This window comes from Colius striatus, chromosome 16 (genome assembly GCF_028858725.1).
Source record: "Colius striatus isolate bColStr4 chromosome 16, bColStr4.1.hap1, whole genome shotgun sequence".
Classification (NCBI taxonomy): domain Eukaryota; kingdom Metazoa; phylum Chordata; class Aves; order Coliiformes; family Coliidae; genus Colius; species Colius striatus.
The window spans coordinates 7,800,917-8,052,636 of record NC_084774.1 but is presented as its reverse complement, the minus strand read 5'-3'; the positions used below and the strand labels follow the sequence as shown (position 1 = coordinate 8,052,636).

Sequence of the window (251,720 nt, the reverse complement as noted above, 5' to 3'; positions counted from 1 at the left end):
CGCCTTCACCACAGCCCAGAGCCCAGGTTCCTTTCGGAGCAGAACTGTAGCGGTTCCTTCAGCCTCAGGCATCCAGGAAGGGAAAAAATAGCCCCAAAGCCCTCCCAGCTACTGGAGCACTCAGGGTTGCCTCATGCCTTGCTTTGAAATTCACCTCTTTAAAGGCTGGTGCAGGGGCACCTGAAGCTCAGCAGCCTGGCTCTGGGGCTGTGGTGGTCCCTGCTGCTTTCCAGCCCGTCCCACAGCTGCTCTCGCCCTTGATGCTCCCAGGGGCAGCTGGTCCTGCATGCCCATGGCCCTGCAGGCTGGGGGGCTGGGCACCGAGCTCTCCCATGGTCCATGAGCCAACACTCAAGTCTGCAGCTGCCTGGGAGAGTGGATTGGGTTGTTCATCTCGCTGACGGGCAGAATAAACACCCTCCACACTGATACCCAGCTCATTTCTGATACTTGTTTAGAGACTTGACAATCCCTGTATAAAAGGATTTCCTTCCCCAGCTGAAGTTTGACATTCTTGCATTATTAGATTATTTGCAAAGGTCTGTGTGTGCTGCAGGAAAACAACACCACAGACATCCAACATTACAACCTGCTCCACAAATCATCCCGGGCGCAGCAGGCTCCAGGGACGGGGCCCACTGCAACCTCCCCGATGTGAAGCAGCAGCGGGAGGCAGCGGGTGGGTGCTCAGGTGGGTGAGCATGACCCAGCCATGCTGCAGCAACCAACACCAGCAATCAAATCAAGCGGGGAGGCAGCCCTGGGAGAGGGCTTTGGGTAGAGGGAACCCTGCCCCAGACACAGCCACTGCTGGGTTCAGACTCCAGCACCAGCACAGGCTCCTGGCACAGCCCTTCCCCACGGCACGACCCAGCTGGGGGAGCTCTGGGCCCCAGGGATGGGGAGAGCAGCCCCAGGGCACAGACACACAGCAGCTCCAGTGCTCAGCCCAGCGCAGCCTGGGGGGAGCCCTTCAGCGTGCAGGGCCTTTGGGACCAGCCCCAGTCTGGAGAAGACCCCTCCTGGGCAAACCCCACTGCTGTGTGTGCCCACACAGAGCTGATGGCCCTGCAAACCGGGGACAGCGTCTCTGCCGTTCCTTGCTGCTCTCCTGCATTGCAAATCCTGTGCTGGTGCTCAGCAGCCTCATACACCTGGCACCCCTCCTGGATCAGGGCCTTTATGCCAAGCTGATGGGCTCACATCCTCTCCTGCAGCAGCCCCAGATGGGGGAGCAGAGTCCTGGACACCATGTCCCAGAGGGAAGGGGAAGTGTGGGGCACTGTGGGGTGAAGGGCAATGCTCCTGCTGCAAACACTCCCCACTTCTTTTTCTTGGAGTGCAAGTCTCCTAGCTCCCCATCACCAGCATGCCTCATCAATCATGTTCCCTCTAATTAACTTCTAATTTACCTCTTTAGTCAAATCTGTTTACAATCAGAGACAAGAAAACACGACCCAAGGAGAGGAGTGATGACGACTGGTCTCTCCCGGCACGCTCCGCTGCCTCCGTGCCGCAGCCCAGCCGCACCTGGAGCGAGGCAGCAGCTCTGTCCAGCCCCCTGCAGCGCCCGTGTCCTGCCTTAAACCCACACCAGCCCTTCCCTGCAGCACCTGGCCTCTGCTCCTGCTCCCCAGCACAGTGCAGCTCCAGCCAAGGCTGCCTGGCCCCGGCACATCCCGCAGCCTGACGCCTGCTGCTGGGCTCTGCGCCGCTCCCCCACACCACACTGAGCCCACAGCTGCCCCCTGAGCTTCATCCCAGGGTCAAAACAACCAGGCAGGGTTAAAGCAGGGAACAAACCCCCTGCCCACAGCCTACAGACGCCTGGTCAGACAGTCTGGTCGTAGCTCAACCCTTTAATCCTCCCGCAATTACAGTAATGACATTCTCCACAGCTGCGAAGACTCATGGTGCCCGTCCTCCTGCCTCCGAGGCTTTTCTGTGCCACTCAGCGTTACAGCAAAAATGAGCTGGCCTGCAGCAGCACATTAAGCTGAATAATTATCTTAATTAATACCAGTAGGCCCAGGTGGGCATCCAGGCCGTGCCCAGCACCACAGCAGAGGCTCCAGCGTCTCCCGGCGGGCGGCAGAGCCGAGTGCTGATGGCTCCTCTGGCTGCAGGGAGCGACCAAGTGACCTCCTGACCAGCCCCATCCTCACACCACCTCCTCAGCTTTTCCAACCCAAGTGCTCGACACAGCGTCTACGACCACAAACCCACCACCAGGCCTGTAAAGTGAACAACTCCCCGACTCAAGTGAACAGCTAAACACATCAGAAATGAAGGGATAAACACCTTCAAGGGGGCCAGCTGAAAACAGAAGAAATGAGGAACTCAAGTTCTGCACCAGAAAAGTGTTTTTGCAGCTTTTTGTGGCTGCTGAAACCACGACTTCCACGCTGATCCCCTGAAGAGCAGCGTTTGATAGCGCCCAGGCCAGCAGTGAGACGCAGCCGTGATTGAAGGAAGCCTTTAAGCTTCCCTGACAATGCATTTTTCTTGGAGATAAAAAATGAATGCTGCCAGCATGCAAATCTCTCTAAATTAGGCAAGGCCCAGCTTGCTGGAGCCCGATGTTTTGTGATGACAGTCATTAACTTTAGCAGAAGAAAAGAGATGTGGGAGAATGTTCTTGGGTAGTTGTTGTGGTGGTTGGGAGCTGCTGCAGGGGGCCCAGAGCCCTGGAGCAGGGTGGGTGGGCAGAGGCAAACCCCTGTCCCTGCAGCTCCCAGCGCCCACTCAGGAAAGGCTGCAGGTTGTTTCCCTCTTCTGTTGAACTGCTGCTGCTGTGAACGGCCTGAGGCCCACAGCAGTGACCTTAAGCTGGTCAGGGCTCTGGGCACTGGCTCCTTTCCCTCCTGCTTTGCTGTGATGCCATCTGGGCAGACTCCCCCCAGCACCTCCCTAGGGATGGGTAACGGCTGGCTGGCCCCTGCCAAAGCTTGCCCTCGATTCTGATTCACCTTTGGGAAGATTTCCCTGGACGTGGCTGAGTCCTGCTCACCCTCTGCCACCGCGGGAGAGCTGAGCTGGACGTGGAGATCAACCCCTTGAGCCCCCTCTTCACCCCTAACACACACATGGCCACGCTGTTTCACACTGACCAGTCTGAGTGCCCAGCGTGGGGTGTGTGGCTGCAAGCCCCCCCAGCACAGCACTTTGTAACAAACCAGGGGTTAAAAAGGAAAGCAAACCATCTTTAATATCTCCAAGGCTGTGTTTAGAAGCAGTTTCACAGAAACGCCACTTTCGCCGTGCAGTCGAGGCTGGGGAGGGCCGAGGGAGGGAGCAGCTGCCACGGCCTCGTGGGCACACACACAACCAGCCCTGGCCCTCAGAAGTTCTCCAGCAGGTCCAGGATCCGCTTCTGCTCGCTCTCCCGGAACTCCTGGTTCTTCCCGTCCCCGATGTTCTCCGCGTACTCTGCAGGGAGAAAGACAAGAGGCTCAGAGGGGAGAAAGCAGACAGGCAAGAGGCTCTGAGCAAGGCACCACAAACAGCAGCAGCTCCTGGGGCAGGATGTAAATCCCTGTCCCCTGCACACAGCTGATGGGGACTTTATGCAAGGAGTGTGGATGTCTTTTCTCCCCATCCCTCAGGTTAAAGCTCTGCATAACAAACATCTACTGACCCCTCCTTAGAAGCTTTTGTAGCAAACAGGGAGGGTACCAGGAGCATCCTGCTCTCCTCACGAAACAGCAGGAGCACCAGAGGTGATGCCCCTTCCCAGGCTCTGACCACTGGAAAGATGACCCTGTGATGGTCACACCACGGGCTCCTCCTGGCCAAGGAACACAGAGAGCCCTGGACACCACAGGCTCTCCAGGCCCCTGCCAACACTGAGCATCACCCGGGGAGGTCAGGCTGAGGCTGTCAGGCAGTTCAGCACTCCTAACACAGGGCTGAGCCTGTCTGATGCCCCAGCACCTTGACTGAGGGTTTCTGCCAAGAGGAGACCAGTTCCCCAATCTAGGGGTGCTTTTAACCCATATGAATGAACTACAAAACAAACTCCTTGTCTGCAGGGAGAGGACACCAGGCCCTGAGCAAGGTCTTGCCCATCCATGCACGCAGCCAGACACTGAGGAGCCAAAAACTTCCCCTGCAGTTTCCCTTCCTGACACTCATTTAGAGCTGGCAGCGATCCTTCTCACACCAGCTCTCTCCTTCCTGCTACCACAACCTGCACATCCAGAGATGCTTTAGAAAGGAAAAAAATGAAGAGCAGGTTTTGAGCTGCAAAAGCAAGGAGCTGAACAAATCTGAGTGAATCAAGAGCAGGCTGCCTGGTTAGAGCGCGCTTTCCAGCCCCCGCCTCCTCGCATTCTTTCCCTTCTTCCCAAACAAACAGAACAGATGTATTCAGCATCTGAATGGTAAGTTGCTGTAAAAAGTTTGCTTTAATATTTATATGTTCAGCACTGCTACATGCTTCTGAGCTCCATCAAAGCCTTTATTATAAGACCAGTGAAAAGAGTGAGGACAGGGAGAAGTTAGCTGACGTGGGAGTCTTCCCTCCTGCGTGCACTCACTCACTCTCTCCACACACAAGAAGCAGAGCTCTTTGCTGGGCCTCTGGGAGAAATCCTTTTAATATTTATAAACTGCTACAGTACCTGTAACAAGAGCAGGTGGGGAACACTGAGGTTTGCTGCAAGTGAACTCAACCTCCTCACTGCCCTGGAGAAGTGGGACTGGCACAGGGCCCTTCTCAGATGGAGCAGGAACTCTCCATCGTGCTTCCCAGCAGCAGCAAAGCCAATAGACCCGCTGCAGCCACCTCTGGGCTGGCTGCCTGCAGAGGGACACAGCCCCAGCAGCTCAGTGCCTGCTCTGCTCCCGGCTGCAGCTTCAGCAGAGGCACCAGGAGCTGCCCTGGGCTCCTGGCAGGACACACTGCAGCACAGGGATGGGGCAGCTCCCCAGTGGAACGCACCAGCCGGGGCAAGGGCCGAGCTCCAGCCCTCCCGTCCCCTCTGGGCAGAGCAGAGCTGTCTGCAGCAGCGGGGAGCAGGCAGAGGAGCAGCCTCTGTCCCCAGCGAGCCCTTGCCAGGCCGTGTCAGTAAGTGTCTCCCAAACAGACGTGGCCACTGCGAGTGCCTGTGCTGATCACAGCACCAGGGCAACGTGTCCCTGCCTGCTGCTGCCTCCACGGCTCAGTGGACCTGTGCCAGGCAGGGACGGGGTCCCTGAGGGGGCTTGAGCTGGGCGGGCAGCTCTAAGCACTGCCACAGCACTTGAACACACAACTCAAGCAGGGAAACTGCTGAGTGCCACTAATGACACTGCCCTTGTGTTGTCCCAGGGAACAGCAAGCCACAGCTTCCTCTGATCTTGTCCAAAAGCTCAGTGTTTTACCTTCTATATACATTTATATGTATTTAGGCTTCCTAAGACCAAAAGCCCAGTGACTCCTGAGGCAGCGTCTGCTGGGCCGCTAACGCTGATTCTGAGACACCAGATAAAACCTCCAGAACCAGGCTTACAGACAGTAATCTCCCACTGAGGCTTTATGTGTTTACCTTTTTATTTAAAATTCTTCAGTGAGACAGCAAAAAAAAACCAAAGTAAGCTGCCCCTGCCAGCAGTTAAACAGAGCTCACACGCTGCTGCCGCTCCGCAGAGGGAAAGGACCCGAGATTGGTTTCTGCTTCATTAGACAAAACACAATGGTTACAGAACAGTAAAAATCAATAGGGAAATACTGAAGCTTGTAATGGATAGTGGAAGCCATAAAGCCTGCACAGACTGAGGGACCACAGGCCAAATTCAGCACAGGCCTCCTGACATACCTGCGTTCCCTTCTGATCACCCATGCTGACAGGTCTGGTCTGTAACACAGCAGCACTGCACCTTCCCTGCTGCACCCACCACTGCACCTTCCCTGCTGCCTGCTGCACCCACTACCTGCCCCAAGCCCAGATGTTTAACCAGGCATTGCACCTCGGGGCCTCTGGGGAGGGTTCTGCACTGCACAGGGCCGTGGTGGGTGCCAGGAGAGGCCTGGCCCTCGCTCCTTCTCCAGGAGAGATAGAGGCCAAGCATTGCCCCCAGATACCCATCCACTGGCCAGTCTCCATCCCCAAAACATCCCCCCAGCCAAGGCACATTCTGCTCAGTCCTTCCAAGGCATAAACTGACTGTCCCATTGCACGTACTGTTGGATCTTGGAGAAGAGGGAACTGTGTGAGGCCAGGTCAGCCTGCAAAAACACAGTCAAGGACCCTCCAGTCCCTCCCTGCCCACTGCTCCCCCTGAAAGCCCCACCATAAGAAAAGAGTCTCGCTCCCTTGCTTGCATCATAAGTAATTCTAAGCAACCCCAAGAGATCCATCAGCTGTCAGGTTGCCAGAGAAACATGGAGAATATGTAGGCCATAAAAATCAAGCTAAAACCAGGCACCTAATTAGTATGCAAAAACAGAAAATAGAAACTGAGCAAAACAAGGAACAAGAAGTAAAAATAAACCAGCCCTCATCTGTCCTGAGAGCAAGCTGGGAAACAGCCTGGACACACTTCAGCCAAGGCCTGAGGCTCCCAGTCCCTCAGCCATTTGGGACAGTGTCCTACAGCTCTGACACCGGCTCAGGGTGGGAAATGTCTCCCTGGCCCCGTCCCCGGGACAGGCAGGTGCTCACCGTGCTGTCACCTCTGTTCAAAGCTGCTGAATCTACACTGGCAACACCTTGGGACACGTGTGCAACTACTGAACACTCCAGTTTCAGCAGCACAGAGTGTGGGTGAGCCCAGGGCTGCTCCTGCCTGGCAGCGAGCTCCCGGGCCCCGCTGCGCCGCTCCGCAAGGGTCCACCAACAAACGGACTTCTCAGAGCACTGACAACTGTGATGGCCTCTAAAGCAGGCACATGTAAGAGCTGGGGAGAGCTGAAGACAGAGCCCCAAACACCATATCCACCTCCTGTATTATTAACAAGCCGTGTGTGGGCCCTGCAGGCAGAGAGCACGTTACCGCTCAGAGCACCCAGCCTGCTGTGCCATCCACAGCTTGCCAGACACGACTAAACCACAGGAGAAGTTTCACAATGCAAGCCACTGCCTGTGAAAGAAAGGGTCAGATGAAATTTTAATGCAGCTGCCCTCCAATTGAGCTCAGTATGTAAATGAAGCAATGGAGGACATGGGCGTGAGGTGCGTGAGCACGGCGAGGAGCAGACAAATCCCGTGGGCACCGTGGCCCAGGTCAAGCGCGGGAATCGGAAAGCAGACGCGTGCTCTAAGTTGGAAATGGACAGCTTGGAGGCAGCAATTGTCAAGTACCATAATTAAAAGCAGAAAAGACATCCTATCCAATCCCCCCTGTTCATCAGCAGGCATTAGCTTGCACTCGCTGGCAAAGGACAAGGGCCAAAGAGATTGCCTATAGCTGCAGGTAATCTCACACTGTCAGAAAATCACTCTTAATTTTGTCACACCAGCCATCCTCTGATCCCTTTCCCTTCGAAGGGAGAAAACCAACAGGTTCTGCAAGAAAAAAAGCTGCCTGTTTCCAGCAGCATTGAGGTGTGGGGAAGAAAAGGCCAGGAGAACATCACTGTCATGCCCAAAGAAAGCACGGACACGGAAACAACACAAAGCCCAGTACCTCCAGAGATGCTGCCAGCCTCCCTCCCTCTCCAGACAGGAAGGAGGGAGAGACTCCCCATCCCTCACCAAAAACCAGACAGCCTCTGAGGAGTAGACTGGTCCCCAGAACCCTCTGCTAAACGAGGGGGCAGCTCCTATGGGGAGCAGCCCACCAGCTCTCTGCCCCCCCAGCTCCATCAGCTGCTCCTGCTGAAGGACAGCAAGCCACAGAGGAGAGCCACAGCTCAAGTAAGCATTGCTCTAATTCAACACAGGCATTAAAAATAACAAGCAGTACTTTAAAAGCAGGATTGCAAATCACAACAGCTACATTTTAAAGCTACAGAGCATGCTTTAATGCCATAATCCATACTAATCTGACACTAAGAACAAGACAAATACACCACGGGTACTCAGATGGTGCAGATGGTGAAGTGCAAGGCCACGTTAACGAAAGATGAGACTCCACTACTCTTCCTTTCAGTATGCACACTCACTTCCCTTCAATATTTACTCTAATGTTTATGTCAGCAGTGAGCTCCAGCCAGTCTGTGCCTGATGGCAGCATCAAGTGCTGTGCTGCTCCACGACAGCAGACAACAGTGTCCCAACACCAAGGTCAAGCACGTCTCTTACCAGAGTGACTCCAGCCCTGCCCAGACCTCAGGACACTGTTCAGCTGCTGCCTCAAGATGCTCATGGAGTCAAGGAGAGCGACACGTGGAGGCTCATCCCACAAAATGATGACAAGGCTGCCCCTGGTCGAGGTGAGACGTGTGTGTGGGGATCTCAACTCACCCTTGAGGATGTGCCGAACAATTTTAATGGAGCTGCCTCTCATGTTCAGAATCTGATGGACTCTCTGACGAATCTGATGGGGGACAGGAAAGGGAAGAAAGCAACCTTCAGTACCCCACAAAACCACACCCAACAACACTTTTTCTCACTTTGAGGGAAGAGCAGAAACCCTGAGCACCACAAAACTCAACTCGGCCTTGCAGTCCACTGTCCCTGAGCCCCAGACACACTCTGGAAGGTCTGTGACACAGGTAACCACAGAACACACTCACAAACCCTGATGTAGTCACACCAGCAGAGGTGCAGCACTTTGTGTGGATCTGGTGTAGTCTGTGCCTTTGTGAGATCTTCTGAGAGGATGTCCCTTTCCCTCTCAGCAGTGGCATTCACCAGGCCTTTCCCCTTCACACCCTGACCTCACTCATGCAGACAGTACACAATCAGTGGCAATGATCAGCTTCAGTCCCTGCTAACGCCCCCCTGAGCACTGTTACTTGATGAAGCTGTAAGAACAATTGCAATAAGCAGGAGGTTTCCTCCCACCAAAGGAATTAAAGAGCAGATTATTCACCGAGGCAGTACTTGCAGGGACGCAGAGTCTTGTTTGTATCACGGATGGAAACACAGACCACGTGCCAGCCTTGCACACAGCTTTACCTGGGGAACGTTGGCGTTGCAGATCTCTGCCATGATGTAACAAATGAGCTGTAGGACAAAGAGACCAGCATCCAGGCGACGCAGATAGAACTCGTCTTCCATGTCGTCATCTATTATCTCTCCCCGCCGCACCATGTCCTGCAACACCACACACAGAAACGCCTGGTGACTGTCTCAAAGTGCTTCCCACCAGCAGTGGCAGAGTGCTGGTGATGGTTGTGGTTTCTTCAGGATGGCTTTGTTCCCTGAAACGTTCCCACCCGTGTGTTCCCCCCACAGCGCTGTCAACGGCTCCTCTGAGCCGGGAGCGTCCGGGCGGGCGCTGGGCAGGTTCTGCCTCTGCTGCTGCTGAATCGTGTCCATCTGCAAACTGAAACTGCAGCTTATACAAATGATGTCTCTAAACGGAGCGATTAGAGGCTGTGAATGTGGAACAGGCCAGTGGATCTGGGATTCACCAGCTCTTGGTCAAAACAGAGCACAAAAGCTGCTCTTTTACTGGCCATCTGAGGGTGCTGTTAAGCAGTGCAGAACATGGCTCCTGCAGACTCAAGACCCATCAGGCTTCCATCTGAGTTACCTACTAATGAATGAGGAAATGGGTCTGAAAATCCTGCCCAAGTGAGTTTCCTCATGCCCAGCCTCATCCCTCAGGGGTTCTGGCCCGGCCACAGCCCAGTTGGGCTGTCCCAGTTCCACAGGAAGGTCTCCTGCCCAGTGCTCCTCTGTGCAGCTGGCATCTCACCAGCCAGGCCTGCCCGAGCCAGGGGCTGCTCCCTTTGTCTTGCTCAGACAGAGCACTGCTGAAAGCCCCCAGCAACGAAGCTGAGAGCAGCTTCCCCAGAGGCAGCCACGCTCCCCGCGGTGACAGCCCCTTTCCTGGAGGCAGACAGGCCCAAGTACCTGATGCCACCTGTGACCTTTTGCATTTTGGGGGTTGTTTTTTGGTTTTGTCCTTAACTAAAGGAAGCAGCTTGTCAGAGCCTGCTAGCTGGCTGCAGCCTGGGTGATTTATTATGCAGCTGGCTGGCAGGTGGGCACACACCAGCACAGCAATATTTTCTCATTAGAGCCATCACTGTACCTGGAACACTCAACAGGGAGGGAGGGGCTCCCCCTCCTCGGGGGGCACACGCTCCAGGCAAACACACACAAGGTCACCAGCAGCAAAGCTGATTTAGGTTACCAAACTCTCCTCTTTTGTTGAGCCAAGTCCTTGCATCTAATTGTAGGCAGAGTCTTTCAGGCACAAGAAGGAAAATTAACCCTGTGCACTTCTCCCTGGGGAGAGCACAATGGATGGTCACCACACAGAAATCTGGCTACGTGACTCCAGCACAGCTCTTTCCTGCTGCCTCCCAAAAGGCAGGTAGGAAAACACAGGGAATTAAAGGCTTCTCCTCTCCTCCTGGAGATCTGGCTTGCCAGCTCTTTATCATAGAATGGTAGAGTTGGAAGGGACCTCCACCAGAGATCATCTAGTCCAACCCCCCTGCAGAGGCAGGTCCCACCTAGATCAGGTTGCACAGGAACACGTCCAGGTGGGTGTTGAAGAGCTTGTTCTTTCACTAAAGAACAAGTTAAGTTTAAAAAACATCAATTAGTTACCAATGCCATAAAGGCAGCTGTTTTGGCTACACTCAGGGGTGATTCAGCATCAGGTCCTGTAAACTCCAGCCTTTGCACAACTGTAACTCACCGTGGGTTCTCAGACCCCTGGGCACAGGTGTGACTGGGCACAAGCTCTTGCCAGCAGCAAGAAAAACCCAATTTTGGGCAAGGAGTGACTTTCCTCACCCTGCATCCAGGCTAAATTGCCTGAATCTGATCAAATCTGGTCTCTAAAGCTAAACAATGTTGAGCCTGGCTAGCAAGAGATGGGAAGCCACTGAAATATCAAAACCCCCCATTACACAAAGTCACCAGCTCCTGAGCCAGTGCTTACCCTCCCCACTGCACCCAGGCTCACTGGCTGCTACTCCCTACAGTGTGAAATTCCTGAACAGAAACACATCAACAGACCAGGATTCTGACTCTCCAGAGCAGGAAACAAAGGCCAGGTCTGTTCTGTATTCTGATCCAAACACAGCGATCAGAGGCGCCGAAGCCTGGCAACTGCTGGCTTGATTACACAGAGAAGGAAGCAGCTCTAACAGCTCCTCTCAACAGAGAAGCAACATTATTTTGTGCCAGTAAATTAAGCAGATATGAATTAGAAGACAAGTACAGTTTTAAGGTGCCTTTTCAAAGCCTTTTTTTCTTACCCCCCCCAGCCACCCGTTAAATGCTAACGGCCTCCCGGTACAGTACCAAAAGCCACCTTCCACTTTGTCTCTCTTTCAAAGCTGTCAAGTCACTAACCTCCAAATGAGCACTCAGATGCCATTTCTAATCTGCCAACAATATGTACTGAGATGCCCCTTGCTGATGGGAGAAGACAGCAATAAGATGGGCTTCTGTGAAGCTAAAATGAGCTTCTCTCACACTAATGAGGCAGGACTGACAGGCCTCGAGGTGTCAAGGAGAGACTCGAAACCTGAAGACACGGTGGATCTGCCAATGCTACACCAAAGATCACATCTGCTCCACAGTCACTGCAGAAGGGCCCAAAAGACTCTCTGCATCCTCCTCCTCCCTCAGCTACAATTCCCGTCTCAGCACATCCGGCTGGGCGCAGCAGAAGGGGGGTGCTGACAGAACAAGGTGCCCTGGGATCCTGGTTTACTCCCTCACCCGGTGGGATTGTGAGGCCAGTGCAGCTCAGAGAGCAGAAGGCCCCCAACAGCCGTGCACAAGAACATGTACCAGCACTGGACTCCTACATCAGGTACAGTTTCCCTCCCTTTACTACTTTCTGTTTCTGAGAAGGGGCAAGTGATGCAAGCCACGCTCAGGAGCTGCTCTCAGAGCACAGGCAGACAGCTGAACTCAAGGTCGTGGCTAAGCCCTTGGCCAAAAGAGACCCCTGGCACCAGGGCTGCCCAGCACCATCTGCTTCCAGCTCACGGCTGTGCCGATGATTTCCCCTGATCCTCCGGCACCAGCTGCGTGTGACACAGTCTCCTCAGCACACCGGGCACTGCTTTCCTTGAGAGACAGAAGGGCTGGGAGGGAGCCCTGGCCAGGCCAGGGACTCTGCTGCAGCCAGGACAGCAGGCAGCAGCCAGGTCACACCAAGGTGACCAAGAAGCTCTCAGAAACACACCAGAAAGCACCAGAGCCCTCTGCTGTGGGAAGGGTTTTCCTCATTTCTGCTGCACAAGCAGAAGTTCTGTAAATTGAGCCACCAATCTGCAAGAGCTGAAAAGCCCATTGTGAGTGCTTCGAAGCTTCTGAGTCAGGAGAAACAAAGCAGCAGCTCCTGCAACAGCTTCAGCAGCAAGAAACAGGCACTATGCTAGGGCAGTCACCTAAAAAGACCCATCAATCCCAGCAAGAAAGCTCCAGGCTGCCCTCAGCTCGCTGCCCCTCGGCTGGAAGAGCTCGCAGTGCAGACAGTATGAACCCAGCCCAGCTCAGCTGTGCTCCCTCCCCAGCACTGGCAGCCCCTGCCAGCACCACCCTCCTGCCCTCAGCACCGCTCCAGGCAATTCCATCTTTCCAAGCCCAACCATATAATAAGACAAGTTCCTCTTTCAGCAGCCCCAGTCTGTGGACACTGGCCCATGCTTGGGGTTCCACCTCTCCCTTCCAAGGATGGACTGGCTCAGCTGTAGCACAATTAGCATGTCATTTGTAAGTCATTACAGCACAAAGTGTCTGGTAAGAATAACTTATCAAATAAACCTGCCAAGTACAATTTTCTGTGTAACTATAAAAATGTTAAACCCTATCTCATCTTTTCCTGCCATCTTGAGAGATCACCAAGGCCATCACTGCTGTTTGCAATTACACCTCATTTTAGAAGCAGAGAAGTGGGTAACACTGAGAAGAGACTCAGCAGACCTCACCCTGTTTCACTGCCCAGACTAAGGGTGCAGTTTCATTACAGCCACTCCTCCTCCGAAACTGATGGCTTCCGAAGTTCCTCCCCTCCCTTCTACCCTCAACTATTCTCACAGCTTTTGTGCCACAGGCTGAAGAGTTGGGCTATAAACCAGATCACTACAATAATCCAGCCTAAAAGAAAGGAAAAGGAAGGGAACTGCAAGAGCAGGAGCCTCTTAAGCCAGCTGCACCACGACAAAGCAGGTATGACATGCTCTGGCATCCCTTCTATAACCACAGGTTTTCACTTCTTGCAATGCAAGACTTACGCCAGGATACTCTGTCCATTAGACTGGGATCTCAGCTCATCAATACAGGCTCCTCAGATATCATTTTTCAACGGGTCAGGAGAAATGTGTGGATGTGCCTACCAGATTTTTGGGATACGTTGTACGCTGCTGCCAGAGGAAGACCAAAGGCCCCCCAGGACCAAGTGTTCACATGATCCACTTCAGAGATTCATGTGCCACAACCAGAGACGTTAAAGTGCTCTATAAATCCTGTCAAAGCCAGACACTGCTGTGATTTGATGTCTTTTGCCTGCTTCTGTGGGGAAAACACTTGAGCCATGTCTGATCTCAGCAGCCCACGCCCCACTGACCATTTGAGGACACAACAAAACAAAGCAAATGATAATTCCAAGGGTGTTCCAAGCCGGGAATGAATCTCAACATTGCTTTTCATACATGTTGTACCCAATATATTGCACATATGAGATGCTTCTGCCAAATCCTACAATTAGCTCTACCAGGAGTGAAGAACTGGGATCCACTCACTGTAACCACTCCAGCCTACAGAGCGCTGCAGCGGGGCAAAAGCAGCGGCCTTCTGCATACAGGCAGAAAACCTAAGGTGCTGTGGCTGTGGCTTCTCTTCTGCCTCTGTAGACATGAATGGGTTCATATCATTAATTGAAGAGCTTCAACATGAGCTTATTCACAACTGAATTCCCTTCAGCTCTGCTTTGTGCTGGTTGCTGGCTGCAGGGATCCTGCCTTGGGATCACTTTGGGTAAAGGGCTCTGCATGTCACATTGAAGGGCTCTGCAGAGCCCTGCCCAGACGCTGCAGGACTTCAGAGAAATCTGTTCTGCTTTTGGAGTGCTGAAGCCCACACACCAACATGAAGAATAACTGATTCTGTCCCAGGGAGGAGCAGCAGAGCCTGGAGGGACAGTGGGCAAGGGGAAAGGCCAGCGTTCCTCAGGCCACCGCTCCTTTATGAAGCTGCAGCTGTCCATATGGAGCCTGAATGCTGGCAGAAGAGTAGCCCCATCCATCACTCAGCCCCGTGCCTCCCTGAGCAGCAGCAGCACGGCCCTGGCAGTGTTTGGCAGTGCCAGAGGCGCGGCCTCGGCCGCGGGCACACGGCGGCGTGTCGGCCCCTGGCGCGGTGCAGCCCGGGCTGTGTGGGACGGCAGCTGCAGCTCTCTGTCACTGCTGATCAACCTCACACCCTCCTCAGTGCTGATACAGATAATCTTGTGGGAAGCTGGCCAAGCTCACTAACAGCTCTGCAAGCTGCTTCCTGACTCCAGCAGCTCGTTCTCGTTCAAAAAGTTTGCTCCAGCTTCAGTTCCAAGGCCATACTGTGTGGTATCAAGGCTCATGTTGTTCCAAATGCCCCACTGCTGGAGAGCAGAGAGCACACAGCAGCCTCTGGCTGCAGCCCCATCCAGCTCATCACAACAAACGCTTTCTCACAGCTGATCAGAACTCTAAAAGCCAGGGTAGGAGGCCTCACACATTATCATGTAACTGTCTCTCTGCGTTTCACTTACTCTCCATCTGCCAAACCAAGTAAGATTGCAGCCAAAGAAAAGTGAAGGCAAACTGAAGCACAGACTTGGGCCCTCCTAGGAAAACTCACTGTAAGAAAAGGCCAGAAGCACTTGCTGTGGAGAAGCTCCCAACCCATTCCATCTGAGGTTAACTGGAAGCTGGAGAGTTAGGCAACAAGAACTCAGGGGTAACAGCACAGGCATGAGGGCACAGCTCTGAAGAGCAACCTAACTGAGCCAGCAGCTCTGTGCAGACAACACGTCTGTGCAGAGCACTTGTAGACACGAGCTGGCAAAAGTTGAGCAATACATACATGTTTCTCTCCATCGATCTTCTTATCAGCTGCCTGCATTGCATCCAGGTACTTAAAATACAGCTCCATCAGCCTATCAACCTGCAAGGGCAGAAGAGAGACCTGAGCAAGAAAAGAAGAACAATGCAATCATCTTTAATTCTTCATGCTATGTTATTTTCCTCCCTGCTGCAGTCTTCAGAAAGGAACAGGCAATCCTGTCACTCACAGCAAGGAATGCATTACAGAGGACAGAGGAGCTGGCTGGATGAGCACGCCGAGGCTGCAGGCGCTGCAATGGAATCCCCTCTCACAACACGGTCTCCTCAGCTCCAGCTGGAAGGCAGCAAGTGTGTGTGGCCCTCACTCGCTGTCCCGTGCTGCTGCCTCCACAGAGCCCTCTGCCCCTGCTGTATGCAGTCAAGCTCACATCACACACCTCAGGCATGTCACAGCTCCCCTGCTCTCCTCTGAACTGTGGAAGGCAATTGGAAGCCTATCCAGTAATGGGAAATGTTCTGCCATTGGTAGAACAGGTTACAAACAACACCTCTAAGACACACTAATGAGGACTACTAAGGACCCAGCACCTCCCCAGTGGTGGGATTTACAAACCCTGCGGGAATTTCTGGCTTGCAAAAGCTGCTGTTTCTGTTCTGCAGCTGTTTGATCCATCCCCCACTGGGTAAATATTTTGCAAAGGATTTCCCAGAGTAAACACCACTGAAGTGACACATTCTAGGAGAGGAACTGGGAATACTAACTGTGTACTGAGCTGTTCCTAAACTCTCTGCAAGAGAGTCTCACTAGAAATACTGGCACCTTTCCACGCTGCCCTGGTCTCACAGAGCCAGCACAATGTCACACCACACATCGTGTTATGTGATCAGGCTTCAGAGACACTAACCCAGGACTGAGAACTGCCATGTGCAAGAGCAACAGAAAACAAGAGCACAGAGGATGTGTGAGGCCAAGCACCAAAGGCATTTCCAGTTCTCCAGTTTTCATCTAACACGGATGGGAAGCTGATGGGCTGTGAGAGGGCAGGTCCCTGCAGGTAGGTACAGGAGCTGAGTGAGTGCACACAGACACCCTGCCGTTGCCAAGCACCCTCCCCTGCTGGTGGCCCAGGGACTGCAGACAGATATTCAGCACTCACCTTCTCACTGTCATTCTCTGTGAATTTATTGAGTAACCGTGTCCTCTGCTGCCCTCTCAGGTTTCGCAGAAGGGAGGCCAGGATGGAACAGACATGTTCTAGAGATACAAAATGAAAATCGCACGCTGAGATCAGGAACAGATTATCTTCTGTGTAATATGCCATCAAATTTGCTACCAGCACTCCTGCATGTAGCTGTTGATAAGTGGAGTGCTGGTTCCCTCCCCTTGCTGGTGAGAGAAGCCAGAGCAGCAGCAGAGCAGCAGCAGAGCAGCAGCAGAGCAGCAGCAGAGCAGCAGCAGAGCAGCAGCAGGCGTGTTTGCAGGGAGCAAAGAGCTCCCTGGCCCATCACAGACCAGCTTTGCACCAGTATGTGGCTGTACCAGACTTCAGCAAAGTACAACAGCAAGTGCTGCTCAGTGTCCTTGTTTCTTCAGGATTCATCAGCCTCATGCAATTTATATACTATTTATAAAACCACATTGAGTTTGAAACATTTTGGGTCAATCAAGTTACAACTGTCATGCTCTGGCTCTTTCTCGTTTTGCCCATGAACAGTTTCTGTGGGGGGGAGGAATCAGCTGGCCCTGGAGGCAGCGTGAGAGAGTCCAGGGGCCGTGGCCACCTGCCTGTTCCTGGGAAGGGGAAGTGGAGCAGCCACACGCTGCACACTCCTCGCCCCCTGGCAGCACAGGAGATGCAGAGATCCAAATCATTCCCAACATGTATGCCAACAGCAGCAATGATGTTGGCAGTATCAAGGAGTATATGGTTTTAATACAGGGAAATAAAACTGAACACAAAGGCACAAAACAAATGAGAGCGGCACGGGCTCCTCTCCCTTGCCAAATCATCTGCTATTGCTTCCTGCCTACAGGTCTGCATTAAGCACAGACCTTATGTTTCAGATATCTAATATATTCAAAACGGTAACTTCTCCAAGATGTCCTCACTGTAATCTTGCTGATTAAGGCTGATGAAAAATAATGGCCATAAACATTTCCTCATCTGCTGCGGCGGGGAGAGGAGAAGGAGTGTCAACATTTGTTACGTTCAGAGAGGAAAACGCAAGGTGCAGACGAAAGGGATCGTCCTCTTATTGCCATCAAACCATTTTAACATGCATTTCCACAGTGCTGCCTAGCCTGGAGCCACGAGAAGCCCTGACAGGGACACGGCCGTGTGTGGGAGCTGCTGCACCAGCTGCCAGCCCCCACTGCCACGGGAAGGCAAAGCCACGCCGGCTGTGGGCCAGCGCTGTGCCGGCCCCCTCTGCAGCACAGGCTGTTTGCACACTACAGAAGGGCAGCAAAGAGAAGAGGCAGCACACACCCCCCCACCACATTGCATTAGCCACTTATAAATGTAGCTTCCTCAGAAACAGATTTCTGCCTGAGGTGGTGTCAATTTTTCATGTGCCAAAGAGACTGGGCGAGCTGCTGGCAGCAGGAGCAGGGGAGATAACAGGTTTATCGGGTGGCCAGCACCGTGTGGCTGCTCTGTCTTTTTGACAGGGTAACAGGGGGGTGAAGGATGGTTCTGGGTGCACCAGAGCACGCTCTGGCTGCACAGCAGCAGCTATTCCACACAAAGCCACAACAAATCCAGTGTCTACACTAAACAACACCCTAAAAGCCCCAAAGTCCTCCCAAGATCCTAGTTTCCCCAGGTGAAACAAAACACCACTGAATGAAGACTCCTATTACACAGACCCATCCCAGCAGCCCCCCTGCTGTTGCAGAAGGACACCAGCACTCTGCACTTCACAGTATTTTTTCCCAAACCTCCTTTTTTTAGGAACTGCTCAGAAGTGCTGACACAGTGTTTTGCTCGTCATATTCTCACCAGTGATGTATCTTCATTGCTTTTTTTCAATATGCCTGTAGTAGGAAATGTATTTCAGACATCATTTCTGCTTTGGTGTTCATATGCAGATATTTACCCATTTTATCTATAAAATCTTTACACCTACTGAGGAGTCTAAAGGAGCTGACACAGGGTTTTGAAGAATGAAGTCATTCTTTCAACATATCACTCCAGAACATACTCAGTTGCCTGGTCAAAATGCTCAAAAAAGTATTTTATAGAAATATTTCTGAACTATCTAAGCATTAGCTTTTTTAAATCGGTTTCCTGAACCCCCCCAACACCATTGTGCTTGTGTTTTACCCTAAAACCACAGCTGTGCCACAATGCAACTCCCGGCCCAATGGACACTAACATCCACTTGCAAGGCCAGCAGATAAATCAGGGCAAACCTGGGGAGAGAGAAGAGCAATGGCAGGAGTGGCTGAACCTGTTATTTGGTGGATTAAAGCATTTCCACATGGAATCAGAGCCAGAGATGTTTGCCTGGGGGTCTGGGGCTGTGGGGGTCTCACCCTTCTCTCACACACTGCAGCAATCTCTCTCTCACACATGGTAAATAATCACAGTACTTGCTCTGGGTTGGATCTTCTCTGGAAAAGGATGAGTAGCTGGTGCTACTCTGAGGCCTCAGAGGCAGAGTGTGCAGCTACCCAGCGTGGATGTCAGCTGACAGAGCGAGCCCCACGCTGCACATCGCCCCGGGTGACACCATGGGCAGCCTGCACGCCTCAGAATATTTGGGGAGCTTCTCAACAATCTTGCCAATGCTCAAAGTCCACATCACCTGCAGAAAAAGCACCATTTTGAGGGAGGGCAAGCAGTGAGGCTCCAGGCAGAAGTTGCTGCCCAGCCCCCATTTCTGACTAAAGACGTTTCCTCTGAGAAGCAAACGCCAAAGGAGCCACTCTCAGCACCACCAGAGATCCCTTTAAAGGAGTGACAGCTCTCAGCTGGATGCTGAGAATAAACATCCTGGAATCTCACCAACTCATGGATATGGGAAGACAGAGGCTTCCTCCTGCTTTGCAGGCACGGCTGCTGTGTGGCACACGGTGCCCGCCCCAGTCCTGGCTCTGGGCAGGTCCCGCTGCCCCTGCCCACCCTGCTGCACTGGAGCCCTGCTTAGGGCTCACCTCGAGCTCTCGGGAGCTTTTCCCTCTCCAGACAGGCACCAAGGCTTCAGAATGCAAGCAGTGTTTAAAACACCCTAATTAGATCGATCTTGACTTCAGCTGCGGCGTGTTGGAATACAGATTAATCTATTCCATGGCTGACACTGGCAGCTGCAGCAGCAGGAGGTCCTGTCAAATCACACCGTAGCATTACACTCCTCTGCCTTCATTATTCCCCCCACTTTGTGGGGGTTTTTACACCTCATTATAATGGACATGTGCCTGGCAGGGGAGGCAGCTCCACACGGGGCAGGGGGGAAGGCCTCTGGGCACAGGGAGGCAGCAGCCAGCCGATGGACCGGCAGCGTGTTCTGCTGAACCCAGTGCAGTACGTTTAGGAGCCTCCTGTCTTGTAAAGAACTCTTGGGATAAATTGTGGTTTCTAATTAGGAGCAGGAAAGTACCAGAATAAAAAAACCCAGAGGCACATCTTTCAGAAACTTCTCTTTCAATGCACAGAGCTCTGAGGCTTCAGGGCTGTTTGCTGGGGAACCTGGACGAAGCCCCTGGCACACGCTGACGATCAGCAGCTTCCCAGCTCCAGCAGGGAGGATGCTCACGGCGAGGCCACGCTGCCAAAGCACCCTGGGACCAGGCACACGCTCTGCTAGCACAGCACTGTGCCAAGAAAAGCCTTTAAACACTGACAAGAATAGGAAATACTGATTCTACTGATGGGTAAAGTGGGGCCTGGAAAGGCTGAGAAAGCTCCACACACAGTCCCCTGCGAGCTGGAATCCCACCACCACGCTGAACACAAACCAGAATCATTTCCTTTGACTGAGGAAGTTTGTTTCTTGTAGCAGAGAATGCTAACTTTAATTGAGATAAATTTAACTCTGTGCTCAGCATCATGGCTCATTCAAATAACAGATTCCTGTCACATTCGGGAGGGCTGATGGTAAAATAACAAATCGGCATAATCAAGTTCTGTTTCAGGAGACTGATGCCTTCCCTGGGTATGCACTTCAGAAGCCCACCAAATGAAAAACACTTCCTGCTGGCTGGCAGAGGGTGTTCAGTTAATAATGATAACTCTTTTATCAGGACATTTTTCTGTTGCTGCCTTTTCACTCCCCCACACCCAGGGAACTATGGTTGGAGTTGGAACCAGGTGCTCACTCCAAGGGCCATGCTGCCTTTTGGGTATAAGCAAAGAAGTAAGAGCATATTGACTGACACAGGGGTTTGTGGCTGTTGTTTTTTTAAAGGAGTGTATAGCTGAGCATCTCCAAAAGAGGTTCCTTATTGTCAGAGAGCAAAGAGGCAAAAACCCAGAGTGATAGGAATTCTCCTTTGGAAATTGGCTGAACTAATTCTCAGGTTATCAAATTAAGCATTCCTAAGTACAACTGACATCTAAGTGAAGAAAAGGCATGTAAATGAAGATGAATTGGACAAACATCCTTCTATAGTTCATTAGACTCTCCAAGTGAGCAAAACTAGCTTGCAAATAACTGTCCTAAGAGAGCAGGAGGACAGATACCCTACCAAGCACGTTACCATCGCTTCACCACAGACTCCAACTTGGGAGGAATTGGTGGTTTCTCCATTTTCAGCTCACTGAGACTGCCCAAGAATTTTAAGTTAGCACCCAATGCTCTGATTTGACTGTTGCTGTGGGAAGTCCAGTACCAAGAGCCATTCCACCCTGATGGGCAGTGAAGACACGTCGGCTGTCAGCAGTCAATCACAGAAACTAACCCCGAGCATCCAGTGGCACCACCTGCATTTCTGTGGAAATACTTGTCTCTGGTTCTCCACCTCCTGCAAGCTGTGCCTTGGCTGCCTCTCCAGCTGCCTCATATGGTGCCAAGCAGCATCTCAGGGGGACCCCACTGAGGCCACTCTGCAGCAACCACCCCAACACATCCACAGCCAAGACACACCACATGCTGCAAGCAGGGGCCACTGCTCTGTAAGGCTGCCCAGCCCTCCTGGATACCCACACGTAGTTTGAGCCTACAGACATATGAAAAAACCCTAAGCCATTTCTGTCTTCAACTGCAAAATGTTCCTGTTTTGTTTCACTGCCTCAGAAAAAGGGAAATTGCTTCAAGTGAGGTTTTTCTCCCAAAGCTAACACCATCAGTAGTACACCATGATCTATACAAAGGCAGAAGACACTCCTGTGCAGACCCTGTGCAGTGGGTTGGTTGGATGCCACCAGCCCAATCCTCTGGCTCAGATCATGCATAAAGGTGGTTAAGAAATTTTCCCTTTTGTTTTTCCTAATTACACAGTGTATCTGAAGCATAAACCTGCACAGTTTGGATTTAGATTGTTCACAGGCTCCCTGGAGAACAACAATTTTGAACACTGGTAGTGTTTAAAGCGTAGCTCACCGGCACTGGGCAGTGTGGTGCTGGCTCTGCAAACACAGAAATGCATCACAGAAAAGTCATTTGTATCAAATTGAATCTTGATTATGAATTTCTGCACTGAATAAAAGCTTGCCAAGGCACGGTGAGATTTGTTCCCACCAGGGTATTTATTGCTTTGCCACATTCAGAACACTCCTGCAAGGCAATCAAATGCACTCCACGTTATAGACCATCTCTTTTGTAAAATGCAACACTGCTACAAAGTAAAGGCGAGGGGAGGATCTTCCCACCACCACCAGACACATCTGAGAGAGCCTGTGCTCTGAAGATGGAGCACTGGATGCCCAGTGGGAAGAGTGTGTGAGCAGCTGAGGGCAGGTACAGCCCCCTCGAGCCACTGAAGCAGTTTAACAGGGCTGGTGTTGTCACTAGGCTTCAGGGTCAATAGCCACAGGGCTGGCCTTGTCTTGAGGCTCCAGGGCCAATAGCCACAGGGCTGGCCTTGTCTTGAGGCTCCAGGGCCAATAGCCACAGGGCTGGCCTTGTCTTGAGGCTCCAGGGCCAATAGCCCATTAACAATTTCACATTTACAGGGTAACCATCAGTGTCTGTCCTGCCACAGCTTCCATGGCAGCCCCTGACTGCGTTGGCTCAGCCTCAGAACTGCTTCTTAGTAACTGCTGATGCCTCTGCTACAAAGCCAGTCCAGTTAATCCTTCACAGAAAAACGCTCTGACACACACACAAACGCTCTCCCAGCAGAAAAGGATCATCCTCATTCATTTTTCATACATTTCTTTTTAAACAGTTCGAACACAGGGTGAAGCTTTCACGCGGGAAGATGACAAGGCTAAACATCAGCAAGTCTTTCTGATACTTAAACAATGGGATAGGCAGAAGGAATTGTGTTCCTGGAGCAAAGTAGCACAGAGTGGCAGTCGTGCCAGGCCCAGCACCACGGAGCCTTTGCAGCACTCCTGCTCAGCCCAGAGCCCACCACGGGCCAGCAGTGCCCCCGAGCACAGAGCCATCACTGTACTGCTGCTGCAGCATCGGGCAAAGTGAAAACATAGACTGTGCTGCTTATACATGTGTCAGGACAACGGCTGTGACAGGCACCAGGGGAACTCTGTTAAACAGCTCAATTAACTCCCAGCGTCAGAAATTCAGTAACTCACCTGCCCAGTGATGCAAACCAAAGAAAATTGGGCTTGTTACCACAGCCTTTTAGGGAGAGTTTATTATAATAAAGCTGACTTCCAGACTCATCTTAACATCCTCCCCCTCTCCTGAATATTAACGAGATGGAGGCATGATCCCAAGCCTGTTTGCTCACTTCACTCCATTCTCCTGAGGGCAGATTTGCTTTTTTTCCTATCACAGAACTAGTTAGGAACTGACCCTGTTAGGGCTTCCCAGACTGCTACCTAATCCTCACAGATGCCAAGACTGCACACAGAGGTCATCTGCAGTCTCAAGTCGAAGCAGATGAGACAGAGATTAAGTCACTCTTCCGAAACTGAAAAATTAAGGCAATGACATGAGCCACAGACCCAGATCTCTACTCAGATGCTCACACTCCAGCTCGAGCTTCCTCTCAGGATGAAGAACTAAACAACCTTAGTTCCATGCTGCAAATGGAGATTTTAAAACAGCCCCTAAATCCATCATCTAAGCTCAACTGCACCCTTCACAATTTTATGACACCAACCCAGAACACACAGCAGCATGTCTTCCCCACCACCACCTATCCACCTGAGATAAGTGACACAGTGCAGGGCAGAAGGTGCAGCAGAGCTGGCAGCCTGCGAGTGAGCTGCTGCCCGAGCCCTTCTGCCACCCGCGTCAGGAGCAGCAGGAGCCCCCCCCAGCAGCCCCTGAGAGCCCTGCAGCTCCTGCTGGTGAGGCTGCAGGAGGCAGCACCTTCCTGCCTTTGTGTTGGAAAACAGCAGGACATCTGGTTCCACCTGAGTTGCAAGGACAGCACTAGAGCAGGGTACTTGGGTTTGCCATTTTGGTGCTGTTTCCTTTGGCTTGCTGCAAGAGTTAAGGATCGGCACTACACAAGCCTGAGACCACTCACACCTCTTCAGCTTTTGACAATATCCACCCTTTATAGATCAGAGATGAGCAATGAACTGGCACAAAACATCAAGCATCAGCAGCAGTAAAGTTTCTTCCAAGACATAGTCAATTGTCAACCAAATGGAAAAGGTGGTGTCACCAGAAGCAGGAGGAGCTCACCCTAGATTCAGCTCAGCATAAGGTCCTGCAGTAATACTGCATAGCAGAATTCTGTGAAAGCAGAGCTTTCCATGGGAGAGGGGAAAAAAACAAGGGTAAAGGGGAAAAAAAAGAGAAAAAGCAACTTGAAAAGCATGCAGTTTATTCTGCAGTGTCTGATGTTCATCGAGCCACACTTCACCGCTCAGAGCCACGAAAACACTGCTTTTGAGGTGACATTTGTAGTTGCCTCATTACTCTTCTCAAAAGAGTTTTGCATCAAAGAGTCAGAGCTTCAAACAACAGGCCCTACAGGAGTAAAATAACTTATTAACAGCACATGAAACGGAATCGGCAGGAGCTGCCAATACCCAAACATGCAGAGCAAGCGTGTCATGGGCAGCTGGCCCGGGGGCAGGGACCTGCAGGGCAGCCCTGGAAAACCTCACGTGCCATCCCCTCCTCCTTGCAGGGACTCTTCAGACACTTCTCTTCCACTCTCCCCCCTCTGTGACAGTGAGGAGGACCTGGAAGCACACCTACCTTCATGTTCTTTTTCAGTTGTTCCAACCTTCTTTATCTTTTTGGGTGACTTCATGAAGAGAGGGAAGATGGTTCTCAGCCCAAGAATGTCAACAAACTTGTGACAGTTGTCTGTGCCCTCCGGCCCAATCATGGCGTGGTCCAGCACCTTCAGGGCACTGCTGCGAGAAATCTTCTTCTCTCTGTGAAAAGAAAGGCAAGTTAAACTCTGCAGGGACATGAGGAGATTTGGACCACGCTGCTTTGAAGGGACAGCATGGAAAGAGTGAAATGGAAGCATGAAAAGGTGACATGGAAGCCTGAAGAGTCTGAGCAGAAGCTCTAGGCAACGTTTTCCTCAAGGAGACAAAACACTACCTCGAGAGGTGCTGTTCCCAAAGCTGGATGAGAAAACTCTCTTGGTTATTTCTCTTTTAATGCCCTTTATTTATTTTTATTTTCTATTTTATTTTATGTTGTGCTTTTACTTTATTGTTTCCTTTCAAGTTATTTCTTCCCCATCTTACAAGCACTAGCACAAAACAGCTGGGGAGACAGGGCTGGGTACACAAGGTACTGTCACACCAAAAAGATCAGGATTTAGATCTAGCAATAACTCAGTTTAATAAAGGAGCAAGTTTGGTAAGCATAGCTTGTGGTAGCTGTAAGGAAGAAAACCTCATCCCCAGAAATCATGTTTGGAAGGATGCAGAGAGATTCTGGGCTATTCTGATTTAACACACATTCAGAATGCTGCTGCTGGTAACTCACATTGATGGTCTGAAAATGGTCCCCAAAACACCCTGCACCTTTCAAACCGGAAAGAGGAATTTACAATTGATCCAGGGAAAACATGAAACACCCTGTGAAGCCTGAACTGAAAAAGCAGTTGCTAATGCAGCCCATAAAACCCAAAGGCCAGGCAAATGCCAGCAGGGGCTAATGTGAGCTCCCAGCAATCCCCCAGGCACATTCACCCTGGGGCAGGATGGTCACAAGCCTCACCTCTCTCCATCCCAAGTGCATGGCAATCTCTGATTTTATCTTCTCTAAGAGAATGTATTCTCCAACAAATACATAGCTACATGCACATCTGAAAACAAATCCCCCCAGGAACAAGCTTTGCTCTTCCCCTGGAGAGACAAGGAGAGAACAGTTCTCCTCAGACACACACTAGTTGCTCTGCATTACCACACAGTGTTCAGATATTATCACGGAGGACATGGAGTAAGGACCTATGGAGATCAAACTCCTGATGTCGTTCAGCCCCCTGCTCCTTCCCCGGTGGAGGTGCTGCCCTGCAGCGTGGGACCAGCCTGTGCCCATGCAGCCAGCCCTGACTCACAGCCATCAGCGTGGCCTTCTCCTCCAGGCCTTCTCAAAGCCCAACCTCTAAAGAGCTGTGGAAAATGCCTTCCCTTCAGAGACTGAATTCCATGAACCCCTAACAACATGCAGCCTCAAAACTCAGATATTAACACCCAGCCTGGAACAAAGTCCCTTTGCCCAGCGCAGCCCTACCTCCCCCAGCACAGGAGGGTGGCTCAGCACCCCCACCTCCCCTCTACAGGGAGCTAAAAATAAAGTACTTCTTAGGCCAGACAATGCAAGAAATGTTTTCAGGGGAAGTAATTGCATATTGATCAGCATTTAGGAAGGCTGCACAGAGCTGATCTCTGGAATATTCATTGGGTTTAAGTTCAGGCTTTTAGAGATCAATAGCTGCTTGACTGGACTGTCTAGAGTTGATTTTATTTGAAATATTTATCCTGCTGGAGGGCAAGCAGTTTATCTTAGTCTCATCTGTGCTTATGGAGGTAACTTTTAGCTGAGCACTAATTCAAAGACAAGCAGACGTGAGTACCACCAAACAGGGAGTGACCTCAGTCTTCACAGGGAACTCTGAATTACAACTTTATTTATTAACCATTGTTTTCCTACTTTTAATACCTGAGAGAACTCTTTTGGTACCTTTATTATTTGAAAAAGAAGAGAGATGCCAACATTATTTGGACTTTCCATGTTAGTGCAACACCAATCTCTTACTTTCCAAAGTACCAGCAAAAGCAGGACAGTAGATTTGCTGGAGAAGTGCTGCATAAAATGGTTCTGTTTAATTAACCAGAAGATTTAGTAAAGAGACAGTCTGAGTTTTCATGGGGTCATTAGGAACAGCAGGACAAGAAAACATAATCATAAAACCAGACCCCGACATAGCTATAGTCAAGCTTTGAGGAGCCAGAGTTGTCCATTTTCACCTTGCTTTTGCTGTACAGGAGAAAATGGTTTTTTGAGGGTCAAAAACAGCCCCTGAATAGCTGCAGAAGGGAAAGTCACAGTTGCCCAAATGATGCACACCTCCATAAGCTCCCTCTGCTGCATTTGTCTATGTGCACACACACACACCACTTCAGTTAATAACTGGGAAAGCCACACATCACTTTTCCTATGCAACAGAGGATCTTCTTGACACCTCCCCTGGGAACCAGGTGGCTGCAACTCCTCCAAACCTTAACACAGTTTTACAGCAAAAGCAATAAGCTTCCTGTCAGCATGTGTGAGGGGACTGACATTACAAGCCCATTTTTCTCTCTTTTGGCTTTGTAAGGTAAACTGCATTTAGGTTACTGAGGCAAGGCTGAGGGACTGTGCACTAAAAATGCCTCCAAAAAAATAATTGAATTCAGTGGTGACATTTATAAACTTTGCACTCATGGCTACCACCTCAACCAAACACCTTGTTTGTAATGCAGACAGTCCATTAAATAAACGAGCCTCCATCGCTGCGGATGCAGATCATACCACTGTAGACACCTGTGCTCTCATCCTGCTTCCTTTCTGCTGTCATGGGCTCCATCCTTCTCAGCTTGGTCTTCTCCCAGCCCCTGTGCTCTCCTCCCACATACTTGCTGAAGCTCCACTCCCAGGGGCCAACTGCAAGTCCAAGACAACAACAGAAAGCCCAGGACACAGCTTGCTATGGGCACACACATGAAGCAGAGCAACCACGCTGTGCTCACTTCTGGGTGTTACTACTGCCTCCCCATAGACAAGTCCACACAATACACCACCTTTTGCTGCTGGCCATACAACTTAAGGCTCATCATAACAGAACTCAGTCCTGTCTTCGTTACTGCCTGCAGCAATCTCCTGAGCGTGTTAAATGCTCAGCTGAAGGATGTTGTGCTTCTCTGAAGGTGTGTGTGCACAATCACTGCTAACAGAATGACCTGGCCAGATGTACTGCATAGCACTAGATACAGAATGCCACATTCTCCAAGACAGTAATGGAGATTCAAGCCTGATATCTTTATTCTCACACAGCTTATCTATCTCACATCATGTCAATAAACTCTCACCTTTGCTTATTTGTGCTTTCATCTGCACAGGCTGTGGTGCAGTGATTAACCACCTCCAAAGTAAAAAGGAAAAATAACACCTCTCCCTCCAGTCCTCAGAGGACTCCGACAGCACAGAGAAATCTTCTGCCTCGCTTATGGGCAAGGTGGTCAATCACAACCAAAGGGCAGTTCTGTGATTTGCTGTTTATCATGGAGGTATCAAGAAGACACAGAAGTGCAATATTCCCATGCAGCTCTCTAGATCACAGCTACCAAGGGTCACTCCCCTTTCACAATGCCAGCCTGCAGGTACCAAAGCAGTACTGTCCAAGGGCAGCTAACAGGATTAACAGACATTTAGTAACTTCTGGATATTAAAATATGTAAAAAACCCACAAGCAAACAACCCAAATCCTTGCAGTGTCAGTTCTCAGACACTCTGCTCTCTTGGTTTGAAAGCTACAGAAATGTGCTCCTAAACCCTCCACAACAACTGGCAGCAAGGGGGGGGATGCAGCCAGGGAGAAATCTTCCTCTTGTCACAATTTTCCAGTTGGGATCCTGGTACAGATAGGAGTGTAAACAGTAGAGTCCAAAAGCAGAGGAAAAGCTATTAAAAATCCAAACACTGAGCCCTACCCACATGGCATGAGAACTCCAAGCAATTAGTTCTGCAAGGCTAGCTTAGCAGCTTAGTACTCAAGGCAGAGGGAGGCTTCCCTCGTTCTTAGTTTTAGAGCTCTTCTTTAATTAGCCTCAAGAAAAGCCTGTGTTCCTATTTGAATAATCCACAGTGGTTATTTATTCAGTTCCCTGCTGCTGCACATTGCCCAGCCATGCACTGCAGGAACACATCACCCCCTGGCATCTGCAGCAGCCAGGGAACCAGGGCAGCCCAGGCACAGTCCACTGTGCCCAGTCCCCAGGGACAAGACACCACTCAGGACCAGCCTAAGTACTAGGAAGTAGAAATTAAGAGAACACTGAAGCCCTTGAGACTCACAGTGTGACAAGAAGAAACACATACTTGTGCCCATTTTACAAAAGACATGTTTGTATCAACATCCACAAGAATCCACCAGCTCAAAGGGTACCAACACAATGAAGCTTGAACTGGGGAACGAAGGAAAAATGCTTTTCCTAGAGACACCCCAAGGTTGTCTCTTACCCTTGTGGGGATCTCTTAAATCCTTAGAGAATTAGTGGCCTGACCTACAACATCCTTTCATCTGGGTGTCTGCCACTGTTACATTGCAGTAGCTATTGTAGTAACCCCAGTTCTGAGGAAACAAGGCTGAAGACAAGGAGTGGAGCTTATATGGCTGAGAAAGTCCAACTTACATGCTGGGAAAAAAGAAAGAGAAGGCAAACAAACATGCTAACATGGAAACACTGTAAATGAAAAAAGGCAAATATCTAGCCAAAATGTGCTGGCACATCAAAAGCAGGCAAGCAAAGCACAGAGTCCTCTGGGTACCTAAGCATCAGATTCATCAGCTGTAGACCTTCGCCCTTCAGGAAGCGATCACGATTGGAGCTGAGCATTAGGCAGGAGCAAAGGGAGTCAAACAGGTTCTCCATCATTTCCTGTTCTTCTGTTGTACTAGGGTTGTGTCGTTTAAACACCTGCACAACAAAGAAAGCAAAGTTACCCCAATATGGAGGGCCCAGTTTGGGCCAGTGTTGTTACATCACCAGCCTTCAGTGTCCGATACACATCGGCCAGCAATCACACACATCATTGGCTCTTCTAACTCTGCTGCCCTTTGTACTGCCCTGACTGCAGACCAACAAACCTGCAGCAGTCTAATCCATGACTTAAAGACAGTACAGGGCCTCCAAAGGTAAATTCACCCACTGGCCAAGTCAGAAGCACGTGGATAAGCTCCTTACCAGAGAGCTCCTTGGCACAGCGTGTACCAGAGAGCCCTGCTGACAGTCCCACCTAAGAAACAAAAGTGAGCTATGAACACATTACACCTTCAGCTAGCTCAAACCTAGGCTCAAACAATGCAGCCCAGTACTCGGGGTGGAGAATGCTGAAGAGGGCCAAATTCCAGCCCTGTCATGCAACTGTAACAAATGTTAACACCTTTACACCAGGGACTAACCTCAGTTACCATGACACACTTGCACGGAAGCTACTGGGCACCATGCCACAACTAAATTTAAAGCACTGTTGTGCTTCAGTATCTACAGGCTGCTACACCCAGAATCACTTCCAGCTCCCCACACCAGCCCGCCAGTGTCCTGACGCACAGAGGGTGTATGTGAATTACTCACAGATAACTGCTGAAGCAGCACATCGATCCCATCCAGCTCCCCCAGCAATTCTCTGTTGTCTAGACGGAGGTGGGGGGAAGGGGGAAAAGAGAGAGGAAAATGAAGCTAACTGTCAGATTTTACAGCCATCTAACACTGATACATCAGCGAACAAAATCAATATGGCTTGACAGAGTACAAAAGCTGCAGAGAAAGAGAGGGTGCATGTGTATGCGAGAGAGCACATGAGCAGGAGAGAGAGCACAAGCAAAGGGAAGCTGAAGGCAGAAGATGCTGTTGTGATCTGAAAGCAGCCTGGATCCTACCCTAACAGAATATCGATACCAGAGGCATGTCTCACCATCGTTATTCTGGAGCAAAATAGCCAGCACCTCACTGCAGTACAGCTTGTTGGCATCAAAAGGCATCTTTGCCTGTTGGTGAAGAAGGAACAGGAGCCTCATCAGGGCATAGGTCTCTGCATTCCATTGGTATGAAGAACACATTTATCAAATCACAGAACTCAGAAGCAACACTTCAGCCAAAATACCAAGGGCAGTCATTTTTGCAGCACACCTCCATGACAGCAGCAGGGATTCCCTCTGCTTCGGGGGGTGTGTGCTCATGCACACCCACGTAGAAATTCAGCTTGGCTCCTCACACTGCCCTACATGAGTAGGTTTGGTCAAAAGGGCTCAAAATCCCCAAGATCAGCCTCCAGCTGTTTGCAACACAGACTCTTTCCTGCGATAAATCTTTCATGACACTGTGTGAGTGCGCGGGGCTTGTCCCTACTCTGAAAGTCTGCACCTGTCAGCAGCAACCACATCTCAGGTAATACATGGCAGTAACATTAAACAGTAACTGCCAGAGACTCCTGTGAGGGTCACAATGTCACAATCAGAAGAACACCAGGTGGGTTTAGCCTGCACAGTCACATAACTTTCATTTCATACATTCCCTCCATACTCAAATAGGTGTTAAAATCATAACAGAACCAAAATGCTGAATTTGAAGAAAGAAAACCACCTCCCTGAAGTGGAATTCTGAACTGGCTCCAATGCTTTTGCCTGCTGACAAAGCTGCTTCATCTACAGAAACAGACCAAACGTTCACTGGTCAGGTAATAATGCAAATTGGTTTGCTGAAGGAACTCATAAAATCAGCAAAGCCACTCTAAAACTCATCTGTTAGCAGCTATTTGTGTTCCACTGCTTTTGACTGGGAAAAAAATAAAAATTAAGCAATTACTTCTAGGCTTACAACATGCCATTTGTCACCCACAATGCCTTCCCCAACGCCCGACTCCCTGCAGCGTGACTGAGTGCACCGGCCACACAGGGCCCATTATCCCGACCTGCACCGAAGAGAAGGTCACCACACACAGGCACCACACAAGGCAAAGCCATGAACAGCAGGAAGATTCCAAATGCCACGAAGTATTGACTTTAGATAAAGCTTTTCACTCCAGATGATCCCCAACTGCTCTGTACATGACAGTACTTATAGCAACCATGAAGCATCTCCAATCAGTTGCACGAGGGGGAAGGTGGCTGGTGCTCAGAGCTGTGCAGCTCTGCTGGCTACCAGCTGCTGCCCCATGGCAAGTGTTAGGAAACAACACTGTTCTCTTGAGGCTGCACACAACGTCATCAAACCCTGCTTATGTTTGGAGAAAGGAGCTATTAAGCTCTCCACCTAAGCTTTCCGAGGCAGTTCTGACAGTCAGAATACAAATGCAACCCGAAATGTAGCCAGAAAACTGCAAATCATACTGTCCTGGATGCCAGCTGTCCTTACCAATGCCTAGACACAATCCTCATCCCACACACACTCTCCAGCAGCACACCACTCAAACCAGCATCTCAACATCTGGGTAAAACCTAACCACATCTGTCAGGAGGAGAGATTCAAGGGTTTCGCTCACATGTAGCTCCCCACAACAGCAGTAAGAGAGAAAAAGCACTGTCTGATCACAGTGCCCAATCCCAAGGTTACACACACCAGGGCTAAGAAAACACACAGTCAGCATCAAGTTTTGAATGCCTTGAACATTCATTTTCTGTGGCACCAAGCAAGTTGTGATTTTTTTGCTTTTCCAAGCCTTTCAGCTGCCAGAGCACTCCCAAGGCAGGCAGCAGCACACACCTGCCTGGGACAACACCAACTTCACTCTTTAGTTTTAAGCAAAAGGAATATTTACGTTACTACCTGTAGTGAGAAATCATAGGCCACTTCTGCTAGCAAGTGTATGAGGTGCACATGAGTGTGTACCTGCACACTTAGAAAGCTGACACAGAGTATTTCTGTGATTGTTTCTTCAATGTTGTCCCAAGCAGGCGAGCTTACAGACCAGTGGCCTGTCAGCTTTTACTGTGATAACTCCCAAATGACAACAGGAAAACAAGCTCACCTTCAGCCTCTTGAGCAACCACTGCATGAGGCCCTGCTGCGCCGCCTCTGTGCACATCTCTGGCCGGAACTCTGCCATGTTCTCAATGATTGCTGAGAAGAAAAGATGCAGAAAACAGACGTGTTTCCCTGCCTGCAGTTCAGCTCAGGCTTGCACCAACACTGCTCTGCCAGGTCCTTCCTAGAGCTGCAATGTTCTTCTCAAAGTTACACCTTACTTGCCAAACCAGCTTTTTACTGAGTGATACTAAAGCTCAGGTGTACCAACAGCCCCTCGGTTTCTATGCTGCCCACACAGTCCATCCTCAATGTGACACCAGCTCCTGCTGGAAGGCACCTCAGATACCTCCACAGTTACTCCACAAGAGATTCTCACTGCACTAAAGCAACAGCAGCAGCAGTAAAAATGCCCAAATGCATGTTTCCTGTCTTTCTCATTCTTCCAGTCCTCGGGATATTATGATCTTGGATGACTGAAAGGAGTGGATGACAGTCTAACTGCTAGTAACAGCAACACACCCCAAAGCAGTTACTGTGCTGCACAAGGACTGGGGCCCAGAGAGGTAATGGCATATTTCTACAAAATGCAAATGTTTTGTGGCCTGGAAGTTAAATATATTGTAAGACCCAAACAGCTCTCACAATGGAGCAAACAGAGCTCTCAGGTGAGCACAAGGTAAATACATGGGCAGTGGAGCACTCCTCCTGGAGCAGTGCATGGTCAGCCATGGGTGAGCACCTCTCTACAATAAGCACTTTGGGAGGAGACACCTCACCAGGACTCACACCACAAACAATGGCTCAAGGGATGAGGCTTCACTGTGGCTTAAAGCCGTGCTGGAACAAAGGCTGCACTAGGTCCTCTACTGCAGTGCTGGCAGTTTGAGGGGAAAGGAGGTAGGAAGGAAACGAATGGGAGGGATAACCCACTCATACCCTTGCACAAAACACAGGAAGAAGTGAGAGGCTGTGCAACAGCCACTTACCCAGTGTGTTGTGGACACCATCAGCTTCCTCCTTCACACTTTCATCCAGGCGCTCCAAATTCTGGACTAACAAGGCCACAACCTGTCCGTCCACCTAAATCACCAGGGGCACAGGAAAGGAAAAGATAAGCAAGAAGTCTGAAAAAAGGAAGATGGAGGAAGAACGAGAGGGTTGATAAATAATAAAAATCAATAAGCCCTACTGAAACATCCTGACAGACATAATCAGGAGACATTAATGATCTTGCTCTAAAACCTCAGAGGAAGCAAAGGAATCACCAAGTAAATCCGTCACTATGTTTGTCTAATTAATTAAACAACTTTTGTGTTGCAGGTTAAACAGGAAAACATCTGGAGGAAAACATGCCCCTTGTCACAGTCTTATTTCCTGAACCAGCCTGATTGATTTATAATCCCTCAGAACTCTGAAGTGTGAAGCACCACAAGCCACCACGGATGGGATAACTGTCAGCTCTGCAGCAGCCCCACTGACAACTGTTCAGGTCTGCCTACGCTTATGCTACAGCTGCCACCTCCATAAGTACAAAAAGCTGAAGGAACAATGCTCACACACAGAGATTTGAATCCCAAAACTGGCCAATCATCCAGCTGAGGCCTTGCATTTACATCTCAGCAAGACAAATGCACCCAGCTGGCTTCAGCAGGTCAAGGAAACCCAGAACAAGCACCAGCAGGAGCAGGAACCCACTGCTGCAGGTGGAGCTTCCCAATCCAGAGGCAAACACAAGAACTATGTTTTTAAAGCTGCAATTGGACAGAGGTCAGCTTGACTTTGGCAAACTTTCCATTACAGACATGAGCTTGGAAAAGCTAAACAAGAGATCATTTCCCATTCAAACATTGTTAACGAGCTTTGGGCCCAGCAAAAGTGTGGAAGAAATACAAGCATCAGCTGTTGTGGAAGGTAGTGCAGCAATCTTCCAGGTACCCTGCAGCACTATACCTACTTTCTTTTAACAAAGAGCAATCTAAAAAGCAGACACCTCAACATTTCTCCCAAGATACGCCTGACCTGTTTCTTTCAAAGAAGACAATAAAACCTCTAAAACTTGGCTATTATCAGTGGGCTGGTGACAAGGAAAACAGAGAAGAACTTTGCTTGATTTACTACCTCTGCACACATTTTATAGAAAACATCTTCTCTGGCAGTTCCTCTCTACCTTTTCATTCATTCAGCAATCCTTCCACAGAGGCAGAGTAATTAAGAACAGCCTCGAGGCCAGCTGGAGGGACTCAGCTCTGGGCCACTGTGATTAACCTTCAGAAGGTAACATGATAGTGACTGGACAAGAACGATTGTAGGAGAAAACAGAGCAGCCAAACAAAGCATCTCTCTGTCTTTCAATTTCAATATAATAGTTACAGAACACAACAGAGCCACAGGGATTCACAAACACAGCAGTTCCCTAGTGGAAGCTGCCCAAGGGTGGGGCAGATGTGGGAATCTCCAGTTTTGCTGGGCATCGCTTCTCTGGAGGCTTCTGGTTGTTTTGGCATCCTCCTCCCACAGCTCAGGAGCGGGAGGGATCAAGTGCAAACACCAGCAAAAGAGCAAGTCCAGCACCAGGGAAGTCAAGAGGCACCCAAGATTGTTAACCAGGCAGGGAGCACTTAAGACACAGCAATGCATCGTCTGCTGCACATAGACAATTTTCTGGGGTTGGTTAGTTTCTGACAGAAAGGATCATTACCTCTAAACCCTCCCCTACCCCTAAAATGCATTAGCTCTGTTACATAAAAGCTTCCAAGGTACAGGTGTACCCTGATTCCAACAACAGACACTCCAGTTCAAGCACAGCTGTGCAGGCTGAAAGGAGAGTTACTGAGGAGGAGACACCTGGGCTCCTCTGCAGAGGGTGAGACTGAAAGGTCACAATGGCCCTGCTGACCCTCAGATAACAATCTGAGCCCTGCCACAAACTTGTTTTTCACAGGTGAACTCGTTCCCACAAGATGGAAAAAAATGCAAATCAAGCACTTCTTGTTACAGTCCAAGCCACAAATATTGCTTCTTCTCCCTGCACACAAACAATCTCCCAGCCTACACAAATTTTACAGCATGAGCACACTCCTTCCAAAACCAGCAGCGGTCTAACAAGATGCACAAAGAATTTGCTCCCCAAACTCTGTCATTCCACCCAGAACCACCCACTGTGGTCCTCAATACAGCCATTCAGGTGCAGAACAGGCTCCTCAGCTGGCCAGCTTCATGGTGGGGAGGACAACCACAGATCACCACACACATCTGCTGTGCTGTGTAAAGCAGCCATTGTCAGACACCAGAACAATCTGGAGTTTACTACTTACTAGAGCATCTATGAGGACTTCAGCTCCTTCTTCACTCTCATGGAGAGTATCTATATCAGTCAGTTCTTGAAGCAAATCTACCACAGCTATGGAAACATGTGCTAGGTGTTAAGGACAACCAACATGGAGGTGGACACATTTAATATCAAAAGCAGTTTGCCCTTAGGCCAGTGTGCTGGTGACACGATCCAAACCAACTGGTAATGCAGCACAGCAGTGGGGCACAGGAACAGCAGAGCCAAGGGCAGAGACTACTTCAGCAGACAGTCCTAATAAGCACCAAAGTCAGGGAGTCCTAACAATTAGGAATGGTAAGAACAAATGTGTTTGTGTGCTTCCTGTGTCAGGCAATTTCACTGCTTCTTGATGATACTGACTCATTTTGCCAAACAATGCTGCTGGAGTTGGTGGAGCTGGGCACCATCTTGTGTCAGCAAGACCGAATCTCAGCAAGGAGAAATGAGTTACAACAATCTGATTTGGCTGTTCAGCTCCCAGCAATACCGCTGCTAACCCAACACAGCACACCTAACAAGGCTGCTGCAGGAGCAGGAGCCATCAGCCCCTCTGCCCAGCCCAATTAGGGCAGCACACTCCTCCAGCCGCGGCCCTTGCGGGAGCCGCGCAGCTTCTGCCAGCCCAATTTTCACTCATTAACTCTGGGCTGCATAACACACGGTTCCCCTGCCTGTTACACAGCTCTCCTGTACAATGAGATGTATTCCACCTCATTAGACCCACTTTCCCATTCTCTCAGACATGCTGATCAATCTTGCCCGAGTCCCACTGGGGCAGGACGGGATACGCAGCTTTCCGTGTGTCCTATATAACTACTTGGTGATGAATCTCTTTAAAATGCACAGGCTAACTATCCAGCCTCCCAGCGCTCCTATTTGTGCATTTGCTCAGATGTACAAGCAGCAGCAGCAAAAGTACTTTCATAGATCTTTTCTTAACAAGGTTTCAGCTCTGACTTACCTCGTCTCAGGAACGATGGTAACAGAGAGCTGCCTGTCCCAGTCCCAAGTTAGCCCACGTCTGGGTGCTGCAGAAGATGTCTGTCAGTAAGACAACTACTTTCTTTACACCCTACAGCATTTCTTAACCAAGCTAAAGCTATCCATATGTTTTCTTGACGGGAAGGTCTCACTTCCAGTTGCAACTGCCATCAGGAACCAAAGGGAAGAGTGGTTACTCCTCACGGGGCAGGCAGTCACTCCTGCTTGTACAAACCCACAGTCAAAGGTCCCAGGGTACAATTTTTAGAAGCAAGTTAAGTGCAGCTCCATTAGGAAGTTAAGATAAAACAACCTGCCTGACATTTATTGTGCAAGGAATCCACTGTCAACAAAAAGCTGGGGGCAACAGGAACCTCACAAAGTTCAGCAAATGCAAAGTCCTGTACCTGGGAGAGAACAAGGCCACACACTGCGGCTGACTGGAGAAGTAAGCTCTGCGGGAGAAGATCTGGTGGACAAGCTGAAGGGAAGTCAGCAGCCTGCCACTGCAGTGAGGAAGGCTAATCATAGACTGCACTGCATTAGCAAGGGCAAAACCAGCAAGTCAAGAGATTTCTTACCTGCTGCTTTGCATTCCCGAGCAACATGTGGAATAGTTTTCCTCCTAATAACAAGAGGCTGTGATGTGGAGAGAATGTCAGGGGGACAGCACACAACGGATGAGGAAAGACTGAGGGAATGAAGTTTGATCAGCCCATAGAAAAGAAGCCTAAGGGAGGAACTAACTGGAGACTACTGCTTCCTACTGAGTGCTATAAAGACAACTGAGTGAGACTCTTCTGAGAGAGCACAGCAAAGAACTCCCGCAGTCAGAGTTCATCTTGTGGGACACTCCTGCCTAGGGAGCTGCTGGAGAGGCTTCAGTGAGAATATCAATTGTCCTGTAAAATGTAAGGACACAGAAAAGCAAAATCCTCACCTGAAGCTTTCCTGTCTTTCATTAATAAAACCTTGTTGGTGATCATCCTTCAGCCACATGTTTTGTGTAAAACTGCAGGAATCATGTGGCAGATTATTTCCTCCCCCTGGACACTGCTTTTGTCTCCCTGCCTTAGCCCCTCAAGACAGTGCATTTAAATCACATCTGAAGAACCATTTGTTTAGTTCTCTCCCTGAAGAATTAATTTTTAAAGCCTCCTGCCATTTGTTGAAACAAAAAAAATCATCAGAGATCCTCGAGCCGTACCAATTTAGCTTTGTGTCTACTTGCTTCACTTCAAAAGCGCTTCCATCCTGTCACAGCAGCAGCAGAGAGCAGAGGCGTCACTGCAGCCTGGCTCCTGCTTCCTACAGCTCTGAAAACACTTCAGCAGTTTTATAACAAGAAATACACTTTTCCCAAAATTGCAATCCACAGGCCAAACTTCCAACTGACAGGCAAGTTGCAAACCAATTAAAAGGAGTTCACAGAGGAAATACTGACAAGTCTTTGACAGCAGCAGTGACCCTAGGACATAGTTTTTCATGGCTGAAAGGACAAAGCAAGCTTTACTCCTGTGCCCTCCAGCTATGCATGAGCTCTGCTATCCCAGTCACAATCCCCACAGCTCCTACTTTCCCTGTGAATTTCAGCACGAGCCTTTAATGGCAAGCACACGGTACAAAAAGCCCGTGGTATCTGGCAAACAAGTACTTAATGAAACGACAGCAGCCGTGAAACTGGTTATGCATGGTAGGTGTTTCCATTGTACAACAGTAACTTGTTAACAAACATTGACTTGGGAGTAATTGCCATTGCAGATGGCAGATAAGGAAAGCCACGGTGTTTGCTGCCTTGCAGGGCCCTTCTTGCCGAGCCCCGATGTGGTGACACAGCTCAGAATACCCGAACACATAAGCAGAGCTTTCTAACACAGACTGGTGTGCAATAAAATATTCATGGTTTGTTTTTATCTCCTGATCACTGCACTCAGAAAGAATGAATTATGAATTCTTAATATATAGTCCTGTAAGGAAAAGTGCTGAAGAGGAAAACCACAACGTGTGCCTCAGACCACGCTCAGCACCGACAGTCCCATGATATTGCGTATCACAAAACACCTCAGAAAAGCTGCCAACTATTATCCATTGCTTTACACATACAGGAGAGTAATTTACTTCTTTTCTAAGGTCATGAATCAATAGAAGGGAAAAAAAAAGAGAAGCTTGCTGTAGCCCCAAGTCTAAGTCCAGTGGCCTTTCCCCTGGGCTTCAGCACTCTCTCCATTCACTGATGCTTGTCAGGACACAGACACACGATCTCTCGAATCATGTCACCACTTTTCAGCTTAATCTACTGGAGAATATTTCACAAGTGATGCAGGCTGAGCTCTACTTTTAAAGGCTTCGCAATGGCAAGCCAGGCACAGTTCTATTTGTCAGCTGACAGCTAAGCATCAAGGCACAAGGACATTACAAAAAACTGCCAAAATCTTTAACAGTGTAGACAGAAAACTCTGAGATGTCCTCAGACCTTCAGAGGAACACGAGATGGCTGCACATAGGGATCAGGTCCAGTGACACAAGAACCAATAGCGTGTGGCAATGCCTCTGGATACCTGGGTAAGCCGAGGAGCTGCCCACAACCTCAAGCTCTGAGCACACACATTAAGGGTACAGACACATTAAGAATTTACCACTGTGGTGAGCCAGTCCACAGCAAATAGCTGAAAGCAGGACAGCTCAGCTCTCAACAAAAAGAGGTAAATTGGTTTCCTTTTTAATGGGGCGGTTCCAGATGCTGTTTACACACAGTTCAAGGCCATACACTGTGAAGCCCAGACCTTCACTTCTCCTGTTTTGTTCATCTGTTCACACTCAACGCAGGCACTCAAACATAGATGAAAGGGTCATAAAACAAGGAGGGAGAATAACAGCACTGAAAAAATCAAAATCAATATTACTTCAACAAAGAAGGCTTTCACATGGAGAAAAAAAATGACATAAATTCAGTACAGTGGGAAAGAGAAAAACATACACAGGAGCCTGTGAAAGCAGGACGCAAGAGATTACTGAGAAGTCTGTAGGAAACCTCTCACATGAGAGCTGCTTTAACAACTGAAGGATATCTGTGTTGTCATGTCCCAGCAGCCCAAGGAGAGACTGCACAGCATTCAGCTCCACCAGCAGGTGATACAGGTCTGGCATCGTTGCAATCACATGCATCTCCTGAATGATGTCATTTAAATCCAGTTCCGACTCCATGAACCTGAGGCAAGACAAAAAGGATGAGTAAAAGGTAAAAGGTAGCTCAGTTGTGTTCAATGTACAGCCCTTTTCAGAACAGAGACCACCACCTTCCCAGAGACACCAGGTCAGACGTGCCACACCACCCACACACAGCCCCAGCATTTCTGACCCTCTGGTTACATCAACACCACCGAGGCCAGAACTCCTAGAGGCAGCCTGTGTCTCGTCCTGTCCTGGGCCTGCCTCTTGAAGCTGAATCATGTGGTAGGACAAGCCTTCATACCATATCATTTAGATAGAGTAAATAAGCAGGTTTGTTCTAATTCTGTAGATCAGTTCTGGAACTGATTAATAAATAAAAAGTGCAGATGTTGTGGCTAGAGATGAAAACCCACAGCAGCATAAACTCTCCCAAGCAATGCACCTGCCCTGGCCACCTCTGAAGTGAAGTCTGTGAAAAGAATGTTGGTAAGGGAAAGAACAGCAAACTGGATAAAAAACAATGGCACTTAAGAAGAAATCCATGTAACACGAACAATAACCTGTGTGAAAGCAGAAAGAGGCTCACTAGAAGTGCAGGTGTGGAAATAACCCACACCAGTGTGGCTCACAGCCCACGCAGCCATTTTGCCCACTGCAGCATCTGAAAGCTCCAGAATGGGAAATTACTTTCTTCCCACACAGAGAACTGCCTGGATGGAAGCACGCCACCTTCACACAGAACAATGCCACAAAAGCCTTCCTCATTGGGAAAGCAAAATTCACCACTCCAGCACCTCATCCCACCTCAAAAACCTCCTCACCTGCCTAGGGTGAGGAAGGGGCAGCGCAGAGCAGCAGCCCCCTGAAGAGCGAGGGCACAGCAGCACGGTGTGCTGAGAGCTGAGACCCTTAGAAACCCAAACCAAAGCTAATGAAACTGTGTGCACCCAAAACAAAAACAACATAAACCCCAGTTTTAGCACTGAAGCTTCACAATCTGTAATACTAACACCAGACAGAACCTAAGCCAGATCTCCCCTATCACTGCTATTTACTGTCCCTGTGCTGCCCAGCACCAGAGGCTTCACTTAGCCAAGTGAGTTTCAAACACCATTTACAAGAACTCCATGGCAATAACTGTGGTTACATAAACCTTACATAGCTGAAACCTTCTGTAGACCCAAGAAACTGATTTAGGGCTAACACTTGAAATCAAAGGGAAAAGGCTGAGCAGGATCTTACTTCTCAGGATTGTCAGGAAACTTGATCCGCAGCTCCTGGTTTTTGTAAGATCTCTTCTCAAAGGTGAGAATCATCTTCTTCACTGAACTTTCATCCAAAGGTTCCTCCTAACCCAGTCAGAAAGGGCAGAAAATAGGGCTTAGGACAGCTGGAACAATTAGGCAGTAAAACACAGAAGAGTGAGGTTGCAGCCAGGCCCAGACCCTTCAGGAACAAACCATAACTCCCTCAGTGGCACTGCAGAAACCTCACCCAGCAGTGCTTCCCATTCCTTCATTCACCCCAGCTCTGCCCTGAGCAAGACCTCGTAGCAAGACTGGCTAAGTGGGGGTTTTATAAAGCAGGGGTTTCCAACAGAAGGTTCTTTGTAACAGCAGAAGGGCTTCCCTGGGCTTTCTGAAGGTGAGTATCAATGACAAACCACCCGTTTTGCAAGGGCTCCTCTTCCTTGAGCTGCTCTTTCACGCCTGGCACTGCTTGGCATGGAGGCTTTTTGCTTCCAACACTCATCTGCATCAGCAGCTCACACCACGGGGCAGTTTCTTTTCAGAAGCCCATGGTGCTGTTTCGGGGGTGTTCTCAGGGCTACATTTAAGTGCCCTGAGTTTATGCCCTGCTTCCCTTTCCTCGCTTGGATAAGCTTTCATGTCTATTTTGAAGTCTTTTTCTATTAAGAAAAAAAAAATACAAATCAATATTTTACTCTAGTGGTTTCTTTCTGGTTTTTAAACTCTCCAGAGGTGTTCCCCAGCTGGCACTGAACCCTCCCTGCACAGCAGTGGTGCAGCCCTGCTTACCTCCCCACACCTACAAACGCCATTCTGTTGTTTGCATCGTTTCATGACTTTAATGCAGCCCTTTTGACAAACATTGATGCTATTGATTCCCTTGTGTCATCTCTTCCCTCTCCTCTATTTGCCTTTGCTACAATCACTCTTAAAGAGTTCTCACAACAAAAACACAAGCCAGATCCCTTCACATCTCGAGGCAAGTTGTGTGTCCTGCCCTCAGTCAGGATTAAATCAAGAGTTGCCTCTGGTGTTGGAGATTCTTTGGTTATCCTCTCTGAGCAGCACATTCCTTCAGCAAACCCCTTACAGTAACACCAGTCCCAGCCTTCCATTGTTATTGGATTTCCTGCACTCTGTGGCCCAAGCTGCCTTAGCCCCACTCCCCTCCTGTCCCCATCCCACGCAGGTAATGCATCCTGCAGTGCCTGAATCCTGCTGCTCCTGCAGTGGGGTTTCAGCCTGCAGAGATCCTGTCACACTGCTTTATTTGATTCTTTGCTTTCTCTGATGTGTAGCACTACACTATCTCCATCAGGATCAGCTTTGTATCTTGTATTTAATTTGCATTCAGCATTACCATGCCCTACAGATTAGCCTCCTTCCCTCAGATTCACTGGCACACCACTCACAGCAACTGCATTCCAAGACAATAAACAAAGAAACCTTGGACTTCTAGCCCTTCAAACGTGTGCTGCAGGAATTCACAAGGCTCTAGCCAGTCAAGAGAGCTCTGGGCTACGTCCATTCATCCTCACTGGTGCCCAAAGGCTACAGAAGCTGTGTTATCTCTCTCTGCTATCAGCAGCCAGGGTGATGGCAGTAGCTCAACCTCAAAAAGCCAGGGAGGCTTTCAGAGACAAGCCCCAGCAATGCTGTATCCAAAGGACAATGATATTTTACAAACCTACACGATTCTACAGTGGTGGATATCACTTGTTTTTTTATCAAACAGGACACTGGCAGCAGGAAGCAAATATCTTCTAGATTTATACCAATCCATGTGTCACATTTATAAAGTGATCTTTTCCCTGGCCCTTGGCAGAAAGGCCAATGCTGCATTGGATTTCTGTCTCCAAGGCTTGAAATCATTTACCCTTGACAGCTGCTCCCCCCCTCCTCTGACCCAAGACCTTTCTTGTACAGAAGGATGTTTGTTTATTTGCTGCTGCTGCTGCACAGCTAGGAAGAGGGGGAAAGGGGGAGAAGCTGCATGGCTGGGGGTACTGATGAGGACAACAGAGTTAGGAAACTCTTTAGAATGCAGAAATTGCCACCTAAAATGGAGCTTAGAAGGTGATTTAGGCACTCCCAGATTAAAACAAATTAGGCTTGAAAGCTTTGCCTTTCCCCTCCCTTTTGCTCCCCCTCCTTTAAAGCTTCTGAGGATATTGCTGAGAAGCCCCATTTGAAATTAATGAAGGGCAGGAAAATCAGACATAACCTTAAGCTGCAAGAGGCACGTGAGGATCATCAGTCAGCCTCACCACCCACGCAGTAAGACGCGATTGTTTCCTGATTTCCCACTGCCTCCCCTTTCCCACAAGACATCAGTGATTTACTTCCTCCTCTTCCTCTTCTCCATCCCTCTCAATTATCTGCAGAAGTTTCTTCTTCTCATCATCAGTTTCTTCCAGTGCAACAGCCTCCTCTTCCCTGTGCCGACTGTGCTCTCGGGCACTGGCTTGTTTGCGACGGGCTTTGATTTCCTCCTCCTCCTCATCACGGGGTCTTTTTGTCCCTCTGTTGGGCTGAAGTCAGAGAAATGAGGAGAATGAATAGAAGCCTTTTGTGACCCCTGCACACCAGAATACCAACATTACACTTCTTACAAGTTGTTCCAAACATTTGCTTACACAACACTGAACTCTGAAGTCTGGAAATTGAGTGAAGTGGAACATCACATGAGCAGATGAATGGCTCCACCAAGAGCTGCATCAGCAGCCTCCCTCATTTGAGCTGTGAACATGTTTCACAGGAAAAATACCTTCCCAGGCAGCAAGGACTAGTATTTAAAAGCCAAGCAGTGGCCAAAGTTAACGGCTCTGTGGCCATCCTCAGGGTCTGGAACCAGTCCAGCCAGCAGAGACAACCTTATGTTTCACAGACAAGACCGACACGCTCAAGCACAGCACAGCACAAGAGGATTGCTTTCACCTGCCTTGTATATGAGATTATACTGACTTCTTGTGAGCATCCAAATTTACCTTGACTTCCCCCATCTTTCTGTCTGAAGTCTGCTGACACTGGAATGCAGAATGAGAGCCCAATGGCAGGATTGCTGCGTGCTGCAGTTCTCCAGGGGCTCAGCACCAGCTTGGGCAGTGCCTCTACCTCGATGGCTTGCCTGGAACAACCTATTACTTTATTCCACAATTTCTATGTGATTGTCAAAATTAATTTGCCAGGGACAAAAAAAGAAGCCCATTAATCCTAATGCCATGTTAGGCTTGAAAGGGATGAAAGCATTTGCAATAGAAGCTAGAACTCTCTCCCTTTAAACACTACAAGGATGTGAAATCTGGTGTCTCGTATTTTTTTTGAGGGACAACCAGGCTGGAACAGGAGGGCTCCATTCTCTGTGACTACAGGAACACAAAGCTTTATTCTGTACTGTTTAAAAGGAGCCTGTGCCTTAAGAACAACGAAAACAGTAAGGAAATGATTACCATGAATCCAAGGTCTAGATGCTTCCTCCCAGCTAGACCTGCTCCCAGGCTGTCATCTGCCTCCTTTCTCTCTGCATCTTTGCTGCTGATTCCCTCACAGACATTACATTCCTGACTTAAAACTCTCCTCAAGTGCTCCCATGCACTTCTAAAGCAGTTGCTCAGCTCATAATTCAGTAGCCACGGAGCACAACACACCCAGAGAGTCTCTAAACTGTGTTTGCTGGGAGGGCTTGGGGGGGGGTCAGGGTGTGGTGGTGCTGGTGTGGGGCTTTTTAAGCAGATTCTTGTTACTTGCTAGGTACATTAAAATATCATTTCACATAGATCCATTTGGAAACAGATGTGTCATTGTCAACAACTAACAACTCACCTCCCCCAAGCAATCAGCAACCCAACAGAGAAAAGAAAAAAGTTATATCATCTAAAGAGAAAACCTCAGCACACACACATTCCTTACTCAGTGTCCTTAATGGCACACAGGTCTCTGTCCTCCCTGCACCCTTCCACTCACTCCTCAGCAATATCCAGCTCATCCTAAACCACCTTTGGCAGGATGATGTTACAGACACAGACATTAGGGACCTAAGAAGCCCTGAAATGTCCAGTCAAGAGCCCTACAGGACTCACCATCGATGTTCCTAATCTAAGGAGTCAGAATCTCATTCCTCACTCTCATTTCCCCACATTAATAACAAATAACCTCAGTGAGGCTGAGGCTGCAGACGAGGGACCAAGGGAGCTGGTGGCCTGCCAGATGCAAAGTAATGTACCACAGGAAGGGATTCTACCACCCAAACAGAAGCTAAAGCTTCCTCACAAACCCAGCCCCATTTCCTCCGAGCACACGAGCTGCAGGGTCAGAATTTACACCCTGCTTCAATCTCCATTATTTTATCCCTTTTTGTACTTATGCATTGTCAGGGGAGAAGACTCCTCCACAACACAGACCAGAAATCATGATGATAAATGACAGAAGTGCCCCACGTGCAGTCATTAACGCTGCCAGCACGTTGGCAGCCGGCAGCAATTGAGCTCTGGCGCACGCCACGGAGCAGGCAGGAAGGTTTCTTCCTTCTGTTATTGATGTTGTGCAAAATCCTACCTGGAATATTACATTTTCCAACCAGCACTATCAGAACTAAGAAATCAAGGGATAAGTGAGCCACCTGGGTTGCTGCTCCTGTCGCAAGAGATGCACAGTCATGAACAGCTGATTTAAGGCGAGCATTAGCTCCCGTCCATTGACTTCCAGCTTCGCTGCAGGCAGCTGCGGCCAGCAGCAAGGATTAAGCACGTACACTGCGGTGCTGAGGCGGGGGCACCTGGCTAAGCAAACACACAGCCTGTGTCTAAACACGTTGGCTTCAATGATTTCACGGCTTCACACACATCTGCACAAGTTGTGGCTTTCTGGCAGAAAAGGGAAAGTCAATCACCTGATTAGCAACACGTGGGTTTCTCCCTCGGTGTGGTAAGGTGCATTTGCCAAGGAGATGGAATCCATTAGAAAAGGCACAAGAAAAGCGTTTCTAAATTGTTTTGTTAGTTCAGCCACTCCTGCTCCCGCTGAAGGCGGCACATTCACAGCAAGTTATTCGGGAGAGGTTTCCATTCAATCCAGCACTGATATCACCACACAAAGACAACAAATGCAAAGGGTTTGTGAAGAGCTGACACGTATAGAATAGAATAAACAGAAGCTGCTGATTGGTGAAGGGAGAATTATCTCTCTGCTTCTCTCCCAGTCTTCAGCTGCACTTGCTGTGGATGCTGCCTGATGCACCCTAAGCTGTCACAGTCCAGGTCTGAGGCTGTAGGCAGCAGATTCCCCCTCCAGAAATCCTCCCCTCAGCTCAGGTCCTTCCTGGGCACAGGCACATCAGGCAGAGTGTGGCCCTTGGCCTGGGCGGCAGGAAGAGCAGCATCTGCCTTGAATGCAGTGAAGACCAAAGAAATGCCACCCTAAATCAAAGGGCAACGACCTGCCCAGGGCCCCCACCTGGTGTCCCTCAAAGCACATCAATATCAGGATTAAGTGTCCCATGCCATCTGAAAACACGTTGTTTAAGCCTCTGATGGCTTCCAGCCTTCTCCAAACATCAGGATGGTTTAGAGAAGTCTCAGTAATGGGCTTTCATATTGCTAAGACATGTTCTCTGTTACTGTGAAGCTCAGCAATTATTTGTTAATGAAATCCCCAATAAATCTTCCCCAGTGATGTAGCCTCTCTGGTGATCACACCCAGCAGCTGCAGCCTGCTCAGGACAGCCCCTGCCTCAGCTGCCAGCTCGGGACTCCTGAAAGCAAGCCCAAATCTCCAGAGGTGTCTGCACTGACTTCTTCATCTCATTTCCAACGCATGTGATAAGCCAGGCTCCCATCAGGCTTCCTTCGTGTTGTTTTGCCTCCCTGAAGCACGATGGCTCTGGCTGGCGCAGGATCAGAGCATTGTGAACCAGGGGAATGGGTACCAGCAAAAAGAGAAACCCCAGAGAGTCCCAAGAGCTCCAAAGTCACACAAACCAGAGGCAAATGAAAGATCCACACTGTACCTACAGGGATATAGGTTGTGACTCTCAGAGAGAGCAAACCCCCATCCTGTTCAGACTGGCTGGAGGCACGTGGCCTGTACCCACCATACAGTTTGGCAGTCAAAGACAACACACAGGAGAGCAAACCAAAGGGTGGCCTGCAGGCTTCTCAGAGCCCCAGCAGCACCTCTGCAGCCCCCAGCAGCAGAGCCAGTGACCACTCCTCGCTTCAACCCTCAGCCAAAGCCACAGATCCCAGCACAATGGGGCTGCAAATCATCACCCTGCCAGGGCTGAGCTGCCCGTGGCACAGCCCCTGCCCTGAGCACTCACAGCACAGCACCTACTCCAGCAGCAGAGATGCTGATGTGCCCCCGTGGCCAGCAGATGCATCCCCCTGCAAGCCCCCCGAGCCGTCTGCAGAGCGAGGAGCCTGCCTGGACCACAGCTCAGCCCGTGATTTACTGCTCCTGCTCTTATTTCAGTTCATTCACACTCCACTTCCAAACCAGCGCCCTGAGAGGATCACTCACAGCAATGGGAGCTGCATCTAATGGGAATCAGGATAATCTCCCTCGTTCCCTGCAGAGGCAATTGAAGGAGATCTCTGCACAGACCCAGAGCTGGCTTCATTCCCTCAACGACCCTCCCTAAGCAGACACCACAGGCAGAGGATCTGGGCACAGGCTTCTGGGCAGAACAGCAGCAATATTTAATCATCACTTTAGACCATCTGCAACTGTTTTGCAGCAACACATAAAGTTTATGGATTCCTGAGCTTTGTGTAAACTGCCAGGTGCTGTTTAATTGTACTTTGTGTTGCAGGAGGTTCCTGTTCTCACTCTGGCAGACACTTGCTGCTGAATTGGTGGCACGGTGCCTGGAATCTTCCAGGCCGAGTCTGCCACTGAGGCACAACATCTTCCTGCCTGAGCAAGGGCATGGACCTGGCATTTAGAGGGGAAAATATCGAAACAATGTAGGAGAAAAGCAATGATTTGGGGTTGTGCTGAGGACATCAGCTCATAAGCAGCAAGAGATTACAATCAGACAGGAGAGGTGAACACGAGCCATAGCCCAGCCCACTCAGCTACCAGCCCTGCAGCACTGGTACTGGGCAGCTCTGGAGCAAGACTGCTGCAGAACCCCCTGGCCCAGCCCAGTAGTGGGGAGCCCCCAAACCCAGCCTGCTCCTCAGCCCAGTGCAAGGAAGCCCCCAGATCCACGCTCAGAGCAATCTCACAACCCCAGCCAGAGCACTGGAGGTGCTCAGGAGCTGCTGGAGGAGCCCCCGAGTCAGCCTCCACTCCAAAGCAGCCTCAGCCTGGGGGCAACACTCCCTGCACTCATCTGCCACGCACAAGTCGGTGTCCTCTCTGTGGCACTGGCACAACAAAAGCCTGGTTACTCTGCTCGGTTTTTTTGCTCATTCAGTGCACAAGTGCATTCCTCAAAATGACACAGGAGGGCACCTGCCTTGCCCAGCCCACAGCCCTGGCAGATGCCTGGCCCACGCAGGATGAGGGAGGGAAACCTCTTTCATACCAGTGTTGTTTCCCTCTCTCAACCAGAAGCACCCCCACGGAAGGCAAACACAGTTTCCCTGGCAGAGCTATGTAGCTGCCTTCTTGGCTCCAGGCCTTTCACCTGCATTTACCCCTTTCCCTAGTTCTAGAGGTCTGAATTCAGTGCCACTGACACCCAACTCTCACTCCAAAGCCTCATCACCAACTGACACAGGAACCGTCTGTGCCCAGGTGAGAGGGAAGGGGCTGCACAGAGCCCCGTGCTGTGACTAACGAACAGATCCAGCCCCATAACTCCCATACTCAGATACTCACAAGGTAGAGGACATCTCAGAGTGCTTTTCTGATCCCCTGATTCATCAGAGACACGCCACTGTTGCAGTTTAAAGCCCGAGCCAACATTGCTGGGTGCTCAACTCACAGTAAGGTATGAAATCAGCCCTGTCCCGACCCCCCGGGACTCCCCAACCCCCTCCATTTACCACACCAGCTCAGAAGCGAGCCTCCCAACAGCAGCGAGGCGAGGGCGGCAGCCCGACGGGAGCGCTAAAGGGGGAGAGAAACTTTGATAAGACGCGAAACTTTCAACACACCCCGGCAAGAAACGGAACCAGAAACAGGCGGGGAAAGAGTGAAGAGGCGGCAAAGCAACGGGACACGCAGCGGGGCGAGTGCGGGGACGGGCACGGGGCAGCGGCGCCGAACCGCGCGAGACGGCACCGGCACCGCCGCGGGCCCAGGAGCCGCCGGGGCCGGGGCGGCAGCGGCCGCACAAGCTCCGCACAGCGGCCTGCGCCGAGCCCCCGCTCTCCGCCCTCCCCCAGGGCACCGCCCGGGGCCGTGTCCCCGCAGGGAGCTGCGGAGGCCGCGCCAGGGGCCGCTCACCTGGTAGCTGAGCAGCTCCCCAACGTCCATGGCGCCGGCCGGGCCCCGCCACCGCCAGGCTGTCGCCAGCGGCCGCGGCGGCGCGACAACGGGCCGTAAAGCGACACCGGACCGTAAAGCGGGGAGCGCGCCACGCTGCCGCAAAGCGCGGAGGGGGGGACACTGCTGCAAAGCGCCAGGCATCGGGACACTGCCGTAACGCACGGGGGGGTGACACACTGCCGTAAAGCGCGGGGGGGTGACACACTGCCGTAAAGCGCGGGGCAGGGGGCACACTGCCGTAACGCGCCCCATGGCGGGGCTGGGGTGGGGGTCGGGGTCGGGGGTCGCCGCCTCGCTCAGGGGCTCAGGCGGGTTTGGGAACCTCGGGAGCAGGAGCCTCCGCACCCTCCGTGGGCAGCCTGGGCCAGGGCTCCCTCCCCTCAGCACCAAGGGGCTTTCTCCTCGTGTTTGAATGGAACCGGTTGTGTTCCATTCAGCCCTTGTCCTGTCACTGGACACAGCACAAAAAGTGCTGCCGCAGCCCCCTGACACCACCAGGTCGATATTTGCTAATATTAATGAGCTTCCCCCTCAGTCTCCTCCAGGCTGAGCAGCCCCAGGTCTCACAGCCTTTCCTCACAGGGAAGATGCTCCAGTCCCTCAGCATCTTGCTGGCCCTGCTCTGGCCTCTCTGCAGCACTTCCCTGTCCCCATGGAGCTGGGAGCCCAGCACTGGCCACAGGACTCCAGGTGAGGCCTCAGCAGGGTGTTGGCAGCATTATAAGTTGTAGTTAGAAGTAGTTAGGTTAAGGCCTGAATAAAGGCCTAGTTGGAAATATGACCATGTACATTCATGTTTAGAGAATCAAAGGGCATGTTGAACATTCTGTGTAATCAAGCAAAGAATGTCTTAGGAAATTGTTACTGATTATCAATTATTAAATTGTTACTGATTATCAGTTGTTATCTACTGTATTTTAGATAAATGAAGCATGTAGAACATAATCTGCTGTTCCTAGGACTGTTATGTTGGATGAATATTTGTTTGTTAATTTGTGACCACGTGTCTAGACAAAATGAAAAGATTTGTAGTTAAAAGAGATTACATGAAAGAGTACAATGTAATAATAAACCTTAAGAAAACTAGCAAACAGCACGTAGGAACAATGAAGTAATCATCTTCTGAAAAGTATATAAACCCTGTAAAATTTTCCTGGGGGGGGGCTCTGACTTTGGACACTCGTCCTCAGGTCCCTAGGGCCCTCAATAAAGCACCGCATCAAACGACCTCGGTTGTTTTGTGTTTTCCTTCGGGAACGGGCAGCAAGGGCAGAGCAGAGGGGGAGCAGAACCTCCCTGGCCCTGCTGCCCACACTCTCTTGCTGCGCCCAGGCTGCCACTGGCTCTTGCCCACGAGGGCACGTTGCTGCCCGTGGGTAGTTCATTATCAACCAGGAATTGCTGGTTTGTTCTGGGGGCTGCACAAGCAGGGAGAGGCATTTTTCAGTTTGACAAATGTGAAAGAATTAGAAAGGAGTCATCCAAAAGCCCACTGAAGTGATCTCAGCCGTGCTTTGGAGCCAGCTGTGAGCCAACAGGATCCCTGGCAAGGTGAGGACGCCGCTGTTCCGCTGCCTCCGCAGCCAGGGGCTGCTCTCACAACACCCACCCAGTTAAAAGTGTAGCTAATGCTCCCAGAGCATGGATGTAAATGTGTGCAATGCTCCCCTCACCCCCTGTTGTGTCAGTGAAATACGGGAGACACCAGCCACAGCAAAATTAACTCAACAAATCAGCCTGTTACAGGGGGCCACAGGGAAGCGAGTGACAGGATCGGCTGCCTTCGCCTCCCTCAGCGTTCAGGGACCTCCAGCTGTGAAGGCAGAAGCTCACAGGCACTGGGGGGGTTGGTGTGTCCTGATGACCACGGCACAGCGACAGCAAAAGCCTGACGAGTGGCTCTGAAACACAGGAAGGGCAGCGGGGGAAGAGCCAGCTCTGTCTGCAGCCCACTCCCCATCCCACTCCCTCACCACACTCCCCCCAGCCCTGCTGCTGCCCAGAAACACAATTCTGGCCCAGGGGCTGCAGGGCAGGATTCAATAACAGAGAGGTTTCATCCAATAAGGGAAGTTGGAGCACAGGGACTAAAGATTGAATTAAAAAGCAGAACCAGGAACGAAATCAAAGTGTAGAAAAAAGCCCTGAAGGAAATGGAAGGATGGGGATGAGCTGGCTGCCCTGGGCAGGGGCTCTGCATGGGAAGAGCAGCAGCCTGTCCTGGGGAGCAGTGGGAAGGAAGGGGCTGGAGGGGCTGGAGCAAAGCCAGGGACCAGCCTGGCTCCGTGTGAGCCCACAGCACTGCCCACATCCCCACTGCAGCTCTGGGGAACGGGCACAGAGGGGCCAGAACCCAGCAGCCACCAGCAATGGGGAGAAGCCCCAGCCACCATGAGGGGCCTGGAAACACGGGTCCCTTAGATGGGGGCAGCAGGGCCGGGGGATGCTGAGCACGGCCCTGGGGGGATGCTGAGCACGGCCCGGGGGGGATGCTGAGCACGGCCCGGGGGGGATGCTGAGCACAGCCCCGGGAGCAGGGCAGGAGGAGGAGGAGAATCCCGGTTTAATTTTATTCCAAGTTCAGGTTTCAACCCAGATGCCTCGAGATCTAATTCCGAATAAATAATTGTACTGAGTAACCCTGGTCCCCCGGTGATTAACTAAACACACTGAGGCTCGCTGAAATTGAATTAGTGGTGTGCACTCAGCCGTTATTACCCTCCCCACGTCATGAATATTAATGAGGGGGTTATTAAGAAATGTAAATGATGCCTCAGGGGGCCGGGAGCGATCGTGGGGGCGCGGGGGGGGGCTGATCTGACAAACCATTAGGAAAACAGCCCGATTGAAGCCGCTTTTTAATTGTGTCAGATGTGGCAGTTCCGGGGGCTTTCGTTGGGATCCACGGGAGAAAAAGGGAACAAGTCGCAGCCGCAATGGGAAACCGAAGCGCCCGGCGCGGAGGGGCCGGCAGAGCCCTGTGCCCCCCGGGCTCCCACCGCCCGCAGTGCCGCGGCACAGCCCGGGGCCACCGGCACCTCCCGATGCGGCCCCGCAGCCCCCCGGCCCCGCAGCCCCCGGCCGGGCGGCAGCGAGCGGCTCTGATGAAGCTCATACATTTTAACAGGCTCTCACAGGCGCTCCCCGCACCGCCGAATAAAGGCTGACAGGTGCAGCTGAGTTAATCAGGGTGGATAATGGAGGGAAAGAAAGAAATCTCAGACCAAATTGCTGCAGAAATCATGAGCCAGGGCTCAAAACTATCGAATTAAACAGAGATGAAGCTTAAAGGGGAAGGCAGCTGCTCTCCCAGCCCGGAGAGGGGAACGGCTAGCCAGGAGGGGTGTGCTGCCCCGGCTGTGCCAGGGCCCCTCAGCCCAGCCAGCATTGCCACAGCCATGGTTTGCCTGTCAGAGAGGATCTGGGGCTCTTCTTCTGGGGACAACGTTGGCTCACACACTTTGATGGGGCAGCGAGCTCAGCACCCACCAGCCTCCAGTTCTGCCATCCTGCCTCAGTGTCAGCCTGTACCCAGCCCGGAGCACGGATCCCATCACCCGGCTGCTGTGGCGAGAGCTGGGCTGCCAACAGCTCAAACAACGTGCACGTACCGCAGCGGTGAGGCCCCTCCGTGCGGGCGGTGGCAGGAACCCGCCGGCAGCACCGCGGGGCCGTCACGCACAGCCCGGCCAGCCTGGCATGGGGACGCCGGGAGGTGGTTGGTATTCAGGTCTCTCCGTGCTGATAGCTCCACAACGCCAGCCTTGCCTCTTAATTGCACCCTAAGTGTTGAGATTACTGAAGGGGAAAATGCAAATGGGCTGTAACCTTTGCAGAGCTCACCGCGCCGGCAGCGTGCCGGGAGGGAGGCGCCTGCATCTCTTCCCTCTGTCTTAATTGCTGATGGAGCCGCCGGGTGATTCCCTGCCGAGGCCCCGGTGGGGAGCAGAGCAGCCCCTCTGCAGGGTCTCATCCCAGTCCCACCGAGCTGGAGGCAGCAGACACAGCGGGTGGCCCCGGGAGCATCCCCCCAGCACAGGCTGCCTGCCCCCGGCCAGCGGCCCCGGCGCCCCGGGACTGAGCAGAGCACGGGGGGAGGCTCCTGGGCCTCCCTCTCCAGTGCCAGCCCGGCAGGTTCGGTGTGACGCCTGCCACGGCTCTGGCCCGGGCTGCCGGCGTGCTGGGTGCCGGTGCTGAGCGCTGGCTGAGGGAGGTAGCCGGCGTGGTGGTGCCGGTGCTGAGCAGCCAGCTGTGGCATCGCGGTTAATGGGATTCCTTTGGCAGTGGGATGGGACCCGGCTAATTAAAGGGAGCTGACCTGTGAAATCAGGCTGCGAGGGGCCAGGGCGAGCAGAGGGGAAAGCAGGGGGAGAGGTGCGAGAGCAGCCGGTGCCGTGGCTGTGTCCAGGCTGCTCCGTCCGTGCTGCCCACGGCGGTGCCACGCTCTGTCCCGGCACAGCTGGAGCCTCCGTGTCGGAGCAGCACCTTATTTATGGCTCTGCTTCCCCGAGTTAAACTCCACAAAGTGTGACAATCAAAATTAAAGATGTCTGCAGAAGCCAGCCTGGGGGAAATCACTGCAGAGCCCGACAGAGATTTCCCAACGGTGACTTTTAAATTAAAGGGGAAAAAAATTTCTTTAATTTGGCGGCATGCTTGGGATGCAGCTCACTGGGCACGTTATTATCCAGCTCAGCAAATGCTCCCAGAATTCACTCACCCTCCAAATTACCAGTCTCTCCACGAGGCAGCGCATCCGCACCAGCGCCCGGCGGCACCGGGGGCTGCGGCACAGCCCTGCAGGCAGCGAGCAGGGGCAGGACCCGGCCGTGCCCGACCAGCCCGGAGCGGAGCGCTGCGGGGTGTCGCCTCCCCACACCCCGTCCCAGCTCCTGGGCGGCGAGAAATGGCCAGATTCTGCTCCTGCACAGGATGAGCCCGGCCTCGGCTAGCATGGCCATGCTCCAGGACCCCCACACCAGCACAGCCTTGCTCTGGGACCCCCACACTGACACAGACAGCTCCCCTTCCTGCTCCCAGGCTCCCCTGGTATTCAAGTGCTGCAAATCCAGGTGGGTCAGGGCTGGGTGTCTCAGCACCACTGGGCACATCTCTGCACACTCACAGGTCACCGGCTCCATACCCACTAGCACCATTGGTGCCTAACAAGGAGCCAGGGGAATCAGGGGCACCCCTGATATTTTGAGACTTCCTTTCCAAGCACAGCATAAACTCTTCAATGCTCCCAAAAGCCCCAACTGAGGTGTCAGCACTGCCAGGGCCTGTTGCACTGTGTGGTAAAGACAGTGGCTGCTCTGGCATCCCCATGACACTGCCATGAACAACATGCCCAAGTGCCAGGGCAGCTGGCACAGTCCCTTCCCCAATGTAGAGCTGACTCCAGCGCTTGCCCTGGAAGCCTCTGCAGAGCCATGGTGTTGGCACATCCATGGGGCTGTGGGTGTGCAGCTCTGCTGTCTGGATTGCACACCAAACTCAAAGCACCAGCACAGACTGTCAAAGCCTCCTAGTTGGGATTGGAGGCACCCACATCCCTGAGCTGTCAGGCCTTGCCCTGTGCTGCCACGTTGTACCACAGCACGGTGAGCACCACAGCGCTGCAGCTCTGCACCAGCTCCAGACTCCTCCAGGATGCTGTGGGGATGTGACAATGTCCTGTGTCCTCACAGGGATCCCCGAGGCCTTTCCTGTGCCTCTTGGGTGGGGATGCAGCTCCTGCCAGGCTTGGCTGTGGGGCACAGCAACAGGGATTTACTGCCTGAGATGGAAAAGCTGCCGCTTGTCCCCAGCTTGGGAGCTGCCCAAGGCCATGGGGGCTGGTGGCAAGGGGCCAGAGCATGGAGCAGTGGGGGGCACAGGCAGCCCTGGCCCTGCCTGCCCTGGCACAGCTCTTGCTCTTCTTCTCCCCCCTGCCCCTTCAAGAAGCAGCAATGAAATTATTTTTCTACTTGAGTAGTTTTCAATTTAGATTAAGAAGAATCTGTGCTCCGTTGGCGCCGTCGCAGTAAATCAGGAGCACACGGCACGCCGCGGCTGACAGCCCGATCGCTTATCGCCTCCAAACCTTTTCTCAAGTTGACAGGCTCCAAGTGTGACATTGAGCAGGGCAGCAGCGGGGGCACAGCACAGGGAGGCAGCTGCCCGCCGGGCACGGAGCGAGGGCAGCAGCAGGGCCATGGTGCAGGGAGGCAGCTGCCCGCCGGGCACGCACCGGGCACACACTGCAGCAGGCAGCATCCGGCGCACACAGCCGGTCCCCGGCAGGATCAGGCCCCGGGGCAGACCCAGAGGCGCAGGGGCAGTGTCAGCCCCTGACTGCAGGAGCCGTGGTAGGGACGTGCCCGTGGCTGGCGGCCACTCTGGGTGTGCATCCTCATCCTCACACCCGTCTCCGTGCCGCCGCCGTCCTTGGGCCAGCGCCATCAAAAGGAGCATTTGACAGAGAACAAACCTTTTTTCTCCCTTTCTGGTTCTTCCAGCTTGTTTATCGGCTGCACAGGGCAGGCAGAGCTGTCAGTGCCTGAACCTCACTCATCCGTTTAACCTTGGGGGAAGAAACACATTTGTGCCGGATAACGTGCATCAGATGGTGGCACCGGGAGCGCCTGCAGCCGCGGCGCCTGATGGATGGGCTACACAGGCCCCGCCTGACCTGTGCTTGTATGTTATCTGCATTGCCGCGGGAGGCTTTTCATCACGCCGACAGCTCCAGCATCACCTGCCTGGCAGCAGCTCCTCGCCGGGGACGGCTGCTGGTGCCAGCGGCCAGGAGGAGCCCGGCCACGCGAGCCGCCGCGCCAGGGGAGGAGAGAGGCTGCCGTGCCCAGGGGAGGGTTTGCAGGCTGTGCCCACACCGTGTGTCTGTCCGTAGCGTGGCTGCAAGGATGGGAGCAGCCCGGCTGGAGGCAAGGCTGGTGCCCACCCTGCCACCCTCGCCACCAGCAGCCCGGGTGGAAGGGAGAGGCCGAGCTGCCGCCGTTGTCCTTTGGGTGACATTTGGCCAACGAGGGGTCCCGTGACAGTGACAGAGAGGGTACAGGGCTGGGCAGCCCAGAGCCCCGGTGACGGATGAGCGCTGCCAAGCGCCGACACAAAAGCCATTTGGTGTGGGGAAATGATAGATGCTAACACTAATTTTAAGCACAGGCAGCCGAATTCCTCCAGACAGTGGCGGCGCTCAGGATTTAGGGCACAGCTGCTGGGTTCAGATAAGGTGTGAAATCAGCCCGGCATGCAGGGTGTTACTTAATAACGGACGTCTCGTGATGGATGGGGGTGGCTCAGTGATACAGCCTCCACATTTGGAGCCTTTCAAACCTCTTGCCATCAATCCTGGACCCTGCTGGGTGGTGGGTCCCTGGCCAACGAATGGACACCACAGCTCAGGCCCCAGACTCTCCCCTGCACCACCAGCCCCTTCTCAGGCTGACGGCAGTGCCAGAGGGGCTCTGGGGCCGGATCCTGCCCAGGCTGGGGCAGCTGTGGCTGCTCCCCTGGTGCTGTCAGCAGCACGGCCTTATACACCTCCTCTCCTCCCTCTCACCCACTGCTCCCGGGCTGCCAGCATGAGGAGGGGGACAGCGAGATGTCGTGTCCTCCCTGGGAACATCCCTGCTTGCCCAGCTCTCTCCCCACCATGGCAAGCAGGCTCTGACCCCCGTGGGCAGTGCAGTGACACGGTGCCAGCCCAAAACATTCATGGTAAAAAACGATGCTGGAAGTGCCAAGCTCTGTGCTTGTCTGTAGCATTTAATTTTTCTTCTGATCTTATTTAAAAAAAATCTATTTGTCTTGAGATTTTAAATTCACTTCTGTAATCACCCTCTCCACGCAGCTCACGGCATTCATTTCCCCTCAAGCAAATGAGTTTGGTATTTGTTCTTTTCCAGTACCACCGGCGCCAGAGCACAGGGAAGGTGTTCCCTGTGTCCACTCTCCCCGGACCTGCAGCGTGTGCCTACCCCCTGCACTCACCCTCCCTGGGAATGCCCCTGTGCACACACTCACTCACCTCCTGCACGCTCAACCCCGATGCAAGGGATCCGTCTCCTCCAGCTCAGGGGAGACGTGTGAGCAGAGCGGCCGCTGCTGCCGTCTCCCAGGAGAAGGTGGAGTCAGAGCTGGGGACGAAGGCCAGAGGAGGCTGGCACGGGGCAGGTGGTGGGCTCCAGCACACAGCGGCCCCCGCAGCCCCCCGCCCGTTCCCGCTGCAGCCGCGCCGGGGCCGGGACGCGCGGAGCCGCGGGAGCTGGCAGCAGAGCCTGCCGGCACCGTGCCATGCATCGGGAGCTGATTGCTGCCGGGGTGAGGCATGGTCAGCTCGCCTCATTATTGTGCAAATTGCTGGGAATGCAAATCTGGCCGCACCTGGGGAAAAATGTATTAACAATATTACTCCTGATTAAGGTCGCAGGGCACTTTCTGCTTGTTCAGCGGAGCCTGGGCTCTCTTTCCTCTTTTGAATCTAATGGTTGGTTTATTTTTACACCTGTGACCGTAGGGTTTTATCAGGTGCTTTCAAATCCCCCTCTCGCTATCCTCGCTCCTCGGGGCGCGGATCGGAGGCGCCGCTGGAGCCCGCCGGGGCCGTGGCGAGCCCCGGGGCTCACCCCGAGCGCAGCCCGTCTGCTCCGCCCTGCCGGAGGAGCCGCAGGGACGACCCCCACCCGCCACGCAGCCCCTCGGGAGGGACGGGGCTCGGCGCTCCAGCTCCGCCGCCACGGGAGGAAAGGGATGCGGGAGCTGACACAGCCCTCGGGCACGGCGGGAAGTCACCACGGCGCACACCAGCACCCTCACGGCGCCTCCAGCACAAAAACCCACCCGCTTTTCCCCATCCCGAAGCCGGAGACTCCCAAAGGAGGCGCCCACCAGCCCTCGGGTGGGCACAGCCCCAGGCTGCTGCTGCCCCGTCTCCTGGCAGGCAGGGAGAGCTCGAGCTCTGCTAAACGGGCACGAGCCGGGTGCCAAACCGCCGCTGATTTATTGCTGAGGAAACGCTTAATTTAGGCAATGGAGTTAATTAGAATTGTATTAATATTTATGGGCCTTATGGAGAAGCTGATAGTCGCTATTTGAGAGTATTAACTGTTATCTCATACTGGGCAGGACAGTGGGGTTTGGAGGCCACTTCAATTGTGGTGAAAGCAGCACAGATCTCACCAGAAGCCAGTGACAGCAGCCTGCCCAACCCTGCACATCCCGACTGTGTTTGCAGTGCTAATGACTCTCTGCTGGAATTAATAACCCTGCCCACATGGTCCTGCCTGCTGAGCATCCCACTGAGCATCCCTCCCAGCATTAAGGCTGTGTTGTGGGTGATGGGGGGCCAGGGAAGCCAGAGCCCCCCACTCCTCCAGCCCCTTGGAGCAGTCACACGGTCCCCAAGCTGAGTGTGATGTGCCGGGTCCTGCCATTCATCTAGCCCAGAGAAGGGGGCCTGGAGTGGCCCCGGGGGCAGGTGGCCCCCAGCAGCTCCCAGCTCATCCATAACCAGCTCTCTGCCCACACCCGACCTCTCACTATAGCAGAGTTCACATCAATTTTCCTTCCCCTCATTTATCTGTAAACCATGAAGAAAAATCACCGCCGTCTGCCCGCATCAGGCCGCCGCTGTGATGTATGGCTGTAATAAAAACCCCATTTTGGGAGGCTGCCTTCCCCGAGCCGCCGGCGGGGCAGCACGGCCGGGGCTGCCGCCTGCCCGTGGGCACCGGCCTGGCCCGCCACAGCCCTCGGGGCTCCATCTGGGGCTGGCTGCAGCTGGTGGCCGGCAGTTATGGATAGGAGCTATTAGAGCTGTTACGGAGCAGCAGCCTCTGTGCCTTGCAGGCAGACAGGGCTGGTACCCCCGAGAGATGGATAGTGGGGGCCTTTTGGGGGGCTGAGCAGGCAGCATCCTGCCCAGGCTGGGCACCCTCCTTGCCCCGAGTCAGGGGACAGCCCTGGGACCACATGCTGCAGCCCTACCTGAGCTCTCCAAGCAGCAGTTGCAGCCCCAACTGTCTCAGAGGCAGAGATGCTGGGAACAGGGTGCTGGGAACAGGTTGCACCCCCCATGCCTGCCCCACACAGAGACTTTCATCTTGGCAGCTGGCAGCAGCCACAGCACCAGCTCAGGGCTGAGCAGAACAGGCAGGGAGATGAATAATAAATTAACACTTTCAGGAGGTTTTCATCTTTTCTGTTTCAAGTTCCCCACTGTCTCTACCTGCTCAGCTCACTGGTGGCCACAGCCAGCAGTGTGTGTGGGGAGGGGGCATTCATGGCCCCATCCGGCAGCCACAGGGTTCACACAAAATCCTACTTCTCCTGAGCAAACACCTCAGGCACTCCTGCCCCACAGCCCCAAGACCTCTCCCCAGGAGGCTGGGGCACTGAGATGCTGCCCAACAGGGTAGGCATCACCCACCAATTTGGCACCAGCTCCCAAGTGATGCCCAGAGCTCCCCTCTCTGGCCTCTCACTAATTAACAAATTAATAAGATGGTGAGTGCTGGCAGGATGTGGTTTTGCCCCCATGGACCAGAGAAGGGGTCGTGTATGGGAGGGACACTTCATACCAGGCCACTGCTGCCCAGCTGCCTGATGGGGCTCTGGGCCAAGATCTGGGGCCAGAGGCCACCACAGCCCCTGTGCTGGGCAGGGTCTGAGCTTGCACCTCCAGTTCAGGAAGAGTAGACAGAAGGCCTGGAGGACACATGGAGCTGTGGGTCAGGCAAGAGTGGAGGCTGAACTGCTGCAAGCTGGGCATCCCAGCAGCTTTATTGCATGAGGCAGAGTGTGGCAGCCAAGACCACTGCAAACACTGGCCCTCAGGCTTCCACTGGCCACACAGCAGGACCCAGGCCACGCTGCCACCTTCTCCTCAGGGTCACTCCTTGGCTCCCCCTGTGGGACAAAAGGGGACGGTGAGAGGGGGAGGTGCAGGCAGGGCAGGGTGCTGAAATGGGGAGCAGAGCTGCCCCCACACTGGCTGCTGCACTCATCCCTGGTGCATTCACCCCCCCAGCATCTTCCCCCTGGCCCTTGCCCCCAGGGACACGGCACAGCTGTATCATGTTTGTGGCTCCAGTGTTGCATGGACAAAACCACTGTGTGAGGGAAGCTCAGTAGCCACAGTGGCTGCTCAACCACCAACGGCCCCAACCGTCAGCGGCTCCTCTCAGAAACGAGCGTCACAGCCAGGCGAGTGCCCAGGCGGTGCCGCGTCCCCCGCCCCGTGGGGCCCAGCACAGCTCTGCCAGCCACCCGCCCTCCCAACACACACCCTGTGACAAACGTTCACTGGAGACATGGGAAGGCAAATCGCAAGAGCAGGCTCCCCCCTCTGACTCGTGCAGGCTGAGCAGCTCGGTGGGCAGGGTTCCTGCTTTGACCGTCAGCTGCACAATTATGGTTGTTAATGCTGCTGCCTGGTCCCGGCCGAGGGCGATGGCAGCTCCCAGCGTGGAGCACCCAGCAGCGCCCGTGCTGTGGCCATGCCAGGGCCCAGGGATGCCACACTCTGCGCTCCCCCCACCTGCTGAGCCCCCCGCTCTGCCCGGGCAGGGGCAGCCCAGCCTGTCCTGGTGCAGCCCCTCCTCTCACCCGGCTGCTGGCAGAGCTGCTGGCACTGCTTCAGCGTCCTGAAGTTGTTGCGGTTCCCGCGGCAGCCGCTGTAGATGAAGGGCTGGCAGGTGCCCCTGTCAGGGTTGTAGGCATAGCGATGGAAGAGTCCCCTGCACGGGCCAGGCTCGGGTGGGAGGTGACAGATGACATCCCAGGGCCCGGGGCCACTGCGGGTGGCAGGGCCCAGCCGGTGGCCGTGGGCTGCGGGCGGGAGCGGGGCCGTGGCAGCTCTGTCCGGAGGCAGGCAGCCGCGGCCACAGCCCGTGAAGCAGCACTTCTCACGGAGGGGACAGTCGGTGTCATCGCTGCAGGAGCTGTTGCAGCGGGCAAAGGTCTGCAGCACCTTTCTCTTGGGGCAGATGCCTGGTTTGGCTGCGGGTGGGAAAGGGAACCAGCTTGTAGGTGGCGTTTGTCCTGTCCGTGGCCCCTCTCCCACCGAGCCCCCCCGGCCACCCTTACCTGGCACTGGCTGCGTGCAGTGGATGAGGCAGCCCGTGCTGCAGCACTTCCCGCCGCCTCGGCACTCGCTGTCGCTGCCACACTCCGCCAGGCAGGTGGTTTGCAGGCCAGCGTGCACCCGTGGGCAGAAACCTCCCTTGGCTGCGGGTGCCCTGCAGAGTCAGAGCCCCACCGGCCCCTGCCCGCTCCCACCGCCTACCCATCCCCGGGGTGCCCACCCACACGGGGCAGCCCTGTCCTCCTCCACCAGCGGGGCTGAGCGCGGGGCTTGGATCGCAGCCGCTTTCGGCGGCCCTTGGGGTGATGCACCCTCGGGCCATGATCGTGCTTGAAATGCCCAGACCTGGTGCATCCCGGCCGCGTGTCGGACAGGGCGCAGGACCCGCTCCCCGGGGCGGCCGCGGAATCCCCCGACCCCCGGAGGTCAGAGCCGGGGCTCAGCGGGGCTGCTGGGGAAGGGACCGCTCACCTCCCGCGGGCAGCCGGCACTCCCGCCCGCAGCCGGTGCTGCAGCAGCGCTCGCTGCCCGGGCAGTCCTCGTCCGAGGAGCAGAAGCTGTCGCAGGGCATCGGGGGCGTCCGGCGGGGGGCGGGACACTCGCCGAGTTTCACTGGGAGGGGGGACGGGGGGTTACGGTGCGGCGGGAGCTGCAGCCGGGTCCGGCGGGGAGGGCACATGTCCCGGGACCCCGCGCTGCTCCCGGCGAGTCCAGGCACTGCCCGGGCTCTGCAGCCGGCGGGGACCGCGGGGCTGGGCAGGGGGCACCGGCGGGATGTCCCACTCCGGAGCCCGTGACCACCCCCCGGCGCACCTCCCCAGGAGTGCGAGGGGACCCCCGGGACACCGGAGCGGGGCCGGAGCTCACCTGGCAGGCGGCGACCCGAGGCCGCCCGGCAGTGGCCGGGGGGGCCCGGCGAGGCCACAAACAGCAACAGGAGGAGAAACAAGTTCAGCTCCATAAACCCTCGCCTCCCCCGCGGCCGCTTAAGTAGCTCCCGGTGTGTCCGAGCCCGGCGATGGGTTCTGCGCGCCCGGAGCCCGGCGGAGCCCAGCCCCGCGCCCGCCCGGCCCGTTCCGGCGGAGCAACAGCCTCCTCTGCCGGCCGCCGCCCGCGATGCCGCAGGGATCGGGCCCGCAGCCCACGGACCCCATGGTGCTGCGAGGCACGGCAGGCAGGGGCACAGCGGGGCTGCTCAGCCCCATGCCCGGCGCAGCGGGGAGAGAGGGGGCTGCTCAGAGCAAGGAAGGCTGCTCCCTGTGGTCCCTTGGTGGTGGGTGGCACGGTGGCCACAGAAGGTAGAGTGGGAGGCTGAAGACCCCCCAAGCAGCCAGTGCAGCCAAACCACCAGACACAGCTCCGGAGGGTCTGGTGACCCTCAGTGTCACCACTGCGGCACGTGCCACTTCAGGGCAAAGGTGTCACTCAGAGGGACCAACGGGCAACTGGAGCCCTTTCACAGCCCCTGCATTTCTTGCTGATGGTTCCCATTGTTTTGGACCCAGAGTTCCTGTAGCAACAAACATGTTTGGCTGCTTGGCGCAGGGATGATGCAAACAGGAATTTCCAAGTGGGGAAATACAACCGTTGAGCTGTAAAACCCCGTATGAGACCGCAGAGGTCACGTCGGCCTCAGCACAAAGCCGTGTGCTTCCAGCCAGGCTGGCTTAGCCACAAACACAGCAGGGAGTGTCACTGCTGCACACCGGCACTCTGGCTGAGGCCTTTCTGTCTCCAGCTCTGACAGAGGATGAGCCCCTTCCATCAGCCCCTCAAAAACCCCAATCCTCCCCCTCTCTGCCCATGAGCTTCTCTTTGTGCCCTGCTGCAGCCCTGCCAGCCCTCAAGCCAGGCTGCCCCTGTCTGATCTGCCACTAGTGCCTGCCTGTGCCCTTTGCCGTTTGGTGGGGCACGGCGAGCTGTGCCAGCACAGCCACAGCCCATCAGCAAGAGGTGCCATAGTACGGATCCCCTGGCAGGGATGTCCACAGCGCACTGTGTCCCCACACCATGTGGAATGGGCAGCAGGGAGTAAAGGTCCCACTTGGTTGAGTCTCGGGGCACAGCAACAGTATGGGGTCCCCATGGGCATGGGGCACCCCTCGGCCCCAGCTCCTGGCACACTCAGCTGCCCCTGGCTCTCTGTGACCTCCCCACACCGTTAACCTTGAGCTTCCCCACCCTGTCCAGGGCCGCCTCCCGCCAGTCCCGGTGCACAGGGAGGTGGATGAAAGGCAGCCCCGGTGCTGGCCCCAGCGGAGCAGCCGTCTGCCGGGACACGTCTGCAGCCATCCGACGTGTCTGCAGCCTGTCTCTGCGGAGGAACGGAGCCCGGTGCGCAGGCAGTGGCGGCGCCCGGCCTGGCACGTCACTCAGGCTTCCCACGCTCCGCTCCCCCCGAGGCCACGCGCGCCCGCAGGGACCCGGGCAGCTGTCGCCTGCGGCTCCACAGACAGACATAACAGGATGAGGGCACCGTGCCAGGACCAGAGCAAGCAGCCGCCAGGTCTCCATGGCGGGCATGGCTGAGGGCAGGCACCCAGTTGCTCCATTCCACAATGCCCCTATGCCACGATGGCCACCATGCCAGAGGAGCATCTTCCTGCTCAGTCCCTGCTGGGTTTCTGTCCCACAAACTCCTCTAATCACTTTTCATACCTGGGCAGTGCTTGACAGCTGCAGTCTTGAGTCCCACATCTCAGTAAGGAGGCTGCCCGCCCTCTGCCCCCTGTCCTTGGGGCTTCCCAGCACCTTCAGCTGCTGCAGCTGTGGTAAGAAAGGCCCGTCTGCACCCTCTAGGCCACTCTGGATGTACCAGCTTTACCCCTCTGTCCTCTCTTTCCCAAGCCCCTTCCTCTGGGTTCCCCATGGCTGTGACCCTGCCTCTCTTTTTTCCCAGAGTGGGTGCTGCTGGGTGCTGCTGTCCCCACCTTGGCTGCAGCCTGGCTGCTGGGGCTGGGACAGGGCCGTGGTAAATGATTTCTCAGGCAATAACATGTCGTGGGGCTGTTGCTGCCTCGGGCACAACTCTGAAATGCACCGAGAGTTTCGGCACACGCAGGCTGTGCGTGAGGCGGCCCCTCCCCGGCCCCGCGCAGATATAAACCCGCGCTGACCCGCGCCGGCCGGCGCACCCGCGGGGAGCACCATGAAGACTGCCGGCGTTCTGCTCGTGGGCATCCTGGTCCTGTGTGCCCAGCTGCAGCTGGGCGCTTCGGCTGCCGTGGCCATGGGTGAGTGCTCGGGGGGCACGGGGCGGCTGCATCCCGCCGGCTCTCGGGGTGCTGCGGGGCTGCCTCGGGACAGGGGTACCGGGGGGGATGAGTGGGAACCCCGGTGCCCCACAGCTCACCACGAAAGCGCAAGGCTCTGGCTCTGTGGCGTGCAGGAGCCACCGAGGTCTGTGCTGTGCGGGCAGCGCAGGGCTCGGCAGCAGCAGTGGGACACTGTAGTGTGGCCGGAGCCTCACCGAGTGCACTGGCCTTGGGCTGCCCAAAGGGGTCAGAGAATTCCCCACGTGTCACAGCCCGTGCACACAGCACAGGGACCCGGAGCTGCCCACTGCCTGACGTCTCCCAGAGGAAGGAGTGTCCCTCTATCGCTGTCCCTCGCTTCCTCTGTGCCATGCAGCAGTAGGAGGCTGTAGCTGCCCAGGGGCAGCTTGGCTACTCCAGCAATGCTCCCTTTTTAATCATTGACTGCCCTGCTTTGTCAGGCAGGAGACATGACTCCGGAACCTCCCCTTCCCTGCTGCCATGAGGGAGCCACAGTCACCCACAGAGCTTGGGTGCAGCCAGTGTGACTGGGCTCCACAGTAGTGGGCACCTTTGGGTTCAGGCTTAGGGCTCCTGATCCCATATGCTCAGACAAGACTCTCCCCCAGGACGTGCCTTGGCACAGGGACGTTTGCCAGTGGCGGTGCTGGCAGACACTGCGCTCACCACAGCCTTCCTGGGCCTCAGGAAGTGCCTGGCAAGCCGGGGTGGGGACTGCAGCATCCCCATGCCGTGCACACAAAGCAGATCTGTCTCCTGAAAGCAATGCCAGCTGCGTGGGCTGGAGCCGCTGGCCCTGCTGCCAGCACGTTCCGTCCCGGCTGCGGCTGGTGGGGGGCAGCTCCAGCCGGATCACTAGCTCCGCAGCCTGCTGGGCACGTCGGGGCCAAGGTGCAGCCTTGGGCAAACCTGACAACACCTACTCTGCTCCCCACAGCCCTTGCCTGCCACTGCTGTTTCCCTCTTGTCTCCTGCTACGAGCCCGTTTCTGGGCTCCCCTCTGCTCCTGTCCAGCATCGCAGCCATCCCAGGCACAGCCAGGCCCTGGCAGCCTCCTCAGCAGCTCCCCAGATGGGAGCCCAGCTGGAGGGCACAGGGTCACTTCCCTGTCACTCTGCTCACCACTGCCCTGCCTCTCCCCCTGCCACCCCAGGCCTATCCACTGTCCCCACATGTCCCCACGTGAAGGACAGAGCAGCAGCTGGGCCAGGCCGTCTGCACCGGCTCCTGCACCTGCATTAAACACCTGCATGAGGGAGGGGACTGCAGGCAAAGGCAAATAGTTGCTGATTTATTGCCACTCTGCTCCGCGCCACATTATTGACTGTGGGGTTAAATTATCAGGGGATGGACCCCAGCAGAGTGGACACTGGCTCGTGGCTTGGGGCAGGGACCATGTCCCTAGCCCCACACGCCCCTGGCCCACCTGGGCCTGCAGGATGCTCCAGCCTGGAGCCAGGGCTGCCCCTGCAGCCTCTACCAGCAATGAGGGCACATCACCAGAGATGGGGAAGGTCTCGCTCTCCTCCCAGCTCAGGAGGAACTCAGCCTCTGACCGTGCCCAGGATGGAGCCCAGGGAGCCAGATGCTCTGGGATTGCCCCTCAGTGAAGGGACCAGCTCGTGCCCCCTGGACAGGCATCAGCAACACTGCATGGACAGACTCGTGTCCTGATGACAGCCAGTAGACCCAAAGCATCATTCAGAAACTGAGAGCTGTGAGGTCTCGGTCCTTGGGGCCACCATGGCACAGTGGTGTGCTGCTCCCCTCCACCAGCAGCCCTGGAGGAATTAAAGCCGCCACTGACAGCATCAGGGATGGGACCTGGCAGAGTGGCAAACCCTGATGAGAGCAGGGCAGCCACACCAGGTGATCTGGGCTGCTTGGCCAGCTGGGCCTATCCAAACAAACCGCAACTCGGCGCTGCCTGGTGACACGAAGCATCCTGGCGAAGGGCAGCGCATGTGCCCTGGGAGGGGGTATCCTGCACAAGCTGAGCAGGTCTGGGATCCTGCAGCCTCCAGCACCACCGTGCCCTGCAGCACCGGGCACACAGCCAGAGCAAGCTGCGACTCACTCCCTGCCAGCCACTCGCCCAACCGGCGCTGCCGGATGATCCGGGACACGTCCCTGGGGCTGCTGGAGGCTTGGAGGATGGCAGGGGCTGGGGGTGAGGCTGCGGCCAGGCAGAAGGAGCTGCCGAGGCTGTGAGGTGGCCTGGGGGAGCCCCGGGGCAAGCGCCTGCCTGGAGACACTGGCAGCCTGGAGAGCCCTTCAGCTGAGGAGTGAAAAGCTGGAGGAGACAAGCGGTTGGAGCAGGAGCCGGATGAGGGGCAGCAACTGCCAAGCTGTGGGCAGCAGTGGCCCAGGCTAGCGGCTCCTCTGGAGCTCAGAGCCGGGGAGGTGGCAGTGCCAGTCTGAGCCGGGAAGGGTCGTGCTGCACGGGAGCAGCCCGCTGGCAGCACCAGCCCCATCCCCGCGCGGGGCCGCGACAGGCTGCTCGGCGTGGCACGGGGGCCATGGCTGGCGGCTGCCGTTCCTGCCGGACGGGTTTTCGGCACGGCTGCCCGGTCTCCTCGAGGCTCCCCCTCCCTGGTCGGCAGCCAGCAGCGGCAGACACCTGATACTCAGGTTGTGCAAGCGCGAAGGGGGAGCCTGGCCCTGCCCGGCCCTTGGAGCTCCCGGAAGGCCGAGTCCTCCCGCCCCACCTGGAGAGGAGCTAAAAGGCCGCTCGGGCGGCCGCAGGCGCAGCGCCGGCTCCCGCACCATGCCCACGGCCCGCAGCGTCCTGGTCCTGGCAGGGGTCCTGGCTCTCTGGGCTGAGCTGCCTCCAGCACCCGCCCAGAATGTCACCAGTGAGTATGAGCGCACGGCTCGGCTCGGCACGGTGCGGCACGGGCCGGCCGCCAGCATCACGCCCAGCCCCGGGGCCTGCTGGGGCCGGGACCGGGGCCGAGAGCCAGCCAGCGCCAGCGCGGTTGGGCTCAGCAGCATCCCTGGACCCAGCCCTGGGGCTGGTGGCAGCATCTCCCACCCCAGGCTGGCCCTGCCAACGGGGCCGGCAGCCCCGGCGCCCACCCACGGCCTCCACCTTTGCCTTGCAGCAAAAGCCGGCGTGTGCCCGGACCCGGCCACGGAAGCAGCGAACTGCACGCTGGGGTGCCAGTCCGATGGCGACTGCGAGAGCACCCTCAAGTGCTGCCCGGCGGCCTGCGGCAGGGCCTGCCAGAAGCCCGACGGTAACACTCCCTCCTGCTCCCGGCCGGCTGCCCAGCCCAGCCCGCAGCGCCGGTGCTCCAGGATGCGGCCGCGGTCCTGGGCGCCTGTTGCACATCCGGCTGCAGCGCGGTTACCGGGGGCTGCGCGGGAGCCCAGCGGGGTCGGGCTGAGTTGCCGCTGGGCCACGCTCATCTCTTCCCCTGGTGACACGGGGAGTGTGCAGACACCTCTGAACAATGCTGAGGCACAGAGGGCAGGAGCCTGTGCTGCTCCCCCTCACAGCCCTCGCTGCGTGCTCAGCGCTGTGGGCAGCTGCCAGCCTGGGATGTGGGCACTGTCCCACCTCCTGACCCTGTGCCTGGGAACTGTCCCAACGGCGTGATCCCCGGCCCTGCACCAGGCACAGCCCCACAGCCACCCAGCTGAGTACACTCACCACGCCAGTCCTGACAGAGAGCAGCCCTGGCAGACAGCAGCAGGAACGGGGATCTCCGGCTGCAAACACGCGGATCTGAACTGGAAGCTCTGGTGCTAACTCCATGGCTGCCTGCAACGACAGAGCTGGCCCGACCGTGCTGTGGTGCAGGACAGCATGGTGCAGAGCTGGCAGCGCCGTGTCGGTGGCAGGCAGCGGGATGGCAGGGCAAGGGCCACAGGCTGTGTGGGAAGCACACGCTCCCTGCTGAGGCCTGGGCTGAGCCCACGCACTGCAACTGCACGGTTGGGGCTGTCTGCAGGGGCTGCTGAGGAAAGCAGAGCCAAGGCTGCTGTGGGGGCTGCACATCCTGTGCTGGCCATGCACCCATGAGCAGGAAGCTGAGCACAGTGACCAAGGGGGCCACCACGCCACGTGGCCTCCCCAGCGTGTCTCCACTTGGTCAGACTGGCAGGAGTGCCAACAGGGAGAGCCATGGGGTCGGGGAGCACTAGCACCAGGGCCCTCTGTCCACAGCAGCCAGGGGCCAGGGCCATGCCCACGGCTCCAGGAGCTGCAGGGTCAGCCCTGCCCCTCGTGTCGGGGCCAGCAGTCTCAGACCGTGTCCCTTTGCCTTTGCAGAGAAGCCAGGCACCTGCCCACCCGTCAACCCGGGGATCCCCGTGCTGGGCGTCTGCGCCAACCAGTGCAAGACAGACGCCAACTGCTCCGGGAGCCAGAAGTGCTGCAGGAACGGCTGCGGCAAGGTCTCCTGCGTGACACCCCTCCACTGAGGTCAGCCAGGCGCCGGCCAGCCCCGGGCACCCCTCAGCACCCATGGCACAGCACCCATGGCGCAGCACCCATGGTACAGCACTGGTGCACCCGTCATGCTCACAGACCCTCTGCTCCCTTTGCAGGCACAGCCCAGCCCTGCACCATCTCCCCCGGCCCAGTCACACTCCCGGCTCGGACCCTTCAGCCTCAGCTTCCTCCCTGGGGACCCCTTCTCAGGGCTCATCACAGCCCCCCGTGCTCTCACCAATAAACCAGCCTCTCCCTGCCGTGCCCGTGGCTGCCTTTCTGTCCTGCCATGCTCCTGGTCACATCCTGCTCACCATGGCTGTTGGTGCTGGGCTAGGACCTCCTGGAAGGGCTCCACACACCAAGTGACAGCACTGGCTGCACTTTGTTTCCAGGGGTCCCCAGCCCGTGTCTCTGCCTGGGACAGCCCCGTGGCCCCACAGCCCCACTGCACACCAACTCCTCTCCTTTTGCACGGAGTGAGGCCGTTGAGGTGCAGCTCTGTCCCATCAGAGCAGAGCTGCTCTCTGAGCATCACCCAAAGCCCCTCCTGCTCCAAAACCCCCAGGCCCTGTGGCTCAAGCAAAGCAATCCCACCTGCCTTGGAGTGGTTGGCACCCCCAGAGCCCCTGCAGAGCACAGCTGCACCCCAGAGCAGAGCGAGCCCTGCACCATGCCCGGCCCAGCCCCGTGCCCTGTGCCAGCTCCCCTTCTCCCTGCGGTGCGGGTGCAGGCTGCTGCACCCCAGCTCAGCACCACGGCTCTCTGCAGCAGCTCTCCCTGCTCTGTGTGTGCCGGGAGGAGACCAGCGATGCTCCCAGGCAAGACAGGGTGGATCCTGAGGACTAGGGACAGGACTCGGCTCCCCAGCGCCCCATCCTGCTCACCGCTGGGGAGCGCAGGCACCGGGACTCCGGGAGCACTGCCCGTCCCCGGCCCGGCTGCTCGCGGGTCACCGGTGACCTGGAAAGTGCGAGTTGTGGAGGACGCGTCACCTGCGGGCCGCGAGCCCAGCGCTGCCGCGGGAGTCTCCCCCGGACGGGATTGTCCGTGCCCCGTATTCCCACGGTCCGACACGGGGCTGCGTGGGAAGGAGCCGCTCGGCTCGGCCGGCCCCCAGCCCAGCGGGGCTTAAATCGCGGGCAGCGGGCCGAGCAGCACGGCCCCCCGACAGCAGCAGGATGCCGGGCGAGCGCATCCTCCTCCCGCTGCTCCTGCTGCTGCTCGTGTTGCTGCCGCCCGCCCCGGCTCAGCCCCGCGCCGGGCACCAAGGCTCTGCCCCGGTGGGCACCCCGTCCGGCCCCCGGGCCCCGCGGGGACGCCGGCTTCCAGTCCTCCTGCCCGCCCCCGGCAAAGCGGGCGAGTGCCCGGCGGGGAGCGGGGCCCCGCGGCCGCACAGGCTGTTCTGCCTCTCGGACCAGCGCTGCCCCGGCGCAGAGAAGTGCTGCCAGAGCGGACAGGGCAGGATCTGCCTCCTCCCCGCCGCAGGTACCGCCGGCCGCTCCCGAGAGACGCCAGCGCGGGCGCTGGGCGACGGGTGGGATGCGGGCGGGGGACGGCGTCGGGAGCCCCCGGGGCGAGCCCCCTCCCTGGGCACACGGCCGCACGGACCATCTCCCTCTGCAGAGAACCCGGGCTACTGCCCCCGCGCCGGCAGCGCCATCGGGGCGAGCTGCGAGGCGAGCTGCCGCAACGACAGCGCCTGCGACCCCGGCCACAAGTGCTGCACCCGCGGCTGCTGCGCCCGCTGCGTGCTCGCCGAGCCGGGTAAGGCGGCCGGGCCGCTCCGGAGCTGGGATGGGGATGCCGCGGGACAGCTCCGCGGGTCCGCAGCCCCGCATCGCTCTAGGGGAGCCGCGGAGCCAGGCCGAGCCCCGAGCCTCCCGTCCCCTCCAGCCAAACCCGGCCTCTGCCCGCGGAAGCGTGTCCTGAGGAGCGCTGCTGCCTGCCCCAGCCGCTGCGCCGACGACCGCGACTGCCCCGGGGACCGCAAGTGCTGCTTCTCTGGTTGCGGGCTGTCCTGCACCGCCCCGGACACAGGTACGGCCCCGCCGACCCTTGTGCCGGGGCCAGGGCTCGCTGGACCCGCATCTCCCGAGCGTGTGTGTGCCCCCAGCACTGCCCGTGGCAGCCCCCGCCGTGCCCGCCCGAGTGTGCGGCCGGGGAAAGCTGAGGGAAGCAAGATCCAGGTGCAGCCGCGGTGCCTGTCGTCCCCAGGGAGCCAGCACCCCGCAGCCAAGCCGGGCGCGTGCCCCGTGGTGCTGCGGGGCTCCCTGGGACCCTGCCTGGAGCTGTGTGACACCGACAGTGACTGCCCTGGGGCCACCAAGTGCTGCACCACAGGCTGTGGCCACGTCTGCAAACCACCCACCGAGGGTAAAGCCACTGGTGCTGAGACCCCCTCACATCCCCTCTCTGCCTTGCCCCAGACTGAGTCCCCCTGGCCAGGCCCAGCATCAGGGTGCTGCCCCTCTCTGTGACCCTCCTGGGGGGTATATGGGAACATGGGGACTCAGCTGCTGTCCCCATGGGGCAGGAGCTGGGTGAGGGGCTGCCTCACTGCAGGCAGGGCAGCTCCCCGACCCCAGGGGAATGCCCTGCCCGTAGCAGGTGAGCCCCTCACCCCTCCCTCTCTCCACACATGCCAGCACGGCCCGGGCTCTGTCCCCATGCAGCTAATAGCGATCGAGCAGCCAGGTGCCTCCTCCTGTGCCTGCAGGACAAGGATTGTCCCCCTGGTCAGAAGTGCTGCTTGCAGGGCTGCAACCGAGTGTGTGTCCGCCCGCTGCGGGGTAAGCCCCCCCCAGCCTGATGCCTCTGGGATCCCACCATCCAGGGCACCACATGAGCCTTGCCATGCCGCAGGTCCAGCCTGGAAGGGACTGAGCAGCACTCCAGGGCCCCCAGCCCTCGGAGCAGCAGCACCCCTCCTGCACTAACTACTCCATCTGCCTTTCCAGGCACAGCCTAGCCCTGGCTGGGAAGGGCTGCAGCAGGAGCTGCTGTTTCAAGGCCATTTCCCATCCCACTGCCTTTGCACTCCTGTGGGTGAGCAAAGAGGTGCTGCTGCCAGCAGCATCTGCCACCCCCACACCCATCCCTGCACCAGACCTTCTGCACTGCCAGCGAGATGGAGCTGCCATTGCTGTGATGGGTCCTGGACAGGTCCCCAGCACCCCCAGCCCCTCCAGCCCTGCTGCTGAGGGCTGTGTGAGCCCTCACTGTCCCATGCCAGGCCACAGCCTCTGGCATCCTCCTCAGATCCAGCTGCTTCACAGCACTGAAACAAAATAAATGGTCACATGGCCACGTTCTGCTGTGGGTCACCATCCCTGTGCTCTGCTGGGTGCAGGCAGCCCTGGGCTGCAGGGCAGGGAGCTGCAGGCAGCTGCTGCCGTGGGGCAGGGTGAGGTTCTTGTTTTCATGCAGGTACCCTGCAGCCACCATTGCCCCGTGGTGACTCTCCTGCAGAGTCGGGGGGGGGCACACCGATGGCCCCTCAGCAGCCACAGACTGGAGTGCAGGAACCAGTTCCCTCGGATTCCTTGCACGGAGGAAGGGCTCATTTGCATCACAAAATATGAATACTTGGATGGAAAAGCAGTCATGGGTCAGGGCAGAAGAAGCACCCAGACAGGGAAGGGGGCAGGGAGCAGTACCCGTGTTCCAGGAGCCACGGCCAGACACGGCTCCCCAGTCCCAGCTCAGCCCATCACCACGCTGGGACACTGAGCTGGCCCAAGACACTTCCCCTGCCTCCTCGTGCTGGATCCCAGGCAGTCTCACATGAGGAGCTGAGCTGAAGGGCAGGACTGAGGCAGCAGAGCCCCTCTGGTGGCTCCCACTGCTGTGCCAGGGCCTGGCACTGGGGCGCAGGTCCCCTCACCCAGCTGAGCCCAGTGGGGATGGGATCCTCTCAGCACTGACCCCATGGGGGCGTCCTGGCCTCCTCCCCATGAGGACTCTGTGCCCTGACCGTGCTGCAGCCCCATGCTGGGAGCTGCCGGGGCGGCCGTGCCCGCGGGGACCCCCACCCTCCCAACTCCAGGGACACCATCTGCCCCCATCCTTTCCGTGCCTCCCCTGCTCTCAGTGTAAGTAATGAGCAGGCAGGGCCTCAGCTCTGAGCTGCGCCGTGACGCTCCCATCCCGCCCGCAGAGCGTGCCACGGCGGCACTGCAGCACAGCGCCGAGCAGTGCCGGGAGCAGTGTGAGGCCAACTCGCAGTGTCCTTGGGGACAGACCTGCACCCGCACCGGCTGCGGCCGTGTCTGCGCCGACACCCCCAGAGGTGAGGACGAGCGTGCCCAGGGCCGTGGGATGTGCCTGGACCTGTGCAGCCTCCATGAGGAATGTCCCTGGGGCCACAAGTGCTGCAGCAATGGCTGCAGCCACGTCTGCACACGTGTGCCTGGGGATAAGAGGCTCAGGGACACCAAACAGGGGATGGCACCAGGGCTGGAGCTGGGATGACAACCTACAGCCCTCAGTGTACTCCCTGCGCACAGACAGCGTCTGTTGCTGCCCCATCACTCCCAGCAGAGACGAGCTTTCGGGGTGGGGGGACCTGAAGGGACGCAGAGCGGGATGAAGCTCTCACTAGAGCTGTCCATGCTCAGCTGGAACCTTGGCCACTGGTGCATCAGTCCTGCAGCCTCAGGGCTCCCTAAAAGCATGTCCTTCCTTTCAGATGCTGTGTGACAGTAGAGCAGCTCCTCCACAACAGGAAGACATCTTTGTTGGGGGACACGGGGTAGTCACCAGCCCTGTCCCCTCCCCACCACCTCCAGTAATAAACCACGTGTGTGGCTGTGGCCGGCTTCAACCACTCCTAATTCTCAGCAGTGCTGGGCTGTGGCCCTACCTGACCCCCGTGCTCCTGCAGCAGCCCCAGCAAGTCCCTCAGGACTTGCCAGGAGAGGATGGTCCCACCAGGACGGGAGCAGGGGACTCAGCCCATGATGGGGTTGGTGCCATGGGGCCAGCAAAGTGGTGCAGACACAGCCATGGGTCTGGGACAGGCTGTGGGACAGGCACCACCCCAAGTAACCATCAAGATGGGGGCTGTTCCTCCTCTGTTAGACCGCTGCAGCTTGAGGCCGGAGCCAGGGCTGGAGGCCGTGCAGGGGCAGCCGGGGCTGCAGGGTGACGGCCGGGATGAGCCCTGGGGCCGTGTGTTGCTGCCCCATCACTGGTCTCACACAGGAGGGATGGGCACTGCCCGCTCCTGCCCGCACCAGCAGGAAGGACAAGACCCAGACGTTGCTCATCCAAGGACCTGTCCTTGTATTGAAGTGCCACAGCCCCAGGGGAGGGTCAGGCTCCTCCAGCCAGGCACCACGGCATAGGATGGGGCAGCTGTGCTGCTGCAGGCACACGTCTCTGCCCTTGGGCTGCCAAACTTCCCCTGGTGAGCCACAGCCCCTGGCATAGCTACTCCGGGCAGCGCTGCTTGTTGCCACCAGCCCTGCAAGGAACAGGGCTCTCAGCAGGGACGGGGACGTGGCTGTCAGCAGCAGCTTCCCCTGAGCTGAGGCCGCTGTGCTCCTCAGGCCAGCGCTACCGGGCACCTGCAACTGAGACACGGCATCAGGAGCGGGGCCAGGCCAGGGCAGGAGCAGCTGCAGCCATGGCACGTGGCACAGAGCGTGTGGCACACGGCTAGTTACCGAGGTGGGAGCAGGCCTTGGAGCACTCGCCCTTGGTCTCAAAGTTGTTCCTGTTGCCACCGCAGCCACCGTAGATGAACTCCTCACACTGCTGGCTGGAGGCGTTGAAGAAGAAGCGGCGGAAGAGAGCCTTGCAGGTCCCACAGACGGAGGGCAGGTAGCAGAAGTCTGTGTGGCCCAAGGGAACAGGCTGAGCCAGGGACGAGATAGAGACACTGCCAGGCTCAGTGTGCCCATGGCCCTTGGAGAAGCTTGCACAGCTCTGGTTCCCCCTCATCTTCCTGCTGGCAGCCAGCTCCAAGCCCGCCTGTCCCGCAGCCCCACGCAGCAGCAGCAGCGCAGGTGCTCCCCCACTGCACAGCATGTGCCCTCCCCCCTGGGCTTGCAACCTGGCAAGAGCTCAGGGACTCCCCAAGGAACCCCAATTTACTTGGCTCACTCCTCCTGTCGCCCACCCCGTCCCCCTCCTGAGCCCTCACCCAGCACTGGCTCCTGGCACGTGTAGCCGCACTTGCTGGGGCAGCACTTGGTGGCACCGGGGCAGCCGGCGTCACTGGTGCAGCGGGAGCAGGAGGTGTCCCTGAGGCACGCACCACAGTCCTTGCTCAGCAGATCCTCCACCTCTGCGATGTGGTAGCAGTACCCGGGCTTCACTGCGGGGCACAAGGGCCGGGATGCTGGTGAAGGCTGCAGGGCTGGGGGCTGAGCAGCACCCCCAGAGCCCCAGGGCCAGACCCCCATTGCCTGCAGCCCCACAGCCGGGACCACGCGGAGCAGCGGGAGGCAGCAGCATCCCTGTCCCTGGGACATGCCCCGGGCACACTCACCCGTCCCAGGCTCCTCTCTTCCAGCTGGGCGCGGGTCTGGGCCGGAGCGTGCAGCGAGGGGAAGCAGGGCTGCGAGGAAGAGGAGGAGGAGGCAGCCGAGCGGCAGCTCCATGGTGCCCTGGGCAGCCAGGTCTGGGCCCTGGGTGCGGTGGGCTGGGATTTAAGGTGCGTCAGCGGGGCGGAGGGAGCGGGGCTGCCGAGCTGGGCTAATTCCTGCCATGCAGGCAACGAGCCGCACCCAGGCAGGGCTCGGCCTCCCCAGCGGCATCCCGGCCGCAGCCCTCGAGCCGGGGGGACCGGTAGGACGGGGCGGCTGAGCCGGGGCAGCCCGCGGGAGCCCGGCCGGGCGGCAGCAGCACAACCAGCCCGTGTGAGGGCATTGCCGGTGCCCCACCGCAGCCCCCTGCAGATGAGACACCGACAGGCATGGGCTGGGCTGGGGGACGTCAGCGCTGGCCTCTCCGCTACCAACGAGTGCGGCAATGCCGTGCCAGGGCACAGAAAGGCTCCAGCTCTGCCACAGCCGTCAGCTGTGGAAGGGTCTGGGGAACAGTGGGACACGGTGCTGCTCTCCCCGCAGAATTGGCCCCTGGGGAAGGGCTGTGCAGGAGTCGTGTGGGGGACGTGCCTCTCTCCTCTCTGGTTTGACAGACGCCGTTGTGGGTGGGACAGACCCACATATGAGGCTGAGCTCCTGGGTACCACCTCGACTGCCAGCCGTCAGTGCTGCAGAACGGAGGGTCTGTGGGTCAGTGATGCTCCTGCCCCATTCCCACCCCACAGGCACCACCATCCTTTTGCCACCCACCTCACTCTCCTCTTCCATTCTGGGGCCTTCTCCAGCTCCCCCGTGCAGAGCTGTGCCCCGTCCCCTTGGCAGCGGGTTGGGGTCTGCATCGTGCCGGTGTGAGGGGCATCTCCTGGGGCTGGGCTGCCAGCCGGGGGTCCGGGCTCAGGGCTGGGCAGCAGGCGGGTCCCCGGCATCCCGCTGACACCCGTGGGCGGGGCGTGGGGTGAAACCTGCCAAAAGGAGGGAGAAACAGATTAAGCTGTTCCCATTCAGCAGGAATAATTGTCTTCCTAATTACTGCTGTAATTACTGTCCCAAGGGGGAAGCGGAGGGTGAGGAAAGCCCTGTGGGGAGAGGCCCGGGGTGGGGTTTGGCAGGGCTCTCAACCAGCCCCACCACAGCTTTTCACAGCCTCTCCTCCAGCAGCCCAGGACGGGACCCTGATAGTATCAGCGTGGACATGGCCGTGTTGCAAAGCCTGAGAGGAGCTTTGCCGGAGGGACAGGCTGGTGGCAATGGGGGGCACAAGGTCAGGGCGGGCGGTGGGAAGCGGACCCCTGCATGGGCACTGCGGTGATCCTGGGGCTGCAGCTCAGCAGCTCCCCTCAGCATCCTTTAGCTATCCGGGACATTCTCAGTAGCACAGGGACTCCCAGCCCTGCACCCCGCAGGTGCCAAAACGCACTGGAGCTACTTTTTTCCCCACTATCGCTCCGCGGTATCTCATCCCCCCGGGGTATCCCAAATCACTGACATTCCAGAGCAGCCCGTGCACACCCGATCACGCCGGGAGGAGGGGGCGGGGGGACGCCGCAGGGACCATCGGAACTACTTCCAGGGGAGTCGTCGTTCAAGGCACTGCGGGGAGACAGGAGGGTTCAGGCATTGGGGTTACACACAGCCGTGTCCCGTGCCCGGCCCTGCTGCCGTGAACCTCAGCAGCCCGGGACGCGGTGTGAGCAATGGGCAGGGACCGGGACAGCCCGGCCCAGCGAGCGCGCAGGAATGCGGCACCTCCCAGGGCGGGCGCTCGGCGGGACGCGGCTGTGGCACCGCGATGGTGCTCCTGTGCAGAGCAGGATGCACGGCACGGCACGGCACGGCACGGCAGGTGCGGCGCAACACAAGGGGCAGAGCGGATCCCCCCAACGGAGCCCACCAGCCCGTCAGGACCAAGACTCCCCGGGGCTGACAAGGCAGGCACTGTCCCTGCTGCCCACCCAGGGACAGGGACAGAGAGAGACAGAGACAGGGACAGCCCCTGAGGGGAGCAAGGACAGCTCAGCACAGTGGATCCCACAATGCCCAGTGCTCCTCACAGCTCCGTGATGATCCCAGGATGGGTCATCCTGCATGTGCATCACCTCCATCCCTCACACAGGGACACATTGAAGGGAGAAGGTCCCCATAGAGCCGGCTGCTGGCAGGTGAGAGATGTCACCCCACTGGCCTGGGCTGCGGGCAGGCGCGAAGGGGCACGTGTGGCTGGGATGGCACGTGCACACGCAGCACGGGCTGCACACACACACACACACACACACACACACAGACACGCCTACAGCTGGGCAGCCCTGGTGCACATGCACACACACACACACACGTGAGGGCAGCTGGGCAGCTCTGGTGCATGTGCACATACACACACACACACACGTGCCTGTAGCTGGCCCAGCCCCGCACACCACAGCCCTCACCAGAGCCCTCCTGCCTCTCCCAGGGGCGGGCTCCCGGAAGGCAGCCGGCGGGGAAAGCCCCACCAGCTGTGGTTCCTCCATCCTTGCGACACATCACACCAGCCCCACGTATCGCTGGCACCGTGCAGCCCCGGGGACAGGCAGCAGGTCCTGTGCTGGTCTCTGCCCCACTGCAGCCTGTGACACACTCACAGATACCCCCACTCAGCACGGCATTGGAGTTCAGAGCCCCAGGGAGAGCTGAGGCCTCAGGGGTTGCCGTAAAGCTCCAGGCACTGGCAGAGCCTTGGGTGGGAAGCACAGCCAGACCCCAGGACGGGTTGTGTCTCTCTGAGTGGTGGTGCTGGAGCAGATCTGTGCCTGTGCCTGGAGCCTCGGCAGCGGGTGGCCGCAGGGGGCGGATGGCCAGTCCCACTGGACCAGTAGAAGTGAGAAGGAGGTGAGAGGCAGCTCCAGCACCACAATGGGGACCTGGGCACCTCCTTCAGCCCTGGCAAAGACACAGGATCCAGTGCTGCATCCCCACAGTCCTGGCACCCAGGTAAAGCCTCCAGCTCCCTGCCCTCAGTACTGCGGCCCCTCACCTACAAGGCGTGGGGCCGGGTGGGCACTGGCTGGGCGGGAGGTGTGGGGCTGAGGGCCTGGTGGCAATACGGGGCTGTGGACCGTGTCTGGTCACAGGACGTCCTTCAGGAGTCAGCAATTGTTCCTGGATGCAGAACAATGGCCGGAGAGCTGCCAGGGCACCATGGGCTGCTTACAGAGGCTGTCCAGGGGAGCCACCTCCACTGCCTCAGCAGGGCCAGCTCCATGTCGGGGTCCTGGCCCCTCACTGCTGCCTGGCCTGTACCTCTCTACTGTGCTGGGAAGCTGTACTGGCTGCTCTTGTCTTGTGGCATGGCACAGCACAGCTCTCCCAGGGCTACACAGAGCCCAGCGCAGAGCAACAGCACCTTTATGTGACCCGACACAGCTCGTGCAGCAGCATCAGCCTGGGCAGGGAGAGGACAGGAGGGTTCATGCTGGGACAGAGTGTACTGGGCACTGGGACTCACACCAGGTCACTGGCACCAACCTCCAGCTCCAGGAGGATTTAAACCTCTGCCTGTGCCTGGACAGGCAGCCCCCACACTACCCAGCCCACACCATGCAGCTGCTGCCACTGCTCCTGCTCCTGGGGCTGTGCTGCCTCTGGGCCCGGTTGGCGTCTGCAGGTGAGCGTGGGGGACACGGGGGGCAGGGGGAGCCAGCGGGATGGTGGGCAGCTGTAACACAGGGATGAGCACAGCCACAGCCAGGGCACAGCATCCCCACACAGCTCTGCCATCTCCACACACATCCTGGCACCTGGCAGATGTTACCAGCGACCCCCTGACAGCTCCCCTGGAAGCGGTGCCCAGGGTTTTGGGACCTCTCCCTGCTAAGACGCCATTGCAGAGCCATCAGCTGTGCCCTGGCATGCTCAGAAGCAAGGACATAGGACATGGCTGCTCCTGTCTCTCCTCAGGATTTACCTAGATGCTGTCTGGACTCAGCCCAAGGACCCAGTGTGTGCAGCCCTCCCAGCAGCCAGCCAGCTATGGGGCATCCATCAGCTGCTGGATAAGCATCCTCCCAACCCCACCTCTAACCCCTCACCCTCAGCTCCATGCTGAGCACAGGGGTCTCCATGTCTTCCTCACCCCCCAGTAAACCCAGTCTGTGATGAGCTTGTGCTGTGTCAGTCTCCTGGTGAGTCTCCCACAGCTTTTGTGGGACGTTTGGCTGCTGTGGGGCAATGGGGTCCTGGACAGGGGCTGTGCTCCTGCAGCCAACACATCCCTGGGGACCTGCATGTGAGTCCTGCTCAGACTCCACAAATTCATTCATCCCCACCAGCACCAGCCTCGTTCTTATTCCCAGAGATCTTCCTGGGAGCAGGTGCCTGGCAGGACCCTGTTGTGCCCTCAGAGAGGACCCAGGTTTGTCCCAGCCCTGACCTCGCCCTGGTGCAGCTGAGCAGCAGGAGAGCATTGGGGCTGCCCTGGGGGGTCAGCTGGGGGTGCCTCTCACATCCTGCACAGGCAGCAGATACCCAGCCCCTGCCCCTGCTGCCACATGGCATGGCACGATGGGCACAGGCCAGGCTCCAAGGGGCACAGGGGCTCCCAGCAAAACGGCCAGATCTGGGACCTGTGGGTGTCCCTGCCCATGTGTCTCCTTGGCCAAGCCCTGCACCGGTGGCTGCTTTCAGAGGGTTCCAGGGGTCTGTGGACATGCAGCAGCTCAACCAGAGGGACAGATTCCTCTGGGAGGTTTCTCAGAGATGTTCTCTGGTCCTGGGCCAGCTCCTGGTTGGGACTGTCACCATGTCTCTCACACAGGGGACAGAGTCACTTCACTGTTGAAAGGACCCTCCTGAGCCCACACTGGGCAGGGGTGTCACAGGAGCTCCTCGTGCCCAGGGCAGGGCTGGGGCAGCCATGATGGCCTGGCCATGTCAGGCACTGACCAGGGACAGCTTGTCATGCCAGTGGCCCAGTGTGGGGTTTATTAGGAAAGAGAAGGTCCTGCCCAAACGTTGTTGGTGTCTGGGACTGGCCCTGGCAGAGTGAGGCAGAGGAGGAGGCCAGGGGTGCCCATCCCTGTGCCCACCCACTGTGGGCTTGCCTTGCCCCACACATTCCTTACACACCCTGTGGCATTGGTCACCACGTGCCATCGCCACCATCATCATCACTGTCATCATCATCATCACCCTCATCACCTCCATAGTCGTCATCATCGTCATTGTCGTTGTAATCATCATCGTCGTCATCTTCATAATCGCCATCCTCATCACCAGTCTCATCCCCATCACCGTGCTCATTTTTATCATCATCATCATCATCATCATCATCATCATCGTCGTCTCTGTCATCATCCTCCCCACTGTCACCATGGTCAGACTCCGGCTTCTCTCCCGCCTCAGGCTTCCCCTCACTCTCCGGCTTCTCCTCCAGCGCAGGTTTCTCCCCACCCTCCGGCTTCTCCCCGCCCTCTGGTTTCCCTGCAGCCTCCGGTTTCTCCCCAGTGCCTGGTTTCCCTCCAGTCTCTGGTTTCCCTCCAGTTTCTGGCTTTGCTGTAACCTCTGGCTTTTCCATAGTCTCAGTCTTCCCTCCGCATGCTGGTACTTCCCCCAGACTGGGTTTCTTCCCAGTGTCCAGCTTCCCAGGCAGTGTGGGCTTGTTCCCTGACGCGGGCTTCCCCACAGCCAGCGGTTTCTTCCCTGACGCGGGTGCCGCAGCAGCCACCGGCCCAGCCGCGGGCAGCCGCTGCTCGTTACACGCTCGCCCCGCGCTCGGCTCCCGCGGACACGGCTCCGCGCCGGGCGCTGCCGCAGGCAAAGGGCTCCGTCCCGGCTGGGCGCTTCCAGGCTGCCCTGGCTGCGGGTGTCTGGCAGGGACCGCTCCGGGGAGCCCTGGAAGGGAGAACAAACACAGCATCAGCCCCGCTGTGCCGTCAGCCCCGAGCCGCCCTCCCACCCGCAGCCCCAGCCACGGCTCCCACTCCCTGCTCCCACCCGACAACATCCCGCGCCACCGCACAGGGCTCCCGGACGGGTAAAACCCACAGCGATGGCTCAGGGGCTCAGACCTGGCGCTTTGACGCTGAGCCGGGACGCTGAGCGCAGGATGTGCCCCGAGTGGGCGGCAGCCGGGTTTGCCGTGCTGTTGCACGGCTGCCTTCTGCCCGTTCTCCCGGCACCTCTGCACCGGGGCAGCACCCGCTCGTGGCTGCGGGAAGAGACGGCACCGTGCTGCGCTGCAGCCCAGCCCGACACCCGCGGCGAGCCCCGCGGCGAGCCCTGCAGCGCCCGGACTCATCCCCAGCCCGCTGCCTGCAGCTTCCCCAACCCGGGCAGGAAGCAGCACCAGCAGCTGCCAGGAAGCAGCGGCCCCCTCGTCTGCTCCTGCAGCTCCCCAGATCCCGGCAGACAGACACCAGGCACTGCGGGTGCAGAGCTGGAGGAGCTGGGACACAACTTGGAGAGGAAACAAGACAATGTTTGTGGTGAATGTGCGATTGCAGCAACCCTCAACAAAGCAAACACAGATACAGCCCGTGCTATTTAACCAGGGCATAAACACTCTGATAAGCATATTTAGGAGGTCAGTCTCTGTGCTCTCCTGTGGAGACAATCTCACTCGGCAGCAGAGCAGCACAGCACACAGCTCCCACAGACAATGGTGGCCCCTTGACGTTGCTCCGAGATAGAACAGGACCAACACATCGGCCATGGAGGCACCAGCACCACTGGCAAAAGGTGGATTATACTGTGAGGCTTAAAACCAGCGGGTAAACTGAGACAGGGAGAAACTCGAGTCTGTAGAGCAGAGTGTTTGGGAAGTGATGACACTTCTGCTGACACATTTTCATCAGTGTGTGATGGCCACAGCATCGTGTTACAGGGTAACAGCAATCGTAGCTCCTGCTGCACAAGAGCTGCTGCTGCCTCCCAGTCTGAGCTTTAGGACACAGCAGCCTGGCTGGCAGCACCTTCAGGAGCAGCTTTAGGACACAGCAGCCTGGCTGGCAGCACCTGCAGGAGCAGCTTTAGGACACAGCAGCCTGGCTGGCAGCACCTGCACTCCCAGAGGAGGGGATCTGCAAAACTGTAACCACTGCACTCAAACCCACTTCATCGCTCCTGCAAAAGAAATGCCATCTTCACCTCTTTGCAAAAGCAGGAGAAATATTCTTCTTTGAGAATTCTCCTTCTCCCAGAGCTGCACCTTCCCAGGGGATCTGCTGCTTGCTCAACCAGAAGGGACCATCCTCCAGTCCCACCTGCCTCGGTCCCTTCTGCAGCACCCCCGTGCTCTGGCCAGGCTCAGGCTTCCACTGATCCCTGCCTCAGTCACTGGTTTGACTGACAAGCCTCCTCCCCAGCATCCCTGAGGGCTGTACCACTGGTACCTCCATCCCTGGAAGCAGTTTTGCTGAACTCAAAGATTATAAAAGTTTATCAAGGGCTAAACCCCACGAGGGTTCCAGCTCTTCACTGAAAGCTCTCCTAAATACAAGGAGTAAGTCAGACATTTAAACAGACATCACTGCACATCACCATCCCCACTGATCCACTTGAAGATGCCCCTGCTTGTTGCAGGAGGGTTGGACTAGATGACCTGCACAAGTCCCAACCCAAACTATTCTATGAGTCTATGAAAACATAGAAACTGCTGTTAACATGAGAGGCCGTGTGCTTCCAGCCTGTCTGTACTTGCCTGCAGTGGGTGCTGCCTGCAGCTCTGTGCACAGGACGAGGAGCCCCAGCAGGAAGATGCCTCTTGCTGTCATGCTGCTGGAGCCAGTGGACAGGGCTCAGCTGGGCAGCAATTTAAAGTTCCTCTCAGGCAGCCAGGTCCAGAAATGGGAGGAAACTGCTCACAGGTGACTTGTAAGAACCTCCCACGTTTTCCTGTATTTCTCCTTTCTATAGAGCAACTGCTTTTCTCCACCCACAACCATGGCAGGAGCAGGATACTGAGTTGCTGGAGGGAGGACAGGACAGGGAGGAGGGAAGGGGAAACTCTGCGTGGAGATGGATTCATCACTGCTGGTCTCAGCAGGAGTTCCCACCACCTCTCTGAAGGCTGAGGCTGACCCCCCCATCACTGCCACCCTGCAGTACCCAGGCACAAACCTTCCTTCCCTACTTATTTCTTCCTGAATTATACTCAAACCAAAGTGCAATCAACATCACGGGAGAGCTTCAGGCCTAGCCTGGCCAGGACACACCAGCACTGGCCAGGACACACCAGCACCAGGCAGGAGGGGGTCGGACTGGCTGCCTGAGAAGATAAAGCTTAAATCTGCAACTGCAGGGCCAGTGAAATTAACTGGGTGAACCTCGACATTAATTCTGCAATTCTAAGCAACTTGCCACTTGACAGCAACACTGAAAGGGCAAAGTTCCTGCACAAAGAGCTTTTCCACCAAAGCCACACAGAAGCGCTGCAGGGGCAGCACAAGGGCCACGACTCAGGAGCAGGAAGGTGCCCACCCTGTGTGGGAAGGGAGCCCGTTGCAGGAAGTACACTTTAAGTGTAGGTTTAGTCTTCTTCTCGTGGCTGTGACTCAATTCAGATGCAATTTCCACGCGAGCTGCTGCTGTGTGTTGAAGATCCCGTGTTCCACACCTCGCAGCTCTGCGGCTCAACCCGACGGCCCGGTGCTTATCACACGTTGCTGTCTCTGTTAATCACCGCGAACGGGACACCCCACGGGCAGCCTGGGCCGTCCTGCTGCTGTTGGCAGCACCAACTCCCTTCCACGCACATGGGAAACCATCTGGAACAACTTGAAGGACTGCAGGGCTCCTTCTGAGCCCGGGGGTGCTGCAGTGGAGAGCTCTGCCTCTGCCCTTCTGCCTCTGCCCCTTGTCCCTCTGCCCCTCTACCTGCCCTCTGCAGCACACACACAGTACTGAGCCCTCTCTCCCTCAGCTTCTTCAGGTTGAACATGACCATTCTTTTCACCTTTCCCCACGGGTTTCTGCAGCCAGAGCTATTTTTCCTCGCCTCTGGACAATGTCCAATTTTTGTTGCAAACAATTTGGAACAGGCACAACAAGCATGTGAAAAGCCCAGGGCTGATCATAATGAAGTTATGGCAACACTGTTGGCCACTCGATTGGCCCCACATCCGTGGGTCAGGTTTGTGTGACAGCCCAACTTCACCCTGGGCTGACGCAGCCCTGGCCACAGAGGCAGGAAAGGGACAGGGGCAGGAGCCTCTCGCAGCACGCAAGCCCGTGAGTCACCCTGTGTCTTCCAGCTCTGGTCTCTGGCTACTGCTGGGCTGATGACGACAGCAGAACAACCCCACGGGTGGCACTGGGGGGATGCAGCAATGGGCTGCAGTGACAGACACCACGAGACACCAACGGATCCTCTTCTGTAGGCACCAGCGAAACAACAAATGGTGTTAGTGTCAAACAGTTATCAGTGTTAAATTGTTATCCACATGACCCAACCAAAAAGCTTCCTCTTGACCACAACCCGGGGTAACATGATGCAGAGGTTGAGGGATGGCTCGTTGTGACCGTTCTGCACAGGTTTGAGCATTTCCTCAGACAAACAGAGGCTACAGAAAGATGAGACACAGCTCAGGGCTGTGGGATCGGCTCAGGGCTGTGGGATCAGCTCAGAGCTGTGGGATCGGCTCAGGGCTGTGGGATCGGCTCAGGGCTGTGGGACGGGCTCAGGGCTGTGGGATCGGCTCAGGGCTGTGGGACGGGCTCAGGGCTGTGGGATCGGCTCAGCGCTGTGGGATCGGCTCAGGGCTGTGGGACGGGCTCAGGGCTGTGGGATCGGCTCAGGGCTGTGGGACGGGCTCAGGGCTGTGGGATCGGCTCAGCGCTGTGGGACGGGCTCAGGGCTGTGGGATCGGCTCAGCGCTGTGGGACGGGCTCAGGGCTGTGGGATCGGCTCAGCGCTGTGGGATCGGCTCAGGGCTGTGGGACGGGCTCAGGGCTGTGGGATCGGCTCAGGGCTGTGGGATCGGCTCAGCGCTGTGGGATCGGCTCAGGGCTGTGGGACGGGCTCAGGGCTGTGGGATCGGCTCAGCGCTGTGGGATCGGCTCAGGGCTGTGGGACGGGCTCAGGGCTGTGGGATCGGCTCAGCGCTGTGGGATCGGCTCAGGGCTGTGGGACGGGCTCAGGGCTGTGGGATCGGCTCAGGGCTGTGGGACGGGCTCAGGGCTGTGGGACGGGCTCAGGGCTGTGGGATCGGCTCAGGGCTGTGGGATCGGCTCAGCGCTGTGGGATCGGCTCAGGGCTGTGGGACGGGCTCAGGGCTGTGGGACGGGCTCAGGGCTGTGGGACGGGCTCAGGGCTGTGGGATCGGCTCAGGGCTGTGGGACGGGCTCAGGGCTGTGGGACGGGCTCAGGGCTGTGGGATCGGCTCAGGGCTGTGGGACGGGCTCAGGGCTGTGGGATCGGCTCAGGGCTGTGGGATCGGCTCAGCGCTGTGGGATCGGCTCAGGGCTGTGGGATCGGCTCAGCGCTGTGGGATCGGCTCAGGGCTGTGGGACGGGCTCAGGGCTGTGGGATCGGCTCAGGGCTGTAGGATCGGCTCAGCGCTGTGGGATCGGCTCAGGGCTGTGGGATCGGCTCAGCGCTGTGGGATCGGCTCAGGGCTGTGGGACGGGCTCAGGGCTGTGGGATCGGCTCAGGGCTGTGGGACGCGCCCAGGGCCGCCCGGTCCCGCTCCCGCCGTTGCCATGGCAGCGCGTCGCTTCCGGCGCGAGCCGTGACGCGGGGCGCGGCGCTTCCGCTGCGGCGCGAGCGGGGCCGCCATGGGCGCTGCCCGCGATGCCGAGCAGCAGCCGGGGCCGCCGGGCGAGGAGGGGCCGGGCGCCGCCGAGGAGCAGCTGGTGAGCACGGTGAGAGCGGGCCGGGGCCGGGGCCGGGGCCGGGGCCGGGCGGGCAGCGGCTGACGCGTGTGTCCCGCAGAACCCCTGGAACATCATGATCAAGCACCGGCAGGTGCAGCGGCGCGGCCGGCGCTCACAGATGACTACCAGGTACGGGCGGGGAGCGGCGGGTCTGGGCACCGCGGCGGAGCTGGGAGGACCGGGCTCAGATCCTGGGAATGGGGCGTCCCTCTGCCCCCGCCTGATTCTCCACCCTCAGCTTCACGGACCCGGCCGTGTCCATGGACCTGCTGCGAGCTGTGCTGCAGCCCAGCATCAACGAGGAGATCCGGGCTGTGTTCAACAAGTACATGAAGGTGAGAGGTGCGGGGACAGACCCCACCACCCGCTCCTGTTGCGGGCAGTGTGGGGAGGGCTCAGCTCCCGCGTGCCACACGGGGCTGCTGTGCCTGTCCTGTGGCCGCTTGTGCATGGCAGCAGAGCCCACGAGCTGGCCTCAACCCTGCCCGACTGCTTGGGCTTCAACCCTCTCCTGCTGTCTCCCCTACAGTTCTTCCAGAAGGCAGCAGTCAATGTGCGTGATAACGTCGGGGAGGAGGTGGACCCAGAGCACCTCATCCAGGAGACGTGTCGGAGCTGCCTGGAGCAGGTGGGTGCTGGCGAGGGGCTCTGCGCCCTCAGCACAGCCCAGCACTTGGCTGCTGCTGCATCTCACCACTCTGGAAGCCCCGTGGAAGCCCAGCAGAGCTGTTACAGGGCTTCCAGGCAGACACACACAAGGGAGGGGCTGCTGGCAGGTCCCTCTGCACCTGGAATCGAGTAATGCTTTTCTCCGTGCAGGCCAAGCTGCTGTTCTCTGATGGCAAAAAGGTTGTTCCCAGGTTGCCCCATGAGCAGGCAGCACCAAAGGTAAAGGTTGTCATTGTTCCTAGAGTCTTAAACGACTTGTGAGAGCTGGGAGAAGGAGAAGGGTTGGAATTGCTTTGCACTCTGCCTCTTCTTGTCTGTCACTGCACCACTGAGGAGGCTGAGCTGGGGAGGAGGGAGCAGTGCCCACAGGGCAGGGACAGTCCCAGGCACGGTTGCTGCTCATTGCAGCTTGGGGCTTCTCGGTGGGATGGGTCGGGGTCAGCGTTTCCCTGCAAAGGGGAGAGGCCAGATGGCTGCGAGGGTCCCGCTGGCCTGTGTGGGGAGGAGGCCCCTGCTCACCCCACTGCCACTGCTTTTCCAGCGGCCCCGGCAGGTGGATGAGGAGCTGAACCGTCGAGGGAGCCCCGTTCCCAAAAAGGTAGGAGGGTTTTCTGCACAAGGGATCTTTTGTGCCAGGAAGCCTGCTCCTTGCTCCTGGCTGGTCCTACAGTGTGCAGGGGCACAGGCAGCTCTGGGGAGACTCAGAGGTGCTCAGTCTCGTGCCAGCCAGCGTTTCTGCTCGTGACAAAAGCAGCAGCTTCCCTGGCAGGGAGAGGGTGGGTGAGAGGGTGCTCTCAGCCTGTGCAGCTGAGTCACTGGAGGACTTCTTCCCTGCAGAGAAAGGGGCGGCCACCAGGACAGAGCCTGTTGAATGATCGTGGGGTCTCAGGCTTGTCTGGGTGAGTGTGAGTCCTGAGCCTAGAGCTAGTTGTGGGCACAGGGAGAATGAGGCTACCCCAATGGGGGAGCACAGAACCCCTGCGGTCTCCTTCCCCTCCTGCTGAAAGGGGAGATGCAGGGGAGTGACAAAGCGTGGGCAGGAGGGTTTGAGGTTGAGGTGGGAATGATGTGGAAGGGGCTGAGGCTCAGTCCTGACTGCTGGTGCTGCAGGGACACATTCTTATTGCATTTTCCTTCCCCTCAGGTGGAAGCTCAAAGTCTCTGAACCTGTGAGAAGGGATGGACCAAAGGTATTGTCTGTCTGACACTGTTGGGCTCGTCCTCTCCTCCCCTCCCCTTTGCTCCCACCAGCAGAGTCCTACTGCTGCAGGCACAGAGGACAGTGCTGAGTTACGCTCTGCCCTGGAGGGCCCCTGCAGTGCAGGAGGGCAGCAAGAGGAGGAGCAAGGTGCCAGGAAGCCTTTGCTTGTCTCCTGCAGGCACTGTAGCCTGTAGCTCTGTGGTGTGCCACTGTTGGGAGACCTAGGGAGACCAGGAGTAGCCATGAAGATACCACAAGTGTTTCCCACAAGGGATGCTGCTCAGATCAGCCCCAAGGGAATGGAACTTCCCTCCTCTGTGGAAGTCCTGAGGCCTGGGGCTCCCAGGCTGTGGGGGATCTGAGGTTCCCCACCACAGCACTGAGGCTCATACAGTGTGGGCCAGCACCAGCTTCATTTCTAATGTTGCCCCTTTTCCAATTGCTCTGTAGTGGGATCCATCCCGACTGACTGAAACCACAACCTTTGTGCTGGGATCTCGAGCAAACAAGTAAGGAACGGCCCTGTCTGTGGAGGGTGCTGACACCCAGGCATGAGCCCATAAGACTCCTCTGGTCACTTCGCTTCTCTGCCTGGAAAGCAGTAGGAAGGGCTCGGGGAGGAGAGGAGGTGTCCCTGTACCACCACAGCCTCCCTCCACACAGCTGTAACACCCCCTTGTGTTCCCTTTTCAGAGCTCTCGGGATGGGAGGAACAAGAGGGCGACTCTACATCAAGCATCCCCATCTCTTTAAGGTCAGATGCCACAGCAGGACGCTTCGCCCTTCGGGGTTTGCTCAGAAATGGTTTCTGATGGGTCGGGAGCCTATGCTTCAGGAGGCTTTTCCTCCTCCCTCCTCATTTGTGATCTATGTTGGAGCACACAGATGGTTTGGCTAGCACACTGGAAGAGGAGCTGATGGCTTAACACAGCCTCCCAGGCAGTGGGATTGCCCAGAGCCAGGGCCTGAGCTCAGAGTGGAGGAGCAGAGCCCGGCAGCCCCCGCTGGGAGCAGGCACAGCGGCCTGGCCAGGCCTGGCAGGAGGGTGGTCAGAGCCGAGGGTCTAGTGCCTGTGTTCAGACAGGTCCTCGCTGCTTTATTGCAGTACGCAGCCGACCCACAGGATAAGCACTGGCTGGCAGAGCAGCAGCACATGAGGGCCACTGGGGGCAAGATGGTGAGTACGGCCGGGCTGGCGGCTCCTGCAGCCCACGGCAGGGCCAGGACGGGCGAGCAGCAGCGAGCCAGGGCAGGGGCAGCTGGCAGCAGCCAGGCAGGGAGGCAGAGGCGCTGCTGAGCTCCAGCCGCTGCCCCTCGGGGTTCAGGAGCGGTGGCTCTGCGCTGGCTGGGGATGGGGGACGCAGGTGCTGGAGCCCCAAGTGTCCCCACCTTGTGCCACAGGCCTACCTGCTCATCGAAGAGGACATCCGGGATTTGGCTGCCAGTGACGATTACAGGTGAGGACAGCAGCAGCAGTGCTGTGTATGCCACGGGGCCTGAGGCTGCTGCTCTGGGGGTCTCTGCCACTCCCCTCCTTGCTGCTCTGCTGCTGGGGGTCCTGTGCTGGAGGGGCTCTGCTCTGTGCCTGTAGGGGGACTCAGTGCCAAGGGGTTGGAGGCCAAGTGCTGGTGGGGAGTTGGTGCCAGCAGTTGGTCCATGGTGAAGGCCAGGAGTCTGGTCTGGCCAGAGCATCTCCCACATGCATGAGGGAAGGGTCAGAACTGAGTGCAAGGTGCCAGGGTTCCCTCTGAGAAAGGGCACTGGGCCGAGTTTGGGATGGCTACTGGGAGCAGATGAGGGCAGGGTGAGCAATGGGAGCAGTGTCGGGGGCTGCCAGGCCCAGTGCCAGCCCCTGTCTGAAGGCCCTGGCGCCCGGCAGAGGCGGGGAGGGGGCGGGGACGGACCTGATTGAGCCCCGCAGCGGGAAGGACCTGGTTGAAGGGCCCGAAGGCGGGAGTTGGGGGCGGGTCTGGGGCGGGGGCAGAGCTGATGGAATCCCGCCGGGACTCGGGATGCCAGACCGCGGGACCACTTCAGACACAGGATGGGCGCTGGCATGGAGCAGGGAGGAACGAGGTTGAGTGGTGGCCGTGGCAGCGCGGGGTTAGCGCTGGGTTCGGGGAGCTTCAGGATCTCTGCCGGGCTGAGCAGTTCTGGGATTCTGGGTGTCGTTCCTGCCGGGAGTTCGTGGGCAGTGTCAGAAACCGGTGTGTCCCCGCTGCACTCGCCAGAGACTCCGTGGACCTGCGGCTGGAGGAGCTGAAGCCCTTTGTCCCGCCGGCCTGGATGACAGAAAAGATGCAGAAGCACATGGAGACGCTTCGCCGCGGGGGGGACGCGCCGCCCCCCGAGGGCCCCCCCGAGGCCTGATGAGCCCCTCATACCCCCAATAAAGTCTCTTCGCAGCCGCCTTGGCCGCGTCCGGAGAGCGGGAAGCGGGGCCGGGGTGCGTCGGGCGCCTGAGGGGCTGCGGCCCCGGGCAGCGGCTCGGACCCACCGACCGGCCATTGGTCGGCTCGGACGGAGCCGCGCGCCGATTGGCGGAGGCGCCGCGCCTCATCGGCAGCCCCGCGCTGATTGGCGGAGACGCCGCGCCTCAGCGACAGCCCCGCGCTGATTGGCGGAGACGCCGCGCCTCAGCGGCAGCCCCGCGCTGATTGGCGGAGACACCGCGCCTCAGCGACAGCCCCGCGCTGATTGGCGGAGACGCCGCGCCTCAGCGACAGCCCCGCGCGGCACGGCGCGAACCGGCCGGGACCCCGGAGACGCCGACAGCGCAGCAGCGGCTGCAGCGGCGCATGGGCCGAGCGCGGCCGCGGCGGGAGGGAGGAGGGAGGGAGCGAGCCGAGCCCCGTCGGCGCCGCCCAGGATCACAGTGAGAAATAGGGCTGGAAGCAGCTGAGGATGATTAGCGGAGCAGTTGTTGGGAGAGCGAGGACTGGGAGCAGTCCCGGGTATGGCCGAGCCCGGCGCCATCCCCTGGCCGCCGGGGCTGAAGGCGGCGGCGCCGGACCTGATTGAAGCCCGAGGCGGAAGTCCCGGGAGGGGAGCAGCAGGATGACGGACCTGATTGAAGCCCGCCGGGGTTCAGGCTGCCAATGCGTTTAAGAGGGACCCCTGGACCACTTCAGGCACAGGGCAGGCACTGGCACAGGGCAGTGAGGGGCAGGGTTTAGTGGTGCCCGTGGCAGCACTGGGTTAACGGCTGGACTCCAGGAGCTTCAAGATCTTTTCCAGCCTCAGTGGGTCTGGGATTCGGGGGCTCCGTGTTGTCAGGGGTTCGGGGGGGCTGTTGGGGTCCCTGTGTCTCACTGCTACCCTCCCAAGGGACTCTGAACCTGCCGCTGTAGATGAAGCCCCTTGTCCCACTGGCCTGGATGATGGAGAGGTTGCAGAAGCACATGGACACGCTTCTCTGGTCCCGAGTCCAGAGACTCCCCAGACCCCGAATAAAGTCTCTTTGCAGCTGCCTGTGCTGTCTCCTGAGAAGGAACCTGAGTCGGGGTGTATCTTCAGCCTCTCAAGGGTGTTTCCACAGGAGACGCTATTTCAGATCAGCCCCGAGGGAACAGAACTCCCCTCCTCTGTGGAAGTCCTGAAGCGTGGGCCAACCCCCAGCTTCTTCCTTCTAGACTGGGGGCGGGGTGGGGGGAAGGCCCTGCCCCAGCCCCCAGCGGGAGGGCGGACCTGATTGAAGCCAGGAGCTGGGGCCGGGCTCGTGGCCGCCGCCTCCGCGGCGAGCGGCGATTGGTCGGCTCGAACTGAGCCGCGCGCTGATTGGCGGAGGCGCCGCACGTTCAAACATTCAAACGCGGCGCGGGGGGGGCGCAACCGTCCGTCCCCTGCGGCAGCCGCGGCCGGAGCCCAGCGGCCGGCAACCAGCGAGCCCCCGCGGGGCCGCGTCCGTGTCCCTGAGCCGCTGGGCAGCTGCGAGCGCGTCACCCGCCGCCCCCGGGACCGCCATGGCCTCGCAGAACACCGACCCCGCCGCCGTGCCCAGCGCAGCCGCCCGCAAAGGGGCCGAGGCCGGCGCTACCGTTGCTCGCGGCGCGGTGGGGAAGAGGTGAGCTAGGGGCCGGGCGCTGCCTCGGGCGGTTGCTCCGGCGGCCCCGGCCGAACCCGTAACGCCTTCTTCTCTTGCAGGCTGCAGCAGGAGCTGATGGCGCTCATGGTGAGTGTGCTCTCTGGGCTGGGCTGGGGCTCGGGAGGTTGTCTTCTTGGCTCTGGCTGGGCGGCAGTTCCGGGGCTGTGCTGGGGTTGTTTCGAGCGCCCTGTCGCACTGTCCCTGCAGATGTCTGGTGACAAAGGCATTTCTGCCTTTCCCGAATCTGATAACCTCTTCAAGTGGATTGGGACTATCGATGGCGCAGCTGGCACGGTGAGCAGCCCAGCCCGGCACGGCGGGTCCCTCGCTCCCCCTTTCACCCCAGCCTGAGTAGGATCTCAGTGCTTCCCTCTCCCCCTGCCCCTTGCTTCTCCTGAGGCTTCTTCCCCAGCCCTAGCTCTCCTTGTCTGCTCTCCCCAGGCCTATGAGGAGCTGAGGTACAAGCTGTCGCTGGAGTTCCCCAGTGGGTACCCCTACACTGCACCCACCGTGCGCTTCCTGACCCCCTGCTACCACCCCAATGTTGACACCCAGGGCAACATCTGTCTCGACATCCTTAAGGACAAGTGGTCAGCCCTGTACGATGTCCGCACTATCCTGCTCTCCATCCAGAGCCTGCTGGCAGGTGGGCTCCGTGGCTGTGTTGCAGTGGGGTGCTGGGGGTGGGAGGTTGGGCTGTCCCTGCAGTGCTGGGTGCCAGGGTGCAGGAATCAGCACACAGCCACTGACCCAGCTCCTTTCTCCAGAGCCAAACATTGAGAGTCCCCTGAATACACACGCTGCAGAGCTCTGGAAAAACCAAACAGGTGAGTGCTGTCACAGGTGTTCTCTTCCCTTCTCTTCCTCTGGAGCAGCCAGTGGCTCTCCCTCCCAGCCCTGCTGCATATCCTGTGGTTGCTCCCCCAGCTGCCTCAGGCCCACTCTCCCCCTCTCTCCTCAGCCTACAAGAAGTATGTGAGGGACACATACTCCAAGCAGGCCAAGAGCCAGGAAACTTGACGCATGCCGCCGCCTCCCCGCGCTGCCTCCCCCCGTGGCTCTGGAGCCTCTGTCCTCTCTGGCTGCTGCCCTCAGCTCTCTGTATTATAGGCTGTCTTAAATTAATTTTGCATTCCGAACTACGGTTAATGTATAAATAAATGCATGTTTATGACTTTTCTTCTGGGGCTTTTGTTGCAGCCTGTCACCCAAATGAGTGCCCAGAGGTCCCTCTCTCTGCCATCCTATCCCTGGGGTCCTGCCACTGGGCTGTGAGTGTGGGCAGGAAGGGAGAGACACCGACACCCATGGGGTAAGAAGGGCTTTATTAGCACTTGAGGTGCTCAGAACTTGTCCTGTTGCTCCTGCAGAACAGGGGCAGCCCCCAGAATCGCCTGCCTGGACAGGGGCTGGGGAGGGTACACGGAGCTCTCTGCCTTTCTCTGTGGTGACTGAGTGGGCACAGGAGCTGCCAGCCCTGCCCTGTCCTCTCCTGCCTTCCAGTCAGAGGACCCTGCAGCAATGTCTGGCACAGGACAGCCTCCAAGCTGTGGGGGCTGCAGTGCTTCCCATCCCCTCTGACTGCGTGGCCTCCACTGTCCACAGTGGGATGTTGGCTCTGCTCTCCATCTCTGACAGTGTGGCCATCACCTGCTCGATCTCCTCCTCCAGGTGTGGGGTGTCTGGGGGCTGCCTGGAACCTCCCCCTCTCCGTCTCCCCCTGTGACTGTGTGGCCCCCAGCTCCCCAGCCCCGTGCACAGTGGGGCTGTGCCACCCCCCTGAGCAGAGAAAAGCTGGCAGAGGTGGTGGGCTCTGCGCAGGTCCTGCAGGAAGAGCTCCAGGGCAGAGAGGTAGAGCACCCAGAGCCGCTCCAGTTCCCGCTGCTCCTCAGGACTCGCCAGTGCCTGCCGCAGCCCCCACAGCAGCTCCTGCTGCAGCCCTGTGGGAGGGGGATGCTGAGACAGAGAATCCCTCCACCAGCCCCAGAGTGAGCACAGAGGTGTCCCGTACCCCCTGCCCAGAGCAGCAGCCCCCTCCTTACCTGTACTGAGCTTCTGTGCCTCCATGCTCCTCCTGCGTCGCTCCTCCCGCAGCCAGGGGCTGTCGGCGCTGCCCCCGAGCTGCAGCACCAGCTGCCGGTGCAGGGCTGTGGCCTTGCAGAGGGCAGCCTGGGCTGCTGCACATGACCCTGCTGCCCCCTGCATGGATCGGGCCTCCCCTCTCCCCTGAACCATTATGCCCTGTGAGAGCAGGGCAGAGTTGGGCCCCTCAGCAGGAGTCTCCGTCCCTCAGGGGAGTTCAGCTGTGCTGTGCTGCACTGCAGCTCTGTGCCACAAGGATGTGACGGGCTCTGAGCCGTGTCCCAGCAGCTGTGTGGGGCTGATCCCACTGTCCCCACATAAGCTGGATGCTCCCTGTCTCCTGCCTGCCCCAGCCCAGACAGTGTGTTCCCCTTGTCCCTTTACAGCCTTCCTCCTCAGCTGGAGCGGCTGTGTGAAGCCTCTGTAAGTGCCCAGAGGAGCAGATCCCTGGGGAGCAGTGATGCAGGGCGGGCTAGTACAGGCTGTCCAGGCACAGAGGCTCCAGCAGTGCCTTGACCCCAAGGAGGGGGCTGCTGCTGCCCCCCCACCTCAGAGCCAAGTCTTCTGTGTCCTTTTGGGGTCTGGGTGTGGGGCCAGGGCCGGTGACTCCCCAGCTCCCCTGCACTCCTTCAGCCCTGCCCCAGAGCAGGCAGCAGCAGCTGCCTCAGGCTCCTGCAGCCTGGCTGCCCACTGGCGTGTGAACCCTCGGCTCCCCATGGAAAGTCTGAGCTCAGCGCTGGCGCCCGCCCAGCAGCCCGTGGGAACCACGGCCTCGCGCTGCCCCGGCATGAGGCACACACAGGCTCATCCCAGGCAGCAGTGCGGGGACACTGAGCCACAGCCCCCTCCCCACACACAGCCAGTGAAGCTCCACACCAGCAGCTCAAGCCTTTTCCCTTTTATTGAGGCTCAGGCTGAGGCCACGTGTGCCGGGGGGGGAGGAAGCTCAGCCGCTGGCGGGGGGCATGAGCAGGGCCTGGGCAGCGGGTGCTGGGCCCTGCAGAGCTGCTGCTCCTGGCGTGGCGTTGGAGCAGGGCTGGGTGCGGCGGCTGGCCTCAGGAATGTCTGGTCCCTTACTGCACACCCTCCATCATCTTCAGGAACTCTGTGAGAGAGCAGCACCCTCAGCCCAGGGCTCTGCCCGGGGTGCGCAGCGCAGGCGCTCGGCCCCGTCGCTCACCGTCAAAGTCGATGCGGCCGTCGTTGTTCTTGTCCGAGTCCTTCATCATGTCCTCGATTTCCTCCTCGGTCACGTGCTCCCCAGTGGCCCTCAGGATCTCGCCCAGCTCCTCAATGTCGATGAACCCATCCGCGTTCCTGCGGGAGGCCGAGGGCAGGACGTGGCCCCGCTTGCCCCAGGGGCAGGATGGGCAGCGGGGGCATCGCCCCCTCACTCACCGGTCGAAGATGCGGAAGCAGTTGGCCAGCTCCTCCTCAGACTTGCCCTTCGCATCCTCTTTCATCTGGCGCACCATCATCACCAGGAACTCCTCGAAGTCGATGGTGCCGCTGCCTGTGGGGAGCGTGTGTGGGTCAGGCTGCCTGCCCCATGCCCACCACCCGCCGCCCCGCCGAGGGCTGCTCACCATCCTCATCCACCTCCTCTATGATGGCATCCAGCTCCTCCTTGGTGGGGTTCTGCCCCAGCATCCTCATCACTGTCCCCAGCTCCTTGGTGCTGATGTCCCCACCACCATCAGCATCAAACATGTCGAAGGCGGCCTTGAACTCTGCAGGGAAGGGGGTCAGGGCCATGGCAGAGCTGGCCATGGAAGACCTCTCCCCTTCACCGGGTCTGGCCCCGCTCCCCACCGGCCCCGCACTCACCAGCAATCATCTCCTCGCTGAGGAAGGCACGAGCTTCAGCCTGTTGGTCGGTCTGCAAGCCAAGGGAGCAGGGTCAGCATGGCCCCCACATCGTGGCTGGCAGCCCCTCGCACCGGGCAGCCCCTGGGTGCAGGGGTGTGGGGAGGGCAGTGCCATGCTGGGGGAGCTGCCAGCCCTGCAGTGTTGTTGCCAGGGAGGGTGGTGGGCTGTGGAGGCCCTGCCAGCCGGGAGTGCTCCAGGGGCTGCAGTCCCTGTGTGCAGCCTTGGCATCCCAGGCACGCAGCGCTATTTTGGGGATCTCCTTGGCTCCCCTTGTAGGGATCAGTGAGTCCACAGGCACCTGTCGGCCCTGATCGAGTTTCTCCCGGAGGCGCAGGCAGGAGCCGGCAGCGCCGCTGTGTCGCATGATCCAGCGCTTGGCTCCCGGCTGCCCCCCAGCACCGCTGCCCCTGCACGGCCCCAAGCTGCAGCCAGGCCAGACGGCGTCTGGGGCACCCACATCCCAGGGCATCCATATCCCGGAGCACCCGTGTCCTGGGGCACCCACGTCCTGGGACACCCACATCCCAGGGCACCCACATCACGGGCAGCCGTGTCCCAGAGCACCTGCACCCCTTGGGCAGCCACACGGCCCCCCTGGGACATGTCCCACAGGGACCCCTCACCAACCCAACCCCTCCCTGCACTCAGCCCCAGGGCTGTCCCCCCAGCTCCCTCCGCAGAGGCACCTCAGCAGCCACATCCGCGGGCGCACGGTGCCGGTGCTGCCAGGGCTGTCGGGTCCCCAGCACATGCACTTGCCAGCAGTGGAGGTCTTACCATTGATGGCATTATCCTGCTCCCCTCCTGGAGGGAGCCACCACCTCGAGCAGCAGAAGACCCCAGAAGCTCCCTGGTGCCCCTGGCACCCCAATTTGTAGTGTCCCCCCCCGCACCGTGTGCCCCCAGCCCCCTGGCCCCGCAGCCTATCAGCTCTGCCGTGGCGATCTGGCCCCGCTCATTGGCAACAGGAGCATTTTACCTAATTTAGCCAAAGCGTTATTGGCCAAGGGCTGGGGATTAAACGTGGGTCTGAAGCTGGGATAGAAATTCAAGCCCGTCGGGGAGGGACACTGGAGTCTTGGCAGGAGGGTGGCTCTTCCCCACCCCCATCCCTCAGCAACACCCCCTGTCCAGGGCAGCTCAGCAAGGAGGGGGTTAAAAATAGCCCCGGAGCCGTCAGCGTCACCCAGAGAATGGGCCAAGGGCTTCCCCCCTGCACAGAGCTGCTGCCCTAGCACCCCTTCCCCTGCCAAACCTGCAGCCTCATCGGGGCAGGTTCCCCACCATGCAGCTTCCCCTCCCTCAGCTCCTAAAGACCCCAGGGGCTGCAGCCTCACTCCCCCCCCCCAGCCCCTCCTTCACTCCCACTTTCTGCTGAGGTGGGCTGAGGCAGAGCACATCACAGCACTGTGACCCTGGTGATGTTGGCCCTGCAGTGGGACCCAGGGTGCAAGGCCTCTGTGGGGTCCAGAGCTGGGACCCCAGTGCCGTCGGCTCCTGAGTCCAGAAAAGGCCCCGTGGGAAATCTGCCCAGGCACTTCCTCGAAGGCTCTATCCTGGCACACTGCAGCCTGTGACAGCCACCTTTGCCAAGGCCTGGCCCGGGCTAGTGGCTTTGGGGATGTGCTGGCCAAGTGGCCCGGTGCGGGTTGCACGAGGGCTCGGGGCTGCAGCGAGAGCAGGCTGACAGACTGTCCCACAGCGTCCCGGACTGGGGACACACAGAAGCTTCCCTGGCTCCTGGTTTTGTCACGACCCCCATTCCCAGGGTGGGCACTGGGGATGGCACCAGCCCAGTGCCCTGCGCGTCCTGCTCTGCAGCAGCCGGGCGGGGAGGGGGCTGCTGGGGCTCCCACGGACCTCCATCAGAGCCCGGGCGCAGGGCAGAGCGATAGCAGCAGCTGAGCTCGATCCTCAGTATTAATAGACATTCCCAAGGAAGCGGTGAGGAGGGAGCGGGCGGGAGCTAAATCCGGGACAGCGGGCGCCGGGGTGCAGCCGGAGCAGGGGGCTCCGGGACGGGGCGGTGGGGCCGGCGGGGGGCCAGGACGGGGCAGTGGGGCGGAGGGGTGCCAGGGCAGCCCGGGGGGTCCGGGACGGAGCTGCAGCGCCGCGGGAGCCGGAGCGGGACGTGGGGTAGCGGGGTGTCGGGGTACCGGGATATGGGGGCACTGGGGTATCATCACCTCGGGACCCCGCAGTGCCAGGCACCGGCAGCGCCGAGCCGAGCCGTGCCGAGCGGTACCAGGCTGTGCCGATCCCGGCCCCGCCGCCGCGATCCGGGTTCCCGACGGAGGCGGAGCCGCGCAGGGAGGATCCCGGGACGAGCAGCGGCGGAGCGGCCATCGCTCGGCACCGCCCGGCTCGGCGCGGCCGGCGCCGGGCCAGCACGGTACGGACCGGGCCGGCACCGCCCGCAGCGGGGCCGCGGGTGCCCCGGGCCAGGGCGGGAGCGGGGCCGCGGGGGGCCGGGGCCGCACCGGGGGGCGGGGGCGTCCCGGCCCGGGCTGTCCCAGGCCAGGCCCGTGCCGCGGCTGCAGGTTGCCCCGGGCCGGGCCGTGGTGGGCAGCCCCGGGTCCGTGCCCGTCCCGCCGTGCCGGGTAACCGCGCCTGACCCCTCCGGGCAGCGGGGCCGCACGGGATGGCCGCCCGCATCCTGCACCGGCTGCGGCACGCGCTGAGCGGCGACAGCGCCCGGGAGCAGCGGGCACACGGCAGCGGCGAGCCCGAGGACTGCCCCGAGAGCTCCGAGCTGGACGACGACACAGAGGGGCTGTCGACGCGCCTCAGCGGCACCTTGAGCTTCACTAGCCACGACGAGGAAGAGGAGGAGGAGGAGGAGGAGGAGGGTGCCGGAGAGGAGCTGGGGGAGTCGCCGCAGACGACGGGCGCGGCAGGGGGCGCAGAGGACAGAGGCAGGTGCTGGGGCCAATGTGCTGGGGGCCAGGGAGGTCCCGCTGCTCGGGGCAGCAGCACCCTGGGGGAACACAAGTGATGGTGGGGGGTGGCAGCCAGGAAATGTGGATTTCGGGGTGCCGGGTGGGCTGACAACCCTCTCCCGCTGCAGAGTGGGGTCCCGCGGCGGAGCGGCCGGGCGGCAGCCTGCTGACCCGGCAGCTGCAGGAGCTGTGGAGGAAGTCGCGGGGCAGCCTGGCACCGCAGCGACTGCTCTTTGAGGTCACCAGCGCCAGCGTGGTCAGCGAGCGCTCCTCCAAGTACGTGGTGAGTGAGCCCGGCGGGGCTGAGCGGGCGCGGGGGCGGGCGCGGGGGCTGCTCCCTCCCGGGACAGGGGTCCCATGGGGCTCGGAGCTTATTTCTGTCTCTTTCCTCGTGCTGCTCGGATGGTGCCGGCGGCTCAGATGAGCCTCAGGTAACTCTCGCTGTTGGGGGCTGCGGCAGCCCGGCCTGGGTGACCCCCCCCGTGTCCCCCACGGCTCTGCTCAGCCCCGCGGGTGCAGCGCACCCACCGCCCCGGCCTGACGCCCAGCTCCCCCGCAGCTCTACACCATCTACCTGATCCGCTCCGGCCGCTTCGACAAGGCCCCGGCCGCCATCACCCGGCGCTACTCGGACTTCGAGCGGCTGAACCGCCGGCTGCGCTGCCGCTTCGGCTGCGACATGGCCGGCGTCGCCTTCCCCAGGAAGAGGCTGCGCCGCAACTTCACCGCCGAGACCATCGCCAAGCGCAGCCGCGCCTTCGAGCAGTTCCTGTCCCACCTGCACTCCATCGCCGAGATTCGCCGCTCACCCGAGTTCCTCGAGTTCTTCTTCCTGCAGGACCTGCGAGCCGCGCAGCGCCTGACCTGCACCGGCATGTACCGCGAGGCCCTGGCCACCTGGGCCAACGCCTACCGGCTGCAGGAGCGCCTGGGGGTGTGCGGCTCTGGCCGCTTCCTGCTGACACTGGCCGGGCTGGCCGTCTGCCACCAGGAGCTGGACCAGCTTGGGGAGGCCCACGACTGCTGTGAGCAGGCGCTGCAGCTGCTGGAGGCGCAGGGCAGCCACCCGCTGCTGGGGCCCTTCCTGCAGGCGCACGTCCACCTGGCTTGGAAGGTGGGCAAGGACAAGCGGCGCTCGGAGGCGCGGCTGCAGGACCTGCGGGAAGCCGGGCCGGCCCTGCAGCAGCAGCCCACGCTGAAGGAGTGCCTGATCAAGGAGCCCCTGGAGTGAGCGGCATGGCAGGGGCACAGAGCGGGCGATGCCGAGGGCAGGATGGGGCAGGGAGGCGGCGCTGGGCGCCCGCGGGCAGCATGGCCCGAGCCTGGCAGCTGCCTCCTATGTGCACTTTCTCTGTGGTTGGTGTCCCACGGGACCGGGTGCTGACGGGTGCTCGCTGCCCACCCCAGTGCTGCTGGGCACCAGCCCCTCTCGCTGGGGGCTCCTGGCGTGGCCGGGACGTTAGCTGGGGACACGCTGGCACTGCATAAGGGAAGGGAAGGGGCTTCTGGCAGGGCCCGGGGCTCTTGCCAGCAGCTTCCCATGAAACTTACAAAGGACTTTATTAAATAAAGTCTTGCCGGGAAGAAGAGTGAGCTGCCTGCCCTCTGCTCAGTTTCATTCCCACCAGGGCACCCCACGGGAGCTGCCCTTCCCCTCTCCTGAGACCTGCTTGGGACCCGAGGGTGAGCAGAAGCAGCGACTGACAGCGCTGGGGCACGACGAGGGCAGGAGAAGTGAGAAGGGGAAGCCGCGTGTGCCACAGTAGCACTTTCCCCTGCTGCTCTCTGCCCTCCTCCCCTGCTAGGACAGGCTCCCTCAGGCCAGGCCATGCAGGGCCAAGGGGACAAACTCCAGGGGTCCGAGCAGGTGTTCCTCAGCAGCTTTATTGCCAGTGGGTGAGAGGCAGCTGCAGTGCGGGTGGCTCCGTGCAGCACGGCTCCGGCGCCGTGGTGCCGCTGCGGGTCCCCGGCCGTGGCAGAGGGTCTCAGCACCAGCACCCAACCCCTGCACCTGCCTGGCTCCTTCCCGCAGCCATCTGCGTCCCACGCTGCTCCCCAGTGCTTTGTTCCTGGGCTCCCTCCCTTGCTCTGCCGGGCTTCCTCAGCTACAGCTTGCTCTGGTTCGGCGTTTGCTCCACCCTGATGACTCCCTCCTGCGCGCAGGTGACCGCCAGGACCCCGTCCCTGCGCCACAGCCGCCCCTGCACCAGCCCCCGGCACCCACCTGCGGGGAGGGACGGTCAGAGGGATGGGCAGGGCGGCCTTTGCAGGGTCCCTGTGGAGGGCAGGGGGGGACTCACCGGCCCAGGGGCTCTCGCACTCATACAGCATCCAGTGGTCTGCTCGGAAGGGCGCGTGGAACCACATGGAGTGGTCGAGGGACACCATGAACTTGATGCGGTACTGGCGGTGCGGGAGCAGCGCCGTGCCCAGGAAGGCATAGTCGGAGATGTAGGCAGCCACGCAGCAGTGCAGCTTCATGTCAGTCTCTCCTGCAAACAGACGTGGTGGCACAAGCCCCGTTTGCTCCGGGCCAGCTGCTGCCCACACAGAGCCGAGACACAGGCTCAGGCCTTGGGCAGCCGCTCTACGCTCAGGCACACACCGTGTTCCAGCCTCACCAGCCCCCACGAGCTCGGGGCACAAATGGCCTCTGGGTCACAACCCTCTCACCCCACCCTGTCACAGCCTGAGCCCGGGCTGCCGAGGCAGAGGGGCCACCCTCTGGGCAGGACCCACCTATGTAGCCTCGTGCTCGCACCCAGAAGAGCTGCTTCGGCTCCTGTGGCTCTGAGCAGAAGATGTCTGGTGGGTTCACCGGTTTGATATCGATTGGCACATCTTCAGCCTGAATCTTGGTGAGGTGCTTTCTGTATCTCTCTGCCAAGTTGGGATTCCTGTAGAACAGGATGGTGAGGTGAGGCTGATGCCAGGCAGGCCACAGGCTCGTCCTGCTGGCAGCAGCTTCAGCCCAAGGACCCAGGGCCACGCAGAAAGGCAGGAGCGGCTCAGCACCAGCCCTGTCCTGCCGGGCATATCCATGAGCTCCTCAGGCAGTCGCCCCAATCCCTGCACCTCCCTAAGCCCCAGCTGCAGAGAATGGTGTCTCCAGTGAGCCCTTTCTGCCCCACTCACTGCAGGAACTTGTGGATGAGCTCCTCTTGCGTCAGCAGCTGCTCAGGGGGCGGCACAGTTGGCATGGTGAACTGGTGCCGCACTGGGCTGTCCTGGGAGAGCTGGAAGGAGGCCTGGCAGGTGAAGATGGGCTTCCCGTGCTGGATGGCCTTTACAGAGCGAACAGAGAAGCTCTTCCCCGTGCGGGTCCGCTCCACCTCGTACAGCACCGGCACCTTGGGGTCCCCTGGGACGGAACAAGGACACTCTGCCGCGGGCCAGCACACAGCACCGAGGGGGCCTGACCTGCAGGGGTCGGGTGAGCTGAGCCGGCTAGGCCATGCCCTGAGCTGGCAGTGCCACCCACACTGCCTCGCTGCCATGCTGCTGCCAGGACAGTGGTGCCTGCTCACCCCGGTGGGCCTCAGCCCCTCGACCCGCCGTCCGTGCCCTGTCCCGCCACAAGCCGCCGCCTCCCGGTCCTTGTGCCCCGCAAGCCCGCCCAGCCGCCGCCTGTCAGCCGCGGGATCGGCCCCGAGGCCGGTCCTTGCTGCCGCCGCCCGGCCTCTCCCCGCTGCCCGCAGCGCGGCTGCCCCAGCGCGGCTGCCCCGGCCGGGCGCACCTGTGCGCACGAAGTAGCAGTGCAGCGAGTGGACCTGCTCGTCGCGGGTGACGGCGCGGGCGGCCGCCACCAGGGCCTGGCCCACGATCTGCCCGCCGAAAAGGCGCTGCGTGGCGGGCACCCAGTGGTGCCGGCCCCTGCGGGGAGACGGGCCGTGAGGGCGCTGCCGCGGCCGGGCGCGCAGCGACCCGCGCCCCGCGCCCCGCGCACCTGAACAGGTCGAGCTCCAGCCGCTCCAGGTTCAGCACGCTGGTGATCAGCGCGCTCCGCAGGTCCCCGGGCGGCGGCCGCCCCGGCCCCGGCCCCGGCCCCGCGCCGCTCCCGCCCGGCTCCGCCATCCCCGCGACGCCGGCCCCGGCCACCCGCGGCCGCGCACCGACACCCGATTGGCCGTCAGTCCCGCGAGCGGCGGCGGGAAGCGCCGCGCTGATTGGCTGATCTCCTTCCACACGCAAGAGGACGCCTGTGATTGGGCGGGCCCGGGGTGTGGGCGGCGCCCCTCCGGGTGGCAGCGGGCGGCGGGGCCGGGGCTGCGGGGCTTGAGGTCCCCGAGGCCGGGAGAGGCCGCCGAGGAGGAGCCGGAGCTGTCCGGGGAGCGGCGGCGCGGGGCGCTGCGTGACGTCACGGCGCGGCGCACGGCGATTGGTGGCGCCCGTGGCGGGGCGCGGGGCACGCCGGGATGCGCCCCCCGCTGGCGGCGGGACGCGGCGCGCGTGGCCGCGGAGGCCTCGCCCGGGGCCCAGCCGGGGCCTCGCTGCCGGGCTCGGTGCGCAGCTGCTTCGGCCGGGCCCGGCGCGGCGGGAGGTGCGTTTCTGCGGCCCCTCCCGGCCATGCCGTCCCGCAGCCTCCGTGCCCCGTCTGCAGCCTGCGGCGGGAGCTGCCTCAGAGCCCCTCCAGGCCCCAGCGCGGCGGCAGAGGCCGCTACCGGCCTCTCTGAGTCCCGCGGTTGTGCACAGCCCACGGACAGCTCCCTGCAGCTCTGCAGGCTCCCCGCCAGAGCGAGCCCGTGAGCCCCGGGCGTCGGGAAGCCCTTCAGCTCTCGGACTGACCTGGCGGCCGCAGAGAGGCCGGAGGGGAATGTGAGGAGAGCGACCAGAGGACTGTGTGTGATCCTTGCACGGAGCCCGCTGCCAGGCCGCGCCCGGCGGCGCTGGGGGCGGTTCCGGCGTGTGCAGACCGTGGCGGTGTGGAGGATGCCCTCGGCGTCCCTGGAGGGTGCCCACAGCAGGACCAGGAAGCCCGAGCAGCTGCGCTTGCCGCTTCAGCCGCCCTTCCAGCACACCTGGGCCGTGCTGCACTCGGGGGAAGCCCCTGCAGCCGGAGGCTCGGCGGTGGCAGAGGGGACACAGTGCCTGTCAGGCCGGGCAAGGCAGTGCTGATGGGCCTTGGGCAGGTCCTGAAGAGCTCCTGCAACGAACCTCTGGGTAAATCGCCGGTGCTGTCCTTCCTCTCAACAGAGATCAGGAGTCTGAGTGCAGGTACAGGAGCCAGCTAGCAGCTGGGCCAGGCCACTCCATGTGCAGTGGGTGGCAGAGGGGCAGGAGACCACTTCATCACCCCACCAGTGTCCCGGCTTCTGCCTTTACCCTATCAGCCTGTCACTCCCTTGAGGCCCTATATGGAAAGGGGAGTTTAGGTCCCTTATTTGCCAAATTCATCTGCCAACAGGCTGCCCAGGGAGGGTGTGGAGGCTCCTTCTCTGGAGATGTCCAGAACCTGCCTGGACACGTTCCTGTGCCCCGATTGAGAGGAACCTGCTTTAGCAGGGAGTTGGGCTGGAGGAGCTCTGCAGGGTCCTTCCCACCCCAGCCATTCCATGAAGGGAGTGTTGCAGCTGAGGTTTGGGAGCTCCCAAACACGCTGGGTGGGTGACCAGCTGCTGACCTGGCTACCAGGAGTGGCTGGGAGCCAACCATGGGTGTGAGAGCTGAAGGTATAATCACGTCTGACAGGGTGGTTTGATCTGTGGCCCACACCTGCAGCTCCTTCCAGCATTCTGTTGCATGTGTTGTGCAACAAAGCTAATAATGGGCTGTGTGTTGCTCAGCAGCTGCCTCTGTGCCAGCAGGATGAGACGGGGCCTGCTCAGCCGTGGGGCCAGAGAGGGCTTTGGATGGTGCTTCTCAGTGGTCTCACCTCACTGTGGTGCCTCCAGCCAGAGGAGTGAGACCACTGCTGGGGTGGCAACCTGTGCTGCAGCACAGCCCACGCTGGGGCAGGAGCTGTTTGTCTGCTCTGGGAGCTGCTTTCGATTCCTCAGAAAGGGGAACCCGCCCTCCCTCGGGTGCTGGGGGAGGGCTCTGGGGGGGGTCACAGCCCTGCCAGCAAAGCTGTAGTGAGGAGGAGAGCAAAGGCTTTGGACATGTGGGGTGGGGGAGGAGAAGTGCTGGTAAGAGTGAAGGAGGAGCAGCCCTGGGCCTGTCCCCGTGGCAGGAGGTTGGGTGTGCCTGGCTGGGTGTCCCTCTCCAGCCGTGGCTGCCTCGGTGTGGGCATAGCCGGCCCCTGGCTGCGGCGGGACTGTGCAACGCTCGGCAATTTCCTCGTGACTGAGGGGTTTGTAACATTATCTGATACTATCAAGCCTCTCACTAAATACAGTGTCGTGTTTCCTAAAGCACCTCCAGTGCTTGGAGATGCTCATTTCACCCTCAGCTCGCAGAGTTCATCTCACCTCCCCAGCTCTCTCCCTCTGACTTTCAGAGGGCTCTTCCCTCCGCCTCTCACTCTGCACGGCTCCAGCCGCTGCCTCCCCTCCCAGCCTGGCACCCCGGCTGCCATCCCTGGCAGATGGAGGATGGGGGTCCCAGGGGAGGGTCTGGGGTGGCTCCCCATCCCAGGCAACAAGGTGGGGCAGCCAGACCCTGTGCCCACTCGCCAGGGCACCAGCACGTGCCCAGTACCACGGCTGCCGGGGCCCTGCAGGACTCCTGCCAGCCAGCCCACTCACTCCCTGCCAGGAGCACAGGAAATAACTCATGCCACTCGGGGTAAACATCTTTCCCAAGAGCGAAACTGCCCTCCCAGACAGGCACTGTGGTGGAATCTGCCTCTGTGTGAGCGTTGCCTCGTGCCCTCCCACGTGTGGCAGGCACCGCGGGCTCAGGGCTGAGGGCTCAGGGCTGTGCTGAGGGCTCTGAGCTGTGCTGAGGTCTGAGCTGAGAGCTCAGGGCCATGCTGAGGTCTGAGCTGAGGCCTCTGAGCTGTGCTGAGGTCTGAGCTGAGAGCTCAGGGCCGTGCTGAGGTCTGAGCTGAGAGCTCAGGGCCGTGCTGAGGTCTGAGCTGAGGGCTCAGGACCATGCTGAGGGCTCTGAGCTGAGGGGTCTGGGTCTGAGCTGAGGGCTCTGAGCTGTTGAGAGCTGAGGGCCATGCTGAGGGCTCTGAGCTGTGCTGAGGTCTGAGCTGAGAGCTCAGGGCCGTGCTGAGGTCTGAGTTGAGGGCTCAGGACCATGCTGAGGGCTCTGAGCTGTGCTGAGGTCTGAGCTGAGAGCTCAGGGCCGTGCTGAGGTCTGAGCTGAGGGCTCAGGGCCATGCTGAGGGCTCTGAGCTGTGCTGAGGTCTGAGTTGAGAGCTCAGGGCCATGCTGAGGTCTGAGCTGAGAGCTCAGGGCCATGCTGAGGTCTGAGCTGAGGGCTCTGAGCTGTGCTGAGGTCTGAGCTGAGGGCTCAGGGCCGTGCTGAGGGCTCAGGGCCATGCTGAGGTCTGAGCTGAGAGCTCAGCGCCGCTACATTCCTCACCAGAGTGGGGGCTGCTCCAACAGTGGCTGCTGGAGTGAAGAAGATGCTGGAATGCAGCTCTGCCCTGCAGTCACGTGAAATGCCCTGGGGCAGGGAGGGGGAGGAAAGTCCTGTGAGCTGGGGACTAACAAACCCAAAGCTGTGAGTTCCTCCCGCAGAGGAGCCGGCAGTGTGCCAGCCCCAGAGCTGCCCAGTGCTGGCCTGGCCCCGTCCCGCACCGGGAGCTGCTTGTTTCTCCCTCAGGCTTGGAAGGCTCTGCCTGCCACCCACCCCTCTCTTTTGCTCTGACTTGCAGAGGGCTCTTGCCTCTGCCTCTTGCTCTGCACAGCTCCAGCCCTGCCAGGAGGTTTCCCTTCAGACAGCTTCACTCCAGAATTCCTTCTCAGGGAAGCAGCAAAGTATTTTAAGTGCCTCTGACTGCATCCACGTGGTGCCTCTACCAGAGCAGGACTGTTTCCCTTGCAGTGGAGTGTACACAGTGCCCACTGCCCCGGTTCCACCAGCACTGTGGTGTGCCCGTGGTGGGCAGCACAGCCCCAGCACAGCTCGGGCAGCGTCCTCGCTCTCGTGCTGCTCCTGGCACCAGCACCCCACTGCTTTATGGCTGGAACTGTTTTATTGCTGTCTCTGAGCTGCCTCCCTGCTGCCCAGCGCTGCCTGTGCTGTGCTGGCCCCTCGGTGCCCGTGTGTGGGCAGCTGTGGCCCTGTGACACCTCACTCATGTTGGCAGAAGCTCTTCAGTGTCGGGGGCAGGTCCAGGCCCTCGATGGCCAGGCGGTGCACGACGTGCTTCTGGATGACCAGGCGGCACAGAGTCTGCAGGGAGGGAACTGCAAGAGAAGGGAGAGAAGCAGCTGAGCTGCCCCAGCACGGCGGGGCCGAGAGCGGGGCGTGAGGAGGAGACGGGCCCCAGGCCCTGAGCCTGACCCCGCGTCTGAGTCTGAGCCTGCTCTGTGGCAGCAGTGGGCACGGTGGAGCTCCTCCCGTTCCTCAGAGGGAGGTCGTCAGGCTCATCCTGGTTGTCAGGGACATGCTCATCCACCACCTCCCAGGCAGGGCCCAGGCAGGGGGAGCAGCTCTGGCGGTCGTGCCGGCGCGGGGGAGCAGAGCCGTGCCAGGCCCGGCCTCGCCATGCCCAGACAGCTGCCGGCCTTGGGGCTGTTTGGGTGGCCGCGGCGCTTATCGGCAGCAGGGCTGCGTGTGCCGAGGGCCGGGGCACGTGCCCTTGGCCTCTCCCGCGGCACGGTGCCTGCGCTGAGCACTGCGGGTTCTCTCTCCAGCAGCCCTGGCCAGGAAGCCAGGCTGGTTTCTAAACCCTGCGGAAGCGTTGCGGGAACCAGAGCTGCCCAAATCTCAGCGGAGGGGAGGCAGCCGAGTCACAGCTCTGCCGCGGGGCCGGCAGGGAGCAGCTCTGCCAAGGGTACGTGCTTCCAGCACCAGCCCCTCTGCGGCCCTGGGCCGGGGCTGTGGGGCTGATCCCCTGGCAGCCACAGGCGGGCACAGCCCTGCCTCCAGCCCTGGGGTGGATGTGGCTGCACCCGGTCTGGTGTCTCCTCCTGCCTCTCGCCCTCCCCCACCCTCAGCATCTCCTGTTTTTTTCTGGTACAGTGCTAATTAGCCCTTATTAGCCCAACTCCTCATAGAGCCAGTGAGCAGCACTGGCCTTCTGGGGCCCTCCCGAGCCGTCCCAGGGACATGAGCTGTTGCCCAACCTCCGATGGCATTGAGGTGTCTCGCCAGGGCGCCCTGCGGCAGGGGCACGGCACGGCATGGCACAGCTGCTGGGTGGGCGGCACAGCCGGATGTTTTGATGCCAAGGTGGTCATGCTCAGCCCCAGGCTGCTGCGTGCTCCCGGGGCTGGCTGAGCACAGCCAGGGCTCAGCCCCAGCACCAGCTCTGTGAGCCCCAGCTCTGGGACCAGTTTGGCTTTGCTCAGGGAGGGTCTGGGGATGAGCTCTGCAGCCCCGAGCACCCCGCTTGGGACGGGAGACCCAGGCCCCAGCGTGGCTCAGCCGTGCGGGGTCTCACCCACGCTCCGCCGGGGCTGTGGGGCCCCTGTGCCCTCCACCTTCTGCCCACTCCCACTGTTGGGAACTGAGTGACCCCCCTGGAGCCCCGCTGCCCGTGCGGGCCGTGCCGCGGGAGGGGCCGGTACCTACAGCCGTATTCCACCGGGATGACCCGCACGCTCTTGGTGGAGGCGAAGACGTCGACGACGGCGTAGAGTGGGCGTGCGGCGGGCAGGCGGCGGGCGCAGGCGCCCATGTCCTCGCCGTTGATGACGATGTGCATGTCGGCGGTGCCGTCGGGCCGCGGCGCGTACAGGACGCCGATGCGGCTGCGCCGGGCCGTGGCCGGCAGCACGTTGAGCCTGTACAGCTCGTCCAGGATGTGGCTGTAGCGGCCGGGCCGGCTGCGCCCCACCAGCGTGTCGCGGGGAATCCGCGCCTGCCGCAGCGGCAGCAGGGGGTCCGAGGGGGGCCCCCGCGCCTCATCCTCGCCGGCCGCCGCGCGGTTGTGGCTGCGGGTGATGGCGAACACCCACGTGTCGCCCATGTTGACCAGGTCCGGCAGCGAGTACTCGGGCACGGCCTCGAGGCTCTGTGGGTCGTGGGCCGTCAGCCCCACGCGCAGGTGCCCGCACCAGCCCAGCTCCTTCTCCTCGATCTCCACCAGGAAGATCTGCCCGGGCGCCAGCGGCTCCTGGCTGAAGCACAGCCCGTGGGCGAAGCTCCGCACGCGCGTGGCCCGTGTGCGCGACGCGTCCAGCCGCACGTTGGCTCCGTGGACGTGGTGGAAGCGCGCGGCCAGCCGGCACCGCGCGGCCATGGCTCACGCCGCTATTTTTAACCGTGCCCGTCAGTCGCAGCCGCAGCTGCCGGGAGGCGGGGACGGGCCCCCGGGACGGCTCGCGGGGGTCCTAGTGCCGCGGGGCCGGGCGGCTGGGGGGGAGCCCCCGGGGCACAGCCGGGCCCCGCCGGCCGCCCCCCGCCGCCGGGCACTGCAGGTGGAGCGTCCCCCCGGCGCTGTCCGGCTGCTCGGCGCTGCCATCGCTGGCCCCTGGTGCCCGCCGGTCGCGGCGCCCCGATACCGGCAGGAGCCGTCGTGCCGGCGGGGGGCTGCGGGACCCCCCTCCGCGTTCCGGGCCCGCGTGTCGCCAGGAGAGTTGAACCCCTCCCTTCCCCCAACCGCCGCCCGCCCCCGCGGGGTCCCGTCCCGGGCCGGGGCCGCTCCCACGTGCGCGCGCGAGACCGGGCCGGGGCCGCCCGCTGCCGGCGCGCTGATTGGCTGGCGCGCGGCCCCGCCCCGGTCACGTGAGCAACGGAGGTCATATGGGGCCGGTGTCATGTGCCCGGCGGGAGCCGCAGCGGGAGCGGCCGCGGTCAGCGGGACGGGACGGGACGGGACGGGACGGGACGGGACGGGACGGGACGGGACGGGACAGGACAGGGGCTGGCACGGGGCAGCGGAACGGGACAGGGGCAGCCGGACGGGACGGGCTCGGGACAGCCGCGGGGCGCTGCCGGGGTCGCGGCCGTTGCCGCCAACAGCCCCCCGACCTCCCGCTTCCCCCCGCCCGCAGATGAGGCCGGTGCTGCTGTGCGCGCTGCTGCTGGGGCTGAGCCGCGCCGCCCCCCCGGGCCATGAGGTGACGTTCCTGCCGGGGCTGGCCAAGCAGCCGTCCTTCCGCCACTTCTCGGGCTACCTCTGCGCCGGGCCGGGCAAGCTCCTGCACTACTGGTACGTGGGGCCGCGCCAGTCTGGGGCCGGTGCCGGGTGAAGCTCCGAGCAGCCGGGTCGGTGCCGAGTGAAGCGCCGGGGCCGGTGCCGGGTGAAGCTCCGGGCAGCCGGGTCGGTGCCCAGTGAAGCGCCGGGCAGCCGGGGCAGGGGTATGGCCGGGCCCTGGGCACCCACAGCCGTGTGTCTGCAGGTTCGTGGAGGCTCAGAGCAACCCCCAGGACAGTCCCCTGGTACTCTGGCTGAATGGGGGCCCCGGCTGCAGCTCCATGGAGGGCTTCCTGAAGGAGCACGGCCCCTTCCTGGTCAGTAGTTGCAGCCAACCCATGGCTCGGGGCTGCCGGGGACTGGTGACCTGTGTGGTGTGAGCTGCTCTGCCGGGGCCAGCCTGACAGTACCCACCAGTCCCTGCCTCCTGCTTCCCCAGATCCAGCCCGATGGGGTCACGCTGAAGTACAATGACTACTCCTGGAACAAGGTACGGGTGCAGGTGCTGCAGGCCCCCATGGTCATGGGGAGAGGGTGGCCCAAGTCTGTTTTTCTTACTCTCTCCATGGAACTAAGCCTCCCACATCCCCCCTTGCCCAGCATCCCCCCTCTCTAGTCTGCTGTGGAGCTGGGAAGGAGCGTGGCCCCCCAGGCACAGCCCTGCGCGGCCCATGGTGGCAGCAGCCTTGTGCCGAGCCGAGCCATGCCGAGAGCCTTCCCTCACCCGTGGCTCCTCTGCTGCCCCTGCAGATCGCCAACATGCTCTACGTGGAATCCCCTGCTGGGGTCGGCTTCTCGTACTCTGAGGACAAGAAATACGCCACGAACGACACGGAGGCGAGTGCCCCGGGCTGCGGGGGTCAGGCTGCAGCCAGTGTTGGGGTCCTGCCCCGAGCTGCAGGGGTCCTGTCCCTGCCAGCCCCAGCCCAGGCACCGCGGCCCCATCCTGACCCCGCTGCTCCTCCTGCAGGTCGCCCACAACAATTACCTGGCGCTGAAGAATTTCCTGCAGCTCTTCCCCGAGTACTCCAAGAACGATCTGTATCTCACAGGAGAGAGCTACGGCGGGATCTACATCCCCACGCTGGCCGAGTGGGTGATGCAGGACCCCAGCCTCAACCTGAAGGTGAGGGACTGGGCTGTGCGTGGGCTGGGGAGGGGAGGGCTTGGCATGGCCGGGCTGGGGCATGTGGGGCCCCTCGGGACTGGGGGTCGGGTCTGGCCTCTCATCCTGCCGCAGGGTGCTGGCAGCGGCCGCTGAGGACGTGTCTGTCCGCGCCTCACGGAGCCGGGGCCGCGTTCTCAGGCACCCCCAGCCCTTCCTGTCCCCTCCGTGCAGTAAACAGCACTGCATCTGCTTCCTGCCGCTGCCCTGCGGGGAGCTGGGACACAGCAGGGTTGTTTTCTTCTTGCCTCGCAGGGGATCGCTGTGGGAAACGGCCTCTCGTCATACGAGATCAACGACAACTCCCTGGTTTACTTTGCCTATTACCACGGCCTCCTGGGCACCGAGTAAGGGCCATGGGAGTGCAGCTGTGACCCTGCACGAGCATGGGCTGGTGGGGTGAGGGAAGCTCCTGGGCTGGCCTGGGCCAGCAGCCGGGCTGTGGGGATGGCCCCTCGTTCTGGGGCAGCTCCCATGGCTCATGGCGTGTGCTGTGTGGCCTCTGGGCAGGGAGCCTGTGGCTGTGGCCACTGGCTTTGTGTTTCTGTTACGGCCTGGGTGGTGTGGTCTGAGTGCCCTGGTCTCTGCCCACAGGCTGTGGAGGGACTTGCAGGCCTTCTGCTGCTCCCAGGGGAAATGCAACTTCCACGACAACTCCAACCTGAACTGCACCCTCAAGGTGGGGGGAGCCAGAGCCCCAAGCATGTGCCCAGCAGCTGCCTAGCTCTGGGTGGGCCCACAGTCACTCGAGGGTCCCACTGACTCCCAAACCTTCCTTGTGGCTCGTTGTAGATGCAGGAGATGATTCAGATTGTAGAGGAGTCTGGCCTCAACATCTACAACCTGTACGCCCCGTGCGACGGCGGCGTCCCTGGGAGCATGAGGTGAGGGTCTCTGGGTGTGGCTGGCAGCGTGTGGGCTCAGGGGGGATGTGGTGGGCTGGGCAGGGTCCCTCTGGGGCAGGTGGATGGGGTCTGGGTGCTGCCGAGGGCCCCGAGCCCTTGTTTCCCCAGAGCTCTCAGCTTGTCCCCATGCTCCCTGTGGCTGCAGGTACGAGGGTGGCTGTCTGGTCACGCACGACCTGGGCAACTCCTTTATCCGGACACGGATGAAGTTCTCATGGCAGCAGGTGAGTGCTGCCTGGCTGGCGGTGCTGCCCGTGGGCAGGAGGGGCAAGGGGCTGCTCCCCAGGGACAGCACCAGGTGCTGCTGTGGCAGAGGCTTCCCCAACTCTCTCCCAGAACCTGTTCCGGATGCCGGTAGCCAGGAACAAGGTGCGGATGGACCCGCCCTGCACAAACTCCACAGCGCTCAGGGTGTATCTGAACTCGCCAGAGGTGAAGAAGGCTCTGCACATTTCTCCCAGCGCTCCAGACTGGGAGGTCTGCAGGTGAACAGCCTCCCGGGAAGGGGAGGGGAGGAGTGGCAGGTCTGTAGGTGAGCAGCCTCCCGGGCAGGGGAGGGGAGGATTGGCAGGTCTGCAGGTGAGCAGCCTCCCGGGCAGGGGAGGGGAGGAGTGGCAAGTCTGTAGGTGAGCAGCCTGCCGGGCAGGGGAGGGATGGCTGCAGGCTGCCAGCCTGAGCAGCCCGTGACCTGAGCTCCCTCCACAGCTTTGAGGTGAACCGCAGCTACAAGCGCCTGTACATGCAGATGAACGACCAGTACCTGAAGCTGCTTGGAGCCACGGTATGTGTGCAGGACCCCCCGGGACCCCTGGCTCCGCCAGGCTGGCGGCTGCCCCATGACACACTCCTGCTGCTCCCCCCCGCAGAAATACCGCATCCTGGTGTACAACGGCGACGTGGACATGGCCTGCAACTTCCTCGGGGACGAGTGGTTTGTGGACTCACTGTGCCAGAAGGTAAATGGGCAGGGCCGCCAGCTCTGGGCCGTGGTGAGGGCTGGGGGCTGCCAGCTCTGGGCTGCGGGTGCTGAGGCTGCCGCTGCCATGCCCAGGTGCAGGTAGCTCGCCGGCCCTGGCTGTACACTGAGGGAGGTGAGAACCAGATCGGGGGCTTTGTGAAGGAATTCACCAACATCGCCTTCCTCACCATCAAGGTAGAGCTCTGGGGGGGGCTCCGGGGGGGCCTGGGGTCAGCCCCGGCACCGCGGGTGCTGCTGCAGGTGCCACAGGCGCTGAGATGCTGGTGCCCATCCCGCAGGGAGCTGGACACATGGTGCCCACGGACCGGCCGCTCGCCGCCTTCACCATGTTCAGCCGCTTCATTAAGAACGAGCCGTACTGAGCCCCCGCAGCCTGTCCCGCTCCCGGGCTGCCCGAGCTGGGGGCTCTGCCCCCCACCCTGAGCAGTGGGGCGGCCGGGGGTGCGGGGTCCCGGGGCTCTGTCCTCGCTGGGTGAGGAGTTGTGCCACCGCTGCCTGTGCTTGTGGCTTCCTGTTGGGCCTCTTCCCCGTCTGGGGACGCAGCCACTTCCCCCCCGAGAGGGGAGCAGCCCCCACCACTTCCCCTCTGCCCGCGGCCGCCCGCACACGCACAGCCCTGGGCAGGCTCCGAGGCAGCTGCCCCAGCAGGGACAGCACAGTTCACATGGCGGCCCTGAGGGCTGTCTGCTCCCCCCCAAACTGCTCCCACGTCTGACCCCAGGGAAGGAGGCTCACTGTGAAGATAATCCCACCACCCACTGCCCGCTCACAGCCTAGGGCACACAGTGCTTCTGGGAACTCGCAATAAACTCTCTGAATAAGGTGGTTCTGCTCACTGCCCAGCTCCTTGCCCTGCCCTGCCCACCCCCTGCCTTGCTTCCCTTGGCTCTCTGAGGAGCAGCCCAACCTGCCCTGGATCCAGCAGAGGTGAGGGCTGATGCACTGTGCTGGGTGTCGGGGCCCAAGGCCATCTCTCCAGGGGCTCACTGCGGCCCGGACAGGACCCCCCCATGAGAGCCTGGGCAGTGCAGGGTCTGTGGGCCCCTCTGCCACCATCTCAGCTGTGTCTGCTGCCCGAGTACCTGAGCTGTGCCTCCCCATCTCTCCCCAGGCCATGCAGCCAGCTGTGAGCACATCCTCCGAGCAATGAGGCCACAGGGGTTGGAGTGGAGTGAGTGGTTTATTGGTGTGAGCAGGGGGTGCAGCAGGGCTTCCCAGAGCAGCCCTCTCCGCCTTGCTGCTACCCCCAGGGCACAAGCTGCTTCCTACCTACAGTCTACGGGTCCAGCCCGGCATCTGCCCTGGGTCCGGGGTGATGAGGCGGGCAGCTAGAGCGGGTGGGGGTCCCCGCTGGGCTCTGCAGGCCCGGGGCTGGTGGAGGCAGGGGCGGTGGGGGCCACGCGGTATTTCTCAATCACCTCCCGCAGCCCCTTGGAGAAGTGGAGATCGGCTCCCACCGTGAGGAATCCCTGCACAGGGCAAGAGCATCAGCACACGGCTGCGTGTGCCCGAGTCCTGCCCCAGTGGGACATGGGCCCTGCGCCCGCTGCGGGGGGCTGGGGCCGTCCCCCTCCCGCCACATACCGCGTGGTTGGTCACCACCTCCCTGGTGAAGTCCATGCCTTCTGGCAGTGGGATCTGCACCCCCTTCTTAGTCCTCTCTGCAAGGAGAGAGAGATGGAGTGAAGCCAAGTCCCACCGTGACCCTGTCCCCAGCCTGGCTGGGTGCCTACCGTTAATGATGGGCATGATGGTGAGCTGCAACAGGGTCTTCAGCGGGGCCTGCAGGGAGAACAGCTGGCGAGAGAGGAGCGTGGGTGAGCGTGGCAGCAGCAGACCCACCTGCCTGGGCCCTGGGGGGGATGGAAGGGGCATCCTGCAGCACATGGCCCCTCGCCAGGCCTGCCCCATGGTGGGGGGCTGGCACAGGAGGCAGGACCCCTGGGCTCACCGCGAGCGACTCCAGCGCAGACTGCTTGGAGTAGATGCGAAACCTGCCGGGCAGAAAATGCCTGTGAGCAGGGGGCCAGGGGGACCATCCCCACAGCCTCAGGGGCCCCAGGCCAGACCGTACCGTCGCAGGTCCAGCTGCACACGCAGAGCCTTCCCCTGCAGATACACCCTGGCACTCAGCTTGGTTTCCTGGGGAGAGAGAAGGCTGAACCTGCTGCCCCAGGCAGTGCCTGGACATGCTCCAGGCTGGCTGCAGGGCCCCGCTGACCCTCTGCTTGTGAGCAGTGGAGTGTCCCCAGGCAGGGTGGGACATGATCTCCCCATGTGCAGGGGGACACCCGGCCAGGCACAACCCAGCTCCACTCACCATGGCCATGCTGGAGAGCTGGATGGGGGGGCGGCCGGGGGGCACCAGTGAGATGTTGAGGAAGGCAGAGACGGAGACAGAGGTGCCCGAGGGTTTGATGGTGCAGCGAGGGGGAGCTGAGACCTGCAGCACCAGCCGCAGGGGAGCGTCCACGGCGGGGCTCTGGGAGGGGAGGGCAGCTAGAGGCACGGGGCTGCGCTGGCAGCCCTGCCCTGGGGGCTCCCCCGTGCCTCCCGCCCCTCTCACCAGCATGAAGATGGTCCCAAAGAAGGTGGCTCTCAGCAAAACCTCCAGGTCCTTGGGCACCTGCAGGGAGGGATGAACCACCACAGGGTAAGCGAGCAGCTGCTGTGGATCCCAGCAGAGCCCTCTCTGGATGGCAGAGCCCAGCCCTCCCTCCTGCCCGGCAGCAGGCCCCTGCCTGGGCTCTGGGCACTGCTCACCTTCTCTCCCTGGAGCTCCATGGCCAGGACACCCTCCTGGAAGTAGGCGTGCATGGCCGAGTCGAAGAAGTACTCAGAGAAGGCGACGTAGACCATCCGCTCAGTCTCCTTGATCACCGGCTCCACGGCCTGGTTCTCCAGCTCCTGCTCCGCTTGTGTGCGGGGGAAGAACATTCCCTGGGCCAGGAACAGGAGATGTGTCCACAGCAGCTTTCCTCCACTTCCCAGCACGGCTGCCCCTGGGGTGGTAGGAGCTGGCAGGGCAGGACCCAGCCTTCACCTTGAAGTCCAGGTCGAGGGTGTCTGTGGTGATGGCTGGATCCCGCAGCAGGGAGTAGTCAATCCCGATGTGCTCATCCACGTAGTTCCTCACTGCCAGGGAAGATGTGCTGTGCTCACCAGGCCTGTGGGCTGCCTGATGCCCAGCTCCTCGGGGCAACACTCACCCGGCACCGTGTCCAGCACAGAGTTCAGCAGCACCAGGCTGGCGTGCTCCAGGGAAGGGCAGATCTGGAAGGCAAGAGGCTGGGCTAAGAAGGGAATCACTCCCAGGTTTGGATGAGCACCCAGACCCTCCTCCAGCCTCCCTGGGGTCACCCCCTTCCTGCTGTGGGGCAGGGCAAGGCCAAGCTCCCCCGTGCTGCACCGCCTGCCCTCAGCTGTACCTGCTGGCTGAGGAGAAAGCGCATCCCTGTGACAATTAAGGTGCTCAGGAACTCATAGACCTTCCTGTGGGACACAACAGCAGCTCTGCAGCTCCAGCCTGGTCCCTCCATCCCCGTGTGAGCGCACGGCCTGGGCTGGGGCAGGCCCGAGGGTGCAGAAAGGGGTATCGGGGAGCTGGGCACAGGCAGAGCTGGCCTGGCAGAGGGGCTGCCCGGGCATACCTGAGGGTGCCCGAGAAGCCTGCGTGCATTCTGGCGATGGAGGCGTTGCAGGAGATGTTGGAGATCTTGAGGCGCCCAGCCTCGTCCTTGGCCAGCTGCAGCACAGTGTGGATGTGGACACCATCCGCAGAGGCGTTGATGGACCCGATGTCATAGCTGGAAGCCACAAAGGCAGATGAGGGGAGCACACAGCTCCAGCCTGGCACACAGTAGCACGGCAACCGGGGCAGGCAGCGGCTGTGGCCCAGCCAGGGGCGGCTGGAGGGTCGGGGGCCAGCTCACAAGAACCAGTAGAGCAGCTGCCTCCGGAAGCGCAGGCTGATGGAGGCGTCGCTGATGTTGAAGACGAGGTGCTGCTGAGGCTGGAAGTGCAGGTCGGACAGTGCCAGCTGCAGGTCCATCACCTTGACCCTGCGGGGAGGGGGCTGCGGTGGGCAGGGGCAGAGGGGCGCGGGGCCGCGGGCAGAGGCAGCGGGCGGCACTCACTGGCTGATGTTGTAGTGGAACTGCCCCTCCTTCCCCTGCAGGTCCGACACCGTGATGTTCTGCAGCTCCTGCTCCACGAAGCGCAGCCCCTCCTGCTTCACTGCAGAGCAGAGCGAGCCTGGGCTGGCCGCAGCCGGGCCGTGCCGCCGGCAGCATCGCCCCCGCACGCCCCCGGCCCCTCGGGCAGCGCCCGGCCCGGAGCAGCGTCCCCACCTCCCTCTCACCCAGGCGCCGGCGTCAGGGTCCCGGCCGGCCCCTTACCCAGGTCCAGCCCCTTGGAGGTAATCCGGATCTTGCAGCCGGGCGGGCTGTGCAAGGCTGTGACCAGGCAGGGCAGGAGGAGGAGGAGGCTGCTGGCAGCCATCTCGAACCTGGAGGCAGAGAGCAGCGGCTGTCCCAGGGGGCACGCACGGACCCCCCGGCCCAACCTGCTCACAGCCCCGAGGCAGGGGATGACCCCGAGGGACACCCACAGCTCCGCTGCTCCCCGTGCTCTGAAACCTCCCCACACTGCCCAGGTCACCCAAACCCCACGGACCGGCAGCCCAGGAGCGGCACGGGGGGCTGCACATGGACCCCCAGCACGGCCCCGGGGGGGCTCACAGGGCTCCCAGCCCGGCCCTGAGCACAGGCAGCTCCGCACCCGGCACAGCGAGGTGCTGGCCCAGCTGCCGCGGGACCCCCAGCTCCCCCCGGGAAGGGACCCGTGTCCCCTGGGGCCGCCCACAGCCCTCCCTGCCCCGCGGGACAGCGCTGGAGATGTGCTGCCAGCCCACGCCCTGGGCTGGGGCGGGAGCTGGAGCCTGTCCCGTCTTGTGACAATGGGCAGAGCTCCTGTGGGGACGCTCCAGGGCTCTCCCCGCGGCACTTCCCCCAGCTCCCTGCAGGGCAGAGGCCTGGGGACCCTCCTGCCCGGGCCCAGGCGCCCGTCCTGTGCCGAGGCAGCGCTGGGACCCTGTAACACGGCTCAGTTCGGGTACTTACAGTGAGGCTTGTCCTCGGCTCCCCTGCTGTGGGGAAGCTGAATCACATGAAAGGAGGGAGGAGGGAGAACACCAGTAGCTCCAAGAGTTTCTTTGGCGCTGGCTGAGGTTCCCCTGCTTTTATATATCCCCCCAGCTGCCACTCCTTGTGAGCCCACAGCTGGGAGGAGACAGTGGGACGGGGAGGATGCAGGTCTGCAGCACAGCGAGCTGCGGCCGCCTGCCAGCACGGGCAGAACCGCAGCGGGAGGCTCAGACACCCAGACTCCGTGCTGAGCACACGGCCTTCCTCCCCCAGCGCCGGCACAGCTCCACACACCATGTCCCGGGGCGTCCTGGCAGAGCTTAGCGCGGCTCATGGGGCCTGAGGGCCCATGGAGCTAGGACAGCCCCCCAGAGCCTCCATGGTGCCAGGACAGCCCCCCAGAGCCTTCATGGTGCCGGGACAGCCCCCCAGAGCCTCCATGGTGCCGGGACAGCCCCCCCAGAGTCTCCATGGTGCTGAGACAGCCCCCCCAGAGCTTCCATGGTGCCAGAACAGCCCCCCCAGAGCCTCCATGGTGCCGGGACAGTCCCCCCAGTGCTTCCATAGTGCCAGGACAGCCCCCCCAGAGCCTCCATGGTGCCAGGACATCCCCCCCAGAGCCTCCCTGGTGCCAGGCTCCCCTGCTACCAGCTCCAGCCCTGCCTCGTGGGCTCTGTGCCAGAGCTCCATACAGGCCCCAGGGTGCCAGCGGAGCCTGGTCTGTGCCCATCTGTGCTCTGAGCCCTGCACAGAAGCTGCCGGATCCTCGGCACCGCTCAGCAGCCGCTGCCCAGGCCCTGGCACAGACGGGGCAGCTCCAAGGGTGCAGTTCGTGCCTCTGCCTGTCCGTGCCCAGCAGCGCCCCGGCAGCCATCCCACCCTCTCAGAGAGAGCAGGGGCAGCTCCTCCAGCCGGGGGTCTGTCCCCAGGGTCTGGCTTCTGTCCTCCCCATCCCCTTCACCCGCTTGAGCCTCCTGGCCCAAGGATGGAGGCATGAGGCCGCCCCATCTCCCCAGGGGCCGTGCCATGGGCAGATGGGCTGTTTGTGCTCTGGTGACTGAGCTACAGGGCAGAGCCGGGCTGTGGGGGGCTCCTGCACCCGGCGCCGGGAGGATTGGGAGCCTTTAGTGCTTACACAGCACTTACTCCTCCAGAACTGCTTTGCCAGCATTAACTCATTAAACTGACCCCGGTGCTCTCTGAGCAGAGGGCAGGACTCCGGGGAGACCAGAGCGAGCAGCCTGGGCCCTCAGCAAGCCGGGAGGCTCGGGAAAGGCCCGCGGTGCGTGGTGACAGTGCCGTGAGCTGTGTGGGACGTTGCCTGCAGCGGGACAGGGGCCGCGGCTCCCGCAGCCCCCCAGGAGCCCCGCGGCAGCCGTGTCCCCCCGCGCTGCGCCGAACACAGGCTGCGGGCGCGTCTGTCCCGCTCCGCCCCGCGCGGCGGGAGGAGGCAGCCGGCGGGCTCGGGGGAAGCAGCGGGAGCACGGGCCAGCCGGGGAGCACCAGCAGCGGCTGCCAGCCTCGGGCAGGGCAGGGCTGCGGGCGGCCCATGGGCGGGTACTGCGCTGCACGACCGCCCCGCCACGGACACACTCACTCACACGCGCACACACACTCACACGCACAGCCCGCCTGCAGCAGCCGAGGCGCGTGTGAGTCACCGCGGCCGCTCCGCAGCCGGGCCCGCGGGACCCGCCCGCCCCGGGGCCGCCGCGGTGCTCCCAGGCTGCTGTGGCCGCGGTGTGTGGCGGCGGCCGGGCCGCGCCCGTAGCACAATGACAGACCACGCGGCCCGAAATAGCGGCGCGGCCCGTCCCGCGCCCACCGCGGCGCTGGCCCTGGCCCCGGCCCCGGCCCGGGCGATGGCCGCGCTCCGCACACGCGCGCTGGGGCCGGCGGGGGCCGGGTGCGGGGCGGGACGGCGCCTGCGCGGCCGCGGCCCGCGGTCCCGGCGCAAGATGGCGGCGGCGGGGCGGGCGAGGCGGAGGTGGGGCGGCGGCGGCTTCGGCAGCGCCGCGCGGTGCCCGCAGCCCCCGGCCTCGCGCCCAGGTAAGCGGCGGCGCCGCGGGGCCGGGGCCCGCCCGGGCGGAGGGGGAGGAGGTAGGCGGGAGGAGCGGCGCGGGTCGGCGGGGAGGCGGCGCGGGGCCCGCGGCCGCCATCTTAGAGCGCGGCGGCCGCCCGCCCGTGCCCGCGGCCGCGCTCCCGCCGCGCCTGCGCGCCCCCGGCTCCTCCCCCGCGCGTAACGGGGCTCCTGTGTCCGCAGCGGCCCCCGCGGGACGGGCGCGGGACGCCCCGCGCTGAGGATGCGGCCCCGGCGCGCCAGCGGCCAGCCCCGAGCGACGGCCACGCGTCCCGCCACCGTAAGTACCCGGCGCGGGGTTCCCCCGCCTCCGCCCCGCTAACGCCGCGGGCCCCGCACTCCTCTCGTCCCGCCTGCAGAGTTGTCGCCGCCTCCGCTCCGCACTCTCGGGGCGCCGGCCCCGGCCCGCCCGCGCCGAGGAGCCGCCGTCCCGCCGGGAGAGCGGCCCCGGGAGCTGCCCGGTCCCGGGCGCCGCTCAGGCCTGTCCCGGGACGGGCCGCGGGCGGGGGCTGGCGCTGGGAGGAGAAGGATCCGCTCTGTCCCCGGGGGCGCAGCGGCTCTCCCCCGGCCGCGTTTGCTGTTGTGTTGTGTAAAACTCCGCCTCGGTGAAATGGAAGCGAATAACGGTGCCGTCGCTGTGCTCCTTTACTCTGTGTTTTCTCGCGCCGTGCAGCGGGCTCTGGCCGCTGCTGCTCCTAGGCTGTAAGCTCTCTGGGCAGGGACAGCGTGCGACTGTGTCTGTGATGTGCTGTATGCATCGCCGTGGTGTATAAAAACCAGACCGAAATCACCATAAAGTGCTCACTCTGGGTCCCTGTCACTGTCTAAGTCCCAGTGCTAGTCACACAAAACCAGAGCTGCTGCTGTCAGGGTTCCTGTTAGCTCACTCTTTTCCCCTTCCCCGGGCTGTCAGGCCGCTCGGGTTTGATTACCCCTCATCGCAGCTCAGGGGCTGGAGCTGCCGGTGTGTCTGCACCGTCCTGGTTGGTGTGTGGCAGAGCAGGGAGCGCTGTGTGGCGGCTGCTCCCTCTGAGCCCTGGGCAACGGCACTGGCACGGCCCCGAGCCCGGGTGAGCACAGCCTGGGAAGGTGCTGATAGCCAGTGCTCCCCCTGACTTACTGGAGCATGTCCCTGGCTCCCCTGGGGAGCTGTGTCCCGGCAGTGTGTTGTGTGTGTACCTGCCAGGACACAGCAGCAGCTGCACGGTGCTGTTGGTTGGGGCAAAGGACTGAGCACACGCTTCTGCAGTCAGTGCCCCTGCAGCTCCTGCTTTGCAGCTCTGCATCCCCCTTGTGCTTCCGTCCCAGGCGGCTGCTGCTGGGCTGCCTCGGTGCCCAGGAGCTGGAGTGAGGGACTGGAGAGGGCACAGCGGGGTTGGAGTTCAGGAGGAAGTGTGAGTAAACAAATATTGCTCAACCCTCACCGGCTGAGGTGATGAAGCTGCTGCCACAGGCGCCGTGGCCTCTGGCCTTGGTTATTGTCTCTTCCTGGTTCTGAGCAGCAGCCAAAACTCCAGGTCTCCGTGGTGTCCCACACCTTCCCTTGCTTAGCCTGGCTGGAGGGATGGAAACATCTCCCGAGGTGCTGAAAGGGACGAGCTTCCCAGCCCTGGGCAGCACCACAGCGAGTCCCCAGTCAGGGGACACGCAGCTTAGCTCCTGGTCGTGGTTGGCTCCTGCTGCTCTGCTCCTCTGGGATAGCCAGCAGAGCTTTTATGGACAGGAAGGGGAGCGAAGGTGGATCAACCCCAATAAGTCAGCCTGCAGGCCGGGGCAGAGCTGCTGCTGCAGCGGTGACACGGGAGGCAGCGGGCTGGGACGCTCGGGCAGACCCACACGTGTGTGCAGGACGCTGCTGCTGCAGCCACAGCCTTCCCCTGCCCTGGGCTGCCAGAGCCGCGAGCCCCCAGGAAGCGGCAGTTGCTGGGCTGTTCTTGCCCTGTCCTCGCCCTGCTCATTGCCCCAGCAGCTCTACTTTCAGAAACTTCCCCAGGAGGGAGCAGTGACTGGGGGAGGAAAAGCCTGGCTGCTCTCTCCAGCTGGCAACATCCAGTGATGATTGAGAGGCGCTTTATTGTTTCAGCGGAGCTTCTTTTGCGTGACTGTTGTTACGCAGATGAAAAAGTACCCAGGGCTGGGAGGGCCTGGCTGAAGCTCTGCAGCCAGTCTGTGCCTGGGGCAGACCTGGGGCAGTGGAGCAGGAGCTCCCGAGCCTGTGTGTCTCTGGACCACGGGAGCTGCCGTTGCTGCGGCCCCAGAGCTGCTCCATGGAGCTGGAGGTTTTCAGTAACAGCTGGGTTTGCAAGTTGTGTGCAAATGCTGGTGGAGGGTGTCTCTGAGGGTAAGGGGTCAGATGTGGGCAGCAGTTCTGTGTGGCAGAAGGTGCTGCATATTCACTGGGTTTAGTTTTCATGCTCTCAGTCTTGATGTGTGGGACCAACAGGGCAGTCTGGGGAGAGACCTGACTGGACAGTGAGTGATGTGAGTGCTGGCCTTGACAGCTCCCTCCGTGGCTGGCACCACGAGCCCCCCATTGCCCTGACCCCCCGTTCCTCAGAGCTCCCTTTTCCTCAGCTGTTTTTTGCAGGGCTTTGGTGCCGGTGTGTGTGGACTAGTTTGCACTGTGGTTTATCGCAGGGAGGCACTTGCTGAGCCACAGCTGAGTGGATCCGGGCTCTTTCCCACTGTAACACGGGGTTTGTGGCCGTTTTTTCCCAGTGCAGTTGCTGAGAAATGGCCAATGAGAATCACGGCAGCCCCGCGGAGGAAGCGTCTCTCATGAGTCACTCACCTGGCACCTCCAACCAGAACCAGCCCAGCTCCCCCAAACCCCTGCGCCTGGTGCAGGACCTGCCAGGTACTGCCTCTGCGCTTGGGAAGGCTCTGCACCGTCCCACAGGCAGCAGTGGGGGGCAGCCAGGTGGGGTGTTGGGGGGCCGAGGGTGCTGCAGGTGTCAGGGTGTGCCGGGGACACAAAGGGCAGGGCTGGTGCTGGGGGCTGCTCCCCTCTGACTCGGGGGCTGTCTCCTCAGATGAACTGGTGCAGGCTGGCTGGGAGAAGTGCTGGAGCAAGCGGGAGAATCGCCCTTACTACTTCAATCGATTCACTAACCAGTCCCTGTGGGAAATGCCTGTCCTGGGACAGCACGATGTCATTGTGAGTACAAGCCCTCAGCTGGGGCTGGTTCAGAATTGGGGGATTCACAGGGGCAGGTGCTGTGGTCTCGTGCACTTCAGCTTGCACACGGGGAAGGGTCTTCTCTGCCTTCACAAGTCTGAGCCGAGTCCATCAGTGTGCTTGGTTGGTTCTTCTGGAGAGTTCTCCATGGGACACACTCAGTGCTGTGCCAGGCCTAGCACACTGCTCAGACATCACTGAGCCTGGGGCAGCTGTGCTGCATTCTTATCTTCTAAGTCCTAACCTCCCCCCCCCCCCCCCCCCCCCCCAGCACACAGACACAGGTGTAGAAGATAACTTTAAGCTTTCTGCAGGTGTGAGTGTTGGTGTCCTTATTGGCATCTGTGTGGGAGCTGTGGGAAGGGGGAGGTAAAGGGGACTTACTGCCTCTGTTGCGGCTGGTGGTGGCAGGAGCTGAGCTAACATGTGCTGTTGTTGTTGGACACTCATAGTCAGACCCTCTGGGACTGAATGCAGCTCCCATGCCCCTGGAAGCTGGGATGGTCGATAGCTCTGTGGAGAGCAAGCAGAGGAAGAGGAGATTCTCTGAGGAGGTTCCACCGAGCGGCAACAGCGTGAAAAAGGCCAAGGTGGGTTTGGAGTTGGCTGCCCCTGTGCCAGGCTGCTGCCCTGTACCTGTCTGTGGGGCAATAATTCATCTTTTCCACGCCAGGTGGACGTGCCAGGGAACTCCTCTGCTCAGCCAGTCCCCAGCTCTCCCAGCATCCCAGGGAGCTCTGTGCTGAAGGCATGGTGTGTTTCACCTGAAGATAAGCAGCAGGCAGCTCTTCTGCGACCAACCGAGTGAGTCGTCTCTGGGTTTCTTCTGTTCTTTGGCTGGTGGTAGGTTGGAGACACCTGGGTTTTGCAGGCATCTCTGAAGGGACAGAACACCCCCTGTGCCTTTGCAGGGAGCTCTGAAAGCCCAGGTTCCAGGCTGGAGAAACAGCCCAGCAAAGCGTGTTTTGAAGCTGGGTTTGCTAGGTAGGCAGTGATCTGGCCACCCTGGTGACATTTACCTCTGCCACAGGGTGTACTGGGACCTGGACATTCAGACAAATGCGGTGATTAAGCAGAGGGCACCGTCTGAAGTGCTGTCTCCACACCCTGAGGTGGAGCTGCTGCGGTCCCAGCTCATCCTGAAGCTGCGGCAGCATTACCGTGAGCTCTGCCAGCAGCGCGAAGGTGAGTTCGTGGGGCTCCTTCACCAGGCCTGCACTGCTGCAGGGCTCTTCCTCATGGCTTATGGCTTGTCCCTGTGGTGGTTGTGCTCTCTGTGATGCTGGTTGTCAGCTCCCCCACGAGGATCCTTGCTGGGGCTCCTGGGTGTCTCTTTATGCTGCTGACGAGGCCCTTTTGCTGTGCTTCTCCAGGCATTGACCCCCCAAGGGAGTCCTTCAATCGCTGGATGTTGGAGAGGAAGGTGGTTGACAAAGGGACAGATCCTCTTTTACCCAGTGACTGCGAGCCAGTAGTGTCTCCTTCCATGTTCAGAGAGATCATGAATGACATTCCCATCAGGTACTGGCCCAGGACTGGGCTTTGCTGGGACGGTCCCGTGTGAGCCATCTCCAGCGATTTCCCTGCTGCAGTTCTGTGCTTCTGTGTTTGGCCTTTGCTGGTGAGGTGGTAGGGTGCTGGTGACGTGAAGCCTGGGAACTGGACCTGGGCTCTGTGCCTTCCTGGCAGCTGGGGAACTGATGCCTGTGAATTTCACTCTACCTCAGGTTATCCAGAATCAAGTTCCGTGAGGAAGCCAAGAGGCTGCTCTTCAAGTATGCTGAGGCTGCAAAGCGGCTGATTGAGTCCAGGTGGGAGTTTCTCTGAGTGCTGTCACCTGCAGAGATGGGACAAAGACGAGGGGACTCTCGTGAGGGGCTGCTGCATGCCCCTCGCTCAGCGCTGGTCATGGCCTCGCTGAGGAAAGGCGAGGTTGGGAGGGTGCAGACAAAAAACAGCGGTGCTTGAGGCATCTTGTGAGAGGAGTGGTGCAGTGAAAGCTAACACTGGGAAGCCAAATGTGTGCAGAGACAAGTGAGTCCCTGAACACAGGACACGGGATGCCTTCTGTCATTATCCCCAAGGACAGACCAAGAGTGCTTGGGCTCTCCCTGCGGCTAAGGAGCAGCAAGCTTCCAGTGGCATTTCCACCAGGAATATTTCTGACACGTGCTGCCACAGGACAGAGTTGAAGGGAGAGCAAAGTCCTGGTTAATGGGGTCGTTTTCTGCGAGTCACAGGCTCAGAGCAGTGGCTGCGTTTCAAAGTGAGAGGCAAGGTCAAAACAGGCCACGTCCACGCTGCTGAATGCTGGATCTGCCTATGGCACTGCAGAGGGGACAGCAGACAGCTGTGTTCTGCCTGGAGTGGGGCAGTCCCTCGTCGTGCCAGTGTCTCCAGGGCAGGCCTGAGGGTTGACAGGGCAGGGATGTGAGGAGGTGTCAGCAGCTGTGCTCCCCACTGGCAGAAAGCCCTTGGGCTGCAATGGGAGGTGTTGCCTTGGAAGCCCTGGGTTGAGCTGTGCTGCTGTGCTTCTGCAGGAGCGCTTCACCCGACAGCAGGAAGGTGGTGAAGTGGAACGTGGAGGACACCTTCAGCTGGCTGAGACGGGACCATTCTGCCTCCAAGGAGGACTATATGGTCAGTATCCTCTGCCCCTCGCTTTGCTTTGCTTTGTGAAATGGGAATGATGGCAGCAGGGCCTGTGCATCCCTGGGGCTGGGGCTGTGAGGGTCTCTGTGCTTCTGCAGGACCGCCTGGAGCACTTACGCAAACAGTGTGGGCCCCACGTGTCTGCTGCAGCCAAGGACTCTGTGGAGGGCATCTGCAGCAAGATTTACTACATATCCCTGGAGTATGTCAAGAGGATCCGGGAGAAGCATCTGGCCATACTCAAAGAGAACAACATCCCTGGTGAGTGCTGGGCCCTGGAGCTGTGGTGCTGGTGGGTGCTGGGCTCTGGAACTGTGGGGCTGGTGGGTGCTGAGCCCTGGAGCTGTGGGGCTGGTGGGTGCTGAGCCCTGGAGCTGTGGGGCTGGTGAGTGCTGGGCCCTGGAGCTGTGGGGCTGGTGGGTGCTGGGCCCTGGAGCTGTGGGGCTGGTGGGTGCTGGGCCCTGGAGCTGTGGGGCTGCAGCACGTCGGGGTGAGGCAGCGCGCTCTGGCCCCACTCACAGCCTCTGCAGGGGAGGGAGGCTTAACTGGGGAATTGGGCCTGCCCCGGGGTAGCCAGCTATGAGAGCTGGGAAGGACCTTGGTGGGGGTGCTGGGGGGAAGCTGTCTGCCCTTCAGCCCTCGTGCCTGGAGTCGGCAGCAGGGCCTGTCCCAGCGCCTGTCGCTCAGGCCCCAACACACTGCCCGTGTCCTGCCTGCAGCTGAGGTGGAGGCCGCCGAGGTGCAGGACAGGCTGGTGTACTGCTACCCCGTGAGGCTGGCCATCCCCTCCCCACCACTGCCCAGCGTGGAGATGCACATGGAGAACAACGTGGCCTGTGTGCGCTACAAGGGGGAGATGGTCAAAGTGAGCCGCAACTACTTCAGCAAGCTGGTAAGGACCAGCAGCCCCCCGACCCTGACCCTGGCCTGCCCTGGGCCAGGGGTCCCCTCCTCCCAGAGGGGCTGCACTGAGGGCTGGGCTGTGGGTAGCAGGGGCTGCCCTGGCAGGAAGGAGGGCAGCTCTGTGACCTGAGGCAGGGCCAGGTGCCGTGGGTCAGCGTCTGTCCCCGTGCCACGGCTTGTCCACGCTGCCCCTCCTGGCTCTGTGTTTAATGGCCGGCCCTTCTCTTCCAGTGGCTGCTCTATCGGTACAGTTGCATCGATGACTCCGGCTTCGAAAAGTTTCTGCCCAGGGTTTGGTGCCTTCTCCGTCGATACCAGGTGCAGCCTGGGCACGTGCAGCAGGAAGCACCAGGGGCAGCCAGGCTCCTGCTCTTTGCTGGGGCTGGCTCGCAGGGTTTAGGCTGGGTCTGCTGTTGCTGCCAGTGCTCTGAGGCAGGGCTGCAGTCTGGGAAGCAGCTCTGATCTTGGCAGGAGACCAGTGGCAGTAAAGATCAGTTTTTAGGAAGGAAGCCTTGAGTCTGCCTTTGCTCTGAGGGTCAGCTGGGGGGTCGTGGGGGATGGTGGTGGATTGGTGTGTGGGGCCTGAGTTGGGTGAAATCTCTGAAGGACATTCTTGGGTACGTGCAGGGGACCTGCAGGAGTTTGAGAAGGGACAAGGGGGGGTCCTGCATACCCAGAGGAGTGGTGCATGCACGTGTGGACCTGGGCCCTGGGCAGTAGAGAGAGCAGCAGGAGCAGTGAGTGCAGGCTGGACTCACAGGCTTTGCTCTCCTCAGATGATGTTCGGTGTGGGCCTGTACGAAGGAACTGGTCTGCAGGGGGCTCTTCCCGTGCACATCTTCGAAGCCCTCCACAAGCTCTTTGGAGTGAGTTTTGAGTGCTTTGCCTCGCCCCTGAATTGCTATTTTAAACAGTACTGTTCGGCCTTCTTGGACACAGACGGGTATTTCGGATCCAGGGGGTGAGTCTGACGTTGCTCTGCCCTCGCTGTGTGTCGGGGGGGTCCTGTGCACGCGGGGGCTCGTGGAGGGTGACATGTCTGCGTTGGGTCTGGGGTCTGCTGGCGGGTTGGGGAGCTCGGGGCTGATGGGAGCCCATCTGCAGTGTGCCTGTGGCCTAGAGGGAGGGCCCCGCCCCGCGTGTGCTGCCCTGTGCGGGTCAGTGGGCAGTCCCCCCGCTGAGGAGCGGCACGTGCAGCTCTCGGCGTGTCCCAGGGACTGTCCTGCTGCTGGAGGCCGGGTCCTGTGCCACGCTCTGGGAACAGATGCTTTTCAAAGTGTGAAAATGGGAGTTCCAGCCTCTCTGATGGGGACCTTTGCCTCTTTCCTGCAGCCCGTGCCTGGATTTCTTCCCTATAAGTGGCTCTTTTGAGGCAAACCCTCCGTTCTGCGAGGAGCTGATGGATGCCATGGTCTCTCACTTTGAGGTGGGTGCTGTTCTGAGGCAGTCAGGCCCCTTCTCCCCACGGCAGGCGGGAGGCAGAGGGCTGCGGCGGTTCCTCGCGGTGGGACCCCGCAGCCGGGGCGTCCCTCGGCCTGCGCTGAGCTGCTTCATTTCCCGTCGAACTAGAAGCTGCTGGAGAGCTCCAGCGAGCCTCTGTCCTTCATCGTGTTCATCCCCGAGTGGCGGGACCCGCCGACGCCGGCGCTGACACGCATGGAGCAGAGCAAGTTCAAGCGGCAGCAGCTGATCCTGCCGGCCTTCGACCACGAGTACCGCAGCGGCTCCCAGCACGTCTGCAAGAAGTAGGGCTTTACCCAGGGCCCGCTGGGACTGACGAGCTGCTGAGGCGTGGGGCTGGGAGGGATGGGGAGTGGGGCACAGGCAGGGACAAGTGCAGCGTGCGCCCGTGCTGGCTGCTCAGGATGGGCACAGAGAGGGAGAGCTGCGTGTTCTGCTCACAGAGCTCGGGGGTGGGTACGAGCCTGGTCTGAGCAGGCCACATGTGTGGGGCTGGTCTCTGCTCAGCTGCTGGCCCTTGGACCTGGGCAGCCACTGGAGCAGCATCCTGGGGCGGCCGCAGGCTGCAGCAGTGCGATGTCACTTGGGGGAAGCAGAAGCGAGGGGCAGGAGGGACTTTGGTCCTCAGCACACTGAGCTGGCTCTTGGTCTGTTGGTGAAGCAACAAGTTCAAGCAACAACGTGTTGAAGCAACAAGTGCATAAACACTGATGTTCTCTGGACATGGTCAAGGCTGATGCCTTACCCTAGGCAGCCTGTGCTGGGACAGATCTCCCTGGCTGTGCAGGGATGCTGCCTCTCCCTTTCCCCAGGGCTGGCTGGTGCCGCACTGTGCCTGGTCTTTTCCTCACCACAGTGAGAGAAAGGGATGGAGGCAAACACTTGTGCTAACCATGACAGGCAGGAAGGGGAGGGTGGGTGTTGGGATGGGGGGCTGGGTGGCACTGACATGCCTCTGGGGCAAGGGGCTGGGAGATGCTGAGTGCCTGTTGCCTTTTCTTGCAGAGAGGAGATGTACTACAAGGCCGTGCACAACACGGCCGTGCTGTTCCTGCAGAACAGCGCCGGCTTTGCCAAGTGGGAGCCCACGCCAGAGCGGCTGCAGGAGCTCATGGCAGCCTACAAACATTCAGGCCGGACCCTCAGCTCCTCATCTTCCTCCTCGTCATCCTCCTCCTCCGTGTCCACAGCAGACAAAGAGCGGGAGCTGGGCCGAGAGCAGAGCAGCAGCCGGGACACTAATCCCAACTAAGGCAGCAGCGCAGAGGTGCGAGGCGGCAGGGAGGTGCCGGCGCCCCGAGGGAGGAGGCTCCCGGGGCCACAGGAGGGACTGCGACGGCGCAGCAGCGGCACCGGGCCCCTGCGCGGCGGCTCCGCAGCGTCCAACCCCCTGCGACTGCGCGGGGCCGGCAGCGCCCACGGGCCGGGCTGAGCCGCGGCCCCGGCGCCAGGGACGGAACCCAGGGGCTGGGCGGCAGCGCGCGGCGCCGGCCACGCCACGGCACCAGGACAGAGCCGCCCCGGCCGGGCCGCAGACGGCAGGACGGACAGAGGGACGGAGCGAGCGAGCGCCCGGCGCCGCAGCCGCCCGCAGACAGGGCCGGGCAGAGCGCGGGGCCGGCGCCGCTCCGTGTCCAGCGTGTAAATAGCCGCGTCCGTGCGCCCGCGCTCCTCGCCGGCCGCTCCCATCGCATCGTGTTTCTCTCCCCGTGTGCTCCCGTGTCCCCGCCGCCGTGCCCCGTGTCGGGCAGCAGCGGAGCAGGGCAGTTCCTTTGGTGTGTAAAGGTCTTTGCAGCTGTTTTGTAGTCGTTGTGGTTTGTATGGCGCGGCGCCTCCGGGCGTTATTTAACCTCCCGGGTTTTGTTTTGTAAGGATTAATTTAACACCGCTGACCATTTTATTACTTTTATCAAGAAGAGCAAAGTCTATTTTTGATTTCTGTTTCCTAGTTCTTAGGAACATTAAAAACCAGCATACAGCTCTGCCCGTGTCTGTCTCCTCTCTCAGCCAGAGGCCTCTGCTCACCCCCTGCCCTCACCTCTGCCTGGCAGGCTGCTGTCTGCCTCTGACCCACTCGCTGCTGTGCTGTCCTCACGGGGAGCTTTTTCCCTAATGACCAGTGTGAGCCCCCTAAAGCAACTGCCCCTGCCCCCCTTGCTCAGGGGCTGCTGCTGTGGGAAGGTTTGGCTTTCTGCTCCCTGCAGAAAGGTCAGGTTCTCTGACCTGGGTGTTCTGGGGCCTGAGTATTTCCTGGCTTTGCTCCCGAGCCCCTTTGCCTCTGGGCAGCGCTGCAGCTGTGGGGTTTGCTGCCCCAGGGAAGGTGGCTGTGGGGTGAGTGTAGGTACAAATATGACTTGGACCAGCCAGCTTGAATAAAGATGGTAGGGACAAGTTAATGCAGCTGGCAAGCTACTTCCAATTATCAGAAACAGGTGCTGTGAGTTAATCAATTGGGCCCTGGGTGATCACATGGGCGAAGCAGCATATAAGAAAGTAGCTGGCAAAGGCAGGGTGGCTTCGAGTCAGCTCTGTTGATTGTACTATGTTGCCTGTGTACGTCTCTGCACGTGCATTACCCAGCTGCTCTACATCTTTGAAAATAGCTTGCACCATTACAACAGGTGGGTCAAGATCCTGCTGTAATCCTGCAGCCTGATGGGGCCACGTTCTGTGTCACAGGGCAACGGTCACCAGGTTGATGAGTCAAAAGCCGGGAGAGGAGAAAGCGCCATGAGCCGTGTGTGTGTCACACGCTGCTCCGTGTTGGGAGCCCCACGCGCTGCCCACTCCCGGCATCACAGCTCCCCAGGGTCAGGTCCTCAGTGCTGTCCTTGAATGACACTCGGGACCATGGGGAACCCTGGCAGTGAAAGGAGGCTTTATAAAGTCTTTTCCTCCTTTTACTTGCTTTCCTCCTTTTGTTACTTCGAGCCAAGGCAGGGTTGCTCAGGGTTGTTCATGAAGTGCTGGTGAGCACACCAGGTGATGTCGGGAAGTGACAGCAGCCCTCCTCCTTGGTCAGTTTGTCCTCAGCCAGTCCTCTGCCTTCCTCCCTTCGGCGATGGACCTGCGTAAGTTACCATACTAAGTACTTAATTGCCAAGGTCTGACAGCAGAGATGAGACGGTAGCCGAGGAGCTCCGTGGCATGGCTTCCTCTACAGCACATCCCATTTATCCCGACAAAGCCGGGCCCACGCTGGCGGTGCTGAGCCCAGGGATCCCTCGTGCCCCAGGTGACAGAGCCCTCCCCCACGGGCACCCCCCTGCCTGAAGCAGCTGCTCCCCGGGCCGGGCAGCAGCCGCCTGCTCGCAGGACAGGGAAGAGCAGCGGCGGCTCTCGGCACCAGCCGTGCAGAGCCCCAGCCGCCCGCAGCCCCCCGCGTCGGGAACGAGCAGCCTCGGGGCCGCGCGGGAGCGAAGGGGCCGCAGCGAGCCGCCCCGGCCCGCCCCCCCGCCCCGCCCCGCTGCAGCCCGGCGGGGGCCGGTGCGGGGGCCCGGCCGTGCCCCGCGCCGCGGGCCTGACCCTGCGCTATCCGGGCCCCGCACGGCCCCGCACCGGCCGCGCACCCGCCGGCTCCCGGCGCGGTTGCCGGGCCGACGCGCCGCCGGTGCCGCAGCCCCGCGCCGAGGCCGCCCCCGCGGCTCATGGGGCGCGCGCCGCCGCCGCTGCCGCCGCGGGGCCGGGCACCGACCCACGGCCGCGTCCCGCCCACGAGCCCCGGCGCGGGCCGCAGGTACGCGGGGTGCGGGCCGGGAGCCTGCCCGCCCGGTGCCCGGGGCTGGGCGGGGAGGGGGCGGCGGGGGAGCCGCGGGGCAGGGGCTCCCTGCAGCCGGCGGAGCCCGGAGCCGGCCCCCGGGGAGGCTGCGCGCACGGGGAGGGGGATGCTGCACCGGGGAGCCGGTGCGCTGCAGCCGGTCCCGGGCTCCGGCGTCCCCACGCTGCAGCGGGTCCCATCCCCTGAAAGATGCCTCCCCGCGCCCCCGCGAGCCGCTGGGTAGAGCCGGCCCCGGGGACGGGGCCGCTGCCGGTGCCCCCTTCCCCCGGCCCCGCGGGGCTGACTCGGACTCTGCCCGTGAGGAGCAGCCCGGCCCGGTAACCTGCCCCCCCGGACCCCGCTCACAGCCGCCTCCTTCTCCCCGCAGCCCGGCCGGCCGCCAGGCAGCCCCCCGGGAGCATGACCCAGCAGGAGCGGCAGCGGGGGCCTCCGGCCCCGGAGCTGGAGTGCAAGATCTGCTACAGCCGCTACGACGCCCGCGCCCGCAGACCCAAACTGCTCGGCTGCGGCCACCGCCTCTGTGCCAAGTGCCTTCGCAAGATGGTGGCTCTGGGGGACGCGTCGCCGCACCGGCTCCGCTGCCCCTTCTGCCGCCGGCACAGCCCGGTGCCCGGCGGGGACGTGCAGCGGCTGCAGGACGACGGTGACGCGCTGGCGCTGCTGACGGGCCGCGAGCGCGCCGAGGAGCGGGGGCCGCCGCGGTCCCCCGAGGTCCTCCTCTGCCCCAGCGTGCTGGAGCCAGCACCCAGCCCCGACTGCCTGGTCGTCACCATCCTGGAGGTGCCTGAGGACGTGTCCCCGCCGGAGGGCCTGGGCGGGCTGGAGGTGGTGCGGCTGTACCGTCCCGCCAGCCTGGGCGCGCTGCCCTGCCGCGGCCCCGGGCACAAGTGCCGCTCCTGGGGGTGGCGAGCAGTCCCCCGCTTCATCCTGGGCGTCCTCTGCCTCCTCTACTTCAGCTCCCTGCCCTTCGGCATCTACCTCTTGCTCATCGAGCACCACAGCCTGGGCATCATCCTGGTCAGCCTTGTGCCCTCCACCCTCCTCCTCTGCATCGTCTACAGCCTCTGCCAATGTCTGTGCCGCGAGGTCTTTGGGTTTCCCCGCTCCTGATCGCGTGCATCGAGCCCTGTGCCCGCGACGGGGAGGCTGTGGGGCAGGTCGAAGCGTTGTCCCTCGGGGTACGGCTGTCACCCCCCCTCAGCTGACCCACGGCGTGGGGGCTGCCTGCAGCACGTGGAGATGCTCAGCGCATGTTGCCTTCCCTTGCAGAACAGCGCCGGCTTTGCCAAGCGGGAGCCCACGCCAGGAGCTCGCTGCAGCCTACGGGCTGGACCCACAGCTCCTCATTCTCCCCCTCCATAGCAAGGGGTGGGCACTGGGCCGAGGGCAAAGCGGTGACCGGGACAGCAGCTCGGCCGGAGTCAGAGCGAGCCCCGCGCCGGTGGGAGAGCCCGGGGCCGGCGCCGCTCCGTGTCCAGCGTGTAAACAGCCGCGTCCGTGCGCCCGCGCTCCTCGCCGGCCGCTCCCATCGCATCGTGTTCCTCTCCCCGTGTGCTCCCGTGTCCCCGCCGCCGTGCCCCGTGTCGGGCAGCAGCAGAGCAGGGCAGTTCCTTTGGTGTGTAAAGGTCTTTGCAGCTGTTTTGTAGTCGTTGTGGTTTGTATGGCGCGGCGCCTCCGGGCGTTATTTAACCTCCTGGGTTTTGTTTTGTAAGGATTAATTTAACACCGCTGACCATTTTATTACTTTTATCAAGAAGAGCAAAGTCTATTTTTGATTTCTGTTTCCTAGTTCTTAGGAACATTAAAAACCAGCATACAGCTCTGCCCTGTGTCTGTGCCTTCCTGGGGCTCCTGGTCCCTTCTCCACTCTGCAGCCACCTCCCTGGCCCTGTTGCCACCCCAGAGTTGTGTGGAGTCACCAGCTGCCCCAGGTGCCAGGAGGAGCCCCCAGGTCTCCTGTTCTGTGAGCAGACAGTGCCAATGCTTCTCTCCAGCCCTGTTCCTGCAGTGTGGTGTCTCCTGCGTGTCTCTGGCCGTGCCTGTCCCCGTGTGTCCCTCCCGGTGCTACCTCACAGCACAGCACAGTGACAGCCACCCCAGTCCTGCACCCCGTGTGTGAGCACACCCATGAGTGACCTCAGATGTCCAGGGAAAGGAGAGGGAAGGAGAGCAGGCCTCAGGAAGGCACAGAACTGCCTGGAGATGCTGCAGCTCTCCCTCTGCTGAAAAGGAGGAGCCCCTCAGGAATTTAGCAGCCAGTTAATCGTCATGGGGCAGAAGGGGCTGTGCAAGGGGCAGCCCAAGGGGCCTGGGGCAGGACCTGCCCCACTCCCCAGGGTGGTGCAACTGCCAGCAGCAGTTCCCAGCAGTAGATGCCCAGATCCCCACCAGCTCCTCTGCAGACAGGCAACATGAGACCTAGAGACTCACGTTTATTACTGCTCCATGTCCCTCCCTGCCCACCCCTCTGGCTCCCCTGGGGCTGGCAGCAGCTGGGTCCCACAGCCATGTGTCCCCCCTTTCCCAGCCACAGTTCCAGCCCCTCCCCACAGCCCAAGCCCCAACTACCCCAGCCCTACCCCTGCTCCAGCACTGCCGGCACCCTCAGGGGGCACCCGCTGTCGCCGGGGGGAGATGCCACCAGCGCTGCCACGCTCCAGATCTTGGGTTTCTGGGGCTGCTTGCCCTGCCCAGGGCCTGGCCCCTGCTCAGGGCTGTCCCCGCACTCATCCTGCCTGGGGCTGGGGCCAGGGGGGGCACCCATCGGGGTCCCCTCGCCCTCGCTGTCCTCGCCGTCCGAGGCACTGCGTGGTGCCCAGATGGCCTTGTTCTCCTTCTTGAGGCGTCGTCGGGCATTGGCAAACCACGTGGAGACCTGGGTGAGGCTCATCCGGCTGACCACGGCCAGCATCACCTTCTCCCCCTTGCTGGGGTAGGGGTTCCTGGGGTGCCGCGCCAGCCAGGCCTTCAGCGCCCCGGTGCTCTCCCGCGCCGCCGCCTTCACCCGCCCCGGCTCCAGCGGCAGCCCCAGCGGCACCTCGTAGGCTGGTGAGAGCTGGAGGTAAGAAAGTGACAGAGGAGTGTCAGGGCAGGACTGGGGGAGAGAGGCTGAGGGACGCGGGGCTCAGCCCTTTGCACGTGGGAGGGGGCAGAGCTGTGTCCTCCCAATCCTCTCCAAAAGCGCCGGGGTGCAGGGGGGTGAGGAGAGGACACAGGGGGTGCAGGGGACCCAGGACAGTAGCTCCCCAGCCCAGCCCCAACCACCCCACACAGCACTATCCCAGTCCCGGGAGGGGTCCCACGAGAGCTGCCAAGTGGCACTTACCGAGGGTGCCAGGAAGCTCAAGGGCGGCAGGAGGCTGTAGCTGGGCAGCACAGGGCAGGGGCAGGGCAATAGGGCTTGGGGGGAGTACTGCAGGGCCCCCCATGGTCCTTCACAGACACCCAGCTGTTGGCCTGGGCCCCCCTCACCCTGAGGAGCTGCCATGCTGCAGGGAGAGGAGACAGGGAGCTGCTCCGGGGCATTTTATAGCTGCCGGGGTCGCAGTGAGTGACAGCTGATTAGGGAGTATTAGCACCCAGAATCTGGGGCAGCTGATACCTCCCCCTCCCCGGATAGTGTTGGGCAGGGACTAGGGAGGAGCAGAATCCTCTTCACCTGCTCTTCACCAGCCAGGACACATCCAATATCCTCACCAGGACCCCAGCAACTCCCAGCCCCCCAACCCAGCACACACAGGGACTCACACGGGACACAGCACATGATGCCTTGATGCAGTGCCAAGTCATCAGTCCCTGTCCTTGACCCCAACCCTGACCTGACCATGGGGGCAGGGCTCAGCAGAGCTCCCCATGCTGTGACGATCTGCATCAGAGGGCTGGGGACTGGCAGGAGAACTTGTGCACAGCCTGCTGGGACATGGGTGGTGTGAGGTTTTGAGACCCTGGTCCTCTAGCGTGACCCAAGTCCCAGTGCCACTGTGCCCACAGCTGGATTCCCAGCTGCAGGAGAGTGAAGGAGAAGGGGCCCTGCAGCCCCAGAGATGGCTGGGAGCCCTTTGCCTGTGTGGGGGCTCAGCCCTGCAGGCACCAGGGTGTTCCTGTGTGTGGGCAGAGCGGGGGCAGCAGTGGGCAGGGGGGGCCCCAGAGCCTGCGACCCCCTGAGCCGTGCGGCTCCCACCGCTCAGACTGGGATTATCCCACAGGTTGTATCCGTCGTTAAATACCCACTAATAATGCTCTCAGGATATTAAATATGTAACAAACCCGCTTAACGCGGGCCGGGGACAAGGAGGGGAAGGTCACTGGTACTCCTGAGCCCTGCCATGTCCCTGGGCTCCCCACAGGCTCCTGGTGACAGCAGAAGGACCCAGGGCCGAGGTGCCAGTGCTGAAGGCTGAGTGGCCTCAAGTCCCCGTGGCACCGCCGTGCCCTGAGACTAGAGCCCCAGAAGCACCCAGAGCTCCTCACGTGCTGTGTCCAGGAGCCCAGGTCCTGTCCGTCCCACCTTGGCAGCCCCAAGCATCAGGTGTGTGGCAGAGGGTCCTGTGCCACCAGCCAGGACCAGCCCTGGCCATGACCCCGCAGCAGCCCCGTAACCTTGTCCTCACAGGACTCCTCCAGCCCTAATCGGTGCCGGCAGCACCATGGATCTGCTTTATTAGATAATGGGGCTGTAATCTTGGGAAGTGCCTGCGGATTGCTGCACTGGGGACAGCCCACAGAGACACCAGCCTGGCATCAGCCACAGCTGGGGACAGCCCACAGAGACACCAGCCTGGCATCAGCCACAACTGGACATGTCTGAGCCATGGCTGCATGGGCACAGCCACAGCAGCGACAGAGCCACCATCAGCACAGCCAAGGCCGCTCACCCCCAGGAGCTGTGGGGCCACCCTCGCTCTGGGCAGGAATGCCAGGGGCTCCAGGTGGGCTCCCTGGGAGCAGTGGGCAGCCCCCAAGCAGGCAGGGAGGGAGCTGCTGCCGTTTTGGGGCTCTATGAGCACCACACAAGCCGCAGAGCCATCCCCATCCCCATCCCCTGCCTGAGCCAGACCGTGAGTGTGGTCATCACACCCCATCCGCAGGGCTCTGGTTGCACGAAGCTTATGCTGACAGTGGGTGGTTCCAGGCCTTTTCCCCTCCACAGATAATCAGTGTAATGCAAAAGCACAGGACTAAAACTCTGAGATTAGCTGTTATAATCACATGTAAACACTTCCAGACAATCCGCTCAGGGAGGGGCGGTGCGTGTAGTTTGGGACAGAGTTACACGGGATTTAGGCTGTTTACCACTCGATTAATTTCATGACTCGGGCCCCAAACCCACCCTCGGTCCCAGCTGCCCAACTCGCTTCCCCGAGTCAAGGTCACTCGGGCAGGAGGCAGCTGAGAGCACAGGGCAGCTGTGGCTACCAGCGGCTACAGGCTGTGCCAGGCTCTGGGAACCTGCCCACCATGGGGATGCGCCAGAGTGGGCTGGGGCTGGGTGGGAGCAGGACCCTGGACCCCCAGGCAGTCACAGACATGGGTCTCAATCCCTTTTTATTCATAAGCATAGTCAAAGCTTGAGAATGTCAGAACCAAACCCTCCCACAACCCTCTCCAGGGTCCATCCCGCTGCCAGAAGAAAAACAGAGCATCCTCCACCTCCGCGTGTCCTGCTCAGGCTGCACCAGCCCCGAGCCCCGCTGCTGCCTGCCCGCAGGCCCGAGGCCATGGCCGCCCTTGTGCCAGGAGCTGGGGTGGCAGCCGCCTCTTGCACCGGACCAGCCCCACGGGGCCCCAGGATCCTCCAGAGCCGGGCAGGCGCTGAGTCGAGTTTGGCCTCACCAGGCAAGATTCAGGACAAGAGATTTCAGACCATCAAGTGCAAGAGGCAGAGTCCCGGGAGCGCTGCCCGGCCGCTGCTGCTGCACCCACGGCCTGTGCCGAGGGCAGCTCCCAGTAATAAGGCATCTGCTGTCTGAGGCGGCTCCTGCCGGCGCGGCCGCCCCGCTCTGCGCCGTGTCCCTGCTGCGCCCGGCCTGCTGCTACTCCGCCAGCGTGATGACGTCGTAGTGGATGCCCTGCTGCAGCTGCTGCAGCTGCTCCGCCGTCGCCTCGGCTGCAAACACACTCTGTGCCTGCGCCATGGCAGCATCGGCCACCGCTGCGGAGCAAATGGGCTCAGTCAGCGCCTCCTGCCTCCGAGGGCCCCGCCACACACCCCAGGGAAGGGGAAGTGACACCAGCCTAAGGGCCCACAAGCACAGGGGCCAGTGTGCCCTGAGCCAGGCTCTCATGGGTCCCACAGCACCTGGTCGGGCCACCCAAGCTGCAGCCAAGCTCAGACTGGGGCCCTGCTCCTACCTGAGACTGCAGAGTGTGCAGCTGCCTCCAGCTGTGCCTGGGTGACGAGCTGCTGCTCAGGTGAGACAGGCATGTACTGGATCTGCAGGGAGGGCACAGGGAGGGGGTGGAACAGGCAGGCTCCCTCCCAGGGTGCTGCTCCAGCTGCAGCCACTGCAGTAGGTCACCAACCCCCATGCACCATCTGTCCCCATCCCTCCCTCACCCACTGTGTGCTCAGAGCCCTGTGCTCTCCAGGCACTGTTCATGGCCCCTTACCTGTGGCTCCTGGAGGAACTGGGTGCCCTGCTCATACTGGATGTGGGTGATCTGACCATCCTGTACCTGGGGACGAGAGAAGTGAGACTGTCTCAGGGCTGGCAGGTGTCCCTGCCCCTGAGCAAAGCACAGGGAGCCCGAGGCCGAGCCCTGCACAGGGCACCCTCAGGAGCCCCGTCACCATGTGAAGGGAGCAGCCAGCCTGAAGCTCACCTGGATGTGATGTCCCTCTGGGACAACGACAAACTCATGGGGAAGCAAGTGCTGTACACCGTCCTGGGCAATGATGTACTGAACCTGTGCACATACGGGGATGCAGACCCAGAAAGGTCACCACTGCCCACCCCCACGCATCTCCCAACAGGGCTGGTTCTTGTCCTGTGTCTGTTCCCACTCCTCCCCTCCCCACGGCCTCACCTCTCCCTGATGAAGCCACACAGGATCCCTCAGTTCCCAGGACGTGCCCCTCTCACCTGGTTGTCAGCGGTCACTAAGTGCTGCACCGTCTGTCCATCAGCTGTCGTAATCTCCTGGATGTATGTGGCCTCTTCCTGCGGGTCAGAGAGCCCAACGCTGAGGGGGTGCTGAGACCAGCACTGTCAGAGGGTGCTGAGCCCAGGGCTGTAAGGGGCCCTGGTGGTGACCAGGGCTGGGAGCAGGGGCTGAGGGGTCCAACTCACCTGGCTGGCGACGCTCTGCTCCTGGGCGACGATGATGTGCTCCTGTCCCAGTGCCTGCCCCAGCTGCTCGGGAGCCAGCACGGCCTGTCCTGACTGCAGCGCCGCTGCAACACACCGGGGCTGGTACTGACACTGCTGGATGCTTCCTGGCCCCAGCCCCGGCAGGTGCCCGCCCCGGCAATGGGCACGGGACAGGCTCTGAGCTCTGCTCACAGAAGGCCAGAAGCTGAACCCAACTCTCCCACCCCAAAGGAAACTGGAGGTCACTGTGGGCGAACTCAACCTCCACGTCAGACCATGACCTGCACTCTCCCTGTCTCAACCGTCAGCTGCTCGTGGTACCGCTGCTCCCACCTGGAGCAAACCCGAGCTCTGCACAGAACCCCAGCAGTCAGCCCCTCCGGGAGAGCCCCCTGTCTCTGCCCCCTCCTCTGTCCCCACTGTGTCCTGAGCTTCCGCAGAGCACCCCTGGCCCTGACCCCTCTCAGCCCAGGGGCCGGTGAATCCCTGCAGCCCCCGTGGTGCCAGGGCCACAGCTTACTCTGCAGCGTGGCCAGCGTGTCCTCGTCGCTGTTGAGGATGATGGTCTGCTGGGCAGGGGCCGCGGGCACCGGCCTCTTCCCCTCCGAGCTGTGCAAACGCTGCATATGGAACTTGAGGTGCCCGTTGCGGTTGAACCTGGAGGAGGAATGAGAGTGAGGTGGAGTTTAGCACAGTCAGCACAGGGCCTCTGTGCTCTTTGCAGAGACCCAGGCCACGGTCACCTACAGCTCCCAAAACTCTTCCTTCAGGCCCAAGTACTGAACCTCCCTGTGCAGAAGTCCCTTGGAGACTGAGCTCCTGTAGCAGGAACCACTCTCAAGGGAAGTGTTCCCTCAGACAGGGGGCTGCTGGGTGTGGGGTCGAGGCAGCCAGCTCTGCCAGAACCCCCATCTCCTCTTGAGCCCTGGAGAGCTCTCTGGGATCTCCCGAAGCAGCAAGGGCCTGGAGGGCTTCACTCACCTCTGCCCACAGATCTGGCAGGCGAAGGGCTTCTCGTTGGTGTGTGTCAGCATGTGCCTGCGCAAGTCCTTCTTGTTCTTGGAGGCAAAGCTGCAGTGGGAGCACTTGTGTGGCCGGAGGCTGGCGTGCTGGACCATGTGGTTCTGAGGGCAGGACACAGAGAGGGTCAGAGCCCCTGTTCCTCCACAGCTCTGGCTCCCAGGGCTGCTCGGTGCTGGGGAACCTACCCGAACCTCCGGCCAGAGGGCTGCAGTGAACGGACAGTCAGGACACTTGAAAGTGCTGGGCCCAATGTGGGCTCTCTTGTGACTCTCCATTTCTGCTCTCCCTGTGAACATGGCTGTGCAAATCTTGCATGAAAACTTTTTGGCTGTGGAAATCTTACACGAGAGCTTCTTGGCTGTGGAGACCTTGCACGAGAGCTTCTTGGCCACGCCTTGCAGCGCAGGCCACTTGATCTTTGGGGACGAGCTTTCTTGCCCCTCGGAGGCTGGGGATAGAGACGAGTCCTTCTGGAGCTGCCTGGTGACACACTGCACCAGGGGCCACTTGACGGCGGCGGGCTGTGCCTCCTGGCCCTCCCCAGTGTCCCCGAGGGGCTGCGAGAGAAACACCAGTCACACCTGCTCATGCTGCTGCCCGCCTCGCAGGGGAACCCCAGCCCCTTACCTCCACGGGATGGAAACGGCTCCCTGCAGTGCCTGACATGACATACTGATTGTCATGGTCCTTCAGAGCCTCCTCTGTCATCACAGCTTCACCCACCACGACTGCATGGGAGGCCTCTGCGGGGCTCTCCTCCCCACTGCTGGAGGGCACAGGGTCAGGAAGGATCTGCTTCCTCCTCACCACTGAAGCCTCCTCATTTGAGGTCAGAAGTGCCTCCTCCCAGCTGACCTGTATAGTGTGCCTGGAGCCTGAATCTCTTCGCTGATGGGTGTGATGATGCTGTACTCTGTTGTTCCAGTGAAGGGGATGGTGATCTGCTGCAGCTCCGAGCCACCCAGGGTGGCCTCCTCGTAAGCCTCCTGCACCAATGTCTCGCCAGGCTCTGCCATGTGCAGCGTCACCAACTTCTGCTGCTGCTCCTTAGAGTCCACCTCTGTCCTCTCCTCCTGTGCTTGCAGCTTGCAGGGGGCCTGCACCTCACCCTTATCATCCGTCTTCACCACAGCCACCTGCAGGGGCAGCCGGGCTCTGCAGGACATCCTGCAGCAGGACAGGGCTGGAGAGCCTCCCCCTGCTACCCTGCCATGGGCACAACCCCCATGGCCCTGCTCACCTGCAGCGAGCCCGAGGCCAGCTCTCGCTGGGTGCTCATGTTCAGCAGCAGATCCAGGGCAGTCTGGGTGGCCAGTTCTGCTGATCCAGCCACATCTGCCAGGGCCAGAAGGGGGAGGTCAGCCATGTGCTCACCCACCCCATCCCCATCCCCATCCCCATCCCCATCCCCATCCCCATCCCCATCCCCATCCCCATCCCCATCCCCTCCCTGTCCCTGGGCACCCACTCGCCTTGTTCATAGATGATGGTGGCTCCCCCCAGGGGATCCTGTGAGAGGACAGGGGGCTCTGCTGCCGAGACAGGCTGCACCGGGCAGGGGGCGGCGGGGCCGGGGGGTGCCTGCGTGAGACAGATCTTGAGGGCAGGGCTGGGGCCCGCACGCAGTGGGAGCGGCCATGGCAGCGGCACTCACCGGCGGGCTGGGCTCTGGCTTGTCTGGGGACTGCCCCTGGCTGTGCTGCTGCTTCAGCTCCTCGATCTGCTGCAGGGTGAAGAAGGGCCGGCGGCGGCACGGAGGCTCCTCGGGGTGGCGCTGCGCCCACTCCTCAAAGGACGCGGCGTGGCGGCACTGCACGTGCAGGCGCAGGTTCTTCTTGTGCTTGGTGGTGAAGTGACAGAACTCACACGCAAACGGCTTCCCTCCTGCAGGGCAGGGAGTCAGGTGGGGGGTCCCGAGGGTTGGCAGGGAGGGCAGGGGTCTGTGAGCATCAGCAGGGAGGGCAGGCAGGCAGGCTGCAGGACGCGGGAGCGCGAGGCAGGCAGCTCCTCACCCGTGTGCTTGACGGCCATGTGTGAGACCAGGAAGTCCTCCCGGAAGGTGGAGTACTTGCAGAAGCTGCACTTGTAGGGCTTGTCATTCATGTGTGAGAGCTGGTGGTTCAGCAGCACCTTTTTGTCCTCGCAGACGTAGTCACAGAACTCACACTTGAACCTGCCAGGACACAAGGCTGCCTGTCATGGGCAGCAGGGACCCTCTGTGCTCCCCGGAGGGAACATGGGCTGTGCGCTCTGCCAGGGCACGGCTGGGCTCCCACCTGCGGTTGGCAATGGCCTGGATGTGTGTCAGCAGATGCATCTTGAAGGTGTAGCGCTTCTTGAAGGACTTGCCACACTGATGGAGCAAAGCAGAGCAGTGTTGCCCCCTGTCTGGCCTCACTCCCCCCAGCCCTGCCCCGGCCGTGCCCCCTCACCTTGTCACACATGTGTGGCTTCTCTGTGCTGTGCGTCTTCATGTGCTGAGTGAGCCTCTTCTGCATGGGGTAGATGCGGTTGCACACGGGGCACGGGAAGGAATTCAGCTTTGGGGGCTGGAGGGAGATGACCAAGGTGAGCTCACCTGGCAGGGGCTCACCAGTCTCCTCACCCGCTCCCCACTGCAGGACCTGGGCTGCCTTTCCTCAGGTGATCCAGAAACACTGCCTTCAACGAGGCACCAAGGATTTGTGGGAGACCCAGACATGCCTCTTCCCATGCAACAGTGCTGAGAGACAGGCCAACAGGGTACCCAAACTCACCGGATCAGCTCTTTTCTTCCTGAAAAACAGAAGAAAACCCCCTTGCATCAGCCACGTCCCGAGTCCAAGCTCCCTTATACCCAGACACCAAAACTACCCGTTCTGGAAATGGCCAGAGGTGAAGGGCTGCAGGAGGAGCAGCGTTAGTGTCATGCAGCCAGGCTGCAGGACAGCCCCTGGGGCGGCAGCTCCCTCACCTGTCCCGGCTGTGCACCGTGGAGTGCCGGATGACGTCCTTCTTGTAGACGCTGGTGTAGCTGCACTCCTCACACTTGTAGGGCTTGCTGCCCACGTGGTTGAACATGTGCTCCTGTGGGAAGTAGCGGGGGCCGTGAGACCCGGGGCCACGGCCACCCCAGGGCCAAGGCAGGGGACAGGTGGTGCCGACCTTGAGGGAGGACCAGCGCCGGGAGCGGTAGCTGCACTGCAGGCACTTGAAGAGCTGCGGGTCGTTGGCCTCATGCGAGTTGACGTGGAAGCGCAGGTCGTCGTGCGTGAGGAAGCGCGAGCCGCAGATCCGGCACAGGTACGGCCTCATCAGCGGCTTGGGCGACTTGTAGTAGTACCTGCGGCAGGGGGAGGGGCTGGAGCGGCGGCGGCCGGCGGGGGCCACGTCCCCGGGCACAGGCCAGAGCGCCCGGCGCCGCCCGCGCCCCCCTCACCTGCGCCCCATGTACTTGCGGTATCTCTTGCCCAGGAAGCGGCGCGAGGGCCGCCCGCGTCGCCGCGGCACCGTGTCCCCCTCCTCGGGGCCCGCCTGGGCCCACGGCTCCTTGTTCTCCGAGTCCGAGTGGCCGACGCCAGGCTCGGCCGGGCTCTGGCCGGCCCCGTTCTCCAGCCCAGAGGAGCTGGCTGTGTCCGAGGGCTGCAGCTCCCGGCTCGGCGCGCTCTGCGATGTCACCAAGGGCTCCACGTCCCCTCCTGCGGAGCGCAGCTTGGTCACGCACCCTCCCCGTGCGAGCTCCCGCCGCAGCCCGGCGCTGCTGCTGCCCCTCGCTCCCCTCACCTTCGGGCCCGTCCCGGGGCACGTCCTGCAGCCGAGGCAGCTTGCGGGGCCTCCCCGGGCGCCGGCGCGGCCTCTCCTCGCTGGACGTGGGGACGGTGCGGCCGTGCCTGGGCTGTCGCACGCGGGGCTCATCCTCGGCTGGGTTATAGTCGCTGTCCTCTGCGGGCAAGAGGCCCCAGGCGTCAGACAGAGACCGAGGAAAGACGCAGCCAGGTAAGATGTGGGCGAGACAAGCCCTACCTTCAGGGTCATCAATAGCACCAGCATCCATGATGTCGTCTTCTTCCTCTTCTTCTGGGGCCTCCTCCTCTGCAGCCCTTGCAGCGGATCCTCCCTTTCGTGGGCGTCCTTTCTTCAAAGCCAGAGCTGAGCCCACTGCCACAGGGAGCAGAATGAACGCTCTTACTGGACTGCATGGCAGAACAACTCCTCACGCTCCTGGCTCTTCCCCAGGGAGAGCAGAGCCCGTGGGCAGCAGGAGCCAAGCAGCCCTGCTCAGCCCGTCACGCACCTGGCTGGAAGTGACGCTCCTTCATGTGGTTAATGAGCGTCTTCTTGGACACACTCTTGTACTGGCACATCTTGCACTTGAACTGCTGCACCACCACCACCTCCATCATCTCTTCCAGAGTCTCCAGGTCTGGCTGGTCCAGCTCCTCTCCACCATCCACGTCTCGGGCCTGGTCTGGCCGTGTGGGCAGCTCCAGCACCTCCAGCTGCCCGGAGGGCTCCGAGAGGCCGGGCTGGTCCAGGCATGTGGAGGTTGGTCCGTCAGCAACAGCCTCTATTGCCAAGCTATTGGCCAGAGCAGAAGTGGCCATCTGAGACACCATGGGGGCACCTGAAACACCAAAACCAGCTCAGCCAGGGAGCAGACCCTGCCCTGCATCCCAGGCTCCCCCCCACCCTGGGGGCACAGGGCTGGACACAAGCTCAGTAACAGGCTCCCAAAAGTCACTATGTCCACAGAGACTCTGGTGCAGGGGTTGTGGCCAGTGTAGCTGGAATGTGTCCCCTGCAGGCTGCAGGGAGGTGTGAGGACAGAGCCAGGCACACCCTTACCATCATCAGGGCCCTGCAGGATGAGGTACTGCGTGGTCTGCGCCCCGCCATCCCCCGCGCTGGTCACAGCGATGCAGCCTGCGAGGGAGAGCAGAGCAGAGCCCTAACTGCCAGCCCCAGGGCTGCAGCTTCAGGCACAACTGGGAAGGGGTGAGGCAAGTCTGGCTCCAGGTCACTGGAACCACGGCTGAAGAAGCAGCTGGACAGAATGAAGGGACAAGCTCCTCATCAAACCCTCTCACTGCTGTGGTGAGGGCAGAAGAGAAGCCCCTGCTGACCCTTAGCTGCCAGGGCCTGGCAGAGCAGCAGCTCCCCTCCCCAGAGCTGAGTCCTTGGCACAGAGGGAGTTGTGGGGAGCACACACTCACTCTGGATGATGTCAGGCCCAATCGTGGACTCGATGATCTTGTCAATTGCAGAGCCCAGGTCTGAGGAAGTGGATGCAGTAGAGTCTGACACGATTGTGGCCCCATCAGTGATGACGCTGGAGTGGACCAGGACTTGTGGGGACTCTGACACCATGACAGACTGGCTCACAGTGGAGACACTGGAGACCAAGGTGGACTGGGCAATGGAGGATGAATCTGGCAGGTAAATCCGGGGAACAACATCTGTGCTGGAGCTGCTCTCTGATACCTCTTCCTGGTGGAACACAGAAAGGCCAAAGGAGGTCAGCCAACAAACCTTGGCCAGGCCAGGCCCTTGGGGCTGCCAGCCTCTGCAACACCACCGGCGTGCTGATGCACAACTATCAGAAGAGGCCTCAGGGCGAATCAGGACCCTGGACATCCCAGGCTGCTCTTGCCACCAAGGAGAGCTCTCCTCCGCCTGAGAGCACACATCCAGCCGGCAACACAACAGCAATCGCCAAGGCCGCGGAGCTACAGAGCTGGCACAAAGCTCCAGAGAAACGCTCAGGACCCAGCACCACCCGCTGCCCCCCTCCCCGAGCCACCCGCCGGCTGTTCCTACCAGGGACACCCCGCTGCTGTCCGAGCTCTGCCCCACGCCGGAGTCATCCGCCCGGGACGCGGCTGCGGGGCTCGTGGCGGCGTCGCTGCTGTCGGCCGACACGGCCTCCGAGGTGCCGACGCCCAGGCCGCTCTCGGACGGCTCCTCCCGCGCCGCCGGCGGGGCCGCGTCGCTGCTGCTCTCCACTGCATTCTCCTCCATGCCCGCCCCGCCCGGGCCGCTTAGGCTCGACCTGCGGGCGAGGCCACGGCCGTCAGCGCCGCCGCGGGGGCCGGGGCCGGGGCCGGGGCCGCCCCGTGCCCGGGGGGTCGCGGCCGCCCGGCGCCCCCCGCTCCCGTCATGCCCCGCGGCCCTGCCCGGCCCCCGGCCGCCATCTTGCCGCGGGGTCCCCCCCGCCGCCTCCGCGCGCGCGCACACGGCGGGGCGGCCCCGGTGCGCCGGGGCGGGGGAGTGCCCGCCGCCGCAGGCTCCGAGGTGCCGCCGCTGCCGCTCGCCCGTCGGTCCGCGCTCTCACCCTGCCCGCTGCGACTCCGCCGCGCCTCCGCCGGAGCCGGCATCACGGCGGCCGCCATGCCCCCCCCCGCCCTCGCTCCGCGCAGCAGTACGGCCGCGCGGGCCCCGCGCCGGGTCTACTTCCGCCGGCCCCGCCTCCACCCGGGGCTGTCGCCGCAGCAGCCACGCGCTCCCCGGCCCGGCCGCCGCCTTGGCCGCCGCTTCCCGGCACCGAGAGGCGCGTCCCGCCGTCCGCGGGCCGGGGGGAGGCCTCGGCTCCACCGTCGGGGGACTACTTTGTCTGCGGAGGGATGATGGCGACGGGACGCACTGCTCAATGGTGACGTCACGAAGCGGCGCCCGGGCCCTGAGCGTCGGCGTCGCGCGGGTGGCGCCCGTCACGTGACGAAGGCCGGGGCCGTTCGGTGCCGCCGCTCGAGGTCCACTCCGGCCCGGCCCGGCCCGGCCCAGCCGCCCCCCGGCCCCCCGCACCGCCCCGCACCGCCCGGCTCGGCCCCGTGTCGCCCCGAGCCTGCCGCGGCTCTCGGTCGCTGTTCCGGCCCCTGGGCGGCGGGTTCATCCTGGGCCGGGGCCGCGCCGCCTGCGGGCCCGTGGCCGCACCGTCGCAGGCGGGTCGGTGGGCGCTTTGCCCGTCGTTCCCGTGGCGGAGCGGCGGCCGGTGCATGCTGTCGCTTCAGTGCCCTGCCAGAGCAGGGCCAGCTAGAGTAGGGCACGCAGGAACTCGTCCAGGTGGGTTGGAATGTCTCTAGAGGAGACTCCGCAGCTCATCTGGGCAGCCCCTTCCAGGGCTCCAGCAGCCTCACAGGGTTTCTTTGGAACCTCCTGTGTTCCAGCTTGTCCCCGTTGCCTCTTGTCCTGTCATTGGCCGTCACTGGCCACAGCCTGAGCCTGGCTCCATCACGTTATTGAGCCCGTGGCTCAGGTGACTCTTTGCCCTCACCACTGTTTTACTGTGTGACAGCACTCTCCTGAACGCCTCTGTGCCGAGTGTATCTGGAGGGAAGGCAGCCGCGCCGTGCCTGTGCTGGGGCGTGTTTGGGCCAACCGCAGCTGCTCGGTGCCTGTGAAGGGCTGTGTGTGCTGGGCGAGGGGCCCGAGGCTGTGTGTGCCCCAGCCCGGCGGATGATCCCGCAGTGCGGGCCTGGCCGGGCGCGGCGGGGGCCGTGCCAGCCACCGGGGGACAGGCCGTGCCTCAGCTGGCACAGGGCACGGCTGCTGGCTGCCAGAGCTCTGAGCGGACACGTGCTGGTGCAGTGAGGGCTGGGGCTAGGGCTGCTGGTGCAGGGTGAGGGTGGCAGTGGGGGGACTCGGCCTCTCTGAGCCCAGGGCTGTGCTGGGGGTCTCTGGGGTTCCCTCACCCTGGGGCAGGTTTCCCAGGTGTGTGGAGGGGCAGCTGCTGAGCTGCCATTCTGCTGCACAAGTGTCTGCAGGCACTTTGTCAGGCTAATTAAGTACAGCCTTGAGAGGTTTTTTCCCTGTCAGAGAGAGACAGGCCAGGCAAGACCCATTGGGCTGGGACAGGGCTGGCTGCAGGAGCTGCGGGAGTTGCAGGAGCTGAGGGGGCTGCAGGAGAGAGCTGCTGCAGCGTTGGGAGCTGCAGGAGCTGCTGCAGTGTTGGGTGCTGGGGGTGGGCGCAGGGCCATGGCCCCTGTCAGCCATGAGCCGAGGGACACCAAGGGCTTGGGGCTCTTTTTCCCATTACTTCTCTTTAAAGCAGCCCCTGGGGCTCTGCAGGTGCTGTGGGGAAGTGGAGCTGGGCAGGGTGCAAGGGTGCTGAGGGCACAGGGCAGCCCCTGCTCCCTGATGGGGGAAGCTCTGTGTTCCTATGGGGATGGCTTGGAGAAACCCCTGCCAAAATCTGCCTCCCAGGCAGAGGGAAGGGATGGATTTGTGTTGGACTGGCACACTTCCTTTCTTTTTGCCCTCAGTCAGCTGCTGTCTGAGACCAGTGAAGGATTTTATCAACAGGTGATGGTTCCAGGGCAAAGCAGCCTCTGGGAGCCTTTGGGCCTCATGCAGACCCTGCTGATGCTGGCTCGCCTCATGGAAAGTTGCTTAAAGCTTCCCTGCTGCCCTGCAGACACCCTTTGTCCTGCCCCAGAGGATTGTTCCAGCAGGAGCTTTGCAGAGATGGGTAACCTGCTATTTTTAAAGCTGCTGCGTGCCCGTGAGCGAGAGGTTCCCAAGCTGGGCAGAGCTCTGTGCCCTGCTCTGGAGACACAGCTGCTCTGATAACGCTCTGCCACTGCAGCTCCCATGCCTCCAGTCCTTTCAGGGTCAAAGAAAACAAAGAAATCTCAGCACAAGAGGCTGAAGAGAATCCAGAAATGGATGCAGTGCCCTGGGGGGCGTGTGCAAGTGCCTCAGAGGGGCAGCCGCGTCAGAGGCCTTTTGGGAACGGGCTGCAAAGGCAGCACAAGTGCTGGAGCCTGGAGATTAACGTGGGACACGGAGCTGGCTCTTAACAGGGTGGTTGATCAGCTGCACTGACAGGATGTCCCAGGCAGGGGAAGGGGTCCCAGCACTGGAGGCGGCACTGGGAAGGAGCTGCAGCTGGACCAGCTGCCAGAGGGGCTTGTTTGCCCCTCGCCCCACGTGCCCACCCTGCTCCCACAGTAGCTGTGAGCCAAGGGCTTTGCTCAGCGTCCCAGAATAGGTATTGGTTGTGCTGAGCTCAGTGCCCAGGGCAGCAGCCCTTGAGCCTCCCTGCAGCCTGAGCCCCCAGACCTCCACAGCCAGTGATTTTGCCGTGCCTAGTGTTTTTTCCTCCTTGTTTCCTCTTCTTAAGGAGCACGTTGCTGGTGATGTTTGTGTAGCTGCAGGGCATTAACCCACATCAACCAGGCTCATGTTTATATCCCACCTGGGAAGGGCAATTGCATCAGCACATTTTGTAAATCGTTGAGCAAAACAGCCCTTGCTGCAGGAAATGGGTTTTTTCTTCACACCAGATTGCTTCACCAGGCAGCTCCTTCCCAGCAGCGGCGGCTCCTGCAGAAGGCGCCCGGGGCCGTGCCGGGGATCGCTCCCTGCACAGCGGGCGCCGGCCGGGGCGGCCCCTGAGCCGTGGCCAGTCCCGTGCGGGGAGCAGCCGCTGCGCTCGGCGCCCGTCGCGCTGGGGCTCGGCCGCCGGGCCGGCGGTGCCCTGGGACAATGCCGCGGGCTCAGATGTGTTCTCTCCCGGGGGCTCGGGCGGGGACGGGCAGGAGCCGCTCCCAGAGGAGCCGGCAGAGCCACGACCGCCGCTGTGCTCGCAGCGTCCCCTTGGCAGGAGGCAGCTCGCTGGCCCCGGCTCTGCCCGGTTGCTGGTTGTTTTTTTTCACTTCTGGAGGGATCCTGTGGCTTCCTTCCCAGAACCTGAGACCTCAGAGCCACGGTCCAAGGCCGCCAGCTTCCACCCTCTCCTGTGCTGCTGATTCATCACTGTTGGTTGGTTTAAAAAGGGGTAATCAGCAAATTACTGAAATATAAGTAAAATAAACAAGGTGGGCAGGAGAACTGTGTGTGCAGCAGGGCCCCAGAGGCCTCAGCTGTGTGCTGTGCCGGGCTGTTCCCATCCTCTGTGCCTGCTTGGCCTTGCAGAGCACCCATGGAGGGGGCAGCCCGGCGACCTGTGGGCTGTGCTGGCCCATGGCCACCCAGAGGGGCCTGTGGCTCCCACACAGCGCAGTCCTGAGCCCTGACAGGCAGCACCGAGGATGTGGAGTGGATCTGGTCAGTCCCCCCCCACCCCTGCCCTGTGGGAGGGGGGTCTGGACACCAGAGCTGAGCGCCTGGGCTCTGGGGCTGTTCAGCTGCGTGAGGGTCATTGGGCTCAGGGCTCAGCAGCTCCCCAAGGGCTGGGGGGTCTTGCCCCAGTGCTCCCAGCTCTTCTCCACAGCAGCTCTCCCCATCCCCAGTGCCCCACAGCCCCACGGCTGCCGCCCTCTCGCTGCAGGAGGGCTGAGAGGGTCTGGGGGGAGCTGCAGCCCCGGCTGAGGGCCAGGCTGTGGTGTCCCCGGGCTGCCTGGGCTTTGTCCATATGCCTGTGCTGACAACTGAGCTGCTCTGAATTAATTTGGCAGCAAAGTGTTAGAACAGTTGTCAAATGTTTTACTGAAATCCGAGCATGTTGCATCTACCACTCTTCCTTCTGCTGCTTGTAGTTTACAATTAAACACAGCCAGTTTTGCCCATATTCCACCCGCTGCTGTCCTGAGCTGCTGCGCTGGGGGAGTGCCCAGCCCCAGAGGGATCCCACAGCCGTGGAGCTGAGGTGCTGAGGGCCCTGGGTTGGTGCTGGGCTGGGCAGGGTGAGGGCAGGGGGTGCGCTCCAGGAGCTTCAAGGGCTTTTCCAACCCCAGTGATCCTGTGATTCATGATTCCTGCTCCAGCATCCCAGTGGCACCCAAACAGGGGTTCCCAGGGTGCGGTGGGGCTGGGGAAGGTGTGGACTGGGGATGTCCCAGCCTGTGCAGGGAGGTGACTGTGCCGCACACCTGAGCGCCTGGAGCCCCTGTGATGGCCCCTGGGGACCCGTCAGTTTGCAGTGAGGATCCGTGCTGCTGAGCCATGAGACTGCAGGGCTGGTTTCAGTGCCTCGGGGCAGAGGTGATCCGCTCCCCTGAGACCTCCTGCATCATCTGCAGCAAAACGGGGCTGAGGAGAGCCACAGCAGCGGGGCTGGGGCAGCAGGGCTGAGAGCAAGACGTTGCCTCCTGCCCAGCAAACGGGTGAAGGATTCACAAACTGGTTGTTGGGGTGGGGAGTTCCCCAGGTGAGGGAAGGGACAGGCTGGGAGCCGTGGGGGAACAGGGACCGTCGGGGCTGGGAGCGCTGCAGGGCTGGGCCATGAAGGATGTCTTGCCAAGAAGGGTCCTGGGTGCAGCTGGAGGATGTGATCCCAGCCCACGCGTGGCGCGGCGTAGGGGCAGCAGACAGGGGAAGCGTGTGCAGGAATGTTGTTTCTGTCTGGAGCCCTGGAGCAGGCTGTGACGCAGAGCCGCTCCCTGTGCCCTCAGCCCCACTCCCAGGCACGGTGCCGTGGGCTGGGCTGGTGCTGGTGGGGCAGTGGGACGCAGCAGGGCTGGGGCTGGAGGCTGCAGCTGCCTGGCTGGGCTGGGGCGCGTGCGGGTGCTGTGCTGGCCGGGCAGGTCGGCTGTGCCGTGGAGGCCGTGGCACTGGCACTTCCTGTGGCAGCTGCCCAGCCCTGGCAGCTCCTCGCCCTCCATCCCCCATCGTGCACACACCATGCTCTCCCCAGCCTGCTGCTGTGTCATCTGCACAAGATGCTGACTCCCTCCCACCCTGCTTCCCCTTGCTGCACTCCTGCCCAGCCCCTCGCACTGCAGGCCATCGGTGCCATCCACACCCCTGCATGTCCATGTCCCCCTGTCCCCTGCCCAGCTCCTCAGGTGCCCAGGAGTGAAGCAGCAGCTGTGGCAGAGGTCCCCAGACAGGGTCCCAGCCTGGTTTCCCACGGGGGTCTCCTGCAGTGGCCGTGAGTCAGTGTGTGGGAAGGGGCTGCGGTGGCTGTTCCTTCCCCTTTCCCGGCGGTGACCGACAGCCTCGTGGCTCGGGGCTGTCTGTGTGGCTTTTTCCATTCATCTGTACAGGGGCTCCAGGTATAAATGGTGCCCCAAGTGTGGGATGGGAACCTGGGTGCTCCTGGCATCCCTGGCAGCCAGAAGCCCTCTCCTGTGCTGTCCCAGCTCACCGATGCCCTCTCCATCAGCACCAGCAGCTGCTCTGAGCCACCCTCTGCAGGTGCCCACGCCGAGGCCCCTGTGCCTTGCCCCAGCTCCCTGCCAGACTGTCCCCTGGCACTGCCTCACACGGGACTGGTGTTGCCCGTGGGGTTGATGCTGCAGTGCCAAGCCCACCCCCATGGAGTTCCCCTGCCCAACTCTGAGGCTGCCAGTGCTGCCAGGGGCAGGGGATTCCCTGCTGCCCTGGCCCTGCTCTGGAGCCTCCAGACAGTCACCAGAAAATCCCCGGGCTGGTGCCAGGAGGAAGCTGGTGAGCGGGGCCATGAGTCAGTGGAGAGACTGGGCTGGGGGGTAGAACTGCAACCAGCAGCCCCCCACCAGGACCCCGGCCACCTAGCCTGAGGGTGCTCGGGTCTGTTGGCCTGATCACCCTGGAGCAAGACAAGGCTGGGCAAGCATGTCCTGGCAGGATATGCTCTCGGTATGTGCGGCTCTGGCTCTTGGCTCCTCCTGCCATCACTTGTGAGCCCCTGCTCTGCACCAAGCCCATCCCAATGGCACTGCTCTGCCGTGCTCTGCCAGGCCTGGCTGTGCCCTCAGGGATGCCACAGGCAGTGTGGTGCTGTGTGGTGCGGTGCCCAGGCTGTGGGAGCTGCAGCTCCTGCTTGCAGTGGAAACAAGGGATGAGTGTAGAATGAGACAGGCCCAGAGATCTGCCCCAGTGCCCAGGAGGCTGGAGCTGAACCCACCCCCCGGCTGCGTCCTGGAGCTGGTGTCGGACGTCCCTGGACCTGGGCTGTCCCAGGTGTGCATCCTCCCAGCGGGGCTTTTGCATCCAGCTCCTGCCTGGGCTCTGTGTGCTGAGGTTGTGGCACAGAGTGGTGCCAGCTCCCCACACGCCCCAGGAGCCCTGTGGGAGCTTCTGGACAGAGCCCTGTCCCTGCAGGGAGCATGAGGAGATGCTGCCCCTGCCTTGTGAAGAGCTGGGCCAGGCACAGCGGTGAGGGGCGGCAGGCTGGACCCCTCAGGGAAAGGAGATGGGAGGGGGCTCACTATGGGGTCCCTGGCCTGCGTCCCGCGGGGAGGGGGCTGTGTGTGGGCACGGCAGGCAGGATGCTGGTCACACCGGGGTGCGGGACGGTGGCTGCTTGTGGAGCAACTTCCTGCGCCTGGGAACCGGAGCTGCTCTTGCACGGCTGCGGTGGGGAGTGAGGCAACCCCACGATTTCTCAGCATCGCTTCCTGCCAGTGGGGCTGGTGCTGCCTGGGAGCCCCCCACGAGCTCTCTGCATCCGGCTGACCACGGCCCTGGGGCTGTGTCCGGTACAGGGGGCTGGGGCAGAGCCGGTGCCCAGGATGAGCCCCCTCAGGGAGCCTGTCAGCCCCACCTGGGCAATGCTCCCCCAGGGATTAACCCTCCTCTGCAAGAACACAGGGGAGCATCACCCCGCCTGTCTCACCATCCTCCAGCCTTGCTGGCCACCAGCGTAACCCGCTTGTGACCTGGCTGGGCCAGGAGATGTTGGTTTGGCTCAGCCAGAGCTGGGTGATGCATGGAGGAGGTGGCTGCAGGGGTATAGCCTCGGGCACTTGGGAACCAGCAGCACCAGGGATGGGATGGCTCAGGAAGATCATTCTCCCAGGGACAGTGCCCCAAGTGCCAGGGGTTGGTGAGCGCTGTGAAGGGAGATCTGTCCTGGGAGCTGTGTCTCAGGGAGCACCGTGGTGCTGCACCAGCCAACCCTCCTGCCCCCGCCGCTGACGCTGCGCCTTTCCCTGCGCTCTGCCATCTGTTTTCCTCTTACTCCTCATCCCTGTTTGCTTTCCCCTTCACCACTCTTGTTCCCACAAGCGTCGGCACTTTGGGAGAAGCAGGAAAACACCATCCCATGGTGAGGCTTGTGCTGAGCCTGAGTCAGCAGCGCCCGGCAGCGCAGCCCCCAGCGGGACAGGCCCAACGGAGTGTCCCAGGCACGGAGCTGCTCCCAGGCAGGCATCAGCACAGGTTCCACAGGGCTCTGCTGGGCAGCTGCTGGCAAGTGGGCTCAGAGTCACCTGTGGGGTGATGAGCCACAGGGACTCCTGTGCTGAGAGTGCTCTGTCCCACCGGGTGATGTGGCTGCAGGGGGGACATGGGGGTGGATGCTGTGTCCTGGTGAGGGTCCGAGCTCTGGTGTTGGGCTCCCAGGCAGGTGAGCTGCAGGTGCCAGGGCTCTGGGCAGGGGCTCTGCTGCCAGCTCAGCCTGCACAGCCCCAGTGCCCAGCTGGGTCCCCACGAGTCTGGCTGTGGCAGTATCGTCAGTGCAGTGACACAGCTGCAACGTCCTGCCCACCCCACTGCCCCAGCTGCACAGCTCCTGCCATCCCCACTGCCCCAGCTGCATGGTTCCTGCCATCCCCACTGTCCCTTGCCCACCCCACTGCCCCGGCTGCACGGCTCCTGCCATCCCCACTGCCCCTTGCCCACCCCACTGCCCCGGCTGCATGGTTCCTGGCATCCCCACTGCCCCTTGCCCACCCCACTGCCCCGGCTGCACGGCTCCTGCCATCCCCACTGTCCCTTGCCCACCCCACTGCCCCGGCTGCACGGCTCCTGCCATCCCCACTGCTACCACAGCCTGGGGACCAGCAGGACAACAGCCCTCCCCCGGGACCGTGCTATGCCCCGGCGCGACTTCCTGGCCGCTCTCCCTCACGCCTTGAGCGTGTTTAGTAAACAAGGTGATGAAACAGTTAAGGCAGAGAACGGAGGAGCCTGAGTATTCGTTTCGTCACCGCGGGAAGGGAGCCATGAGTCGCTGAGGGGTCTGAGGGTGACTCACTGCCCTCCCATAAATAGGAGCGGGAGCTCTGCAGCACCCAGAGCAGAGCAGCGGGGACAGCACAGTCACAGCCATCCTGCCCTTGCTGCATCATGGCACTTGTCCTGCTGGTCCCGCTTGCCGTGGGGCTGCTGGCCATCTCCTGCCACGCTGCTCCTCTGCAGAGCAAGACGCAGGCGCTCGTCACCTTCCCCGGGGAGCTGGTCAGCACCCTGTCAGACGTGGAGCTGGCAGAGGTGAGGGGAGCACATCCCCAGGGCTCCCTCCCAGCACTCCCAGGGTGGCAGCATGGGGCTACGGGCTGAGCTCGGGGGCTGCCCGTCTCCCTGCAGCCCGGGAGGTGCTCAGGCTGGGGTCAGGCGCCCGGGGCATGCGGTGCCCACGATGGCCCGAGCCCCCTCCTGCCTCGCTCAGCCCCTTTCCTCCCCAGAGGTACCTACTGCGCTTTGGCTATGCAACGGAGGTGGAGACGAAGGCAGGCAACAAGCACGTGTCCCTGGCCAAGGCACTGCGCAGGATGCAGAAGAAGCTGGGGCTGGAGGAAACGGGGGAGCTGGATGCCAGCACGCTGGAGGCCATGCGAGCCCCCCGCTGCGGGGTCCCGGACGTGGGAACCTTCCTCACGTTCGAGGGGGACCTCAAGTGGGACCACATGGACCTGACGTACCGGTGAGTCTCTGCCTCAGGAGTCAACGCCCGGGAGAGCATCTGAGCCCTGGTCTGAGGGTGGTGGGCAGCCGCTCTGCCCAGCAGTGCCAGTGCTGCTGTCCCCTCCTGGCACGGGGACAGGAACCTGCCGTGTGCCCGGAGCAGGGTCATCTCTGCAGCATGAGCTGGGATGTGGCAGTGCTGACCCCCCCGCCCCTGACAGGGTGATGAACTACTCCCCTGACCTGGACCGGGCTGTGATCGATGATGCCTTCAAGCGGGCGTTCCAAGTGTGGAGTGATGTGACCCCGCTCACCTTCACCCAGATATACAGCGGCGAGGCAGACATCATGATCATGTTTGGCAGCCAAGGTGATGTCCCATGGGAAGGTCAGGGGCCAGGAGCCACCTCAGCCACAGGGAGAGGGCCGGTGGCAGGTCCTGCCCGCAGGGCTGTCATCCCATGTCCCCTCAGGCCATGCCCAGGGCCCCTCTGCCCCTGCAGGTGCCAACAGGCACGTGTGAGCACGGGGGAGGTGCAGGGCTCGTGTACTGGGGCTCTGCGTTTGGCAGGGGTACGGGGGCTCCTCTGGCAGGGCTGGCTCTGAGAGTGCTTGTCCCCACAGAGCACGGGGACGGGTACCCCTTCGATGGCAAGGATGGGCTCTTGGCCCACGCCTTTCCCCCGGGCCAGGGGATCCAGGGTGATGCCCACTTTGATGATGACGAGTTCTGGACGCTGGGAACCGGTTTAGGTAAGGGCAGGGCCCGGGGTGTCAGGAGGGGCCACCAGCGCCCACCTGGCCCCGAGGCTGAGCCGCCCCCTGTCCTGAGCAGTGGTGAAGACCCGCCATGGGAACGCCAATGGCGCCGACTGCCACTTCCCCTTCACGTTCGAGGGCCGCTCCTACTCGCGGTGCATCACGGAGGGGCGCAGGGACGGGCTGCCCTGGTGTGCCACCACCGCCAGCTACGACCGCGACAAGAAGTACGGCTTCTGCCCCAGCGAGCGTGAGTAGCGGCGGCCAGGGCTGCAGCCCCCCTCAGCCCCCCGAGCCCGGCGCCGTCCTCACCCCTCCTCACCCCGCAGTGCTCTACACCAACGGCGGCAACAGCGACGGGGCCCCCTGCGTCTTCCCCTTCATCTTCGACGGCAGCTCCTACGACACCTGCACCACGGCCGGGCGCTCCGATGGCTACCGCTGGTGTGCCACCACCGCCAACTTCGACCAGGACAAGAAATACGGCTTCTGCCCCAACCGAGGTGTGAGCGGGGGGGTGTGTGGGGAGGGGCCACGCAGGCTGGCACCGGAGGGGTCTGGCTGGCGTGGCCAGGGGCCAGGGGCCAGGGCCGGCCCCACTGACTCTGTGCTGCAGACACGGCAGTGATCGGCGGCAACTCCCAGGGCGACCCGTGTGTCTTCCCCTTCACCTTCCTGGGGGAGTCCTACAGCGCCTGCACCAGCCAGGGCCGGCAGGATGGCAAGCTCTGGTGTGCCACCACCAGCAACTACGACACTGACAAGAAGTGGGGCTTCTGCCCAGACAGAGGTAGCGGCCCCCTGCCCACCCCGCGCTGCTGTGCTCCCCTTGGGGGGACTGGCCTGGCCTGGCTCATCCCACCAGGTGCTGAGGCCAGTGCTTTCCCCTAGGTTACAGCATCTTCCTGGTGGCTGCCCATGAGTTTGGGCACTCGCTGGGGCTGGACCACTCCAGCGTGAGAGAGGCCCTGATGTACCCCATGTACAGCTACGTCCAGGACTTCCAGCTGGACCCAGATGATGTCCAGGGCATCCAGTACCTCTATGGTGAGAAGCTATGCCAGGGCCAGGTGTGCCAGGGGTCCTGTGGCACTGGGGCAGCCTCCAGCATCACACCCTCCTGTTTATTCACTCAGGTCGAGGCTCTGGCCCCAAGCCCACAGCCCCTGTGCCTGTACCCACTGAGGAGCCCCAGCCCATGCCCACAGAAGCTGGCAGCACCTCCACCACCCAGGAGGAGGAGGAGGAGGAGACACCAGAGCCCACAGCTGAGCCCATTCCTGTGGATCCAAGCCGAGATGCCTGTGCTGAGAAAAACTTTGATGCCATCACCGAGATCAACGGGGAGCTGCATTTCTTCAAGGATGGGTGAGCAGCAGTACCTGGCTCATCCTGCCCTGGAGAGTTCCAGGGTGATGAAGGGGGTGTGTGAGGCCATGGCAGGGACAGGACTGTGCCAGGATGAGGACAGCTGACCTTCTCCACCAGGAAATACTGGACCCATTCGTCCTTCTGGAAGTCGGGTATCCAGGGAGCCTTCTCCGTCGCAGACACCTGGCCTGGCCTCCCGCCTGTCATCGACGCCGCCTTCCAGGACATGCTCACCAAGAGGGTCTTCTTCTTTGCAGGTGAGCTCTGCCCCTGCTGCCCCTGGGATCCTGCTGCTGCCAGTGTCATGAGGGGCCCAGTGCCACCCTGAAGCCCTCGGGGCTGGCTGACGCCTGTGCTCTCTCCTGGCTGCAGGTCGGCAGTTCTGGGTGTTTTCTGGCAAGAGTGTGCTGGGCCCCCGGGGCATTGAGAAGCTGGGCATCGGGAAGGACGCCGGGCGCATCACGGGGGCCCTGCAGCGCGGCCGCGGCAAAGTGCTGCTCTTCAGCGGGGAGAGCTACTGGAGGTGAGCGTGTCTGGTGGCTGCAGCTGTGTCCCCTGGCCCCCCAGCAAGGGGCTGGCATGGGGGCTCCTGGCAGCACCAAGCACAGCTCTGCTCTCCCCACAGGCTGGATGTGAAGGTGCAGAGGGTGGACAAGGGTTACCCCCGTGCCACTGACGACTTCTTCACTGGTGTCCCCCTTGACGCACACAACGTCTTCCTCTACCAAGGTGAGTGGGGGCTGTGAGGCAGGGGCTGTGCCACTGGGCCTGGGCTGCCCCTCCACGCCTGGCACAGGGCAGGGGCTGCGCCCTTGGCAGCAGCTGTGGGCCAGGGCACGCCATTAGCCTTGGCAGGTCCCTGCAGCAGGGCTGGTCAGGTCCTGGGGGCCAGACCCCGTGTTGCTGCTGGGACAGCTCCCCGCGGGGCTGCTCTCTTGCTAACTCTCCATCCCCTCCTGCCCAGACAAGTACCACTTCTGCCGGGGCAGCTTCTACTGGAGAATGACGCCGCGCTATCAGGTGGACCGTGTGGGCTATGTCAAGTACGACATCCTGCAGTGCCCCCAGCACTGAGGACACGACTGGCCACCCGGCTCTGGCCAGCGCACTGCTCCCTGCACATTGCTCCCAAACCCCAGGCTCGCAGCCTGGTCCCCCGGGGTGCTGGAGGCCGTGCAACCTTACGGCCGTGGGACAGTCCCAGCTGGGGGAGGGTTTAGCTGTCTCCCTGGCAGAAAGAGGTGAGTTGTCCTGAGGTCACCCCTGGGGAGCTGCTCGGCCCAAGGATCCCCATCTGGGGAGCAGGACTCTTGCTGCAGCAGGCGTTGTGCCCCCCCTGCCAGCGTCGGCTCTGCTGCGCAGAGGCGTTTGCCTGGTGCAAACCACACACAGATTTGGAAGAACTGTATTTTCCTCAAGCCAGCTGTGCTGTGTAGGGCCAGGCTCAGCTGGGAGCTGACGCCTGGGGAGAGAGCCGGGACACAGGGCTCTACCTTGCTCCTGCTGCTGCCTGTTCTGCAGCCTCCACCTGCCCCTTGTGAATAAAGAGAATCCTTTGGACGAGGCCTCTGAGTGCTGTGCTGCAAACCCACGAGGGCCATCACCCTCCCGAGCTGCGGGGTGCCAGTGTCAGTGGGGAAGGGGGTGCAGGGCAGGGGTCTTGCAGCTAATTTCCCCCCCCTTCTGTCGAGGGCTCTGGTCCTGATAGCCACCACCATCAGCATCACACCACATGCACCCTCCAGAGCCCCTCCCATCACATCTGCCCTTCCACCCTCCAGAGCCCCTCCTGACCCCAGCCCCGCCAGGCTCTGGCTCCCCCATACCCCACCAGCTCTCAGCCCTACCCTGCATCCTCGGATCCCCACTGGCAGCGGGGGACGGGCGTTTGTCACAGAGCCCAGGGCGTGTGGCCGGGCCCCCCCGCTGCGGACAGGCCACCCCCGAGCCGCCCTGCCTCGGCCCGCCCTGTCCCAGCGGCGGGGCCGAGTCCGTGCCCGGGGGCTGCCCGGGGCCGTGGCAGGGTGGGGCGGCCGCAGTCCCGAGGCTGTAATTAACTGTAATTAGCGGCCGCCGCTTCGCGCAGGGCGGGGGCAGAGAGCGGCAGAGCGCGGTCCCATCCCGACCCGACCCGTGCGGCCGGGGTCCGGTCTCAGCATCCCCTGTGCGGCGGCGGCTGCGCGGCGGAACGGGTCGCGGTCCGTCCCGTCGAGCCGAGCCGGACCGATACAGCCGATCCGATCCAGTCCGATCAGATCTAATCCGGTCTGGTCCGAGCCGATCCAGCCCGGTCCGGCCCGAGCGGAGCCGAGCCGCGCCAGGCCAGCCCCGCAGGCGCGGGGGCGGCGCGGCGGGCGGCGCCGCGGGCACTAGGACCCCGGTCAGCGCCCGGCGGGGCCGCGCTCGGCGGCCGCCGGCGCCCGGAGCCACTTGTGGAGGCGGCGGGGCCATGAGCCGGCGCTTCACCGTCACCGCGCTGCCCCGGCACGGCCCCGCGGCCGCCCGCGGGCCCGGCTGCGGCGAGGAGGGCGGCCGCCTGCCCGGCCGCGACGGCAGAGGTGAGTGCCCGGGCAGGGCCGGCGGGGAGGCCGCCGGAGGACGCTCCCTGGGGCAGAGCTGCGCGGGGAGGCTGCGCAGGGCAGGGTCCGAGGGCCAGGGTCAAGCGGGGAGGGTCCGCGAGGATGAGTCCGTGGGGCAGAGCTGGTAGGGGAGAGTCCACGGGCAGGGGCCGTGGAGAGGGTCCATGGGGCAGGGCGGGGGAGGGGGGGAGCCGGCGTTCCCAGGGCAGGGGCCACGGGGTACCGTGCGGAGTGTGGAGTTGCCCCGAGCCGGCGGGCGGTCGGTCGGGCCCTCGGAGGTGGCCGAGACCCCTGCGCCGGGGCTGGCATAAGGCTGCAGGACTCAGCGGGGTGCGGAGTGGGGCTCGGGCACCCCAGCAGGACCGATCATCCCCCAGCTCACGCCAGGCGCTGCTTCTGCTCTCCCGAGGAGTTGCCCTGCCCCAGCCCCCATCCGAGGGGTCCACCGGACCAAGGGCTCTGTGGGGTCAGCCGCGGGATGCATTCAAGATCGTGGCTGGTACATAGGGGGACAGCTGCAAGGGCACGAAGTTGCATGCTGTTCCCTGGGGAGCTGTGGAGGAGGGTGGGCTGTGGGGCTGTGGCTGGGCCAGCGTGACGGCACAGGGAGGGCAGGCTGTGGCCAGCTCTTGGTGGCTGTGGCCTACCAGGCTGCAGTGGGCATGGGCACTGGGGCCGTCAGGCTGTCGCCTTGCAGTGCCCAGGGGACGTGGCAGTGGGGCTGCGCCGTCACCGGAGCCGTATCGATCCCAGACACCCGGCTATGGCAGCACTGTGCTGCGTGGAGCTGTGACCTTGCACCCTCAGCGAAGGGCGCTGGTGGGAGGCAGCGAGCAGCTGGATGGGCGCTGTGACACCTAGGCCAGGCTCTGCCCCCACAAGCGGGCTCTGCTGCCCTCAGGGTCCTCTGCCTGACGTCCCAGCTGTAGCAGAGTGACGCAGGGGTGGACCTGGTAGCAAATAGGTGATGGACCACTTGTCAGCATGTGGCATCTCGGGGGTGGCTGGGCCTGGCCCACGAGCTGTGCCGGGGCAGAGCAGCTGGAGCCATGGCCAGAGTCCACAGCCCTCCAGGAGCAGCTTATCGGCCTGACAACTGATCCACCTGCAGGTTGTCAGGTGGGCTGGACGAGGGGCAGGCTTGGTTGGGGGGAGCTGGGGGGAGCAGGCTGCAGGGTCCACAGCAGGGCAGGCGCAGGGATGGTGTCCCCTCCTCAGCAGAGCTGTGACCTTGTGCCCTCGCAGAGGACAGACAATGGCCCAGCCCTATGAGCCGGCACCCCAGGACTGACTCTACACCGTGGGCTGGCTGCAGCCCTGGCAGAGTGTGTGCCAAGGGGTCAGGCCAGCACATGCGAGCCCCCGAGCTGCCACAGTTCACACCCTACGTGGTTGCATGGCCCCAGGGCTGTGCAGCCTCGCCGGGGGGATGTATGGGAGGGGGTGCCATGGGGCTGGGTGCCTGTGAGGCTGGCACCGGGCTGTGGATGATCACGAGCTGCCTGTGCGGCGCCAGTGAGGGGACGAGTCCAGGCAGGCACTCGGTGCCACCTGGCCCTGGCCAGTGTCATGCGTGGGGCTGGCAGCAGGGCCCCGGGGGCCTCGGAGCACGTCCCAGGTGGCAGCAGGTGGGGGCTCGGTGCTGGGGGGGGAGGCCTGGGGACCTTCGGCTCCGGTACAGACCCCGACGCTGCCGAACCACCCGGCCCTTGCCGGACCGCGCTCATTGCGCCGTGCGGGGCCCCGGAGCCCTCCCGACCGGCTCAGCCCGCGGGCGGCCCCACGCGGCCCCACGCTGCCGGCGCTGGGAGTGGCGCTGGGGAGGCGTTTCGTCCCCGGCAGGGGCGGCCGCGGGAGGAGCCGCTGCCCGGTGCCGGGTGCGAGTGTCTGGTGCGGCGGGAGCGGGGCTGAGCGCGGGGGTCGGGTCTGCGGGGCGCGGCGGCTGCGGTGTGCGGAGCGTCGCGGCCGCCAGGCGGCGCTGTGGGGCCGCGCTCCCGCAGGGGTGTGACACGCCCCGCCCGGCCCCGCCCGGCCCCGCCCGGCCCCGCCCGGCCCCGCCCGGCCCCGCCCGGCCCCGCCCCCTCCGGCCCCGCCCCGCCCGGCCCGCTCCGCCGCCGCCGTTCCCACGGGGGTCTCCCCCATCACCCGCGGCGTTGGGGGCTGACCATCGGGTGGGCGTCCCCTGGGACCCATCCGTGCGGGACTGGACCCCTCCCCGAGGCGCCGGCCTTGGGGCAGCTGCCGTGCCTTGAGGGGATGCTGGGGCATCCCTGTAGCGAAGCCTCCCCGTGTCCCGAGACAGCCGGGCTCGGCGGCAGTCGCCATGGCAACCAACTGGTTAAGGAGCCTCTCTCGTTGCCATGGGAACCAGGCCTAGTGTCATCCTTGCCGGCGGCTCCTGATGCCGGGGGGTGGTGCGGGGGGTAGGGAGGTGGTTCAGCTGCTCTTCCAGATTCACCGTGGTGGGGAGAATGGGGCCATGGGGCTGGGGACAGCGCTGTGTGGGGCAGCCGTGCTGACGACAGGCACCAAGATGGGAGGGGGCAGCTGGGGGACTTGTGTCACAGAGGGGACCCCAGCAGCCCTGACTGCATCCTGGCTGCACAGCTGCTCCCCACAGGGACAACCCATTGCAGGACCGCTGCCATGGGGGGCCAGTGTGTGAGACTAGGGCAAGACCACCACTCAGAATGGCAGGGCAGGGCCCTTGCATGCCCATTCTAAGCACCAGGCACTGAGTGCAGAGGGGTACATGTGAAAAGCAGGCTCTGCTGGGGCTGCATGGGGGATCATCCAGTCTCCTGTGCCCACTGCTCCCCCCTGCCATCATCCCCTGGCTCCCCCAGACCCCCTTGGCTCCCACAGCTGCGGAAGGCAGATTCATGGGAGATTATGTGCTCTTTGGAGGTTTTGTTAGAAGCATCGAGGGGCTGCACCATGGAGGGGCTGCATGGCACAGGGGGTGTAGGACTGCTCCTGGGTGTGTTGGGGCAGCCCAAACCCCAACTGCCACCTGCAGCATCTTCCCGAAGCATGTCCATGCTGGCAAACCTACCATGGGGTGCTCTGGTGGGGTGCCAGGGACTAGGACTTTTGCATAGGCTGTGGGACACCCCAGTGCTTTGTTCAGCTGCACCCTTGTACTCAACCCTTTCTGGAGCAGGTAGTGATGGCTGTGCAGCTGCTCCTCAGCTCACACTCCAGCCTTTGCTCATCTGCAGCATCCTGTTGTCCCCGGGGCACCACAGCCAGCATGAGGCTGCCTGGGGGCTCCTCAGCTGCGCTGCCTGGGAGCAGGGCCTGGTGGGAGAATGTCACTTCTGTGGCTGATGGCTGTGCCAGGCTGCCCAGTGCCCGCTGCCATGGCCCTGCTGCTGGCAAGACATCTGGGCAGGGCAGCTGGGGACACTGCGCCAGCTGCATGCAGTGCAGGGCTCTCCTGACGCAGGAGCTCATGTCCTCCTGCCCTGCCCCACTGCCTCCTGCCCTGCCTCACTGCTGCCCTTCTGCTCTTGGCCTTGTACAGCTGCACCAGCTCCCTGTGGCTCCACTCCCAGCCCCACAGTTCAACAGGACACAGTTCCTCTTTCCATGTCCTGTCCCAGCACTGATGGCAGGTCCCAGCTAGCACCCACATCACCTCCAGGCTCTGTGTGTGCCCTGGTGCTGGTGGCAGGGCCCTGAGCTACCTGGATGGGGATGAGCAAGACCCCCCCATTGTGCCAAGGTGCTGCAAGACAGGCTGTCAGGACAGAGTCGTGTGGGGCACACCGTGATGCACGTCCTCCACACAGCCCCTGGCCATGTGTGTGCATCACTGCCCTCCATGCCCACTGCACCTCCGGGCTCCCCCCAGTCCTGCCCCCTGTACTCCCAGGGTCTCTCCCGTTCCAGTTCTTTCTGAGGATGCCTAGCCTCATGACCTTGAGACCGCAGTGCTGAGGGGAGCACACTGCCAAGCACACTGTGGGGTATCTCATCCAGGTGAGGTGTGTGGTGGACAGGCTGCTGGTGGTGCAGCGTGTGACAGCAGCTCTGGGCGGGCTGCTGCTGGGCTGCCTGCTCTGTGCCCTCAGGAGGTTTCCCAGCGCCTCTGACACGTGTCTCACTCCTGGGAGGTTTGACCGCTGTGGTGGCAGGACAGGCAAGGGCTGTGCAGCTGCTGCCAGGACACCTGCTCTGGGAAGGGTGCAGGGATGGTTCCCTGACTCAGGCTCTGCATGACTTAGTGGGTCCAGGGGAGTCGGGGGTGTGCTTGGGGGGCTCTGCAGCCCCTGTAGCAGCACAGGGTGGTTTGCAGGGATGCTCTGTGTACTGGACTGGCTCTGGTTGTCGTGGGTCTCACATAGCTCACCAGTCTCCATTCTGGGGGGATGCAAATGCATCATGGATGGGGGGGGGTAGGGTGGTCCAGCTGTGCCATGCCAACCCCTTGGCCTGGCAGAGGAGCTGCGCAGCTCTCTCTCATCATTCCCGGGCAGCTGCTTGCAGTTAAGTGGGGCACTGATGCCATGCCTGGCCTCATGCCAGGATCCTGCCTGCACCCAGGCTTGGGGGCCACTTGCAGCTGATCCTCCCCCCATGCCCTGGGGAAGCTGTCTGCCTCCTTCCATCCCTATCACTGCAGGAAAGGGGTCTGGCACTGAGGTTGCAGGCCACACAATGTACCTCAGCTTCAGGGCATCACAGTCACGGGCCAGGGTTACGTCAGTGCTGTGCTGGGGGTCGAGGGCCTTGGTCTGTCTGTCTCAGGGACACAATGTGTCTCCCCATGCTGGTGGGATCCTGCGTATGGGCTAAGGAAAGGCAGTCGATAGCATAGCCCCTCTTCTGTCAAACCACAGCCCCTGAAATGGAGCCATAATCCAGGGATTAGGGGATTAGTTGTCTTTCACGTGCTCCCTCCCCCCATCTGTTTTAGCAGGAAAATCCCTCTTGTGTCAAGCCCACGCACTGAGGCCTCCTGTGCAAAGGCACCCTCTCAGCCCTGGGCACTCGCTATGGCTGGCAGACCCCCACGCGGCCCCCATCCTCTTGCCTCTCTGCCTGGCCACGGCCCTTGTGTGGGTGGGCTCTGCAAACCCCCAGGAGGCCTCGCCGAGGCGAGTGGCTCTTCCCACTGCATCCTGGCTGCAGCTCTGGCTGTGCAGGCAGCACGAGGACCAGTCCCATCCCTTGGGAGTGGGCCATCCCTTCGCTCCAGCGCTGGCTACCGTTCCCAGGATGAGGGATGCGGGGGTGAGGGGACGGGATGGCACTGCTGCAGTCACAGCACGCAGGGTCCTGGGCAGGGACGACAGTGGGGGCTGAGTGAGGAGGGGGTGGAAACTCTTTGCCAATGCTGGAACAGCCCCCAAGCTGCCCATCCTGCCTGCTGGCTGTCCTGCGCTGCTTGCCGCGGAGCTGGGGCTGTGCCCATGCGGCTCCCGGGGATGCCAGGCGCCGGGCTCTAGCTGAGGCAGGGGCTGGGGCTGCTGGCAGGGCTGGTGCGAGAGGTCAGAGCCCTCCCGCCCTGCAAGGTGAGGGCCAGGGAGCCTCTGCGCTGCAGAGAAGCTGGCCCCGTTCCAGGAGAAAGTAAACAATTAATTACAGCTGTCAAGAGGTAACTAACGCCAGTGGGCTGTCATGATCTTAGTCCGCTCCGGAGGAGATGCTGGGAGCTGCAGCCAGCTCTAGCTCTGGGATCCTCCTGAATTAAGTGGGTGAGAGAAGGGGGCCTGTGAGTGGCTCTGCAGGCTTAACATGGGGTCCTGCCAGCAGCGCCCCACCCGAAGGTGGCCTTCTGTCCCACAGCCTTCCCAGGGGCTGAGCTGTGGGGGTCGGAGGGGTCGGGGGCTCCTCAGGAGGCTGCAGGACCCCAGGCAGGTCAGCTCTGGACATGCTGTGCTGCGAGGGGCTGTGCCAGGGTGCTCCTGGGCACGGTATGACCCTGGCCTCCCTGGGCACTTGGAATGGGGGGATCAGGCTAAGCCAGCTCCCGTTTGCAGGCAGCGTCCCCAGCTCTGCAGGGCTGCTGTGGCCCGGCTGGGCAGAGTGGGGTCGGCAGCCTCTGCCAGACCCCTGGCCATGCTGCTGGGTGCTCTGACTGTCCCCCCGTGGGGCCTTTGGAATATGGGGGCTGCAGGCCTGTCATGCAGGGGGTCTTCATCCCCGGCCAGAGACCTGCTGCCTTCAGAGGGGTCCTCAGCGTGGCTGGTGCTGCCCCACCGGGAGCCGCCCCGGCCCGGGAGCTGCCCCGGCCGGGGAGCCGACCGCCGCTGGCCTCGCTGCAATGCCCTGACCCAAGGCCCCAGTGTCCCCCGGGGACGCGTGTCCCTCAGTCTCCCCGGCGTGCCCAGTCCCGGGGCTGCGCAGGTACCCGGTGCGGGGGTCGGTGCGGGGCGCGGGGCCGTCCCGCCCGCGCCAGCCGGGGCCCGCAGCGCTGCCGTGCCCCAGTTCCCTTCCCCGCCCGGTTCGGCCGGGAGGCGGCGTGCGCTCGGCTCCGCGCCCTCCCCCGCCTCGCCCCTGCCCGCCGCGCTCCCCTCCCCGCAGCGGCGGGGGCAATGCCTCCCGCATACGTGATGAAGTGAGCGGCCGGGCTGGGCTCCGCCGGCGGCAGCGAGCCGTGAGCCCGGGCGCCTCCGCACTGCAGCCCCCTCCCACCGGCGGCGCGGGGGGCGGCGCGGGGACGCGGCTGGTTGCGGAGCGCGGCGCTCGCAGCTCCCGGGCGGCAGCGTGCGGCCGCGGGCAGCCGGCGCCATGCTGAACAACCTGGCCGACTGCGAGGACGGCGACGGCGGCGCCAGCCAAGGTGAGGGACCGGGACCGGGGCACCGGGGACCGGCGGAGCCCGAGGCGGTCGCCCCCGCCGGGCCGAGGACCGGGGCTCGGCGCCGAGCGGGAGGCAGCGGCGGCGCGGAGCGCCGGATGGGGGGGGGGCGAAGGGGGAGGGTGCCGCAGCCGCCGGACCCCGGCGCGGGGAAAGGCGGACGGCGCCGGCCGCCACAACGGTTCTTGGTCCGCGGCCCCGCGGGGCTGCGGCGGGCGGTGCGGGGCTGCTCCCGCTGCCGGCGCCTCCACGCAGCCCCGCTCTCGCTCCCGCCGCTGCGGCAGCCCCGGGAAACGGCGGTACGGCGGGGCCGGGCTGTGCTCGGGGCTTGCCGGAGAGCCTCCTCCCCGGTGGGGGCTGCAGGCTGCACTCCGGGCGATCCTGCCGGGCGCCGGCCCCTGTCATCTCTCGGGCACTACCCGGCGGCCGCTACACCGGCTCTCTTCCACCTGCCTTGGACCCCCGCAGGGGTCTCCGAGCTCAGCTGCCGCTTTTCAACCCCTCCGCCCGGCTACGTCCTCCTCATCCGTCCCTCCGGCTCTCCCCTCCGGCTACCGTCCCCTTCATCCTCGACTACCTCCTCTCCATCCCTCCCTGCCGCCTCCCACATCCCCTTTGCCGCCCCCCCATCCCTTCCTACTGCCGCCCCCCATCTCCGGCTGCCGCCCCCCCATCCCTCCCTATTGCTTCTCTCATCCCCGCCGCCCCTCCACCCCATTCCTCGCTGCAGCCGCCCCCCCACCCCCGGCAGCCGCCCCCCCCATCCCCTCCGAGCAGCCGCCCCCCCACCCGCCGTTCCCCGGGGCCGCCGCTTCTGCTGTCCGCGGTGCTGAAGCGGCCGCCCGAGCTCTGCTCCGGGGCCGGCCGGAGCCGCTCTGGCCGGCCCGTGCCGAGCCGTGCTGTGCTGGGCACGCTGCGGTGCTGGCACGTAGGGCTGCTGGAAGCCGTGGGAGAGGGGTGGCCGGGCCCTGGCAGCAGCCTCGTGAGTGCCAGCTCCCTGGGGTACCCGCCACCACTGGGCTACTGCTGAGGGTCCTCAGGCCCTGCGGGGCCACGTCCAGCTCCTGGGTGCCCAGGCGGCTGGGCTAGTGCAGCCCTCTCCTGCAGGTGTTTCTGTCAGGCATAGGGATGGGCTGGAGCCAGAGGAATGCAGTGACGTGCACGAGGAGACCTGCAGTGCCTTTCTGACTTCCCCTCAGCCCCCTGACAGGTACCCCCTATAGGTCCCCTCAGGAGGTCTGCTGAAAGCCCCAGTCAAGAGGGCACAGCTGGCTCTGGCAGCAGCTGCAGAGGTCCCCAGCTGCAGTGAGGCTCTGTGCATGGCCACAATGAAGCTTTTGGTGTTCACTCTGCTCGACTGACCTGAGCCTGTTTATTTGCTTGTTTATTCACTACTCCACTCAAGGTCAGGGCTGGCAGGAGTCTTCTGGAGACACCTTGCAGGGATGGGGGAAGCTGTATTGGCCCTTGGCTGTGCCCTTCCCTGGGCTTTTGCCCTCTCCTTGCCCTCTGCAGCACCAGGATCTAGCCCACTCACTGTGTTTCCATCGCAGCAGCGCTGGCAGAGCGGTGACAGGCTTTTCTGTCTTGCTGGGGTCTGCAGGAGGGCTGGACATGATGCCACTACAGATGGACCAGGCAGACTGACCCTGGAGCCAGGCCTGGCGAGATGGTGCTCCGTGGGCTGGCAGACACAGGGTTGGAGGTGGTGGGGCCCTGAGGGGCTTGGGAGAGCAGGGAGGGGTATGGCAGGGTTGCATGGAGCAGGATCTGTCTGTGGGGACTGTGGGTGACCCAGGGAGGTGGCAGAGCTGTTGCATGTCAGTTGGGCCCCCCACTGATCCGTGTCAGCTGCTCCAGTGCTGTCCAGGTGGTGACTTTCTGAGCCCAGCAGTGCTGCTGAAGCCCTAAGTGCCACTTAGGCCATTTCTGTCATAAAGGCTGAGTATTGTCCCTGCTCAGGTCTCTATTCTGGACAGTCTGAGAGAGCCTCATGACAAGGGCTGGAAGGACTCCATCCTGGGCAGCCCAGTGAGGGCTGGGCTGGTGGCAAACCCTCTGAGGAGGTGGTGAGGAGCCAGGGAGCAGGCAGGGCTGTTGCCTGCAGTGTCCAGGTTGGCAGCTTGCACCACTCTGTCTGGGGTGTGGAAATGTCAGACGCAGCCCCACTGCAGGCTGCCGTGCCAGTGCTCCAGCCTGGAGGCGCTGGGCTGCCCAAGGAGGGGAGACCCGGGGCCAAGAGCTTTGCTGGTGCTTGTGTCCACAGCCATTTCCAAGGCAGGGCTGTCAGAGGATCTGGGAAGCTGTTTAAATGCAGCCAGCCAAAGCGCCTGTGCTGGAAATCCTGCGCCTGCAGGGCCGGCTGATCAAAGGGAGGATAATCCTGGGTTTAGGAAGGAAGAGGATAGGTCTGAAGTAGCAGTTGGTCCAATTTGGGTCAAGCAGTGAAAGAATCTGTTCCAAAAGGCCACTTGCTATGCTTGCCGGCTGGAGGGGCAAAGTGCAGCCCTGGGGCATCCCACTCCCACCCCACACCCCACTGCCACGCTGCAGCCAGGAACTGGCACCGCTGTGCACGCCGCCAGCATGAGATAGTGCTGCTCCAGACATTGCCTTGGTGGGGAGTGGGCTGTGGGGGCTGTGTGGCCTCTCTGAGGGTTACCCTACCCAGGGCATCTGGCAGTACCCCTGCTCAGTGGAGAAGAAAGCGTGGGGTGGGAGCAGAGGTGCCAGCTGCCATAAGGGCCCCTTGGCCATCCCCATCTGTCTTAGGCAACCCCCAGGCCAGCAGACCAGGGCCAGGCCAGTGGATGTGCAGCCAAGTCCCCTTGATGGCCAAGGGTGACAACAGCACCATGGCCTCCCTGGCCAACAGCTCCTGCAGAACGGCAGCAGCTGGGGACATCAGCCAGGGCCACGTGCTCTCCCTTGTGCTCACTGGGCTGCTTGGGTCACCCTGGGGTGCCCCTTGCTGCTGGCTGTGGGCTCCTTGCCAGCCGGTGCCATCAAACACTGTCAAAAGTCAAGGTGCTCTGTGCACCTTCAGGAGAGCCCTGGGGCGTCCCTGGGTGCTGTGAGCAGCAGCTGCACTGCTGCTGCCCCTGAGGCTGGTGAGATTGGTAGGGGAGGGCAGTGCAGGAGGGGCTAGTAGCCAGGCCTGCATGGGAGGTCTCTGAGCTGTCAGCACCCCTGTGCCAGTGGCTGGTGGGCCCTGGGGTGCTGCAGGAGCACAAATGGAGGTGCAAGGGGAGTGTGGAGCCAGGGTTGCCCCCCACCACATCCCTCCTCACTCACTGCTACTCGTGGCTGGTGCCGCAGCCCCAGAGTCCGATGTCTGTGACCAGGACTCACTGTGTGCTGGTCCTCACGGGTTATTGTGGAGGGGATGGGCTGGCCCTGGCCAGGCAGGAACAGGCAGCAGCTCTAGTTGATTAGCCCATAGGGTTTGGCTGCCCGGGCTCCTCCCAGCCAGTGCTCTGTGTCCTGTGCCATGTAAAGGGATTAGGGGGGATTTGGGATAAGGGACATGACGCTTCCCAACCCAATTTAGGGCTGAGTAAAAAGCCATTAGGAGATCAAGTTGTGCGTGGTGCTGCTACCCGCCCACTGCCTCTGCAGGGCAGGCGAGCTCCCGAGGGCACAGGGGCTCCCGAGCTGCCGAGATGGGCAGCGGGGTCGGCTTTGTGCTGCCCCGGGGCTGCGAGCTGCCCACGGCGGGGCTGCGGGTTCCTGCCAGCAATCCCGCCGCGAGCCCTTCCAGCCGCCGCAGCAAATTAAAAGGCCGATTCACGTTGAGTGATCCCCGGGGAGGGGGGTGGCTGAGCGCCGGGATCGAAGCTTGGCACGGCTCGGCTCTGCTCCGCGCACGCCGCCAGTCCCGCGCTCCTGCCCCGTTGCCGCCCGCTGCCGTGCCGTGCTGTGCCGTGCCGTGCCGTGCCGGGCCGTGCCGGGCCGGGCCGGGCCGTGCCGGGGGAGCGGAGCACGGGCGGGCCCGGCGAGCGCTGGGGGAGCGGCCGCTGTCCCGCGCGTCCGCGGGACCAGGCCGTGCCCGGGGCGGGCTGCGGTGCCCCCGCGCTCCTCTGCCCGCACAGACACAAATCCTGTGGCAGCTGCCAGGGAGAGGCTGCACCAGCCCCTCTGCGGCAAAATGGTCTCCGGCAGGAGCGGGGAGCGCGTTGTCACCTGGGACCCCGCGGCCCTGGCGCTTAACTCCTTCCAGCCTGCGAGGCCGGGGGCGAGGTGGGTGGCCGGGAGGGTCCCTCCGAGCCGTGCCCCGGGGGCGCCGGAGCTCTGGCGCTTGCACGTCCCCGTGTCCCCGCCTCCCGCCTGCCCGGGGCCTCTCTCGGTGCCGGGCCCCCCGGCGGGACCGCCAGCCGAGGGGCTCCCGCGGGCCGGCCAGCCCCGGGAGCCCGGGCGATGGCCGCAGCTGGCCGCGGGCCCCGCGGTGCCCTGGCCGGGGGGCGGAAGGGTTGCGACGGTGGGTGCTCGTGTGGTGTCGGCGGGTTGGAGCGTGGGCGGCCCGGGACGCTGCTGGCGTCAGTCGCGCCGACCCGGGCAGTGCCGGTCCCCGGGGCTCGGGGCGGGCTGCGGCGGGGCGCCCGTCTGCGTCTCCCGGCGGGTGCCGTCGGGCCGGGGCGCGGGTGCCATGCGGGGCCGGCGTCCGGCCGCCTGCGCCGTTACATAAGAGCGGGAGCCGAGGCGGCCGTGGCTCGCGGTTGCCATGGAAACCAACACGGTGATGTCGTCGGCTGGGTACCAGGAGGCGAGGCGAGGCCCCCGCGGGCTCTACTCTCCCAGTGGGATCGCAGGGCCTCGCCAGGCTGCCAGCATGTCCCCCTGCCAGGCTGCCACAGCCCCTGTGCCCTCGAGGCACTGCCTGGCCCCCCTCGGTCCTGCAGGGTAGGTGGAATTTGGACACCCCTGGCCCTGCAGCCTTGTGACCCCATGTTGGGGACAGGTCCTGCTGTCAGCCTGGAGAGTGTCCCATTGGTGTGGTGGATGTCCCAGGGCTGTGGTGAGCAGGTGGATGCCAATCTGCACCTCCACTGTTACCTAATAAGTGCTGAGTACGGTGCTTTAGACCAAACCCAAAATGAGGAGCATGCTTGGTCCATTCTGAGACATTCCCCCACCACCCTTTGGTGGCAGACACAGGACAGGACGTGGGCTCCAGAGTGAGATGTCCTAGTGCTGTTTCCGTGGTCATTCCTGCTCAGGAGGAGTCTGCAGGCTCTGCCCCGCAGTTTGGTTGTGGAGCCACAATGCTGCTGCTGGGCTGCCCCACGTCAGAGGAGCCCAGAGACTGGCGGGAGGCCAGGAATGGCCCGTGGGTTGGTGTCACCTGTGGCGCTCAGGGCTTCACCTCCTGGTCAGGCAGGAGTGCTGCGTCTGCCAGGGAAATTGCAGATGGTGAATCACCACCACATGTAGGCAAACTGGCTCTCAGGATCCCAAACATGAGTCAACTGGCAGGAGACAGGCGAAGGACTGGGCTGCTCCAAACAGTCATGGAGTTGGTCCTGGGGCTGCTGTGGTGCATGAGTGGCTCCCGGCCCATGGATGCCCCCTGTGCCATCCCCACGCCCCTGGGTTCTCCTGGGCTCTGAGCTCAAGGCCAACAGAGGGGTCTGCTCCCACCCCAGACCTGTGGTGCAGAGCAGGTCTGTAATGCTGCCCAAGCAGACACCCTGCCTGGCAGTGCTGCTGCTACCAGCAATGACATTGCCCTGTCTGTGAGGCCATGGTGTTGGGGATAGGATAGGTGCATGGCAGGGAGCCTGTCTCCTCCTACCCAGGGCCAGGGATCAAGCCCAGCTGCCCAGGTTTCCCTGTGCCACAGGGGCTGTCGTCCAATGACCCGCTCTCTCCAGCACCATGTCCTTTGGCTCTCCATTCCCATGTATCCCCCGCTCCCTTCCCCTCTGAGCCTCTGCACAGGGCTGCGTTGCTCCAGCAGCACCGTCCTCGCTGCCGCTCCATTTCCAGCCTGATTTATTTCTGCTGCTTTGCAGCTCGGCTGTTTTCCTTGCTATTAAGCCGACTCTCGGTTTCTTCTACACGAGGTCGTTAATGCAGCGAGCAGCCGTGGCCCTGTCCCAGCAGCTCTGCACTGCTGCAGGCAGCTCCTCTCCCTGGGCAGAGCAGCAGTTCCTGCCCTCAGTGGCAGCAGTGCCGGGCGTCTCCCTCACGACACAGACGGTGAGGCCACGGCCCCTGCTCCGCGGTGCGTGTCGGGGAGCAAGGCCAAATACCTGTCCACTTGCCACCCTCCCAGGCGCCGTGCTGGGACTGTCACCCTCTACGCTGGCGTGCTGAGCAGCCAGCTGGATCCTGCCCCTGCAGACGTGGTGCTGCGGGCAGCCCTTGCGCGCTCACCCGCGGGCACTGCGTGCTGTGAGTTATTGCTGCCGGCCGCCCCGCCGGGAGGGTTCCCCGGCGCCACGCCGCTCAGCTCACCGCGTGGATGCGCTCCGGCGGGTCCTGTGCAGCCCGCCCGGGCGGGACAGCGTGTGGCTCCGGGGCACAGGCGGCCCCTGCCCACGGGGGGCAATGCTGGCGGCTGGCGTGAGGGGCCTGCCTGGGCTGGGGTGTGAGTGTGGTGCCCACGGCCCTGGCAGCCCTCTTGCAGGAGCTGGGGTGCAGCCGCAACCCCTCGCAGCAGCAGCCCCGCGGGGTGGATGTGCTTTTGTTGTGGGCTGGTGTGGGAGCTGCCTGGCTGACCCGGGGGCATCTCTGCAGGCGATGGCAATCCCAAGGAGAGCAGCCCCTTCATCAACAGCACGGACCTGGAGAAGGGCAAAGAGTATGATGGCAAGAACATGGCCCTCTTTGAGGTAGGGTACATGGGCGATGGGGCAAGGAGGGTCCCTGGGGAGGGGTCTGAGCTGAGCCCTGACCGGGTGTCAGCAGGCACCAGGATGCACTGGAGCCCAGCTGCTGCAGCCATGCCTGGCAGGCTGGCTACTGGGATGACATCTGACAAAGTCCTTGGGTTCTGGGGCTGTCTGGGGTCCCAAGGGATTGTCCTCACCCCTTGGGGCTCTGCTCTCCACAGGAGGAGATGGACACTAGCCCCATGGTCTCGTCCCTGCTGAGTGGGCTGGCCAACTACACCAACCTGCCACAGGGCAGCCGGGAGCATGAGGAGGCCGAGAACAATGATGGGAGCAAGAAGAAGCCAGTACAGGTGAGGGACTCGGGAAGGATATAAAATCCTTCTCACAGCCCCTGCCAGGGTGCAGTTTCACTTGGGGTCCCTGGTTGCATTGCAGGAGGAGCAGAACTCGCTCCTCTGGCAGCCTGATCCTTGAGCCCTGACAGCTGCCTGCTTCCCTTGGCAGGCCCCACGGATGGGCACCTTCATGGGCGTCTACCTGCCCTGCCTCCAGAACATCTTTGGAGTCATTCTGTTCCTGCGCCTCACCTGGGTGGTGGGGATTGCTGGCATCATGGAATCCTTCTGCATGGTCTTCCTCTGCTGCTCCTGTGTGAGTGATGGGACTGGCCAAGCCTCGCTGGCCTCACCTAGGGTCTGGGGGTCACCAGCTGAGCTGGCCAGACTGTGGTGAGGTGCACTAGTTGCTGACCTCCCCTGTCTCTGCCCCTGCCCTTGCCCCTCTTACATCAAGGAGAATCTTTCAGCTTCCCAAAGGAATCAGTAGCAGAATGGTGCTCGAATGGTGACCCAGATCGTAGCTGCCATGCAGAGGGATGTGACAAGGGGTCCCCTGCCCCAGGGCTGCACACTGTGCTGCAGGGAGCCATCCTGCCAGGACTGTGACAACAGGGCAGAGGCTGGGGAGGCTGAACACATCCATCCATCCATCCATCCATCCATCCATCCACCCATCCATCCATCCATCCACCCACCATCTCTCCCTCCAGCATCCTGGTCCTGTGGCACATCTCAGCGTGGTCCTGGGGAGCCCCATGTCTCAGCATGGCCCCAACTCTCCCTTCTCACTCCCGTGTCCCTCTGCCCCAGCGAGAAGGGAGCTCTGCTGGATGCTGACACTCTGTTTCTTCCCACAGACAATGCTGACGGCCATTTCCATGAGTGCAATTGCCACCAACGGCGTGGTGCCAGGTAGAGCCGAGCCCGTGTCTCTGCGTGTGCCGGGGGCGAGGGGTCTGACTCCCTGCCGTGTCGGGCACCTCTGGGGTCTCCACCGACCGAATTCCCAGAGGCAGCGCGCCCCGAGGCCGTTCCGCTCCCGGGCCGTGCCGGCGGGCTCTGGGGCTGCCCCGCACGGCGCACGGAGAGCGGACATCGCCCCCGGCTGCTCCCCGGCCTCTGCCCGTGGCCCGAGGGGTGCGGAGCTGGAGCCGCCACCCGTGCCCGGAGCCGCGAGGTGCAGATGGCAGCGGGAGCCGGCAGCCGCGGCTCCTCCTCCCGCCAGACTGGCGCGGCCGCGGGGGAGCGGGCGGCAGCGGGAGGCCGGGCGGCCGCGGGGCCGGGCGCTGCGCTCTGTGCCCACGGGGAGCCCCGGCGGGGTCGGGCCGTGTGGGTGTCCCCGGGGTGCCAGCCCCACAGCGTGCCCAGCCCCTCAGGACCCGGGGGAGCTTCGAATGAGCGAGCTGCACCGGTCCAGCTGGTCTGCTGGGCTGGCACGGCACTGACAATCCCAGCACAGGGTGAAATTAAAGCTATTTGTCATCCTGATGCAGCGGTGGGACCGTTGATCCTGACAGCCCTGCTTTAAGGGCTCCTCTGGGAGGATGGAGCCCATGTCCCTGGGGCTCCAGCACATGTCTGTTGCCTAGGGGACACTTTTTCCTGTGGCCCTCACACCTGGCTGCTGGGCTCCTGGGAACAGCTCTGGCAGCACAGTCACTCCCGCTGCTCCAGAGCCCTGGGGAATGCATCCTGCTCTGTGCTGGAGCAGGGTCTTGGTCTGCCTTGGCTCCATCCTGCCCTCTGGGATGCCTGGTAGGGCTGGAGGTGCTGCTAGGGTCTATCTGGGACTCACTTTTCTCTCTCTGGCAGCTGGTGGCTCCTACTACATGATCTCACGCTCCCTGGGACCTGAGTTTGGTGGGGCTGTGGGGCTCTGCTTCTACCTGGGCACAACCTTTGCCGGTGCCATGTACATCCTGGGCACCATCGAAATCCTGCTGGTACGTGCCTAGTCCTTCCCTCTGTGCAGTGCTGAGGGCTCCAGCCCTGGCAAGGCAGTTCTGCCCTTGCCTGCCCATGCTGCCTGTTGGAGGGCTGAGGCTTTGCAATGGAGCTGAGGCACATTACTCCTCCATGGAGCCATTAGCTGGGTGGTGATGCCATGACTCTCTCCCAGGCCTACATCTTCCCAGCCATGGCCATCTTCAAGGCAGAGGACGCCAGCGGGGAGGCGGCAGCGATGCTCAACAATATGCGTGTGTACGGCACCTGCGTGCTGACCTGCATGGCCACCGTGGTCTTCGTGGGGGTCAAGTACGTCAACAAGTTCGCCCTGGTCTTCCTGGGCTGTGTCATCCTCTCCATCCTTGCCATCTACGCCGGTGTCATCAAGTCAGCCTTTGACCCACCAAGCTTCCCGTGAGTATGGCATCCCAGGGGCTGCAAGGGGCCAAGGCACGCAGGTACACAGCTGAGGGCTTGTGTCCCCCCAGGATCTGCCTCCTGGGCAACAGGACCCTCTCGCGCCACGGCTTCGACCTCTGCACCAAAATGGTGGTGGAGGGGAATGAGACAGTGGGCTCCAAGCTCTGGGAGCTCTTCTGCACCTCCCGCTTCCTCAATGCCACCTGTGATGAGTACTTCACCATGAACAATGTGACCGAGATTGAGGGCATCCCTGGTGCTGCCAGCGGCCTCATCCAAGGTGGGTACAGCACGGGAACGGAGGGGCAGGGCCAGGGTGTGGGGATGTAGGGATGGAGGTGCGGGATGAGTCCCAGGGGAGCTGTGGTGTGTGTGCTTGTGCCAGCCACACCACAGCAGAATGGCTTTGAAGGAGGCCAGAGGCTGGGGAGGAATAAATCCTCCCTCTGCTTCCTCTTGGCCTTGGGAAAGGCTGGTATTGATCTGAGGTTTCATGGGGAGTGATCGCCCCTCAGGGGCACTTTGCTGCTGTGGCCACAGCTGCGCCAGGAGAGTGGCCAGAGCCACAGAAAACTCAGTGAATATGCTGGGAGGAGCCACTTTTGACCTGTTTTTGCCAAGCTGCCAGTATATGTGCCAGGTGCTCACGCTGCAGTGGGCAGCAGAGGCAGTGTCACACTCTAAAGGCTTGTGCAGACCCCTGCTCCACAGGGCTGTGCCTGTGGGCCCTGCCCTGGGTGCTTCTGTGCTGAGGCAGGTGTCAGGGCTCAGGAGCTGCTCGGTGCCAGGCTGGGTGCTGGGCAGTGGCTGTGCTGGTGCTGCAACATGCTCACCATGGTGAGCTTGTGGTCACTCTGTCTCTGGTGGGTCCCATGGTGCAGGGCAGGGGGCAGGGTAGCTGCCACTTGCCACGGGGCAGCTCTGGCTGTGTCTCTACCAAGTGCTGAGGCTGAGACTGCTCCTGTCCTTGCTGTGGTAGCTACTGAGGACCCAGCTGCAGGAGCTTGGACTGTGCTGAGTGTGTGCTGGGGCTGTGACTGCCAGGAGCGTCATGGTGCTGTGCTGGAGTGTGTTCAGGGGCTGTTCAGGAGGTCTCGCGAGGCAGATGAGGAATCCCTGGCTGCAGGGTACAGCCTGCTTCTCCTGCTGACAGTCCTGCCCAGGGAGGGGATACAGATCCTACACCTGGCCTGGTGTCTTGCACAGGAGACAGCAAATGCTCCTGCAGCTGGGATGAGCAGGGCAGAGCCAAGACCTACCTGGCCCTGGGGTGGCTGCTGGTGAGGGTGACTGGGCTGGCAGTGTCTCGTGGCATGGGGTGTGTCACTGTGGGTGCCCAGGCACTGGGTCTCCCTGAGGAAGGAATGTGCCTGTTTGGAAGGATAAGCGGGGCAGGGCTGTGTCAGTGCGGGCTGACAGCCCCATCAGTCACCAGAGCAGTCAGGGGAGGTCATGCAGCTGGCGAAGGGTGCTCAGCACCGGTTGCTGAGAGCAGGTCCTTGTGAAGCCCTCTCTGACCTGCTCAACAGCCCTTTTGCAATGTGGCTCTGAGGGCTGTCGGCCTCTCTCTGCCGTGCCCAGCGCTGGCTGCTCTCTGCTGCTCCAGTTTCTGACTGTGATCTGCGGCCAAGGCAGCACGTGGAAGGACACTAAGCCTGTTACATCAGCCCCACACTCATAATCCCATCAAAAACATTATCAAGTTACTTTGACACGATCCACTTTCCTTAAACCTGTGTTGATCAGCATTAATTATATTACCCTCTTAATTATTTGCTACCGCAATCCCATGTCAGCTGCTCCAGTATCTGGCAGGGACGGTGCTGGTGGCGGGACGGACCTGCTCCGGCTGCCCTGCCGCTCTGCCGGGCCGGTTCGCAGCAGGGTGTTCCCGCAGCCCCGTGTCGAGCCGGGGATGCCCGTCCCTCAGCCGCCGCATGCAGCGGCCCCGGCCGCCGTGACGCTGTGTAGCGAGGCCGGGCTGGGAGCGGCAGCGGGTGCTGTCCCTTCGGGCTGTGGTGCGGGAGGGTGCTGTGCCGGGAGCGGCCGGCTCCCAGCGCATCCTCACGCCAGCCGCGCTGCCCGGCCTCCTCTCAGAGAACCTCTGGAGCTCGTACCTGACCAAGGGTGTGATCGTGGAGAAGCGGGGGCTGCCCTCCGTGAGCCCCCCCGACACGCCAGTGGACATGGACCAGCCCTATGTCTTCAGCGACATGACCTCCTACTTCACCCTGCTCGTCGGCATCTACTTCCCCTCGGTCACAGGTGGGAGCTGCCGCCGGGCGCCCGCGAAGCCCCCCCGTGCGCCCACCCCCCGGCCGGGCGCGGGGGCGATCGCAGCCTCCCACGCAGCCTCCCACGCTGCAGATCTGTCGGTGCCGCTCGGCGCCGCGCTGACGTCTCGGCGCCGGTATTTATAGCTCCCCGGGGGCGGAGGACCCCCCCGGGTCCTGCCGCGGAGCCGCCGCGGGGCGCAGCCCCCGCGTCCCGCCTGGGCTCCGCGGGGCCGGTGGGAGTCCTGCGGCTGCCCGGGCCGGGGGTCGCCGGGACCGGCTCTGCTGCCGCCCGCCCGGTGCCGGTTTCGGCAGGCCGTGTGACCCCCTCGGTGCCGTGGGATAGCCGCAGGTGGCCGCGTCCCGGCACAGTGTGTCCGTGCCGGACCCACCGGTGCGCGCCGGGGCTGGACCCCGTCCCTGCTGCAGTCACCGTCCCCGATTGAGCTAATTAAGGGCTAACGAGGCAAATTACTTAAGAGTGTTTTGAGCCTAATCCTTAAGTAGCCTCAGGCTTGAGCTGCAGGAGGAAGAGCCCGGGGCACCCCGCAGCCGCTGCCCAGCCGTGCCCGGGACGGGAGGGGCTGCGGCTCTGCCTCCTGTGGCACCGTCCCTTCTTTCCCCAGGGATCATGGCTGGCTCCAACCGCTCCGGAGACCTGCGGGACGCCCAGAAATCCATCCCCACGGGCACCATCCTGGCCATCGCCACCACCTCTGCGGTCTGTATCCTTCAGGGCTCGCCCGAGCCGGGTCGTCGTGGCGCTGTGCGGGGCCGGCTCTGGGTGCCCCGCGGCGCTGTGGTGGGGCCGGGCGGGGATCTGCGTGCTCTGCGCTCTCCTTGACTGCCCGGCAGATATCAGCTCCGTCGTGCTCTTCGGGGCGTGCATTGAGGGGGTCGTCCTGCGTGACAAGTGAGTGTCCTGAGGCTGTGTGGGGCCGGTGCCGGGGGGAGCCTGGCAGCGCCCCATGAGCAGCCCCGAGGGAACAGGCTGGGGTAGGGGCAGCACCGGGGGAGATGAGGACGTGGGGAGGGGCTGCAGCTGAGACACATTGGGTAATGGGGGGGCACTGGAGGTTCTGCAGAGGTCTCAAGGTGAAAGCACCAGGGTGAGGAAGCTTTTGGGGCCGACTGAGCTTGTACCAGGTGTAGGGGGCTTTTGTGTGCCCTGACCATGTTTTGCTGCACATCCACGGCCCTTCCTCCCGCTCCAGGGCTGCATCAGTGTGCTTGTTTGTCAACAGGCAGGGCTGCCTGTGTATCTGGGGCAGCCTAGCTCACTGCTTGCAGCAGGTGACACTTCTGGGTCGCCAGCACCAACACAGACAGGTCCAACTGCACTCAGCCTTAATCAGCCTCTTCCCAGCACAGGGGATTGGAAGCCCCCACCCCACACCTCTCTCTCATCCCCTGCCATAGTTACAGGCTGGAGGGGGTGGGGACAGATCCTCCCCAGCTATGTGAGACCCCACTCCCTTGTTTGTCCCCCATGGGAGAGACATCAGCAGCTGAGGCAGGGCACTATCCCGTCCTGTCCACCCCACAGCACTGTCCTTTGGTGGCTGACCTGCCCGGGGCCTGGGCTGTGCCACTGCAGTGCTGGTGCTCTCGGGGCTCAGCCAAGGGACAGAGCTGCAGGCAGTGCTGGTACCCTGCAGGTTTGGTGAAGCTGTCAATGGGAACCTGGTGGTTGGCACTCTGGCATGGCCGTCCCCGTGGGTCATCGTCATTGGCTCCTTCTTCTCCACGTGTGGTGCCGGGCTGCAGAGCCTCACTGGAGCCCCTCGCCTCCTGCAAGCCATCTCCAGGGATGGGATCGTGCCCTTCCTTAGGGTAGGTGTCCCCTGAGCCCAGCACTACTGACCCCAAGCGCCCACCACAGCCACAGCCCCCACCAGCACGGAGCTCGGCAGGCGCCAGTGCTGCCTTCTCCCGGCACCGCTGCACGTGGAGCAGCCTGGGGGTCCTGCTCTCGTCCCACCAGCGCTGGGTGGCCAAAGAGGGTTTGGCTGTGGTGCTGGGAAAGGTCAGGATCCCCTCCCCCCTGCTGCTGTGCCACCTCGTATTTTATCTGCTCTCTGAAGACGCGTTCTCACAACCTCATCTCTCCAAATCCAACCCGACAGCTCCCTCAGGGAAGAGTGGGCTAATTTTATCCTCCCTCCTTCCCCCTGCCAGCCCCAGCCCGAGCTCTCGCTTGCTTGCGCTGCCCGCACCCTCTAATGCATCCGGACACACGGCCTCAGCCCAGACACCCCGTGTCCCTGCAGCCGCAGGAGCTGCTCCCACCGACAAAGAGTCTGTCTCGGGCACCGGCTGCCCGATTCCATGCTGCCTGTAGCCAGGCTGAGCTGAGTGGGGGTCCTGGGGGGACAGAGGCTGTGCACAGGGTGGAGGTCCATCCCTGCTGAGCTGTGCTGAGGACCCTCACCCAGGGCTGTGCAACGCCAGTGTCAGAGAGCCCTGACGTGCCCCTTTCCCCCCACACTCCCAGGTCTTTGGCCACGGCAAAGCCAACGGGGAGCCGACATGGGCCCTGCTGCTCACCGCCTGCATCTGTGAGATCGGGATCCTCATCGCCTCTCTGGACGAGGTGGCTCCCATCCTCTCCATGTAGGCAACGTGCTCAGTCCACCCACACCTTCACAGGCAGTGGGTGGGCCTGTGGCCCTGGCCAGGCGGGTGGGGGGTGTGTCTCTGCTTCTTGGGGTAGGGGGGAGAAGGGAGCCCCGTGGGTACCCCAGCGCCTCTCCCTGGCCAGTGTTGGGATCTGACTGCTCTGTGGGCAGGGCCACTCCAGCGCTGGCCACCTTGGGGCTGGGAGCTGTGTGAGGACCGGGCTGCAGCCCTGGTCCAGCCCAACTCAGCCTCATGCTCTTTCCTGCAGGTTTTTCCTCATGTGCTACATGTTTGTGAACCTGGCGTGTGCGGTGCAGACGCTGCTGCGGACGCCCAACTGGCGGCCCCGCTTCCGCTACTACCACTGGTGAGCCGGGTGGGATGGGACGGGGGTCCTGCCACCCTCTGCCCCAGCTGGGGTCCCTCCGGGGGCTGACGTGTGCTGGTGGCTCTGTATTCTCTGTAGGACCTTGTCCTTCCTGGGCATGAGCCTCTGCCTGGCCCTGATGTTCATCTGCTCCTGGTATTACGCGCTGGTTGCCATGCTGATCGCTGGCCTCATCTACAAGTACATCGAGTACCGAGGGTAAGGGCGGCCCCGTGGCGCAGCCCCTGCCCTGCGCTGGCAGCCGTCCCTCAGCCCCTCGGCGTGGGCTGCTCAGCTCTCCAGGCTGCTCCAGGCTGCTGCTGGGGTTGTCCATGGCCGGAGCCGTGGGCATCCCTCACGTGCTGCTGGGTCCCGCAGGGCAGAGAAGGAGTGGGGCGATGGGATCCGGGGCCTGTCGCTGAGCGCAGCCCGCTATGCTCTGCTGCGGCTGGAGGAGGGGCCCCCGCACACCAAGAACTGGAGGTGAGGCCGAGCCAGGGCTCGGGGGGCTGGGGTGTCCGTCCGGGGCATGGGCACTAACTGCAGGTCCATCCTCACAGGCCGCAGCTGCTGGTGCTGGTCCGTGGGGATCAGGAGCAGAACGTGGTGCACCCGCAGCTCCTGTCCTTCACATCGCAGCTCAAGGCTGGCAAGGGCCTCACCATCGTGGCCTCTGTGCTGGAAGGGACCTTCCTGGACAACCACCCACAGGCGCAGAGGGCAGAGGAGGTGAGAGCTTTCCACAGCAGGGCTGCAGCTTGCACTGGGCCAGGCTCTACTGCGGTGGGTGCCCGTGGCCATCCCCAGGAGCCTGGTGCCACTGCTGCCCCATGGTCAGGGCTGCTCTCAGCTGTCTGGGACAGTACCAAGATGGCACTGGGCAGAGCCTGGAGGCTCCACATCCCCAGGCCTCCTCCCTGTCCCCAAATGCCAGAAACACTGGCACCAGCCGGGCACCGGTTCCAGTCTTGGCCAGCTGCTGCAGGGCTTGGCATGGCAAGGAATGGCACAGCATGGCATGGCATAGCCTGGTGCCCAGACAGGGGCTGCTGTGCTGAGCACTGCCCTCCCCACACCCTGTGGCCCCCATGGCCCGTGTGTCCCCAGTACCTGGCGTGGGAGGCAATGGGAGCCTTTCCCTGCCAGAGCGATGGCTCTCCTCACCCCCCTCACCTCCGCACCCGCTGGGCGCCACGTTAATGAGATTAAGCCCTTGGAAGCAAACAGTTTCTCTCCCATGCAGACATGTTATAATTTCTCTGAGTAAATAACTCTTAATTGCTGCTCCACTGCCTGTCAGAGCCCTGGCACGGGGACACCCTCAGCTCAGCGCGGCACAGAGCCACGCGCCAGTGCTGCTCACTGATGGCGTCCTCCCTCCCGGCTGCGAGCCACTGGCCTGTTGTGGGGCACCCCACACCCTGCCTGCCTGCTGCTGGGGCTGGTGGCTGCTGTTGCTGCAGCTGTGGTGGCTCTGCAGTCTCTGACCCTTTCTCTCGCTGCCAGTCCATCCGTCGCCTGATGGAAGCGGAGAAGGTGAAGGGCTTTTGCCAGGTGGTGATCTCCTCCAACCTGCGGGACGGCATGTCCCACCTCATCCAGTCCAGCGGGCTGGGGGGACTGCAGCACAACACGGTGCTGGTGGGCTGGCCCCGCAGCTGGCGACAGAAGGAGGATCACCAGACATGGAGGAACTTCATCGGTAGGCGCTGCGGGGGGCAGGTGCTGCCGCGCCGGGGGGCTGCGGGGGACCCCGGCTGACGTGACTCTTCCCCTCCCAGAGCTGGTGCGAGAGACCACGGCCGGGCACCTGGCCTTGCTGGTGGCCAAGAATGTCGCCATGTTCCCGGGCAATCAGGAGCGGTTCTCGGAAGGCCACATCGACGTCTGGTGGATTGTCCACGATGGAGGGATGCTCATGCTGCTGCCCTTCCTCCTGCGGCACCACAAGGTAGCTCATGCCCCACGGTGTGGGGCAGGGCCTAGGGCTGTCCCTGCTGAGCTGTGCCCACACCTCCCTCCCTCCCTCCCTCCTTCCCTCCCAGGTCTGGCGCAAGTGCAAGATGCGCATCTTCACGGTGGCACAAATGGACGACAACAGCATCCAGATGAAGAAGGACCTGACCACGTTCCTGTATCACCTGCGCATCACTGCAGAGGTGGAGGTGGTGGAGATGGTGAGTGCTGTGATGGGGGTACATTCTGCACGTGGGAGAACCAGACAGACCCTGCCATGGGGTGAGGGACACGCAGCTCCACAGCAGGACAAAGCACTATGGGCACATGAAGTACCTCGTGGACACATAGGTCCATGGAGAGATGTGCAGGGCCAGGCAGAGAGCAGTGGATGCAGCTCACCCTGCCCCATGGTTCCTTCTCTCCTCCCATAGCACGAGAGTGACATCTCTGCCTACACTTATGAGAAGACGCTGGTGATGGAGCAGCGCTCCCAGATCCTCAAGCAAATGCACCTCACTAAGAATGAGCGGGAGCGTGAGGTGAGGTCACAGGACAGCCCTGGGGGGAACCTGCTGGCCCTGGGGTGGCTGCACTGCCCCACAGCTTGACACAGTCATCCTGCCAGGGAGCCAGGATGCGGGCTGGGGTCTGCACAGCCAACCTTTTCTGTCCCTGGCTGATCCCATCCCTCATAGATCCAGAGCATCACAGATGAGTCCCGTGGCTCCATCCGGCGCAAGAACCCGGCCAACACGCGCCTGCGCCTCAGCGTCCCCGAGGAGCAGGTGGGCGACGGCGAGGAGAAGCCGGAGGAGGAGGTGAGGGGCTGCACTAGGACAGGACCCAGGCACGTGGCTGGCCTTGGCCCCTGCCTACCATCCCCCTCTCTCCTCTGCAGGTCCAGCTCATCCATGACAAAAACGCCACCACCTTCTCCAGCAGCTCCCAGTCACCTGGTGACGAAGTGGAGACAGCCCCTGAGAAGGTGCATCTCACCTGGACCAAGGAGAAGTCTGTTGCAGAGAAGAACAAGAGCAAGAGCCCCGTCAGCCCTGAGGGCATCAAGGACTTCTTCAACATGAAGCCGTACGGCCTCACATGCTCCTGTCCTGTCCCACCTCTGCCCTGCCCCCCTGGCCATCCCCCCTGCCCTGCCTGGGCCCCAGCAGCACCAGCACAGCCTGTGCTCTGAGGGAATCAGGCAGCCCAGTGCCCTGATGTCACCCGTGCGAGGGCCTGGGTGGGAGGTGGGGGGGATACACATGGACAGCATCTGCTGCAGGACCTGGGTCTGCACCTAATGCTCACCTCTTCTCTCTCTCTCTCTCTCTCTCTTCCCCACCCTACATCGCCCTGGCCCTGTGTTTCTCCTGGAAGGGAGTGGGAGAACCTGTAAGTCTGGGTTTGGCTGTGTGCTGGGGGTTGGGGGGCACTGGGAGGCTTCCCCCCAGACACAGTGCCTGGAGCTGTTGGGGCAGCCGTGGGCCCTGGCAGCTGCTGCTGGCGCAGTGCGACGTGGGACCATGGCTGCTGGTGCCTGTGCAGAGCCCGGCACTGCTCTGGCACGCTCTTGGGCACGTGCTCCCACAGTGCTGCAGCTCCTGGCTGCTGGGGTGGACTTGGAGCTGCCTGGGGCAGGAGGCTGACTGTACCCATCCCTGTGCCCACAAGTGCTGTTGCCCCCAGGAACCAGTCCAACGTGCGGAGGATGCACACAGCTGTGAAGCTCAATGAGGTGATTGTGAAGAAGTCCCAGGATGCCAAACTTGTCCTGCTGAACATGCCGGGGCCTCCCCGCAACCGGAAAGGGGATGAGAACTGTATCCTTCCCCCAGGATGGCAGCCTTGGGGCTGGCACCAGGAATCCTCTTTGTATGGGGCACGGGGAGGATGGGGCCACAACTCCCACAAGGCTGGTGGATCTTTTGGGCATGTGCCAAGGGGTGCAGGTCGAGTGCCTGAGCCTGGATCCCTCACACCCCTTACACCTGTCTGGGTCTGGCAGAGCCAACACAACACACAGCAAGTGTTGGAGTTGTGAGAAGTTGCACTTGCACATTGGGTGTAGGGACAGAGACCTGCAGGGTGCTCTTTGGGGGCTCAGCCCCTGTCCCAATTGTGTGGTGCCAGAGTGGGTGGGCTCCCTGACCTTTGGCTCAGGACTGACCCCACCCGCTCCCAGACCCGATATGGGGCTGCACAGGAGCAGTGTGGGTCAGCCCCAGCCTCTGCTGTGCTGTTGATCCTCCTTGATGGCCGCACAGATATGGAGTTCCTGGAGGTGCTGACAGAGCACCTGGACCGAGTGCTGCTGGTGCGTGGTGGGGGCAGGGAGGTCATCACCATCTACTCCTGAAACATGGCACCTGAGAGAGGTTTGTCTGCACGCTGCGAGCCCCACCACCCCTTTGCACCGTGCTCCTGGAGGCAGGAGCGAAGGCCCGATGGCAGCCGGTGCGCAGACACTTCACCCGGCTTTGGCCGTGCCCCTGATCTCTCCATTCGAACTGCAGCACCAGATCTTCCGGGAGCATCCAGCACCAGAGCAGCTGTTCCTCATTGCAACATCACAGCACTGCTGTCCTTGTTTATTATATAAATATATACAGTGTACCGCGGACTGAGCACCAGAGCCCAGCGCTGCCGCCCGGCCCGGGCAGGGACGGCCCCAGCACTGCCGCGGCAGCCCCAGCCGGGCAGGAGAGGGGCTGTGCCAAGAACCCTGCGTGGAGCTGGGCTGGACGTGCTGGTGCCCACTGGCATTCAGCCTCTCCGCGGAGGCGCTGGGAGGAGAGGCCACCAGAACACTTTCCTCGCCGGATGCTCCTCTCCCCACCTCCAGAAGCTCCTCACCAGGATGTGTCTGGACAGCCTCGCCGTGCTGGTGCTTCAGTGCTGCCGGTCTCTGGAGGCTGCGGGGGAGCTTGTGGAGATGCAGCATGATGGTTTGGAGGGGGCAGAGGGTGGGGGGCAGCAACAGGGGGGTCAGGTGCTGAAGCCCTGGATAGCATGAGCCCTGGCCAGGGGTGGGGGGGATGCTCCCTGTCCCCCTCCCCACTGACTCCAGGCTTTCTGCCCTGATGCTCTCCTGGCACTTGTGCAGTGCTTGTGGTGCGGAGCTGTGGTATCCAGAGCGGAGTAGAGGCCCTGCCATGTGCAGCAGGAGCTGGAGCTGCTCTCTGGCTGCTGGAGCTGTGTGGATGCCAGGCTCAGGGGCGTCTCAGCTGTCCCATGTTCCTACTTCCTCTGCCACACTGCACCAGGCGGGCACTGGAGGCTCTCAGACCCCCAGCATGGGCCAGCCTCACTGGTCCCAGCAGCTGCATGTACATCTGGGTCCCCCCCCATGCCCTGCTGTGCTCTGTGCTGCTCCCTGGCCCCAGCCCCAGGCAGTTGCCGATGCTGCCGCGAGGCTGTTGACTAGTCTGGATCTGTGCACAGTTCTAACATATGCAAAGTCTGTTTGCCTGGTCTGACAGGGCCAGACCCCCAGGGAGGGGTGACTGCACGGGTCCCACTGGCCCCCAGCATCACGGCACTCCCTCACCCACTGGCCAGGGTGGCCCAGGCACTGGCCCCAAGCTGTCCCCTCCCATGGGCCATGCTGCAGCAGCTGTGGGACAGTTAAATGTCTTTGACAGCACCTGCATGGTCGCCCTCCCTCACCATCATCTCCCCCATCTAGTCCCATCTCTCACACCAGAGAAACTGAGGAGCTTTTAACAGAGGTGACCAGTTGCAGGAGTGAGGCAGGAAGCGGTGCCAAGGGCAGCCGCCGGCCCCTGTACATAGTGTACATAATACAGTACGTGTATTTTTAAAGTGATCATATTTATGTTAATAGAACCAGATGAAGTCTATATATAGAGATCTATATCTATTCTGAGAGATGCAGGGCTCTGCTAGCACCAGGCTATGGGGATGGAGCCGAGGCAGGCTGCTCCTGCTCCCATCTCTCCGAGTGCTCTGGAGCAGGGGTGGAGGCTGCAGCCTTCCCTGGCCGCTGGCAGCCCCTGGAAAAGGGCCAGGTCCCAGGTTCATCCTCTTCTCAATTTAGTTCCTTAAGAGTTTTCAGGGAAAAGAAGTCACAGACTTTTCTGAACTTGTTTCACAGCAGATTTGAGCTTCCACTCAAGGTGCAGCCTGCTAAGAGTTGCCCTCTCCCAGCAGCACTGCTGCTTTGGGCCAGGCGGGCCTGAGGCTGCAGCGCATGCTCCCCCAGCCAGAGCTGAGTCTCCACGCTGAAGCTGCCACCCCCTTGGCCCCCCAAGACCCCTCCCCAGCGCCCCCCACCCTGCACCGTGTGACCTGCAGCCTCCAGGCACAGGCAGCCCTGGCTGTCCCAGGGTCCAGCCCCTGCCTGCCCATCCCTCCTGACCACTGCGAGCGGCTGCAGCCCTCAGCTCCTGCCCCCCTCAGAGCAGGAAACTCCCTCTGCATGGGGTGACTTCAGTCCCCACTCCCTCTGCAGAGCTCCTCCACTACTCTGGGTCCAGGTAAGCTATTTGGGGCTGCTTGGATAAAAGCAGTGGGGTTTTCAATGCTTTAAGATATTACTCGGCCACACTCCCAGACCAAAACCAAGCCCCAAGTGCACATCTGTGCCTGTTCATACCTTGCTCCTACATTTCTATCACTCCCCAAGTGCCTCCCTTTTCTCCAGCAGCAGCTGCAGCCACAGCCAGACCTTATGCCACAGTAGCTCTGCTGCCTGAGTGGCTGCATCAGTCTGTCTCAGACTGCTGTGGAAGCTTCCCAAGGGCAGGGTGAGTTCACCATTTGCAGGAGGTGACCGTCAGCATGAGCTGAGACCCAATTTCAGCACAGGAACTCTGGACTGATGGATAAGGCAGAGACACAGGGCACCGTCTGGTCCTGCCATTGCCTCAGCCACATGGGAGATGTTGGGAGAGCAGGGAAGTGTCTGCAAGTGAAAAGTTCCTTTAGCTTTGGGAAGGGCATCCCCATGGGAACGAGGAATTGCCAAAGTCTAGCTGCTCTGCCCCTTGGGGCTGATCCTACACTACCACACACAAACTCATGTGCTGTTTCCAACCTCCCAAGACAATTTGAGGCACTTGTGCAGCAATGGGGGAGGCACATGCAGCAACCTGCCCACTCATCTCATGTGCTAGTACCACACATATTGGGCCTAGAATGCTTGCCAGCTGCTCTGCCTCTGCAAAAAGATGCCACGTGCTCCCTGCAGTCACCCTGTAATTACAGCCTGGCTGTTGCCCTGCCACGGCCTGGGCCTGCAGCAGTGAGCCTGGTCCCCTCCTGCCCCAGCCCTTGGAGTGTGGAGGTGATAGGCGCAGCAGAGTGCAGTGAGACCACAGACTAGGGCACCTCACCTGAGAGGTTTGCTTCATTACCTTCCAGCATCACCATCCATCCCATTTTCCCTCAGCACCATTTCATCCCCCAACAGTAAATCTGCTGCTGCAGCCCCCCAGGAGTGGGAAGGTGAACCCTTCCCATCACTGCTGCTGAGGAAAGGCATTTCCCTTCCCCATCCTCCAGCAAGAGCAGGGGCACAGCTCTAGACAGAGCCAGGGCTGCCTCGACACCCCTGCCAGGCACCGTTTGGCTGTGGCAGGAAGGTGCTGTTTCCACAGCGTGTTCCCCTGCGTTGGCTGGAGAGGGCCAGTTTTAGCAGACAGCACTGCATGTTAGTTTACAAACCCAGCCCTGCACGTTCGGCCTCTGTGAGTGTTCAGTTCCCCCACGGAGCACCCTTCTGCCGTTCCACCTTGGTGAGACAGTGTCCTCCTCTGGTAGACATGCAAGTTCCTCCCTGGCACATGCGCAGACACGTTTCGGTTTTTGTTCCAGACAGGAAGGTCTTGACCCCTTGTTTGTGTTGCGGACAGGCTGCCGCGGGGAGCAGCTGTGGGGCTGTGCTGGCGGGACGGCAGCGTGGCCACGGCAGGCAGGGGGCAAACCCGTGGCTGCACCCAGCTGCAACGGCTCTGGCTGTGGCTGCAGGGCCTCGAGCTGCCCCATCCTCAGCAGCTGGGCAGGTGCAGGCCCTGCAGCAGCAGCTGCAGCAGGAGCCGCAGAACAGCCTCTGCAGGAGGCGCAGGCAGCGTCCAGCGTGGGCTGGTGCCGGCCTGTGGCTACATGAGAAGGACGAGGTACTGCACGAGGGGACAAGTTGCACTAGAAGAGTCAAGACCCTCCTCTGTGTAGCAGGACTAAAAACTAGCAGGAAGACCACGAGGTCTATTTGCTGGTTACACCACTTTCTGTGCTACATGTGCAATATATTTGTTATGAATGTTACCACAAAGTCAGTTCCTTCAATAATCTTTTGATCACTGTAGCTTGATGTTCTACGTCCATTCAAGTGACTTTTATTCGAGTGCAATATTTCAATAGACACGTAGTGACCTAGTATGCTTTGTGTTTTAGACTCTGTGTGCAGAGCAATGCAATTCAGTTTAAGACCTTGTAAATAAGAGGTTACAAACCAAAAAAAAGAGATAAAAAAACAAGAAAAAAAACCCAAGAGCACCCCTGAGGCTTTGCATCTGATTCCTGTGAGTGTGTGTGTGCTGTGCTTTAGGCTCCTCGGCACTGACCCCGTGTTCTCCGTGCAGGTATTAATGGAGGAGTGGCTCCTCAGCTGTTGAATGCTCCCTGTTAATGCTTTACTGCTCTAACTGTATCCATTTTTCTAGACTCCTGTCTGCACAAAATGCAATAAATGATTTTATTACACCCTTCACTACTTGCACGGGGAGTCTCCACTTGCTTCCAGGGTCTCCACAGCTATTTTGTACTTGGTTGCCACCATGGCCAGAGAGGGAGCAGCAGATGGCAGCAGCAGCCCAGCATCAGGAGGGGAACAGCCTCTCCCACAGGCCACAGTTGCCATGTTAAGTTCACACAAGCTTCTGGTGGCCCAAGCAAAGATGCTTCACCTGCTGCTGGGCTGCAGGGGCAGAGAGGGGATCCAACAAAAAGAGATTGGAGGAGGAAAGATGGCACAGACACACTTCCACTCAGTGTCAGGTTGTGTAGGAACAGTAGCACCAGGTCCAGGAGGCTGGACAGGGACGTACAGCCCCAGCTTCCTGCAGTTAACAGCAGCTGCAGCACCAGGTGCTGCTGGCCCAGCACATCCCCCTCTCTGCAGGTCCCCCTGCCCAACACACCCACACCCACTGTGCCAGGGACACAGCTGTGAGGCACCTTGAAGCCAAAGGGCCATGAACTCAGACCACGACATCTTCACAGCAGGTCAAGGTGAGGGTTGTATTCTCCCTGCTCAGCACCTGGCGCTGGGCAGCTTCTGACACAGCTCATCTGGGAGAGCCATGGTAATTGCACTGGAATGATGTGTTCCAGCAGCTCTCAGGGCAGTTGCACTGGAATGACGTGTTCCAGCAGCACTCAAGATGTTGAGGGTCAAAAATGCAACAAAACGTTTTTCCTGCCTTTTTATTAGAAAGTAATGTCCTCTTGTTAACAGCACAGAGAGAAAAAATGCTACAACACAAACCACCTGGGGCAAAGACAATTCCCTGCTCCAGGAACAGCACTGCCTCAGCTTGCCTTGGCTCTGCAGGAAGCCGACAGGCTCCAAGAAGGCTGTGATTGGGAGGACCATAGAGCTGAGATGTTTTGTGTTCTGGTATCAAAGTACATTACTGGTTAAAAACATGGTGAAGAATCACTGCCCAGCCTCCCACTCAGCTGCCTGCTGCAGCTACCAAAGTGTTGAAAAAATGTATAAAATGAGGGTATTGCATTTTGGCCTTGCCCCTGCACCTTGGGTGAACAAACACCCACCCAGAGTGAGACGAGTTTCACTGACAGACCTTCACTGGCTGTAACCTGACTGCAGGCACTGCCAAAGGAGGGCCAGCAGCACCTCAGCCTGGCTGCATCTGTGCTCTTGGGCTGCAGCAACCAACTACCCCAAATCTCAATTGTAAGAAAATGAAATTTATGTGCCAAATTTAACTGGCTGATCTTAATGCTGACTACTTGGTGTAGGAAAACTGACAAACCACTTTGAATCTCTGTCTTGCCTGGAAGCTCTCGTGTTTCAGATCTGCCACAGCACCCAGCCCAAAGCTCCCATGGCAGCGGGAGCTGCTCTGCCCAGAACAACAGCATGGCTGCGGGCACTGCCAGGCTCGTGCTTCGTGTCTCCAGATGCTAGCACTGTACTCCCCAAGTGCCTTATATGCCATTAGAAAAAGAAATTAAAAAGGAATTCAAAGAAAAGTAGTGCCTGTTCCCACCAGGTGGGTCTCTGAGGAGGCCCAGTCAGCGCACTGCTCTGCTCAGTCCCCTGCTTCCTCAAAGCCACGACCCAATACTACACCAGGGCCAGTCAGTGGCACTGGCTGCACCACAGTGTGAAGATGCACCAGCTACTGGGAGTGAGGAAACGCAGAACTGTCATTGCAGCAGCTTCTGGGACTGGACAAAACAGACCATTATCCCAGCAGCCCGCAGCACGTCGTGCGGCTGAGGAAACGGCCCCAGCGCCGTGACCGGGCTGAGCAGAGCAGGGGCAGCGCCACCGGGCACCTCTCGCCGCAGCGAGGGGACATGCAGGCCCAGGGCTCTGCCCCAGGTCCAGGAGACTCTTTAAACAGCTCTAAGTGCGGAATGGCGGAGGGAGGGGAAAAGGGCCGGCAGCTCCACGCTAATAGTGCCGCTGGTAGGAACCCAGAGGCTGCTGGGCTGAGGACCCCGCTCGCCCCTGGGCCACCGTTTGGCTCACCAGGTGGGAGAGTGCAGGACCACTCTGGATAAGGGTGTCCAAGGCTTTCTGTACACTAGGGTTGTCAAAGTTGATACCAGAAGATACTGGCCTTTGAGCAGGGACATTGCCAGGCGCAGGGAGGCGGTTCTGGTGCTGACCATACAGGGACTGAGCCTGTGGAGGAGCTCCAGGTCTTGGACCCACATTTCTGGACGGGCCTTGGAGAGCAGGAAGCTGCGTGCTTGGAGTCTGCAATCTCTGCTGAGCCTGGTTCAGATTTCCAGCGCTCATCTGTGCTGGTCGGGCCTGCCCACTGGCCATGTTGGCAAAGTTCTGGCCAGGAGTGCTGCCCGAGGTGCCTGCTGGGGCTGCAGAGCTGCTGTTTGCCACCACAGCCGCTGCTGCCCCGCTGTTGAAGAGACTGAGGATTTTTGCTTGAAGCTCCTGTTGAGGATTAGAAGAGGACACTGGGACAGAAGGAGCAGAGACCAGAGGCTGGGAACCCTGATGAGCCTGAGAGCTTGGAAGGCTGGACTGACTACCCAGGGATGATCCTGAAGGTGCCCCCAAAGGCTGTCTGGACATGGATGCTGGGAAAGGAAGGAAAGAGGGTTAAAGCTCCGCAAATGCCCTTGAAGGGGCACCCAAGAAAAACAGTGAAACGGCTGCCAGAGACACAAGCACCAATGAACACCCACCCTCTGGAGAGCTGCATGGCTCTGGGGAACCCACAGCGCTCAGCAGAACCAAACCAGTTACAGCAGTGCTGTGATTTCCCTGAGAGGGTGCTGTGTAACAGCTCTTTGCCAGGGATGATCTGGGTTGCCTCAGGACTGCTAAGGACACGTCTGTCTCACAGAAATGGCGCTGTGTGAGGTCTCCTCTGCAGTCACAGGACTGTTGTCCTGTCCCAGCCCTGAGGGCCCACAAACCACACGACTAATGGCCGTGGCTGACACTTACCCTGCAGAGAGTCGGTGCTTCCCCTCAGTAACCGTTCCTTCCGCTCCCTCAAGTAGTTGATGACTTTATCGGTCTCCTCGGCAGTGAGATAGCGATTGTCTGCCAGCAGGTTCAGCAGCGTCTGAATGCCCGGGGGGTGCCCTCCCCTGACCCCCTCCTCCATGGGGGGTGGGCGCTCCCGCTCCTGCAGAACGGCCTCATCTGCCATCTTGGCCGCCTGCCGGGCGATCTCCTCACGCTCCTTCTCCCGAGACTCAGTCTTGTAGCGCTCGTAATTCCGCGCCACCAGCATCATGGCATCGTCCTGGGGCATGTTCCGGTGCTCTGCACAAGGGCAAGAATCATTCTAAGCAAAGCAAAGCAAGGCTGGCAGGAGGTGCCTGGTCTCACACACATCAGCACGTCTCATTCAGCAGGCAGGCACCGCTTTGGGACTGGAGGGCAGGCGTGGGGAGCTCCCCAGGCACGCAGCAACCGTGCAGTTTCCTGAGCACACAGAAGGCTCAGGGATGCCACTCAGCAAGACCATCCTTCTCTTCCACAGGCGAAGGCTCTGAGAAGATGATCTGTCAGCCCAAGAAATGTCTGTCTTGCCTCTCACCCAGTTAAAAGGGAAAGCAGCTCCCTCTACCTCTCACATAAATTCACTGCACTCCGAGACAGTTTGAGCTACAATGCTGCTGAACTGTTGGCCAGATCCTAAACTCACCCTCTGAAAGCTGCTAAAGCTTCCCAGAGGAGGGCAGCAACGGGAATACTCTTTGCCTTTGCCCTCCCAAAAGTGCCCAAAGCTCTGGGCACTTTTTGCACCCACAGAACATCAAATTCTGCCACCCCTTTCCTCACAGCAGGAGACTGGGGTTCACTGTAAGATAACACTTGGCACAGGTTGAGGAAGAGTTCCCTCAAACTAATGTGAAGGGAAAGGTGGCTGCACGTGGATCTCGTGAGCATGTTTAATGTCCAGGAAGAGCTGTGGGTGAGTTATTGACTGGGGTTCTTATCAGATCTGACACACCATGAGATCCAGTAAACAGGAAGAGAAGCTTTGCTGGAAGGATGGATGTTAAACTAAAGGAGTTAAGAGTTAAAACCACGGGCAGTGGAAAGCCCGGTGAAAGGGTGTGTGAGCTGTGTTTCTGCAGGAGATGAGGGAACTCTCCTATCACATCTGCATCTGACATCAGGAAACCTGGCTTCTGCAGTCTGTGAGCACCCAAAAACCAGGGATTGTGCATTCAGATGTTCATTCTCCCGATGGACCTCACAAAACTTTACTTGAGAACACAATGAGAGAAATAACCTTTAAAAGCTCAGCTGCAGTCAAACAAGTCACCTGTCTAAACAGGGTATGTGAAGAGGACCACGATCAAAGCAAAAGGCTGCTTTCCAAGACCATGTTCTGACAAGACCTTTTTTTAATACCAACACCCACCCTCATGCTCACAACCACTGAGTCACACCCTGAGATGGAACGTGATGTGACAAGTGTAAATGGCACTAAAGAGAAGGAGCACAGCTATCGAAACACTGCACAGTTGTTTTTAAAACTCTTCCCAGTTTCACCATTAGATCTTTGCCTTGACAAAAGCAGCATTTTTGTTCAGTTTTCCTTAAATCACATCTGGTTTTACAACCTGTCCTCTAATCTGTCACATTCCAGATATGCTCTCTCTGAGAGCAACAAGTGATAAACTGGGACTCAGAAATCCACCAAGGCAATGCAGTCATTTTTAGAGCTGTGGTTCAGGCCTTGCCCTAACGTGCAAAGGTTGGTGATGTTACGTGCTAACAATGTAGCTGAAACTCCCTCTTGGCAGAAATTAGACAGTCCTTTTGACAAAGGACAAATCATTACAGAAGCTTGTAAATAGTGATATTCACATTTATGACACGGTGTCAAGTCATTAATAATTACTTATGTCACAGTGAGGATGAGCTTTTGTCCTGGGAAAGTTCTAAAGCAGCACTTTAAGCAGTTCAGAGCGATCATACAGCTACACAGCTTGAGACCTCAGTACCTTGTGGGGTGCCAAACATGATGTTAACAGTGCAAGAGTGGTGAACTTGATGCTGCTGGGTGATGACAATGGCAAAAGGAGACCCTCCTCTGCTCACATCGTCCAGGGCTTGCGTCAGTGACATCTCTGTGTTGAGGAAGATCAGGTCCACTACCATGCCCAGATCCCGCACCTTCCGCCCCACTGACTCCGCATACTCCCTACCACAAAGCAAAGCCAGCAGAGTTTAACAAGTCAGTCACATATAGAAACAGAAACCCTGGCACATTCACCCTCCCTGTCACTTTAGGTTCGCTTTTCTGAGTGCTTGCCAAACCCTGTAACGTTTAACATGCAGCATTAAAGCAATCTCATTACAATGACACAAAAGCCCTTATTTTGACCTGAATCAGTCGTTTCAGTCCCCCTGAATTATAGACCGAGCCTTGGCTTAGCTGAGTGCTTGCGAAGGAATTTACACCATGGTAAGTTTGTTTACATAGAAATGTGTTCAAACTGAAGTCACTAAGTGAGGCAATGCATGCCTGCAGAGATCTAAGGGTGCACCCTTGGCACGGGGGCTGACCTGCAGCAGCCAATCTCTTGTGCTATGCTCAGTATCTTCACTATTTGGATGCTCCTCATTCCTTAGTGCCTCCCTCTTTCCTTCTTCTCTAACACTGAATTAACACAGCACCTGTACCTGCTGCCCTGCAGACTTCCCACTCCATGCACAATCCGCAGCTCATGCAGCTGAGCCTGAAGTTTTTGAGTCTTTTTTGAAGCTCACTATACTCAGAAGCCAAACTGCAACACTGACTGCATCTGCATTCTGAAGAGTTTGGTCTGTGAGCAGCCACACCTTCTGAAAGAGGTTCAGTTTGTTGTCTTTGGATGCTAACATTGTAATGGTGACTGAAATTGTCTTTTTAAGGATCAATAAGTCACACCGACCACGCGTCTGGGTCACACAGGAAGTGTCATTCAGCAGGTCTACAGTAGGTGACATCAATGCTTCAATAACCAAGAGTTACAAACATGCTCCAGCTTCTAAAGTTTGTAGCTGTTACAGGTCAAAAGGACCCTTAGGATATTAAGCTGATCCTCCTGCACACAAAAGTTCTCCCCCTCAACTGCAGTAACTTGTGGTCAATTGGAATATTTTCCAGAGACTTTTAGTCATCGAGGGATACAGAATCTAAAGTTTCCTTTCAAGATCTGTTCCAATAGGTAACCAGCTCCATTAAAAGCAAACCACAGAGGAATATTTCTAGTTTCACTGCTTCCTTTGTTCTGTTTTCCCACTCTTCTACCACCAGATCAGGCAAGTGCCAGCACTCTCCTTCTGCCTCACAGATAAAGTTGACTAAAAGCAAGTCTTACCTTTTTTTCCCCTCAAGGCTAAGGAGACAGAGCTTTAAGCTTGCCCTTGACAAGTATTTTCCTCAGACTGCAAGCCAGATCTATGACTTATTTACGTATTTGCTATACTTCAACATATTTATTTGCAAAGATACAGACACCAGACTGGTGCCACCACTGCACCAGGTATAAGTGTACCCCGTTCCCAACACAGTGACTGCCTCGTTACCTCCGCAAGCATTCAGACTGCCACATGAGATCCCTCACACATGCTTCTGATATAATTTGTGACTGGTTTTACATTTCTTGCATGTTGGATTAAGGGCAATGACTGGTATCTGGCCTAGTAACCCATCTGACAGGAGCTCCAAAAGAAATAACCTCAGCAGCTCCTCCCCACAACTGCTCCGTATGCTGCCCTACCTGCTGGCTGGCACATATCAATTCCATATGGTTCAACCCATGAATAACAAGTACAGCCCACCTGTTGCAACAGTATGCTGATATGAAGAGGAGGTAGAAAATTATCAGAAGGTTTAGTAATAGGTGACGAGATGCAAATAAAAGTACAAGACACAACATTTCCCCATCTTATGAACACATATTCCCAGAACAGCAACAGAAGCTGTAGCTTTCTGAGGGCTCTAAAGCCACATGCCTCAAGAGCAACCTGTAAGACAAACAGCCTCGAGGCAGGACTAAGTTTAATTCCATTTTCTCCTACCATGCAATGATAAAATCTAGGTTAACCTGCTTTAGCAGGGAGGCTGGACTAGATGACCCCTAGAGATCCCTTCCAATCCCTCCCAGTCCGTGATTCTGTGAAAACTGGTCATAACTATTTTCTTACTTGGTCTGTTTATTCACCACTATGACAGAACAATCCACAGGTCTCTCTGCATCAAAGCGTCTCTTGATCTCCTCGTAGTACTGCCGGTACAGCTCCTCCCGGCGCCGCTCCTCGCGCTTCAGCCGCTCTGGAAGCAAACCACAGGGACAGGACAGTGTCCTTTGGACGTGCTCAGGGCACCACAGCATGCAGCACCTCGGCACTGCAGGCCTCCCAAAGAGAGGATGTGAGTCTGCCCATCGAAGCATTGCGGGGACTCACCTTCTGAACCCCCTGGGGCTCTGTCAAAGTGTTCCTTGTACCGGTCATAGTAGGAGTCGTCCTTGCGCCGATAGTAGTCCTCCAGGCGAAGGTACCGGTCGTAGGCTTCGTCTCGTCTGCAACAGGTACAGAAGCAGAAAAGGTTTCCATGTGCCAGCACCACCTCAGGCAGTAACTTTGGCCAGCGCATCACACACAGACCTTCTTCAAGTTTCACTTCTTGAATAGGTGCGTGGCAGGCACCTCACTGGCCTCAGCCACAGCAGCCTCCCTGCCCTGCACGCTCAGTGCCACCCAAACCAGCGCAGCCCCCGCGGCAGGAGCACCACCAAGCACGTTGGCAAACACGATCCCAGAGAGGTACCTGTACAAAGGGTCCCGAGGGTCTCTCATATCCCGTGGATCCCTCACATCTCGCGGATCCCTCATGTCCCGCGGGTCCCTGTACCGATCGTAGAGCGGCTCCCGCGGGTCACGAAGATCTCTGATGTCACGAGGGTCCCGCAAGTCCCTGGGATCCCGCATATCCCGTGGGTCTCGCATGTCCCGCGGGTCCCTGTGGTCTCTGGCATCACGCATGTCTCTGGCTCGAATGTCCCGAGCGTCTCTGGACTCTCGCCCGTTTCTGCCATCCCTGGGGTCTCTCCGGGGGCTCCCGCGGAGAGGGGAGCGGTCACGCCTGGCGTCCCGGCCATCTCCGTAGGCATACGGCTCTCTGAGGAAAACACGAGGACGCCCCATTAGACTGATAACAACCCCAGGACCATTACCCCTACATCTCTTACCTGAGGTGCCAAAGCGACCCTTCGCTCAGCAGTTGAATCCTCCCTCCTAGCCCACAACAGTAAGAATTGCCCCAAAAACCACACTTGTTGAAGCAGTCTGGAGAAGCTTCTTAACATTTGTCATAACCCAATGAGACTCAGAAAGCCCCTCGATGCAGCACTCCTAAAAGTGTAGAGCACCTGCTGAGGAAGTGAACAGGCACCTCCAAAACCACCATTTCAAGGCCTCCAGCCTCCAATGTCAGACACAGAGCATATATCAGAGTTTTGCAAATTCTGTGAGAGAATTCAAGGTGCTGTAGCCTAAGAGCCACAAGTGTGCAACAGCCAGGAACACTCAAGGGATCTGCTACATTCAGTAGTCAATGACAGCAGAACACCAAAAATACTTTGCTAATGGCACATGATGAAAAAGGAGCTTGCTGTGACCAAAGATACCATAGGTTCCGTGGCGTGGCTGGGTTTGTGCTGCTGGCAGAAAGCAGTGACAGCTATCACCACGTCTTGGATGTGAAGGGAGAGTTTCTGTAAAGCCAGTCTCACGTTGACGATGCCTCATGTAAAGATGGTACTGAACCCAACCACCACCACAGTCTCAGCAGCATCAGGTTCCTCTGTCATATCCAAACGATCCACCTTATTCAGACTTTGTACTACACTGTCTTCAGAGAAGAGGAAGAATAATGTTCCAGTCTTCACCTTTTCCCAAAACTGTAGGGCTTTTTCCAGGTCTTTTTTGCTTTCCAGGAAAAAAATTGATAACTTTACTGCAGCCTAAGCCAAACATTAAAAAAGTCTTGCAGAGAAACTACTGAGCCTCACATTTTGGAATGTTCTTCCTCCGAGACACTGACAACCATCAGAAAAATGAAAAAAAGCCCAGCTTTTTGAATGCTTTTATTCCCCAAATTTGACAGATGTTGAGAGTCCTCTGCCAGCCTCAGCTAGTCCATGAAAAATGAGCAGGACATAAGTCTGCCTCCACTGCAGTGCATTTGTGTAGTAGTCACCCGGAGGGAGCAGCGGGAGAAGCGGGTCAGATGTGCCCTGGTTCAGTGTCAGGGAGATCAGACAGTAACAAGACAGACGTGCAGAGCCTGCACAGGGTCTCTGGAGCTCAGACACCCCAGTGTGCTGAGGGAGACAGAGCAGCGTTGTCACTATTTTTGCATCAGATACAAAACAAATCTTGGGACAAACTACAGAGTTGCCACTAAAAGCACATATAGCCTCCTCTGTATTTGAACACAACTCCCTCAGTCTCTTGGACACATTGCTCCACGTTCCATTTGTAATCTGTATTGGAACCACCTCTCACAAGATACATGTCACTGTCCCCTTCCCCCCAGCCTACAATGAATGATGGCAGAAGCTCAGAGGAAACTCCAGATTTTTCCAGTGGATACTGAGTGACTGTTCTTTTCTGTAGCTGTAAGACCATATAGCAAAACAGCCAGATGCAGTGTAATTGTTTGGCACATAACATTTATTCCAGCTGGAGTGGGGGTGACCAGAACAGGCCACATTTGTTATCTGCAGAGACCAGAATGAACAACACACAACTGCAAGAGAAGCAGAGACGTGGCGCGAGTCCCCTCTGTCACTGTGGCGTCGCTGCCTGGCCACTTGCAGAGGCAGTGGCACGAAGGCACAGCAGCCACCTGCTTCCACACCTCTGTCTGGCTCCTGCAGCACCGGCCCTGCTGCCCATGGCTGCTGGGGACACGGTGCTGCTGCCTGTGGGGTTGTATCAGCAGCTGCCCTGCACACGCCTGCAGCATGGCCCAGAGTCCATCCTTTGCAGCTGTGCTCATGCCCTCACAGCCAGCCATGCCCATGGTGCTGCTGGGGACCTGGTGCTCGCACCACGGGACGGCTGTGGTGGTGTCTGCGGTGCCTCTGGGATCCAGTGCCTCTCACAGTGGCACAACAAAGCCTTCGGCAGCTGGGGCCACAGTCCAATCCACAGCACAACTGCTCACACATGTCTAGTGCTGCTTGGGGTCAGTGAATCAGGCATCTGCTCTTGCCTGCGTACAGGATGACACAGGTCCCGATGCCCATGGCATCAGTGCCTGCTGCTTGTCCCTCTGCAGCGTGGTCTGAGGACCAACACCTGTGGCACATCTGCCTCTCAGACCCACAGAGCTGCTTGCTGCCTTCAGCATTACGCACCTGCAGAGGCCAAAGATGGGTGTGCTGCTCACATCCTTGCAGGGGTCCTTGCATTTCCTGGGGTCCTCATGCCAGCACTGAGTACATCTGCAACAGGAACCCCCACCTGTGTGCCCAATGCATTTCCTGGGCCGATGCCCACGTGCTGGTCTCTGCAAGTGCATTTGGCCCTGTGCAGGTAAGTGCAGCACGTACAAAAGACTTGAACTGCAGCTACTCATTCTGTGTTTTTGGTGGTAGATGTCTTGCTAATTTCACTTTCTCTTCCATTTTGGAAATTTAGCAGGTTAAATTAGTAGAGCACACCAGACACATGAGCTTGATTACTCCAACTCCAACAAGCAACTTTAAGTGTAGGCACAGAATATGCAGGCCTTATACCAAACTATAAACACAGCACATCTTCATGTACTCCCTAGTAACACCATGGAAAGGAAACTCAAGTTGTCTTTCTGTGACAGGACAGCCTGTGATTCTCCACTTGCCCAGAGCTTCATACACAAGATGTGTGGGGAATGCACGCACTGTGCCAGCTAAGGAGGGGGAATCCAGGAGCAGTTGTCAGGGACACACCACTGACTGCACAGAAGGGGTCCGGCTCCAAGTACAGACAGCACAAGGCCAGATGTAGGTGGGAGAGCGCAATAGAGACGTTTGCTTCCTCTTGTGCTTTAATGATGTGCTCCTTTCCAGTCTCATTTCAGCACTGGAAGCTTTTGACATCAGAAGAGGCAAGATCCCAACGTCCTCTGCAGCACAGTACTGAGAATGCTACAGCTTCTTGGCATTCTCCAGATACACTTCAGCTTCTCTGACACTTCGCGTAGGAGCAAACATCAAGTATATTCTTGCTCACAAGTCTCTTACAACCTGTGCTGCAAAACATAACGCTTAGCTGTAGTAACAGCAGCAGACACAAGGTTTTCCTCGTGCCTCCTGAGGTGTCAGCGCCAGAAGGGCTCTGAGAAGTGGAGCAGCCACGTCCCAGCTGTCTCGCTTGAGCATCTCCGTTTGGCTAGGGAGGTGGCGGTGGGGAAGAGACACAGACATTTAGCACAGGCCACTGGGCTGCTGCCCCAGAAGCCCAGCCTTCCTAGCACAACTCACTGCTTCCAGGTACTTTACCTGCGTGCCGGACTGGACCTTGATGAAGCCTTACTCATATTTCTTCTTTCCACTGCTTTCTTAATATCTGTAAAGAATAATCAACCCATCTGTTCAATGCTATGGAACAAAAAAAAGATCATCAGCACAATTCAAATGAAAGCAACTTAAGCTCAACAACATCCAGATGGTGCCAGAAAATCCATTCAGCAGAGAGACATTGTCACTTTGACAATTTTTTATTAAGTTTAGATAGTACAATATAATTAAAATTTATTTGACTTCAAAGCAGGGCAGACAGCTGGGGGAGGTTTTAGCTTTTTATGTTTAGGCCTACATCCAGACTCTTCATTCCACAAGAGAATCTCTTTCTTCTGCAGTCTATGAGCAAGCAGAACGCAACTCATGGACTCTAGGAGAAAAAGCAGAGCCTGAAAACCTCCGAGAAAGGAAGCTGATGGCCAGCACAGTCTTAAGTTCACAGCCAGTCCTGTTCAAGGGAGCATGTCGCTACCCTTGTTGAAAGTAGTCCAAGGGTTCTCAAGTGACACATGCAACTGCCTTCCAAGGGACTGCTGCAGCATTAAGTGGTACAGCCTCCATCATGGAGGAGACAGGATTCAAGGAGCCTGAGGCATGAGTTCCTTACGAAGGCAACGTGGTGCATTCAAAACACCACTGTTAACATGATGCAAACTGATGCAACAGATCATGAATTTGAAAACTGGTTGGCTTCCGAGTTACTCCATGAAACACACCATGGAGTGAAAAACAAAGAAGTAAGAGATGAAGAAACAAGAGTCTTGTCCTCAACCACAAAAAGTGAAGTTGCCCAGAATGGGCAGGGACTCATATCATTCTACTGTGAAGAAGTAAAACCTTCTGTAAGAGCTGACTGAGGATGAAATAACATACTGGAGCAGGGTAAGAACAAATAGAAAGGACTGAAGATGTTTCACCCTGACAGTCTTTTAAGGAAAGGAACAAAACAAACCTAGGTCCTATCTGCTCTCTGAGAATCTTTAGGTAATCAACATTTATTAGTTATTTGCATTAACTGCTTTCAAAGCTCTTGCAAGAGAATAAACCTGCCACAATGTCTAGGCAGACTAAGCCTTCACATCTTCTGTAACTTCCCAAACTAACCTTCCTTACTTCCAAGATTAAAATGAGAATGAAGGGATGAGTTCCAATTGTGCTTTGTTGTCATTCAAGAAGTAGCGTGTTCTCTTTGTGTGGGGGAGGAGAAGTGCAATCTGAACACTAACTACAAATGCAGCACAGCAACATTCATAGGACCACAAAGCAGCCTCCCCACGACCAAATACAGCTGCAATGGTCACAAACTAAATTTGATGGGCATTTATTCCCCACAGTTTTATTCATTAAAGATATGGAGACACCGCTATGCATTTGTATCAGGACAATGCCACACTGAAGTTAAACCCTCCCAAAGCCTTTTACCTTTAACGTGTTCTTAGCAATTATATTTAACACTCAGACTGGGTAACTGAAGCAACTGTTTTCTTTTCCCCTTCGAGACAAGTGTTATCTTTAAGCAAGACACTATCTGCTTTCTTTGGTTTAAGATTGCTTTTATTTTCTGTTTTAAGATGCCATTGCAGACATCTGTTATGATTTTTTACACTCAATGCCATACATTTCTTCCAAATTAAAAAATGTATTTAAAGCTGAACAAAAGCATTTTACTAGAAGAAAAAAACACCTTTGACAGGGATCTTTCTCTTGTGCAAAATGAACAATTTAATAACATTTTATTTAATGCCAACAGCATTTACAGGTGAAGTATTTGAACACTGATAAAATTAAAAAAAAAAAAAGAAAGGTCTTCTGTCCTGTAGGGTTTTGAGATGACAGGGCCACTGTAATCACACAGTGCAACCTTCTGAACCTTCTGACACAGGTGACAAGAGCTTCTTTAACCATGTTCCTATCTCAAGTGCAGCAGTGGCTTTGAACTAGAGTTTATCTTTTAGCAAAACATCCAATTCCAATTTAAAAGTCTTCATAGCATAGAAACCACCAAAGCTCCAGTAAGTTATTCCAGAAGCAAATTACTTTGCTGTAAAAGAACATTATTTATTTCCATTTAAGGATTTGTCATAGCTATACCTACTAGATTGGAACTCGCTTATTGCCAGGTCAGTGACACACAGATCACATTGACCCTTTACCTTGAGGCTTTTGTAGGGCTTGTTCTTCGACTCTTTAAGCTTTCTTCAGGTTTTTCCGAGGCTTCTACAATTTAGCATTATCCTTTTCAGGCATACCAGAACTGTACACAGTATTCCAGCAGCAAAATTCCTCAAGTACCAGAACCTCCCTATCTACAAATATGTGGTTTGTAAGGCTAAGGATGGCAAAAGCACTATGGCTGGGTGCAGGTCTTCCCTTCTGGCTTTACCAAAAGCTCAGCTCTGCCTGCATCCAGCTTAGGAAGGAGTCCAGGTCATTGCATCATCAGTGACTCAAGCTTCATTATTTCATACTCTTTGTAAAATAAGATTGTGTGTTTTCTTTCCAAGTCCCTTAGAAAAGCACTGTACGTCCAGGAATCAGTTTTTCCAGAACACCATGCAAAGCACTGAGCAAACCCATCTATGTTACCCTGAGATTCACTTCTTATCCATTTAACCCTACATGGCTTCAGCTGTTTCTAGTTTGAATTGAGCACCTTGCAGAAGCCTTTGACATCAACACTGCTACTGTAAGCTGCAGAGTTTGAGTATGGTATGAGTAACTTAGACAGGATTTATCTTGATGATCATTAATTTATTTCCTTCTCATTGAGTGGTAGGTGGAAGAACTTCTTTCTCAGCAGGGCTGCAGCCAGGCTCGTTGCACTTAATGATGCCTGTTGGCACATCTGTAGCGCTCTGCGAGGCCCCTGGAAACCCCCCAGTTTTCCAAGGCTTGTTAGAAAACCAGCATCAATGGCCCAGACAAGTCTTCCTTTCACTGAGTGTCAGAGATGCTGGATTTAATTTTTAGAGGTCTTAGTTTTGGTAGCTCCTGTTTTACCTATTTTGCTACTGAGATGGAAATTATATTACAAATACCTTCTGCCTCTTAAAAAAAATAGACAGCAAAAACATTCACTGAAAACTAGGTGGCCTTTGTCAGCCAGAAGTTTAATTTCCACTTACACCTTGGCTTCTAAAGCAGCTGCAGTTGTTCTTCTTTAAGCTTCTAGACTTGGACAATGCTGGCCATCACTTCTTGTACCCTTCCTTGTCTATTTGCCCCCATTTCCATTTTTAAGCTTGTACTTGTTACTGTACATACACCACCCCACAAGTTACTATCTATTGCTCTTTTTGTTACTAAATCAAACTAGTTTTCCACAAATTAGCCTAGGCTTACATTGAAGGTAATGTTTTTGCGTTTGCATTTAATAGGTTGCTCTTGGATTTCTCACCATTTGTTTCTTAAGTTGGCTCCCAGGACAGAATTAGTTTCATCTTTATGAAAATGGCCTTTTTAAAGCACCTAGTATTCACAGCACTACTTACAGATTGATTTCACATGTCCAAAAGAATATTCCATGTTAAGCTTACTTATCCAACAAGCTGCTAAACAGTGTGACCAATTCCCCTGAACCTGTCAAGATGAAGCCAAATATTGGTCTAGAAGTGTTTTTAGAACTACATACATGAATTTTCAGCCACTGCTTCCCAGGGTTCACGTGTTGAATGATTTCTTAATCAAGCTTTTCAAACACTAACACGTAAAAGTAAGGTCAGAGTAAGACCTAAGCAGCAAGAGTAACCACACTGCAGATGAACCACACAGCACTTACAGCAAATAACTCAGAAGACAAATAGACACCAGTAGAAGTGATTTTAGACTAACGCCAAACACGTTTTCCACAGTGACCTTCCCAGAGAGCTTTAAAGCAAAAGCACTCTTTCCACCAGAATACATGCTGGGGGCAATAGGAGAGCACGCAGCCGCTTCCTTACCTAATCTATACCCTTTATAAAGACGACCCTTCTCACCGTCCAGAGCGGCCTGGACATCTTCTAGACGGTCATACTGCACGAACCCATAGCCACGGTACATGCTGAGGGCTGGAAAAGTCAACAGCAGGGCAAGACTAGTTACAACTAAGGGACAGCAGTAACCCACACCCAAGTCATCCATCCTGTCGCCCCCACCAGGTGAACAAGCAGAGGAGCTTTCTACCCAGAAACTATGAAAATTCCCTGGGAAACATCAAATCTCAAAGGAGGATTGTAACATGACACTGGGACCCCCAAAGCTAAAACACAACTGATATATATACACATTATGTTTCAGCTGTACCAAAGGAATCACTTTTGCATAGAAAGTTATCATTAAAAGGTCACTTTTTAGGAACAACATTAGTTACTCCTCTCATCACTATCAATTAGCATTTGACAAGCACGAAAGTCATATTTCTCACTAAATCCCCAGCCACCAAAAGGCATAAGATAGTATACTAACCCCTGATTCTGCCATATTTTGAAAATATCTCTTCCATTTCTTCACGAGTCATGTGGTCTGTGGGCAAATTGCCGACAAAAAGTCTTCTCTCTAAATCCTGAGGGTTGGTGCTGTTAGTGAAGTCGCTCTGTTTGATGCTATTGCTCTTGCGTCCTCGAGCCATTTTGCTTTCGTTCCCAATCCAATTCTTCGCAAAAAAGAAAAACGGCCAAGCATATAATTTCAATCCATGACATTAACATCAAACTGGAACACGATTAAACTTCACAGCTTTGCACGCTAGAAGCCAACTGGGTCTGCTTGACGCAAACGTCACTCCAGAGAAATCTTAACAGAGGGGTGCAGAGGCCTGGCAGAAGCGCACACCGCAGCGTTCTGGTTGAGCGTTTCAGTAATACCCAAAGGTGCCAAGCCTAGTTACTCTAAAAAATAGGTTTTAATGGTTTAACTCCAAACTAAGATAGAAATAGAACTTATTTTCCACTAAAGCATCTTAACTTTAAGCTTCTCAGTACATCCATTGCTGTATCTATTTCTCCAGCCTGCTTGTAAGAAGTGCTGAAATTTATGAAATGTTTTAATGAGCGGAAACACTCATCACATTGCACAGTAAGGATCCAAATATTTCAAGATAGCCTTTGAATGAGGTATCAGGAAATACTGTTGAAATACTCTTAGGTGACCACACTAGGACCACCTCACTTATGAAACCTTAGTTTTCCAACCCCGGAAAACACAGCTTCTCACTTTTATCCCTACTAAACAGCATGCCCTTGTCCCCATCAAGATGCTGGCTCCCACAGAAGACGGGTCCACAGCTGAGAATGTCATCACCCCCATATAAACACTGTACTGCTGCCTCACCTCCACAGCACAAAGTACAGTTCCTTAACCCAACTACTGCAGGCAAAGCTGGAGCAGCCAGCAACATCCATAGCACAAACCTACCCAAAAAACCACAGCAAAACCCCCCAACACACAAGCAAGGAAAAGCCAACAGAAAAAACCCTACCAAGGTAACAAAAAAAATCCCCACCATACCCCACCCAGGGTTTGTACTTTCTGGTTTAAAAGTCACCACTACAAGGAGCTTAAAAAAGGGAAAGAAAGGAAGAAAGAAAGAAAACCACTGAAGCTTCTGAGGTGAACTTTAAGGTTTGGGAACTATTTAACAAAGTTGTCATTCTTCCTAAATATTCATTTACAGGAACAGAGGATGGGATTTTCTGCTTACAACATGAGAAAGTTGGAGGTACTGAATCACCAGAAACTTCCACTGTTAATCATGAGAAGTCTACAACCAACACACTTCCTAACAGTAACCACTATTCACTGCAACTTAAAAGTGATCTCTAAACAAACACGTCAATATAAGTTTTATACAAACACTTTTACAACACTTCACTGGCATGAAAATAGTCCATCTACTTCAGATTTGAGAAAGAAAATATTGTTTTCTCAATATCAGTTAACTTTACATTCCTTTTGCTTTTCTCCTTTTAGGACACTTGGCAGGGATGGGAGGCAAAAGATGCCTTCTGGGCTAAAAATCTTTTTAAGATTAACTAAACTGCCAGAACAGGGAAGAGGAGGAAGAAAACCTAACAACCAACCAACTAAAAAAAAAAAGTAATTTCTTCTACCATATTTGCTTCGATCCTCCTGTAACTTTGTCTACACACAGATCTATCCTCCTTATCAGAACCTACTCTCATCCCACATCTCTGTACAGAAGCACTGCACTATTGCAGTTCGAGTTCTCAGCAGCTGAGGGGAAAAAAGTTTTCAAAATTATCTCAAAATGATTAAGTGGCTATAAAACATAGAAAGACCTACCTAGTCAAAGCTCCCATGGGGAGCAGGGACATATCTAAGTTGGAACCAGCTGTCATGCTCAGGCTGCGTGAGTGTGTGTGAGATGTCATGTATGCTCATGGCAAGAGGGCACCAGCAAAACCTGGCACTGCTGCTGGGGGGACATTTCTCTTTCAGTATAAAAAGCAGTAAGTAATTCCCTTTTCTTTTTCTTAAGGGCGGGGTAGCAGGGGGTGGCTGGAGAAGACAGTGCAAGAGCTTTCCCTATGATGAAAAACAAGGAGCTATCTTTTGACTTGTAGGTCACTTTCAAAACAAACAAGTCCCAAACACTAAGGCTGGTGGAATCACTGGAGAACTTTCATATAAGAATATTTACTGCCTCTTACCAGTCTCCTCTCCACAGGTTATATAGTTAAGGGCCACTTAGTAATTTTAAGACCAGAGTAAGTGAATGTTATCCCAGCTTCAGGCACATGACACCAGGTGAACAATTAATATCTGCATGGAGCCTTATTCTACAACTGTACCTGGAAGAAGCCAACTGTGAACCTGGGCAGCTAAACTGCGACAGTCCCCCCCCCGACACAGACTAACTGCCACGCCTGCACAGGTTTGTGCAACGAACAGCCCATATTAGCTCAAGTGCCAATAAAACCTCTGGAACTTAATGCAAGCCACATTACCCTAAAAGTCTTATGCTTAAAAACAAAGTTATTTATTAATAGTGCTACAGTTTCAGACAGCAAAACACAGGTCAAGTGGGACGTTCAACTAGCTTGACCTGAGAGGAACATGACACAGAAGCCTGCAAGCTCCCGGGCACGGAAAAAGCAGTAAAGCCAGCCCCGCAGAACGCTTCCCCTGCGGCGCCCAAGAGCCGAGCCCCGCCGGGCACTCCCCGCTCCCCAAAGCCGGGCCTAGCGCCGGGAAAGCCGTTCTCGGGCAGCAGCAACAGCTGCCCGCCCCGCTCGGACAGATGCGGCGCTGCCCACACGGAAAACATCGGCATGCAGAAGGCTTCCACCCCCCTGCGAGGGACGCCGAGCCAGGCTGCTGAAGCCGCAACTGCCCGAGGCCCTTCCCGCCGGGGCCCCCACAGCTCTCGGCAGCAGCACGAGCTGCGCCGCAGGCCGCGGGGCTTCCAGGGCCGCGCTCCCCTCCACAGCGGGACCGCCAGCCTCACCTTCACCGGGGGCCGGGCGCCGCTGGGCCCCGCCGCGCCGCAGGAAGCGGAGCTGCGCCGGCGGCCCCGCGCTCCCGCCGCCGCTTCCCGTCCGCTGAGGCGGAGGCGCAGGCCGCGGGGCACGCCCGGCCCGGCCCGGCGGCCGCGGAGCGCGCGCGGCCGCACCAGAGCCCTGCCCCGCAACGCCGCCCGCCCGGCCCCGCACGCCGGCCGGCCCCGCAACGCCGCCCGCTCGGCCCCGCAACGCCGGCCGGCCCCGCACACTCACCGCCGTGCCGGGCCCGCGCCGCCGCCGCCAGGACAAAGGCGCCAACCGCTGCTGCCGCACGACGCCGTCGCAAAGCGGAGAGAAAGCACGGCCGCCATGGCGACGTCTCGCGCTTTACGGCGCGCCGCGAGATGCGTGTCTCCCGGCATGCTCCGCGAGACGCCTCCGCAAAGCACGCTGGGACTGGTAGTCTCGCGGGGACGGATGGGCGCGGGCCGCTGGGTGGCGCCACCCGGCCGCGCGCGGGGGTGGGCGGGGCCCTGGGGCGCGGCCGGGCCGGACCCGCCATGGCCCCTGCTCTGGCCCCAGCCCCGGCCCGTGTCCCGTCGCAGCCCGTGCCCCTGCCCTGGTTCTGGCCCCGGCCGTGTCTCCCCGGCGCAGCACAAAGGTCGGGCTCCGCGGCAGCGCCAGCGGCCCACGCTGTGCCGGCACAGCGACCCGGGCCGGAGCAGCTCCTGCCGGGCACGGAGCCCCGCGGCCCCCGCGCCGCACGGAGCCGGGAGCGGGTAGCGCTGGCGGCCCAGGGTCACAAACGCATCGGTGGGGACTTCCCAAGCCAGGCCCGCGGGAGCTGGGGCCAGAAATCCCCTCCCCACCGCTGCCTCCTGCTCTCTGCCCTCGAGGCCCCCCTGGGACCCTTCTCGCTCTCGAGTGAGTCGGTTCTGGGAAGTGAGGCTGGGCCGGGGAATCCAGCGCAGGCGGCCGCCCACCCTGCTGCCGCCCCCGGGGAAACACGCTGCCCCCGCGCCGGCCCGCAGCCTCGGGACCGGGGCCGAGGCGCTGAGTGTTGGCTGGGCCGGCGGCGTCACCACGGCCATGGTAGGACAGAGCGCAGCGGGCTGTGACCGAGGCAGTGAGGATGCTGAGAAGCCACTGGTCCCTGTCTGAGCACATGGGCTGATGGCGAGGATAGAGCCAGCAAAGCCTCCAGAGCAGGCTGGGGAGCCTGGAACTTCCCTGGGGACTGTGGGGGGACTCCGAGGGAACTGAGCTGGATGTGGGCAGCCAGGCAGAGGCACAGACAGGCGCCCAGCGCTTTTGCCCCTTCCTCTTTCCAGGCTGATGTATCTGTGGAGACTCCATAGAGAGGCCAGGGTCTGGGGGCAGCAACAAGGGACTCTCCAGGTGCACAGCTCTGAGTTGTGGAAGTGAAACCTCCAACTTCTGCCTCAGGAATGAGGTGGCTGGGCCAGAACTCTCCTCAGCATGGCCTACAGCTGGCTCCTGCCACCCCAGCAAGGTGCAGACAGGGAGCAGCTCTGTGGGGCTGGCAGGAGACAATGATAGCAAGACACTGAGCCCCTTGTGCGGGATCCCCCAGCCCCGCGGCTCAGCCGGGAGCTGCAGTGGGGACCCCGTGAGTCCCGGGAGCAGCAGCAGTGGGGGCCTGTGTGTCCCGGCAGGGAGGGACGGCTGCGACGGGCCCGGGAGCGCTGGCGAGGAGCTGCCCCGCGCCCGGCCCCGTGCGCTCAGCCCCCCTAGCTCTGCTCTCGCCCCCCGTCCGGGCGCTGCCGGGGAAGCCCCGGGGCCGCGGCCCAACGCCCCTTTCCTGGGCGGGAACGGGACGAGGCGTTATAGGGCGGGCGGCGGCGCCGCGGGGCGCAGCCATGAAGCGGCTGGGGCTGGTGGGGCTGCTGGGCGCCGCGCTGCTGGGGGTGAGTGAGTGGGGCTGCGGGGGTGGGGGACAGGGGCCGGGGGGGCTGCGGCTGCTCCCTCGCTGCCCGCTGTAGGGCGGTGTCCGCTCGCTCTGGCGCGGCCCCTGGCACGGGAACGGGACGAGGCGCTATAGGAGCGGGAGGCCCACGGCCGGGGCGCTGGCAGCGGAGAGAGCCCCGAGCAGCGCAGCCCGAGCCCGAGGGTCCGGCGGCCCCGGGGCCTCCCCAGCGGCGCCCGGCAGCGCGGGCGGGGCGGGGGCGGCGGAGGGGGCTGCGGGCGGCCCTTGCCCCACGGCACAGCGGCCGTGCTTTCGTTTTCCTGCCGGGAGCGAGCCGCAGCGGGATCTGTAGCGCGGCCCTGCGCCGGGAGAGGGATGAGGTGCGGGTACCGACGGGCGGCCTCGAGCCCCGCGCCCTGCAGCCCTGAGCACGGTCCGGCTCCGTGGACGGAGTCCCCCTGAGCCCGGGTCGGGTGCTGGGAGGCTGAAGGGCCGCAGGGACGGCCCTGCCTGCAGCTCTTTCACTTCCCTTTTTGTTGAGTGTCAGACGCGTGCGATGGTGGGGCCGGATTCCCTGTCAGACCGCCCGGAGCCCTCAGCCCCATCGCTGCCCCGTCGAGCCAGGGCTTGCCTGAGGGGCCCGTGGGGCTCAGCTGTGCCCAGCCATGTCTGTGCCTATTCCTGCCAGCCCTGCATTCACCTCCCTGCAGGGCTCTGCGGAGCCCGTCCTGCTCCCAGGGGTGGGCAGGTTCCAGCAGCTGTCTCAGGAGCTGCCAGGCTGCTGAGGATGGGCAGCACAGGGCTTGCTGTGTGTGAGGGTACAGTGCTGTGGGTGCCCTCCTGCACCCGGACTGGCCCAAGATCTGATCTCCTGCCTCTTCTCCACTCTTCTTGCAGGGGCTTTCCTTTCCCTCGTGGCTGATGCCTCAGCCTTGGGAAGGAGCTGGCAGTGCTCTGGGCATGGTAGGCTAATGGTTAACAGCATTGCCCCTGACTGGGACCCTGTTGGCAGGGGCACCGGGCACCGTGTGATCACCATCTGGTAGGAAATCTGTGTAAATGTGGGGCCACCCTGCCAGAATCGCTGCCACCCCACTTCAAAGAGAGTGCTGGTGCCACCAGACAGCGCAGGCGGCTCTGCTGCGGTCTGTGGTTAGCACAGGCATGGGAAGAGCGATGCGAGGAAGCCCTCACCTGAGGTCATGGGTTGGCACACACACGCTCACAGAAGCCAGGCAGTGCCCCAGTGCTGGGGAGCAGCATGGATTCACAGCTCTTGTTTCTTGCAGTGCTGGGAGCCTGGCGATGCTGTAACGTGCTTTGATAAGCAGTATGAACACAAGGGCAGGTGCTGCAACCGGTGTCAGCCAGGTACAGAGACCCCTTCCCCTCCCCAGGGACCCCAAGGCCTAGCAGTGCCAGGACCCGCTGCCTGGCCGCAGCAAAGGAAGCCCAGCTTGGTGTGACTAAGCCCCTCCATGCTGGTGCCAGCAGTGTTATCAGTTTCACCTCCCTGTTACTTCAGTGCTAGAGCAACTAGGGACCTTGTGGGTACTGTGGGAGATGTCCTGGACACCACCAAATTTGTCTCAGCTCTCTTAGGGCTGTCTGTGCTCCTGCAGCCGTAGGACCCCATGGCATGAGCAGCTTGTAGGGAGAGTGCTGGTACTGGCACTACCAAGTCATGATGGTATTTGCCAGCTCCCATTCTCCCCGGCAGGTCATTTCCCAGTCCTTGGAGTGCTGGAGGCAGTGTACTCCCTCCCACTCTCCTGTCTCAGCACTCAACAGCCCTCCCTACCTTGCCCTGTGCAGCCACAGGGGAGATTGTCCCTGCAGCCCTGGCCACCAGAGTGGCATCAGGCCCTGGCATCCACAGCCTCCTATGCTCTCCCATCCTGCTGGCGGAGCTACTGCCTGGAAAGGGAGAAAGCCCCGTTTCCCACTCCTCACCAGGCTTCATTGCAGGGGAAAAGCTGGTTTCCGAATGCAATGGCACAGAACACTCTGTCTGCACCCGCTGTGAGAGTGGACACTACCAGCAGAGCTGGACCAAGGAGAGACACTGTGCCCCACACGATATCTGTGAAGACAGTAAGTGCTCCCCGTGCCCACCACCTCAGGCCTGAGGGGGCTGCAGGGGCTGGTGTCCCCCAGTCTCACCCCACTCCTGCTCCCTCTGCCCAGACGCCGGCCTTGTTGTGAAGACACAAGGAAACACAACACACAACACAGTGTGCCAGTGCCAGTCTGGCATGCACTGTTCTGATAGAAGCTGCCAGACCTGTGTGGAGAACCAGCCCTGCCAGCTTGGCTTTGGCTTTGTGGCAGGTAAGTCTGACCAACTCCTCCCTCTGTGAGACTGACTGATGCTCTGGCAGCATTGACCTGAGGTCCCCCAGGGAAAAGGGGGCTGCCCCAGCAGGGTGTGAGGGGAGCTGTGCCTGGCAGCATTGCCACAGGGAGTGATGCTCCCCTGGCCCTCACAGCCCCTCACCTCCAACAGCCCCCACTGACCTGCAACCTCTGTTCCTCTCCAGCCAAGGCCATCGCCCAGATGTCATCCCCCTGCGAGCCCTGTGCTGAAGGCACCTTCTCCAACATCTCTTCCAAAACTGAGCCGTGCCATCCCTGGACAAGGTATCATCTGAGTGCTGACCACCTCCATCACCTATCCCCAGCTGTGCCCAGTCCCTGTGAGCATGAGCTGACAGCCTTGAGTGGCCTTGGGGACTAGGTGGTTGAGATGGTCTCTGAGGGATGTCAGGCTGGCATAGGGCAGGAGTGAGAGCAGCAGAGCTGAGTGCAGCGAGGCTGCGCTCAAGGCAGACACCCAGGTGCTGGTGACCACCTGAGCTGCACAGAGCGCGAGCCCCTGCAGGGATGTCCACGCTGTTGTCTGCACTGGGGAGCATGGGATGAGAGGCTACAGTCCTGTCCAGGCTCTCCCTCCCAGCACACTCCTTGGCTGTAGTCATCAGCTGAGGCACCAGCCCTCTCGGTGGGGGGAGGGGGGAGACTGGCTTTGAGGATGCCACAGGCTGGCAGGTTGTCCCTGTCTTTCAAAAGCTGCTCCAGGGTTCATTGCACTCCCTGGTAGACACGTGAGCCTTATTTCCAGGCTGAATTAGTCTCACTTCAGCTGCCAGCCATTGGATTTCACTTTGTGCCCAGAAATTACCTCCCCACAGAGCCACCTGTAGCCTGTCATCTCTGAGCTATTCTGAGAGCTGTGGTCTCCCTGACTGGGCAGCCCTCTACAGTTCCAGCAGCTCCAGACCTGGACCCCAGTCTGGGGCCCTGCTATGTAACTGCTGTCCACGTCGCACAGCACAGGCCCTGGTGTCCACTCGCTCCTCTGGAGCCCAGCAGGCTCAGCTCAAGATGTTTTCTTGTGCAGCTCTGGTGGCTGCTCAGCCCTGGTGGTTCCTTCCTGGAGGCCTTCTGTGTGCTCAGGCTGCCACTGTGGTTACATGGTCTCATTCTTCCCTGCAGCTGTGAGGAAAAAGGGCTGGTGGTAAAGGTGAAAGGGACAAACACCTCGGATGTGATCTGTGGTAAGTGCCTAGTGCCTGAGACTGGGTTGGTGCAGAGCAGAGATCTCCTAGTGCTCTGGCTCCCATGGCACTCAGAGGAGCTGCTCTGGCCTGAGGGTGGTTTGGGGAGGGGAGGGTCTGACTGCACAGCCAGCATGATGCCTTCCTGCTCATCTCTGAGGGGTTGCTGCAGGGCTGGCTCTGGAGCAGAGGTGCTTGGTGTCTTGGAGGCAGTGTCAGGCAGGTGCCTCACTGACCCTTCTTCCCTGGCAGAGTCGGGCAGACGCTCCTCGATCTCAGTGCTGATCCCCATCACGGCCGCGGTTATCACATGCTTCGTGGGCCTCTGCCTCTACTGCCTGGTCCGCAGAGGTAAGGGCACAGCTCCTTGAGCCCATTGCCCTGCTGTGTCAGGGGGCTCTGCCCTGAGGAGCAGACACATTTGTACTGCTGCAGCCCAAGCTGGGACAGCTCTTGGATGAAAGCGCTGTGCTCTGTGGGTCCAGCCCGACTCCGCTGCTGTGGCCTCCGGCCTCTCCAGCCTGGCAGCAGCACCAGGCACAATGTTAGCTCAGGCTCTGACCCCTGAGAGCTCCCTTCAAGGCTGGAGTGCTCTCACCTGATTTGCCTTTTCTGTCCATCTTTCCATCCAGATTCCAGGCGACGGGTGGAGATGGAGGTGAGTCTGCCCAGAGTCCTCCAGCAATGGGTTGGGGTCCCTCCTGGGCACTGCTGGGGATGTGCCAGCATCAGAAAGCAAGAGAATAGGGGCTGTGGCTCTGCAGGGCAGGAGGGGTTGGGACAGTCCTAGGGCTGCGTGGTTGTGACAGGACAAGGGCTAGGGAAATGCTGGGATGCTGCTGGCAAATGCTGACACAAGAGGGACCTGTACAGAGTGAGGCTCTGCCCTGCACAGAAGTGTAGCAGAAGCCTGTGGAAAGATGTAGGCACAGAGGTGAGGAGACATAGCTGCCGGCCCCTGACCCCTTGCCCTGTGCAGATAGAGGCCGGGAAGCCTGGAGAGAATCTGAACCAGCGGCCTGAGGAGACAGACGACTTACCCGTGCAGGAGACCCTGCTTGGGGGCCAGCCTGTGGCCCAGGAGGATGGCAAGGAGAGCCGCATATCAGAGCAGGAGAGGCTGTGAGGGTGCGGGGCACTGCCTCCGACAGGAGCATGGACCAGGGTCAGCACCATCTCCTCTGTCACCTTTCCAGCTGTGGAGGAAATCTAACACCTGGCCTGGCTGCAAATGCTGTGATGCTGCCGTGGACTGTGGCAGCGTGACCGCTGTGGGGGTACCACAGCAGCGCCTGGTCACTGGCTGCCCAGGGCTGGGCCAGAGTGCAGGGTGGCTGCTCAGGTGCTGTGAGCCCCCACCAGAGCCACTGGCCCAGGGCTGCTGCGGTGCAGCAGAGCAGAGCTGCTCCCCAAGAGACCCCAGGGCTGGGCTTGGACTGCCTGGGTGCAGGGGATGCCAGGGTGGAAGGTGCAGCTGCAGCTGACACTGTGGCACCGCACAGGTCAGTCACCTGCCCAGGGCGGCTGCTATGGCACCGCACGGGCCCCACGCTGCAGCCGGTAAAGGCCGGTCCCGCTGTGCCGCCGGCACCCGCCGCCCTCCCCTCGGCGGGGTCCCCGCAGCAGCGCGCGGTGGCCGGGAGATGGTGCTGCGGGGCCGCGCGGGGCGGCGGGGAGCGGGACCCCGCGGCGGGAGCCTGCGGGCGGGCGCGGGTGCCGGATCCCGCAGCCCTGACGGAAGCGGATGCGTGGCTCGCCCGGTGTGCGTGAGCCCCCGCAGCCCCCCGCGCCAGACAGCGATGCTCCGGGGACCGCCGCTCGGGGACCTGTGCGCACGCCCGGAGCCTGGGCTGCTCCCCTGGTGCCTGCAGTCAGCATCCCCTGAGGCTGCCGGGCGTTGTAGCAGCTCCCAGCCGCTGGCCACCTGCGAGAACGCACACGGGCTTCCATCCAGCACAGTCCCAGCAGCGCCCTGGCCTCCACCCTGCATCGCCGGACACTGAGTGTACCAGGTAGGGCTGCCTGCAGCAGGCAGACTCGGTGCACCTCACCTTGCCAGTCCACCAGCACATCCACCCTGTGGGGCCCAGCTCGCTGCAGGGCAGCCCTGCGGGGTGCTGGGGAGGCAGCAGCAGAGCTGCCACGGGCCCTGGCTTGCTGGCATGGGGCTGACAGCAGCGCTGAACCCAGCGCAGGTAACAGAAGCAGCTGCAGCCGCTGACCTGCCATCACCCGAGTGCCTGCAGTGTGGCATAGGAAGGGCCATAAATCCCAGAGCCAGGAGCAGCTGGAACACGGAGCGACTTTTACTGTAAAGGCAGTGGCACATTATTTAAGGCTCCTCTTAAAACCTAATGTTAGGTTTAATAGAGGAGATAAAAGCATGTCAGCAGCTCTCCCTTTCAGGGCTCTGCGCTCCCAGCAGTGCTGACAGGGGCTGGGCAGCATCACTTCAGCACCAGCCCACTGCAAGCCCTGTCCTGGGGACAGATGTGACCGCAGTTCCTGCGGGTCCTGCCAGAGACACAGAGCCTTGGCCCCAAACATGAAGCCTTTGACCCCAAAAATTCCGCTGCAAAGGAGCGTCTGCCCACATCTGCCCCAGGCTACAGACTGGCCCCTTTGGCGCCGCCTCCCCGGTGCTGACCCCTCCATGCCAGCACACAGCACACTCAGTGCCTGCTCCCGTGTCTCAGACCTGTGTCGTCTCATTAGCGTGTCTGTCCCCCAAAGTGAGGAGGGAGAGTGCATGAGACCTAATTGAATGTAACTAATTATTCACTCCGCAAATGCTCTGTTTAAATGGGATTGTGAGGGACAGAATTACTCATTCTGAAAAGGGGAGAGAAAGAGGGAAAGACAGGGAGAAAACAAACAGAGGCGGATGCTGGAGCTGCAGCTCCCTCTCTCCCCAGAATACCAATTACCGGATGAAGTGATTGTATAAATCTTTACCGAGTGAACGAACTGTACTAGTCACTTACTCCTGTCCTCTTATTACAAGGAAGCAATGAAAAATCATCCTGCTCTCCCATCCAGTAATGGGCTCCCTGTTACTGTCGTGGCTGCCATCCGCAGCCAGAGAGCTCATCCCAGTGCTTCCCTGGGGCTGAGCACCTGCCAGGGACATGCTCTGCACCCCTTGCCCCAGGGAGCTGTGAGGCTCCTGCCCCAGTGACAGCCACTGGGACACATGGGCTGGTCAAGGACCCCAATGCCACACGAACAGCAGCTCCCCCATGGAATCCCTCCGTGCCTGGTAGAGGGGCATTCCAGGCTTGCACCTGCAACTTTCCTGCCTTCCTCTTCAGTGGGTCCATCACTGCCAGGCTCCCAGCTCCTCCCTGTGGACTCCCATATGCTCAGAGACTTCTCCAAGTGCTTTCTGCTCTGGGTGCTTCCTGACCCCTTCCCATGCCAGTCAGCGCTTCCCACTCCCTGGCATCTGCTCCACAGGGTTGGAGAAGCACACTCATGAGCAGCAATCTCTATCGCTCTTCCCTGACACATCATCTAATTCCAGATCCCTCACACAGCTTCCTCCAAACACACCCATTTCTGTCCTCTGCAGCCATGAGCAATGGGAGAGGAGGTCCTGGCCATGTGGAGCAGGGCAGGCTGACAGGCTGAGCCCTGCACTCTTCCCAGCAGCAGGGAGCACCCACACTCTGGGGTGCTGCTGGATGAGCTGGTGAGGACCCAGCCAGTCCCATGCTCCCCACAAGCAACACTGGGACACCCCTCACTGCGAGGCACCCAGAGCCCTGGGGGATAGTTTACTGTCACAAATACCACCTGGTCTCCATGACTTGCTGCAGCCAAGGAGGGACTGCGTGGGCACCCTGAGATCCTGTGACACTGCAGGTGCTGCAGCTCCTGGGCTTGGCCAGGGGGTGAGAAACTGCTGGAGGAGTTGTGCAATTGGGTTGCTGTGGGGGAAAACAGACTGTCAGCAGGGAGGAGACAAAAGCTCCAGCCTGTCCTGTCTCGCACTGGATGGGGATTTGATTGTTGCCAGCAGCGAGTTTCAGTGCACAGGAGATGTGGGTGTGAGGGAGAGATAACATCATCATCATCATAACAAATGCAGCTGTGCAGCTCCAGTCTGTGCTTACTGGCTTTCTTCTGTTTATCTATAAATAATTGCAGGGACACAATAGACTTTTAAGACTGCCAAAGAGTTTGTCTCCCTCCAGCAACCATATTGCCACAGTGCTGCCACCTTATCTGCTTGTAGAAAGATGGGGGGGGGATATTTACTGTCAGGGATATTTGTCATCTGCAAATTACCTCTGCCTACAATCCACAGCAGGGATAGGACAGACAGTGCTGATCTGTACTGCAGGCCTGTGAGCGTGGGGGTTTCTCTGGGCTGCCCTAGACCCACCTGAGCCCCCTCTGTGTTAGCTGCTGGGGTGCACAGCACTGTGCCAGCAAGTCCATTGTGCATGCAAAGCTATGCCACAGACTGCAAGAGAAGCCCTCAGGCACGAGTGAAGCAGCAGATGATGCTGGATTAGGTGCCTGGTGAGTGGCTTAATCCAGAGGAGCATCATGACAGGTCAACTGGGGCATTATACTCAGAGGTTTGTGACCCTGGCAGCACCTCCCTGAGTGAACATCTGCACCCCCATGCTGCATGGCTGAGGCAGCATTCCCAGCACAGCAGCCACAGGCCTCAACACTCTCCTGCAAAGGACAAATGTGCAGCAGATCCCTGTTGCTCTCTCAGCACTTGACATCTCTGCCATCCCCACTCTGCCCGCTGTCAGCAACCTCACCAGCCTCGCTTGCCATTGGGATCCCTCATATCCTGCAGCCCAGAGGATATAAAGCAAAGCACTTATCACTGTAGTATCCAAGAACCAATCTAATTGATGTGACACCAATTATTCAAGTATCACTAAATGCAGAATTAATGCATCTGTATGTACAAACCTCCTAGACCCTGACCGTAAAATTACAACATAACTGTGACACAAAAGGAGCCCGAGCAGCAGCACCATCTCTCAGCTGAGCCCCCACTTCTGTGGTGCTGGCCAGAGTTGCCATGAAGAGCAGGGGCCTGTGGGTCCCTGCATGCCAGGCTGCAGCCACGGTGAGTCCCGCAGTGCCAGGCCAGTCTGGGCAGCAACCACTACCTGCATGCTGGGAGGGCTGGTGGCTGCTGTGCAGCTGCTCCAGGGAGCTGCATGCTCTGCAGGGCAGTGCAAGAACCATTTCTGAGCTGCTCAGTGAAGCCTATGCAACCTGAAAAGCTCTTGGCTTGGACATGGACTGGTGCTGGGAAAAGCCATTCTTTGCATTTGAAATTTTACTGTGAAATTAAGCTATGCCTGGACATGCAGAGCTTGGCACAGGCAGCAGTTTGCATTTTGTAAATTGCTTTCTACAATCAATTAAAGGAGAGAGATGGCTGGTGGGAGATGGGACACAGGGTGGCTCCTCTTTGGGTTGACTCCAGGTCCCTGTTGTGTAGCCCAGAGGAGCAGCCCTGGCCCCAAAGGAGCAGCTTTGGCAGGGGGAGACCATGGCACTGAGGAAAGCCTCTACCCCATGGAAAAGACAAAGGATGTGGGCTGCTGCACTCCACTGGTGCACTGTGAAGGGGGGAGGACAGCCCCATCAGAGGCTGCTCTGCTGCCCTTGTGGCCACACTGATTACCTGGGTGTGTGGCTCTTGCTCTCCCACTTTTGGACTCCACTCTGCATCCCACTCATGGCCACAGTCACTGCCACATGCCCCAGCCCAGCATGCACCAGCCACTGGAGCCATCCTGCTGCTGCTCCACGTGCCCTCCTCACACTGACAGCCCTGCCCTGTTCACACAGTCCCTGCCTCACTGCACAGGACATCATGCAGAACTGTGAGCTCAGTCCATGTGTTGACACTACACCAGCCAGAGTCAGCTCAAGCTGCAGCCCTCGTTGAGACAAACCTCTGCCCCCTCCTGGCCTAACCACAGCTCCAGCACCCCCATCCCTCTGTGGCAGACCACAGAGCCAGCAGCACACCGTGGTCCCAGCATCACTCTGTGGCAGCAAAGCAGAGAGATCCCACATGAACTGGGGGATGCAGTAAGGCGCAGCCAACATGGCAAAACTCCATCACCATCTCTCATCACATTTGGGCAACAAGCATGGAGAGCACGGCGTGAGCACTGGGGTGCTTGGATGGCCAAGGGCTCGCCCTGGTTCTGGTTTGTTCAATGTTTTCATTAAGGACTTGGATGATGGAATAGAGAAAGCACTTATTAAATTTACAGATGACATGAAGCTGGGAGGGACTACAAGTATCTTGGAAGACAGGATTAGAATTCAAAATGATCTTGACAAATTGGAGAAATGGACTGGAAAAAATAGGATGAAATTCAACAGGGACGAGTGCAAGGCAGTACACTGAGCAGAGAACAATCAGCTGTGCAAACACAGGCTGGGGATGGCAAGGCCAACGGCATGGAGCCCAGCCAGGCATGAGAGCACACAGGCGCTGGGGCAGGAACGGGACAGGCAGGAGGCACAGTGCCTGTCAGCCTGGGGGAAACGGAGGAGCCAGGAGGAATGGAGGGAAGGAGACTCTGCAGAGGAGCAGAACTTCCTCTGGCCTTGAGCACAGACTGACCCCTTGGAGCTGTGCTGTACAGGCTCCTCTAGGATCCTGCCTGCCTCTCCCAAGCTGGCTGGGAACCACAGTGAGATCTACTGGACCCCAGTCCCCATGCACACTGGGAGTGGGGCTGAGCAGGGGACCCCTGGGCTGCATTTTTCCCCCAGCCTTTGCCAGCTCAGAACCAGGGCAGCCACTGCCCTGTGGTGTCCAGAGACATGTCCCCAAACTGGCCTCAAAAGCTGGTCTGTGGAGGCAGAGCCCCAGGCATAGCGCAGTGCCAGGAGCTAAACCACCTCTGCCGTTTGCTCTACAGATGCTTCCCATGCCTTAGGCTCAGCCCAGGGTCTGGCTGCAGCCCCTCACCACAGCACAGTCCCCTGCAGCCACAGCCGTGCCCAGGGGCACCTGAGCCCAGCAGGTGCCTGTCCTGGGCCAAGTGCCTGCAGAGCCCCACTTGCTGCCTTCCCTTTGCTTCCGCAATTAGAGCTTCAGCCAGCACCCTCCCAGCCTGTGCAAACACTGAGGCTCATTTAAATAAATTAAGAAGACATAATAAATCAAAGGGAAATGAGGGGCTGTGCCTGGGGGCAGGGGAGTCACTCGAGTTTAATTACATTGGCAAGCCTCTTGCAATGAAAGCGTGGTGAGTCCCACATGCGGCGAGGGCAGATGTGCAGGAGTGAGCGCAGCTCCGCAGCAGGACCAGCAGCACTGCCCTGCAGCCCATACACAGCACAGCACCAGCTCACAGCACACAGCAGCACAGCCAGAGCCCCAACACAGGCCACCGGCAGCTCCCAGTCGCATGGGGAAGGTGCCAGGGAAGCCCACAGAGCCCAGCCTGCCAGTGGCCCTGCCCAGAGCTACCCAGCCTGGCTGAGACTCTGGGAGGAGCGATGGCTCTGGCAGCACCCCTGTGCCACCGTGTGAGATTTACAGCCCAGCCCTCGTTGTTTAAAGACTCTCGCTCACGGCTGCGGTGGGGACTCCAGAAAGAGCTTTGTGTAGAGGCAGGAAATTTATGAGACTGGCTCCAAATTCCCAGTCACATCAGGGGCCAATTCGTCTTCCCAGGGCTGAGGAAGAAATTAAATTATTGTAAAATAAATCTGTAAAAATGATGAAGAGACCATCACCCGTCAGCAGGGGCGGGGACACGCGCAGCCGTGACGGATGGGGCTCGCCGCCTGATAAAGCGCCCGGCACCCGGGAGCTCAGGGATTTTTGCTGTAATCTCACTAAAGAGATGTTGTTTACAGGAAAAAGGGTATTTTGGGGAGGAAATTGCATTTCAAGGTTAAAGGAAAAAAACGGAGCAAGCCTCCCAGGGAGCTCAGTTACGTGCAAGACGGCAGCAGGAAGAGATAAGCTGGGGTGCCTGAGAGCAGCCGGGCTGGGGTCTGCAGGCAGCACCTTGCACACAGGTGTGCAAAGTGCCAGGGGTGAGCGAGTGCCAGGCAGCGTGTCCCCAGCCTGCAGGGCAAGGAGCAGCCCTGGGCAGGGGCTGCCACAGCTCCTTGCTCAGCCTCAGCATTGGTTTGGTGCAAGGCAGGACCAGGCGGTGGATGCAGGCAGGGACGGGGGCTCACTGGCCCCAGGGGATGCCTAGCTGAGCACAGCCCTGGCAGAATGGGTGTCCCTGGGGGTCCTGCTGGTCTACTTTGTCAGAGAAGCCAAGGCCCCACTGCAGCCAGCAGAAGGGATGCTGCTCCCCAGCCCCTGAGGGCTCCTTGCCCCATGGCACTTCTCATGGGGAGCCCTGCAAGTAGGGCACAAGCAGCACCCTTGACCCTCCACGCTTAGTGAGCACAGGCAAGCAAGTGCACTGCACAGGGATTTGCAGTTTCCCAGTTTCAGTCTCATCATACAAGAAAGATGCTGGAGATTTTTATATTTTTTTCTGGGTTAACTGTAAAAAATAATGACTTCATCTTGTACTGTGTTGGCTGGCCATTTAACAATAGGCTATTAGCACAGCTCAGCATGGGGAAAGGATTTATTTAGGACACATGGCTGCAAAGAAGACCCAGCACCAGGTGCTTAATAGTGTTTCAGAGGTATCAGAGTGTTGCAGTGCTCAGAAAATGCAGCTGTAGGGAGTTCGGAGACTTTATTCTTCACTTCTGTGAAATCCCACAATACCAGGAGAGATTTCTCAGCTCTGCTCTAAGCACAAAAGCAGCATGGAGAAAGCAGTAGCTTTTCAGGACTAAGGTGCTTCCAGCCGTGGTACATCCCAGCCACCCCAGCACTGGCTCCCACTGGCACAGCTCAGCCCAGCAACCTGGCACACATGTGCCCTCACCCCTGTCCAGGGCTGCACACAGGCTCCCCTCTGCCTCCAAGCACAGCACAAGGGAGGCGAACATTCCCTAGCCCTGGGAAAGCCCTGTCCTCCCAGGTAGCCCCAGGGCATTGGCAGGCTCTGCCTGAGCTAGCCTGTGCTTTCATTGTCTGGTCACTGTCACCCACCAAGAGCCTCCTCACTCCTGCAAATGCATAGCCCCAGCTCCAGCCTCTGTCCTGCCACCAGCACTGGGGCAGCTCCATGAGCACCAACACGTTCCTATCCACTGACAGGTACAGAGCTCTCAAGAGCAGGGAGAGGATGCCAGGTCGTGCCCACACTACCCAGGCACACAGGGGAAGGTCTCCCAGCACCAGGGGTCTCTGCAGCTCAGCGAGGTGCTGTGTGTGCATCAGACACATACAGTAGCCTCTTCCCCAGCACAGCCCTTGGAGAGACAGGTTGTAGGGGCAGAGGTGAGCATTGCAGGGACCCCAAGCAGACAGAGCTGGAGGCCTGGACAGCAGACTCACCTGTGCAGTACAGCAGCTGCAGCACATATCACCAGCACAGCAAATGCATGGGCAGCTGCAGACAGACAGTGGTCTGGGCACCCACAGCAGCCTTCTGCAGGGATGCAGACCCACCAAAGACAAGGACCAGGCCATGGCTGCAGCCTCTCTGCAGAGCACCATCATCCTCCCAGAAAGAGCACCAAAACTTCCCCTCACCCTGCCTCCCTTTCCTCCTTTTATCACCTGGCAGGTACCTGTTGAACCCTGCCCTAAATCAGCCCTATGTGCACCTAACGGCCTGGGTCACTCATCCAGGGTGCAAATGAGCTCCAGCTGCCTTCCCCACTGCTCCCACAGCCCCTGTAGCTGCTGAAGGAGAGCTAGAGAAAGGCAGTTTGCTGCTTGTGCAGCCCCTTACCTGCAGCCCTGCCAGGGAGTGTGACTGGGCTGTACATGTAGCAGTGCAGCACTGGGTCCCTGGCAGGGGGCTGAGGCAGGAGCTGGTGGGGTCCCTGGCAGGGGGCAGGGGGCTGGGGCAGGAGCTGGAGAGGCAGCAGTGTGCTGAGGTGGAAGTAAAGAGCTCCTGAGCAAGCAGACGTTCAATAATTCATGGTCACTGAACTGCAACAGGAGCAATGACAAATAATAATACAGTAAAATGGGGAAAAACGTGAAATTGTTAGGCCAAGGGTTCAAGCACAATGAGAGTGTACCCAGGGAGCGGGGCAGCAGTCACATCAGGCACAGAGGGAGGAGGGGCTGCACTCCCTGCACTGCAGCCCTTGGCCTGGCACCCCCAGCCCAAGGACCCCCGTGGGGCCATCACCCCACAGGGGCCGTGCCTGGCCTGGGGGATGCCCAACAGTGCTGGCCCTTGGTGCCCTCCGAGACTGGTCGGCGTGCAGGGAGCTTGTTCACATCTCCAAGAGGCAGGGAAGGCAGATCTGTTCTCCCTAATTATAATTAGTGATGCTTACCACGGGAGTTTGCAAACATGGTTTAATTAGAGCAGCCGGGCTGCCTTCACGCGCTGTACCCTCCCCAGGGTCAAGGACAGAGCAGAGCAGTGGAAGCAGAAGCTGGGGGGTGCTTGGCAGAGTTCGATTGCTGGGCCCATGCAAGATTGACCCCTTCTCTTTGCCCACAGCCATGGCCCAGAGAGCTGTCAGGGCCCTGCTCTGCTCAGCTCAGCTCGGCTTGGCTGCAGGGGTCTCCCCGTGCCTCTGCAGAGATCCTCTCCCAAGGACCGAGCCCCACCAGGACTGTGCTCCGTGCCCGGGGATGGGGAGGACACCCCTGCACACTGACTCAGCCAGAGGCCAGCAGACACTGTGCTGGGAAATTTAATCTACAGCTACATGAAAGGGCTGTGGAGTTCTCTAGATGCATGAGCCTGCTTCTTCTGTCAAGAAGAAAAATAGGAAAGGGGCGTAGGGAATTAGACAAAAGCCACAAAGCAGAGAGGGAGGGTGGAGGGGAGTCAGGAAGAGCAGGCAGCAGCCTTTGGCAGCCCCAACATGGGCACAGCTGATGCTGCAACCAGTGCAGGGCAGAGCCCACGGCAGCAAGGGTTTGGCTGTGCTTCTCCCCAGCCAGACCTTCTGGCAGCCTGGCCGTGGCCCATGGCTGGTGGCCGTCCCCCCAGTGCCCAAAGCCCTGCAGAGCCTGAACCAGGATTGTGGGAGATGTGTCAGGAGCAGATGGGGCTGAGTGAGAGCAAGCCCCTGGTGAGCAGCGTCTCTGGATGCAGCCAAGCCGACCACTGCCCAGGTTGTCCCATGACTCCAGGCTGTCTAGAGGGATGAATTTTGGCAACCATAGCAAGACCATCCCAAGCTCAAGGTCAGATGGCCACGGAGGCCAGGCAGTGGCAGGCAGGATGCCTGTAGTTGCTGCATGGAGAGCAGTGATCTGGTCAGAGCTCCCTGCAGGTCCCAGGCATCGCTCCGGGAACCTGGATGACTAATTGCCTTTGTCACCACACCTAATTAGGAGGCTGGCCACAGTCAGCTGGAAACTGTAGGTGTTAATTCTTTCTGGCAGGAGCGGTGCCCCATCCCAAAGGTCTCCTGCACCCCCAGCCTGCACCGAGCAGCTCCTCTCCCCTCTGCCTGCAGAGCCCTCCCCGGGGCTGAGCCCCCTCCTCCCTGCTCCTGCTCCCCAAGGCTGCACTCAGGCTCTCTGCAGGGATGGGCTGCCATGGGTGCCTCGTCCCGCTGCCCTGGTGAGGCTGTGACAGGGAGCCAAGCTCAGTGTCTGGGTGACAGGTTTACAAATCACCATTGCTCTGTGAAGAGGGAGCTCGGCTGCCTCGGCATTCATCCCCCGCTAATTACTGCCTCCCCGAGGAACCCGATCCATCTCGCCGTAATTGACAAAAGGCAATTAAAAAGCAGTTGTGAATAAAGGGGGACATCTCTGCAGGGCCTGGCAGGAGAGATTTAGGTGCTTTGCTCCCTGGCACTTTGGACACGTGCCAGTGGTGCAGCTGGGCAGTGATGCTTGGGGTGGCTGTGCCCTCTCCTGCCCTGCTCCTGGCTCAGGGCCGAGGCACAGGCGCTCTGCCCGGCACCCAGCCCAGCCCTGTGCTTGCCCACGTCTCCTGCCCTGCTGGCTGCAGGACCAGTCACTTACCCCGTGCCTGATCACGAGACTGGCCCAGAGACCCAGCCAGCCACACACTCTCTGGCCACCTTCCCAGGAGCAGCAGCTCACCCACGTGGGGCCAAAGCCAGTGCCTGGCAGAAAGCCCTTCCCAGGGTCTCCCCAGCATCTGCTCCTGATGAGAGCTGTGGGGAAGATGGGTCACGTGGAGAGGAGGGCAGAGCCATGCTGGGAGCAGCCCTGTGCCTGCCCCAGGGGTGCCAGGGTCCCATCAATCTGCGCTGCCACAGAGCGTGGCCTTGCAGGAGACAAAGGGCAATCAGTGGCAAGTGGCACGGAGCTGGGTGTGAAGAGCAGCTGATTGAGGAAGAGACACGTCAGATGCCTCTTGTGCAAAGCAGTTTGCTGATTGTGGAGAGCAGCAGGTGCGGGTGCTGCCAGCTCACCTGCTGAGACGCCCGCGGAGGCAGCGGGGAGGGGGCACGAGGGCAGGGGCATTGCGGGACAGCGTGTGCCCCGTGTTCTTGCACCGTGTGTGCCCCATATACCCGCGCAGCAGTGCCCTGCATACCTGCAGCCATTTCTCTCCCGAGTGCTGGCAGCCCAATGTCAGGTCCCACGTGGCCTGGGGACAAGAAGCCTGCCTGTCCGTGGCCTTGTGCTGGGGGTGAGGGTCATGGGCGCCTTGTCCCGGGCAGGGGGCTGCCACAGGGCGCGTGGGTCTGGCAGGGCTGCCCTGCTCTCCAGCAGTGGCAGATGGAAGGATGTGCTGATGCTGGGATGTTCTTCACCATCTGTTGGGTCTAATTGACTTCCTGCAGAAGTTCTTAGAAAAAAATTAAACCAGTTGCAAGAACAAAATTGTTAATTAAAAGGCCTTTTGATTAGATCGACAAATATTTACCAATTATGACTGACCCCGGACACACTGGTTTTTTTGTCTGCAAACTCCACAATCAGCAGTTATCTCAGCAATTACGTCTGTGCCAACAATTCCCCTGTGCAGTCATTCCCCTGGGGGGGCCCTGGGCAGTGGGCAGGCGGCAGGAGGAGGGAGGGATGAGCTGCCCCACTCCCCACTGCATCCCCGGCACGGCCACGCACAGCCCCCGGCCCCGACTGCCTGTGGCACATGGGGCAGCCCCTCTGCAGAGGGGACCTGTGTGGTTCTGCCGTGCCACGGGGTGTGCTGGGAGGCAGTGACGGGGCAGCCCCTCTGCAGAGGGCACCTGCACGGTTCTGCCATGCCACGGGGTGCGCTGGGAGGCAGTGACGGGGTGCAGCACCAGCCACACACTCCCAGGGCGGGACATCGGTTTTAATGTGGTAAGAAATTGATGGATGATTCTGTGCAAGTGAATTTTCAGTGTAAATTACCCATGTTAGGCTCCAATCCGTGGCTAATTCATTAGACACACATTTCTACACAAAAATAAAAAGCCTTCTGCATGCATTGTTCTCCAAACGCTCTGAAGAAAAGATGTGGGGAGGTGAGGCAGGCTCTTGACCCACTCTTCTGGTTAAATCCTAGTTCCCAGCCTCTCCGCTCTCACTGCAAAGGGCAGGAACAGCTCCATCCATCTGCACAGACTGCCAGGGAAGCAGTGCCAGCTCCTGCCCACTCCCAGAGCCCTCCCAGCCGCGGGGCATAGCACCTCCTGGGGACCAGAGGGGCCAGGAAGGAGCATATGGCACAGCACACGGAGCACTGAGAGCAAACCCCGGGCTGATGCTGGGATGGCTGTGAAGGCTCATTCCCATGATCTAGCACCATTTAGAGTCTTATTAATGGAGTGGGAAAGCTAATTGTGATTAAAGTAAGGATGGTGCTAAACAGATAATTCTGCACTGAAGGGCAAGATGGATTTTACAAATGTGAATAAAAAAGGAAAAGACCAAGTAACCAGTCGTTAAAAATACAGAGATCAGGAAGTGAGGATTCATTTTGCTCATTAGCACGGGGATCTCAGGGGAGGCATGTGAGGCATGTGTCTGCATCCCCAGTGCCTGAGACTGCACAGCCGTAATAAACGGCACGGCAGTGACGCTGGGCCTGCCCGCTTCATTACCATGACTACTGCACTCTGCCTTCACAGAAAACTAAATATTGAACAGCCAGCAGGTGCTCGGAGGATCCCAGCCCTCCCGAGCCATCAGCACTGTCTCTGCAGGCAGCCACATCCCCTGGGCAGGAGCGCTCAGTCCCCCAGGCCGGGTGGGGAGGGTCTGTCCCACACAGCCTTTGCATGGAGCTCAGGTTGAGCCTGGGGTGATGGGCTCTGCAGGAGACCCTTCTCCAGGGAGATTAAAACTACTGCCTGAGCAGAACAGAGCAGGGCTCAGCTCCTTTCCCCGCCAGCAGTGGCAGGGAGGACCCAGCCAGCACCTCACTGTGTGCTGACCGGTCCTGCAGAGGCTGCTGTAATTGGCCCCTTCCCCACACCTTGGCCATGTTTGGCCCCGTGCCTGTGGCAGAGAGGCTGCAGAGCACGTGCTACACTGGCCCCAGGCAGACGTGCCCCAGGGACGAAGGACACCCCAAAGGCAGCCTCCCAGCACAGCCTGGCTGCACCCCAGCACCTATAAACTCAGCAAACGTCCCCATGGCTCCTTCCTCTCACAGCAACGGGAGGCAGTGGGGAAACAGTTTGCATATCAAGACTGCTGGAGGTTATTGCTTTCATAAATAGATGGCATGCAAGTGCCTGAGGAGGCAGGAGGAGAGTCAGTGTCTCAACTGGGCTCCTGCCTCCAAAACACCTTCACCTCATCCTGCATTTCAAGGGCTACCCAAAGCCCACCTCTGCCCAGCAGATACCAGACTCCTGCTCCCTGGTTGCCCCCAGGGCATTGTGCTCCGCCATGCTCTCCCACCCTCACCGTGCGTTTCTATTCACCCCTCTAAATGTTCTAATACTGTAAAAGATCCATCAGAAACTTTCCACTCCAGAGGGATATATATTATCTAAATTTGATAAGACAACTTAATTTCTCTCCGTGTCTGTTACTGGCGATAAAACTGGGAGACTTTTATGACCTGGAGTCCTCTGTAAGATTGTCAGGAACTTATTATACAAGGTATAACTGGATTTCTCTCCACAGATGGCTCGCAGCCATGAGCTGTAACGCAATTCTGCAGCACATTTGGTAGAATAAATGCAAAGAGCTTGTTACAGTGAGTTAGATAAGAGAGACGGGAACATGGCTCTTGCAGGCTAATTCGGCATCTGATCTGCCTTTTCCCTGGCTGTGAAGGACGACTTGGAAAAGTCCATTTCACGCCGAGGAAGGAGCCGAGCCCTTCCCAGAGCCACCTGGGACCAGCACGGCAGCCAGCGCAGCGCACTGGGGAGACGGGGCCCGGCACGCCGTGGCTGAGCTGCCCGTGGCTGAACTGCTCGTAGCTGTGCTGCCCGTGGCACAGCTGCCCGTGGAAGAGCTGCCTGTGGCACAGCTGCCTGCCACAGCCCCTCACTCAGCACAGCAGCACTGGCAGGTGCCTTTCTGCGTGGCAGTGAGGGACGGCGCGTCCCTCTCCGAGGCTCTCACGGCAGGCTCATCCGTTACAGTTATCACACAGCCCATTCAGGCTCTGACCAGATAAAGACTGGTGATTTTTTATTTACTGATTTTTTATTTCAGCATCCTGTGGGCAGAATGCCATGCAGCATACTCATTTATCTCAATTTGCTCCCTTCCCCCTCCCATCCCTAATTTTTCAGCAGAGCCTTGGAGGTGAAAGCCTTATCTATATGGCTCTCCTGCACACAGAAAGCAATTGTGGCCTCTCCTTGTAGGGGCCCTGATGGGGCTATTTACTGTTGGAGCGCTGTCTACGTGGACTGGAGATGCAATTGGTCCCTCTGCAGCTGCACATGTCTTCAGGCCAAGCCAGACCCTGCACTGCTGTGCCCAAGGCTGCAGTGGGGCTCCTACGTGGGGCTGCAAAAGCTCCTGGCCATGCAGCAGGTCCCTTGAACAACAAATGCTCTCCCAAGCTCAGACCACGTTAGGGCAAATGACAACCACTGAAATCAATCAGGTGGTGACAGCATCTTTCTCTGGTAGTGGTTCTGGCCACAGCTCTCACACAGCCTCACCAAGCTGCAATCCCAGTGTGGGCAGAGCCAGCCCCACAGCCCCATGCACTCCCGCGCACACACTGTCCCCCAGACTGAGTGTTTTTGGGAGTCCTGCACGGCTGAGTGCAAGCCAGGCTGGTGTCTGCACTGTGTCCCACTGCAGGCAGCCCCTGCAGCCTTTGGGGACAGCAGCAGCAGCCCCTGGTCCTCAGGCTGGGAGCCTGGCACAGTGCAGAGGCTGCAGCACAATGTGGCCACATTAGTGCTGTGCCAAATACATTATGTACATCAGGTTTTGTAATGGAATGTGTTTACAATTCAACAGAAAGACAGATTAAAAAATAAGTTTCTTATCTAAAGGAGCCATAGAACCAGTGAGGAAATTATGAATGTCTCGTTGTCCAAGGTTAAAGAGTGAGAGCTGAGGCATGAAAAGGCAGGAGATAAGATGAAATGTTTTCTGTTCAAATGAATGGGCTCCACTCTGCTCCGTAATAAATGATCAGTGTCAATATGACAAATTAATTCTGCACTGAGCTCCGTTCAGCGCGTGCGGGGTGGGGAGGAGCCGCAGGGCCCTGGCCACAGCCTCTGCTGCCAGCTCCGAGCTGCGGGGCAAGGCTGGGACTCACAGCCTGCTGCTGCAGGAGCATCTCCTGCAGGGCCCTTTGGCCCCCACAGCTGCCTGCAGCCCCTCTCCAGAGCTGGGAGAGGCTGCCCTGGGCCTCTCAGGGCTGCAGCCACCCCTGGGCATCCTCCAGACCCTGGCTCCGAGTGCCCTCTGACCAGGGAGAGAAAGGGACCACGGCAGGACCCCAAGGACAAGGGGACGGGGATGACGTGCATCAGGCTGGCAGCTGCGGTGGCTGCAGCAGAGCTGTGCCAGCACGAGGAGCTTCTGGCAGAACAGCCAGGTGACCCCACAGAAGAGATTGGACCTTTTAAAAGAGACAGTGACAAATGAATCTCCCTTCCAGCTTAAGGTGTGGAGGAAGGGAACAGGGAGGCACTTCCAGGAGACATGAGCTCAAGGTCACCCAAAAGCCAGATGGTGCTGTCACGGGACAAGGGGGGTCCAGGAGGGGATGGAGTGGGATGGGAGGGTGTGAGCGGGGCAGGACGGTGGATGCAGGACCCAGACAGACAGTGGCAGAGGTGCAGGCAGCAGCAGGAAGAGAAGGGATGCAGGAGTACTCCCCACAATGGAGAGAGAATGAGCAGGAAGCCTGTGGATGATGTCCCTGAGCACGGGGTAAGTGCCTGGGGCTGTGGGCCCAGTGGAACAGCCGCCAGCCCAGCTGCTTTCCCAGCACAGCTCCTGCAGGCACAGGGCTGCTCCACGCAGGGCAGGACAAGCCAGCCAGGCCAGAGGGTGCCCACAGGGGCACGGCCAGTGCAGCAGCTCTTACTATTCACAGGAGATCCCTCGCACAAGAGCTGCTCTTGAAGAAGACAAATTGCAACCGACACACAACACTGTTGCCCTGTGTTTATCTCCAGCTGCCTGAGGGCAAGAGCAGGTGAAGTTACAGAAAACATGGGACGGCTGGAGCTGAGAGCTGCTGCAGTCCCAAGCAGATCCTCAGCCCTGTCTGAACTGGACTCACTCACCACCAGCCTCTGCCCAACCAGCCGGGCACAGGTAGGGATGGAACAGAGCTTTGCCCTTGCCCTGGGCCAGCATTTCTGTTGCTACCACAGGGACCCACTGCCACTGACAAACCTGGCGAGTGCCTCACAGGAGTCTCCAAGGATGCAGAGGGACGAGGGGACAGCGTTTGCAAGGACAAGGTGGCTTTGCAGGTTCCCAGCAGAGCCACTCTTGGCCCCTGTGCCAGCCTTGCTCAGCCACCACCACACAGCCGAGCCGTGCCTGTGCAGCAGCGCTGGTCAGCAGGGTCAGGAGGCAAAGCTTCCTTTGGAGAGGCAGCAAGTGCTCCCTTATCAGCACCCACTGCCCCAGGAGGGGATGAATGGGCAGGGCTGTCTGTGCTGCAGCATTCTCCCCTCGCTGCAACCCTGCAGGCTGGCGTGGGAGCCCAGGGAGCTGCAGCAGCCTGGCTGCAGGGCCTGCTCCTCAAGAGTTAACAGCCTTCCCCATCTTGTTCTCAAAACACCGACACTGGAGCTGAAATGGAGACAGCATCTCAACAGCTGAGATTAAAACAAGAAAATGAGTACAGAAATTATGTTTGTTAAAGTGAAATAGCTAATATAATCCTCAAAGGATTTTTCCTTTTGACTTAAAAAAAAATCTAATATCTTCATTTCCATACCTTTTTTAAGCTAATTTGTGGAAAATTAAAATGGTGAGCCCACAAAGGCTGCAGTTTAATTGAATCTTGCATCAGCCCTTGGTGAGCAGTCTCTCTTGGATTCCTTGATTAGTTCCCTCCATTAAATCATTTTTGCATCGTTTAGCTGAGATACTGTCTTCTGGCGGGTCTGGGACTCAGGGACCTGGATAACTCAGTCTCCATCTGAGCAGATGTAAAACGACATGCCATGCTCTGGAGAACTGTCTTACTTGGCCTCCTGTGCCTCGCTGGCCCAGGCAGCAGTGCCACGCGGGGCTGAGCACGTGCCAGGCACCGGGCAGGGTGCTGCGGGACCCACACGGGGAGCGGCCGGAGCCAGCACAGTGGTGGCCAAACCACGGCACGGGGGCACCACAGCCCAACACGGGCAGCCCCTCGGCTCTGCCTGTCTGGCAGCAACCCCTGCACTGTGCTGCAGGCACCAGGCCCAGCACAGGGCATGCACACAGGATGCGGCCACAGCGCTGGCAGACATGTGAAGTTCACCTTCTGCCTCTCCCAGCGCAGACAAATCACACCTACAGGGAAGGCTCATAACTTAGTGTGAAGAGCATTTAGAGCCTCCCTGCCCCACAGCACAACATCCCAACAGGGACAGAGGCTAAATCTCTCTGAAGCCAGCAGCAGCACCTGCATCCAGGACAGCCAGCACAGCTCTAGCCTGGTGAGTGGTGTCCCAGCCCTGCTGCACTACAGAGATGTGGGTGCTTGATGAGCCACCTGTGCCTCACACATCCCCACAGCAACCCTGGCACCCATCCCTGCCCCAGCCATGGCACGTAAGTTTTCTGATGGCCTTGTCAGGCTATCATGTCCTGTAGATTAAAACAGATTTATATAAAGTCCTTTTCACCCCATTAGATTACTCTGGATTAACCTTGATCTCAGTAATAGATGCTATAAATGTAAGTCCCGCTCAGGGGGATTTTATCCATATGTTCTTGGAAGGCAGAAAGTAGATAAATTCTTAGAGAAGGTCTTACTGAGCGATTAGAAAGATTTAACCTCTTCAGATCCAGCCAGAGTCACATGTGGCTCAGTGAGGTGAGTGCTCAGACCTACTGCCTGGGCAGGGCATCCCCCCCACAGCCAGTCCCCAGCCCAGGTCACATCCTACATTGCCACTTAGCAGGGAGGGATACAGTGTGTGGTGCTGAGCTGCCCCTGTTGGCAGGCTCAGCCTGCCCAAAGTACACTCTGGAGACAGCCCTGCCTGCTCCATGCTCCCGAGGGATGCTGGCATGTGTGTGGGCATGTGGCTAGGCAGCCCTTCTGCTTCCCAGAGTCCAGCTTTGACACTGTGGCTGCACAGTGAAGCCTTGACCCAAGTGAGAGTCCCACAGCAATCTCCTCCAGCATCCCTCAGGGCTGCAAGTGACCTGGAGGGATGGCTACCACCAAACACCTGAGCTCTGCTGGCAAGTCCTGCACTGCCTCTTCAGAGCCAAGGGCTGTCTGACGCTGCTGCCACTTGATTTATAGCCTGTGGTTTCCTTAAGAGCTTCATGCTTTTTCCATTTCTAGAAGGGAAAATCCTGTTGGGCAGAGTAGACTGCAGTCCTCTCAGTGTCTGATGGCTGAGAAACAGTTAATGTGAGGAGTGATGAAGGCAGGTCAAGGAAATTCAAGCAGCTCTGAGAGGAGAAGAGAGGAAGGCGGGAGCACATCAGGCTCATAGCTGTGCACGGCACTGCCTGCACACCCGTAGGTGGGGCCTGAAGGGGTGGCAGGAACCAAAATTAATTCCCCATCCCCTCCTGCTGCTGATATGAAATTACTCTGAGTGCAGGCTAGAGCTAGATCCAAGCTCAGCTCTTCCAGGAGAGTCTGGCCAGCAAGTTGCCTTCTCCTTGCTAATCAGAGAAGCACCTAACGAAGGAGGAAGAGTTTGGCACTAGGCTCTACTGCAGAGAACTGGCCCTGTCTTGGAAGCTGCTGTGATCACGCAGACCGTGCAGAAGACAGGCGTAAGCTGTTGACAACAGATAACAGTAATGAAGAGGAGTCAGCTCTGCAAAGCAATGCGGTGCTGCAGACAGCCAGGGTGTGCTTGGGGTGCTGTGGGCACACAGCAGCTCCCAGGCAGGTGCTGGCTTTGGCTGCTGCACTGCTGCAGAGCGCTCCCAAGGTTGGAGCTCAGGCTGGCTGCTGTCAGCATCACCATGCAGGGTAGGGTGCTACGCTGTGCTGTGCAGGAGTGACAGTCCCTGCACGGCACAGCCCACCCCAGGGTGAGCACTGGCCTGTGCCAGGCAGGAGGCAGAGACATCACTGCACAGCAAGTGCACTCCTATCTGCTGGGGGTCACTCACTGCACCAGCCTTTGGCAGCCACACTGGTGGTGTCCCCCCACCCAGGGCTGCATGAGCCCATCCCACAAACCTGCCTGCAGCAGAGAAGGGCCAGGGGCAGGATGCTGCCCACCCCATCTCCCCCAGCCAGGCCTCTGCACGTGAGCATTGCCGGCAGGATTTGATGAGAACGCATGTGGTCGGCAGTGCCCTGCAGTCAGGGCCTCCACCTGATGAGCTGCAGCACGAGGAAGCTGAGCCAATCAAGCTGGCATGAGCAAGAGCTCTCTGCTCGGCAGCAGGCATGCGGGACACTGAATAATACATCGGCTCCCTCAAAGGGCAGCATGTTCGTTAGTGCACTGACCCTGCTGCCTCCCTCTCCTGCCACCATCTCCAGCACAGAGTTGTGTATCTCCCCAGGGAGGGAAAGCCACACAATTCCTCGTATCAAAGAGGGTCCACACTCTGTCTCTTCTCCTCCTGCAAGAGGAGATGTTTCCCTGGCTTGTGTGACTCTCTTTGCAGGGCTACGTCCTTACCCACACCTCATGAGAGCCCTGGCTGGGTGCAAAGCAGTCTTTGCAGGACAGTGTGTGCCACTGGACTCTCCTGAGCTTGCAGGAGGAATGGCTGGTGACTGGTCTCTTATAACCAGCAGTTGGATCAGCACTGCTGCCAGCACCTCTGGAAGGAGAATCTCTCTTGACAGCCCACTCCTTGCTGCCCCCCCAGCCCGAGCAGCCCTGCTGACTGCTGCACAGCAGTGCTGGCTCCTGCCTTAAGGCAGCTGCCACTGTGAATTTATAGAGCATCTATGTGCACCTGACAGGCCACAGGTTCCCGGTCCAGAGGCACATCTCTCTGGAGGACAGCTCTGCAGGCTTTGTGCCACATTCCTCATCCCAGGTGACCAGACTACTCCTCACGCCTAACCCAGCCTGCAGCTGGCCTCCCCAAACCCCTTGCTCCGCTGGGCCCAGGAAACTTGCTGGGCCCTCTCCTGGGGACACAGCTGCCACAGTCATCGCCAAAGGGCTGGGGTGTGCCAACCCCCCACACAGAGCTGGCCAGAGCCGCCAGCACCCTTGAGCTAATGGCAGGCCTGGCTGGTGCTCGTGAAGTGTGGCAGCCACGAGCAGCACAGATGCTGCATGGATGCTCCAGCCCCAGGCTTGCAAGGAGCAGCCAGGGGCAGACTGGGCACACCACCGGCCTCGTGCCCACAGAGCCTCCATGTCACCAGCAGCAGGAGCACCGAGTGCCCTGGCCAAGCACGGCACGGTGCCAGGCTGTGCTGTCCCCAGCCACTGCCTGGAGGTGACAGGGTTTGTCCTGCTTTGCTCCCCCTCCCAGGGGACCAGGAGGTCTTACCCAGACGTACAGAAATTCTGCCTGCTGCCATGAGCTGTCACCTCCGATTCTGCTGAATATTTAAAAACTGCCTGAATCTGAAGTGACAAATCCATCATTGACCATCTGCCACTCTGCACGGTCACCCTGCAGCACTCTCTGACATTTCCAGCTCTGCCCTGACATGAGCCAGTAACTCGTAGATGAAAGGCATCAGCCTCAGCAAGCTGACAGGCGCTGCCCCCTGCCAGCCCCAGGCCCCTCCGCATCCCCCTGAGAGGGGACAGCCGGGGTTCAGGAGCCTCTCCTGCTCCTCCCTTCACAGACCCGGTGACTGTTTGCTGACTCCTGCTCTACACACATGCCAGCCTCACTTCCAGCACCGTCTGTGGGACAGAACCCACAAGACACCCCACTGCAGACACAGCCATCCCAGAGAGCCCCTGCTCAGCCCCATCGCTCTCACCACAGGAGCAGGGTGGAAGGGGGCTCCTCACTGTGAGGTGCTCTCCACCTGAACTGCTCCCTACAATGGGTGCTGGGGAGTGTTAGAACCATCAGATTCCCAGCTGCACCCTGGAAACCTGGTTTGGAGCTCCGTAACGGCAGCAGTCAGTGACACTGCTCATCCCAGGCCCTAAACCCCTGGCAGTCCTGGTGCCATAGGCCAAGCCCCAGACTCCCAGTGTGGAGTGGGGGCTGCCCAGGAGCTCTGCCCAGGGCCCAGGACTGGCTCCCGTTCCCCAGAGCCCCAGGAAAGGCCATCAATGGCTGCACCGGGTGCTCCTGGCAGCTTTCCACAGAGGAATCACACTGCAGCAAGCCCATGGGGCTCCACATTAATGCATCCACCACTGATGGAGTGAGGGAGTGGGTGGGTGCCAGGAAATCCCACGGGAGATGCTGAGGGTCATGGCCCTAGAACTCCAGCGTAGCTCAGTCCCTGAGCAGAGGCAGCAGGGCTGCAGGAGAGCTCCCGCCTGCCGTTCACTCCGTGCTTGTAGCTGGCACAGAGCTGCAATTTACAATCAACCTGCTGTTTGAGCTAATTGTGCTGTAATTGCTGAGCTGTGCTCCCTCCTGTTTCACCAGAGAGCGGCAGTTCCTACACTGCTCTTGGCAAGTCGAGCACAGTGCACATCCCACAGTCAGCCCTGGCCCTCAGCCCACTTGCTCCCACCTTAGCCATGCCCTCGGGCACAGGCACTTTTCCACACCCTCCCCCTGCCACGAAACACCATCTCTAGTGCCTGGAAGCTGCTGGTCCCTTTACAAGCCCCCACTGGAAATGGCTGCCAGAGGGGTTAGGGCGACCAGGCAGTGCCACACCACAGGACGGGCATGGATGGATGGGCAGGAGCAGGGTACTGCTCCAAGAGACACCTCTGCCCCTTGGAAGGCAGCTTGGCCGTGTTCACACTGATATAATGCGTGCAAACGGAGGAGCAGAGCAGCTTGCACCGACTGCAGGGGATGGGCAGGACAGGGTTTGGGCTACCCACTGTGCCCCCGCGAGGAGACCAGCTATTGAGCTGAGAAAGATGCCAAGTTATCAACTGTAATTAAAGGCCACGGTCACAGGAGGGGCTGGGCTGGCTCCCGCAGCTCCCTGTCGCTCCCCCGCGCCGATGCCGCAAAACTCCCGCACGCTATTTAAATACCCCACCTGTAGTAACTCGGAGACTTCGGGAAGCCGCAGGACAGGCACAGGGTGACCTCGGGCATAACAGGGTCGAGTCCGAGGGGAAGCCGGTCCCTGGAAAGCGGGGCAGGGGGCCGCAGGGGCTCGGTGCCGGCAGCACCGCACGCACACCGGGCCCTGGGAAGCGGGATGGGGCAGGCGGGGGGCTGCAGGGGGCTCGGTACCGGCAGCACCGCACGCACACCGAGCCCGGGGAGGCGGGATGGGGCAGGCGGGGGGCCGCAGGGGCTCGGTACCGGCAGCACCGCACGCACACCGGGCCCTGGGAAGCGGGATGGGGCAGGCGGGGGGCCGCAGGGGCTCGGTGCCGGCAGCACCGCACGCACACCGGGCCCTGGGAAGCGGGATGGGGCAGGCGGGGGGCCGCAGGGGCTCGGTGCCGGCAGCACCGCACGCACACCGGGCCCTGGGAAGCGGGATGGGGGCAGGCGGGGGGCCGCAGGGGGCTGGGCCGCAGGGGCTCGGTGCCGGCAGCACCGCACGCACACCGGGCCCTGGGAAGCGGGATGGGGCAGGCGGGGGGCCGCAGGGGGCTGGGCCGCAGGGGCTCGGTGCCGGCAGCACCGCACGCACACCGGGCCCGGAGCGGGGGGTTGCGGCTCTGCCGCGGCGGGGCGCGGGGAGCGCAATCAGCGCTAATCAGGCAGCGCGCTAATTGCCGGGCCACCTGCGGGGCGGTGATGGGGGAGCCGGCGGGATGGGGGGGCTCCAGCGGCCCAGCCCGGCCGCAGGTGTCACGTCTTTTGTCTCAAAGCATTTGTAAAGAATGAAAGTTACCAACTCACACGGATGCTGGGATTCTTTCAAGTAAAAGAAAGGTTTTTAAAAGGCAACTTGCTTCTCTTCCGTGTCCCAGGAGTTTCCCCCCGATTGCTGTGTGTCCCGCAGCATTTCTGCCCTGTCACAGCGGTGACCGAGCGCAGGGCCCCGTGTGACACGCTCCCGGTGCAGAGCAGGGCACGGGGCACCGAGGGACAGCACACTGCTGTGAGCACCTGCCCGGTCAGAGACAGTGTCCTGCCCTCACACAGCGTCCTCAGCCTGTCCTCACATCAGCTTCTTCCTTCACACTCATCTCCACCTGACAGGCTGGGCCCTGTGTAAATTCCCACCATAATCACACAGAGAGCTATCAAACTATCTAATTTAATTTCTTTGTGAAAATAAATAGCTAAAGTGGCCCTAGGTACATGCATAAATACTTCAGCTTTATGTTGGGCCTGTTATTACTCCTCCCAGCTTGTGTAGTGGTAATACACGCTTAATAAGTGCATATTTATTGCACGTCTCATCCTGGTGGAATAGTGAGGAGTTTTTGCTGAATAAGCAGGAAAACAGCTTAGTCTATAATAAGAAAGGGAGAGCGTTAAAAGGAAATATGCTGGGTAATTAATGATTGGGCTTTGAACAGCCATAATTTTTTATTAAGCAAGTATGCAAATATGGCATAAGGGGCTGTGTTAGTATCCAGCGGCTCTTTTTAAACATTGCTGGCTGATCTGTGGTAAGACTATCTCTCTCCTTATGCCTGTGCACAGACATGATGGTGAGCAAGCATGACTATTTCTGTGTGTCCCTGCAGGTGTCTGGGAGCGTGTACACAGGGAGCACACATTACTGCCATGCAGCCCTAGCAGTGAGTGCACATTTAGCTTTGTACTGCTCCACAGGTCTGCACCATACACTGCCTTATCTTCCTCCTCGCCTACTGTCATCTATTGTCTCTCTCTGCTGCTTGCTTTGCCTCCCCTATACATTTGTTGCATGCTTCATTAATCCTGATAAATATGTGGATTAGTGCTACACAGGGCTGGGGAGATGGCTGGGAGAAGAAGCTCCAGCGAAGCTATCACAGCTGAGCTTCAGGCACGCTGGTCCTGCTCCCCTGTCCAGTGCTGGCACTCACAGGGCTGCCTGTCCACCAGCCACGCCTGCTGGCACTGCCAGGTTCCTGCTGCAGCCCCCCAGCACTGCTGATGTCCCAGCCACAGGGTCTGGTCAGGGCTCTTGGTGCTGTAGATGCTTGTGATACAAGAGAGCTCTAAAGACTGCAGGGGCTTCCTACAAACTGCATGAAGCTAAACTCCCTGAATGAGTCCTGTTGCTCCATGGTCAGAGAAGACAGCTCAGCAGAGCAGTTTTTGACATGCAGAGCAGGAGCTTGCTCCCTGGGGAGCAGACACCGAGTGTTCCTTCCCACTGGAGCAGCGAGGCAGGGAAAGGCACCAGCTAGCAAGGACAGACAGGTAGCAGGAGCGACAGGGGCATGGCAAAGCACACAGCAACACTGGCAAACAGCAAGCTGATCTCCCCATTAGCCCTCATTAGCACGTGGCTGAAAGACAACATGAGTTTAAATTAAGAAGACATCACAATGGTCCCAACTGTGTTACCACTGTTCTCAGAAAGAACCCAACAGCTGCTGTTTAATATACCTTCATGATCTGTCAGGGCATACACATGCTGCACAGCACAGCGCCTGTGCCTCAGCACAGACATGCTTCTGCACCCTGCACACCTCCATGCGCAGGCACTGCACACACAGGCACTGCACACACACAGACTGCACCTGCAGGCATTTCACCCATAGGCACTGCACCCACAGACACTGCACACACAGGCACTGCACACACACAGACTGCACCTGCAGGCATTTCACCCATAGGCACTGCACCCACAGACACTGCACACACAGGCACTGCACACACAGACACTGCACCTGCAGGCATTTCACCCATAGGCACTGCACCCACAGACACTGCACCCACAGACACTGCACACACAGGCACTGCACACACAGGCACTGCACACACAGACACTGCACCTGCTCCTGCCTGTGGGATGCACATGGTGTTGGGATGGGCACATGCTGTGCTGCCAGCCAAGCCTGGGCCCTGTGGCTCTGCAGCCACAGCAGAACTGTGTTCCTTGTCACCAGAACCCCGTGCCGTGGCTATGTGTGTCCCCCTGTGCCGAGCAATGAGCTGTGCCCACGCAGCCCCGGCGAGCCGTGGGGCACTGGGAGCTGTGGGCTGCAGAGCCACGGGGCCGCTGGCATTGACACTCTGTGTTTATGCTGCATATTCCCAATGTGATGCTTGCTAATGACTCCCACTGACACGGGGGAGCTGGTGGCTGTCATGAGAAGCAGCAACTAGTTTGTGGGCACGGAGGGAGGCAGAACATGTGTGACAGGAGGCATGGGGGGCTCCTGCTGAAGGTGTGAGCTCACCTCTCTCAGCAGGACCAGGCCCCTGCTCCCTGGTGCACCCTTGGTGCCAGGGCACGCAAGAAGGGATGGGACAGGCCCTGCACCATCCCACAGTGCTGACAGCCTGATGGGTCTTGCACAGAGATGGGATGTTCTCATGAGCCTTGGACAGGCAAGGAAAGCCATGCTCACAGGGATTGCTTTGTATCAGGCACTGCCAAGGCTACAGCCATGACAAACTTTCTCAGCCATGGATTTCCCTGACAGGCTTGTGAATTTCCCACATATTTAGTGGCAATATTGGAAATGCATCTGAGCGCATTAAGCTATTTCAGATGGTGTTTATATGCACTAATGCCTGTGCAGGTCATGCATTGGTGCAGCGAGACCTGCAGGGGCTGCCATGGGCAGCTCTGGGAGCCTCATGCAGGTGAGGGAGCAGGGGGCATCATCAGGGACTGCAAGGGCTGGGGCTGCTGAGCCAGGGAGGCCTGGGTCACTGAGACCCCCAAGCCCTGTGCCAAGGTGCCAGGCATCCTCCACCGTCTGGGGCAGGAGCCAGGCACTGCTCACACTACCCTCCATTTGGCTGCCCTTAAACCAAGGTTTGGAGCCCCACTCATCTGCACTCACCCCACTGCAGGGAGCACACCAGACCCCCAAGCTCAGGGAGCATCCTGCGTGGCCTGAGGGACACAGCAGAGAAACGAGTGTGGGGACAAAGTGCCAGGTACCTCTTCACTTCAAAGATGGTAAATAGGAGAAGAAAAGGTCGTGTTCCTGAGCCCCCTCACTGGAGGAGCAGAAAGCTGCAGCACAGAGCTTAGTGCAGACCTGCTGCCTCAATTATTTATAGGTACCATGGGTAGAACATGTTTTAATGACATTTGTGCTGGAGCTCAGCAGTGCGGATCTGCACCGAGCCAAAAGGAATATGTCAGAGGCTTTATGGATGGTAAAAGCAGCATGTCAATCACAGTGGCATGCTCACCTCATCCCCTGCATCGTGCTCCCCCTGCCCTGTGGAGAGCCTGCCTGCAGCCCCTGTGATGGATTGATGGGCAAATCCACAGACACACAGTTGTAAGTCACTAGGCTTCTTTTTTTCTTATGGATAAATCACAAGTAATAAGCTTTCCCACTAGAATTAGAATGATGTCCTGGAAAATTATGCTCTGTTTTTTCAGCAGTTGATGGAAATGCAACAGACTCCTTGGAAAGAGGTACCTGTCCTCCTGTCAGGCAGCCACAGCTCAAAGCTGGGCAGGACCTCAGCATCCCATGTTGGGCAGCCTTGGGGAAGCTCTGCTATGCTGTGGGCATCTGCCCATCCATTCAGCCGCCCTTCTGCCTCCCTGTCCACCTCACATCATCTCCCCTCGGCCCGGGAGCCGGGAGTGTGGCATCTGCAGCAGGCTGGGCAAGGGTGGGACAAACGCACCAAATGTAAACATAAACAGAAGATGAAGGGGATAGGACTGGAGGTCTGGGCTACATCAGCTCTGCTCACAGGGGCTCATCCTGGAGCACAGTAGCCCCAGGGTGATGGGAGAGTCTTTCTTTGCAGAGGCAGCACTGAGCCTGTGCAGCCTTGGACAGGACAGCCCAGTGAGGGGCATGGCTGCCTCCATTCCCAGAAATGCCTGTTGCTGTGGCAGCAGGGAAGGGATGTGTCTCTGCTTAACCTTGCAATCCTGTAGCCACCATCTTTCTGCAGCTGGTGGGCTCGTGCACATAGGCCAGGGTCCTGGCTCCTGACCAAGCTGGCTGGATGTAACATGTCTCAGAACCTCCAGCAGCTTCCTGGAGAGGAACCCAGGACACTGAGCCGTGTGATGCTGCAGCATCTCCAGCACGCCCATGCATCCAACAGCATGCCTTGTTCTGAGATTTGGAGGTAATTGGTCCAAGGATCTCTTTGCATTTCTGCTTGCAGAATGTAATTTTCTTCAGAAAATGCTCTTTTGCAATTACTGTGAATTACACATGAAAAGCAGAGACCACGTATTGATTGGAGCCCAGGAAAAGCACCAGAGCCATTCAGAGCAGATTAGCTTTTTTTTTGGTTTTTTTTCTGGAAAATGGTTTCACAGTTATTTAAAGAGATGGATCAGTTCATTCTGGGTCATTTACTATGGTTCCTGTAGCCTATCCTCCCTACTGCACATGGCCTGGAACATCCCCGCTACAGGAAGAGCTGAGGCCTGTCGGGGAGGAGGGAAGGAGCCCTGGCCCCGTGTGCTGCCTGCAGAGACGCCTCATCCGTGCTGTGTCCCAGGAGCAGCAGCAGGAGCTGGGGAGCAGTGTTCCTGGGAAGTAGCCCCTGCTGCAGGCCAGGGCTGGGCAGTGCACAGCAGGTACAAGCAGTTCCACCCCCACCCTCAAATATTTCAAAGCTTTTTTTTTTTTCTCCTTTGGGAAGAAAGTACTGAAGTCAAATGGCTCCTGTGGTGGAATACTTTCCAAATGTCAACACAATCTGTGCTACATTACAGCTAAATGTGATAATCTTAACGCCTGGCTTCTTAATGTCAGTGGCACTGAAGTCTGATGGATTGACAGACAGCCAGAATGACATGCAGTCATAGCTGATAAGGGCTCTCTCCAGGGAAATCACAGCTTTTTAAAGATGTTGGCAGCTACTAGCAAGTACCTTTTTATTTAAAAGGATTACAAGCATTGATTGCACTTCCTGTTTTCTTTTTATCACATTTCTGCACCAAGTGAAGCTGGTGCTGTGAGCTGAGCCTTTCAGACAATTATTCTGGAATAATGAAGGCGTGTCATGTTGGCTGTAATGAGTATTTTCAATGCCTAATTTGCGTGCAATGTGAAGGGATTTCAACAGCTGCCTGGTTCCTGGCTAAAGGTGAGTGACTTCTGACCGCAGAGGAAGCTGCTGCAGGCTGACTCGGCTGGGGATAAGTTGGGGTGGATCGTTCCTGTTAGCAGTGCGTGCTTCCCCCAGCAGAAGAGGGATTAAACCTTCTCCAATTACCGTGGTTAAAACACTAGCTAAGGGGATGCATTCTGCTTAGACGTGGCTGCTGTCTGCTCCCCCCAGTGAACAGCTGGATTAATTCATGCTCACCTGAGCAGCTCCTCTACAGCAGCGACAGAGACAGATGAAAAATACATGTCCATAAACCTGCGGTGCAGCTGCACAGGGCAGTTAACAACCCCTGAGCCACAGACAACCACTGCTGCTGGCAACAGATGAGGGATGCCTAAGAACAGCCACTTGGCATCCAATCCACAAAGGATGGGCAGCACACCAGCAGAAGCGGGTGAGAGGCGTGCCACCCTGCACAGGGCAGGAGGGGAAATCCTGTGGCACGTGGCTCACGCTCCTGTTTTTACCTTTCCTTACTCCTGAAATCGTGACATGAAATGCCAGATGCTGACCCCTCACACCTGGGTTCCAGTGTTGGGAAGGGCAGCAGGGAGGGCAGGCTGGACTGAGGAAGGCCCTTTGTGGGCTGTGCCGTTGCTGCACGGGGCATCCCTGGTTTCGCTTTGCTGTGTTGGTACAGTGGTTGCCTCTCCCCACTGGTTCAGACCCTGACCACCTGTGCTGGATCCAGCTTCCCTAAGAATCTGAAGAACAGCCACTAAACCCACCCTTACTTGCTCCTGAGGCAGCTGGCCAGCCTGGCTCTGCATAGCGCAGGAGGCGGGCGGCAGGAACGTCCCTTCTCCATTGCATTGCTTTGCTGTGCTCAGCAGGACGAGGGGGGCGTTTCAGCCCCACTGACTGCCCAGGAGCAAGATTCTATGGCCAAATAAAATTCAATCATTTTGTTTCTCTCTAACTTCTTTGGCTGCAGCAGCAGCTGTGACAGTGCAGAGAAGCCACAGCAAGGAGAGAGCACGAACTGGAGCATGCAGCACAGCAAGAAACCCCTAACAAGGCACAGCTGCTGTATTGGCACTGAGCACAAAGAGCAGAGATGCAAAAATGAGATATTGCTGATCAGCGAGAGTCAGATACCAACCCAAAAGAAAGCTCAAGGGCTTGGTAAATGAAAGGATGCAGGGAGCTGTGATATTAGCTGTGCCAGAGGTGGTTAAAGGAGTCAGCTTTCTGGTGGCAGAGCAGCTTCTTCAGAGAACATGGGCGGGGAAGTGATCACCTTCCTGAGCAGCACATTACCAAAGCGAGTGGGAGGCAGAGGCTCACATGGCCTTGTTTGCACTCAGTTACCAGAGATGTATTTTTCTCCTGGGGGTACAGATATCACCGCCTTTTTTCATTTCCCCTTAATGATCCCAGCAGATCACATCCATCTTTTGTAAACAGCTCCCTAGAGGAAGCTTGGACACCTTGCCTTCTGGAGCTTGCCATGGCTCAGAGCGAAGGTGTTAGAGGTGACCGCTGCAGCACCTCTGTGCTGGGGCCAGGAGCGGAGCTGCAGCATCCACTGCCATCATAGCACAGGGCACTGGCCCTGCAGCCCTCCTCCAGAATATGAGTGGCAAATGGCATGGTCCTCTGCCAGCAAACAGCTGAAGGCTGTATCCCACATGGTGGGGTTGTGCCTCAGCCCCCGAGGAGCATAACAAGGGGAAGATTTGCATGGAGGTGCCACAGCACCACAGCCCTCAGACAACACAAGACCATGGGAACTCCTGCAAAGCAGCTGCCACAGCAGACATTCTTCAGGCAGAGAACTACCTGAGGCTGCAGGCGTGAGCACACAGGGCATGGCACGGGCAGGTTCCTGCCACAGCCCCTGGTGCCAGCTGCTGCTGCCCTGTGCTACCCCTGCCTCGCAGACACATGTGGGCGGCTGCTCCTGCTGTGTGCTGCACACCCCTGGGGCTGACACACGACTAAACTGACCTGGGAGAAGCACCTTCACTCAACACTCACCAGCAGAACAGCCCCTGGATCTGAGACAGTTCCATCACTAGGCATTGGTCTGCAGAGCAGGACTTTCTTCCTCTCCTGCAGAAGCAAGGATGAGATCACCCTGCCCTTGCCCTGCCCTGCCAGGAGCCAGAGGCTGCTGTGTAACTGCTGAAGAGAGAGAAGTTGCTATAGAAAAATTTCCTCAAAGGGGGATTGTGTTGAGGGGGCATGAAGCTCTTAAAACATCTTCACAGATGCTTCTGCAATCAGAGCTTCCAGTCAGTCCTCCTCTTCTGTAGTTAAGGGTCTGGTTCTGGCTGGCAATTTGTTGCTTTGAGCTCTCTCTACTCCTCCACAAAATGAAGAGGCAAATCCCTCTGCATGGCCCACTCCATGCTAGGCTCTCGTTACCTCCCTTTGTTAGGAGCACACTAACTGCAGGTGCTTCCTCTGTCAGTGGGGAGCTCCTAGGATAATCCAGCCCACCTGATCCCGAGTCCCAAGATGACTAGGCTGCTTGTTTGGGTGCCTAAAGTTGGACAACAGGATTCAAAGAGAGCACATCTCCATGCTGCTTGCAGCTGGAACATGACAGTTCCTGTTACTAAGGCCCTGGACTGAGAAGCTGGGGTGCCAACACGCAGCAACCATCTCTGCAAACAGCAGCTGGCTGATGTGTGTGGAAGTGCTGGAGCACACGGCTGCGAGGGCACTGCTGACACACTTGCTGTGTGCAGGCAATTAACCATGAAGCAAAAAGGCCTCCTTGAGTCTGGCACCCATAGAGGCACTCGCTGCAACTGTGGAAAGGAAAATAGTGCATTCATTGAGGTCTGGCAGCACACCTGATGCGTCTGAAAAACCCTCTGGCCTCAGGACTCCTCCCTTCTGCTGCAGCATCCTACTAGCTGCTGTTGTCAAAGGTCACCAGATGCTTCTTCCGTATTATTTAGTGATTAATCAAGGGAGCATGGTGGGAGCGGAGGCCTGGGGAGGGTGAAGGATACAGAAATGCTCAGAAGCCTCAGGGATCAATAAGCTGATTTGGAGTGAGGACTGCAAGATGTTATTTAGATGACTGTTGCTTTATGGAGAGGTTCAAACGCTTCCTGTGCCATCTGCTGACCCACAGTGACGCCACCACCGAGGCCATGCCATGCCGCCGTGCCGGCCGGCCGCCGTGTGCTGGCCCAAGCCCTCGGCAGCGCGTCCCTGCCCCTGAGCACCCCCGTGCTTGTGGGGGGTGGGCTGCTCAGAGACGGGGCTGTGCAGCACACCGAGGCAACAACACTAAAGCTGCACTTGTTAAAGAACATTAAGGAATTCTGTTGGCTGGGAAAGGAGGATCATGAAGATGCATCATCAGACTTTCTTTTGTGGCTGGGCAAGCAGTGTCCCTCGTTCCTTCTGCTGTCGTTCTGCGGGATGAAGGAACGATGGCCCTTCGCAGGACGAGCTGCTGCCGCTCTCCCCGAAGGACAGCGCTTCTGTGAGGATCCTGCGCCCACCACGGCGGCTCCTGCCGGGAGCAGACACCAGGCCAGCACCACAGCCAGCCCGGGCATGCACCCAGCACCTCCTGCCACACACAGCACAGCCCGACCTCCTCCTGAAGAGATGGAGAACACCAAGGGCTTTTTTTCATTGTTTCCTTCAAATTCAGACAGAAAACCTGATCCTTCTCTTGAAACTTTTTCTGATGAGCATTTCAATGAGAAAGGGGAAGGAGCCAGAGCAGTTATGTCCTGCCAAGGGGCGCGTGGTGCAGGAGGCAGCTCAGGGCAGGGCAGCCCCGGCAGCACAGCGGGGGAAGCGCAGCAAAGCGAGGCCAAACAAGCAAATACCACTCAGGCTAGACGACAAGGAAATAATTTATTTCCAGGTCCTAGAAAGACCTTGAAAAAAATAACAAGGGTGAGAAAACCAACCTCCTGCTTTCATTTGGGTAGAGAAAGAAAACCAAAGTGACTCCCTCAGCCGCTGAGGCAGCTGCCAGCCTCCTGCCGCGAGCGCCCGCTGGCACCGCGCTCCTCCCCTATTTACACGTGGGATAGAAATGAAAACACAAGCCTGCGTGCATGTGTGCTGGGGAGACTGGCTGGTTGGGGATGGGGAACAACCCGGTGGGAGGGTTCCTAAACATGTACCCTGTCAGACCCCATCTCCTACGGACAGAGCCCTGCTATTGCACAACACTTTTGCTAGACGAAGGGCCGGCTCTGGCGGTGCTCGGGCACAGCTCCTTGGCCCGGAGGGAAAAAGACAAACACGTTCCTGAGGAAAGAGAGGGTTTTCTCCATTCTCCTGCTCTGGGGTGTGAGGCATCACCTGCCTGAGGTGGTGTGGCAAGAGCCAGCACTCAAGGGCCAGTGTGAAGCAGCCATCTGGCTCTGCTGCCTCCCCAGCATCATCACAGTGAACCAGCAGCGTGCTGGGTGCCGGCAGTGGGTGCCTGCCACATCCTTGGGGCGAGACCAGAGAGACCCTGAGATGCGAGCAGCTCCTGGTGGTCCCAGCACAAAAGCCAAGCTGTGGCTCCCATCAGGGCGGACGTGGTGGCAGCGAGCAGGAGCAGCTGAGGGCAGGAGCTGCAGCAAAGACGTGTCCTGTCCCTCTCTGCTGTCAGGTCTCGCTGCAGGACCAACACCAGCAGCCGGGAAGCAAAACACAGTAAAAAAAATGAACACACGTACATTTACAGTTAAATCTTCTCCAAGGAGAGAAAATACAGTCCGTAACTAAACTAAAAGGACAAACCCGATGAGAAGCCCAGGATGTGTCAGGCCTTGGAGACCTTATCAGCTACCTATCAATGATGAAATTGATTTTTTTCCCCAACATGAACAGATGAGGAGCTGCACTAGGCAGCATGGCTGGAGAAGCTGCCCCAGGGCACTGCTCAGCTTGCTGCTCAGTTTACCCTGGGGAAGTCAGCAGGTTGGAAAGCCACAGGGCACTGTTCTCCTCCAGCATCACCTGCAGCCCTAGGAGCAATGGCTCATCCTGACAGCCTCCTCCTGACCTGCCTCCCGAAACCAGAGAGTTCGTGCAAAGGCAGCCCTGCTGTGGGAGCTCATGCTGGTTTCCTGTAGGGCACTGTTCTGGGATGGGGATGCCCTGGGGTACTCTGAGGTGTCACAGACCTCCTGCCCAGCCTGCAGCAACCAACAGCAGTGCCAGCAGGAACTTGCCTTATGCACACACCCTGAGGATGGCTTTTCTATCACCAGTGGTCACGCTTTGCTGGCAGCTGGGTGTGAGCAGGAATTATCCCTCCAAACCAGGGGGCTGGGGTTCTCACACCTTACAGCATGGTCCTCTAGCCAGGACACAGCTGTCCCCCTCCACTGAAGGGCCAAGTGCACCAATGTCCTGCCTTCTGCCCTGCGCAGCTGACACTGTTCAGTAGGAAGCTTGTTCTTGGCCCAAGAGCCTTGGGCCCTGGGCCCAGCCTGGCATGAGGAGGTGCAAAGCCCACCCAGGGCTGCTGCTCTGCACCCCTCTGAGAGCGTTCCTCAGCCCCACACCTTGGGAGTGTGCTGGATGTCGCTGTCCCATCACCAGAGCCTTGGGGCACGTTGG

The 251,720-nt window shown here is 59.7% G+C and overlaps 19 protein-coding genes across 35 annotated transcripts; 9 read left to right on the top strand and 10 right to left on the bottom strand.

Moving 5' to 3' along the window:
* Positions 1 to 3,182: 3,182 nt before the first annotated feature.
* On the bottom strand, positions 3,183 to 49,596 carry CTNNBL1 (catenin beta like 1). Its single transcript, XM_062008771.1, has 16 exons — positions 49,516 to 49,596; positions 43,464 to 43,652; positions 41,114 to 41,220; positions 39,769 to 39,908; positions 35,703 to 35,800; positions 33,375 to 33,468; positions 32,390 to 32,481; positions 30,338 to 30,410; positions 29,998 to 30,056; positions 29,192 to 29,340; positions 24,395 to 24,576; positions 16,264 to 16,361; positions 15,126 to 15,206; positions 9,045 to 9,182; positions 8,388 to 8,460; positions 3,183 to 3,429 (listed from the first exon to the last, which is right to left on the bottom strand). The coding sequence occupies exons 1-16, from the start codon at positions 49,543 to 49,545 to the stop codon at positions 3,341 to 3,343; spliced, it is 1,692 nt and encodes a 563-aa protein (XP_061864755.1). The 5' UTR covers positions 49,546 to 49,596; the 3' UTR covers positions 3,183 to 3,340.
* A 10,745-nt stretch (positions 49,597 to 60,341) lies between these two features.
* On the bottom strand, positions 60,342 to 62,655 carry WFDC3 (WAP four-disulfide core domain 3). Its single transcript, XM_062009378.1, has 5 exons — positions 62,513 to 62,655; positions 62,117 to 62,257; positions 61,648 to 61,788; positions 61,168 to 61,560; positions 60,342 to 60,468 (listed from the first exon to the last, which is right to left on the bottom strand). The coding sequence occupies exons 1-5, from the start codon at positions 62,604 to 62,606 to the stop codon at positions 60,452 to 60,454; spliced, it is 786 nt and encodes a 261-aa protein (XP_061865362.1). The 5' UTR covers positions 62,607 to 62,655; the 3' UTR covers positions 60,342 to 60,451.
* Positions 62,656 to 67,560: 4,905 nt separating this feature from the next.
* On the top strand, positions 67,561 to 69,618 carry LOC104552621 (WAP four-disulfide core domain protein 2). Its single transcript, XM_062009174.1, has 4 exons — positions 67,561 to 67,775; positions 68,025 to 68,159; positions 69,197 to 69,349; positions 69,475 to 69,618. The coding sequence occupies exons 1-3, from the start codon at positions 67,688 to 67,690 to the stop codon at positions 69,346 to 69,348; spliced, it is 375 nt and encodes a 124-aa protein (XP_061865158.1). The 5' UTR covers positions 67,561 to 67,687; the 3' UTR covers position 69,349; positions 69,475 to 69,618.
* A 5,401-nt stretch (positions 69,619 to 75,019) lies between these two features.
* SPINT4 (serine peptidase inhibitor, Kunitz type 4) lies at positions 75,020 to 76,234 on the bottom strand. The gene is made up of 3 exons (XM_062009436.1): positions 76,093 to 76,234; positions 75,507 to 75,680; positions 75,020 to 75,195 (listed from the first exon to the last, which is right to left on the bottom strand). The coding sequence occupies exons 1-3, from the start codon at positions 76,232 to 76,234 to the stop codon at positions 75,020 to 75,022; spliced, it is 492 nt and encodes a 163-aa protein (XP_061865420.1).
* Positions 76,235 to 86,632: 10,398 nt separating this feature from the next.
* DNTTIP1 (deoxynucleotidyltransferase terminal interacting protein 1) lies at positions 86,633 to 91,057 on the top strand. 2 transcript variants are annotated; one of them, XM_062008989.1, is made up of 13 exons: positions 86,633 to 86,736; positions 86,816 to 86,886; positions 86,996 to 87,092; positions 87,287 to 87,385; positions 87,577 to 87,645; positions 87,968 to 88,024; positions 88,264 to 88,325; positions 88,571 to 88,616; positions 89,078 to 89,136; positions 89,321 to 89,381; positions 89,733 to 89,804; positions 90,029 to 90,084; positions 90,859 to 91,057. In XM_062008989.1, exons 1-13 carry the CDS (start codon positions 86,659 to 86,661, stop codon positions 90,995 to 90,997), a joined length of 966 nt encoding a protein of 321 aa, XP_061864973.1. In that variant the 5' UTR covers positions 86,633 to 86,658; the 3' UTR covers positions 90,998 to 91,057. The 2 variants fall into 2 exon arrangements, with proteins under 2 accessions (XP_061864973.1, XP_061864972.1); XM_062008988.1 differs by having other exon boundaries at positions 86,633 to 86,745.
* Positions 91,058 to 92,479: 1,422 nt separating this feature from the next.
* On the top strand, positions 92,480 to 93,890 carry UBE2C (ubiquitin conjugating enzyme E2 C). The gene is made up of 6 exons (XM_062009127.1): positions 92,480 to 92,690; positions 92,771 to 92,798; positions 92,919 to 93,005; positions 93,153 to 93,357; positions 93,479 to 93,538; positions 93,673 to 93,890. The coding sequence occupies exons 1-6, from the start codon at positions 92,590 to 92,592 to the stop codon at positions 93,729 to 93,731; spliced, it is 540 nt and encodes a 179-aa protein (XP_061865111.1). The 5' UTR covers positions 92,480 to 92,589; the 3' UTR covers positions 93,732 to 93,890.
* Positions 93,891 to 94,025: 135 nt separating this feature from the next.
* On the bottom strand, positions 94,026 to 95,184 carry LOC104556608 (regulator of G-protein signaling 9-binding protein-like). Its single transcript, XM_062009235.1, has 2 exons — positions 94,754 to 95,184; positions 94,026 to 94,651 (listed from the first exon to the last, which is right to left on the bottom strand). The coding sequence occupies exons 1-2, from the start codon at positions 94,944 to 94,946 to the stop codon at positions 94,215 to 94,217; spliced, it is 630 nt and encodes a 209-aa protein (XP_061865219.1). The 5' UTR covers positions 94,947 to 95,184; the 3' UTR covers positions 94,026 to 94,214.
* Positions 95,185 to 95,712: 528 nt separating this feature from the next.
* On the bottom strand, positions 95,713 to 98,971 carry TNNC2 (troponin C2, fast skeletal type; the record flags this gene model as incomplete). Its single annotated transcript, XM_062009435.1, has 5 exons — positions 95,713 to 96,110; positions 96,192 to 96,306; positions 96,380 to 96,523; positions 96,621 to 96,672; positions 98,849 to 98,971. Coding segments are annotated over 5 exons (627 nt in total), but the record flags the coding sequence as incomplete, so codon positions are not given.
* Positions 98,972 to 99,119: 148 nt separating this feature from the next.
* On the top strand, positions 99,120 to 101,190 carry SNX21 (sorting nexin family member 21). The gene is made up of 3 exons (XM_062009073.1): positions 99,120 to 99,577; positions 99,730 to 99,884; positions 100,161 to 101,190. The coding sequence occupies exons 1-3, from the start codon at positions 99,304 to 99,306 to the stop codon at positions 100,830 to 100,832; spliced, it is 1,101 nt and encodes a 366-aa protein (XP_061865057.1). The 5' UTR covers positions 99,120 to 99,303; the 3' UTR covers positions 100,833 to 101,190.
* A 279-nt stretch (positions 101,191 to 101,469) lies between these two features.
* On the bottom strand, positions 101,470 to 103,940 carry ACOT8 (acyl-CoA thioesterase 8). Its single transcript, XM_062008913.1, has 6 exons — positions 103,548 to 103,940; positions 103,338 to 103,474; positions 102,737 to 102,962; positions 102,341 to 102,498; positions 101,902 to 102,093; positions 101,470 to 101,825 (listed from the first exon to the last, which is right to left on the bottom strand). Exons 1-6 carry the CDS (start codon positions 103,673 to 103,675, stop codon positions 101,707 to 101,709), a joined length of 960 nt encoding a protein of 319 aa, XP_061864897.1. The 5' UTR covers positions 103,676 to 103,940; the 3' UTR covers positions 101,470 to 101,706.
* A 136-nt stretch (positions 103,941 to 104,076) lies between these two features.
* CTSA (cathepsin A) lies at positions 104,077 to 114,672 on the top strand. 3 transcript variants are annotated; one of them, XM_062009231.1, is made up of 15 exons: positions 104,077 to 104,761; positions 110,656 to 110,813; positions 111,004 to 111,115; positions 111,238 to 111,288; positions 111,549 to 111,635; positions 111,769 to 111,924; positions 112,219 to 112,310; positions 112,558 to 112,642; positions 112,756 to 112,847; positions 113,014 to 113,092; positions 113,205 to 113,353; positions 113,574 to 113,649; positions 113,735 to 113,824; positions 113,920 to 114,021; positions 114,126 to 114,672. In XM_062009231.1, the coding sequence occupies exons 2-15, from the start codon at positions 110,656 to 110,658 to the stop codon at positions 114,207 to 114,209; spliced, it is 1,413 nt and encodes a 470-aa protein (XP_061865215.1). In that variant the 5' UTR covers positions 104,077 to 104,761; the 3' UTR covers positions 114,210 to 114,672. The 3 variants fall into 3 exon arrangements, with proteins under 3 accessions (XP_061865215.1, XP_061865214.1, XP_061865213.1); XM_062009230.1 differs by having other exon boundaries at positions 104,077 to 104,815; XM_062009229.1 differs by lacking the exon at positions 104,077 to 104,761 and adding an exon at positions 110,368 to 110,454.
* NEURL2 (neuralized E3 ubiquitin protein ligase 2) lies at positions 107,486 to 109,901 on the bottom strand. The gene is made up of 2 exons (XM_062009096.1): positions 109,232 to 109,901; positions 107,486 to 107,901 (listed from the first exon to the last, which is right to left on the bottom strand). Exons 1-2 carry the CDS (start codon positions 109,899 to 109,901, stop codon positions 107,786 to 107,788), a joined length of 786 nt encoding a protein of 261 aa, XP_061865080.1. The 3' UTR covers positions 107,486 to 107,785.
* Positions 114,673 to 115,008: 336 nt separating the features above from the next.
* PLTP (phospholipid transfer protein) lies at positions 115,009 to 119,405 on the bottom strand. Of its 2 annotated transcripts, none has more exons than XM_062008955.1 (16): positions 118,968 to 119,405; positions 118,245 to 118,354; positions 117,984 to 118,083; positions 117,780 to 117,908; positions 117,498 to 117,653; positions 117,276 to 117,339; positions 117,057 to 117,120; positions 116,891 to 116,982; positions 116,611 to 116,787; positions 116,414 to 116,473; positions 116,168 to 116,329; positions 115,922 to 115,989; positions 115,799 to 115,841; positions 115,581 to 115,644; positions 115,432 to 115,508; positions 115,009 to 115,316 (listed from the first exon to the last, which is right to left on the bottom strand). In XM_062008955.1, exons 2-16 carry the CDS (start codon positions 118,345 to 118,347, stop codon positions 115,176 to 115,178), a joined length of 1,500 nt encoding a protein of 499 aa, XP_061864939.1. In that variant the 5' UTR covers positions 118,348 to 118,354; positions 118,968 to 119,405; the 3' UTR covers positions 115,009 to 115,175. The 2 variants fall into 2 exon arrangements, with proteins under 2 accessions (XP_061864939.1, XP_061864940.1); XM_062008956.1 differs by lacking the exon at positions 118,968 to 119,405 and adding an exon at positions 118,522 to 118,937.
* Positions 119,406 to 121,241: 1,836 nt separating this feature from the next.
* On the top strand, positions 121,242 to 131,247 carry PCIF1 (phosphorylated CTD interacting factor 1). The gene is made up of 16 exons (XM_062009136.1): positions 121,242 to 121,351; positions 123,790 to 123,928; positions 124,104 to 124,228; positions 124,702 to 124,839; positions 124,923 to 125,053; positions 125,280 to 125,434; positions 125,623 to 125,770; positions 125,977 to 126,060; positions 126,790 to 126,889; positions 127,000 to 127,162; positions 127,621 to 127,793; positions 128,036 to 128,122; positions 128,581 to 128,765; positions 129,137 to 129,230; positions 129,374 to 129,549; positions 130,271 to 131,247. The coding sequence occupies exons 2-16, from the start codon at positions 123,805 to 123,807 to the stop codon at positions 130,515 to 130,517; spliced, it is 2,130 nt and encodes a 709-aa protein (XP_061865120.1). The 5' UTR covers positions 121,242 to 121,351; positions 123,790 to 123,804; the 3' UTR covers positions 130,518 to 131,247.
* A 7,327-nt stretch (positions 131,248 to 138,574) lies between these two features.
* Positions 138,575 to 147,782, bottom strand: ZNF335 (zinc finger protein 335). 6 transcript variants are annotated; one of them, XM_062008944.1, is made up of 28 exons: positions 147,687 to 147,782; positions 147,173 to 147,404; positions 146,569 to 146,842; positions 146,201 to 146,278; positions 145,650 to 145,979; positions 145,379 to 145,513; positions 145,139 to 145,297; positions 144,795 to 145,053; positions 144,521 to 144,698; positions 144,330 to 144,442; positions 144,133 to 144,151; positions 143,809 to 143,925; positions 143,653 to 143,729; positions 143,389 to 143,549; positions 143,031 to 143,260; positions 142,849 to 142,957; positions 142,617 to 142,711; positions 142,232 to 142,512; positions 142,004 to 142,142; positions 141,562 to 141,933; positions 141,335 to 141,477; positions 140,874 to 141,010; positions 140,333 to 140,436; positions 140,126 to 140,203; positions 139,866 to 139,949; positions 139,653 to 139,718; positions 139,395 to 139,476; positions 138,575 to 139,194 (listed from the first exon to the last, which is right to left on the bottom strand). In XM_062008944.1, the coding sequence occupies exons 2-28, from the start codon at positions 147,371 to 147,373 to the stop codon at positions 139,076 to 139,078; spliced, it is 4,140 nt and encodes a 1,379-aa protein (XP_061864928.1). In that variant the 5' UTR covers positions 147,374 to 147,404; positions 147,687 to 147,782; the 3' UTR covers positions 138,575 to 139,075. The 6 variants fall into 6 exon arrangements, with proteins under 6 accessions (XP_061864928.1, XP_061864930.1, XP_061864934.1 ...); XM_062008946.1 differs by having other exon boundaries at positions 142,004 to 142,139; XM_062008950.1 differs by having other exon boundaries at positions 142,849 to 142,921.
* An 8,439-nt stretch (positions 147,783 to 156,221) lies between these two features.
* On the top strand, positions 156,222 to 160,534 carry MMP9 (matrix metallopeptidase 9). Its single transcript, XM_062009233.1, has 13 exons — positions 156,222 to 156,430; positions 156,625 to 156,863; positions 157,066 to 157,214; positions 157,469 to 157,597; positions 157,680 to 157,853; positions 157,933 to 158,106; positions 158,220 to 158,393; positions 158,495 to 158,650; positions 158,740 to 158,971; positions 159,092 to 159,231; positions 159,347 to 159,497; positions 159,600 to 159,703; positions 159,939 to 160,534. Exons 1-13 carry the CDS (start codon positions 156,287 to 156,289, stop codon positions 160,046 to 160,048), a joined length of 2,076 nt encoding a protein of 691 aa, XP_061865217.1. The 5' UTR covers positions 156,222 to 156,286; the 3' UTR covers positions 160,049 to 160,534.
* Positions 160,535 to 161,423: 889 nt separating this feature from the next.
* On the top strand, positions 161,424 to 188,019 carry SLC12A5 (solute carrier family 12 member 5). 2 transcript variants are annotated; one of them, XM_062008851.1, is made up of 27 exons: positions 161,424 to 161,532; positions 175,100 to 175,194; positions 175,416 to 175,547; positions 175,702 to 175,848; positions 176,393 to 176,447; positions 177,348 to 177,478; positions 177,655 to 177,896; positions 177,971 to 178,182; positions 180,000 to 180,167; positions 180,802 to 180,900; positions 181,031 to 181,088; positions 181,834 to 182,008; positions 182,670 to 182,788; positions 183,063 to 183,161; positions 183,261 to 183,380; positions 183,540 to 183,644; positions 183,722 to 183,890; positions 184,668 to 184,863; positions 184,943 to 185,112; positions 185,207 to 185,338; positions 185,552 to 185,659; positions 185,816 to 185,938; positions 186,019 to 186,206; positions 186,498 to 186,512; positions 186,807 to 186,940; positions 187,385 to 187,495; positions 187,634 to 188,019. In XM_062008851.1, the coding sequence occupies exons 1-26, from the start codon at positions 161,424 to 161,426 to the stop codon at positions 187,474 to 187,476; spliced, it is 3,393 nt and encodes a 1,130-aa protein (XP_061864835.1). In that variant the 3' UTR covers positions 187,477 to 187,495; positions 187,634 to 188,019. The 2 variants fall into 2 exon arrangements, with proteins under 2 accessions (XP_061864835.1, XP_061864834.1); XM_062008850.1 differs by having other exon boundaries at positions 187,385 to 188,019.
* A 4,533-nt stretch (positions 188,020 to 192,552) lies between these two features.
* On the bottom strand, positions 192,553 to 211,187 carry NCOA5 (nuclear receptor coactivator 5). 6 transcript variants are annotated; one of them, XM_062008893.1, is made up of 10 exons: positions 211,103 to 211,187; positions 207,834 to 208,020; positions 207,329 to 207,436; positions 203,367 to 203,433; positions 199,646 to 199,996; positions 199,282 to 199,397; positions 199,021 to 199,147; positions 196,830 to 197,029; positions 194,809 to 195,132; positions 192,553 to 194,435 (listed from the first exon to the last, which is right to left on the bottom strand). In XM_062008893.1, exons 2-10 carry the CDS (start codon positions 207,994 to 207,996, stop codon positions 193,786 to 193,788), a joined length of 2,106 nt encoding a protein of 701 aa, XP_061864877.1. In that variant the 5' UTR covers positions 207,997 to 208,020; positions 211,103 to 211,187; the 3' UTR covers positions 192,553 to 193,785. The 6 variants fall into 6 exon arrangements, with proteins under 6 accessions (XP_061864877.1, XP_061864878.1, XP_061864881.1 ...); XM_062008894.1 differs by lacking the exon at positions 211,103 to 211,187 and adding an exon at positions 210,835 to 210,916; XM_062008897.1 differs by lacking the exons at positions 207,329 to 207,436; positions 207,834 to 208,020 and having other exon boundaries at positions 211,103 to 211,123.
* Positions 211,188 to 212,361: 1,174 nt separating this feature from the next.
* CD40 (CD40 molecule) lies at positions 212,362 to 220,526 on the top strand. Of its 2 annotated transcripts, XR_009819856.1 has the most exons (10): positions 212,362 to 212,757; positions 214,046 to 214,127; positions 214,725 to 214,850; positions 214,944 to 215,087; positions 215,297 to 215,396; positions 216,252 to 216,313; positions 216,566 to 216,664; positions 216,946 to 216,971; positions 217,293 to 218,325; positions 218,504 to 220,526. XR_009819856.1 is itself a non-coding variant. In XM_062009330.1 (9 exons), the coding sequence occupies exons 1-9, from the start codon at positions 212,710 to 212,712 to the stop codon at positions 217,437 to 217,439; spliced, it is 834 nt and encodes a 277-aa protein (XP_061865314.1). In that variant the 5' UTR covers positions 212,362 to 212,709; the 3' UTR covers positions 217,440 to 220,526. The 2 variants fall into 2 exon arrangements, 1 of the variants encoding a protein (XP_061865314.1); XM_062009330.1 differs by having other exon boundaries at positions 217,293 to 220,526.
* The last annotated feature ends 31,194 nt before the right edge of the window (positions 220,527 to 251,720 follow it).

Bases quoted from the DNA above. Each gene is read 5' to 3' on its own strand.
- CTNNBL1 (XM_062008771.1), bottom strand. From the start codon at position 49,545: ATGGACGTTGGGGAGCTGCTCAGCTACCAG. The intron at 41,221-43,463 runs GTAAATCACTGA...TGACTGGGTTAG, and splicing joins GAGAAGAGGAAGAGGAGGAA to GAGGAACCTTTGGATGAAAG. The intron at 24,577-29,191 runs GTACCCAGAGGA...TTCTTTTCACAG, and splicing joins CTGATGAATCTGATGCTTAG to AGAGAAGAAGATTTCTCGCA.
- WFDC3 (XM_062009378.1), bottom strand. From the start codon at position 62,606: ATGGAGCTGAACTTGTTTCTCCTCCTGTTGCTGTTTGTGGCCTCGCCG. The intron at 62,258-62,512 runs GTGAGCTCCGGC...CCCCCCTCCCAG, and splicing joins CTCGGGTCGCCGCCTGCCAG to TGAAACTCGGCGAGTGTCCC. The intron at 61,789-62,116 runs GTGAGCGGTCCC...GGGCACCCGCAG, and splicing joins GTGCCGGCTGCCCGCGGGAG to CCAAGGGAGGTTTCTGCCCA.
- LOC104552621 (XM_062009174.1), top strand. From the start codon at position 67,688: ATGCCCACGGCCCGCAGCGTCCTGGTCCTGGCAGGGGTCCTGGCTCTC. The intron at 67,776-68,024 runs GTGAGTATGAGC...TTTGCCTTGCAG, and splicing joins ACCCGCCCAGAATGTCACCA to CAAAAGCCGGCGTGTGCCCG. The intron at 68,160-69,196 runs GTAACACTCCCT...TTGCCTTTGCAG, and splicing joins GGCCTGCCAGAAGCCCGACG to AGAAGCCAGGCACCTGCCCA.
- SPINT4 (XM_062009436.1), bottom strand. From the start codon at position 76,234: ATGCCCTCACACGGGCTGGTTGTGCTGCTGCCGCCCGGCCGGGCTCCC. The intron at 75,681-76,092 runs GTGCGGCTCGTT...TGTGCCCCGCAG, and splicing joins GGAGGCCGAGCCCTGCCTGG to TGAAGCCCGGGTACTGCTAC. The intron at 75,196-75,506 runs GTGAGGGCTCAG...TGGGCCACACAG, and splicing joins GTGCCAGGAGCCAGTGCTGG to ACTTCTGCTACCTGCCCTCC.
- DNTTIP1 (XM_062008988.1), top strand. From the start codon at position 86,659: ATGGGCGCTGCCCGCGATGCCGAGCAGCAGCCGGGGCCGCCGGGCGAG. The intron at 88,617-89,077 runs GTATTGTCTGTC...ATTGCTCTGTAG, and splicing joins TGAGAAGGGATGGACCAAAG to TGGGATCCATCCCGACTGAC. The intron at 89,137-89,320 runs GTAAGGAACGGC...TTCCCTTTTCAG, and splicing joins CTGGGATCTCGAGCAAACAA to AGCTCTCGGGATGGGAGGAA.
- UBE2C (XM_062009127.1), top strand. From the start codon at position 92,590: ATGGCCTCGCAGAACACCGACCCCGCCGCCGTGCCCAGCGCAGCCGCC. The intron at 93,006-93,152 runs GTGAGCAGCCCA...TGCTCTCCCCAG, and splicing joins TCGATGGCGCAGCTGGCACG to GCCTATGAGGAGCTGAGGTA. The intron at 93,539-93,672 runs GTGAGTGCTGTC...CTCTCTCCTCAG, and splicing joins GCTCTGGAAAAACCAAACAG to CCTACAAGAAGTATGTGAGG.
- LOC104556608 (XM_062009235.1), bottom strand. From the start codon at position 94,946: ATGGTTCAGGGGAGAGGGGAGGCCCGATCCATGCAGGGGGCAGCAGGG. The intron at 94,652-94,753 runs GTAAGGAGGGGG...CCCCTCCCACAG, and splicing joins GGCACAGAAGCTCAGTACAG to GGCTGCAGCAGGAGCTGCTG.
- SNX21 (XM_062009073.1), top strand. From the start codon at position 99,304: ATGGCCGCCCGCATCCTGCACCGGCTGCGGCACGCGCTGAGCGGCGAC. The intron at 99,578-99,729 runs GCAGGTGCTGGG...CTCCCGCTGCAG, and splicing joins AGGGGGCGCAGAGGACAGAG to AGTGGGGTCCCGCGGCGGAG. The intron at 99,885-100,160 runs GTGAGTGAGCCC...GCTCCCCCGCAG, and splicing joins AGCGCTCCTCCAAGTACGTG to CTCTACACCATCTACCTGAT.
- ACOT8 (XM_062008913.1), bottom strand. From the start codon at position 103,675: ATGGCGGAGCCGGGCGGGAGCGGCGCGGGGCCGGGGCCGGGGCCGGGG. The intron at 102,499-102,736 runs GTGAGTGGGGCA...CCTGTTCTACAG, and splicing joins CTCATCCACAAGTTCCTGCA to GAATCCCAACTTGGCAGAGA. The intron at 102,094-102,340 runs GTGGGTCCTGCC...GTCTGTTTGCAG, and splicing joins GCGAGCACGAGGCTACATAG to GAGAGACTGACATGAAGCTG.
- NEURL2 (XM_062009096.1), bottom strand. From the start codon at position 109,901: ATGGCCGCGCGGTGCCGGCTGGCCGCGCGCTTCCACCACGTCCACGGA. The intron at 107,902-109,231 runs GTAGGTACCGGC...CTTCTCTTGCAG, and splicing joins CATCCCGGTGGAATACGGCT to TTCCCTCCCTGCAGACTCTG.
- CTSA (XM_062009229.1), top strand. From the start codon at position 110,419: ATGTGCCCGGCGGGAGCCGCAGCGGGAGCGGCCGCG. The intron at 110,455-110,655 runs GTCAGCGGGACG...CCCCGCCCGCAG, and splicing joins CCGCAGCGGGAGCGGCCGCG to ATGAGGCCGGTGCTGCTGTG. The intron at 111,925-112,218 runs GTGAGGGACTGG...CTTGCCTCGCAG, and splicing joins ACCCCAGCCTCAACCTGAAG to GGGATCGCTGTGGGAAACGG.
- PLTP (XM_062008955.1), bottom strand. From the start codon at position 118,347: ATGGCTGCCAGCAGCCTCCTCCTCCTCCTGCCCTGCCTGGTCACAGCC. The intron at 117,909-117,983 runs GTGAGTGCCGCC...CCCTCCCCGCAG, and splicing joins TTCCACTACAACATCAGCCA to GGTCAAGGTGATGGACCTGC. The intron at 117,654-117,779 runs GTGAGCTGGCCC...TGTGGCTTCCAG, and splicing joins CAGCTGCTCTACTGGTTCTT to CTATGACATCGGGTCCATCA.
- PCIF1 (XM_062009136.1), top strand. From the start codon at position 123,805: ATGGCCAATGAGAATCACGGCAGCCCCGCGGAGGAAGCGTCTCTCATG. The intron at 126,061-126,789 runs GTGGGAGTTTCT...GTGCTTCTGCAG, and splicing joins AAGCGGCTGATTGAGTCCAG to GAGCGCTTCACCCGACAGCA. The intron at 126,890-126,999 runs GTCAGTATCCTC...GTGCTTCTGCAG, and splicing joins CCTCCAAGGAGGACTATATG to GACCGCCTGGAGCACTTACG.
- ZNF335 (XM_062008944.1), bottom strand. From the start codon at position 147,373: ATGGAGGAGAATGCAGTGGAGAGCAGCAGCGACGCGGCCCCGCCGGCG. The intron at 144,443-144,520 runs GTCGGCACCACC...TACTTCCCACAG, and splicing joins GGCGCTGGTCCTCCCTCAAG to GAGCACATGTTCAACCACGT. The intron at 142,958-143,030 runs GTGAGTGCCGCT...TGTCTCACGCAG, and splicing joins AGCCAGAGCCCAGCCCGCCG to GCACCCCCCGGCCCCGCCGC.
- MMP9 (XM_062009233.1), top strand. From the start codon at position 156,287: ATGGCACTTGTCCTGCTGGTCCCGCTTGCCGTGGGGCTGCTGGCCATC. The intron at 157,215-157,468 runs GTGATGTCCCAT...TTGTCCCCACAG, and splicing joins GATCATGTTTGGCAGCCAAG to AGCACGGGGACGGGTACCCC. The intron at 157,854-157,932 runs GTGAGTAGCGGC...CTCACCCCGCAG, and splicing joins CGGCTTCTGCCCCAGCGAGC to TGCTCTACACCAACGGCGGC.
- SLC12A5 (XM_062008851.1), top strand. From the start codon at position 161,424: ATGAGCCGGCGCTTCACCGTCACCGCGCTGCCCCGGCACGGCCCCGCG. The intron at 175,548-175,701 runs GTGAGGGACTCG...TTCCCTTGGCAG, and splicing joins GCAAGAAGAAGCCAGTACAG to GCCCCACGGATGGGCACCTT. The intron at 183,645-183,721 runs GTGAGGCCGAGC...CCATCCTCACAG, and splicing joins CCGCACACCAAGAACTGGAG to GCCGCAGCTGCTGGTGCTGG.
- NCOA5 (XM_062008893.1), bottom strand. From the start codon at position 207,996: ATGGCTCGAGGACGCAAGAGCAATAGCATCAAACAGAGCGACTTCACT. The intron at 199,997-203,366 runs GTAAAGTACCTG...TGTTTTCCTCAG, and splicing joins AGGTCCAGTCCGGCACGCAG to AGAGCCGTATGCCTACGGAG. The intron at 195,133-196,829 runs GTACTGAGGTCT...GCCCTTGTGCAG, and splicing joins CATGTTTGGCACCCCACAAG to AGCACCGGAACATGCCCCAG.
- CD40 (XM_062009330.1), top strand. From the start codon at position 212,710: ATGAAGCGGCTGGGGCTGGTGGGGCTGCTGGGCGCCGCGCTGCTGGGG. The intron at 214,851-214,943 runs GTAAGTGCTCCC...CCCTCTGCCCAG, and splicing joins ACACGATATCTGTGAAGACA to ACGCCGGCCTTGTTGTGAAG. The intron at 216,314-216,565 runs GTAAGTGCCTAG...CTTCCCTGGCAG, and splicing joins CACCTCGGATGTGATCTGTG to AGTCGGGCAGACGCTCCTCG.